The sequence below is a fragment of the Bos taurus genome, chromosome 3 (assembly GCF_002263795.3).
Source record: "Bos taurus isolate L1 Dominette 01449 registration number 42190680 breed Hereford chromosome 3, ARS-UCD2.0, whole genome shotgun sequence".
NCBI classification, from domain to species: Eukaryota; Metazoa; Chordata; class Mammalia; order Artiodactyla; family Bovidae; genus Bos; species Bos taurus.
This window is the reverse complement of record NC_037330.1, coordinates 9,045,784-9,314,531: the sequence shown is the minus strand read 5'-3', so window position 1 is coordinate 9,314,531 and position 268,748 is coordinate 9,045,784. Positions and strand designations below refer to the sequence as shown.

Sequence of the window (268,748 nt, the reverse complement as noted above, 5' to 3'; positions counted from 1 at the left end):
TGCTGTACTGCAACTGAGACCTGAAGCAGCCAAATAAATGCATAAGAGTAAAATAAAATAATACAGTTGATTTTAAGTAAAACAAAAATGTTTCTGTTCTGCTTTTGTTCAACTGCAATAATTTTATCAAATAAATGCCTCAGTTTGTGGCACATTGAATAATTTGTCCATGCCCCACTTTTTGTTGCACCCTCTTTCCCCATCCTTGACCCTATTTTCCTTGCCACCCCTCCCACAGGAATCTACTCATTTACTTAGTGCATGTCTTTGAATCTCCCTTTCATCCCCTTATTGATGCATGAGTGTATCCATGATCAGTGCATTACATTATTTGCATGTTTCTATATTTCAGGACAATATTGTGATGTATAATATATCTTATTTTTTTATTTTTACTGAACATTGTGTTTTAAAATCCTATTCTGCGTTTCCTGTGAGATGGAATCTAAAGCTCAATATATGGGCTTCAGAAAGTGAAGAGGAACTAAAAAGCCTCTTGATGAAGGTGAAAGTGGAGAGTGAAAAAGTTGGCTTAAAGCTCAACATTCAGAAAACGAAGATCATGGCATCTGGTCCCATCACTTCATGGGAAATAGATGGGGAAACAGTGGAAACAGTGTCAGACTTTATTTTTCTGGGCTCCAAAATCACCGCAGATGGTGATTGCAGCCATGAAATTAAAAGACGCTTACTCCTTGGAAGGAAAGTTGTGACCGACCTAGATAGCATATTCAAAAGCAGAGACATTACTTTGCCAACAAAGGTTCGTCTAGTCAAGGCTATGGTTTTTTCTGTGGTCATGTATGGATGTGAGAGTTGGACTGTGAAGAAGGCTGAGCGCCGAAGAATTGATGCTTTTGAACTGTGGTGTTGGAGAAGACTCTTGAGAGTCCCTTGGACTGCAAGGAGATCCAACCAGTCCATTCTGAAGGAGATCAGCCCTGGGAGTTCTTTGGAAGGAATGATGCTAAAGCTGAAACTCCAGTACTTTGGCCAATTCATGCGAAGAGTTGACTCATTGGAAAAGACTCTGATTCTGGGAGGGATTGGGGGCAAGAGGAGAAGCGGACGACAGAGGATGAGATGGCTGGATGGCATCACTGACTCGATGGACATGAGTCTGAGTGAACTCCGGGAGTTGGTGATGGACAGGGAGGCCTGGCGTGCTGCGATTCATGGGGTCACAAAGAGTCGGACATGACTGAGTGACTGATCTGTTCTGATCTGATGGCTCAGTAGTAAAAAAATCTGCCTGCAGTGCAGGTGATGCAGGAGACACGGGTTCGATCCCTGGTCAGGAAGAGCCCCTGGAGGAGGGCATGGCAACCCACTCCAGTATTCTTGCCTGGAGAATCCCATGGACAGAGGAGCCAGGCAGGCTACTGTCCACAGGGTTGCAGAGAGTCTAACACGACTGAAGTAACTGAACATATGTTGAACTAGTTCTTTTTTTATCTGCATATGCCATATGCATATTCTATTGATACCATGTATTCATTATATAAGATCTTCCCCCAGTTTTTTCCTGCAATGGATATCCTTGAATATATCAGTTTATTTATCCTTTGCAAGGTCATTTTTGGTGATTATATCCCTAGGAATGGAACTGGGTTATAGAGTACACACATATTTAATTTTATGAGACACCTCTAAACTGTACTATAAGACGTATCAATGCACCTTCACACCAGCAGCTTGTGATGGTCTCTAATTCCTACCACCTCAGCAGCAAGTGACATTATTCTGCTTGTAAGTTTTGCTGTTCAGGTAGAGGTAAAGTGGTAAGTATTGTTTTACTGTTTTGTTTGATTGTTGGGGATTTTCTAATTGATTGTAGGATTATAGGGTTGTAAAATCTATGGAATTATAGATACTATTTTGCCATGCAAAACATTTTTATTTAGTCAAATTTATAGTTGTTTTCTTTTATGGACTCTGTATTTAAGCCTTGGCCTTCCCTGCTCCAAGATCATAAGATAAAAAAGAAACTCCATGGCTTCCTTCTAGTATTTATAATTATTGTTTTAGTGTTGCTGCTGTTTACCTTTGGCCCTTTGATCTACCTGCATTTCATTAGATATAAGAAATGAGATAGTAATCCAATTTTTCTTTTTCCCAATGATTAGCTAATTATCCCAATGCCATTTATTGAACAATCCATCTTTTTTTTTAAAGAGCAATTTTATTTATACCTTTGCAATATTTTTATGTATCACTTCTTTTTTTAATTTTGAGAATTATTTTTATAATCTGGATAAATTCTTTATCAAATATGTGATTTGCAAATACTTCCCCTGAGTCTGTGACTTATCTTTTCACCTATTAGATGTGTCTTTTGAAAGCACAAGTTCTTATATTTTGGTAAAGTCCAATTTATCATTTTGTATCTTTTAAGGACCATGTTTTGAATGTCATATCTAAGAGCTTTTTTCCCATCCAAATGTCACAAAGATTTTCTCTTACATTTTCTCTGGAAGTTTTATGTTTTACATTTAGTTTTGTGATCAACTTTGAATTAATTTTTATGTATGATGCAAGATATGGATTGATGTTCTTTTCCTGGATATGTAGATACCCAAATGCTCTATATTAGAAAGACTATCCTCTGCATGTTTATCAACGATCAGTTGATCATATGTATGTGATCTATTTATGAACTCCTTATTCTGTTCCACTGATCTATTTATCTTTTTTTGCCTATGCTCTACTGTCTTGATTACTGTAGCTTTATAATAAATATTGAATTTATATAATATAAATTGCTCAAATTCATTCTTCTTTTTCAAAGTTGTTTTGACTCTTCCAAGTACTTTGCATTTCTATATCATGTTTAGAATCATATTGTCAGTTTATATTAAAAAAAGATTGCTGTGATTTTGTTTGGGGTAGCATTGAATATTTAGATAAGTTTTGAGAGAACTGAAATGTTAACAACATTGAGTCTTCTGACCCATAAACAGTGTTTATCTTCCCATTTATTTAGGTCATCTTTAATTCATCTGAGCAATGTCTTCTAGTTTCCAGTACACATCTTTTCTCAGACTTATCTTAAATACTTTATATTGTTTAATGATGTTATAGATTATAATTTTAATTTTTTGAGTGTTCTTTGCTAATGTTATGGGCTAAATTGTATCTCGCCCAAGAGTTATGTAAAAATTCTAACCCCCAGTTCCTATGAATGTGAACTTCTTTGGAAATAGACTCTCTACAGATGTAATTAGAGTTAAGATGAGGTCATACTTATTAAGTAGGGTGGGTCCTTAATCCAATATGGTTGGTGTCCTTATAAAAAGAGGGAAATTTGGACACAAACATACAGAGAGGGAAGATAATGTAAAAATCCACAGGGAACAGATGGCTATGTGAAAACAGAGGTAGAGATTGGAGTGATGCATTTATGAGCCAAGGAACCCATGGCTTGCCAGAAAACAACAGAAGCTAAAAAAGGCAAGGAAGGATTCTCTCCCAGATCCTTCAGAGGAGACATGGATATGTCAACCACTTGATATCAGACCTCTAGCTTCCAGAACCGAGTTGTTGTTCAGCTGCTAAATGAAGTGAAGTTGCTCAGTCGTATCCGACTCTTTGCGACCCCATGGACACCAGGCTCCTCCGTCCATGGGATTTTCTAGGCAAGAGTACTGGAGTGGGTTGCCATTTCCTTCTCCAGGGATTCTTCCTGACCCAGAGATCGAACCCAGATCGCCCGCTTTGTAGACAGACGCTTTACAGTCTGAGCCACCAGGGAAGTGTTCAGCTGTTAAGTCACGTCCAATTCTTTGCTACCCCATGGACTGCAGCATGCCAGGCTTCCCTGTCCTTCATTATCTCCCAGAGTTTGCTTAAACTCATGTCCACTGAGTCAGTGATGCCATCCAACCATCTCATCCTCTCTCACCCCCTTCTCCTCTGGCCTTCAATCTTTCCCAGCATCAGGGTCTTTTCCAATGAATAGTCTCATCACATCAGGTGCTCAAAGTATTGGAGCTTTGGCATCAGTCCTTCCAATGAATATTCAGGGTTGATTTCCTTTAGAATGGACTGGTTGGATCTTCTTGCAGTCCAAGGGACTCTCAAGAGTCTTCTCCAGCACCACAATTCGAAAGCATAAATTCTTTGGTGCTCAGTCTTCTTAATAGTCCACCTCTCACATCTGTAAGTGACTACTGGAGAAACCATAGCTTTGATTATATGAACCTTTGTCAGCAAAGTGATATCTCTGCTTTTTAATATGCTGTCTAGGTTTGTCACAGCTTTCCTTCCAAGGAACAAGCTTCTTTTAATTTCGTGGCTGCAGTCACCATCCACAGTGATTTTCAGTTCAGTTCAGTTCAGTTGCTCAGTCGTGTCCGACTCTGCGACCCCATGAATCGCAGCACGCCAGGCCTCCCTGTCCATCACCAACTCCTGGAGTTCACTCAAACTCATGTCCATTGAGTCGGTGATGCCATCCAGCCATCTCATCCTCTGTCATCCCCTTTTCCTCCTGCCCCCAATCCCTCCCAGCATCAGAGTCTTTTCCAATGAGTCAACTCTTCGCATGAGTTGGCCAAAGTACTGGAGTTTCAGCTTTAGCATCATTCCTTCCAAAGAACAGCCAGGCCTGATCTACTTTAGAATGGACTGGTTGGATCTCCTTGCAGTCCAAGGGACTCTCAAGAGTCTTCTCCAACACCACAGTTCAAAAGCATCAATTCTTCAGCGCTCAGCTTTCTTCACAGTCCAACTCTCGCATCCATACATGACCACTGGAAAAACTATAGCCTTGACTAGATGGACCTTTGTTGGCAAAGTAATGTCTCTGCTTTTCAATATGCTATCTAGGTTGGTCATAACTTTTCTTCCAAGGAGCAAGCGTTTTTTAATTTCATGGCTACAGTCGCCATCTGCAGGGATTTTGGAGCCCAAAAAAATAAAGTCTGTCACTGTTTCCACTGTTTCCCCAACTATTTCCCATGAAGTGATGGGACCGGATGCCATGATCTTCATTTTCTGAATGTTGAGCTTTAAGCCAACTTTTTCACTCTTCTCTTTCCCTTTCATCAAGAGGCTTTTTAGATCCTCTTCACTTTCTGCCATAAGGGTGGTGTCATCTGCATATCTGAGGTTATTGATATTTCTCCCGGCAATCTTGATTCCAGCTTGTGCTTCTTCCAGCCCAGCATTTCTCATGATGTGCGCTGCATATAAGTTAAATAAGCAGGGTGACAATATACAGCCTTGACGTACTCCTTTTCCTATTTGGAACCAGTCTGTTGTTCCATGTCCAGTTCTAACTGTTGCTTCCTGACCTGCATATAGGTTTCTCAAGAGGCAGGTCAGGTGGTATTCCCATCTCTTGAAGAATTTTCCAGTTTATTGTGATCCACAGAGTCAAAGTCTTTGGCATAGCCAATAAAGCAGAAATAGATGTTTTTCTGGAACTCTTTTGCTCTTTCCATGATCCAGCAGATGTTGGCAATTTGATCTTTGGTTCCTCTGCCTTTTCTAAAACCAGCTTGAACATCTGGAAGTTCATGGTTCACATATTGCTGAAGCCTGGCTTGGAGAATTTTGAGCATTACTTTACTAGCATGTGAGATGAGTGCAATTGTGTGGTAGTTTGAGCATTCTTTGGCATTGCCTTTCTTTGGGATTGGAATGAAAACTGACCTTTTCCAGTCCTGTGGCCACTGCTGAGTTTTCCAAATATGCTGGCATATTGAGTGCAGCACTTTTACAGCATCATCTTTCAGAATTTGAAATAGCTCAACTGGAATTCCATCACCTCTACTAGCTTTGTTCGTAGTGATGCTTTCTAAGGCCCACTTGACTTCACATTCCAGGATGTCTGGCTCTAGGTGAGTGATCATACCATTGTGATTATCTTGGTCATGAAGGTCTTTTTTGTACAGTTCTTCTGTGTATTCTTGCCATCTCTTCTTAATATCTTCTGCTTCTGTTAATCCATACCATTTCTGTCCTTTATCAAGCCCATTTTTACATGAAATGTTCCCTTGGTATCTCTAATTTTCTTGAAGAGATCTCTAGTCTTTCCCATTCTGTTGTTTTCCTCTATTTCTTTTCATTGATTGCTGAGGAAGGCTTTCTTATCTCTCCTTGCTATTCTTTGGAACTCTGCATTCAGATGTTTGTATCTTTCCTTTTCTCCTTTACTTTTCGCTTCTCTTCTTTTCACAGCTATTTGTAAGGCCTCCCCAGACAGCCATTTTGCTTTTTTGCATTTGTTTTCCATGGGGATGGTCTTGATCCCTGTCTCCTGTACAATGTCACAAACCTCCGTCCATAGTTCATCAGGCACTCTATCTATCACGTCTACTCCCTTAAATCTATTTCTCACTTCCATTGTATAATCATAAGGGATTTGATTTAGGTCATACCTGAATGGTCTAGTGGTTTTCCCTACTTTCTTCAATTTAAGTCTGAATTTGGCAATAAGGAGCTCATGATCTGAGCCACAGTGAGCTCCTGGTCTTGTTTTTGCTGACTGTATAGAGCTTCTCCATCTTTGAGCCCAAGAAAATAAAATCTGTCATTGCTTCCACTTTTTCCCCTTCTATTGTCATGAGAAAAGAGTTCCAAAGAATAGCAAGGAGAGATAAGAAGGGACTTCCCTGGTGGCTCAGATGGTAAAGCGTCTGTCTACAATGTGAGAGACCTGGGTTAGATCCCTGGGTTGGGAAGATTCCCTGGAGAAGGAAATGGTAACCCAGTCCAATACTCTTGCCTTGAAAATCCCATGGACAGAGGAGCTTGGTGCAGGCTACTATCCATGGGGTCGCAAAGAGTCGGGCACGACTGAGCAACTTCACTTTCACTTTTCACTTTCTTAAATGAAGAATGCAAAGAAATAGAGAAAAACAGTAGAGTGGGAAAGACTAGAGATCTCTTCAAGATAATTGGAGATATCTAGGGAACATTTCATGCAAGGATGGGAATGATAAAGGACAGAAACAGTAAGGATCTAATGGAAGCAGAAGAGATTAAGAAGAGGTGGCAAGAATACACAGAAGAACTATACAAAAAAGATCTTAATGACCCAGATAACCACGATGGTGTGGTTACTTACCTAAAACCAAACGTCCTGGAGTGTGAAGTCAAGTGGGCCTTACGAAACACCACTAGGAACAAAGTTAGTGGAGGTGATGGAATAACAGCTGAGCTATTTCAAATCCTAAAAGATGATGCTGTTAAAGTGCTATACTCAATAGGCCAGCAAATTTGGAAAACTCAGCAGTGGCCACAGGACAGGAAAAGTCAGTTTTCATTCCAATTCCAAAGAAAGGAAAGGCCAAAGAATGTTCAAACTACCGCACAATTGCACTCATCTCACATGCTAGTAACATTATGCTCAAAATCCTTCAAGCTAAGCTTCAGCAGTACATGAATCAAGAACTTCCCGATGTACTACCTGGATTTAGAAAAGACAGAGGAACCAGAGATCGAATTGCCAACATTCATTGGATCATCAAAAAAGCAAGAGAGTTCCAGAAAAACATCTACTTCTGCTTCATTGACTATGCTAAACCCTTTGATTGTGTGGATCACAACAAACTGGGGAGGATTCTTAAAGGGACAGGCATACTAGACCACCTTACCTGCCTCCTGAGAAACCTGTGTGCAGGTCAAGAAACAACAGTTAGAACTGGACATGGAACAATCAACTGGTTCAAAATTGAGAAAGGAGTATGACAAGGCTGTATATTGTCACCCTGCTTATTTAACTCATATGCAGAGTACATCATGTGAAATGCGGGCTGGGTGAAGCACAAGCTGGAATTAAGATTGGCAGGAGAAATATCAACAATTTCAGACATGCAGATGATACCACTCTAATGGCAGAAAGTGAAGAGGAACTAAAGAGCCTCTTGATGAAAATGAAAGAGAGTGAAAAAGCTGGCTTAAAACTCAACATTCAAAAAATGAAGATCGTGGCATCCAGTTTCACGACAAATAGATGGGGATAAAGTGGAAATAGTGACAGATTTTATTTTCTTGGGCTCCAAAATCACCGCAGATGGTGACTACAGCCATAAAATTAAGATGCTTGCTTCTTGGAAGAAAAGCTATGACAAACCTAAACAGTGTATTAAAAAGCAGAGACATTGCTTTGATGACAAAGTTTTGTATAGTCAAAGCTATAGTTTTTCCAGTAGTCATGTACGGATGTGAGAGTTGGACCATAAAGAAAGCTAAGCGCCAAAGAATTGATGCTTTTGAATCGTGGGGTTGGAGAAGGATTTCGAAAGTCCCTTGGACTGCAAGATCCAACCAGTCAATCCTAAAGGAAATCAACCCTGAATATTCATTGGAAGGACTGATGCTGAAGCTGAAGCTCTAGTACATTGGCCATCGGAGGTGAAGAGATGACTCATTGGAAAAGACCCTGATGCTGGGAAAGATTGAAGGCCGGAGGAGAAGTGGGTGAGAAGATGAGATGGTTGGATGGCATCACTGACTCAATGGACATAAATTTGAGCAAGCTCCGAGATGGTGAAGGACAGGGAAGCCTGGTGTGCTGCATTTCATGGGATCACAAAGAGTGGGAAACGACTTAGTAATTGAACACCAACATCTGCATATCTGAGGTTTTTGCTATTTCTCCTGGCAATCTTGACTGTAGCTTGTTTTTCATTCAGTCCGGCATTTCACATGATGTACTCTGCATATGAGTTAAATAAGCAGGGTGACAATATACAGCCTTGTCATACTCCTTTCTCAATTTTGAACCAGTTGATTGTTCCATGTCCAGTTCTAACTGTTGTTTCTTGACCTGCACACAGGTTTCTCAGGAGGCAGGTAAGGTGGTCTAGTATGCCTGTCCCTTTAAGAATCCTCCCCAGTTTGTTGTGATCCACACAATCAAAGGGTTTAGCATAGTCAATGAAGCAGAAGTAGATGTTTTTCTGGAACTCTCTTGCTTTTTTGATGATCCAATGAATGTTGGCAATTCGATCTCTGGTTCCTCTGTCTTTTCTAAATCCAGGTAGTACATCGGGAAGTTCTTGATTCATGTACTGCTGAAGCTTAGCTTGAAGGATTTTGAGCATAATGTTACTAGCATGTGAGATGAGTGCAATTGTGCGGTAGTTTGAACATTCTTTGGCCTTTCCTTTCTTTGGGATTGGAATGAAAACTGACTTTTCCTGTCCTGTGGCCACTGCTGAGTTTTCCAAATTTGCTGGCCTATTGAGTATAGCACTTTAACAGCATCATCTTTTAGGATTTGAAATAGCTCAGCTGTTATTCCATCACCTCCACTAACTTTGTTCCTAGTGGTGTTTCGTAAGGCCCACTTGACTTCACACTCCAGGACGTTTGGTTTTAGGTAAGTAACCACACCATCGTGGTTATCTGGGTCATTAAGATCTTTTTTGTATAGTTCTGTGTATTCTTGCCACCTCTTCTTAATCTCTTCTGCTTCCATTAGATCCTTACTGTTTCTGTCCCTTATCATTCCCATCCTTGCATGAAATGTTCCCTCAGTTCAGTTCAGTTGCTCAGTCGTGTCCAACTCTTTGAGACCCCATGTATCTCAGCATGCCAGGCCTCCCTGTCCATCACCAACTCCTGGAATTCACCCAGACTCACGTCCATCGAGTCAGTGATGCCATCCAGCCATCTTATCCTCTGTCGTCCCCTTCTCCTCCTGCCCCCAATCCCTCCCAGCATCAGAGTCTTTTCCAATGAGTCAACACTTTGCATGAGTTGGCCAAAGTACTGGAGTTTCAGCTTCAGCATCATTCCCTCCAAAGAAATCCCAGGGCTGATCTATCTCCAATTATCTTGAAGAGATCTCTAGTCTTTCTCACTCTATTGTTTTTCTCTATTTCTTTGCATTGTTCATTGGTGGCTCAGATGGTAAAGCGTCTCGCTTACAATGCCAGAGACCTGGGTTCAATCCCTGGGTCGGGAAGATACTCTGGAGAGGGGAATGGCAACCCACTCTAGTACTCTTGCCTGGAAAATCCCTTGGATGGAGGAGCCTGGTAGGCTACAGTCCTTGGGGTTGCAAAGAGTCAGACACGACTGAGTGACTTCACTTTCACTTCACTTCTTCTTTTCTCTCCTTGCTATTTTCTGGAACTCAGCATTTAGTTGGATAATCCTTCCCTTTGCCCATTGCCTTTGGCTTCTCTTCTTTTCTCAGCTCTTTGTATGAAGTGAAGTGAGTCGCTCAGTCGTGTCTGACTCTTTTCAACCCCATGAACTGTAGCCTACCAGGCTCCTTGGTCCATGGGATTTTCCAGGCATGAATACCGGAGTTGGTTGCCATTTTCAAACCCAGGTCTCCTGCATTGTAGGCAGACGCTTTACCATCTGAGCTTCCAGGGAAGCTTCAATCTCACTCAGCTGTTTCTAAAGGCTCCTCAAACAATTACTTTGCCTTGCATTTCTTTTTCTTGGAGATAGTTTTGGTTACTCCTCCTGTACAGTGTTATGAACTTCTGTCCATAGCTCTTCAGGCACTCTGTGTACCAGATCTAATCCCTTCAGTCTACTGGTTACCTCCACCATATAATCATAAGGGATTTGAGAACTGTGAGATAATACATTTCTGCTGTTTGAAACCATCTCAGTTTGTGATATTTTGTTGTTTTGACAGCTTTAGGAAATTCATATAGCTAGTATTCAGAAATGTAATTTATTTTTGCATATTGATTTTATATATTGAAAACTTGCTAAACTTAGTTATTAGTTCTAATAACTTTTTAAAAAGATGTCATTGAATTTTCTTTAAAGATGATTATGTAAGGTAATGCAACCCATTCCAGTACTCTTGCCTGGAAAATCCCACGGACAGAAGAGCCTGGTAGGCTGCAGTCCATGTGGTCGCGAAGAGTCGGACATGACTGAGCGCCTTCACTTTCACTTTTCCCTCTCATGCATTGGAGAAGGAAATGGCAACCCCCTCGAGTGTTCTTGCCTGGAGAATCCCAGGGACGGGGGAGCCTGGTGGGCTGCCATCTGTGGGGTCGCACAGAGTTGGACACGACTGAGGTGATTTAGCAGCAGCGGCAGCAGGAAAAATTATTCATTTATTTATTCCTTTATTTATTGACTGGGCTAGGTCTTCATTGCTGCGTATGGGCTTTTCTCTAGTTTCAAGGAGTGGGGGCTCCTCTCCGCTTGCAGTGCGTGGGTTTCTCATTGCAGTGACTTCTCTTACTGCAGAGCATGGGCTCCAGGTATGTGGGTTTCAGCAGTTGTGACACATAGGCTCAGTAGTTGTGGCACACGGCTTAGTTGCCCCACGGCATGTGGGATCTTCCCAGACCAGGGATCAGACCTGTGCCCCCTGTACTGGCAGGCAAATTCTTAACCACTGGACTATCAGGGAAGTCTGATTATGTTGTTTCTGAATAAAGACAATCTTACTTCTTCCTTTCCAATCTTTCCAATGCTTTTTTTTTTTTTTTCACATATTACACTGGCTAGAACCTCCAGCATAATGTTGAGCAAAAGTGGGGAGAATGTACATCCTTGCCTTTTTCCTGATCTTAAGAGAACCAATCTTTGAATATGATGTTACCCATAATTTTTTGTAGATGCCCACTATTATCACTCCAAATTTATTAAAGGTTTTTTGAAATTAAAAATTGATATTGAATTTTTGTCAAATGTTTTTTTGATAGATATTGAGATGACCATGTATTCCCTTTGCCTCCTTTTTAATCTTTTAAAATGTTTTCAATGTCTCAAACGTTAAATCCACCTAGAATTTTTTGGTCCGGATGTATTATCCTTTTTACATGATGTGGTATGTGACTTGCTAAAATTTTGTTAAGGATTCTTTAACTATTTTATATTGGATATTGGTCTGTAGTTTCCTTGTAATTTCTTTGTCTTATTCCAGTGTCAGAGTAATGCTGGCTTTATATAATGACTTGGTAAGTATTCCCTGTGTTCTACTTTTCTGGAAGAGCTTGTATAAAATTGATATTGTTTCTTTTTGAAATATTTGGTAAAAGTCACCAGTAAAGCCATTTACACCTGGTGTTTTCTTTGTGGGAAGGTTTTTAACTACAATTTAATTTCTTTAATAGTTACAGGGTGGTTCAGATAATCTATTTCTTCTTGAGTGAGTTTGACATATTGGTACTTTCAAGAGACTTTTACATTCATCTAAACTGTCACATTTATCGGCGTAGAGCCACCTTCATACTTATTTTCTAATATCCTTTTAACACCTTTAGAATCTGCAGTGATGTCATCTCTTTCATTACTGATATTAGTCATTTGTATTTTTTTTTTCCCTTGTTTTTCTGATCAGTCTGGCAGATTTATCTCTTTTGCCTATCTTCTCAGAGAACGAGCTGCTGGTTTCATTGATTTTCTCTGTTAATTTCCTATTTCGTTGATTTCTGCTTGGTTTTTATTATTTCCTTTCTTTCACTTACTTGGGGCTTAACTTGCACTCTTCACCTAATTTTGTAGAGTGGAAGCTGGTATCTTTGACTTGAGGATATTTCCTTTTCTGTTCGTAGGCTGATAAAGCTATAAATTCCCTTTCAGTACTGCTTTAGATACATCCCACAGATTTGATTATGTTTGTGTTCCTATTTTCATTCAGTTCAAAAACTTTAATTTCTCTTTTGATTTCTTATTTTATCCATGAATTACTTAGAAATGTGTTACTTAGTTTCCAAATATTTCAAGATTTTCCAGCTATCTTTCTATTATTGATATATAATTTAATACTACTCTGGACAGAGAATATATTTTGTACCATCTGATTCCTTTTAAATTTATCAAGCCTATTTTTATGACCCAAGATATGGTCTATCTTTGACAGTCTTCCATGTCACTTGAGAAAGAAGTGTATTCTGTTGTTGTTGAGTGGAATGGTCTATAAATGTCAATTAGGTCAAGTGAGTTGATAGTGGTGGTCAAGTCCTTTATATCTTTATTGATTTTCTGTCTTCTTGTCTTATGAGTTGAGAGATGTTTATTGACATTTCTGATTATAACTGTGTCAATTTCTCATTGTGGTTCTATCAGTTTTTGCTTCATGTACTTATTTCTGTTACTAGGCGTACACATGATTAGAATTATTATGTCTTCTTGATAAATTGACCTCTTTATTATTTAAAAATGATCCTCTTTATTTCTATTAATACCTTTGCCTTGGAATCTACTTTGCTGCTAAGTCGCTTCAGTCGTGTCCGACTCGGTGCGACCCCATAGACGGCAGCCCACCAGGCTCCCCCGTCCCTGGGATTCTCCAGGCAAGAACACTGGAGTGGGTTGCCATTTCCTTCTCCAATGCATGAAAGGGAAAAGGGAAAGTGAAGTCGCTCAGTCGTGTCTGACTCTTAGCGACCTCATGGACTGCAGCCTACCAGGCTCCTCTGTCCATGGGATTTTCCAGGCAAGAGTACTGGAGTAGGTTGCCATGGAATCTACTTTAGTACAGTAGCACAGTATTAATATAGTTAACTCCAACTCTATTTTGATTAGTGTTAGCATGGCATATATTTTCCCATCCTTTTACCTTTAACCTATTCATAACTTTATATTTAAAGGTGTTTCTTGTAGGCAGTACATAGTTTAATATCACTCTTTATAATTCAGTCTGACAAATGCTGCCTTTTAATAGGTGTGTTTAGACCATTTACATTTAATATGATTATTGATATAGCTAGGTTTAAATTCTCCATCTCGCTATTTGTCATGTATTTGTGATATCTTTCCTTGGTTTCTTTCTCTCTCTTTTTCTGCCCTTTTCTCAATAAGACAACTGAAATTCAAAATAGAAAATATGGTAAGAGAAGTTCAGAGAAAAATTTAGGATTTTAGAGAGGGGAGAGATTAAACTGATCACATTGGTGGTGTCAGGAATAACTTAACAGAGAAAACAGCGCCTGAATTGGACCTTGAAATATTTTGGATAAGGGTGAATGTAGTGTAAGGTATGTGGGATGAACAAAGGGGATGGAGGCAGGAAAGTATGCATCTGGTTCGGGGAAAAATAGATCATCCAGATGGCCTGAGGAAGAGTGGGGGGAGTAGATGTGGAAGGTACTTGTGCTGTTGCCAGCTTCCTATAGATATCCCCACCCTGATGGCCTGCAGACATTTAAGACACCTGTCAAATGAGACACCTTATCTACCCTTCAAACCTACTCTCTCAGCAGCTCCTACTTTGATGTGTGGCATCACCATCTTCCTTAACATCTATACCAGAAACCTGAGTCATCTTAAATGCTTCCTCTTTTCTCAGCTCTGTGCATCCCACCTGCAGGTCACATCTGAAAGCTGGACTTTCATTTCTATTCCCCTACTCTTGCAGCCTGCTTGTTCTGTCTCACTCCTCAACTACTGCATTAGTCTTCCACCGGTCTCTCCATTTCTAGATTCTTCTTCCTTCCAGTCATCCTTCACTCAACCACTAACTTCCTGAATCCCCTGAAAATGAATGTGAAATTCTACGTGCAGTTTTTTTTTTTTTTGGAGAGAGCCTGTAGCTTTCACCAAAGTCTCAAAGAGAGCATGGGTCCACAAAAAGCTAAGAGCCACTGCCTTGTAGCTTTATTTGACGTGAAACAATGAATATTCAGTTAATATGGTATAGTTGACAGACTACTGAACAAGAAATCAGGACATTTAGTTTCCAGTTTTGGTATTGCCATTTAATTAGCTGTATGATTCTGGGACAATGAGTTACCTGCTCCACCCCTATTTCCTTATCTGTAAAATACAGAAAGATCCCTTTGACATCAAGCATTCTAGTTTATCTCCTCTCATACTCTTCTTCTTTCTGTTTCACTAGACAACATTTACTGCTGACTCTCACTTACTGAGCCAAGTTCTGGGTGTCGAAAGATACATTAAGCACTGCTTCTTTCACTCCAGAAGCTCACAGACCAGCAGGACAGAGAGAAAAGTAAATAGAAAATCACCATAGAATGTCATAAAATGCAGAGCTCTGAGAGTGTAAAGGAGGCTCTCTAGGGAAGGGAACATCTAATTCTGTTCAGGAAAGTTGAGGAGGAGTCAAGGAGGAGACATGGGGCATCCCTGAAGTCTCCAGTGGTCAAGAATCTGCCTGCCAATGCAGGAGATGTAGGAGACGTGGGTTTGATCCCTGGTTTGGAAGATTCCCCTGGAGAAGGAAATGGCAACCCACTCCAGGCTGTAAGCGTTGGACACAGCTGAGCACACGTGCACAAAAAGAAGACCAAAGCCGAATCTTGAAGGACATACAGAATCTCTAGGCAGAGAGGAGGGGGATGAGATATCAGGCAAAAAAAACATGATGTAAAGGGAGTACTTTGTTTTAGTCGCGAAGACTTTTGTGATACCATGTAAAGGCAGAGGCAGTAACAAAGCCTCAAGCTGGTAGAACAACCAGTTGGTGGGTCTAGTTAGAAAATGTGCATGTTGCAAGTTTGAGATTTGAATACACAAGGAGCAATAGGAGATAAGGCTGGAGGAGGAGACTCAAGGTCCTTACACAGAGTGCCAAGAAGTTTTGACTTCATCTTGTGGACAGTGGGGAGTCACTGAATTGTTTTAGGCAATGGAGGGGTAGACTGATTTCTCTTTCAGAAAAATCACAGTGGCAACAGAGAGAAAGATAGAGTAGAAGGGAGTGATCCAAGTTTGGAAGTGAGAAAGGTCTGAATAAGCCAAAGGACTTGGGATGGGGGAGGGAAGATAATATGTTTCATTTAAACCTATTACATTTAGTGGACCCAAAGAATAGGCAAGTTAAAATGTCCTAGAAATATGAGCTTGATGTTCAGAAGAGAGATCTGGATTTAGGAACATCAATAAAAGACCCTGATGCTGGGAAGAATTAAAGGCAAAAGGAGAAGGGAGTGGCAGAGGATGAGATGGTTAAATAGCATCATCAGCTCTACGGACATGCATTTGAGCAAACTCCAGGAGATAGTGAAGGACAGGGAAGACTGCGGTGCTGTGTCCATTGGGTCACAAAGAGTTGGATACGACTTAGCGACTGAACAACATCAATAAATAAGTACTGACTGAAGCTAAGGGAGAGAATGACATTACTTCGGGAGAGCATTTAAGGTAAGGAGTCAAGGGGCCAAAGGCTGCATTCTTCGAAATATAGATATGTGAAATCAGGAAAAGGGGAGTTATTGAGAGGAAGGCTGGTTATAAGGAGCTGAAGAGTGAAGGATGGTGGTAAGGAACCTATTCTTTTTTTAAAAATTGTAATCGGAGGATATTTGCTTTACAGTATTGTGTGGGTTTCTACCATACAACACATGAATCAGCCGTAAGTGTACATACAGCCCCTCCCTCTTGAATGTCGCTCTCACCTCGAATGCCATGCCACACCTCTAGGCTGTGACACAGCACCAGGTTGAGCTCCCTGTGCTGTAAAGCAACTTCCCATTAACTATCTGTTTTACATATGATAATGTGTGTGTTTCAATGCTACTCTTTCAATTCATTCCATCCTCTCCTTCCCCCACTGTATCCACAATTCTGTTCTGGGTCTGCATCTCTATTCCTGCCCTGCAAGCAGGTTCATCAGTACGGTTTTTCTAGATTCCATATGCATGCATTATTAGTTTTTCCCTCTTTGACTTACTTCACTCTGTATAACAAGCTCTAGGTTTATCCACCTCACTAAAACTGACTCAAATTCATTCCTTTTTATGACTAATATTCCATTGTATATATGTACTACATCTTTACCCATTCATCTGTTGATGAATATCTAAGTTGCTTCCTTATCCTAGCTATTATAAATAATGTTGCAATGAACACTGGGGCACATACATCTTTTTTGATTATGATTTTCTCAGGGTATAGGGCCAGTAGTGGGATTGCTGGGTTATATGGTAGTTTTATGTGAAATAGAAAACTCTATTTAGTTTTATAAGAAATAGAGGAAAACAATAGAATGGGAAAGACTAGAGATCTCTTCAAGAAAATTAGAGACATGAAATGGGAATATTTCATGCAACCATGGGCACAATAAAGGACAGAAATGGTATGGACCTAACAGAAGCAGAGGGTATTAAGAAGAGGTGGCAAGAACACACAGAAGAACTATACAAAAAAGACCTTCATGACCCAGATAACCATGATGATGTGATCACTCACCTAGAGCCAGACATCCTGGAATATGAAGTCAAGTGGGCCTTAGGGTTAATCACTATGGACAAAGTTAGTGAAGGTGGTGGAATTCCAGTTGAGCTATTTCAAATCCTAAAAGATGATGCTGTGAAAGTGCCGCACTCAATATGCCAGCACATTTGGAAAACTCAGCAGTGGCCACAGGACTGGAAAAGGTTAGTTTTCATTCCAGTCCTAAAGACGGGCAATGCCAAAGAATGCTCAAACTACTGCACAATTGCATTCATCTCACATGCTAGTAAAGTATGCTCAAAATTCTCCAAGCCAGGCTTCAATAGTACATGAACTGTGAACTTTCAGATGTTCAGGCTGGATTTAGAAAAGGCAGAGGAACCAGAGATTAAATCTCCAACATCCACTGGATTATCGAAAAAGCAAGAGAGTTCCAGAAAAACATCTCCTTCTGCTTTATTGATTACGCCAAAGCCTTTGACTGTGTGGATCACAACAAACTGTGGAAAATTCTTCAAGAGATGGGAATACCAGACCACCTGACCTGCCTCCTGAGAAATCTGTATGCAGGTCAGGAAGCAACAATTAGAACTGGACATGAAACAACAGACTGGTTCCAAATCAGGAAAGGAATCCATCAAGGCTGTATACTGTCACCCTGCTTATTTAACTTATGTGCAGAGTACATCATGAGAAATACTGGGCTGGATGAAGCACAAGCTGGAATCAAGATTGCTGGCAGAAACATCAATAACCTCAGATAACGCAGATGACACTACCCTTATGGCATAAAGCAAAGAGGAACTGAAAAGCCTCTTGATGAAAGTGAAACAGGAGAGTGAAAAAGCTGACTTAAAACTCAACATTCAAAAAACTAAGATCATGGCATCCGGTCCCATCACTTCATGGCAAATAGATGGGGAAACAATGGAACCAGTGACAGACTATTTTCTTGAGCTCCAAAATTACTGCAGATGGTGACTGCAGCCATGAAATTAAAAGACACTTGCTCCTTGGAAGAAAAGCTCTGACCAACCCAGACAGCATATCAAAAAGCAGAGATATTACTCTGCCAACAGAGATCTGTCTAGTCAAAGCTATAGTTTTTCCAGTAGTCATGGATGGATGTGAGAGTTGGACTATAAAGAAAGCTGAGCACCAAAGAATTGATGCTTTTGAACTGTGGTGTTGGAAAAGACTCTTGAGAGTCCCTTGGACAGCAATAGGATCCAACCAGTCCATCCTAAAGGAAATCAGTCCTGAATATTCATTGGAAGAACTGATTCTGAAGCTGAAACTCCAATACTTTGGCCACCTGATGTGAAGAGCTGACTCCTTGGAAAAGATACTGATGCTGGGAAAGATTGAGGGCAGGAGGAGAAGGGGATGACAGAGCATGAGATGGTTGGATGGCATCACAGACTTGATGGACATGAGTTTGAGCAAGCTCCAGGAGTTGGTGATGGACAGGGAAGCCTGGTGTGCTACAGTCCATGGGGTTGCACAGTCGGATATGACTGAGTGACTGAACTGATGGTAGTTTTATTTCTAGTTTTTAAAGAAGTCTCCCACTGTTTTCCATAGTGGCTATATCAGTTTACATTCCCACCAATGTGCAAGAGAGGAACCTACTGTTTAGAGAACACTGGACGATAAGAAAATAAAAGAGAGGGCTGAAGCAAGAAGAGGCTGCAGAGTGGTGGGAGATGTTTTATTTTGCTACTAGAGTTGGAAGTTATAATAGATACAGGAGAGCCTGGGGATAAGAGTTGGAAATGGGAATGGACAGGATCTAATGAAATATGGAGGGATTAGTCCTAGGCAAGGGAGGTGGGGGCATTCATTGTGCCAAGAAAGGAGGAAGAGTATCACAAAGAGTTTGATTTAGTGGTTCTCACATTAGTATTACTAAGGTAACTTACCTGGGACTTCCCTTATGGTCCAGTGGTTAAGGATCTGCCTGCCAACGCAGAAGACATGGGTTTAATCCCTGGTCTGGGAATATCCCACATGCCACGGGGCACCTAAACTATGCTTTACAACTACTGAAACCTAGCACCCTAGAGCCCTGTGCTCCGCAACAAGAGAAGCCACTGCAAAGAAAAGCCTGTACACCACAACCAGAGAAAGCCCTTGTGCAGCAACAAATATCCAGTGTTACACACACACAAAAGTGCTGATAGCTGGGCTACAACCTGGAAGTTTCTGGTTTAATTAGTCTGGCATGGGTCCTGGGTATTGGTATGTTTTCAGAGCTTCCCTGGTGATTAAAATCTGCAGTCACGGTTGAGAACCACTGGTTTAATTATAGGCAACTTTTAAAATTGGTGATAATAGGATGGGATCTGAGGAAGCTCACACTTGATAAAGATTGGACGCATAGGGACTAGTAAAGCTTGGGGATAGGTGAGGAACAGAGGGGCTTCTCAGGTGGTGTTAGTGGTAGAGAACCCTCTGGCCAATGCAGGAGACAAAGAGACGTGGGCCAATCCCTGGATTGGGAAGATCCCCTGGAGCAGGGCATGGCAACCCATTTCAGTATTCTTGCCTGGAGAATCCTGTGGACAGAGGTGCCCGGCGGGCTATGGTCCATAGGGTTGCACAGACTCGGACACGACTGAAGTGAGTTAGCACACACATGTGCATGTGGAATAGAGAAAGAGAAGGAAAGTTAGAAGGGAAGGAAACTAGTACTAACTTAGTGACTTTTATGTGACATTCATGTGGCTATGAATGAGGTTTGGTCCTTGTTCTCAAAGAGATCAGGAGCTTATCTGAAAGAGACTCCTCACAGCAAACCTATTACATCTTACAGTTCTTAATCAAGTATGGGCTTTTTATTAGTTAGTTAGTTTGTTTGTTTCCTTTTTCACTGAAAGTGAAAAAAATCCAGTTATTTCACAATACAAACTGGGTCTGGAAATACTATTGTAAGCACTGAGACTAGCCTTTCTAGGAAAGTGGGTGCTGGGGAGAAAGCACAAGATAACCTGGGAGATTGAACTGTCTCCAGTTTTATTAACAGGGTTAAAAAGATGGTGGTTCTGGTCCTGCATGGGGTACATTACTGGGGTTCGCTGTACCTGGGAGGTGGCTGATATTATTAATCACTGACATTGGAAACCTTTGATGGCTATTCTATAGGCTGTGAATTCCATATCTGGTCAAGATACTAAGGATTCCTCTTTCTAAGCAGTGAAGCTGGGGAAGGGCCCTACTTTTCACCAAAATTGAAGACCTAACCTTTGCCACTCTGGTACGGGCCCTTACTTCCAGGAACAGCTTCACCTGCATGGAAAGCACACGCTTCTTCAGCGCTGACCCTTCCTTGGAGAGCGTCCACTGCCACGTCTTGAGCCCTTTGCATCTCTGCTGGAGACTCAAACTTCCAGGGTTCCGGGGGGGCCTGTGGCTGGCCTGCCCCAACCCTGCTGCCTCAGGCCCATGAGCTGGTAAGGAGTTGAAAGGATTATTACTGAGGACCCTGGCTTTTGTCTGGATGCTCCCTTCCTTAATCAAGATTCACCAGAGCACCAGGAATCCCCGAGGCACATAAGAGAATGGGGACGTTTGGCTGGGTGTGGACTGGGGCACTCTGGCTTTGCTCGGGGGTTCCTTCTGTTACCTTATTAGTTCTATTTTATATGCAGAAGTTGAGGCTTGAAGAAATTAAGAAACTTGCCCACGTGCTCCAAGTTAGGAGCTGTGCGTTTGGAGTCCAGTCTGCTCCACTCTGTTGTCCTTCAGCCTCCTGACCTCCCTCGGTCACTGTAGGTTGACTTCTTTGGGAAATCCTGTCACCTCAACATTCTCCTCCCTGCTAAAGAATTAGACTAGTTCCCTTGGGCCCCAAGGTGCATGGGCCTCTTCTTTGGGTCTCCATTTCTTCATTCTGTGAATTAAGGATATGTGAAGTCCAGATGGGCTTCCATCCTAGGGGTTAGGGTGGAGGGCAGTTCAGAGCATAGATGCATGGGACACACACACACCAATCAGATTTAACGTCGGACCTCTCCTCTGTAATCCAGTGGTTTCGTTACAGAGCTAAAAGTGAAAGCCTCCAATATCATCCTCAGAGAGAGAAGAGGGATGGAACTTATTCCAGTTTGATGCCTGATTTCTGTTAATCCTGAAGCTTCATTTGTTGACATCCTGACTTAGGTTTCAAGCTTTAGGTGGGGAGAAACTACAGAGTTATCTGTAATTCTGGCACCAGAAGTCACGTTTGCCATTCTTTGGGCCCTTTTGAGGTCTGTGAAACGGGCTACCATCATGTTGAACACAGTTCACAGTAAACCTGCTGGATAGTCAGCCAGGGCTGTGGCAGCTAGGGCAAGCCTAACACTGTGTCAAATTACATACTTGCTGCCCAGCACGGGGGTGTGGGGGTGCTCTGCGCAGAGCTGGTAGTACCCTAAGCCTACCTCCCTTTATCCTTCCCCAGCTCTCCTGCCAGCTATCCCCCATACAACTGGTCATGGGCACCGCCAAGGCCCCGAGTGCAGCTCAGGGCCTGGCACGTGATAGGCACCCAGTACATGAGCACTCAGATGCATGCAGGGACTTGGGTACCTGAAACGATGAATTTGCACATTTCATGTAGTCTTGGTGCTGAGTCACTTGCTGACCTGTGATGTGGGAAAGAGGATGAAGAAAGGCAAGTGTTTGGGTGAAGAAGGGAAGTGTATCCTAAGGCTCTCTAAAGACCTAAAGAATGACATATTGGAATGGTCACAGTGCAGGGGACAAAGATGATTCTGTTCTCATCTTTGGTCAGGTTAGAATGGATGACCAAAGGGAATGAGATTAAGTCTCAAAAATTTTTTTCATCAGAGAGGAGAAAAATCCCCAAACAAGTCAGGTACAGAGTCTGGGAGTCTCCTACCCTGAGACTTTTAATCACAGGGTTGGGTGAGAAGGTATCAGGATTGGAAGCCAGAGGATGTTGAGAATGCGGAGAGACCTTGCCCTGCTGGAGAAGTGTGCAAAGGTGTTTTGAAGTATTACTATTCTAAATAAGTGGAGAATTGCACACAATACTAATGATTTTGTAACAATACTTTTGTTTGCACTCACTCCAAGGGCTACATAGACTTCTCACAAACCCAGACTTTTGTAATGGGGGTCAATCTCTTTGGGTTCAAAGCTATTATGACCCAACTTCATGAACCTAACTGGTTTCTTGGCGTACTCTAAGGCAGGAATGCCTGATTATGTTGGATACTGGTGATACCCTACAATCCTTGTGTAGTGCTATGAACTCCAGGATATGTGAAACCCCTGGGGACGAGAGCCTTGCCTGCTTGGGGTTAGGGACTCGACAGGCCAACGCATTTTTACACTTGGAGGTTTCCTGGGAGAAGGGCCTCTCTCCCCCGCCATCCAAACTCCCGGGCGCCCTCGTCGTCCCCCCCTCCCCAACTCCCCTAGGGCAGGGTTCCCTTTGTAATTAATCTCAACGCTCAAACCAGAGGGGAGGAAAAAAAGTGTTAATGAGAGAGCATCCCAGACTGACTGGGCGGTCTCCGCTCGCAGCTAGAACACCAAGTAATTAAATTATTTTGGGAAGCGGGGGGGATATGGTGGTGACAGTGTCAGAAAAACTCCCGTATGAATGGCAAGAAGGGAGCGTTTCTCGCCAGTAATTAAAATCAAGGATGACTTTCTCTTCTCGCAGCCCTCGGGGGGTAAAACTCAATCTTTCCACGTCCCAGATTCCACTGGATTTCGTGTAGCCGGGTCTGTGGCACTAAGAATTGAACATCGCCATCCCCGAGGGTCTGGGGGCTAGGTCTCCCGCAGGCGGGTAGAGGGAAACAGCCCCAGGAGGGGATGCGGGCTGGGCCCAGGCCAGGAATCGAGGCATCTCCCAGACCACCGTCCTGGGCCGGGGTCACAGCCCCGCTGCCGATTCCCAGGATCCTGGGGGGCCGCCGGGCATCTGGATGCGAAAGTCTGGGGGGGAGGTGGCGACTCGGGGAAGAGCGGGGCCGCAGACAATGGACGCGGCGGCGGGCGGGCCGGCGGCTGCGGGAACAGCCGGGAGGCGGCACCCGGGAGCGCGCGCTCCCCCGCCCCCTGCACCCCCTCGGCTCCCGTCCCCTCCCCCTCTGCCCCCTCCCCCTCCTCCGCGGGCTCCCGATCTGATTCCTGATCCCTGATTCCTTGATCCTTGGTCCCGCCATGGGAGCTTGAGCGCCCCCCATTCCCCTCTGGCCCCCTGCCCCCGGGGCCCTGAGGGGGAAGAGACAGCGGTCTGGGACGGAAAGGGGGCGACCGGACTCAGGAGCCCCCCTCTACACCCCCCCAACGTCCGCGCTGCCCGTCTACGAGCGCGGAGTTCGGAGCGACCCGAACGCTGCGGATACAAAGGCGCCGGGCCGAGCCGGGCGCCGGCCGAGCCCACCCGGCAGTTCGCAGCGGCGGGTGAGTGCCGGGCCGCGGGGGCGCGAGCAAAGTTTGAAAAAAAAAAAAAAAAAGAAACAGAAAGAGGGACAATCATGCAAGGGGCCAGGGGGTGCCCAGCCGCGGAGCGAGCGGGGTGGCTTATGGGGAAAGGGGGCGTGGGGTAACCCCCTTCCGGTCCATCCCCCCACTGCACAGCGGAGTGCCCCCCAACTTTGGGGAGAGGAAGGGGCGCTTGGGGAGGGGGTGGAGCCCGGGCCTGGAGAGCCGGGGACTTTCCTGGGCCCGGGGCCGGGGGCGGGGGCCTCAGTGTTCCCAGGGGAGCCGATTGGAGCTGGAGACTCTGGAGTGTGTGTGTTGGAGGTGGAGGCAGAGGCAGTGCAAGGATCGCTGTCTGGAGGTACTGGAAGGCGAGGATGTTTAGGGGTGCATACCCACCTCAGGAGTGTGGGGAGGACCCCGGGCAGGTATGCGTTCAGGGCGTGAGGTGGAGTCCCGGGAGCCGCCCGAGGAGAGTGGCGGGGGCGTGTGTGCGGCTCGAGGATGGGGCTGGAGGCTGGAGACCCCGGCACTGTATTCCGGGGCCCAGAGGACAGGCGCCGGCATCCTTCTCTCCACTTGTCTTTACCCGTCTAAAGGGCTGTGGGCTCTGCATCGGTGAGTTTTAGAGGCTTGGTGAAGCATCAGTGTGCGTGATTCTTTTGTTTTTGTGTATGTGTGCGCCTTGACATGCTGCGTGTCCCTGCAGGTGGGCCCCTGGATTTGGAGATGAAGGTGTTTATCTGTGCCTGAGTGTGTGTGCACGCAAGGAGCAGCTGATCATGCATGTGTGGTGTGTTAGGATATGTATTTATGGGTATACTCTGGGGAAGGGGTGTGTGTCTCTTGTGTGTGAACTGGGGAGGGGTTTATGGGAAAGAGGTTCTGAGGAAGGTGGGTGTGTAAGAGCAGAATAGGGTGTACTGGGTAGGTGTGTGTACACCTGTGTACTAGAAAGAGATGTGAGTGAATCTGTGTTCTCTTGTGTACCACCTGTGTTGATAGATAAGTGCCACCGTGTGCCTGCTTTAGGTGGTGTGTGTATTTCTGAGTGTGTGTTGGGGGTACTGCCACTTGCCTCTGCAGGCTGATTTTCTTGGCAGGGAGCCCAAAGGGAGGGCTGTCTGGAGGGGTTCTGAGGCTTCTTGGATGCCCTGCCCTGGTTTTGAGGATAGTGCCTTAAGTATCTGAGACCCCTGAGGTACCTGTTTTGGGAAATGGGCTTTTCTAGATAAAGGTTGTGTGTGTGGTGGGGAATACGGAATAGGGATTTGGGTTGTAGTCCAAGGGGAGTCTGAGGGATTGGAGAAGTCAGGGGAAAGAATCAGAGGGATATCCTCTTATTCCCCCTTGTAGGTTAGGTTCTTGTACTTGGAGAGGCCACATTCTTGGCTTCTTAGCCCATGTTCAGCCCCCCTCAGGCCCCACTTGTCCTATAAAGCCACCTTGGAGTTTGCTGCTTCAGAGCCCACTCAACTCTGCCCTGCCTCTGGGATCCTACAGTTTCTGAGGAGTCTGGGGATTCTGGTATGGGATAGAGGCGTGGGAAGGAGCATGCCTGGAGGGATGAGACCTGGTCCGGACATCTTCGGTTCTCTGTTGCACGGGGTTCAGAAGGTGGCATGGGAGGTCTGGGGAGAGCAGAGGGGGATGTTTTTTCAGGAGTTTGTACAGATTTATCTCACAGTTTTCCCCTTTTTACTGATGAGAAGCATGATTGGGATGGAGATGCGATCTGGGGCCAGGTCTGAGGGTGATGGATAGGGGGCTCAACTTGCCAGGAGGGCGGTTGTCCCTATGTCGAGGAAGGGGCAAGCACCCATTGAGGGCTGTTTTCTCTCTGTTATTATTTCTCTTTTGGGATGAAGGGGAAGGGTGGGCATGCATGCCTTGTTTGCATATCTCACACTCAGTCATTTCCCTCTTCGTGCCAGAGGAACTGGTCGAGGCATCCAGCTTTAGAAGCTGAGACTGTGAATGCACAGGCCCGTTAGGGTCTCTGGGTAATTCCCTAATGGGAGTCCTTAAGGGGCATGTGCAGTTGGAATGTTTGCATTTTAGCCCCCAGGGCTCCCCACCTTTCTTAAGTCCCCGTGATAAGAGCAGTAGGAGTTAGAAAATGTTGGGACTAGAGGTAGGGCAGAGAAGGAAAAGACTGGATTAAAGAAATGCACGATTGCCCCAAACCTGACACCTGTCCATTGGGTAAGGTCCCCAGGGGCGAGGGCGGCACTTGAATCCGGACAGTGTGCTCTGGGGTGCCTTGTTTGCTTCTGTCCTCTGAATGCGTGATATATTATACTGGTGTGTTTGGGGGGTGGGGAGCTCTTCCAAGGAGGAGGACTTGTGGTCAGACCTTAGGAAAGGCCGCCTTTGAAAGTACTTCATACTGGAACTAGTGGTCGAGTTGGCCCCTCCTCCCCCATTGTCTTGCTCCTCCCCTCTCTCTCCCTAATTCTTCTGGGGGCTGACCTCTCTGGTATGCCCCCCTCGGCTCCTTCTGCTTCTTCTAGATCCGAGGAAGGGTACCCTTCCCTGGCTCTAGAGCAGGACAGACTTTTATTTGCTCATTTGGTTTCCAAGACCCCTTCCAGTCAAGAAAGCATGACCTTGACTTATATAGAAGCTTCCAGCAGAACAGGGAAGACATCTGGGACCCCCACCCCCATCCCCTGAGTTTGTGGATCTCCAGTCTTCTTTGCTGTTTTTCACCTGAGCATCTCACACTGTGAGGCCAAAATGAAGAGTCCAGCAGAGTTGGCTGGAATTAGGACTTAGAAGTGTTAGGACATTGAGCAAGTTCTTAAACACATTCCTTAGCCTCTTAGATGTCTTAAGACACCATCTTCCCACCCCAGATTGGGCCTCCTTCCCTGGGTGTCAGCTAGCTGTTAAATTCTGGTTTTGCCACTTCCTAGATCTGAGACCTTGGATAGCCTAGATAACTTTTGAAGCCTCACCTGTAAAACGGAGTTAATAATAGGCCCTTCCTCTTAGGTTTATGAGGATTGTGTGTGTGTGCTAAGTCACTTCAGTCATGTCCGACTTTTTGGGATCCCACGGACTGTAGCCCACCGGGCTCCTCTGTCCATGGGGGTTCTCTAGGCAAGAATACTGGAGTGGGTTGCCATGCCCTCCTCCAGGGGATCTTCCCCACCCAGAGAAGGAACCTGTGGCTCCTGCAACTGCTGCGCTGCAGGCGGATTCTTTACCACTGAGCCACCAGGGAAGCCCATTTATGAGGATTAAATGAAGTAATAGAGAGCACTTTGCACAGTGCCTGGCACTTGGGACGCCCTACCAAGTGATAACTGGAACGGTTCAGGTTCTGATGGATGATTAGTAAGGGAGTGGGCTCTGGGTTGGGGGGCAGAACTAGACTTTGGTCCTGCACTTCTGGCAGACCATGTTGGGCACTGCCTGCTCTCTCCAGGTGCTGTGTGAAGTACAGGCATGGAAAGGTGAAGAAGATGGGCTTTCACAGGGGAGACGTGCATAAACATGCCGCTTCACTGTAACCCCGTGCGTAGTATACGGAGGTGTGTTGAGGAGGCTACCAGAGCATGGAGCAAAAGTGCTTGGTCCAGCTGTGGGTGGCAGGGAGACTTCCCAGAGGAGATGTGCCCTTCACTGGAAGTCGTTGTTCTGTCGCCCAGTTGTGTCTGACTCTTTGTGACCCCATGGACTATGGCACGCCAGGCTTATCTGTCCCTCACCATCTCCTGGAGTTTGCCCACATTCATGTTCTTTGCATCAGTGATGCCATCCAGCTATATTATCCTCTGATGCCCTCTTCTCCTTCTGCCTTCAACCTTTCCCAGCATCAGAGACTTTTCCAATGAGTCGTCTGTTCACATCAGATGACCAAAATACTGGAGCTTCAGCTTCAGCATCAGTCCTTCCAGTGAATATTCGGGGTTGATCTCCCTGAAGATTGGTTTGATCTCCTTGCTGTCCAAGGGACTTTCAGGAGTCTTCTCCAGCACCACAGTCTGAAGGCACCAATTCTTTGGCATTCTGCCTTCTTTATGGTCCAACTGTTACAACTGTACATAACTGTACGTGACCACTGGAAATTTTTTAACTGAGGTGAAATTCACAAAACATAAAATTAGCCAGTTTATTGATTTATTTTGGCTGCACATGCAACCTGTGGGATCTTAGTTCCCCCATCAGGGACTGAACGTGCACCCTCAGCAGTGAAAGCATGGAGTCCTAACCACTGGACCACCAGGGGATTCCTTAAAGTCAGCTGTTTTGAAGTGAACAGTGGCACTTCGTACACCTATAGTGTTGTGCAACCACTGCCTTTTTCTGAAAACACTTTCATTATCCCCAAAGGAAACCTGTACGCATTAAGAGGTTGCTGCCCGTTCCCTTTCTCCCAGCCCTTGGCAAATACCAGTCTGCATTCTATCTCTATGGATTTACCTATTCAAGGTATTTCATGTAAATGGAATGGTGCAATGTGTGACCCTTTGTGTCTGACTTCCTTCACTTAACATAATTTTTTCATGGCTCATCCACATTAGAGCATCATACCTCCACTTCTTTTTGTGGTTGAATGATATTCCACTGTGTGGATCAAACTTTGTTATTCAGTGGTTAAGTCATGCCCGACTCTTTGCAACTCTGTGGACTGCAGCATGCCAGACTTCCCTGTCCTTCACTATCTCCCAGAGTTTGCTCAAAGTCATGTCCATCGAGTCGTTGATGCTATCCAACCATCTCATCCTCTATTGGCTTCTTCTCCTCCTGCCCTCAATCTTTCCCAGCATCAGGGTCATTTCCACTGAGCTGGCTCTTAAAGTCAGGTGGCCAAAGTACTGGGGCTTCATCTTCAGCATCAGTCCTTCCAGTGAAGATTCAGGGTTAGCCCTGAGGGTCCACCTTAGCTGGATTTAAAGGATGAGTTAGGCAAGCAGGGAGGGACTTGGGAGGGCGCTGCAGGTAGAGGCTGAGCACGAGGAAGAAGGAGCAGGGGTGTCAGGGAGCGGTGGGTGTTACTGGATCCTGAAGTATTAACTGGGGGGTTGGCCTCAGTTTTCCTGCCTATGAGACGAAGCCTTGTGTGGTGGGTGGGGTTGGAGGTATTAGGGAGAGGAGAGGCTGGGATGTTAATGGGTGTTCTCAGAGTCTGGGTCGCAGATGGGACTTTTTAAAACTTGCTTTCTTTCCTCCTTCCTGGGCAGCTCCCTCCTTTATGCATCTGCCGTCTTCCCTGTGGGTACCCATCTTCTTGTTTTATTGGGCACTGACTTCCCTTCTCTCTGAATTGACCTGAAATTTCTCTCACACTCTCCAGGTGGGTAACCCTGTTCATGGGGAGATTTTGATAGCAGAGATGAAGGAAAAGGCCTGGGAGTAAATCCTACTCACACCCATTCCCCAGAAGCCTTCCCTTTTTTTAATCCTGTCTTTTGCTGATCTGGCTTGGGCAGCCTTCTGTCACCTTCTCTCCTGTGTTCTGGAGGGAAATGAGGTGGGTCAGGAAGAATCCCTCCATCCTTCTCTCCACCCTGCTTGGTACAGAGTAGAGGCCTGGTATGGCCTCTACTTAATTTCCAAGAGCACTTTGGAAATTAGGTGTTGCCGTGCCTGTCTGATGCCCCTGGCAAGGCTGGTAATTACAGACATGACAGCTGGGAACGGGCTTGGGAGAAGCGGCTTAGAATCAGCAGAGCTGAGGATATCCTGGTAATCAGGGTGGGGCAGTGAGAGGGGAGAGTGGGAAGAAGCTGGGGGCTTGAGTGGGGCGTGAGGATTGGGGGCCCCTTCTACTGCTCCACGCACCGCTGGGCTTAGCACCTGCAGGAGAGAAGGAGGTGATTAGAGCGAGGCCCTGCCTCACTCTAAATGTGGAAGCAGGGAAGGGAAGAGAGAGGCTGGGGGATCCAGGAGCCTCCGAGGAAAGAGGCAGAGTGTGGGATGAGGGGTTTTGGCTGCTCTCTCAGACCTGGGTGTGGTCTAGGTTAGAGAGCAGCCGTCGTATAGGGGCTGAGGCCAACACGGTAGCCAAAGTGTTGGTTCCGTCTTATTCTGGGTGGGGTCTTACTTCTCACAGTGAGGTTTTGGGAACAGGGAGTGAGTGAAAGGAACTGGCTGCTCACCCTCTATTGGAGAAAGAGGTGGGAAACCAACATTTTATTGAGCATCTATTTCGTGCTTGATTCTGTGATATTCTGTGTACATTATTTTGTTGAATCCTCAACCTTCTGAAGTTGTCACCATTATCCCCATTTTGCAGGTGAGAAAACTGAGGTTTAGAGAGGGCCAGGGTCTCATCTAAGATTACGTAGCTCCTCAGAGGCTGTGCCAGGTCTGTCTGATGTCATTTCTCTTCCATTCCCTAAAGCGCTCTTTCCGCCTTTCCATCCTCTCGTTTCATGTGTTCAGGTTTGTTCATTATTGCCTTTATTCTTGAACTTGAATAGTTTCCCGGTCTCCTGAAAAGCAGACATGAGTCCAGATGTCAGCCTGAGATGTAAAAGAAGTCTGTCCTTAGAGAGGGTGTCAGTCTGCTGGAAGAATGGGGGTCTCCCGGGTGGAGCAGCTTGCCGGCACAGCCTGGGGCAGGCCTGCCGCCTGGACAGAACGTCCTCGGGGGCTGGCCTCTTCCTCTCTGCTGGGTCACTTCGCACGTGGGGGCTCCAGCACCGTGACCCATGGAGTCTTGTTTGGAAGGGCCTGGCTCTCCCTGGAGAGTTTTCTAGCAACTCCCTAACAGTATCCCTCAGACCCCAGAGAGTTTCACCAGAGAGTTCCTGGCTCCCCCACTCTGGCTAGAAGAGAGGGTGTGTCTGTGTGGGGAGTCTGGGGAGTGGGGGTGCGCAGAAGCAGGTGCTGAGCCCGAGGAGGTGTGACTGCAGTGACTTAAAAAGCAACCGAGTATGAACAGAAACACTTATTTTGTCACCTGCTTTACTCCAGGATTGGGGTGGCAGATACAAGGGTTGGGGCATGTTGAGGCTCCTCCGAAAGAGTGAAAACCTCAGGTTGTGGGTTTGTCAAGATGGAGGAGGTTGGTTGGTGCTTGGGCCCTCCAGCTGGCGTGGTTTTCCTAGTCAGGAACTGGCTGATTTACCAGGTCAGAGGCCCTAGAATGAAGCAGGAGGAAAAGATTTTCAGAACGGGGAGACCCGGGTCCGCCACCCCTGTCCCTAGTCACACTGCGTCTCGCACCCTGCTGCTTTTGCCACGCAAACCAGCCGTTGTTGCCTGTGTCCCCACGCCACAGCTCTTCCCATCCACGTGCAGACCTAAGGGTGGCTGACTTCTCATCTTGAGAAACTGCTTTCTATTCCTGCTGACCCCACCCCGAGGTGGCGGCTGGGTGAGCAGGCTTTGTAGGTCTCAGGGTTAGGGGAGGTTGGGGCCCGCCTCAGAGAGCAGGCTGAGAAGAGGGTGAGGCATGGCCTCTGGGTCAACCCAGCTTGTCTGCCCGCCATGGTCCACCTTCTCCTGGCCCTGAGGACAACTCACGGGGCCTGCTTTCCTGCCTGACTCTTCCACAGCTTCCCTGGTGGGCACACAGGGGTTGGGCCTTTGCTCCAGCTGAGGGAGGAAGAAATTCAGAGCCTGGCAGGTGGGAATTAGGGGGCTGCTCATGGGTGAGAATTAAACAGAGGACCCAGCCACCTAGAAGCCCTGGTTCCCTTCTCGCCAGCTCAGCATCCGACTCCCTTCTGGCCTGCCCCTGGGAGAGATGCCAAAGGGATTACTCACCCTTTCTGCTCCATGCTCCATCCTCCCACCCAGGGTTCCCTTCCAGACGGACTGGGAATGGGTCTGGGGGAGTCAGGGAATGGACCGCTGTGGTGTGTGTGCAACATGCGTGTACTTGTGTGCAGTGTGTTGGGAGCAGGGCTTTGAGCGCCGGGGTGGGGGTGGGGGTGCTGGCGAGAAAGCGGAGCAGGTCTCTACAGAACCTGCCTGGCCAGGGCGGGTGGAGCTGGGTGGGGCAGTCAGGAGCCATTCCAGGTTTCCGAGGGGGAATACGAGTGTGGGGGTGCACGTGCGTGTATCTGTGTTCAAGTGTGTTTGTGGACTTGGAGGGTACTCAGCCTCCCCCTTGCTTGAGATAGAGGGAAGTGAGGGAAGTAGATGGAGAAAGGCCTGCCTCTGGCTCCCCCAGCTCCTTTCAGCTAGAACGCCAGCTCAGGTATCCTGGCCAGGAGCCCAGTCTGAGGCTCCCCTGCCCCTCTCCCCGGCAGGCTCCTTGCACCGGGGTCTGGTGGTGAACAGCCACATGGGCTGTCTGGGTGACCCAAGCATGGGCCTTCCCCTGCTACTCAGCCCAGGGAGGAGAGGGATCGTGCCCCCTGCCCCAGGGCTCTCAGGATGGTGAGCTCATGTCTGGGGCTGCCCTGGGAGAGTGCTGGGTTTATAGGGCGGGGGCGGGGCTCGGTGCCAGCTTTTAGACTCCTGGGTCCAGCTCTTTCTTACCCCTCGGCCCACTGAGATCCAACTGTTCTCTCTGGCCCCCTGGACCATATTGTCACTTAAGGACATTGGTGTTTTTTTTCAGGGTACAGGAATGAGGGTGGGGGTGAAACCCCCTTTTGGTCTAGGGCTTGGGGCTGGTCCTGGCCCACTCTGTGCCTCAGCTGTTTTTGTGGTAGAGAGAACCCAGCATGGGCCTTCTGGATGGAGGGCTTGTCCCCGATGCATGGCTAGATGGGAATGAAGAGGAAACGTGGAGATCCTCAGGCAGGAGTGGTTGCTGGGTGGGGAGGGGAAGGGGCAAGGGGCAAGGGGTTCTTCAGTCTCAACTATCTCAACAAGCTGAGGCCTGTCCAGTCTCTGTCCCTATGTCACTGGAGAGAAGAAGGGACAGGGCAGGAGCCAGTGAATTCTCTCCTGTCCTGGCCATCTTCTAGTCTTGGCTGTTTCAAGAGCCAGAGTCTGGAAGGAGTGCCAGGGAGAGACCTGGTCTCACTCTGAGAGGAGCACGCCTGAGTCACAGTGTCAGTGAGGTCTTTCTAACAAGGAGGCCAGAAAGGCCTGCCTCAGATGCAGTACCAGGCCGAGCGCCTTTTTGTCTCTTGGCCCTACCTGTTCATCTGTGAAACTTGGGGTCGCACCTTGGAAGGCCTCTGCTGTGTTAGTGTTGGAGCCTACCAAGAGTTGCGTGGGTCAGCCCACTGTTCCTCCTGTGGTGGGTGGGGTGAGCATGGGGAATGATGTGGGTGCAGTCAGAGGCCCTGGCACTTCCCTCTCCTCTGTGGGAGTGTGTTAGGGGCTGCCTCCCCCAATCCCAACACCAGACACTTCCTGTGTCCACCAGTGTCTGAGAGGGAGGCCTGGATTGAGCATGCCCGTGAGACTCGGAGCGATGTGGCAAGGGGAGGACCAAGCTGGACAGTCAGCTGTGACTTGGAATCTGCCCTGCCTCCCACTAGCTGATGTCTTGGCAAGGGGCTCCGTCTCTGTGGACAGACATCTAGCTCCTTGGATACTGGGCTGGGAGGCAGGCATTCTAGAGGGTGGGCATCCAGCATTTTGGGTGGAACTCACATTGATACCCTTGGACACTGAGGCTGTGGGGGGTGACGCTTAGGGAGCCATGAGGCTGGCGGCCCACATGGCCACACCTCTCATGGGTTTTAGTGGGGAAGGGGGTGCACAGGTACATGCAATAAGATCTAGGTTCTTGTGTAGGAATCAGACACTTTTTTAAAAAATTGAAGTATAGTTGATCTACACTGTTGTGTTAGTGTCAGATGTACAGCACAGTGATTCAGTCTTCTTGAAGGCTACAGGAACCAGAGACCTTTCGTGGGCAAGGGTCCACAGACTCCTCTGCAGGAGAGGTCTGAAGGGGTGATCACATCCATTTCCTTGCATTCAAGCAGGACCACCCTTCCCCTGTCCTGGGCTGAGGAGAGGAAGGCCATTTGTTTAAAAGATGGTCCGATCAGAGTGCTGCCCCTGTCAGGGGAGAACTTCTGGCTTCCTGTCCTCTTTCTCTTCCTCTTGGCTGCTCCAGCTGGAAGTTCATTCTGAACTCCTCTGTGAGTGCCTTCCGTGGTAGCACTGGTCTGGAACTCCCGGCCCTGTCTTCTGAGTGCATGTCTGTTCTGTCCTTCCCCACCGTATTCTCTGCCTGGTTGCCCTGCCCCCGCGGTGCTTTCCCCAGCCCTATCCGGGTGGTCCTCACTGCCCCCTTTCCCCACTCCTGACAGGGGCTGGGACTGGTGGTGTGGTGGCCTAGAGCAGTGGGGAGAAGTGGGGACCAGAGCCGCCCGCCTTCTGGTCCTCAGCCCGCGCCTGGCCAGAGGCTGCCGGGTCTGTGTCCAAGGTCTCATCCACCTAGGCTGCTCCTCCAGGTGGGGCAGTGGGGAAGGGTCTAGTCTTGGTCTGCCTTTTGGCCAACACCAAGCCCTCCCATGCCTCCCAGTCTACCCAGGGCCTTACTCCCTCTGCCTGTTGCCAGGTTCTGAGTGTATTTTTTCCAAAGGCCTCTGATTGTTTCCTGAAGAAACCTGATCCCAGAGCTTATACAAAAGCTGGGGCCGCCAGAGGAGAAACCCCATTCTCTCCCGCTCTGTCCCTACCCCCCCACCTCCATAACCTCTCTCGCTTTGGATGCTGGGTATGGGTTCCAGGACCTGGCTGCCATCACCTAGGCAACAGGGGGCTTTGGTTGCCATGGTGATCAATGTGGGAGAAGCTGGGCAGCGGGGACAAAAGCCCCCACATTTCTCCCCCCTGGTCCTCACCCCAATCCTCATGGGATGGTACTGAGACACATTCCATTAATTTTATTTCTGAAAGGCCTTTGGAGGGGAGAAGGATCTGCTTTTTGTGACAGACTTTCTCTTCCTTTGCTCACTCCTCTCTGGCCTGTTTTTAACCCCAGATAATCCACGGTTGGCTTGAGCAGGGGACCGAGTCTCTGTGTTCTTGTGCCTGAGGTGGGGTTGGGGGCATGGTGAAAAGCAACGGAACACATTCCCTTTTACAGCCTCCCACCCTTTAAACCAGGGCCCTCCCTGCCCTGGACGAAGTCCGGACTTCCCTCCCGGTCCGTCATGCCTCCCATATTTCCACTTGTTGATCCCATCCAGTGATCCTCTCCCCCACCCTCTTCCCTGGGAATGCTGCCCACCCGGGAGACCCTCCAAACCCCTGATTCCTGGGTCCGATTAAACAAGGGGAACTTCTGCCCTTCTCGTTTCTCACCTTAAGTCCCTCCCCATCGCCTCTCCAGTGCTTGGGTTAGATTCCTGGGGTGCTCCATGAGACAGCAGGCAAAGGTCTCAGAAACTGGGTTCATTTTTGGCCTCTCTGTTTGGTAGGGGAGGGAGCGGCATGTTTGGGTGCTTTCCGAGTACCTTGAGCTGGGTTGGTAGGGGTGGGAGAAGCAGGCCAGGGGAGCCAGGTTTATGTTGGGCCTTTAATCAGCAGCTGGGAGGAAGGTAGGGAGCTCTAGGCTGGAACAGTTTAGAACAAAGGGTTGGGAGGGGACTGGCACCCTGTCTGGTTTGAAATTTATCTGTAGGGGAAGCACAATGGCATCAGCTTCCCTCCTGGCTGTGTTTGAAGTGGTGGTTCTGATCTGCTGTGTGTGTGTGAGTATTTGTGTGTGTGACTTTAGTTGTACAAGCAGCAAGATTTATTTATACCACCTTTTTCCCAAGTCTCAGAGGAAGTGTCTGGGGATTGGAGCAGGAGTGACCCTGAAGTCAGAGTGTATTAATTGCTTAACTTATTACTTGCTGAGCAGTTTGTTAAAGTACTTCTTTTATCCCCAGTATACTTAACAACAACCCCATGAGGTATTGATGTAAAACATCTTTTCCCCTGTTTTACCAATGAGCCTACCAGGCTGCCAAGCACAGCAAAGTTAAGTAACTTGCGCATGAGCACACAGCTCCTCCGTGGGAGAGTTAGGTTTTAAACTCAGATACTTGGGTGCAAATCCCAGGCTCTTTTTGCTCTTGACTCCTCTGGCAGATGTGAGAATTCAGAGAGTCTGGGTTATTGTGTCTCTGTCTAGACTTGAGTCCATGGCAGTCCTTTTCCTCTTTATTTCTCCACTTCTCTCACCCTGTCACCCACGTGTTCTCTTTGAACCTCCTGGTGAAATTGAGTTTGTAGGTGGAAGACCACAAAGAATGGGCTGAACCACAACAGGAGAGATACAGGTGATGTGTCTGAACTCTATCAGGGACGAGACCAGTAGAATGGGTTCTTGGGAGATGGGGTAGAGGAGTCCAACATAATTTGCAGATAAGGTGAATAGGGCCTTGTTTGTGGCAAAGGTTTCTAGAAGGGTTTAGGGTGGGTGGGTTGAGATATTGTCTCCGTTGCCTGCGTGTGTCTTTGTCACATACTTGTCTTGATATGGGGCTGTGGACAAACGTCACCAGGCCACGGAGTGTCTCCACATACCTCTGTGAGGAAGATAAATGAATGAGGTAGCATCTATTTCCTCTCCCTGCAGTGTTTGCAGTTTCCCCGAGAGTCAGGCGGTATCAATTACTAGCCGTGTGCCAGTGGAAAGGTGGTGGATACAGGTCCATACCAATCATGGTTCTTATTCTGAAGTTACTGATGGTTCAGTTCGGTTGGAGAAAAGTTAACAACTACATAAAGCAAATTCATTTTAGTTCTTAGCATAATTGACCTTGTGGCAGCACTTGACCTGGCTGATTTTGTTCCTACCTTGAAACAGTAATTCTTGGCTTCATGAGAGCCCATCTTCTGGTCTCCTTGCTCCTCTGGCCTCATGGCCTCACCCCTTTGCCTGTTCTGTGTCCTCGGACATGTTTACATGTTGGGGTTCTAAGGGACCCCCTATTTAACCCTCTCACTGGGTGATCCCATTCATTCCCTTGACCTTGCACACCATCCATACCTCCAGCTCAGACTCTTTTCTGAGTCTAGCTCCTCTGACACTCAGCTGCCTGTTTAACTGCCTGTCTCACAGCCATGAACTCAGCATGCCGGAAACCAAACTCACCAATTCCTCCCCAGCCTTCCCACCTGATAATGGCACTGCCACCTTCTCTCATGCTCAGGCCAGAGATCTTGATGCTCCCCTCCCCCTCCGCCAGTCCAATTAAGTCCTGCTGGTCCTGCCCAACATGTGTCATGAATGTGACCATTTCACACCTCCTCTGCTGCTCTGCCCCATCACTGCAGTCACCTCCTTCCTCGTCTCCCTACTTCTGCCTTCCCTTCTTTCCAGTCTCTGTCTGGAGAGCTAAAACCCTTCGCAGGCTTCCCACTGAATTAATCCAGCTCTTCCCCCAACCCGGGGCTTCCCCCGTGGCTCAGCAGTGAAGAATCCGCCTGCACTGCAGGAGTCACAGGAGACGTGAGTTTGATCCCTGAATCGGGAAGATGCCCTGGAGGAGGGCGTGGCAACCCACTCCAGTATTCTTGCCTGGCGGCTTCCATGGACAGAGGAGCCTGGTGGGCTATAGTCCATGGGGTTGAAAAGAGTCTGACGTGACTGAGCAACTTAGCATGCATGCACACTTTCCCTGACCCATGGGGTTTGCAATACCCCTACCCCGGCCACCTCTTCAGCCTCACCTTCCATTAGCCTCTCCCTTCCTTACACCCAGTTGGCTCCACTGAGCCACCCAACTCTCTGCTGCCTTTGGCCTTCCTGTGGGTGGCTGTCTGCTCTGCAGGCTTTCCCCTCCACTCTACCTGCTTAGCCCCTGTGCTCCTTCAGGCTTGGTTGGTGTTTCCTCAGATTTTCCAGAACCACTCAGTTTAAAGGAGCCCTGCTCCCCAGGCTTGTCTGTCATTCTGTCCTCATCCTTCTCCTTTCATCACTGATGTAGTTAGTTGTTTATATGCCCCTGTTTACATGCACCAACCCTGCCGGGCCGTGAATCCGGGGTTTCTTCCCCACTGTACTCAGGGCTTGGCAGGGGATATGGTTTCTAGATGGGGCCTAAATAAGAGGTGATGACTCAGTGAGTGAAGGTGGGAAATAACTGCTCAGTGCCCAGGGATGTACCACTGGGTGCTGGGGGTGAAGGGGGCTTTTGTGAAGGGGTTAGGGCTGGATTGTGAGGTGGTAAGCAGGGTTGGGTGAGAGTTAGGGAGGACGGGAGAAGGAGAGGTCCTTTCCTCTGCTGAACTGGAAGGTGGAAATGTAGAAGAAAGACGCTGCCCCTTGATCCACAGCCGTCAGACAAGCTCCTGACATTGCCTGGTTCAGGATGTCAGGTTTTTAGAGAATGGTTTCTGCTTACCTTCCCCTCCTGCCCCTCACCACGTGATTTGTAGTTTACATTCTTCACCCTGGCCATGTGAGCACATTTGTGCATGCGCACAAGTTAGGCCACTCACAGACACACACACACACACACAGCCTTAAGGGGAGCAGCCAGCTTAACCTCACAGTAACTGTGGGTATGTTTGACATACATGCTGGGGAGACAACGCCAAGAGAAGCAGCCGTAGGCAGCCCCCTGTGGGCACTCAGACATTAAGAATGGGAGGAGATGAGAGGCCTGGGGTAGCCTCTGGACTGAAGCTAGCTGCCTCCTGCTGTGGTCTACACTGGGCCAGCCAGTTGGCCTGGCCAGAACCCACGTTCTCCAGTTCCTGGCTGAGAATAGGAAAGTGCTGCCCAGCTCTCCCCTGCAGGGGGTCCAGAGTTGGGTCATTCTGGGTGGCCTTTGCTGTCATCTTCCCCCACCCTGGGGCACAGTCTGGGGCTGCTCTTTCTAGGAGGCAGGGCAGGAGGAACTGGGCTCACTGGAGAGAGCAGGAGCCTGGGGGGGGGTGCATTCTCAGGTGGGAGCGAGGCTCCCCTGAGCTTCCTGCGGCTGCTTCCTGGGCACGGCTTCCCTCTCTGCTCTGACCCCACAGAGAGCTCCAGCCCCACCCTGACCAGCTGCTTCTTTTCCTCAGGAGCGCCGCTTGATTTTCTCTGAGACAAGCCCACCTGTCCAGCAAAATAGAGTCCCTCAGGGTGACGGTTGATTTCCTGAAGGTGCCCCTTGGCCTGAAGAAGCCGGTGCTGAAGGAGGTGGCAGGGGGGCCCCCCAGAAGGCCCCAGCCTGTGGCCCTGGAGCGCTACAAGGCGCGGCGTTCGGACGCCATGGACACCGAGTCCCAGTACTCGGGCTACTCCTACAAGTCTGGCCACTCCCGCAGCTCCCGCAAGCACAGGTGTGCGTGCATGAGGGCTGACGCAGGTCGGGGAGCGGGGTGGGAGCACCACAGGGCTGGCGGGCTGAAGCTGGCTGCTGAGAAGCACGGGTCCTCCCCTTGACCTTCCGTGCCCTTTCCCCTGGCCTTCTGCTGCAGGGACCGCCGGGACCGACACCGCTCTAAGAGCCGAGACGGAAGCCGGGGGGACAAGTCGGTGACGATCCAGGCTCCAGGGGAGCCCCTGCTGGACAATGAGTCCACGAGAGGGGATGAGCGGGTGAGCGTCATGGGCTGAGGTCTGGACCAAGTGTTTCCACTCGGATCCCTCGAGAAGCTGGAGGTCCATCCAAAAGGGGAAGGGACTGGCAACCTGGCCTCTTTCGACAGAGAGAGGAGGGCATTTTGGGTCATACTTCTGTTAAGGGTCCCAAGGTAGGACCTCGTCTCAGTAGAATTCTGTAGAATCTTGGTAGAATTCAGAGATCCCTTTGGAAGCAGCAGCCTCCGTCATCTTTTATGACTCATGTGACCCGGGCTGTGAAATGGGAATTGCCTCTTCTCTGGGCTCATGCCAACCAGTTAGGGCACTGGGAATCTGGAGTGGGAGGACGGTGGTGGGTGGGGGCTGGAGGTGTGGCAGCCCAAAGTTTCCCTTGGGCACTCTGGTGCCCTCTGGTGTCGGACTGTAGAATAGCACCTGCTAGTCAGAGGGAGGAGTTGATGGAGAAAGGGGAGGAAGTGACCTTGGGGAGATGGGAGGGGGTTTTCTGCTGGTTGTTCTTGCTCCGGCCTCTCTGGCCCACTGTGTGCCCCTGGCAGGGAGGGCAGGAGGCAGCGCCCAGTGCTAGAAGAGGGAAGAGGCAGGATTTGGGGTGACTGAGGTGGTCCATGCCTCCTTGGGAGCATCTTAGGGAGCTGGAGACCTCATGAGACATCTCTATGACCGACCCTGGGGATTCCTGGGGCTTGGAAGCAGATCAGTACCTGAGGAAAATGATCTTTCTCCCTCTTTCCCAATCCCGCCTTCTCCCAGAGACCTGGCCTCCTGAGTTCTTGAAGTGAGCCTGATCAACTCTTCTGTTGTTGGGGGGTGTGCCCAGGCTCTCGAAACTTGGAGCACATGTGTAGGTCTAGTGGCTGTGGTTACTCACGGGTTCCCTGAGCTGAGACAGGCAGTGCCTCCACTTTCCGCCTTCTGTTCAGACTCCGCTTTCCTTGGGGAAATGCCCATGTGGTGGGCATTCAGATGGGCCAGAAGAGCCAGCCAGGCAGACCAGAGACCCAGAGTGGCCCTGAGTCTGCACCATGTCTTGCATGCCCTGCACTAGTCTCTCACCTTCCCCATCCCTTCTCAATGTCCTCTTCTCTCCCCCATGCTGCCTTGGTCAGGTCACTCCCTTAACCAGATACTCGAGCACCTCTCCGTACTCCGAGGATAGGTACTTATGGCCTACTCTGGCCTTGGGCTTCCCAGGTAGAACCCCAGTGGTAAAGAACCCACCTGCCAATGCAGGAGATGTAAGAGACTCAGGTTTGATCCCTAGGTTGGGAAGATTCCCTGGAGGAGGGCATGGCAACCCATTCCAGCATTCTTGCCTGGAGAACCCCATGGACAGAGGAGCCTGATGGGCTACAGTCCACAGGGTCGCAAAGAGCTGGACATGGCTGAAGCGACTTAGCACAGCACAGCATGGTTCATCCTGGCCTTGCAAGTGGGTTGCTCGAGCCTGCCTGCTTTGCCTGGGAGTCTGACCTCAGATCCCATTCTCTGACTGAGCAGCTCCCTGGCGTCTCTCTTGGACCCTCTGTTCTGAGGGTGTATGTGCAGGTTTTTCCTGGTTGGCTGACGGCAAGAAGCTCCCCGAAGGCCCAGGTCTCAGATGTGCCATCCCTGCAGAGGCCAGACTTGGGCATGCAGGGAAAGTGTTAGTCTCTCAGTTGGGTCCGACTCTTTGTGACTCCATGGACTGTAGCCCGCCAGGCTCCTCTGACAGTGGAGCTCAGTAAATACTTGGATGGCTGCGTGTGTGTTGATTACCCTCTTTTCTCCTCTCCCTGCTTTGCTCTCTGTCTTCTTCCCACTCACCTCTTCTCCCATGTCTCTGCCTCCTCCTCTTCTTCCCCATCACCACGGCCGCTCCGGCTGTAGGATGACAACTGGGGGGAGACGACCACAGTGGTAACGGGCACCTCGGAGCACAGCATCTCCCACGATGACCTCACGCGCATCGCCAAGGACATGGAAGACAGCGTCCCTCTGGACTGCTCCCGGCACCTGGGTGTGGCGGCGGGGGCTACGCTGGCCCTGCTCTCTTTCCTCACGCCTCTGGCTTTCCTGCTGCTGCCCCCACTGCTGTGGCGGGAGGAGCTGGAGCCGTGCGGGACGGCCTGCGAAGGCCTCTTCATCTCCGTGGCCTTCAAGCTGCTCATCCTGCTGCTGGGCAGCTGGGCCCTGTTCTTCCGCCGGCCCAAGGCCTCTCTGCCCCGCGTCTTCGTGCTGCGCGCCCTGCTCATGGTGCTCGTCTTCCTGCTCGTCGTGTCCTACTGGCTCTTCTACGGTGTTCGCATTCTGGACGCCCGCGAGCGCAGCTACCAGGGCGTGGTGCAGTTTGCCGTGTCCCTGGTGGACGCCCTGCTCTTTGTGCACTACCTGGCCGTGGTCCTGCTGGAGCTGCGCCAGCTCCAGCCGCAGTTCACGCTCAAGGTCGTGCGCTCCACCGACGGGGCCAGCCGCTTCTACAACGTGGGCCATCTCAGGTGCCGGCGCGTGGGGACAGGCAGCCCGGCCTGGGGCGGGGGCGGAGGGGGCTGCAGGGCGCAGGGCGGCGGGGTGTGATGGTGGGCTGGAGGTGGCGCGCTCGGAGGGCTGGGTGGGCAGTTGTGTGCTCTGCACATTCTAGGTTTTCAGCAGTGTTTGCTGCTTGATGGTGGGAGCATGCTGAGGGTCCTGGAGCAGATAGGGTGGGAGTTAGGAGCTGGGAGTGAATAGATGAACAGAGATTGGGGATCTTATAGAGAGATGGACCAAAGACGAGATAGGTGTGATTCTCTGGAATCACCACGTTTCTAGCTCTTGGAGGCACAGTCTTTTGAGGGCACTCAGTGAGCAGTCACTGAGATGAGCTGGCCAGAGGAAGGGCCCCCTCAGGGAAAAGATGATGAGGAAGGTTCTTCGGCCCCCCAGACTTGTGGGCAGGAGGCCCCCCTGGCCACCCAGATTGTCATCAATCCTGCAGGGAATCTTGAGGGGAATGCTGGAGGGGAGGAGGTGACCCCTGACTGGGGATCCTGGCCCCCTGCCCTTTCTCCCCTGGGCTTCAGCACAGCGGGGAAGGAGTAGCAGGCCCAGCCCTGGGGAAGGCTTAGGGGCCTGGTGAGTAGACCGCAGGCCCTGAGCCAGGCTTCTTGGAAGCAGCTTGTCCCGGCCCTCTGTCCTCTCCTGCCCTGCTGACCTGCCCTGCTGTGTCCCTCCCCTGCACCCCTTGTCTGTCTTCTCTGCCTCTCCCTCCTGCCGTCTCCCCCACAGCATCCAGCGTGTGGCAGTGTGGATCCTGGAGAAGTATTACCATGACTTCCCTGTCTACAACCCTGCCCTCCTCAACCTGCCCAAGTCCGTCCTGGCCAAGAAAGTGTCTGGCTTCAAGGTGTATTCCCTCGGAGAGGGTGAGCGGCCCTGCTCCTTGGCCTCCTGGTCTCCTCCCAAGCAGGACTCCCAAGTTCCTGCCTCCCGTTCCTCTTTCTCCCATCTTCCCGTGCTTTCTCCTTCCTCGGACTGTGTCCCAGCCCCTCCTGTTCTGTCCTCTCCCTCCACACCAGGTGGCTGGTTTTAGCTGCTGAGTCTGCTGTCTTTCCCTTTATGCTACGGTGTGTCCCTTGCTCTGGTTCCGCTGTGTCTGCTCCTCAGCCCTCACTCTCGGAGGCCCGAACCTCCCGCCCTGGGGAGGAGCCCGTGCGGGACTCCTGCTCTCTGGTGCCCTCCTGGCGGCCTTCCTGTGGGCCTCGCCCAGACGTTGTGGCCAGGAGGGATGGGAAAGGGCGGTGTTTCTGGGGGTGGACACGGCTTCCTCTGGACATGTCGGGGGGCTAGCCCCAGCCTTCCTGGAGTGGGAATCAAGGCGGCACTCTGAAGGGACCAGCCTCTCTCTCTCCTGCTTCTGTGCAGAAAACAGTACCAACAACTCCACGGGTCAGTCCCGAGCTGTGATTGCAGCGGCGGCCCGCAGGCGGGACAACAGCCACAATGAGTACTACTACGAGGAGGCCGAGCATGAGCGGAGGGTGCGCAAGCGGAGGGCCAGGTGGGTCTTGGGGAGGAGTGGGGCTGGGGGGCTGCTGGGGAGGCCGGGGAGAGGAGGACCACCTAGCTTCTGTAACCGATGATGATGTGGATGTGATGTGTGCGTTCGTTTTCTGTTGCTGCCTTAACAAGTCACCATGAACTGGGCGCTGTGAAACAACTCACACTTATTGTCTTGCAGTCCTGAGAGTCAGGCGCAGGTGAGCTGAACCCTCCTCCACTCAGGGTTCACGGGCTGAAATCGAGAACAAATCTAGTTTTAGCCCGAGTCCCCTTCCAAGCTCACTGGTTGCTGGCAGAATCAATTCCTGGTCACCTGGACCCATAGGCAGTTTTCCTTGAGGCCAGCAAGACCAGGTCTCTGACTTCTGCCACCAGCTGGAGAGTAATCTCCTTATTTTAAAGTCAGCCAACTTGGCACTTTCATTACCTCTGCAAAACATACCAAGATTATTGGATGACCAGGGGACGGGGATCTGGTGGAGGTGGATGGGGCCTTCTGCCTGCACAGTGGGGCAGGGACCGTTAAAGGCCGTGAGCCTCCCTGGCAGTGGCAGGGACCGAGGCTGGACCAGCCCTCCTTCCAGGAGATCTTGGAGGCTTGCTCAGCAGATGGTACATTTTTATCTGCAAAAAATGAGGTTCTAGTGCCCGTATCTTGGTAAATTCTTAAACACTGTCCTCATGCTTCCTTTTTTCCTGTTCACATTGTTATGTGAATGCTGTTCATGCCTGAAGATTCTTTCTTGGTGTCAACTGCTTGCCAGGGCCCTTCATCTGTTGGTATTTCTACAGGGGAGGAACAGAGGGTCTTGGGACTCTGCCCTTCCTCACACATGATCTCCAGGCTTCGAAGGAGGAAGGTAGCCCTGACCCTGTACCTTCTTCCATTGAGTCAGTGATGCCATCCAACCATCTCATCCTCTGTCATCCCCTTCTCCTCCTGCCTTCAATCTTTCCCAGCATCAGGGTCTTTTCCAATGAGTCAGGTAGCCAAAGTATTGGAGTTTCAGGTGTACTGGAGTTTCAGCTTCAGCATCAGTCCTTCCAGTGAATATTCAGGACTGATTTCCTTTATGATTGACTGGTGTGATCTCCTTGAGGGACTTTCAAGAGTCTTCTCTGACACCACAGTTCAGAAGTATCAATTCGTCAGTGCTCAGCTTTATAGATCAACTCTCACATCCATACATGACTACTGGAAAAACCATAGCTTTGACTTATACGGACCTTAGTTGGCGAAGCTAATGTCTCTGCTTTTTAATATGCTGTCTAGGTTGGTCATGTGGACATGGGTTTGGGTGGACTCTGGGAGTTGGTGATGGACAGGGAGGCCTGGCGTGCTGCGGTTCATGGGGTTGCAAAGAGTTGGACGCGACTGAGTGACTGAACTGAACTGAAGTTGGTCGTAGCTTTTCTTCCAAGGAGCAAGTGTCCTTTAATTTCATGGCTGCAGTTACCATCTGCAGTGATTTTGGAGCCCAAGAAAATAAAATCTGTCACTGTTTTCATTGTTTCTCTATCTATTTGCCATAAAGTGATGGGACCAGATGCCGTGATCTTAGTTTTTTTAATGTTGAGTTTTAAGCCAGCTTTTTCCCTCTCCTCTTTCACCTTCATCAAGAGGCTCTTGAGTTCCTCTTCACTTTCGGCCATAGAGTGATTTCTGATTTCTGCCAGAAGGTGCAGAAAGTGGCAGAGATCGGCCATAAACATGCATATATCGCCTCCCTCCTCTCTCCCTAGCCTACCCTCTAAGTCACCAGGGAGCACCAGGCTGGATTTCCTGGGTTATTCAGCACTTCTCACCAGCTATCTGTTTTATGCATGGCAGTGTGTATATGTCAGTGCTACTTTTTCTGTTCATCCCACTCTTTCCTTTCTCCAGTGTGTCCATAAGTTCATTTTCTATATCTGTATCTTCATTCCTTCCCTGCAAATAGATTCATCAATACCATTTTCTAGATTCCATATATATACATTAATATACTTTATTTGTTTTTCTCTTTCTGACTTACTTCACTCTGTATAACAGGATCTAGGTTTAGCCACCTCACTAGAGCTGACTCAAATTCATTCTTTTTTATGGCCTAGTAATATTCCATTATATATATACACACACACACATACACATACATACCACATCTTTATCTCTGTTGATGGACAAATAGGTGGCTTCCATGTCCTAGTTATTGTATGTACTAGTATCTACTATGAACATTGGGGTACATGTGTCTTTTTGAATTATGGTTTTCTCAGGGTATTCACTCAATAGTGGGATTGCTGGATCATATGGAAGTTTTATTCCTAATTTTTTAAGGAGTCTCCATACAGTTCTCTGTAGTGGCTGTATCACTTTACATTCCCACCAGTAGTGCAAGAGGGTTCCCTTTTCTCCAGCATCTGATCCTGTTTTTACACGAGGCTGCAGTAGATGGAAGATCAGCAGTCCCATTTCTGTGACATTGCAGCAAGTCTCCAGTTGCTGTGGGAAGGAAGCTGGAAAAGTTCCTACCTCCTCTGCCTTCTGCCTTGACCATGATCTCTGGATCTCCTGGGCTGCTGCTACCATAGGGGACCCTTTCCTTCCCCATTACCTTGGTTGTAAACAAGAGAAAACTTTTCCCCTTGTTCACCTCAGACAAAGGGATCTTTTCTAAAGGAACTTTATTGAGACCCTCAGGGAGACAAAAGAATAAACAGAGATACAGCAGAATCACACAGATCTGTGTACTTGGCCCAGAATGCTATCCTAAGCTACTTGAAGTCCCCAGGTTCCTGGGTTTCCCCAATACTGGTGTTCGTTTGCACGTCTCTATACTTTTAATGTAAACGGGCTTCTTTTTCCTGCTTCCCTCTTACTAACATATTTTTGAGATTCACTCTGTCTGTATATCTGGTTTGTTGCATCTTATTGCTGTCTAGTACTCAGAGAACACTTTCAACATCCTGACCAGTATTTGGATGATAGTCATTTGCCTAATTTTTTTCCATTTTGATGAATAAGTAGTATCCTGTTAACGTTTAATTTTCTTGGTACTGTCTAGTAACAGCGTCATCTTTTCTCAGCCTTTCAGGTCTCTTATGAATTATTAGTTCACTTCCTGGCCCATTTTCTATTATGTTCTTACCTTTTCCCTCCTGATTTGTAGCACAGTGTTTTGCCTTACCTCTGCCCACCCCAGGTGTTAGTTAATGTTGCTCATGCTATCACGGTTGAATAGACATGTGTGATTTTGATGTAGTTGTATCTAATAATGTTTCACCCACTGAAGTGCAGTTCAGGGGGGCTCTTAATTAAGAAGGCTTTTTCTAGGGTTCAATCTATAGTTGTCTCTCTCTTTGACACTGAATTGTCCTCTATGGGTTGTGGGCTGGGCTCACTGAGCTCTACAGCTGTTTCCTACTTCTAGAGGGGTGAAGACCCTCTTCCTCCCACCCATACACATGCATTCTCATATGCACAAACACAGCCTCCAAAGCCTGGTTCTTGAGTCCAGATGAGAGCCTATAGCTTCAGGCAGAGCACAAAGGCCTGACCTCTCTCAGGCTGCTGGAGGGCTGAAGCTGGGGGGAAGATGAGAGGTGGGAGCCTGGTCCACACCCCTTGTCTCCCCCAGGCTTGTGGTGGCAGTGGAGGAGGCCTTCACTCACATTAAGCGGCTGCAGGAAGAGGAGCAGAAGAACCCCAGGGAGGTGATGGACCCCCGGGAGGCAGCCCAGGCCATCTTTGCATCCATGGCCCGTGCCATGCAGAAGTACCTTCGCACGACCAAGCAGCAGCCTTACCACACCATGGAGAGCATCCTACAGCACCTTGAGTTCTGCATCACACACGACATGACGCCCAAGGTTGGCCCACCTGCCCCAGCATCCTTTCTCTCTCCCTGACTCCGGCCCCTTCCCTTCTGCTTCCTCTCCCTGATTCTTTCACTTCCTTCCCTATCCTCCATCCCTCTCCTGTCCCTACCTCCTTACAGTCTCTCATCCCTACTCCATCTCCTCCATCTCTAAATGGGGTAGCATTCTTAGGTGCTGAGAAGAGGGAGTTTGCAGACCATTTGGGGAATAACTGAGACCTATTTCTCATCTCTGTAGAGGTTCCAGAATTTTCAGATCCAAACTCCCACCAGACGTTGTTTGCTGTATGCTCTTTTTGAGCCAGTTCCACCGTCCAGTTCTGTGGCCAGCTTCCTAGAATTGCCTCCCCTGAGCCATCTTTGGGGAACAGGTCACTACAGATGTTGCACTTCAACTGTGAGGCCTCTAGCTTTCTGCTGGTGCAGCTCTGCTGAGTGCTACCCACTCGAGCAGAAAGAGGAAGGAGGACAAGGGAGGGTTTTCCCAGGTCGTAGCAGGTACCTGGGAAGAGCAGGAGATGTAGGGGTCAGGAGAGCCAGTCCTAGACCTGACCCTGCTGAGCCACACCACTGCTGTGGGCTCCTGCTCCTGCATTGATAAACCAGGGTCCCAGGCAGATGATCTCAGGCTCTTTCCTGCTCTAACATTCTGAGATCGTTTGCATAGAGTGAGCTTGGGACATCTTGGTGGTCTTTGGAAGCTTTACCCCCAGAGGGGTAAAGGGGAGGTGGGTAGGTGGGAGGGAAAACTTCCTGAGAAGTCCCCTTTCGCTTCCTCAGGCCTTCCTGGAGCGGTACCTGGCGGCTGGACCCACCATCCAGTATCACAAGGAACGCTGGCTGGCCAAACAGTGGACACTTGTGAGCGAGGAGCCGGTAACCAATGGGCTCAAGGATGGCATTGTTTTCCTCTTGAAACGCCAGGACTTCAGCCTGGTGGTCAGCACCAAGAAGGTCCCATTCTTCAAACTCTCCGAGGAATTTGTGGACCCCAAGTCGCACAAGTTTGTCATGAGGCTGCAGTCCGAGACCTCAGTGTGACTGCAGCGGCAGAGGGCCTGGGAGGCGCGGGGGGCTCCTGCGGCGGCGGTGGGGGAGTGGCTCCCAGGCCCTGCCGCGTCCCCGCCGCCCTTCTTCCTCTTGCTCTAGTGTTTTTTTTACTTGAATTACCCCCCTCCCCGTCCCGTCTCCTCCCCGGTCTTTACTTACCCCATGCGAACCTGGAGAGACCATCCTGCCGTCAACAGTGCCTGGGAAGTCCCCCTCCCTCCTCCCACCCCCTCACTTTTGTGTCACTCCGGGCCCTGCAGGAATCAGTGCCTCTCGCCCTCTCCTTTCCCCGCCAACAGTCTCTTCTGGAAGGGCCCGGCAGAGCCCCACTCGAACCCAGGTTCTTAGAGCAGTTCTCTCCAGTGGTTCCCCAAATGATTTCTTTGGGGGTTGCGGAGGGGCGCAGATCTGACTCCAGAGAGCCACAGTGCCAAACCCCCGGGCAGTGCTGCCCGCAGCCTCCTGGCGGCAGATGGACCTGCTCCCCCGTTGGCTCACCCCACCTGAGCAAACCCGGAATTCTTAAGCAGGGACCCCCCTGTGTCCTCCCACACAACCCGAGTTGGAGCCTCCCCACCAGGGTTGTTTGCTTCCAGCTCTTTGAACCTCTTCCCCATCCACATGTTCAGAGCAGGGGAAGTTCCTGGGCCCTGGGGGGCAGTACTTTTCTTCCACGGGGTCTTTCCTAGGCAGCCCCTTGGGGAAGGTCGGGAGAGAGCCCCGTGAACATCGCTGACCAATACCCTCTGAACTGCCCACACCTTTGCTCTCACCGTGCTGGGGTGGGTCTCCCCCTTCCTGGTGAAGGGTGCCACGTGGACTTCTGTACAGATTTAGTGGCTTGGCTGGACCCTGACCCACCCCAGTGGTCTCAGACAAACGTTTTTCTTTTCTTCACCAGCCACCCCCTCCCCCATTTTGCTGTCTCTTCTCTCAGCTCCAGAGACCTGTTGCCTCATCTCTTTTTGGGGGGGTAGCCAGCAGCTCCTCCTCATCCCCTGCCTTAAGTCCACTTCTTTGCCTCAGGGGTCTCTTCTCCTTGGCTGGCCAGGGTCCCCCCGCCCCGTTCCCTCTCTGCCTGGTTTTCTGGGCTCTGGTCTCCCTCTGTAAGGGGTGAGGGACCAAGATTGCTGCCTTTGTTGGGTACTTAGCCCCTCACCCCATTTAGCTTCCATAGTCTTTGCACCCAATCTGAATTCTTGAGAGGTTCACTCTCATTTTGAGCAAAAGTTGCTGGCCTTCTAATACTTAATTTCATTGTAAATCTGAGCCTTGAAATCAGACATCCCTAAATGATGTAGTTTTAGCCAAGGGGAATAGAACTAAGGAGTACTCACATACCTCCAGCCAGCACCCAGGTCGGGGAGTGTCCTCGTGGCCCGGCTGGAGCAGTCCCTGGGCCCATCCTCAGAGTAACTCACAAGGCCCCTTTGTAGGCCCATCTCTCCCTGGAAAACTCATTGGTTCTTGCCTTGCAGAGGGCACCCTGGGATAAGACCCCCATTGATCTCTTACCGGAGAGGCTTCTTCTCTGTATTGGCAACCCTGGGTGTGATGGAGCCTGGGGACTGTTTGTCCTGCCGTCCTTTCTGGAAAAGCACATCTGTCCACACACCACTTCCTCGAGAAGGGCTCTTCAGCCAGTGCTTACCTTGTCTGCACACGGGTGGGTTACACGGCTGACTTAGGCAGGGCCTGGAGGGCAGCCTTGGGCTGGGGCTGTGGGTTTGAGGGTAAGCCCGAGTGATACACATCCTGTCCTGGGGGTCTGGGAAGGTATTTTTTTTTTCTTTTCTTCAAAGACCTGGTTTCAGAGGAATCCCTTCTGGGTCACATTTCTAAATACCTCACTATCCTGGAAAACGGGGCCTGGATGGTGACTGGGGTCACTGCCGTTGTGGGCAGGAGTGGGATGTGGTGTGGTTTGGGGAAGAGTTGGGTGGGGAGAGGGAAAGTATTTGTGATCATAGTTGCTGCCCTAGATGAGGGGTGGGGGAGTGTTTATTTTAAGAACCTGCCATGTTTTTTAATCACTGTGATTTTTTCATTCCTTTTAACTAAAACAAAAAGGCATTCCCCCCTCCCGCCCCCCAACTCTCTCTCTAAGCACTAAGGGCTGTGACTGAGACTGGTAGTGTTTTGGTCCTTTGCGTCAGAACTGTGGTATCCTTGTCTTCTTTGATTACTGTTATTGTTATTTTTTAAAATGTCAGGATGAACTGTCACGTGTATGGCTGTGTTTGTGTTTTGCTTCTCCTGTATGGGAAGTTGTCTCCATACTGTGAACTGAGGTAGGGTTTGTAGCTGCCTCGGTCCCTCTGACCAGTGTCCCCCACTCTGTCTGTCCCATCACAGGCTGGATTTTCTCATCCTTCCCTCGTGGAGGTGTGCCCACCCATTACCACCCCCACCCCGCATACCGTCATCACGGATGCTGTGGCTGCGTCTCTCCAGTGCTCTTTTCTGTGGCCCCATGGCATCCTAGCTCGTCCCCGCCACAGCTCCCAGGCCTTCCTTTCCACCGCCTGGGAAGGCCGGTGGTCCTCTCCTCCACACCCGGATGCTGTGCCTCAGTCCTGCGCCTACCTCGCCACTCTGCCGCTGTCCCCACTGGTCCCTGTCTCTTCTGCTCCTGTTCGTGCTCTCTATTTCTGTTGTTTATTTCCCTCTCGCCTCTCCTTTTTTCTTCCCACCGCACCCCGCCCATCTCAGCCCTTTCCTTTTCACTTCCCCTCCCCACTTCAGTCCTGTTGCCAACCCTGTTGCAATACCTGTGATGAGACATTGGGATCCCTTCTCATCTGAAACAGCTGTTTCCCAGAGTTGAAGCCTCTGTCCTTCTCTTCTGGGCCTGGATGAGCTCCCTTTGCCCCTCTGTGGTGTCTGTCAGTCTGTCTTCTCTTTCTTCTGCCTTCCCCACGGGGCAGCATCTGCTGATGGAGTTGGTCCTGGTGTGTGATTGTTGTGATTTGTTCTTTTGTGTGTGCAAGGAAGGGGGCTTTTTGAGTTCCTTCCAAGTGAGATTGTAAATGTAGAATTTTCCACTGTTGGATCTAGATTTTTTTCCCCCCTTTTTTTGGGTTACAGAGCTGAGACCTTGTGCATGCATGTAGAAAGTTGTAAAATGTAAATTCTTTTTTTTTTAATATATAAAAAGCTTGTTTTTACAGTTTGCAGTGGATCTAAACATTATGGCAATTTTAGGTTTTTTTTTTTTTTCTTAAACATAGGAATTAAAACTGTACAAATTTTTTTTTATATATAAAATAAAGGCATTTGACTTTTGTGGGGGCATTCTGTTGTTTTTTTTTTCTCTTCTTTTTTTTTTTTTAACAGGAGTGAAAGGGGCCTGAGAAGGTCAGGGAGTGAATGTATGTTCCTTGTTAGGGAGTGCGTGGGCCAGGAGGGGGCAGTGTGAGCTCGTCACTGCTCCACCCTTCTCAGGGTGAATGAAAAAGGAAGCTGCTTATTCTGAACTCTGATACTGAGAAGAGAAACACTTGGGAACGTGAAGACTTAGCTGTTCTCTGGGGTGGTTGTCAAGATAAGGAGGAGGGAAAGATTCCTTTCTGGGTAGATTCATGGGAATTTCAGAGAACAGTTGATGATTTCATTCGATAGTGACAGCCTCTCACATGTTACTAAGACACATTCCTGAAGTGTATCTCGTATTTCTAAGGATTGCTTTATTTCTACCAGTATCTCTCTAATCTTTCAGATACTGTACAAAAGAATATTCCAGCAGGAGTCATTTATTTAAAATGGGAATTTTCAGTTGACACTGTGCTTGTAATCAAGCCCTGGAATTATTGTTGAGAGATGAGGGGCTTTCTCTCAGCTCTACCCAGACCCAAGCTTCTCTGTGACTTTGGCCAAAATGCTTAGCACAGAAAATTCTTTGTAAGGTTAAAAATAAACAAACCAACAAATGTAAACATCCCTGTGTGAAGTTAACCCATTTACTACTAGATTTTGTCCTCTTCTCCCCTGCCCCCTCCTTTTCCATGCTCTGAGGATGCAAAGACCAGAGTCTTGTCCTTGTCCTGGAGGAAGATCTGAGTTACAGGGAGGTGACAAGCCAGATAACCTAACACAAGACTGTGTGGTCTGTTCTCAAGCAGAGCACAGGTTAGCCCTAGCAGGTTTCCAAGGAGCTCAGAGAGCCTACCTTTAAGAAATTTAAGTAATTTGTTTAAGAACCAACACCAGTAACAGTACTTCCTTGAGGGGAGGGACTTTCTCTACTTTGTTCATATTCCTAGCATCTATGTCAGTTCTTCACGTACAGTCAGTGTTCAATTAAAAAGTGTATTGAATGAATAATGAATTATAAAGAACTAATGATACAATTTGTGTGCTGTGTGCTCAGTCACTCAGTTGTGTCTGATTCTTGTGCCACCCCATGGACTCTTGCGACTCATGCAGCTCGCCTGGCTCTGGTGTCCATGGAATTTTCCAGGCAAGAATACTGGAGTGGATTGCCATTTCCTCCTCCAGGGTATCTTCCTGACCCAGGGATCGAACCCCCATCTCCTGCATCTCCCACGTTGCAGGCAGATTCTTTACCACTGAACCACCAGGGAATAGGGACATGTTAAAAAGGATCATATATTTACTTCTCCCTTTAAAATTGCAGTCAGGTCTCATGAGAATGAGTTAAAAAAAAATTTCTGGATTTCCCTGGTGGTTCAGTGGTCAAGAATCCTGCCAATGAAGGGAACATGATTTGATCCCTGGTCTGGAAAGATTCCACATGTAACTAAGCCTTTGTGCCACACCTACTGAAACCCATGTGCTCTAGAGCCTGTGTGTAGCAACGAAGACCCAGCACAGCCAAAAGAGCAAAAATAAATGTAAAAAAATTTTAGAAACTTCCCTTGAAACTATAGCCCCTCATTCTCATGGCTCTGTTCCTTCTGTAACTAGGCTTTTAATTTCACGTACTGTTTTCATCTCAAACTGTTACTTCCCTGGTGGCTCAGACAGTAAATCGTCTGTCTACAATGCGGGAGACCTGGGTTCAATCCCTGGGTTGGGAAGACCCCCTGGAGAAGGAAATGGCAATCCACTCCAATACTGTTTCCTGGAAAATCCCATGGACAGAGGAGCCTGGTAGGCTACAGTCCATGGGGTCTCAAACAGTCGGACACGACTGAGCGACTTCACTTTCACTTTCATCTCAAAGCCAGCTTTTGACTTACTGTGACCAAATTTCTACCTTACCATGCCTCTGAAGTTATTCCTATTTTTACTATGATATTCCCAGCCTGGGACTAAAGGTTGGTAAGAGTGGATATGTTCTGGCTTTGCTGAATCCATCTTTGTGGACCCTAGAGGAGTCTACTTAACCTCATGAACCTCTTTCTCTAATGCCAGCCCTAGGAATTAACAGATTTAAAGTCAGATTGCAATATTTAATCTATGGAATCGTATTTTCTCTTGGGGTTTTCTGAAAGCAAAGGTGCTTTCAGATAATCCCACTTATTGGTCATATAACAAAGAGTATTTGTAACTTAACTGAAAAGACACATTCTTTTTTTTAATGGAAGTACTGCATCTATCACTGAAGTTAGGAACTCACCTTGGTGGATAGTCAGGATAGCCCCCAATCACCACAACTAGACAAACCCTGCATGCAGCAACAAAGACCCAGAATAGTCAAATAAATAAAAAATAAAGCTATGGTTAAAACAAAACACCCCCTAATGTAACCTATTGACTTTGGGAGGTCAGTGTAGGTTCATCAGTTGTAACAAATGAACCACTCTGATGGGGGAGGCAATGCATATGTGGGAGTAGGGTCCATATGAGAACTTTATGCTCAATCTTGCCATGAACCCAAAACTGCTCTGAAAAATAAAGTCTGGCCAAAAGGTATGAACTTCTGTTAAAAGATAAATAAGTGCTGGGAATGTATTAATAAGCAACACGGTGACAATGGTTCGTATTGCTGGGCAGTATTCTTGAAAGTTGCTTAGAGAGTAGATCCTAAAAGTTCTCATCACAAGGAAAAAAAAGGGGTTTTCTCTTTTTTTGTTCTTGTATCTACATGAGATGAAGGATGTTAACTAAACTTATTGAGGTAATCATGTCTCAATACATGTTATTCAACTCATTACGCTGTATACCTTAAACTTACACAGTGCTGTATGTTAATTATCTCAATAAAACTAGGAGGAAAAATAAAGCCTATTAAAAACAAAGCAAAACCAAGCATAATCTTAGTTCTAGACACAGACCTAGCAATAAAAGAAATAATATAGGCACTTGTGATTCAGAAGAGAGTCTGTACTATTTCGCCTGGATTCCTCAGGTGTTTCCATGAAGTTTGGAAATCTGATAAAGCGAACGGAAGAGGAGGGTCTGGTGACCCATTAGCAGGGTGACAGTTGAACATTTGCATGAGTCCACAGCGGTTTAACTTAGTTACAGTTTTGATGCCTTTGAAGTTCCTGTTAATGCTTGTTCTTATTTTCATAAGAATGTGTGACTTGAGGGCGAGTTGACTAGAATAGTTTTTACTGCAGTAAAGAGTTGTTGTTGGAGGATATGCAGTGAAGAATTGTTGGAGGATATGTTGCCTCCGTTATGAGACAAAGATGCTCTGGGAGTCTAATGTACTGCATGGTGACTGTGTGTTGTGTACTTGAAACTTGTGAAGAGTGTAGATCTTAAGCTTTATCATCACACACATTAAAAAAAAAGGTAACTATGTCAGATATTGGATGTGTGAACCCGATTGTGCTAATCATTTCACAAAGTAGATATGTCAAATCACCACACTGTCCACTTTAAATATATAACATTTTATTGGTCTGTTATACTTTAATAAGGCTGAAAAAACAGTTGTTGAAAACTTACTTGTCTTCCACCTGTTTGCCTACATCTTAACACTTTACTTCTGACCCCAAAGGTGAAATCCAGTTTAAAAAGAAGCAAGAAAAACTGATTCTGGAGATTTCATTTTCAAGGACCTATCTGTGGTTTGGTACTTCTGGTTGGGACAATACTGAAGAATTTGACGCCCCAGAACCTACTTCCTGGAATTGAAATGTTAAGATGGTTTTTATTCTATCTTGGGGGAGGTCCTGAAAATAGAGCTGCTCAAACTTTAATTGTGCCATGTAGCAAGGATGAAAATCACTTGAAGTTTTAATAAAAATGCAGATTCTGATTCAATCGGTCTGAGATAGGGTCTAAAATTCAGCAGTTCTAACAAGCTCCCAAGTGTCAGCTCGGTTTGTCTTAGAATTACCTTAGACTGGATGGCTTAAACAGCAGAAATTTATTTTCTCACAGTTCTTAAGGCTGAAAGTCTGTGACCAAGGTGCTCGTGTGGTCAGATTCTGGTGAGGGCTTTGGTGGTGAGTGAGTGAGATCTGGACTCTTCCTCTTCTTATACATAGAATAATCTCACGATGGGGCTTCTACCCTCAAAACCTCATCTGAACCCAATTAACTCTAAGAGGCCCCAACTCCAAAACCATCACATTAGGAGTCAGGGTATCAACATATATCAATTTGGGGGAGAACACATTTCAGTCCACAGTGCCAGGTGTTGCTGCTGTTGTTCTGTAGAACAAGACCCTAAAAGAAGCTTTGTGTTTCTATGACAGCTTCAGGGGCCCACATATGCCTTACTTAGCACTCAGATCCTTGGTCCAGGAGATTTGTTGAGACCTAAATTTCATGAATATAGTAAGAAAGGTCGGGGCTTCCCAGGGGCCCAGTGGCAGGCAGGATCTGCCTGCTGGTGCAGGAGACATGGATTTGATCATGGGCCCAGGAAGATCCCACATGCTGCCTGGCAACTAAGCCCTCACCACAACTATTGAGCCTACACGTGGCAACTACTGAAGCCCTTGTAGTCCAGAGCTTGTACTTCACAAGAAGAGAAGTCACCCCATCAAGAAGCTCTTGCATCACAACTAGACAGTAACCCCCGCTGGTCACAGAGAGAGAAAGCCAGCACACAGCAATGAAGATCCAGCACAGGCAAAAAGAAAATAAATAAAATTTAAAAATAAAAGTTAAAAAAATTTTTTAAAATAAATAGCTTGGTAAACTCATTGTTATTTGTATTATAGAACTGCACCATCTACATCAAACTGTTATTTATGGCATTCTTGAATGACATGTTGTGGTATAGCCTTATGTGTAGAGTTTATACAAGCCAATTCAATGGACCACATAACTGACCCAGAGAGACATTTATAATGAGCTAAAAAGAGCCAAGCTGATTAGACTTTATCACTAGAGGCCATAGAAATTAAAGGAACAGTTTACAATATAAAGTATCTGACCATAAATTTTTGCCAATATGATCAATAGAACAGAGGAAATTAGAGAGTCTTACCAAGTGTGGAGAGGCTCAGATAAGCTTCCTTAATGTATCAGTACTTCAATGCTATATTAATTGCTGTGGTGTAGTCCCTCTTGGGCTTCCCAGGTGGCCCAGTGGTAATGATTCTACCTGTCAATGCAGGAGATGCAGAAGTTGCTGGTTCAGTCTCTGGGTTGGGAAGATTCCCTGGAGGAGGAAATAGCAGCCCACTCCACATTCTTGCATGGAAAATTCCATGACAGAGGAGCCTGGCTGGCTACAGTCCATGGGGTCACAAAGAGTCAGACATAACCGAGAACTCAAACACAAATCACAGTCTTGTTGTTGTGAGGGGGCTTGCATAACTCAACAAAGCTATGAGCCATGCCACCCAAGCTGGATGAGTCATAGTGAAGAGTTCTGACAAAACGTGGTCCACTAGAGAGGGAGACAGAAAACCACTCCAGTATTCTTGCAGATAGAACCTGATCAACAATATGAAAAGGCAAAAAGATATGACACTGGAAGATGAGCACCCCGCCCCCCACCCCAGGTCAGAAAGTATGCAAACATACTACTGGGGAAGAGCGGAGGGCAATTACTAACAAATCCAGGAAGAATGAAGTGGCTGGGGCAAAGTGGAAACATTGCTCAGTTGTAGATGTGTGTGGTGGTGAAAGTAAACTCCAATGCTGTAAAAAACGACATTGCATAGGAACCTGGAATGTTAGGTCCATGAATCAAGGTAAATTTGATGTGGTTCAAGTAGGAGATGGCAAGAGTGAACATCAACATCTTAGGAATCAGTGAACTAAAATGGACAGGAGTGGGAGAATTTAATTCAGATGACCATTATATCTACTATTGTGGGCAAGAATCCCATAGAAGAAATGGAATAGCCCATATAGTCAATAGAAGGGTCCAAAATCCAGTACTTGGGTACAGTCTAAAAAAACAACAGAATGATCTCTGTTCTTTTCCAAGGCAGACCATTCAATATCACAGTAATCCAAGTCTATGTCCAACCACTAATGCTGAAGAAGCTGAAGTTGACTGGTTCTATGAAGACCTACAGGACCTTCTAAAACTGACACCAAAAATGATGTCCTTTCATTATAGGGGATTGGGATGCAAAAGTAGAAAGTCAAGGGATACACAGAGTAACAAGGCAAGTTTGACTCTGGAGTACAATATGAAACAGGGCAAAGGCTAACAGAGTTCTGACAAGAGAACATGCTTGTCATAGCCATCACCCTTTTCCAACCACCCAAGAGACTCTACATGTGGACGTCACCAGATGGTCAAGGGATTCGATTTGGTAGACAGAATGCCTGAAGAACTATGGACAGAGTTTCAAAACACTGTACAGGAGGCAGTGACCAAAACCATCTCAAAGAAAAAGAAATTTACTCACACACAGAGTGCAGTGAGTGCAGTGAGAAATTTGCCTCTCAAGAAGGCAAAGTGATTGTCTGAGGAGGCTTTACAAAGAGCTGAGAAAAGAAGCAAAAGGCAAGGGACGAAGGGAAAGACAAGACAAAACTCTACCCAACTGAATGTAGAGTTCCAGAGAATAGCAAGGAGAGATAAAGCCTTCTTCAATGACCAATGTAAAGAAATAGAGGAAAGCAATAGGATGGGAAAGACAAAAGACCTTGGGAAAGACAAGACAAGAAAATTGGAGGTATCAAGGGAACATTTCATGTAAGGAAGGACACAATAAAGGACAGAAATGGTAAGGACCTAAGCAGAAGCAGGAGAGATTAAGAAGAGGTAGCAAGAATACACAGAACTACACTAAAAAGGTCTTAATGACCTGGATAACCATGATGGTGTGGTCATTCACCTAGAGCCGGACATTATGGACTGTGAAGTCAGGTGGGCCTTAGGAAGCATTACTATTAACAAAGCTAGTGGAGGTGACAGAATTCCAGCTGAGCTATTTAAAAATCCTAACAGTTAAAGTGCTGCACTCAGTGTGTGAGCAAATTTGGAAAACTCAGCAGTGGCTACAGGACTGCTGCTGCTGCTGCTGCTAAGTCTCTTCAGTCACATCTGACTCTGTGCGACCCCATAGATGGCAGCCCACCAGGCTCCCCCATCCCTGGGATTCTCCAGGCAAGAACACTGGAGTGGGTTGCCATTTCCTTCTCCAATGCATGAAAGGGAAAAGGGAAAGTGAAGTCGCTCAGTCGTGTCCGACTCTTAGTGACCCCATGGACTGCAGCCTACCAGGCTCCTCCGTCCATGGGATTTTCCAGGCAAGAGTACTGGAGTGGGTTGCCAGTGCCTTCTCTGACTAGAAAGGGTCAGTTTGCATTCCAATCCCAAAGAAGCAAGTAAGGAAGGAAGTGTTATTTGCTCAGTTGTGTCCAACTCTCCGTGAGCCCATGGACTGTAGCCCACCAGGCTCCTCTATCCATGGAATTCTCCAGGCAAGAATACTGGAGTGGGTTACCATTCCCTTCTCCAGGGGATCTTCCTGACCCAGGGATCTAACCCAGGTCTCCCACATTGCAGGCAGATTCTTTACTGTCTGAGGTACAGGGAGGAACCTTGCCAAAGAATGTTCAAATTACTGTACAACTGTGCTCATTTCACATGCTACCAAGGTTATGCTCAAAATCCTTCAAGCTAGACTTAAGTAGTATGTGAACCAAGATTTTCCAGATTCCAAGCTGGATTTCAAAGAGGCAGAGGAACCAGAGATCAGGTTGCTAACATTCACTGAATCATGGAGAAAGCAAGGGAGTTGCAGAAAAACATCTACTTTTGCTTCGCCTTTGACTGTGTTGTTCAGTCACTCAGTCGTATCTAGCTCTTTGTGACCCCATGAACTGCAGCACACCAGGCTTCCCTGTCCTTCACCATCTCCCAGATCTTGCTCAAACTCATGTTCATTGAGTCAGTGATGCCATCCAACCATCTCCTCCTCTGTTGTCCCCTTCTCCTCCTGCCTTCAATCTTTCCCAGCATCAGGGTCTTTTCTGAGTCTGCTCTTTGCATCAGGTGGCCAAAGTATTGGAGCTTCAGTTTCAGCATCAGTCCTTCTAATGAATATTCAGGATTGATTTCTTTTAGGATTGAGTGGTTTGATCCCCTTGGAATCCAAGGGACTCTCAAGAGTCTTCTCCAACACCACAGTTCAAAAGCATCAATTCTTCAGTGCTCAACCTTCTTTATGGTCCAACTTTCACACCCATACATGACTACTGGAAAAACCATAGCTTTGACTATACAGACATTTGTTGGCAAAGTGATATCTCTGCTTTTTAATATGCTCTCTAGATTTGTCATAACTTTTTTTCCAAGAAGCAACTGTCCTTTAATTTCATGGCTGCAGTCACCATCTGCGGTGATTTTGGAGCCCAAGAAAATAAAGTCTGTCAGTGTTTCCATTATTTCCTCAGCTATTTGCCATGAAGTGATGGGACCAGATGCCATGATCTTCATTTCTTGTGGATCACAACAAACTGTGGAAAATTCTTAAAGAGATGGGAGTAAAGTGGTCACTTTACCTGTCTCCTGAGAAGGCTGTATGTGAGTCAAGAAGAAACAGGACATGGAACAACAGACTGATTCAAAATTGGGAAAGGAGTACATCAGGCTGTATATTGTCACCCTGCTTATTTAACTTAAAGGCAGAGTATATCATGTGAAATGCTGAGGTGGATGAATCACAAGCTGGAATCAAGATTCAGTTCAGTTCAGTTCAGTCACTCAGTCGTGTCCGACTCTTTGTGACCCCATGAATCGCAGCACACCAGGCCTCCTTGTCCATCACCAACTCCTGGAGTTCAACCAAACTCATGTCCATCGAGTCAGTGATGCCATCCAGCCATCTCATCCTCTGTTGTCCCCTTTTCCTCCTGCCCCCGATCCCTCCCAGCACCAGAGTCTTTTCCAATGAGTCAACTCTTTGCATGAGGTGCCCAAAGTACTGGAGTTTCAGCTTCAGCATCAGTCCTTCCAAAGAACACCCAGGACTGATCTCCTTTAGAATGGACTGGTTGGATCTCCTTGCAGTCCAAGGGATTCTCAAGAGTCTTCTCCAACACACAGTTCAAAAGCATCAATTCTTCAGTGCTCAGCTTTCTTCACAGTCCAACTCTCACATCCATACATGACTGCTGGAAAAACCATAGCCTTGACTAGACAGACTTTGTTGGCAAAGTAATGTCTCTGCTTTCTTTTTTTTTTAGCTGGAGAATGTATTTTTATTCTTGTAGTTTTATACTAGGAAGTCAACATTTAATAATCCATTATTTACAATTGAATTATAAAAATTTTTAATCCTTAAATTGTACAATATCCTATGACTCCAAATTTTATCACTCTCCTTCAAGTCTGAAGAAAACGATCATGTAATTAAGTAACTTCTACAGGCAGCAAAGTCCCAGTGATATAACATTTAGTCTGAAGTCCTACACTCAGATGAGAATTAAGAACAGCCAGTATCTAACTGCGGAGAAGGCAATGGCACCCCACTCCAGTACTTTTGCCTAGAAAATCCCATGGACGGAGGAGCCTGGTAGGCTGCAGTCCATGGGGTTGCTAGAGTCGGACACGACTGAGCGACTTCACTTTCACTTTTCACTTTCATGCATTGGAGAAGGAAATGGCAACCCACTCCAGTGTTCTTGCCTGGAGAATCCCAGGGACGGGGAAGCCTGGTGGGCTGCCGTCTATGGGGTCTTACAGAGTCAGACACGACTGAAGCGACTTAGCAGCGGCAGCAGCAGTATCTAACTGGCCTGAAACCTGTGTTCCTGGCTCAGGATTCCTGTGATAAATCTGTAAGTCCACACTAAGACACAAAAATAAACTAGGGTGTGTATGTCATATAAAAACTTCACAGTAAAAATAACAAAAATGTTACCAAATTTCAACCATATTACAGTTTTCATCCATTAGCTTTCAAAATGCCTGATTAACTGAATTAAATGCAATTTTAAAAAATGTTTGCCCAGCATTTCAAAATGGTAATGGAGTATAACTTTTAAAATGTCAAAGTATGCTGTACATATTGCACTTTTCTGCTAGGCTGGGCTAGTATCCTCCATGGCAAGATACCAAAACTACTGAATAAAATACACTTTAAAATCATAGGTAATTGATTCATTTCCCTGAAATCATCATCATCATCATCATCACCAAAACCTTCCAGGATTTTGTAAGATTTGATTCCTTAAATACAATTTTAAAGTTTAACTTAAGGAGGGGGAAAAAAAAGACCCTCATGTATTTGACTTATTTCCTTTTTTTGGTCATTCAGTGACCAAAGAGAATTTTAAACAAATTATGTTTCATGTTTTCTGGCTTAATAAAAAGTTAGAATTTCTATTATCCAAATTAAGAAAAATTATACTAATCAGAAGCTATTAATTTTCAAAACTCTATGTCTGTCTGTAGGTCCTCTTAGAACCTTTCCAAACTTTCATAAACAATAGACTTTAATCAATTATGTGTTAGAATCAAATTAGGTAAGGAAAACATTTTGCAAAAATAAAATCACTTCCCAATATGCTTGACAGAAACAAGCTATTCATTTTCATTTGTGTTCCATTGAAGACATTACTGAAATCTGTCCAGTGGTTTATTTCCAACTGGTCCACTATGAAATTCTTCAGAATGTTTTAAGATTGGCTGTAGCTAGAGTTCTGACTTCCATTTGGACCCTGCTCTCCTTCACTGTTTGGAGGAGGTTTTGGTTTCGGCATCTTACTAAGAATAGTTGCCTCTCTTTTCTCTCATCAAAAATTTTCCACTGCTCATACAACTTTAAAATAACCCTGATTATTTCCAAAATCTTCTCCATATCCACAGAAAGCTCAGCAAACCACTGTCTGGCATCATTCTGCTGTACAACACAGGCTACATGTAGGCAAGCTAAAGCTATCATGAAAGGAGGATACAGTAGGCAAAGATCCGTTCTGTAGGTATCATTTACTATCCTCCAAGCAAGGGAAAGCAGTATGTCTTCTTGGCCCATGTCCTGCACATACTGGAACAAAGGTCTATAAGGATGATACACTATCAAGCAACAATCCATTAATTCTAAAAGATAGAATTCACATTCTAATACATGGTTCATCTTATAAGGAAATTCCTTTAGAAAGGCATATGAAAATCTAGTTTTCAATACAGAAGTAGCAGCAGCAATCAATCTTGTATTTGATACTACTCCAAATTCCTCTACTTTGGATGCCAAAAACACACATGTAGGACCCATTAATACAGGATCTATACTTTTCAGAGAATACCTTGCATAGAATCTCTTGAAATAGACCGTAGCAGTGGCAATAACTTGTTGTCTTAATTTAAGTTGTTCACCTAATGCTTGGATAACATTTGTAAAAAATATCTGTAATTTCCCATACTCTTCTTCCAAGAGAAACTTTAAATCTTTTTGGCATTCCTTCAACAGATCTTGTTTGTCCAAAATCCATTGTAAATAGTGGAGCTCTGCCAAAAGTTCCCTGCCATGGAACACAGCTTGCCCTCATAAAAAAGCACCAGCCGCTGGAGCGGTGCGCAGAGCGACCATAGCCCCAACCCTTCCCGTCACCGGGCTCCTTGATCTGATGGCCTCAGGTCCGCTCTGCGGCGGTGACCTGTCTCTGCTTTTGAATATGCTATGTAGGTTGGTCATAACTTTCCTTCCAAGGAATAAGCATCTTTTAATTTCATGGCTGCAATCACCATCTGCAGTGATTTTGGAGCCCAAAAAAATAAAGTCTGATACTGTTTCCACTGTTTCTCCATCTAGTTCCCATGAAGTGATGGGACCAAATGCCATGATCTTAGTTTTCTGAATGTTGAGCTTTAAGCCAACTTTTTCACTCTCCTCTTTCCCTTTCATCAAGAGGCTTTTTAGTTTCCCTTCACTTTCTGCCATAAGGGTGGTGTTATCTGCATATCTGAGGTTATTGATATTTCTCCCAGCAATCTTGATTCCAGCTTGTGCTTCTTCCAGCCCACCATTTCCCATGATGTACTCTGAATATAAGTTAAATAAGCAGGGTGACAATATACAGCCTTGACGTACTCCTTTTCCTATTTGGAACCAGTCTGTTGTTCCATGTCCAGTTCTAACTGTTGTTTCCTGACCTGCATACACATTTTTCTAGAGGCAGGTCAGGTGGTCTGGTATTCCCATTTCTTTCAGAATTTTCCACAGTTTATTGTGATTCACACTGTCAAAGGCTTTTGCATAGTCAATAAAGCAGAAATAGATGTTTTTCTGGAACTCTCTTGCTTTTTCGATGATCCAGCAGATGTTGACAATTTGATCTCTGGTTCCTCTGCCTTTTCTAAAACCAGCTTGAACTTCTGGAAGTTCACAGTTCACATATTGTTGAAGCGTGGCTTGGAGAATTTTGAGCATTACTTTTCTAGCGTGTGTGATGAGGGCAACTATGCAGTAGTTTGAGTGTTCTTTGGCATTGTCTTTCTTTGGGTTTGGAATGAAAACTGACATTTTCCAGTTGATTCTCCAGGAATCAATATTACCTGGAGAAATATCAACAACCTCAGAAATGCAGATGATACTGCTTTAATGGCAGAAAGTGAAGAGGAACTAAAGAGCTTCTTGATGAAGGTGTAAGAGGAGAGTGAAAGAATTGGCTTGAAACTCAATATTTAAAAAAACCCAGCTAAGGTCATGTCATCTGGTCCCATCATTTCATGGCAAATAGAAAGGGGAAAAGAGGAAGCAGTGCCAGATTTTATTTTCTTGGGCTTCAAAATCATTGCGTATGGTGACTGCAGCTTTGAAATTAAAAGACACTTGCTCCTTGGAAGGAAAGCTATGACAAACCAAAGACAGCACATTCAAAAGCAGAGATATCAGGGCTTTCTTGGTGGCTCAGTGGTAAAGAATCCATCTGCCAATGTAGAAGACATGAATTTGATCCCTGCTGCAGGAAGATTCCACATGCCATGGAGCAACTAAGCCCATACACCACAACTATTGAGCCTGTGTTCTAGAGCCCCAGAGCCACGACTACTGCTCCTGTGTGCCACAGCTTATGAAGCCTGCAGTGCTCTAGAGCCAGTGTTCCACAACAAGAGAAACCACCACAAAGAGCAGCCTGTGCACTGCACAACTTCTCACGACTACTAGAGTAGTCCCTGCTTGCTGCAGCTAGAGGAAAGCCCAAGCATCAGCAAAGACCTGGCACAGCCAAAACTTACTAATTAAAAAACTAACTATATTTATATATGATACCACCATAGTTTGGTCTCAGGTCATACAACAGGGAGGGAACACAGCCCCGCCCTTCAATAGAATATTGGATTAAAGATTTACTGAGCATGGCCCCACCCATCAGAACAAGACCCAGTTTCTCCCACAGTCAGTCTCTCCCATCAGGAACCTTCCACAAACCTCTTAACCTTATCCATCAGAGGGCAGACAGAATGAAAACCACAATCCCAGAAAACTAATCAAACTGATCAGAAGGACCACAGCCTTGTCTAACTCAATGAAACTATGAGCCATGCCGTGTAGGGCCACCCAAGATGGATGGGTCGTGGTGGAGAGTTCTGACAAAATGTGGTCCATTGGACAAGGGAATGGCAAACCACTTCAGTATTTTTGCCTTGAGAACCCCATGAACGGTATGAAAAGGCAAAAAGATTTGACACTGAAAGATGAACTCTCCAGGTTGGTAGTGCCCAATATGCTACTGGAGATCAGTGGAGAAATAACTTCGGAAAGAATACAGAAACAGAGCCAAAGCAAAACAATGCCCAGTTGTGGATGTGACTGGTGATGGAAGTAAAGTCTGATGCTGTAAAGAACAATATGGCATAGGAACCTGGAATGTTAGGTCCATGAATCAAGGTAAATTGGAAGTGGTCAAACAGGAGATGGCAAGAGTGAACATCGACATTTTATGAATCAGTGAACTAAAATGGATTGGAATGGGCAAATTTAATTCAGAATACCATTATATCTAATACTATAGGCAAGAATCCCTTAAAAAAAATGGAGAAGACCTCATAGTCAACAAAAGAGTCCAAAATGCAGTTCTTGGATACAATCTCCAAAATGACAAAAGATCTCTGTTCGTTTCCAAGGTGAACCATTCAATATCACAGTAATCCAAGTCTATGTCCTGACCAATATGCTGAAGAAGCTGAAGTTAAATGGTTCTATGAAGACCTCCTAGAACCTTCTAGAACTAACACCCCCAAAAGATATCCTTTTCATTATAGGGGACTGGGATGCAAAAATAGGAATTCAAGAGATACCTGGAGTAACAGACAAATTTGGCCTTGGAGTACAAAATGAAGCAGGGCAAAGGCCTACAGAGTTTTGCCAAGAGAATGCACTGGTCATAACAAACACCCTTTTCCAACAACAAAAGAGAAGATTCTACATATGGACATCACCAGATGATCAATACCAAAATCAGATTGATTATATTCTTTGTAGCCAAAGATGGAGAAGCTCTATACAGTCAGCAAAAACAACCATGAGCTGACTGTGGCTCAGATCATGAACTCCTTATTGCCAAATTCAGACTTAAATTGAAGAAAGTAGGGAAAACCACTAGATCATTCAGGTATGATCTAAATCAAATCCCTTATGATTATACAGTGAAAGTGAGAAATAGACTCAAGGATTAGATCTGATAGAGTGCCTGAAGATCAATGGATGGAGGTTCATGACATTGTACAGGAGGCAGGAATAAAGACCATCCCCACGAAAAAGAAATGCAAAAAGGCAAAATAGTTGTCTGAGGAGGACTTACAAATAGCTGAGAAAAGAAGAGAAGTGAAAGGCCAAGGAGAAAAGGAAAGACAGATCCATTTGAATGCAGAGTTCCAAAGAACAGCAAGGAGAGATAAGAAAGACTTCCTCAGTGAACAATGCAAAGAAATAGGAGAAAACTATAGTATGGGGAAGACTGGAGATCTCCTCAAGAAAATTAGAGATACCAAGGGAATATTTCATGCAAAGATGGGCACAATAAAGGACAGAAATGGGATGGACCTAACAGAAACAGAAGCTATTAAGAAAAGGTGGCAAGAATACACAGAAGAACTCTACAAAAAAGATCTTCATGACCAAGATAACCACAATGGTGTGATCACCCACCTAGAGCCAGACATCCTGGAATGTGAAGTCAAGTGGGCCTTAGAAAGCATCGCTATGAACAAAGCTGGTGGAGGTGATGAAATTCCAGCTGAGTTATTTCAAAACCTAAAAGATGATGCTGTGAAAGTGCTGCACTCAATATGCCAGCAAATTGGGAAAACTCAGCAGTGGCCACAGGACTGGAAAATGTCAATTTTCATTACAATTCCAAAGAAAGGCAATGTCAAAGAATGCTCAAACTACCACACAATTGCGCTCATCTCACACGCTAGTAAAGTAATGCTCAAAATTCTCCAAGCCAGGTTTCAACAATATGTAAACTGTGAACTTCCAAATGTTCAAGCTGGTTTTAGAAAAGGCAGAGGAGCCAGAGATCAAATCGCCAACATCTGCTGGATCATCGAAAAAGCAAGAGAATACCAGAAAAACATCTTCTTTTGCTTTATTGACTATGCAAAAGCCTTTGACTGTATGGTTCACAATAAACTGGAAAATTCTGAAAGAGATGGGAATACCAGACCACCTGAGCTGCCTCCTAAGAAATCTGTATGCAAGTCAAGAAGCAACAGTTAGAACTGGACATGGAACAAGAGACTGGTTCCAAATCAGGAAAGGAGTACATCAAGGCTGTATATTGTCACCCTGCTTATTTAACTTATATTCAGAGTACATCATGAGAAATGCTTGCCTGGAGGAAGCACAAGCTGGAATCAAGATTTCCGGGAAAAATATCAATAACCTCAGATATTCAGATGACACTGCCCTTATGGCAGAAAGTGAAGAACTAAAGAGCCTCTTGGTGAAAGTGAAAGAGGAGAGTGAAAAAGTTGCCTTAAAACTCAATATTCAAAAAACTAAGATCATGGCATCTGGTTCCATCACTTCATGGGAAGTAGATGGGGAAACAGTGGAACTAGTGACAGCTCTTATTTTCTTGGGCTCCAAAATCACTGCAAAATCACTGCATAGGGTGACTGCAGCCCTGAAATTAAGACACTTGCTCCTTGGAAGAAAAGCTATGACCAACCAAGACAGCATATTAAAAGCAGAGACATTACTTTGCTAGCAAACATCTGTGTAGTCAAATTATGGTTTTTCTAGTAGTCATGTATGGATGTGACAGTTAGACTATAAAGAAAGTTGAGCGCCAAAGAATTGATGCTTTTTCACCATGGTGTTGGAGAAAACTCTTAAGAGTCCCTTGAACTGCAAGGAGATCCAACTCGATGGACATGAGTTTGAGCAAGCTCCAGGAACTGGTGATGGACAGGGAAGTCTGGAATCCTGCAGTGCATGGGATCTTAAAGAGTTAGACATGACTGAGTGACTGAAATACTCTCTCTCTCTCTCTCTCTCTCTCTCTCTCTCTATATATATATATATATATATATATACATACACAGAGAGAAAGAGATATCACCACTGTGCTGACAAAGTCCATATAGTTTTCCAGTAGTCATGTACAGATGTGAGAGTTGGATCATAAAGAAGACTGAGTGCCAAAGAATTGATGCTTTTAAATTGTGGTGCTGGAGAAGACTCTGGAAAGTATCTTGGAGTGCAAGAAGATCAAACAGGTCAATCCTAAAGGAAATCAACCTTGGATATTCATTGGGACGGCTGATGCTGGAAGCTGAAATTCCAGTGCTTTGCCTAACTAATGTGAAGAGATAACTCATTGGAAAAGATCCTGTTACTGGGAAAGACAGAAGGCAAAGGAGAAGGGGGCAGCAGAGGATGAGATGGTTAGATAGTATCACTGACTCAATGGACATGAATTTGAGTAAATTCTGGGAGACAGTGGACAGAGGAGTCTGGCATGCTACAGTCCATGGGATTCCAAAGAGTCAGGTACAACTTAGTGACTGAGTAACAGGTGGAATGCAAAAGTAGGAAGTCAAGAAACACCTAGGGTAACAGGCAAATTTGGCCTTGGAATACAGAATGAAGCAGGGCAAAGGCTATAAGAGTTTTGCCAAGAGAACGCACTGGTCATAGCAAACACCCTCTTCCAACAACACAAGATAAGACTCTACACGTGGACATCACCAGATGGTCAACACCGAAATCAGATTGATTATAGTCTTTGCAGCCAAAGGTGGAGAAGCTCTATACAGTCAGCAAAAACAAGACCAGGAGCTGACTGTGGCTCAGATCATCAACTCCTTATTGCCAAATTCAGACTTAAATTGAAGAAAGTAGGGAAAACCACTAGATCATTCAGGTATGACCTAAATCAAATCCCTTATGATTGTATAGTGGAAGTGAGAAATAGATTTAAGGGACTAGGTCTGATAGATAGAGTGCCTGATGAACTATGGATGGAGGTTTGTGGCATTGTACAGGAGACAGGGATCAAGACCATTCCCATGGAAAACAAATGCAAAAAAGCAAAACGGCTATCTGGGGAGGCCTTACAAATAGCTGTGAAAAGAAGAGAAGTGAAAAACAAAGGAGAAAAGGAAAGCTATAAGTATCTGAATGCAGAGTTCCAAAGAATAGCAAGGAGAGATAAGGAAGCCTTCGTCAGCAATCAATGCAAAGAAGTAGAGGAAAACAACAGAATGGGAAAGACTAGAGATCTCTTCAAGAAAATTAGAGATACCAAGGGAACATTTCATGCAAAGATGGGCTCGATAAAGAACAGAAATGGTATGGACCTAACGGAAGCAGAAGATATTAAGAAGAGGTGGCAAGAATACACAGAAGAACTGTACAGAAAAGATCTTGATGACCCAGATAATCACAAAGGTGTGATCACTCACATAGAGCTAGACATCTTGGAATGTGAAGTCAAGTGGGCCTTAGAAAGCATCACTACGAACAAAGCTAGTGGAGGTGATGAAATTCCAGCTGAGTTATTTCAAAACCTAAAAGATGATGCTGTGAAAGTGCTGCACTCAATATGCCAGCGAATTTGGAAAACTCAGCAGTGGCCACAGGACTGGAAAAGGTCACTTTTCATTCCAATCCCAATGAAAGGCAATGCCAAAGAATGCTCAAACTACTGCAAAATTGCACTCATCTCACACACTAGAAAAGTAATGCTCAAAATTCTCCAAGCCAGGCTTCAGCATTACGTGAACCGTGAACTTCCAAATGTTCAAGCTGGTTTTAGAAAAGGTAGAGGAACCAGAGATCAAATTGCCAACATCTGCTGGATCATGGAAAGAGCAAAAGAGTTCCAGAAAAACATCTATTTCTGCTTTATCGACTATGCCAAAACCTTTGACAATGTGGATCACAATAAATTGTGGAAAATTCTGAAAGAGATGGGAATACCAGACCACCTGACCTGCCTCTTGAGAAACCTATATGCAGGTCAGGAAGCAACAGTTAGAACTGGACATGGAACAACAGACTGGTTCCAAATAGGAAATGGAGTACGTCAAGGCTGTATATTGTCACCCTGCTAATTTAACTTATATTCAGAGTACATCATGAGAAATGGTGGGCTGGAAGAAGCACAAGCTGGAATCAAGATTGCTGGGAGAAATATCAATAACCTCAGATACGCAGATGACACCACCCTTATGGCAGAAAGTGAAGAGGAACTAAAAAAGCCTCTTGATGAAAGGGAAAGAGGAGAGTGAAAAAGTTGGCTTAAAGGTCAGCATTCAGAAAACTAAGATTATGGCATCCAGTTCCATCACTTCATGGGAAATAGATGGGGAAACAGTGGAAACAGTGTCAGACTTTATTTTTTTGGGCTCCAAAATCACTGCAGATGGTGATTGCAGCCATGAAATTAAAAGATGCTTACTCCTTGGAAGGAAAGTTATGACCAACCTACATAGCATATTCAAAAGCAGAGACATTACTTTGCCAACAAAGGTTTGTCTAGTCAAGGCTATGGTTTTTCCAGTGGTCATATATGGATGTGAGAGTTGGACTGTGAAGAAACCTGAGCACCGAAGAATGATGCTTCTATACTGTGGTGTTGGAGAAGATTCTTGAGAGTCCCTTGGACTGCAAGGAGATCCAACCAGTCCTTTCTAAAGGAGATCAGTCCTGGGTGTTCTTTGGAAGGACTGATGCTAAAACTGAAACTCCAATACCTTGGCCACTTCATGCGAAGAGTTGACTCATTGGAAAAGACTCTGATGCTGGGAGGGATTGGGGGCAGGAGGAGAAGGGGACGGCAGAGGATGAGATGGCTGGATGGCATCACCGACTCGATGGACGTGAGTCTGAGTGAACTCTGGGAGTTGGTGATGGACAGGGAGGCCTGGCATGCTGCGATTCACGGGGTCACAAAGAGTAGGACATGACTGAACGACTGAACTGAACTGAACTGAACATATGTATAGAAAGAAAGAAAACTACCACCATGTATCAAGGATTTAATATACCAATAAATGCCTTCTCAAGTTTCTTTATGAAAGTCATTGCAATTACTATGCAGTCTTTGAGATCATAATGATCTTGTGGTTGATGCTCTGGAAGCTTCTTTATGTGTGTCCAGTGTTTTCCACTCATTTAATCACTCAACAAATATTTGTTGAGTATCTTCTATGTGTCAGGAACTATGCTAGGTATTGGTGATATGGCAATGAATACTACGGATGTGGTCTTTGTTCATAGATATTGATAACAAAATACTGAATGTAATGAAGGGGTAATGGGACCTTATTATAGGAACCTAACCAAAAGAGCCAACTTGGAAGGTTTCCTTTGATAAAAATGTCATTTTAGCTCCATGGAAAAACTTCTGCTTGAAAACAAGGGACACAAAAGCTTTTTGACCAGGAAGAGCCTCTCTTTCTCTTCAATAAGGAAACTGTGTCCAAATAATTGCTAAAAAGTGAGTGTTAAAATCATGAGACTTTAGGATGTTGTCAATAGATTTCCTTGAGAAATGAAGGAGTTACTTTATTCAGGTCAGCAATGGTAACTAAAATAAAAGTTTTAAACAAATAAACCTTTTGTTTTAAGAATAAAATAAAAAAGATAGAGGAAAAGAAGAGAATATCTAGGAATAAACTTATCCAAGGAAGTGAAAGACATATACTCTGAAAACCATAAAACACTGATGAAGGAAATTGAAGATAGTACAAGTAAATGGAAAGTTATCCCATGTTCATAGAAGAGAAGACTTCTTAAAAATTAATTAATTAATTTTAATTGTAGGATAATTACTTTATAACATTTCGATGGCTTCTGCCATACATCAACATGAATTGGCTGCAGGTATATATGTGCCCCCCTCATCCTAACCCACCTGCCTCCCCACCTTATCCCTCTGGGTTGTCCCAGAGCACCGGCTTTGGTTGCCCTGCTTCATGCATGGAACTTGCACTGGCAATTTGTTTTACATATGGTAATGTACATGCTTCAAAGCTATTCTCTCAAATCATCCCACCTTCGCCTTTTCCCACTGAATCCAAAGAATGGAATAATTAATATTGTTAAAATGTCCATACAACTCAAAACAGTCAACAGATTTAATGCAATCCCAATCAAAATAGACATGACATTTTTTACAGAACTAGAAAAATAATCCTGAAATATATATGCAACTACAAAATACCCTGAGTAGCCAAATCAATCTTGAAAAAAAAAAGAACAAAGCTGGAGGTATCATACTCCTTTACTTCAGACTATGACTACAAAGCTACAGTAATCAAAACAGTATGGGTCTGGTATGGTAATAAAAACAGTCATAGGATAGAGAGCCCAGATATAAATTCATGCACTTAGGGGCAATTAATTTATGATAAAGGAAGTAAGGGGAAAAGACAACCTTTTCACTATGTGGTATTAGGAATATTAGCTACATGTAAAAGAATGAAATTAGAACACTTACACCACATACAAAAATAAACTCAAAATGGAATAAAGACTTAAATGTAGAAACAGAAACAATAAAACTCCTAGAAGAAAACAGTATGCTTTTTGACATAGGTTTTAGCAGGATCTTTTTGGGTCTGCCCCTCAAGGAAGGGAAACAAACGCAAAAATAAACAAATGGGATTTAACCAAACTTAAAAGCTTTAGCATAGCAAAGGAAACTGTTAACAAAATGAAAAGGCAGTCTGCTGAATGGGAGAAGATGTTTGCAAGTGATATGTTTGATAAGGGGTTAATATCTAAAATATATAAAGAACTAACACAACTCCATTAAATTAAAAGACATTTACTCCTTGGAAGGAAAGTTATGACCAACCTGGATAGCATGTTCAAAAGCAGAGACATTACTTTGCCAACAAAGATTCATCTAGTCAAGGCTATGGTTTTTCCTGTGGTCATGTATGGATGTGAGAGTTGGACTGTGAAGAAGGCTGAGTGCTGAAGAATTGATGCTTTTGAACTGTGGTGTTGGAGAAGACTCTTGAGAGTCCCTTGGACTGCAAGGAGATCCAACCAGTCCATTCTGAAGGAGATCAGCCATGGGATTTCTTTGGAAGGAATGATGCTAAAGCTGAAACTCCACCTCATGCGAAGAGTTGACTCATTGGAAAAGACTCTGATGCTGGGAGGGATTGGGGGCAGGAGGAGAAGGGGACGACAGAGGATGAGATGGCTGGATGGCATCACTGACTCGATGGACGTGAGTCTCAGTGAACTCCTGGAGTTGGTGATGGACAGGGAGGCCTGGCGTGCTGTGATTCATGGGGTTGCAAAGAATCGGACACGACTGACAGATCTGATCTGATCTGAATACAATTCAATATAAAAAACTCAGTTAAAAAATAGAGGACCTGAATAGGCATTTTTCCAAAGAAAACATACAAATGATCTACAGGCACATGAAATGATGCTCATCATCATTAATCATCAGAGAAATGCAAATTAAAATCACAATGAAGTATCACCTCAAACCAGTCAGAATGACCGTCATCAAAAAGAACACAAGTAACAAATGTTGGCGGGGGGGGGGGGGGGGGGGGGGGAGGGGATAAAAAGGAACTCCTGTACACTGTGGGAATGTGAATTGGTGCAGCCATTGTAGAAATCAGTATGGAGTTTCCTCAAAAAACTAAAAATAGAACTACCATTGGACCCAGCAATTCCATTCCTAAACAGATACCCCCCAAAATGAAAACACTAATTTGAAAAGATACATGCACCCCAGGGTTCTTCTGAAAGTCTGATAAAGTAAAAGTGTTAATCACTCAGTCATATCCAACTCTTTGCCACCCCATTGACTGTAGCCCGCCAGGCTCCTCTGCCCATAAAATTCTCCAGGCAAGTATACTGGAGTGGGGTTGACATTCTCTTCTCCAGGGGATCTTCCTGACCCAGGGATCAGACTCAGTTCTTATCAGTATTATTTACAATTTCCAAATATGAAAGTGACCTAAGTGTGTGTCAACAGATGAATGGATAAATAAGATGTGAGATACACACACACACACACACACACACACAATGGAATTCTACTCAGCCATAAAAAATAATAAAATTTGTCATTTGTGACAACATGGGTAGATTTGGAAGGTATCATACTAAGTGAAATAAGTCAAACAGAGAAAGAGAAATACTTTATGATATCACTTATATGTGAAATCTAAAAAATAGAACAAGCTAGTGCATATAATAAAGAAACAGATGCACAGACATAGAGAACAAGCTAGTGGTTACCACTGAGGAGAAGGAAGAAGGAGGGGCAAAATAGGGGTAGGGTATTAAGAGGAGCAAACTCCTATGTATAAAATAAATAAGCTACAAAGATATATTGTACACACAAGGAATAGAGCCAAAATTTTATAGCAACTATATGTGAACTATAACCTTTAATATTGTGAATCATTAATATTGGAGAAGGCAATGGCACCCCATTCCAGTACTCTTGCCTGGAGAGTCCCATGGACAGAGGAGCCTGGTGGGCTGCAGTCCATGGGGTCGCTAAGAGTCAGACACGACTGAGTGACTTCACTTTCACTTTCACTTTCAGGGCAACTATTCTTCAATTAAAAAAGAGAAAGAGACTGAAATTTCACCATTTGCAAATATAACCAATATATTGGGTAGCAATATAACCAATATTTTGTAATGACTGTAAATGGAAACTAACTTTTAAAAATTGTGTGAAAATTAAAAAAACTTCAAATCCAAAATCAAAATAAAAAAAAAAATAAATGAACAAAAACTCTCTTTGGAAATTTAAAGTGAGAGAGAATTGGAGCATCTAATGTGCCATGCTGATATATATATCTATATAACAATTGCTCAAAACTAAAAGAAAGAGAGGCTTCCCCTGTGACCCTGTGGTAAAGAATCTGCCTGCAATGCAGGAGGTGCAGGAAATCAGAGTTCAATCCCTGGGTCAGGAAGATCCCCTGGAGGAGGGCATGGCAATCCACTCCAGTATTCTTGCCTGGAGAATCCCTAGGGCAGAGGAGCCTGGCACACTACAGTCCATAGAGTCGAGAAGAGTCAGACATGACTGAAGCCACTTAGCATGCATGCAAAGGAAAGAGAGACTATGGAAATCCCTCACGCTTAGACGGCAGAATCCATAGGGCAAGCTTTTTGCCTTGCAAAACTTATAAATAGATGATAAAACGGTGTGTACTGTTTGAGGAAATCCTGAGTTAAGAATTGTTAGTTCAGAATTTTATTTTCCTTGAATTTTTAGCAAGCCACATGGAAATCCTATTTTCCAGAATTCCTGGAAAGATGAGAGAGTCAATTCCTAGGTAGGTCAATAATAAATCTGGAGTCCTGAGGAGGAGAGAGGGGTCTGGAGTTCTCAAAGAGGAGAAAAGGACAAACTTTTTTTTTCTTTAAGTCCAGAGCTGATGATTACACAACAAAACAACTCAGCTTAAACTCTGTACTAAGGCTTATGTAACAACAATGGATCCTGCTCTAGGACATGTTTCTCCTTCATGGGTCTGGTAAGACCTTTACAACCTTGAGACATTCTTTGATTTACTGTGATAACCAAGTGAAAAATTATATAAATCCCTTTCTAAAACTCGCAAGGGGGGCACTCTCCATCCCCCCTCCTGATGTCTGTGTCAGAAGCTTTCTCTGTTCCTTTTCCACTTTAATAAAACTCTGCTACACAAAAGCTCTTGAGTGATCAAGCCTGGTCCCTGGTCCCGAAGCTAAACCTTCAGAGATCACGAATCTGACATCGTTCACCATAAGCCAACATCTTGGGGGCTCATCCGGGATCTTCAGGACAAGGTAAGAACACTTAAGAACTCTAGCCTCTCTGCTTTCTCAGTATACATGTTTCTCTTCTTACTCTACTAACTCTACTGTGTGCTTGTGTGAATGAATGACACGCCCTGCGTGAAGCAAGTGATGAGCCCTGCTCTGTGGTTTTTGAGGTGCTCATAATGACTGAAGGCAGCCCAGAAAGGGGAGCATTGTTGGGGGTTTATACCGACCTGGCAATGCCAAGAGACACCGAACATCCGTGCAAGGGGAGCGGCCAGACATGGGCAAATCTTGTGGGCCAAACTTTCTTTTCTTGGTCACATTTTCCTGATTTCTTTGATCATTTTGTAATTGCATGGGGGAATTAAAACTACTAACCTAATCTATCAGGTTATAGACTTTCAAGGGAATTGTGATCCATACCATGTGCTTTTACTTAGACCCCAAGTATGGAAGTGTCTAACCTTGCTAGGAGCTGAAAGTTACAAGAGCACGTTTGGGAGTAAGGCAGAGGTCTAGCTGTAGGAATGTCTCTCAGGCTAGAGGGGCTTTGGAAGCGCTGCTAGTGAGCATGAGGTTTCTAAGAATATAGGCTGAGAATTCTGGACTGGAAGTACAGCAGGCTTCTTTTCCTTTGGTAATGCTGTTAGTGGATCAGAGGAGGCTCTCTGGTGGTTTTTGTCTCAACTCCTTAGATATTCCTTCTGTGGAATCTGTGGGAATGAACTGGAAGGGTCGGCCCTAGTAGCTTGAGGACAAAAATCACTTTTTCCTCACTGGTGACCCTTTTGTGATACCAGTATCACATATACTGGTATGGTGACACTCAGAAGGGACATCTTGGTTGTTCATCCCTTTATGACTGACTGCTGCTACTGTGGTGAGGACTAAATTCAGGAATGAGCATGGGCACATGGAAGACAGATGTTTCCCCTACTAGTCCTACCTCGGAAAACATTTCCAGCTCCACCCCTGGTGGCATCAGAGGAAAAGGCAAATTAAGCAAAGGTCTTGGTGGTAAGGAACCAGAAATCAATTTGAGATGTCATCAGATCTACCTCTGGTGCATCTCCACCTTGGTGGTAAAACCGGGAGGGATGAGTAAGGGCCTGCGTTGGTTAGGGACAGACTAAGTCCAGCTAGGGAAGGAAAACTTTGGGGGAAAGTCTGTCTACACCCCCATCTGGAGCAGGGAGGGATGCCTCCGGTGGAAAGAAGCCACGGCTGTGGAGGCCACTTTTTTCTCTCTTACAGATAAGTGATCAAGAAGGAAAGGTATCTTTTAAAGAGTTGTCTTGCTGATGCCAGGAAAATGCTGCTCTTTATGGTTGAGCAAGTATTCCTGCTGCTGAGGGAGATTTGGTCAGTGCGTGGTGTGGATACGCAATGCATAGTGCTGGGAGAGTTAGTCAGTTAGTGCTAGTTGCTTAGTCCTTTCTGACTCTTCGAGGTCCCATGGACTGTAGCCCACCAGGTTCTCTGTCCATGGGATTTCCCAGGCAAGAATACTGGACTGGGTTGCCATTTCCTTCTCCAGGGAATCTTCCTGACTCGGGTCTTTTGAATTGCAGGCAGATTCTTTACTGTCTGGGGCACCACCATTTGTCCGAGGCTGAGTGCTGGGAGAGCGGAGGTCAAAGGGCAGAGAAGAATTTTTATGTTTATATTTTTCTCATCTTGCCATAAAATATGAATTTTATTTCACACTGGTGGTTATGTGTCATTAAACAGCATCACCATCCACTTACACGCTCAAGCTAAAAAACATATGGTTTATCTTTTTTTCATTCTCCACATTCAGTCCTTCTGTCTGTTCCTGGAACACATATTCATTTTTAATGAAGGGTCTTTGTATTAGGTATTCTCTGCCTGAAATGTAGATCACTTGACTTTCCTTTGCCAGATTCTTGTCATTCAAATGTCAGCTTAATGTCACCTCCAAGAGAGGCTTATCTATAAACGGTTAATACAAAGTAGCTCAACCTCTAATAGCCTTGAAAGACAAAGCAAATGTTTCTCTGCGGAGCAGGGGGCAATGACTTAACCAGACACTTGAGAGTGGCTCTGTGTCAGTAGGGCTTCTCAGGTGGCTCAGCGGTAAAGAACACGCCTGCCAATGCAGGAGATGTAAGAGATGTGGGTTCAGTCCCTGGGTTGGGAAGATCCCCTGGAGGAGAGTATGGCAACCCACTCCAGTATTCTTGCCTGGAGAATCCAATGGACAGAGGAGCCTGGCGGGTTACAGACTGACGTGACTTAGCATGTACTGTGTCAGGAATGTGAGGTTTTGCAGTTACTGTTTCATGTGACAGACCCAGGCTTGAGGAACTGAACTTCTGGTTTTGGTCTACCAAAACCCCTTATTTCCTTACTACTGACAGCATTAATTTTAACTTTGTGGATACTTTAAGTGAACACTTCCTTATAGCCTTTTGGCTGATACTTGTGGGGCTTGCTGTTACATTGTTGCAATAACATCTCTCAGCAGAAAAGGAAAAGCTAAACACTATTTGAACAGCTTGCCTCAATCTTAACTGGCACATCTCAGCTGCATGAACAGGTAGAATATAGGGGACTCTTACTCTTCAGTTCTTGTCCACCACTTGCTCCAAAGCAGGGGTTCAGAGAGCACCTGAGCTGGTGAACACATTCACCATTTGGGAGAGGGGACCACCCCAGTTCCATGGGACCTTCCCAGACCTCACCTTATGTCTTCATCTAACTGTTCATCTGTGTCTTTTCTAATATTCTTTATTATATAATAAACTGATAAACATAAGTGTTTCCCTGAGTTCTGTGAGAAGTTTTAGCAGGTTACTGAACCCAAGAAGGGGTCCTAGGAACCCTGGTTTATGGCTGATTGTTCAGAAGCACAGGTGATAACCTGAGACTTGTAAAGTGGGGGTAGTTTCATGGGACTGAGCCCTTCATCTGTGGGGTCTAATGCTAACCCCAGGTAGACAGTGTCAGGACTGAAATGACTGCAGGACACACAGTTGGTGTCATAGAGAATTGCTTGACAGGCAGGAAACCCACACTCTGGTGTCAGAAGGGTTGTTTTGTGAGTGTAATAGTGTTTTGAGTTTTAAAAAAGTGTAAAATTGAAGCATTTTGTAGGGGAGATGAAGAGTCTTTTTGTTTCTGCATATTCTGTTAGGTGACAAAATATTGTCTTACCAAAGTGGGTGCTCTTCTCAAAATTAACTTTTACACTGAATCTGGCTATGCTTTTGGGCACTGCATTAATTGTAAAAACAGGGGTTTCTTGCTTCTGGACAAATAAACATTTCTCAAATTCTTTTCTAACTTTGTTTTGGTCATTATAAAATGGTTTCTTTGGTTAATAACACAACCAGGGCTGTGGTCATTTTCTATTCATAGGTGTCTTTTAAAAAAATATGTATTTATTTGGCTGCCTTGTGTTTTAGTTGTGGCATGAGGGATGTTTCACTGTGGGGTACAGACTCTCTAGTTGTAGCACACGGGCTTAGTTGTCATGCAGTATGTGGGATCTTAGTTCCCCGACCAGGGATCGAACCTGCATCATCTGCACTGCAAGGCAGATTCTTAACCACTGGACCACCAGGGAAGTCCTACTATCTTTGTTCTTATCTTTATCAACTGACTGTATTCTCCTGACAATTCTCTCAAATATTGCTCTGCTCCAAAGTAAGATCCCATGTTCCGAATTCTTAGGGACTCCTATGGTGCTTCGTCTTCCTTTTCTTTTGACACCAGATCATCTTTAGGGCTTCTTAAATGGGTGCTGGGTGGCCCCAGGCTTGTATAGCCTACCGCATGACACACATTAACAGAAGGGTTCTAGGAATGATCAGGCAGGCTGGTTTGCCCCATGGGTCCACAGCGTCCAGTGGTATTGTACAAATTATGCTCTGTCAGGCCTCAAAGGAAAGAAGGCAGCTCATCCTCATTCATGGTGGCTTTGGTAAAGGTTTAGGTTGATTGTACAGAAGACAGGAATCAAGACCATCCCCAAGAAAGAGAAATGCAAAAAAGCAAAATGGCTATCAGAGGAGGCCTTACAAATAGCTCTGAAAAGAAGAGAAGCAAAAAGCAAAGGAGAAAAGGAAAGATATACCTATTAGAATGCAGAGTTCCAAAGAATAGCAAAGAGAGATAAGAAAGCCTTCATCAGCGATCAATGCAAAGAAATAGAGGAAAACAATAGAATGGGAAAGACTAGAGATCTCTTGAAGAAAATCAGAGATACCAAGGGAACATTTCATGCAAAGATGGGCTCGATAAAGGACAGAAATGGTATGGACCTCACCATTCACCAGAAGCAGAAGATATTAAGAAGAGGTGGCAAGAATACACAGAAGAACTGTACAAAAAAGATCTTCATGACCAAGATAATCACAATGGTGTGATCACTCACACTCACCTAGAGCCAGACATCCTGGAATGTGAAGTCAAGTGGGCCTTAGGAAGCATCACTATCAACAAAGCTAGTGGAGGTGATGGAATTCCAGTTGAGCTATTTCAAATCCTAAAAGATGATGCTGTGAAAGTGCTGCACTCAATAGGCCAGAAAATTTGGAAAACTCAGCAGTGGCCACAGGACTGGAAAAGGTCACTTTTCATTCCAATCCCAAAGGAAGGCAATGCCAAAGAATGTTCAAACAATTGCACTCATCTCACATGTTAGTAAAGTAAATGATCAAAATTCTCCAAGCCAGGCTTCAGCAATACGTGAACCATGAACTTCCAAATGTTCAAGCTGGTTTTAGAAAAGACAGAGGAACCAGAGATCAAATTGCCAACATCTGCTGGATCATGGAAAAAGCAAGAGAGTTCCAGAAAAACATCTATTTCTGCTTTATTGACTATCCCAAAGCCTTTGACTGTGTGGATCACAATAAACTGTGGAAAATTCTGAAAGAGATGGGAATACCAGACCACTTGACCTGCCTCTTGAGAAACCTGTATGCAGGTCAAGAAGTAACAGTTTGAACTGGACATGGAACAACAGACTGGTTCCAAATAGGAAAAGGAGTACATCAAGGCTGTATATTGTCACCCTGCTTATTTAACTTATATGCAGAGTACATAATGAGAAACGCTGGGCTGGAAGAAGCACAAGCTGGAATCAAGATTGCCAGGAGAAATATCAATAACCTCAGATATGCAGATGACACCACCCTTATGGCAGAAAGTGAAGAAGAACTAAAAAGCCTTTTAAGGAAAGTGAAAGAGAAGAATGAAAAAGTTGGCTGAAGGCTCAACATTCAGAAAACCAAGATCATGGCATCTGGTCCCATCACTTCATGGGAACTAGATGGGGAAACAGTGTCAGACTTTATTTTTGGGGGGCTCCAAAATCACTGCAGATGGTGATTGCAGCCATGAAATTAAAAGACACTTACTCCTTGGAAGGAAAGTTACAACCGACCTAGACAGCATATTAAAATGCAGAGACATTACTTTGTCATCAAAGGTCCATCTAATCAAGGCTATGGTTTTTCCAGCATCATGTATGGATGTGAGAGTTGGACTATAAAGAAAGCTGAGCGCCGAAGAATTGATGCTTTTGAACTGTGGTGTTGGAGAAGACTCTTGAGAGTCCCTTGGACTGCAAGAAGGTCCAACCAGTCCATCCTAAAGGAGATCAGTCCTGGGTGGTCATTGGAGGGACTGATGCTGAGGCTGAAACTCCAATACTTTGGCCACCTCGTGCGAAGAACTGACTCATTTGAAAAGACCCTGATGCTGGGAAAGATTGAGGGCAGTGGAGAAGGGGACGACAGAGGATGAGATGGTAGGATGGCATCACCAACTCAATGGACATGGGTTTGGGTGGACTCCCAGAGTTGGTGATGGACAGGGAGGCCCGGTGTGCTGTGGTTCATGGGGTTGCAAAGAGTCGGACACTACTGAGTGAGTGAACAGAACTGAACTGAACTGACCTGGGTTGATTGTACACAAGAGAAGTGAATTTCACCTGCAGATGCTTTAGTGACCTTATGTACCTTTATGCCTTTATAGCATGTGTTCATAAGTAATCACTTAGGACTGTTGTAAATGATTTCTGTAAATCATTTAGAAATCTTTAGGAATCAGTAAATGATTTCTAAAGACACTATCTCTCACTTTGCAATGTCTTTGTCTAATAATAGTCATCAGGGCACACATTCTGTGGGAGAGATGATGAAATTTGTAAACCTTGAGATTCACTGCCTTGAAATTCAACGATTTCACTGCCCACCTCTCCAGAATGAAAAGAGGCCAATAAAACATGAATATAGAACTTAAAAAAACAAAATGGCCCAGGGTTGTGTCAGTTTATTTATCCAAACCACAGTGGCCGGATGTTCTGTCCATAACTTTAATGAACCTGAATGTTATAGCAAATAGAAAGCTAGAAGTCTTCCCAAATGAAATACCAATGGGTAGGCCCATGACAGGTCTGGTCACTCGTGGCCACAACTGGTGAAACACCCATATATGATGGATAATGTGGCATTAAATTATTATAAGGTGTTACTGCTGCTTCTAAGTCGCTTCAGTCGTGTCCAACTCTGTGTGACCCCATAGATGGCAGCCCACCAGGCTTGCCTGTCCCTGGGATTCTCCAGGCAAGAACACTGGAGTGGGGTGCCATTACCTTCTCCTATAAGGTGTTAAGAGCAATTCATTCATGGGTTTAAGAAGCCCTGGCTCAGTGGGTTCAGATCAAGTTGCATTTTCAGAGGACATTGCTTGAACTTTGCAGAGAGCTTTCAACTTAAAAAAAAATGCATTTATTTATGCTGCATTGGGTCTTCATTGTTATTCGAGAGCTTTCTCTAGTTGTGGTGAGCAAAAGGTACTCTCTAGTTGGAGTATGTGTGCTCCTTACTGTGGTGGCTTCTCTTGTGCAGAGCATGGATTCTAGGATACGCAGGCTTCAGTAGTTGGGGTTAGGTGGGCTTAATTGCCCTGTGGCATGTGGAATCTTAGTTCCTGGACCCTATGGTTCATTGAACCCATGTCCCCTGCATTGGCAGGTGGGTTCTGGGTCACACCAGGGGAACACCAGGGAAGTTCCTCTACTTTTCTTTTGTTGAAAGTCTCATTTTTGACTTCATTTATTTGTTCCTAAAGTGTAATCTAGATTGTAACTAGATTCATTTATTTATTCTTAACTAGACTGTGTACCTATTTCTTCCCTTGAACAACATTTGCACCACTATCCTCCAGTTGAAAGTTAATTGTTGTTGCTGTTCAGTTGCTCAGTCGTGTCCAACTCTTTTGACCCCATGGACTACAGCACACCAGGCTTCCCTGTCCTTCACCATCTCCCAGATCTTGCTCAAACCCATGTCCATTGAGCCGGTGATGCCATCCAAACATCTTGTCCTCTGTCATCCCCTTCTCCTCCTGCCTTTAATCTTTTTCAGCATCAGAGTCTTTCCTAATGAGTTGGCTCTTTGCATCAGGTGGCCAAAGTATTGGAGTTTCAGTTTCAATATCAGTCCTTTCAATGAATATTCAGGATTGATTTCCTTTAGGATTGACTGGTTTGATCTCCTTGCAGTCCAAGGGACTCTCAAGGGTCTTCTCTAACATGACAGTTCAAAAGCATCAATTCTTCAGTGCTCAGCCTTCTTTATGGTCCAACTCTCACATCCATACACGACTGCTGGAAAAACCATAGCTTTGACTTATATGGACCTCTGATGGCAAAATAATGTCTCTGCTTTTTAATATGCTGTCTAGATTTGTCATAGTTTTTCTTCCAAGGAGAATGTGTCCTTTAATTTCATGGCTGCAGTCACCATCTGCAGTGATTTTGGAGCCCAAGAAAACAAAGTCTGTCACTGTTTCCATTGTTTTCCCATCTATCTGGCACGAAGTGATGAGACTGAATGTCATGATCTTAGTTTTTTGAATGCTGAGTTTTAAGCCAATTTTTTCACTCTCTTCTTTCACCTTCATCAAAAGGCTCTTTAGTTTCTCTCCACTTTCTGTCATAACAGTGGTCATCTGCATATCCGAGGTTACTGACATTTCTCCTGGCAATCCTGATTCTGGCTTGTGCTTCATCCAGCCTGGCATTTTGCGTGATGTACTTTGCATATAAGTTAAATAACCATGGTGAGAATATACAGCCTTTACATACTTCTTTTCCAATTTGGAACTAGTCCGTTGTTCCATGTCTGGTTGAAACTGTTGCTTCTTGACCTTGCCACGAGCTTAGTACCACTATCCTCCACTCAAAAGTTAATGCTTTATTGTTTATCCTTCCAATCTTTCTGTGTGTCTAGGAAATACATTTATATTTTCTTCTCTGCCCACTTTTCATACAGATGATAATCTACTGTGTCTAAACTACTTTGTTATCTTGTGTTAAAACACAAAACAGATAAGCTGTATGATAAGTTTCACTGCATTAAAATAAAACACCTCTTGTTTGTTAAAAAAAATTCTTTGAAGAGAGTTAAAAAGATGCATCATAGATTAGGACTTCTCTATTTGCAATGTGTATATGTGTGTTATGTAAGGGATATATACGTATATGAAAAGTGAAAGTGTTAGTCACTCAGTTGTGTCCACCTCTTTGTAGACCCCATGGACTGTAGCCCTCCAGCCTCCTCTGCCCATGGAATTCTACAGGCAAGAATACTGGAGAGGGTTGCCATTCCCTTCTCCAGGGGATCTTCCCAACCCAGAGATCAAATCTAGGTCTCCCACATAGCAGGCAGCTTCTTTACTGTCTGAGCCATCTGGGAAGCCCATATATGTACATGAGTGTGTTAGTCACTCAGTTGTACCTGATTGTGTGACCTCATGGGCTGCAGCCCGCCAAACTCCTCTGTCCATGGAATTCTCCAAGCAAGAATGCTGGAGAGGGTTCTCATTCTCTTCTCCAGTTATATGTGTATATATGTATATAAATCCCTAATGAGTCAAGAGAAAGAAACAAATTAATATTAATTAATTAATTAAAGAAATATTGGGCTGAAAAGTTGACTGGAAATTCACAGAAGAGGGACTCCAAATGCCCAATAAACTATTAAAAGATCAGAGAAATACAAATTAAAATTGCAATATGAATTAAAGACTCACTTCACAGTCATCAGCAAAAATGGAAGTCTGACAATATACTGGCTATTACTATCTAACCAATACTGGTTATAGATGAGGCAACAGGAATGAGAATTGCTTCAGTTATTTGGAGAACAATTTCATAATATTCGATAATCCTGTTGAGGCCCCCACCTGATAATCTTGTAATTCTGCAGTTAGTAAGAGGACCCGCTGCTGCTAAGTCACTTCAGTCATGTCCGACTCTGTGTGACCCCATAGACGGCAGCCCACCAGGCTCTCCCATCCCTGGGATTCTCCAGGCAAGACCACTGGAGTGGGTTGCCATTTTCTTCTCCAATGCATGAAAGTGAAAAGTGAAAGTGAAAAGTGAAAGTGAAAGCGCTCAGTCGTGTCCGACTCTTCACGACCCCATGGACTGCAGCCTACCAGGCTCCTCCATCCATGGGATTTTCCAGGCAAGAGTACTGGAGTGGGGTGCCATTGCCTTTTCTGGGAAGAGGGCTTAGAGAAACTCTAAATATGGGCACAAGGAGACATGTGCATTTTCAGTCTTCTTTTAAATAAAAAAGCAAAGCAAAGGGGAAACAACCCTTAATTAAATACCCAGTTATGCCCAACCTAGACAGCATATTAAAAAGAAGAGACATTACTTTGCCAACAAAGGTCCATTTAGTCAAGGTTATGGTTTTTCCAGTGGTCATGTATGGATGTAAGAGTTGGACTGTGAAGAAAGCTGAGCGCTGAATTGATGTTTTTGAACTGTGGTGTTGGAGAAGACTCTTGAGAGTCCCTTGGACTGCAAGGAGCTCCAACCAGTCCATCCTAAAAGAGATCAGTCCTGGGTGTTCATTGGAAGGACTGATGTTGAAGCTGAAACTCCAATACTTTGGCCACCTGATGCAAAGAACGGACTCATTTGAAAAGACCCTAATGCTGGGAAAGATTGAGGGCAGGAGGAGAAGGGGACGACAGAGGATGAGATGGCTGGATGGCATCACTGACTCGATGCACATGAGTTTGTGTGGACTCCAGGAGCTGGTGATGGACAGGAAGGCCTGGCTTGCTGAAGTCCATGGGGTTGAAAAGAGTTGGACATGACTGAGCGACTGAACTGAACTGGACTGATTGTGGTTTATTCACATAGTGAAATACTACACAGCAGTGAAAACAAACTACAGCATCATGAATAAACATGAATGAAAATTTCAAACACAATGTTGTACAAAAAAGAAAGTTATAGAAGAATATATGTAGTATACTACTTGAAAACATAAAACCTTTTGTGAAAGGTATTATGTAGTGTAATATTTTAAAAATGCACAGGAATAATAAGCACCAGTAAACCTGGCAAATATACTTTACATTTTTAAAGAAAAGGTGATTTATATGGTAATTTTAATTTATTAAACTAGGTGTTGATTACATAGATGTTTATTGCTTCTGCTAAGTCACTTCAGTTGTGTTCGACTCTGTGTGACCCCATAGACGGCAGCCCACCAGGCTCCCCCATCCCTGAGATTCTCCAGGCAAGAACACTGGAGTGGGTTGCCATTTCCTCCTCCAAAGCATAAAAGTGAAAAGTGAAAGTGAAGTCGCTCAGTCGTGTCCAACCCTCAGCGACCCCATGGACTGCAGCCTACCAGGCTTCTCCATCCATGGGATTTTCCAGGCAAGAGTACTGGAGTGGGGTGCCATTGCCTTTTCCTATCCCTTAAATTTTTCATTTGTCTGAAATGTTAAAAAATAAAATTTGTGGTTCTGTGTAGTGCTGTTAATTTTGCTGAGATCCAAATGTTATAATATTCAAATATTCATGTTAATTGAACATCTGAATAACACTTTAAAATTTCCAAAACATTTTCTTATTTTATTTAGCCCACACATAATATTTGATCCTTGGTGGTAAAGAAATCTGCTAACTCATGTAATTTTAGCAGAGTTAAAAAGAAGTTTGCCAATGTAGGGAGACTCTATGTGAGCTTTGGAGCCTGAGCCCAGGTACCAGCTCTCCCACATGCATCCTTATTTGTTCCCCATTTGCCTTACCCATGGGTGTCTTTCATTTATGTTCTTATGACCCAACAGTGGACTCACAAATTTCCACTCACTTCCTCAGAGTATGGCCAAGACCTTCCTTTCAGGAAAAACTTTACTCTTGCCCAAAGGGGTGAGGTGTTTCCTTGGTACCTCAGCAGGCCTACCAGCTCCCCATAAGCAGCAATGTGTCACAGACAAAAGAGCTGGAGGGGTTGAATTATATTTAGCAAATTAATAGATAAATACCTTACTTATCACTGTGGCCCTCATCCACTGCAAGCTAATGACTAGCCCAAAATAACAGTGCAGATTTCTATGGGACCCCTGAAGTGGTCTGATGAAGGGTAGCTGTCACCAAGATTTGCCAGATTTCCCATCACTTGCAACATGTCATTCTAAGCTCAGCAATTGGACACCCGTCAAATGATTAATGGGATAATACTTCAATTTTACCTTCATGATCACTATCTTAGACTGTAATAAGAACTTAATAGACAAGAATCTTCTCCATATGCTGCTATGTCTATAGCTGGACCATAGTATTCACTCAATTGTAAACACTGGAGTTGGTCTATGTAACAGCAGAACTGGACCAATATGAGTCTTGGCCAGTGCAACTGAGGAGCTAAGGCCTTTTTCACACAGGCTCCAGGACTGAGAAGAATCCCTACAACACTTTCATACTGATTACCTTTGTAGGTGATCCTCACAAGGTAACTCACCACACAGCAGTGAAATCATCCACAATTTTTCATTTCTGGGCCATGCTTTGTGGGGTTTGCCAGCTTCAAATGAAGTAAGTAATCATCGATGACTGGTTTCACCACTGCAACTAAGTCACACATACCCACACAAGTATCCTTGAAAAGGGCATCTTTTGAGTAAAAGGTAATGTAAGCTAAATGTAGGAAGATAATATGCATGTTCAGTATAAGTATTTATTTTCATTTTGAATTTTAAAAAATTCATGTTTAAGTTTCTTTAGAGTTTCTGAAGTAGTACTGGGCCATTATTTATGGTGGGGGTTACCAAGGGGACTTTTTGTATTATTAAATGATTAATTCAAGAACACAGAGGCCCAGGGATTAGATGTTAGATATCTGTGACACCACAGGCTGAGGGTATCTTAGGAATTTTTTAAAGGATGCAGCTGGGCACTTGGCTCTAAGTTTGGGGAAGCCCATTGTTTTGTCTTAATTTTAAAAAATTTTATTTATTTTTTGGCTGTGCTGAGTCTTTGTTGTTGTGTGGGCTTTTCTGTAGTTGTGGTGAGCGGGGACTACTCTGCAGTAGTGATGTGCAGGCTTCTCACTACACAGGCTTCTCTTGTTGTGGAGCACAGGCTCTATGGCTCACGGGCTTCAGTAGTTGTGGCAGATGGGCTGAGTAGTTGCAGTTCCTGGGCTCTGAGGCAGGGCAGGGGCTCAGTAGTTGTGGCATACAAGCTTAGTTGCTTCGGAGGATGTGGGATCTTCCCTTAGGGATGGAGCCCATGTCTCCTGCATTGGCAGGCGAATTCTTTACCACTTAGCCACCAGGGGAGCCCCCTTCACTTCATCTTAATTCACTTGTGAGTACCAGCCAAACTATAATGTTAAACTTGATGTCCTTTCCTGAAGTTTGAAAAAGAGAGTCACACTATGTTTACACTTCTGTATAACTGGACTTCTTTCCATATGCTTTTTTGTTTTAATTAAGCTGGTTGAAACAGAATATAAAATGAGCCAGAGATTTTTAAGCTTTCTTCTGGTTCCAGGTTTCAACTGAACTTCCAGTCTTTGGTGCCTCTTGATGATGGGGAGTGGGGCGGGGTAACTTATGAAGGTGGAATATGGACCGTTTGGCAAGGTCCATCCTGTTTTTGCAGTGGCTACCTCCCACTTCCTATTTATTTTTTAACGTTCTATACAAAATAGCACAAATCCAAATTTAAAAAAAGAGTTTCAGAGTAGAAAACCCAACCCATCTGCTGACTCGGATGAGGCAGAAATCCACCCTGGTCTGAACAGCCTGTAGCTCTGTTTGAAAAGGGACTGCTGCTACTGCTCCCCTGGAAGTCTGACCAAGCCTCAGTGGCACAGCTGGGTCTGCTGGAAAGATAGGTTGGCATTTGTTGTAGATTCCTTTCTGGGCTTTGGTTCTTTGTGAATTGAAGGGATTCGACTGGTTGACTTCTAGGTGACTTTTTGAAGCGTCTTGTTCTATTGAGTTTAGGGATCTCAATTTTGCACTCGGATGTTGGGGTTAGGAAGAATATGATTTAATTCTCTCTTGAACTCAAGTGCTGTGTTTACGTTTACTATGTGGAAAGTGGTGGTAGCTCTGTCCTAACTCCTAGTGGCTGCTTTCCCTTCAGTGCTGTCAGGGTGATCAATGATAATGGACTAAGGTGGACATGCAAGAGCATAAAAATAATCATAGCACTTGCATTGAGAATGTGCTCTTTAAAACATGTTCACATAACTTTTTGTGTTTCTGAAATTTTCTGAAGAAATATGAGGAAAGAGAAAGGGATTCAATAATATGACTAACATCAGTTTATTTCCAAAGTGCCAGGCATTGTGTTAAGCTATTTATATACACTGTTAACACATTTTTCATTTAAATTTATGTCTATACTTCATACTTGTGGTGGTCATTTTGGCTCATCTCAGGTCAGATCTGGAGAAGGAAATGACAGCCCACTCCAGTTCTCTTGCCTGGAGAATCCCATGGACAGAGGAGCCTGGGAGGTCATGGTCCACGGGGTCGCAGAGTCGGACACGACTGAAGTGACTAAGCATGCACATATACCTCATAACAGCTTTGTAAGATAGGTGCTATCACTACAGCAGTTTTACAGATGAGGGAATCAACACCTTAGTAACAATCCATCTGGTTACAGGGATGCTGCTTGCGAGCAGGCTGAGATTTAAACCTAGGTCTGTCTGACTCCAGAGCCCCAGTGCTTACCCACTCGGGCTCTAGGGTATGTAGGTTTCTGTGGTTGCGGCACACAGGCTCAGTAGTTGCGGTCCCTGGGCTCTGGATCACTGGCTCAGCAGTTGTGGTGCATGGGCTTTGTTGCTTCGGGGCACGTGGGATCTTCCCAGACCAGGGATGGAACCTGTGTCTTCTGCATTGGCAGGCAGATTCTTTATCGCTGAGCCACCAGGGAAGCCCCGCATTGTGTCTTAGTTGTGGCATATGAGATCTTCCCTGCGTCATGCAGGATCTTTCATTGCATTGCACAGACTCTAGTTGTGGCATGCGGGCTCAGAAGTTGCAATGGGCTTAGTTGCTCCAATGCGTGTGCGATCTTAGTTTCCAGACCAGAGACCAAGCCTCCATCCCCTGCATTGCAAGACAGATTCTCAATCACTGGATCACCAGGGAAATCCCTCTTCTTCACTTTTTATTGTGAAATATGTCCTACTCAGACTGTATTGCGTAAACTCATATTCATATGTGTATTTTATATCAAACCATGTAAAATGTTAATATTTTCTCAGATTTGACATATAAAATGGCAGTTTCATGCTTTAACATACTATATACTTTTTAATGAACTGCTTTAAAGTTAAAGCAAATTCTAGCATATACACCATCCAGTTTTAAAAATACAGCGTTGTTTTCTGTGTCCCTCCCTGGTACCTGCTCCTTTTTCCCCTTTCTAGGTAACACTGTCCTGACTTTATGATTGTAATTTTTTTCCCTTATGGCTTAACAACTTTTAAACTTCAGGGTTGTTGAGTCAGTGAGTCAAAGTGGCTCAGTCATGTCCAGCTCTTTGCAACCCACGGATTGTAGCCCACCAGGCTCCTCTGTCCATGGAATTTTCCAAGCAAGAATACTGGAGTGGTTTGCCATTCTGTTCTCCAGGGGATCTTCCCGACCCAGGGATTGAACCCAGGTCTTCTGCATTGCAGGCAGGTTCTTTACCATCTGAGCCACCAGGGAAGCCCTCGGGATTGTTGGCATCCCTAAAAATATAGCTTCTTTTTGTTTGGTTATATCTTTATATAAACATATCGTACCACACATGTTATTTTGACTATCTTATTTCATGCATCACTATGCTATGAGATTGAGCTAGAATGATGCCTGCAACTATAGTTTTTTTTTTTTTTTAATGTAGTTATTTATTTAATTTTTTTGGTAAATTATTTATTTGGCTGCTTTGGTCTTGTGTCATGCAGAATCTTTTCTTGCAGTGCATGGACTCTCTAGTTGTGGGACAAAGGCTTAGTCATTGTGGCACACGGGCTTTGTTGCTCCATGGCATATGGGATCTTAATTCCTCGACCAAGGATCAAACTCAAGTCCTCTCCATTGCGAGGGGGATTCTTAACCACTGGACCACCAGGGAAGTCCCTATAGATGTTTTTTTTTTTTTTTTTACTGTTGTATAATATTGTATTATGTGAATAAACCACAGTTTATTTATGCATTTTATTGTTGAAGAGCATTGGGGTTGTTTCTGGGTTTGAGTCAGTAAGCGCAATGCTTCTGTGAATATTCTCGAATGTGTCTTCTGGTGCACCTGTCAGGGATTCCTTCAAGTCTAGGGTGTACAATTATGGGTAAACTTTCTAAGTGGAAGAAAAGGTGAAACTATTTATACCAAATTTCTCTGCATCCAGCATGTATAACTTTTACCAAGTTTCCACTGCTCTGTATTCTCTTTTACACTTGATATTATCAGACTTATATATTTTTGTTATTTGAAGGTGTGTAATGGTACTTCACTGTGCTTTTAATTTGCATTTCTGTGATTATTAAAGAGGTCAGGCAATTTCTCATGTCTTCACCGAGCATTTGATTTTCTCCTTTGCCCTTTGGGAATTGCCTGCTTTTATCTTTTACCTCTTTGTCTTATTGTTTTTCTTTCTCTTTCTTCATAGGAGGTTATTATATATTTCCAGATATTAGTCCTTTGTCAGTTATATATGTTAAAAATATCTGGTCCCAGTTTGAGACTTGGTTTTTTACTTTCTTGGTGATTTCTTTAGGTGAACAGATTGAAAAAAATTTTAATGTGTGAGTATGATTAGTGCATTTTATGTTTTGCTTAAGGAATCCTTTCTTTTGCCAAGATCATTGATATGTTCTCCTGTATTATCTTTGGAAATCATTATATTTTTGCCTCTGATATTAAGGTCTTTAATATTCCTGGAGTTATGCTTGTGTATGGCATCAAATAGGTGGGAAGGGTCTAGTTGTTTTATTATGATTTATTTAAAAAGCTCATCATCATCCTAGTGATATGCACCACCACTTTTCACCATAGGTAATGAAAGCCATCCTGTTCCAGATTTGGGAACAATATAATTATTAACTTTGTAAACCTGCTGTTTCCTCCTCTCACTTGTTTCTGTGTGGTTATTTCACAGGTGTACTATTATGAAAATACTACAGTAATCAATTTTGACTACCTCTTAACTTCGTCTGCGTTGAGGACTAACACAATCATAATGACTTGTAAATTCCCCTGGATCCTGCCCCATCTGTCATCTTGCCCCACGCCACACAGATTGAGATGCTGTGTGGTGACTGTTGTCTATAGCTGACTCTCAGGTTTACAGAGTAACCAAGCAAAGAGTTTAGGAAGGGAACCAGGGCAGCCAAGTTGCATTCTGGGCCTGGAAGCAAGAAAGCCTGGGTCCCCTCTGTAACTGTTTTCTGTGTGACATTGGGCTGACCTCAGTTTTCTTATTTGTTGGGCTACATGAATAACAATGACTGTTTCACTTCTAAAATTCAAATAAGACTAAGTCATTACCTTTCTGTGTGACTATATGTATATATGAGGCTTCCCAGGTGGTGCTAGTGGTAAAGAACCCTCCTGCCAATGCAAGAGACATAAAAGATTTGGGTTTGATCCCTGTGTTGGGAAGATCCCTTGGAGAAGGAAATGGCAACCTGCCAGGAGCCAGCACGGGAATTCCCACCCATGACAAGCTCATGCGGGAGAGCCCTGACGGGCAAGGCGAGTCAGGGCTCGAGAGGCCCCCTGGACCTGCCCGAGCATCTACCCTAAAACCAAAATTTGTCTGTTTTACTATTTCATGACTTTCACCAACTCTTCTGACATTAACAGGGGGCTATCCCTGACCACCTTTCTCTGAAGAAAATCAACTTAGAGCTCTAGTTAATAATTCTCCTGGGTATAGTAGGAGTGTTTCAATTCAAACTCCTCTGATGACTTTCTAGCTTGCCTGACAGGTTTGTTCGGACTCCTGCAGCTACGCATGTGATTGCTCACAGCCTCCCAACCACGAGAGGCATGGGAAGCTTAAGATATTCTAACAATGCAGAGCTTCTCAGAGAGTTAAAATTTTTAGAATAGAACTAGTAGAGGATTTCTTTGTTGAGCTAATGCTTGCTGCCAAGTTTCCATATCCCTTACCTACTATGTCCCTGGGAGTGTATTGATTAATATAGTTGGTGTATAGAAATGTAAGTAGTAGCTTTAATGTTTGTAACCATGGACCCTTGAGTTAATTCTTTTCTTGTCATAGCCCATCACACTTTTGCCCTATAGGAATGCAACTTTATCTAATGCTTTTGGATGGTGGTGCCTGACTTTAGAATAATCACCTTTAGAGAAAAATAAGTTTTCTGAAGAAAGGGTCATAAAATGTTAACAGGCCTCCTGGCCAGAAGATGATGTAAATCACCTAAAGCTTTGCATATGATAAGATTGCAGAAAGAAAGCCTGGCTTCGATAAGGATCAAGGACTGCTGACCTTGCATGACTCTACCCCGCTCCTCCCACCCCATTATCCTCTTTGCACAACTTAAGGTATAAAAACTACTTTGGAAAATAAAGTGCGGGTCTTGCTCACAGAAGCTTGGTCTCCCCATGTCCTTCTTTCTCTTCTTTTCCTTTTCAGGCTGATTCCCTGGAGCGCAGGGGCCCTCTGCGTTCACTTTCCTGCCTGGGCTTCTAAGACCCACTCGAGAAGGTGCCTAAGGTGGGGCACCTTCAGCTATTCGAGAGGGCGCCTGCGGCCTATGTGAACAGAGCAAGTCCCCTGCTGGGGCTTTATTGGCTTTCTGCATAAACCAAGGAATATCAGCCTCTTTTCTCTCCTCTATTTCCTTAACTGCAAAATTCTTTCCCTGTCTCTTTCTCCTTTTATCTATCTTTTTAATAGCCAATGCCGTCCTCCTGAGGGAATCCCTGGATCCAACTGGGGCTAGACCCCAGCAGCAACCCACTGCAGTATTCTTGCCTGGAGAATCCCACGGACAGAGGAGCCTGGCGGGTTGTAGTCCATAGGATTGCAGAGTTGAACACTACTAAAAAGACTTAGCACACATGCATATCTGTATACACATACATAGATTTTAGCTTCTTTTTCTATAGCTGTAGTTTTTCTTGAGTGCTTATTCAGTGTGAGTGTTTAATCAACATCTGATTTCTTACCCATTTGGGGAGAATAGCACTGGTGTATCCATGGCAGAAATGGAAAGAAGGTATCCCACATGGTGAGAGATGATCAGAAGTTTACAAGAAAGGGAAAGGCCCACCATTCTGCCCCCTCAATCCATAAAGTTCTTTAACAAAACATTTACCTCTTTGAAACTGCTTTCTTCACTTGCAAATGAGGATAACAGTACCAGCTTCATTACTTTATATACTTATTGAGAAGATCAAAGGAGATACTCCAAATGTAAATAATGATGTATTTTAAAAATGGAAGTAGTTACATACACACTCTCTGGATACTCTCTCCAATCCTGCAAAGGCAACACATAATCCGTTTCAGGCCTCTGGAGCTCACAATCCACAGAGACAACACGGTATAGTGGAAAAAATACTGCTGTAGGGAAAAAAAGCCCTGCTCCTAGTATTATATATGTTATGTAACCTTGACAAGTCTTTTAACATCCCCAAACCTGATATCTTTTATTTACAAAATGGGCAGGGAAAGATTAAACCATACAGTTGATAACATCTCTTTTAAATCCTCTGATTCTGGGCCCTTGGAGAAACTAAAACTATTCCTCCTCTTTTTTTTTTTTTTTGTTTTTTCCTTCTTAAAAGAAACATTGTGGGTCAAGAAAGATGTGCAGAGGGACTTTGAAATCTTAGGGGGCTGTGTGAATGTGATGTGTGGTTATTTCTATCTTCCCCACTTTCTACCCCTGGTGTGTGTAAGTCTGGTGATTCTGTGTTAGCAAAGTCATTATCAGGTTGAAAAATCCCTTAACTAACACCCAAAAAAGTTTTCCTTTTCATTATAGGGGACAGGAATGCAAAAGTAGGAAGTCAAGAAACACCTGGAGTAACAGGCAAATTTGGCCTTGGAATACAAAAGGAAGCAGGGCAAAGGCTAATAGAGTTTTGGCAAGAGAACACACTGGTCATAGCAAACACCCTCTTCCAACAACACAAGAGAAGACTCTACACATGGATATCACCAGATGGTCAACACCGAAATCAGATTGATTATATTCTTTGCAGCCAAAGATGGAGAAGCTCTATACAGTCAGCAAAAACAAGACCAGGAGCTGACTGTGGCTCAGATCATCAACTCCTTATTGCCAAATTCAGACTTAAATTGAAGAAAGTAGGGAAAACCACTAGACCATTCAGGTATGACCTAAATCAAATCCCTTATGATTATACAGTGGAAGTGAGAAATAGATTTAAGGGACTAGGTCTGATAGATAGAGTGCCTGATGAACTATGGATGGAGGTTCATGACACTGTACAGGAGACAGGGATCAAGACCATTCCCATGGAAAACAAATGCAAAAAAGCAAAACGGCTATCTGGGGAGGCCTTACAAATAGCTGTGAAAAGAAGAGAAGTGAAAAACAAAGGAGAAAAGGAAAGCTATAAGTATCTGAATGCAGAGTTCCAAAGAATAGCAAGGAGAGATAAGAAAGCCTTCCTCAGCAACCAATGCAAAGAAACAGAGGAAAACAACAGAATAGGAAAGACTAGAGATCTCTTCAAGAAAATTAGATACCAAGGGAACATTTCATGCAAAGATGGGCTCGATAAAGGACAGAAATGGTATGGACCTAACAGAAGCAGAAGATACTAAGAGGTGGCACGAATACACAGAAAGGATATTCACGACCAAGATAAGCACGGTGGTATGATCACTCACCTAGAGCCAGACATCTTGGAATGTGAAGTCAAGTGGGCCTTAGAAAGCATCACTACGAACAAAGCTAGTGGAGGTGATGGAATTCCAGTTGAACTATTTCAAATCCTGAAAGATGATGCTGTGAAAGTGCTGCACTCACTATGTCAGCAAATTTGGAAAACTCAGCAGTGGCCACAGGACTGGAAAAGGTCAGTTTTCATTTCAATCCCAAAGAAAGGCAATGCCAAAGAATGCTCAAACTACCACACAATTGCACTCATCTTGCACACTAGTAAAGTAATGCTCAAAATTCTCCAAGCCAGGCTTCAGCAATACGTGAACTGTGAAATTCCAGATATTCAAGCTGGTTTTAGAAAAGGCAGAGGAACCAGAGATCAAATTGCCAACATCTGCTGGATCATGGAAAAAGCAAGAGAACCAGAAAAACATCTATTTCTGCTTTATCAACTACGCCAAAGACTTTGACTGTGTGGATCACAATAAACTGTGGACAATCTGAAAGAGAATTGGAAATACCAGACCACATGACTTGCCTCTTGAGAAACCTATATGCAGGTCAGGAAGCAACAGTTAGAACTGGACATGGAACAACAGACTGGTTCCAAACAGGAAAAGGAGTACATCAAGGCTGTATATTGTCACCCTGCTTATTTAACTTATATGCAGAGTACATCATGAGAAACGCTGGGCTGGATGAAGCACAAGCTGGAATCAAGATTGCCAGGAGAAATATCAATAATCTCAGATATACAGATGACACCACCCTTATGGCAGAAAGTGAAGAGGAACTACAAAGCCTCTTGATGAAAGTGAAAGAGGAGAGTAAAAAAGTTGGCTTAAAGCTCAACTTTCAGAAAATGAAGATCATGGCATCTGGTCCCATCACTTCATGGGAAATAGATGGGGAAACAGTGGAAATAGTGTCAGACTTTATTTTTTGGGGCTCCAAAATCACTGCAGATGGTGATTGCAACCATGAAATTAAAAGACGCTTACTCCTTGGAAGGAAAGTTATGACCAACCTAGATGGCATATTCAAAAGCAGAGACATTACTTTGCCAACAAAGATCTGTCTAGTCAAGGCTATGGTTTTTCCAGTGGTCATGTATGGATGTGAGAGTTGGACTGTGAAGAAAGCTGAGTGCCGAAGATTTCGTGCTTTTGAACTGTGGTGTTGGAGAAGACTTTTGAGAGTCCCTTGGACTGCAAGGAGATCCAACCAGTCCTTTCTAAAGGAGATCAGTCCTGGGTGTTCTTTGGAAGGACTGATGCTGAAGCTGAAACTCCAGTACTTTGGCCACCTCATGTGAAGAGTTGACTCATTGGAAAAGACTTTGATGCTGGGAGGGATTGGAGGCAGGAGGAGAAGGGGACGACAGAGGAGGAGATGGCTGGATGGCATCACAGACTCGATGGACATGAGTTTGAATGAACTCCGGGAGTTGGTGATGGACAGGAAGGCCTGGCATACTGCAATTTATGGGGTTGCACAGAGTCAGACACGACTAAGCGACTGAACTGAACGGAACTAAACTGCAAATGGGTATAAGGGATCTTTTTGGGATGGTGGAATGTGTTCAAATTAGATTATAGTGATGATTGCACAAGTTTGTAAATTAACTAATAATTATTGAAGTGTACACACTTGAAACAGATGGATCTATGATGTGTAACTTACTTCAATAAATCTGTTTTTTTTTAAGTTCTTGAGAAATACACTGTATTGAGAAATACATTTTAAAAACAATGTATTTATTTTATTTTTTATTTTTTTAAAGTTCTTGAGAAATACAATGTATTGAGAAATACATTTTAAAAACAATGTATTTTATTTTTTATTTTTTTTATCAAGCTTGTAACAATTTTATTCATAATAGGAAAAAGTTACTTACATATATACACAAAAGACATTTATTTTCTTACTCTGACATAAAAAACACAGAAATATTTACATATGTACAAAATATTAAAACATACAAACTTAACAAATAAGGAAAACAAGCAAAACTTCACAAAGGATACTTTTTTTGGGAAATACACTCTAAAAAAGAGGTAAAACAAAGGAGACAAAACATTTACATGGAGACACCAGAAGCTGATATTTCAACAGATATTATTAATTTGGTAAAGCAAATAAAATAATCTGTTAATAGATGGCAAAGAAGATTTACTTTTAAGACTGTCTAGGTAAAATGACATGGTCTTCCTTTACCACAAAATGGAATGAATTTTATTTTACCTCTGAATCACAATCATCATAGTTCCCCTTTTTTCCTTAAAATATTTATATTTTCTGATTTACGTTGAGAATTTTAAATTTTTAAAATATTTTACAATTTAATAGTGAAAAAATTTAAAATTATCATGTAAATCAGAAAATATAAATATTTTAATTATTTATTTTAAATTACACATTATATATGTTTGAAGTATATGCTAAGATATTTTTAAGAGACTAGATTTTCAAATGAGAAGTTAAATCTAATACCTGGAAAGTTACCTGGAATATGTTAAAATGATGTAAACTTTAAAGGAAAGAATGTGAATCACCACTGAAATTATTCACTCATTCTTTAAAGACTTATTTAATTAGTTTTAAATTTACATATGGTAAAATTCAATCTTTGTGATATATACTTCTGTGGGTCTTCTCAAATGCATATAGTCATATAACCACTACCACACTTAAGATATGAAACAGTTCCATCACACTGAAAAATCCCCTTATGCTGCCCATATATAGTCAGCCTGTCTCCCACTCACAAACCCTGGCAACCACTGAGCTGTTCTCTGTCCCTATAGTTTTGCCTTTTCAAGGATGTTAAATGATATATAAATTTTGAAAAGATTTTCAAACCTAACAATTACTAATTTTAATTTTTAACTGAGACATAATTGACATATAACATTATATTAGTTCCAGGTGTACCAAATAATGATTCAATATTTTTTGAATCATTTGTTTATATTTCAATATTTGTTTGTATTGTGAAATGATCACTACAATATGTCTAGTTAACATTTGTCACCATACAAAAAAAGTAGTTACAATTTTTTTTTCTCGTGATGAGAACTTTTAAGAACTACAGTTTTAGCAACTTTCAAACATACAGTAAAGTATTATGAATTATAGTCACCATGTTGTACATTGCCTCCTGATGACCTATTTATTTTATAACTGGAAGTGTTTATTTTTTGACCCCCTTCACCTATTTTGCAGCACTCCCATCAAATGACACCACCAAATCTCTCTTCTGTATCTGTAAGCTTGTTTTTTGTTTTTGTTCTTTGGCGGTGGGTGAGGGGAAGGTTTAGATCCCACATGTAAGTGAGATCATATGATATTTGTCTGATTTATTTCACTCAGCATAGAGCCCTTAAGGTCCATCTCGGTTGTTGAATTTTAACTTTTGAATTAAAAAAATAATGGCTATTTTGGGGTTGTGGGAATTTCCCTACTGATAACGAGTCAGACTGAGAAGGCCGAGATAGTCACAGACAGGATGAGGTTAGCCTGAATTCAGCTGTATGTACAGATTCACATGAAGTTAGAACTGGAAGGAGTTTTAAAGACATTTAACCAAAATCCTAATTTTAAATATGAAGAAACTGAGATCCAGAGAAGAAAGATTTCAAGTTTATCTAACTAGCTGTAACATCAACCTGGCAGTCAGGTTCTTTCTTTTCTTTTTTTAAATTTAATTAAAAAAATTGAAGTATAGTTGACTTACAGTGTTTCAAGTGTACAGCAAAGTTATACATATATGATTCAGATTCTCTTCCATCATAGATTATTACAAGAAATTGATTACAGTTCCCTGTGATGAAAGTGAAAGTGGAGAGTGAAAAAGTTGGCTTAAAGCTCAACTTTCAGAAAATGAAGATCATGGCATCTGGTCCCATCACTTCATGGGAAATAGATGGAGAAACAGTGGAAACAGTGTCAAACTTTATTTATTTTTGGGCTCCAAAATCACTGCAGATGGTGACTGCAGCCATGAAATTAAAAGATGCTTACTCCTTGGAAGGAAAGTTATGACCAACCTAGATGGCATATTCAAAAGCAGAGACATTACTTTGCCAACAAAGGTCCGTCTAGTCAAGGCTATGGTTTTTCCTGTGGTCATGTATGGATGTGAGAGTTGGACTGTGGAGAAAGCTGAGCACCGAAGAATTGATGCTTTTGAACTGTGGTGTTGGAGAAGACTCTTGAGAGTCCCTTGGACTGCAAGGAGATCCAACCAGTCCATTCTGAAGGAGATCAGCCCTGGGAGTTCTTTGGAAGGACTGATGCTAAAGCTGAAACTCCAGTACTTTGGCCACCTCATGTGAAGAGTTGACTCATTGGAAAAGACTCTGATGCTGGGAGGGATTGGGGGCAGGAGGAGAAGGGGACGACAGAGGATGAGATGGCTGGATGGCATCACTGACTCGATGGACGTGGGTCTGAATGAACTCTGGGAGTTGGTGATGGACAGGGAGGCCTGGGTGCTGCGATTCATGGGGTCACAAAGAGTCAGACATGACTGAGTGACTGAACTGAACTGAACTGAACTGTGCTATCCAGTAGTCTTTTCTGGTTATTTATTTTATATGTAGTAGAATGTATCTGTTGATACCAAATTCCTAATTTATCCCTCCCCATTTGGTAGTCATAAGTTTGTTTTTATGTCTGTGAGTATATTTCTGCTTTGTAAATAGGTTCATTTATAGAATTTTTTTTAGATTCTGCATATAAATCATAGCATATGATATCTGTCTTTCTCTGACTTAGTATGATAATCTCTAGGTTCATTCATGTTGCTGCAAATGACATTATTTCATTCCTTTTAATGGTTGAGTAGTATTCCACTGTATACCACATCTTCTTTATCCATTCATTTGTTAATGGATATTTATGTTGCTTCCGTGTCTTGGCTATTGTAAATAGTTCTGTTATGAATGTATATATCTTTTTGAATTACTGTTTTCATCTTTTCTAGATATATGCCCAGGAATGGGATTGCTGGGTCATATGATTACTCTATTTTTAGTTTTTTAAGGAAGCTCCACGCTGTTTTCCCTAGTGTTTGCACCAGTTTGCATTCCCACCAACAGTGTAGGATAGTTCCTTCTTCTTCATACTCTCTTCAGCATTTACTGTGTGTTGACTTTTTGATGATGTCCATTCTGACTGTTGTTAGGTGATATCTCATTGTAGTTTTGATTTGCATTTCTGTACCAATTAGCAATGCTGAACATCATTTCATGTGTCTGTTAGCTATCTGTATGTTCTTCTTTGGAGAAATGTGTAAGTCTTGTGCTTTTTTTTTTCTCTTGATACTGAACAGTATGAGTTGCATTATTTGCAAATATTTTCTCCCATTCTGTAGGTTGTCTTTGTTTTGTTTATGGTTTCCTTTGCTGTGAAAAAGCTTTTAAGTTTAATTAGGTCTGATTTGTTTATTTTTGCTTTTGTTTCCATTTCTTTAGGGCAAGTGTGTGTGCTAAGTTGTTTCAGTTGGGTCTGACTCTTTGAGACCCTATGGACTGTAGCCTGCCAGGCTCCTCTCTCAAGGGGGGATACTGCAGGAAAGAATACTGAAGTGGGTTGTCATGCCTTCCTCCAGGGAATCTTCCCAAGAAGGGGATTGAACCAGTGTTTCTTATGTCTCCTGCATTGGCAGATGGGTCCTTTACATTAGCACCACCTGGGAAGCTCATTACTATAAGAAAGTGAAGGTGTTAGCCACTCAGTCCTATTGACTCTTTGCAACCCCATGGTCTGTAGCACACAGGCTCCTCTGTTCTTGGGATTCTAAAGGCAAGATACTGGGGTGGGTTGTCATTCCCTTCTCCAGGGGATCTTTCCTACCCAGGGATTGAACGTGGATCTCCTGCATTGCAGACAGATTCTTTACCACCTGAGCCACCAGGGAACCCATGACTATAGGAGATGGATTCAAAAAAATGTCAGAGAGGGTTCTGCCTATGTTTTCTTCTAGGAGTTTTATAGTATCCTATCTTATATTTAGGTCTTTTATCCACTTTGAGTTTATTTTTTCATATGGTGTTAAAGAATGCCCTGATTTTATTTTTAATTATTTTTTCCATTTTTAAAAACTATTTTGTTATTGGAGTATAGCCAATTAACAATGTTGTGATAGTTTCAGGTGCACAGCAAAGTGACTCAGCCATTCATATACATGTATCCATTCTCCCCCAAAGCTCCCTCCCATCCAGGCTGCCACATAACATTGAGCAGAGCTCCCTGTGCTGTACAGCAGGTCCTTGTTGATTATACATTTAAATATAGCATTGTGTACATGTCCATCCCAAACTCCCTAACTGTTGGTTCCCCCATCCCTTCCCCAGTTCAGTTAGTTCAGTCACTCAGTCATGTCTCACTCTTTGCGACCCCATGAATTGCAGCACGCCAGGCCTCCCTGTCCATCACCAACTCCCAGAGTTCACCCAAACTCATATCCATCGAGATGGTGATGCCATCCAGCCATCTCATCCCCCTTCTCCTCCTGCCCCCAATCCCTCCCAGCATCAGAGTCTTTTCCAATGAGTCAACTCTTCACATGAGATGGCCAAAGTACTGGAGTTTCAGCTTCAGCATCAGTCCTTCCAAAGAACACCCAGGACTGATCTCCTTTAGAATGGAGTGGTTGGATCTCCTTGCAGTCCAAGGGACTCTCAAGAGGCTTCTCCAACACCACAGTTCAAAAGCATCAGTTCTTTGGCACTCAGCTTTCTTCACAGTCCAACTCTCACATCCATACATGACCACTGGAAAAACCATAGCCTTGACTAGACGGACCTTTGTTGGCAAAGTAACGTCTCTGCTTTTGAATATGCTGTCCAGTTTGGTCATAACTTTCCTTCCAAAGAGTAAGCGTCTTTTAATTTCATGGCTGCAATCACCATCTGCAGTGATTTTGGAGCCCCCAAAAATAAAGTCTGACACTATTTCCACTGTTTCCCCATCTATTTCCCATGAAGAGATGGGACCAGATGCCATGATCTTCGTTTTCTGAATGTTGAGCTTTAAGCCAACTTTTTCACTCTCCTCTTTCACTTTCATCAAGAGGCTTTGTAGTTCCTCTTCACTTTCTGCCATAAGGGTGGTGTCATCTGCATATCTGAGGTTCAAGAATGTTCTAATTTTATTCTTTTAAATGTAGCTGTCCAGTTTTATCATCGCCACTTATTGAAGAGACTTGCCTCCTTTGTTGCAAGTTAATTGACTATAAGTGTGTAAGTTTATTTCTAAGCTTTCTATCTTACTCCATTGATCTATGTGTCTATTTTTATGCCAGTACCATACTGTTTTGATTATTGTATGCTGAAGTCAAACAGCATGAATCCTCCAGCATCATTCTTCTTTCTCAAGATTGTTTTGACTATTTTGGATCTTTTGTATTTCCACACAAATTTTAAAAATTTTGATCTAGCTCTGTGAAAAATGCCATTGGTAATTTGATAGAAATTGCGTTGACTCTGCATATTAGCACTTAGCTTCTTAAGAGTCAGATTTCAGTATGCTTTTATCTATTACATAACATGGTTTTTAGTATTGGTGTTGTCTGACTTTCAGTTTCAGCACAAATTCTGCCTCATTGTAGTTCCTCTGCCATATTCCCCATTGCTGATGATCAAAACAATACTTGGAATATATCACTAATGCTGGAAAAGGATGATTTTAGACTACCATCTCATTGTTAATTCCTGACTCTTTGCATTATAAAACTGCATTTCAGTAACTCACTCACTAATAAACATAAATATTTATTTATATTATCTGATGGTTGTTCATTCTGCTTGTAGGATAAGTGCCCAAGAGAAAACACAATCCAGAATCAAGTCACTTTAAATGGTAAGGACTAGAAAGACATTTCTAGATCACTTGAGATGGTACTGAGGCAATGTTAGGCATCTGTTGAGTCCCCACCTGGAGCACCTTAATAAAGGGGTAAAGAAAGGGACTGAGTGGTAGCTGTGCTACCTCCTCTGATTAAACCATTTGGTATCATTATCATTATTCCTGAAAGGCTTTCTTTAACATTTCTTGTGGTGCCAGTCTGCTGGTAGTGATTCGGCTTTTGTATGTCTGAAGAAGTCTTTATTTCAGCTTTGTTTCCGAAGGCTATTTTCACTGGGTATAGAGTTTTAGGTTGATAGTTTTTTTCCTTTAAATTACTTATTTATTTTTGGCTGTGCTGGTCTTTATTGCTGCCCTTGGGCTTTCTTTAGTTGTGGTGAGCAGGGGCTATGTCTCACTGTGGTGCCTTCTCTTGTTGTGGGCTCTAGAGCACATGGGTTTCAATAATTGTAGTGCGTGGGTTCAGTAATTGTGGCACATAGGTTCAGTTGCCCTGAGGCATGCGGAGTCCTCCCAGTCCAAGGATCAAAGCGGTGTCCCCTACCTTGGCAGGTGAATTCTTTACCACCTAGCCACCAGGGAAGTCCACTAGGTTGACAGTTTTTGTCTCATTCTCAAGGTGTTGCTCCACTGCCTTCTGTCTTGCATTGTTTTCAGTGAGAAGTCTGCTTTTGTTCTTATCTTTATTCCTCTGTACATGATATGCCCCCTTTACTTGGGCTGCTTCTAAGCGTCTTTCTTTATATCAGTGGTTTTAAACAAATTTGATTGATACATCTTGGTAGAGTTTTCTTAAGTCTTTTTGTATTTGGATTTTATTGACTATCTTGAATCTATGAGTTTATAATTTCATCAAATTTGAAAAATTTTACTGCTATTTCTTCAAACTTTTTGCCCCTTCTGTTTTCCTGGACTCAAGTTACATGTATACTAGTCGATTTGAAATTGCCCTAAATGTCAATAATTCTTGATTATTTTGTTTTCATCTTTTTTCTATGTTTCATTTTGGTAGTTTCTGTTGCTACGTCTTTAAGTACTCTAATCTTTTTTTAATGCAGAGTTTAATAAGTTCTTAATTTCAATAAGTAAATGTTTTCATATCAGATGTTGCACTTTTTCATATTTAGAAGTTCAGTTTGGGCCTGTTTTATATCTTCCATGTCTCTCCTTTTTTTTTTTTTTGGCTATGCCACATGACTTGCAGGATCTTAGTTCTCTGACCAGGGATTGAACACAGATCATGGCAGTGAAGGGCTTCTCTGGTGGTGCTAGTGGTAAAGAAACTGCCTGCCAATGAAAGAGATGTGAGAGACTTGGGTTCAATCCCTGGGTAGGGAAGATCCCTTGGAGGAGGGCATGGCAACCCACTTCAGTATTTTTGCCTGGGAAATCCTATGGATGGAGGAGCATGGGGCTACAGTCCATAGGGTCCCAGGTTTGGACATGACTGAAGTGACTTAGCACACACGCACATGGAAGCTGAAGTGCTGTGTCCTAACAGGGAATTCCTCTCCATGTGTCTCCTTAACATACTCATGCTTCTTTCTACCTTCTTGGACATACAGAATACGTTTATAACAGCTGTTTGAATTTCTTTTTCTATTCTTTTAATGATCTGTGTCATTTTTTGGTTCTGTTATTTTTTGTCCTCATAATGGGTCATATTATTGCATGCCTGATAATTTTTTTTTTTTTTGATGTCACATACTGTGAATTTTAGGGTATTGGAAGTTTTTGTATTTTTTAAAAAATAATTCTAAGTTGTGTGTGCTATTAATTTACTTGGAAACAGTTTAATATTTTGACTTTTCCTTTTGAGCTTTGTTAGGTGAGATTAGGGCCAGTTCACTTTATTCCTTAGTATATACCTGAATTTCCATCTAAAATCTTTAAGTTTTAGCCTTAAGAACTTCTTTTGAAATTTCTTGTAGTGTAGGTCTTCAGGCTGTGAATTTCATCCTTTTATTTTTCTTAAAAGTCTATTTTCTAGGCCTTCTTTTCTGAAAGACATTTTCTCTGGATAGAATTCTAGATTTAGTGTTTTTTCTTTCAATACTTTTAAAGATGTTGTTTGCTTGCAATTTCTTTTTAATAGACATCTGCAATAATTCTTATCTTTCTTCCTCTGTATGTAAAACTCCTTTCCCCATGGCTGCTTTTAAGATCTTTTTTTTCTTATCACTGGTTTTCAACAATTTGGTTATGATATCACTTTTTTGTGGTTTTTATGTGTATCTTGCTTGGAGATGACAGAAATTCTTGGATCTGTAAGTTTATAGTGATAGTTTTATCAGATTTGGAATATTTTGGTCCATTATTCCTTGAAATAGCTCTTTGCTCCTCCCTTCTTGGGTCTCTGACTACATTTATGTTATTCTGCTTAATGGTGCCATACTTCACTGAAGTACTGTCTTTGTCTCTTTCTTAAAGTATTTCTTCTCTCTATTATTAAATTTGGATGGTTTTTATTACTATGTCATCAAGTTCACTGATCATTTATTTTGTAATTGTTAAGCCCAACAAGGGAATTGTCATATCAGATCTTGTATTTTTCAACACTACAACTTCTATTTGATTGTTTCCTGTGTCTTTCATTTTTTCTCACATGAACACAATAAGAATATAAGTGGAAGATAGAGAAAAGAACCAAATGCAGCATCAGTTTAAAACAACAACAAAAAAAATGAGGTAGTCATGAAAGTGTGCCACTGAGATCTTTTGTTGCATGAAGGTTAATTGATTGATAGTTCTAGCAGCATGCTCTGAATCCAACATTGTGCTTATAGTGGAGTCATGGTTTTCATGGGCTGCTCTTTTTCAATGATTGAATGTGATATGAATACTAATGCAGGCCTTTCCTTGCAAGATTCAGACTCCTCTGATGGGTGACTTTAACTTGAGGATTGAACAGCCTAGCTGAGACTGTCTTAGAAGCTGAGACTGTCTTAGAACTGCATGGCAGTCAGAAACTCTACCCATACAATTATTTTTCCTTTCCTCTCTCTTTTCCTAAGGGTCAGGTCTACAACATGGTCTCAAGAGTTTCCCTCTTTCTCCAGTTCTTTCTCTTTTTCTCATAAAAATCTCCCCCAATAAATCTTTGGCATCTTGTTCCTTGGAGGATCTGAACTAGTATATTTATTATTATTTTATTTTTGTTTTCAACAGTATAGAATTTCATTTAAATAAAAGATTCCAGAAATAAATTTTTTTGAGATCTAGTGATCTGTTTTATGTCACTTATAGTTTAGATACTGGAGCTTAGAGGTTCCTTCTGAAAACTGAGTTTGCAAACCTAAACCAACCTATGTTATGGCAATAGGTCATAAAGAGTTTTGCTCTTATCTGGTGGTCTGAGGTCCTGGACAAAGACTCAAGAGCCCTGACACACTACTAAATCTTTTTTGAACCTAACAAGCTACTCAACTTCTCTAAGCTTATTAAAGGGTTTGGGCTAGCTCACCTATATAGATCTTTTAACTCTAAAATGTAATTTTATAGCTGAGAAACCTTAAATAATTTACCTGTCCAATTATCCAAAATGTTGTTAAGGAATATCTGGAAAGAAAAGATATACCCATCTGAGTGCAGAGTTCCAAAGAATAGCAAGGAGAGATAAGAAGGCCTTCCTCATGATCAGTGCAAAGAAATAGAGGAAAACAGTAGAATGGGAAAGACTAGAGATCTTTTCAAGAAAATTAGAGACATGAAATGGGAACATTTCATGCAAAGATGGGCACAGTAAAGGACAGAAATGGTATGGACCTAACAGAAGCAGAAGATATTAAGAAGAGTTGGCAAGAATACACAGAAGAACTATACAAAAAAGATCTTCATGCCTCAGATAACCATGATGGTGTGATCACTCACCTAGAGTCAGACATCCTGAAATGCAAAGTCAAGTGGGCCTTAGGAAGCATCCCTACGAACAAAGCTAGAGGAGGTGCTGGAATTCCAGTTGAGCTATTTTAAATCCTGAAAGATGATGCTGTCAAAGTGCTGCACTCAGTATACAGCAAATTTGGAAAACTCAGCAGTGGCCACAGGACTGGAAAAGGTCACTTTTCATTCCAATCCCAAAGAAAGGCAATGCAAAAGAATGTTCAAACTACCGCACAATTGCACTCATCTCACACCCTAGCAAAGTAATGCTCAAAATTCTCCAAGCTAGACTTCAACAATACGTGAACCATGAGCTTCCAGATGTTCAAGCTGAATTTAGAAAAGGCAGAGGAACCGGAGATCAAATTGCCGACATCTGCTGGATCATTGAAAAAGCAAGAGAATACCAGGAAAACATCTCCTTCTGCTTTATTGACTATGCCAAAGACTTTGTGTGGATCACAACAAATTGTGGAAAATTCTTCAAGAGATGGGAATACCGGACCACCTTATCTGCCTCCTGAAAAATCTGTATGCAGGTCAAGAAGCAACAGTTAGAACTGGACATGGAAATAGACTGGTTCCAAATCAGGAAAGTAGTCTGTCAAGGCTGTATATTGTCACCCTGCTTATTTAACTTATATTGAGAGTACATCATGTGAAATGCCGGGCTAGAATCAAGATTGATGGGAGAAATATTAATAACCTCAGATACGCAGATGACACCACCCTTATGGCAGAAAGTAAAGAAGAACTAAAAAGTCTCTTGATGAAAGTGAAAGAGGAGAGTGAAAAAGTTGTCTTAAAACTCAGCATTCAAAAAACTAAGATCATGGCCTCTGGTCCCATCACTTCATGGCAAATAGATGGGGAAACAGTGAGAGACTTTATTTTCTTGGACTCCAAAATCACTGCAGATGGTGACTGAAGCCATGAAATTAAAAGACGCTTGCTCCTTGGAAGAAAAGCTATGATCAACCTAGACAGCATATTAAAAAGCAGAGACATTACTTTGCCAACAAGGTCCATCTATCAAAGCTATGGTTTTTCCAGTAGTCGTGTATGGATGTGATAGTTGGACTATAAAGAATGCTGAGCACTGAAGAATTGATGCTTTGCATTGTGGTGTTGGAGAAGACACTTGAGAGTCCCTTGAACTGCAAGGAGATCAAACTAGTCAATCCTGAAGGAAGTCAGTCCTGAACATTCATTGGAAGGACTGATGCTGTAACTGAAACTCTAACACTTTGGCCACCTGATTTGAAGAAGTGACTCATTGGAAAAGACCCTGATGCTGGGAAAGATTGAACACAGAAAGGGAAGGGGATGACAGAGGATGAGATGGTTGGATGGCATCACCAACTCAATGGACATGATTTTGAGCAAACTCCGGGAGTTGGTGATGGACAAGGAGGCCTGGCGTGCTACAGTCCATGGGGTTGCAAAGAGTCAGTCATGACTGAGTGACTAAACTGAACTGATCTGGATTGAACTTTTTCCCAACAGTCAACAAATGGCACAAGACTTTTCTTGTATTGAACTGTCTTTAGAAAAATACCTTGATAAAGCACTCATGGTGAAGGATGTAACCTGAGGAAATGGATTTGGGACTAATATAATGAAACAAAGTGGCTGAACTATTCTGAATAAAAAAGGGAAGGCATTTAATTTTGATTCTAGGAGGGAACAGAAAAGAGAAGGAAGAAGCAAGAAAAAAGCGTGAAGCTAGCAAAAGAGTAAGAAGCTATAGATGTACTTGAGGTGAACTTTCCTGGGGGTAGAATGGGGAAAGGGTTTTTTTTATTCTTTTCTTTCTTTTTTATATATTGTTTAAACTATGAAAGTATGATACCACATTTACAGGAGACTTGGAAAATACAGAACAAAGTTATACATAGTTCCACTATATATTACAATCATTTTTAAGTAGATAAGATTTTTAGTTGGAGTTTCTATCACAAACTCTCAAAAATTAATAAAATTAGTATGCAGAAAAGTAGAAGTATATAGTAGACCTGAAAAGCACTATAAACCAATTCAACATAATTAAGAATCACATAATTTTCACACAACAGTAGGATACAAATTCTATTCAAGTTCCCATGGACTATAAATGAGGAGACACTGGATCATATACAGGGACATAAAACAAGGTGCAAAAATTTCAAGGTCTAAAGGCACTGAAATCTTAGAGTCTGTTCTCTTATCAATGTGGAATTATGTTAGAAATCAACATCAAAAGATATTTGAAAATAACCCACATATTTTCAAATGGAATGTGATATTTATTAAGAGAGATCTTTGACTTAGCCATTGAAAGCCTCAGTAAGTTAGAAGACTGAAAAAACAGAGGGTGATTGCAGAGAAGAAAGCATTTAAATGAGAAGTTAATATCAAAATGAGAAATTAATATCAAAGATACTTTAAAAACTCCATGTATTTAGAAATTAAATGTCCATTTTTAAATGATGGGTCTCTAAGAAGCCATAACAAGGAAAATTAGAAAATATTTATGACAGAATAAAAATGAAAAGAGGATTTACCAAAATTTGTTTCATGCAGCTGAAACTGCCGGGAAAGGGCTTTTAAGGCTAGAGAGGTGGGTTTTTTTTTTTTTTTAGAGGTTTTTAAAAAATTTTGTATGAATTAGGCTTCCTGTTTGAAAGTAACACAAACCCAAATCAAAGAAGTTTCAATAAAAGAATCTTAGTGGCTCATAAAGTTTGGAAAGATTCTAGGAGAGTCTGTAGCATCTAAGGAAGAGTTATGGAAACCAGAGCTGTGGGAACTGGAGCCAGAAACTTAAATTAACATTGCCAGATCTCTCTCTCTCTCTTTGCCTTCTTCTCTCCTTCCTTCTCCTATCTTACTAATCTCTGCTTAACTCTTTCTTTCTCTATGTGGGTCTTACTCTTCTCTACTGCAGACAGGACTTTGCCATGTGGTAAGAGATATGACTACTATCAGACCCATCTCAGTGACCACAGAGAGTTTTCTTTGGGTACTAGTATGCATATCGGAGAAGGCAATGGCAACCCACTCTAGTACTCTTGCTTGGAAAATGCCATGGATGGAGGAGCCTGGTCAGGGGCAGTCCATGGGGTCGCTAAGGGTCGGACACGACTGAGTGCCTTCACTTTCACTTTTCACTTTCATGCATTGGAGAAGGAAATGGCAACCCACTCAAGTGTTCTTGCCCGGAGAATCCCAGGGACGAGGGAGCCTGGTGGGCTGCCGTCTATGGGGTCGCACAGAGTCGGACATGACTGAAGCGACTTAGCAGCAGCAGCAGTATGCATATAATGGGGCTTCCCATGTGGCGCTAGTGGTAAGGAAATAGCCTGCCAATGTAGGAGACTGTAAGAGACCAGGGTTTGATGGAAGAGGGCATGGCAGCCCACTCTAGTATTCTTGCTTAGAGAATCTCATGGACAGAGGAGCCTCGCTGGCTACAGTCCATAGGGTTATAAAGAGTTGGACATAAATGAAAAGACTTAGCACACACACATATATATAACAATCCTAGGGATCTTCTCTAATTAGCTTTACTTGGATTACATGTCCATCCCTGTATCAATCATCAGTGCCAGTGACATAGGGCACGATGATTGTCCTACACAAATCATGTGACTATATTTTGGCCTAGAGAGGAAGGGTCTATTATCAGAAGAATGGAGATGGAAATGTTTACTGGGAAGATAAAAATGATAGTGAAATCTTTGTGTTGCTTAAACCACCCCGCCCCCATTTCAAAAACCTTCAGTACAATCTTCTTTCCAGTAACAGGTTTGTGTAAATGGAATTTTTTAGCTAGAAATATTGGAAGGGATCTTAAGCCTTCCAAAGGTCTGGTTTAAGGTAGTAAAGAATAGGGAAATACACATAGATATCAAATGATCCATAAACTGAACTAATTTAGCAGAAGCAGGATTTTTAAACTGAACTAATTTAGCAGAAGCAGGAATTTGGAACCATAAGTGACTATGAGAATAATGCTATGAAAGAGGGCATTGGATTGCAAAAGATGTAGTGCAGAGATTTGAGCCCTTCTTATGTACCTCTATTACCTGGAAAGGGGCAGATTAATATTGTTGGCTTATTACAATGGGGTGTTGTAGGTTCTTCCAAGATCCCCCTGATGGGACTCTTTAACTGTAATTCCTGTCATGTGGGTGATGCTTCTTATCCGACTGGCTGGTTTTTAACTTCACCTCCCAGGAATGAGCCTCCTATAGTCAACATAGGGAACGTCTACGGCGTCATGAACTTTCAAACTGGCTCTGTGTGAACTCCATTTTAGAAAGCCTGTGTCTGGTATGAGGAAATATTCTTATTTCTGTTCTGCCATCTGTGGATGGTCAGCCTTCTTTTTTCTCTGCTCTGTGGCCCCAGGCCTGTCTATCTCCAAACTCCAGAGGACACAGATCATGCTGAATAATCTGCTGCTTATGATTCTATTGAAGCCCTTCCAGTCAGCTTAAGGTGATGGAAAATTCCCCTTCCCTGCACTGTGAACACAGCATTTACACAACTCTTCTAAAGAGATTCTGTGCTTCCTCTTCTCTTCAACTTTAACTCTTGATTACAGGGAATATGCTGAGGGTCACAAAGCCTGCTTTTGATTATCTTCTTTGTAAACTCCTCAAAAAAGGGCAAGCTTTGTAATGCGAGGAGAGCATGGCATCTACTGTTTTATTTTTGGTTTTGTAGACTTAGCCCAAACTCACAAAGAAAGAATACTGTTTTAAGTTCCTTTTAACAAGCATTGGGCTTTCCTGGTGGCTCAGACAGTAAAGAATCTGCCTACCTTGTGGGAGACCTGGGTTTGATCCCTAGGTGGGTAAGATCCCCTGGAGAAGGGAATGGCAACCTGCTCCAGTATTCTTGCCTGGAGAATTCCATGGACAGAGGAGCCTGGTGGGCTACAGTCCAAGGGATTGCAAACAGTCAGACAGAACTGAAGGACTAACAGACACACACGTACAAGCATTACCTCACTTAAACATTTCAGCATATTGGTCCCATTTTACACATGAGAAAATTGGCTTAGAAAGGTTAAGTGAATATTTGAGATCATACAGAGACTAAGTGGCAGGGATGGACTCTGAACCCAGATCTTCCTGACTCCCAGATCTTGATGTGTCTTTAACTTTAAAAGTGTTAATTGATTACCAGGGAGGCCTAGAGTTTTGTGGTTAATGCTCTGAATCAGATGTGAGGAGCCTTGATCAAATGCTGGTGCCTCTGATTCATTATGGTGTTGGTCCATTCACCTTGGTGTCTCACTTTTCCTTTCTGTGAGCTGTGGAACATAAAAGTAAAACTTCTATTTTATTTTTTTCTATTCCTTCCTGGTTGGTGTTGGTGAGGAGATTTAGGGGTTGGTGAGTAGGAAAAAGAATTGGTAGGATTAAAGTTTATTGAACATCCACTACTATGTCCCAGGCTGGCTCTGTGAGAGGCTCTTATTATTTAATGTAACTGGTATTGACTACAATCATTTAGCAACAAGTATAGCACAGTCAATGACCAATTAGGATGATATTGGCCATTAACAGTCAGTAGGCTGCACCCTTGAGACCTGCCTGAGTGTGGGCCTCAAAGAAACAGGCTTACAGAGCAGCTCACACAGGTCAAACAACCAGTGAAGAGGGGCTTGGACAACTTTCTGGGCTGATTCATGACAAAGTCCATAATCTTTCCAGCTATTTGATGAATACTCAGGAGACAGTATCCACACAGAGTTGAGCTATTATTATCCTCAGATGTAGGTACTTTGATGTTACTTAGGAAAGGTAAACAAGGCTAAGAGCTTTTATTTTTATGGTTCTCCTTTCAAAAGAACACTGTTTTTCTTCTTTCTCTTATCTATGTTTTTCTCATGTCTCTGGTGAAATACGGAGAAAGCAATGGCACCCCACTCCAGTACTCTTGCCTGGAAAATCCCATGGACGGAGGAGCCTGGAAGGCTGCCGTCCATGGGGTTGCTGAGGGTCAGACACGACTGAGCAACTTCACTTTCACTTTTCACTTTCATGCACTGGAGAAGGAAATGGCAACCCACTCCAGTGTTCTTGCCTGGAGAATCCCAGGGACGGGGGAGCCTGGTGAGCTGCCGTCTATGGGGTCGCACAGAGTCGGATATGACTGAAGTGACTTAGCAGCAGCAGCCAGTGAAATAACTAGTTCAGTTACAAGCCTCAAAACCTTATATTCAGAATCTTACTTCCTCCTGTTGTGGCAGGTCTCCCTAATCAAGATACATGTACACGACTAAGAACAACACAAGAGAAAAAAGAAAGAGGGACAGAGGGGGAACAGATCAAAAAGAAAGAAAAGGTGACAAAGACAGAGAGGGAACAAAGGAAAGAGGGAAGAAAAAGCAAACAAACAAAGATGCGGTTCAGACCAGGGCTAGTTCCGGAGCTTGTTTCTACAGATTAATGAATGGAAAGTTTGCAAATTTGTAAGTCATTTCTGACTCCCTAACAGCTTTCAACATCAAAGTGCTTCAGTGTCCCCAGTGTATTCACTTAACCCCAGGGCTCTGGTAATGCCCACCTGGGAGGGGAGGTAAGAAAGGTACAGACTCAACTGTTACTTGTGGAAAAACCAAGGCCAAACAGGAAGAATTAAAACAGAAAATGACTCATAAACCATAGAAAGGGGCACTTCCTTTACTTTGATCATTCATCTCACAGAAAGCAGCATTTCCATTGCTTTGTTTTTAGGAGCTTTCCCTCAACAACTCAGCCTCTCCTAACTCCCTCCTATGAGGCAAGTTCAGTTTTTCCAAAGAAGTCATGACAAACTTCCCTGGCCTCTTCTTTCACTCTGACTTCTCTTGAGCTGAATACTTGTGTTGAATATTTGCTATTGAAGATATAGGAATAGTCGACGATTTATAAATGCATTGCTTATAAAAAACCACAGCAGCAGCTGCAAATTTTATGGGCCTGGTAAAATCCTTTAGAGAAGTGATAGGTTTAGAAAAGCTCCTTAACAGGCCTCTTCTTGGTTTAGATGCTGTTCAGATCCCATTCTGAAACGGGAACTACTGTGATAGTTGAAATTGGTCTGCATAATAGAGTAACAGATGTCTTTCAGTTTTCCCCTTGGGGTGTGCTATCATATGTTTAAAAACCACTTCTCTAATAAAAACAACAGCAAGCAAACAAAAACCCACAAAACACTGATTGGTAGCGCCTGTCTATTCTGTGGTATCATTTGCATAAAAAATGTGTACTATTATGTAGTATTTCTACTTTACCTGTACAATACATGTAAATAGCCTCAAGAGCATAGAATAGTAAAGTGTAGCAAAATAATTAGGAAGTGAGTGCTAATTATCTTTTAAAAATGTATTTTATTTAAATGTAACCTTATATAACTTCGCTTTTAATAATGGCTGTGTTTAACAACAGGCTTGTGAAATTTCTGAAAATTTAACAATGGACTTAAGTGAACCTGTATGCAATAATGAGCATACCACTAGCTTTGGGGGCCCTGAAAGTTTGAGAGGAGGGGAAAGAGAGTGAGAATGGGCTCTCAGGAAGTGTACATGCCAAAATGACAGCAAAGTGATGCCCAATGAAAAACTCTCTGTGCATAGACACCAATGGACTTTGAGGACAGTGATTTAAATAAAGTAATTTAAATTTGTTCTCTATTCCAGCCTTTTCCCTCAAATCTTAGGCCTGTTAAATAATGATTAAAGAAGACAACTTAGGTGATAAAAGCAATCTTTACTTAACATTTTATGAAGTAGACTATCTCCATTGGACAACTGCAAAATGAGGCGGAGGGCAGGAGCTTTTCTATTTTTTTTCTGTTTCTCTTTTTCTTGAAGTGTAGTTGACTTACAATGTGTTAGTTTCAGGTGTACAGCAATGTCATTCGTATACATACACATACATATACATATGTGTTAGGGGAAGCACACTGATTGAAACCGCCCACCCTGGCCAGGCACCGTAGTAACCTTATGCACCAGTTGTTTTATGACAGGAAATCCTGATAAGGAATACGGAGCTAATAAGCCACCACCAACCAGAAGAGTTCGGGAAAGGTCGAAAGGAGACACTGCGTGTCCGTCCATTTCCCAGAATCCCTCTTGCTAGCATCCATCTTGGCTGAGCGATGCGTGCGCCACCAGGAAAGACTCTGAATTAGAATGATTGGCCAAAGACCACCCGGAAACTAATCCCATCACCATAAAACCCGAGACTGCGAGCGACGCGGCACAGCAGTTCTCCTGGGTTCCCTTACCCTACTGCTCTCCACCCGGGTGCCCTTTCCCAGAACCAGTACAATATTGTAAAGTAATTAGCCTCCAATTAAAATAAATAAATTTAAATAAAAAAAAAAAGAAAAAAAAATCTCTTGCTTTGTCAGCACATGTGTCTTCTCGGACAATTCATTTCTGAGTGTTAGATCAGAGCCCAGTTTTGGGCCCTGGAAGGGGTCTGCCTTCCTGCAACATATACATTGCTGTAGGTAAATGTGTGTGTGTGTGTGTGTGTGTGTGTGTGTGTGGATACACACACACACACACACTTTTTCAGATTCTTTTTGGCAGGAGCTCTTATATGATAAAGAATAAGGCAAAAGCAAGGAAGTATAGAGCCCAGAGTTGGCTTGCATATTTTACACTCAAGCAAGCAGAGTGTAGGTGAGCAAAATGTGCCACCCCAAAATATCTCTTTGGCATGAGAATTATTTTGAACTGAAAACAAGCAGGTCCCAAAAGACTCAGGAAGAAACTTTGACCTTCTCCCTAATTGCCTAAAAGAATTCAGATAGAGGGCTTTTCCTGGAATAGAGCTATCACCAGAGATATCTGCAAAGACTATGGGCTAGGAGTGGTGGGGAAACTCAACAGGGCCCAGCGATCAGGATCCACTCTGTGTCTCATAGTTTCTGCCTGGCCCGGCAAACATTTGTTTACCAAACATTTGCTTTCCCATCTCCGTGTGAATTGCCCTCTTCCCTCTTGAAATCCCAAACCACTACCCCAACACCCTCTTTGTTTTTAGCTAAATATGGTATATAAGGTTAGAGTTTGGACTATTTTGCAAGTTACTCAGTTTTCCTGTGTCTTTCCCAGGTATGCATGCTATTAAACTTTTCTTTTCTTCTGATCATCTCTCTCATGCTGACTTAATTCTTGGGTTAGCCAGAAGAACCTAGAAGGAAAATTTCTATTGGCTGTCTTGGGTCTTCCTCCCTGCATGGGCTTTTTTCTAGTGAGTGGGGGCTACTCTCTAGTCATGGTATGTGGGCTTCTCATTGAGGTGGCTTCTCGTGTTTCACAGCATGGGCTCTAGGTTGTGTGGGCTTCAGCAGTTGTGGTTCCTGGGATTTAGAGCACGGGGTCAATAGTTGTGATGCATGGGCTTAAGTTACTCCAAGGCATGTGGGATCTTCCAAGACCAGCAATTGAACCAATGTCTCCTGCATTGGCAGGAAGATTCTTTACCACTGAGAAACCAGGGAAGCCATTCCAGAAACTTCAGACATTCAGATTACCTGACCAGGAGTAATAGTATATAAAGAAAAGCTAGGCTCCTAAAATGGCTGCCACCATGCCTTTGTTTATGGCTTTGTAGGAGAGGCCCTTGGATCATCTTTCAGAGTCTACCAAATCTTAATTCACATGAAATCAATGGCAATTTTATTTCTCAGACCACAGCAAAAGTGAAATATCAGGCTAGAAGGTACTAGGTTATAAGAGAGAGTTTCTACGATAAAGGAAATAACTATTGTTCTCCTGATATAGTAGGAGACTTTAGGAAAACATGACTGCTGTTGTTCAGTTGCTCAGTTGTGTCCGACTCTTTGTGATCCCATGGACTGTAGCACACCAGACTTCCCTGTCCATCACCATCTCCTGGAGCTTGCTCAAACTCATGTCCATTGAATCGATGATGCCATCCAACCATCTCATCCTCTGTCATCCCCTTCTCCTTCTCCTCCTGCCTTCAATCTTTCCCAGCTTTAGAGCCTTTTCTAATGAGTCAACTCTTTGCATCAGGTGGCCAAAGTACTGGAGCTTCAGCTTCAATATCAGTCCTTCCAGTGAATATTCAGGATTGATTTCCTTTATGATTGACTGGTTTGATCTCCTTGAAATCCAAGGGACTCTCAAGAGTCTTCTCCAGCACCACAGTTCAAAAGCATCAGTTCTTCAGTGCTCACCTTTGTTACGGTCCAACTCTCACATTCTACTGGAAAACCATAGCTTTGACCATATGGACCTTTGTTGGCAATGTGATGTCTTGCAAAATTCAAGAAAACCTGGTAGAGTACAGAAGTTAATAGTTATATTGACATACATGATTAATCAAGAAATGGAAAAATAATAGTTGTTATCTTCTGTTTAAGAAAGAGGGTGCTAATTAACTATTCTAGACAGATTTCCATAAATGTTTATAATACAAGAAAATTGCTTAAACATGTAAACTTCAGTTCCTGAACAAGTTGCATTAATACAAATCACATTGTTCCTTAAAGATCCTGGTGCATGCAGATTTATTATCTAACTTTTACATTTGAGTTTTTTTTTTTTTTTAAGATTTTATTATTTATTTATTTATTCTTTTGCCATACTGCCTGGCATGTGGGATCTTAGCTTCCCAACCAGGGATCAAATCTGTGCGCTCTGCAGTAGAAACAAGTCTTAAGCACTGGACTGCCAGAGAAGTCCCTCTGTCTGAGGTTTTTTTTTTTTTTTTTTTTTACTTTGCAATATTGTATTGGTTTTGCCATATGTATAACCAGTTTCCTAATTTTTCAGTCATTTGTTTGAATATTAACAAGAAGTCTAAATTATGCCTCTGGCCACACTTTTCCATCTGATGTTCGGCTTTCAATCTCATTCTCAATTTATTTACAACCAGACTCATAAATTTTCCTATGAAATAATAGAAAAAATATATATTTCTCTTTCCCCGGTTCATGGCACACAGCTCTCAAAACCCTGGTAGTTCCTTAATTCTTAAGGGCACTAGGAATATCTTCTGTTCTAATATTTGGTTTTTGATTTTAGCTTCTGACACAGAGCAACTAAATATCTTGGAATTCAGGAAATTCGCGTGGCAGAAATGGTTTTTTTTGTGCTAATGACTCTTGGTGGGATCCTGGATAGTTCAGGTTGGGGACTGGTCACCAGAAAGACCAAAGTATGATTAGAAGTGTGGAACTTTCATCTCCATCTCCCATCCTCCAGAAAGAAGAGAGGGCTGGAGACTGAATTAATGATCTATCATCTCTGTGTGATGACAACACCATAAAAATCCCCCAAATGTTGGGGTTTAGAGAGCTTCTGGGTTGCTGAACACATGGAAGTGCTGGAAAGAGAGCGTGCCTAGTGAGGGTGTGAACACTTTGAGCCCTTTCCCCCATTCTTTGCCTTACACAACTCCTTCTGGATGTTTTTCTGTATCCCTTAACATGTCCTTTTATAATGAATGAATAAATATAAGTAAGTGTTTCCTGAGTTCTTTGAAATATTTTAGTAAATTATGGAACCCAAGGAAGGAGTTGTGGGAACGCTGATTTACAGCCCATTTGGACAGAAGTTCAGGTAACAATTGAGGACTTGTGATTGGCATCTGAAGTGAGAGCTGGGGTACAGTTTCATCCAACTGAGCCCTTAATCTGTTGACTGCTGTTTTTCAGTTGCTCAATTGTGTCTGACTATTTGCCACCCCATGGACTGCAGCATGCCAGGCTTCCTGTCCTTCACCATCTCCTGGAGCTTGCTCAAACTTATGTCCATTGAGTTGGTGATGCCATCCAACCATCTCATCCTCTGTCGTCCCCTTCTCCTCCTGCTTTCAATCTTTCCCAGCATCAGGTTTTTTCTAATGAGTCAGCTCTTCACATCAGGTGGCCAAAGTATTGGAAGTTCAGCTTCAGCATCAGTCCTTCCAATGAGTATTCAGGACTGATTTCCTTTAATATTGACTGGTTTGATCTCCTTGCAGTCCAAGGGACTCTCAAGAGTCTTCTCCAACACTACAGATCAAAAACATCAATTCTTTGGTGCTCAGCTTTCTTTATAGTTCAACTATCACATCGATACATGAGTACTGGAAAAACCATAGCTTTGACTATATGGACCTTTGTTGACAAAGTAATGTCTCTGCTTTTTAATATGCTGTCTAGGTTTGTCATAGCTTTTCTTCCAAGGATCAAGTATCCTTTAATTTCATGGCTGCAGTCACCATCTGCAGTGATTTTAGAGACCAAGAAAATAAAGTCAGTCTCTGTTTCTATTGATTTCCCATCTATTTTCCATGAATTGATGGGACCTGTCAGATCTAACAGTAGCTCCAGGTATTAATAGATAGTGTCAGAACTGAGTTGAATTGTAGGACACCCAGTTGATAATGGAGAATTGCTTGCTGTGTAGAATACCACATATCTGATGTCAAGCACATTGTGAATATGATAGTATACTTTCTGTTTCTATGATTTTGATGACTCTAGATACTTCTTGTAACTGGGATCATAAAGTATTTGTTCTTTTGTGTCTGGCTTATTTCACTTAGCATAATGTCTTTAAGATGCATCCATGTCGAAGTATATAAGAGGGTTTCCTTCTTTTTTAAGGCTGAATATCTATTGAGCTTTCAATTTCAGTGATTATATGCTTCATTTCTAGAAATTAATTTTCTAAATCTTACTTTTTGTTTTACTTTATGTCTTTAATAATTTTAAGCATTAATCATTAGTTTTTGTCAACCTACTATTTTCTGTGCTTGAGGGCTCTAATTTTAACTTTCCTTTTTTTATATGCAGACTTTAAATTATAATGAATTGTTTCCTTGTGTGCTTTACATGTTTTAATGCGTGCTCACAGATTTTTGTTAGATAACTAATTCAGGTACCACAAGTGGTTTTCCTAAGTTTACTGTCTTACTAGTTTAAGGCCTTAAATCTATCACTAATAATCTTAACCTAGTATTTTAATCTTCTTGACTCAGATCTTCATTTTTAAAACTTTATTTATTTATTTAGACTGCATCAGGTCTTGGTTGCAGCATGCAGGTTTGGTTGCTCAACAGCATGTGGGATTTTAGTTCCCCAGCCAGGGATCAAACCCACGTCCCCTGCATTGGAAGGCCAATTCTTAGCCACTGGACCACTGGGAAGTCCCAGATCTTCATTTTTATCACCCTCTTCTATATCCACAAACTAGATCTTGCCAAATGCCATCTAGAATGGTTCTACCTGTCTGGAATATTAAACCTCTATATCCTACCTTTTGACAGCTTTTAATTTTGCTAACTTTTGTGTCATTTCTCTGCACAAATTACAAGCCTCATCAGTATCTCTAGTCCAATGACCCACTCTTTTTTCCCCCTCAATTTGTCTTCTCTCTAGCATCACTATGATTTTCTGTATGTTGAATACCCATATCTTTTGGAAACTCCTTTTCTTTCCTTCTACATGGTATTGGTAGGGCTGCTGATCACATGTTTCATGTGCTCTAGCCATCCTTATCATAGATGCGTGCCCCTGACCCAGGCTGTCTGGGCAATCCTTGTTAGGGATTGATATGTACACAATGAGAGCAATGATCAGGGTCAGCCTGTGAGGTCATGAGATGTAAAGAATAAATAAAAGTCGAGCTTCTGGAGGTTGTCCTGCCATGCGTACTTGGAGAGATTTGGGAGAGAATGAAGTCAAACAGGAGCAAACAGAGCTGAGTGATGAGAACAAAATCCTTCCTTCTCATTTACCAGCATTCACTCCCATTTAACATCTAAATCTTCTTTCTCTACTGAACTAAGCTTCTCAAAATAGTAATTTCCAATTTAAGTCTCTACTTCCATATCTTCCAGCCATTTTCTCAATTCATTGTTTACCAGCTTCAACAAACCATGCCAGTGAGGCTGTCTTTGCTAAGGTTCCTTATAACTTCCTACTTATCAAACTCATATATTATATAAGTTTACTGCAGAATTTACATATATCCTATTTCTTAAAATAATTCCCTTTCCTTGAATTTTTGCAACACTAGGATTTTCTGGTTTTTCTAAACTCTCTTTTGATTCCTTTTTCTTCTTCAGGTGGGAGTCTCTTCCTTAACCACATTACCTAGGGCTCTGTGTAGGTAATCATCTTTTTTTTTTCATGTCTTTCCTTTTCATACATATATACACACTCCTTGGGTGACCTTACCAATATTATAACTTCAGCTGTCACCCAGATTCAAATTGTTCCGAAATCTATATTTCCAGCTTCAACCATTCTCTTTTGTTCAGACCAAAGAAAATGACAATTGAGCAAAGACCAGAAGGAGATGAGGGAGTGAACCTTACATCTGGAAGACTATCATTCTAGAGTGTGGAAATAGCAGGTATAAAGGCCCTGAGATGGGAGTGTACTTGGCATGTTCAAAGAATGACTGAGAGTGAGGGGGAAATTAATGGAAAATGAGGTCAGAGAAGTAATGGATGGGAGAAGGTCATGTCATGTAAGGTCTTATTATAGATCATTTTAATGACCCAAACTTCTGCTCAGAGTGAGATGAAAAGTCAGTGGAGAGATTTTAGCAGAGGAGTGATGTGTTCTGTCTGATGTTTTCAAAAGGATCATTCTGTGATGAGAATAGACTGAAAGAGCAAGATATGAAGCTGGGTTATTATAGGCTACTGCAGTAACTTAGATGACACATGTTGGTGATCTGGACCAGGGTAATAGCAGTGAAGGAGCTGATTATGGATCTATTTTAAAGGGAGAACCAATAGCATATGATGACAGACTGGATGTGGAGTCTGAGATCATAGGAGTATTCAAAGATTATTGTCTCAAGTAACTGGAAGGATGGGGTCACAACTTACTGAAGTGGGGAACTTTGTAGGAAAAGAAGGTTGTGGGAACCAGTTATATATGAGATACCTATGAGACATTCAAGTGTAGAAGTCTTGAGGCATCTGGATAAAGGATGGAGTTTAGTGCTTAAATGGATTAGAGATATTAATTTGGCAATTATCTTCCATAAATAACATTTAAACTTATGACAGTAGATGAGATCATCACTGGAATGAGAATAAATAGAAAAGGTAAATATTCTAAGAACTGAGCTTTGGAGTAATCTACTGTTAAAAGGCAAGGAAGACAAGAAAACTAGCAAAAGAAACAAAGGAGTAGCCAGAAAATGGAGACAAAATCAAGAGAGTTTGATACCCTGGAAGATGATTGAAGAAATGTTTCAAGAAGAAAGGAGGGACTGATCATCAAATGTGGCTAATAGGTCAATTACATTGAGAACAGAGTATTTCAATGGGTTAATAAAAAGAGAGATTTCACTGAAAAAAAGAAGCAGTAGCTGGAGAGGGAAGTAGGATCAAGAGAGTTTTCTTTTGTTTGTGTTTGTAATCTGTTAGGGAAGATCTGGTAGGAAGGGAATTTGTCAGAGCAGAAAGAGAATTGGGAGAATTGCTGGAGCAATGTCCTTGAGTAGGTGAGAGGAGATGGGTTCTGGTGCATAAGGAAAAGAACAATCCTTTTCCCGACACAGTGAAATTTGTCTATAGTAACAGGAGAGAAGACAGAGTAGGGTACAGACATAGGTAAGTAGATACTTACAATGGTAGCAAATGGAAATACTCTTCTGCTTTCTATTTTTCTCAGTAAGGGAAATGAGAGTGAGAGGATGAGTGAAGAAGAATTGAAAAAGTGGCGCCCCTTATTTCTTCCCTGCCTTTATCTTCTAGTTGTTTAGGAGAATGAGAGAACACACTGGGGAAATAAAATACAATTGCCTGGCAGCATGGGCCTCCCTGGTAGCTCAGCTGGTAAAGAATCTGCTTGCAATGCAGGAAACCCTGGTTCAATTCCTGGGTCGGGAGGATCCCCTGGAGAAGGGATAGGCTACCCACTCTAGTATCCTTTGCCTGTAGAATCCCCAGGGACAGAGGAGCCTGGTGGGCTACATTCCATGGAGTCGCAAAGAGTCAGACATGACTGAGTTGAATGCACATGTTGAAGTCAGGGATCATACATGTAAGAGAGACTAGTCATGGCATAGTTGTATGCCTTTCTCCATCTACCTTTAGATGTGCAAATTCAAGCACCAAAGAGCCCAATAACTGGATTTAATCAGTATTGATTTTTTGATTTTTTTTTGTTAGACAAGTACAACCCCAAATGGAACAAGGCAGTTGAGGGTGTAAGGGAGGGAGTGGGATGATAACCAAACAGAATTTAAACTAGGTAAGGGGAAAAGTGATAACATAAGAGAGATGATGGATCATGAATAGTGGTTAGGTTAATGGACCATAGATCAGAGGATGGAGCTTAAAGGATTATTGGTATTGGGGAAAAATAGTGAGTGAAATGGAAAAGAGAAAGGTGGTGGTTAGAGAGAGTGGAGTGCTTGGAATTAAATTATAGAAGAACTGTAACTTTTGGTACTAGTGCATAGCTATAGGAAGTAACCAGTCAGTGAAACCTAGGGGGACAAGTCTATGATGGTACAAGAATCAGAAGAGAAACCAAGTCAAGGAGTGGTAAGGAGGAGCTAGAAAGAGGAATATACTAGGATGTTCAAGAGGAGAGGAGGAGAGGAGGTCAAGAATCTGAAAAACTAGGTTAATGCATGGATAGAATTATGACAGTAGTAGTGTTGAAGGATATGAGCTAGCTAGAAGCTAAACTTTTCAGGAAATGGGGGGCAGTGACTTGAGGATAGCAGATGACTGTAACAAAGCAGTGGTGTTATAGTCTTAAAACACAAGGTTAGAAGCTAAAATTGCTCATCTTGTGGTCATGCATGACATCCTACTTACAAAAAAATTTTGTCTTAAGTTTTCTGCAGAATTTTTCATACTTCCACTTTCTTCAACTTCTCTTTTCTTTAAACTGTATGACCTTGAGATCACTTAGTTCTCCTACCTGTCAATTCTACTTTTTGTCATCTCTTAGATTCTCCTTCTCAGTGGTGTTATTCCTGGCTCCCTATATGTTCTTTTCTCTCCTCACTATATGCACACTCCGAGTGATCTCACCAATCTCATGGCTTTAGCTGTAACACAAATGCATGTGGCTCTTAAATCTGTAGCTCCAGCCACAGCTATGCTCCTTTGCTTTAGACCTGTATTTCTGATTGCCCACTGAATAGCATTAGGATGGGTTTTCCAGGTGATGCAGTGGTAAAGAATCTACCTGCTAATGCCGGAAACAAAGAGACACAAGTTCGATCACTGGGTCAGGAAGATAACTGGGAGTAATAAATGGCAACCCACTCTAGTATTCTTACCTGAAAAATTCCATGGACAGAAGAGCCTGGTGGAATACAGTTCATGGGATCACAAAGAATTGGACATGACTGAGAGACTGAGCATACACACATGCTTCAGATACCTTAAATTCATTCAAGACTGAATTAATTATCTTCTTCTTTAAACTTTTCTTCATCTTTGAATCTCAGTCACTAAGATGACTCACCATAATTCAATTCCTCTTTCTCATGTCCCAAATATAGTCAAGTTATGAATTTCTGTGAATTTCATTTCTCTACTGAATTCTATTTCTGAATTGTCAACACTGATTAAATCCAACTTTTTGACTTCTTCAAGGTCATATCTGTATATCAAAAATTTGGTGAAGAAAAAGGCATTACCCTAATCTCATGGAAATATAGAAAATATAGTTATCAAATGTTCTATTTTCTATAGCACAGGAATGCACTTGTAAGGAAGATGGAAAGGATGTTGAATGTCTACTCATCACCCTGACATATCAGGTATGGGGTATGGGGCTTCTCAAAGAGGAAGAGAATTTTTCTATTTTTTTTGTGTGTGTTTATATACATCAGATAAGAAGTTTTCATTGCATTTTGATACTTGTAAATTAAAAAACAAAAATGAAAAAGTTACTACTTCAAGAAGCCTTGCTTGATCACCCTATCTAGGTAGGCTTTTCCCTATTATTCTCTAATTGTTCCTTCATTGATTTATCAAATACATAGAGTACCTATTTTGCATCAGTTACTATTCAGTGGTAGGAATACAGTGAAGAAAAGGGACAAAATCCATATTTTCATTGATCGTGAGAATGGTGGGGGGAGTCAAACAAGAAACCTGTATGGAAAAGAAAAGTAAATCTGTATGGAAATACACAGTGTATTTTTGAATAGTGATAGTGTCATGAGAAAATAAAGGATAATAGAACAGAATAAATGGTGGGGAGGCTGGGAGCAATTTTAGGTAGGAAAATCAAGGAAAGCCTGATTTTTGAGAAGATGAGGTTTTAGTGTAGATATGAATGATGAGAAGAAGGTAGCTAGACAAGGACCTCGGGAGAGAGATCTCCACAAAGAGAGAGCAGCAATTGTAAAGACCCTGAGGTGTAGGAGGTTGGCATGTTCAAAGATGCTGTCAATATCTCTGAAGGCCTCCTTCAATCACTTATCACAGTGATAAGTGATTATCACATTTATCACTTATCACAATACACTTATCACATGTAATAACATGTTTATTTTTGTTTACCTATTTGGATCTATATATATTTATTATCTTTTATTTGTTTATTGTCTTTTATTCCCATGATTCCTGAGGACCAAGGCTGTGTTTATCTTGTTAAAGATCCATACTTAGCACCTGGCACAGAGTGAGTAGTTCAATGTTTATTGAATAAATAAATAGTAACAGCTATTCAGTAAAAAATTTTATTTGTAGTATTAGTTATTGAAATGGTACTTTTTGTTTTCTAATTATAGAATTATAATTTTTACTATGCTTTTTCAAACTACATATCCTGTCCACTATAGTAAATAGGCTCTTTTCCTGTGCCTTTCCTCCCTTGAAAATATCTGTTCTAAGAAGTTTAATGTTAAAGTTTCTTTTCCCTTTGTTTTCAATTGTTGTGAATTCACCCTGTGATTTGGATTGTTATCAGACCCCAAGAAGGGCTTTAATAGAGACGCTCTCCTTTCCTTGGGTCACTATAAGCATTAATTATAGTTAGCCTATAGAAATGAATAAAGGGAGAAAGAAAAGTAGAATTTAAGGTGATTATGGGACATTCAAGAGATATCCAATCAACAGAGTCTAGGGAGACAAGTCTGTTTATGGAACAGGAATTGTAAGAGAAGCCAAGTTAAGGAGAGGTAAGCAAGAGCCAGAAGGATGGAAAAGAAAACTAGGATGGTGCAACGTAATGAGAGCTGAAAGGGGAAAACTTAAGGGTGAAGAGGATTCTGTAAGGTCAAATGCTGCAGCGAGCACCAGAATACAGAGTAAAGACCTCTGTGTCTAGACATTGGCACCTTTTATGATCGCAGCTTCAGAAGAGTGGTAAGGCTAGATGTGAGGAAATGAAAGCTTTGGACATATGCCATTCATTCTGGAGCTCTGATAGTAAAAGAGCAGTGATTTTGTTCCTCTCCTTCTTTCACACAGGAAATATCTATAGCCCATCTCCGGGAAGAGGAAAGTCAGGGGTCATACTCACTTCCTCTCTAGTTGAAAAGTCACATCTCAATCCATTGTCGTCACCTTGAAATTCAGGATGAAATGTCTGTCTAGTGACTCTGGAACAGGGTTCCCTTCTCTCTGTCCCACATCCATCTGCAGCAGTCTTCTCATACACTGGACCCTGAGGGAGAGGTTGGGCTGTTCTTTACTAAAAACTTCAGGTAAATATTCTAAAGCCACACAGGGTCCAAGCATTGTTTTGAGGGTGAATTGGGGAGTGGGTAAGGAAGATCAAGCATTGTTATTTTGGGTGTGGCTAATTTGCCCCTTTTTACCAACATGATATGGGGCAAAGCTTCATGGTTTAGTCCAGGAGTTGAAAAACATTTACCAGGCAGATATAATAAATGAAAGAAATAGGCAGGTCAGGCCAGGGATGAAGTGTAGAGTGCAAGTCCCATTTAGAATAGGATTAATGTTACTCCCCAGTGCTACTCAGCACCAGATAATTGTTTCTCTGTAGAAATGTGGTTCCACTGTGGTCAGATATCTGGAAAACAAAAACAAAAACAAACCAGGATCTTTAAGTGAATTGTTCCAATTTCTCATGTTACTATTCTGTTTTTGCATTTCCTTATAAATTTTATTTTCATGTTATTAATTTTTTAAAAAGCACTGTGGGGGCCAAATACCTGTAGATAGAATCCTGGTCTCCAGCTTCCAGTTTGTGATTGTTTTTTTTATTTGTTGCTGCACAGTTTGCAGGATCTTAGCTCCCCAACCAGGGATTGAACCTGGGCCCTTGGCAATGATAGCAAAACTCCTAACCACTGAAGTGCCAGGGAATTCTTAGTTTGTGATTTCTGGTTTAGAATGTAAGAAAGTATGCCAAGGAATAGTTTAGTCCTTTCTTAATTCATACTGGTCACTCCCCACCTCTACAATACTTCATGGCGTCCTGGGCCACTTTTTCTAAAGCACTCATTGATTGATTCCGGGTTATTTTCTCCTCCATCTTTATCTGTTGGCCCTGAGGGAAGTAGAAGGATGGGCAATACCCAAAAGATAGGAATGAGGAAAAGACTGTGTAGCTTTTCCAACTCTTTTAGTTTCTCAAATTCACAAGAAGGCTATTAGGTTTCTCTTACAGTACCTGAGATACCATGTGAGGTTCTGGAGAATTTTCTACCTTCTTGGAATTTCAATTCCAGTGGAGATATATGTCTAGATATATGGATATATCAATCATAAAATTACATAAAATCTTATAAAATTATAAGCTTTATAAATAATTGGGGAAATACAGGAAGCTATGAGATTATATAACAGACAGCTGACTTAACTGGGTATGAGGATGAATATGTCAAAGAAGACTTCTCCGGAGAAATTATGTAGAAGCTAGATCTGGAAGACTAAATAAGAATTAGCTAACCTGCTGTGTGTGTTTGTGTGTATGTGTGTAGAAGGTATTTCAGAGGGAACTCTTTATGTTAAGCCACAGAAGCAAGAGAGTTTGGAGAATTCTAGGAGCTGAATGAAGACCAGTGTGATTGGGATGCTGTGAAAGAAGGGGTGACAAGGTAGTAGGGGTCTTGGAGGCCATGCCAAAGGTTTGGAATTGCCAGTTGGTGTGACTGGGGTCTGCTTAAAAGGGAAAAGGACTTTTCTTCCTTTTTATTACCTTTCCAGAACAGTCAGTCACAATTGTCTTACCTCAGTCAAAGCAGTTTAATGGTGATGCATTTCCCTCCATTTTATTAAGGAAGAAGCTTACTTTCTGGACAAAGAAAAAAAATTTTGGTAGAAATTTTGTAGGCATTGCATGTTTTCTTCCCTGATTACAAAATTTATCTTTTGGGAATTGAGCATGCAGATCTTCATGGGTTTGCCTACAGAATAGTAGATTAGTTACAGTTGGTTAATTCCTTTTGTCTCCCGCAAGAAAGAAAACGGTAATTAATTACATGGTGAGTGTTGGGTGGTCTTCAGGCCTAGAGAGAGCTCTGACTGAGAATGTCCCATAGCAGTGGTGCCATTTACTCTTATGAGAAACAGTAGCATAAGGAAAGGCTTGGAGAGGGAAATCCAGAGATTTTAAATCTAGAGATTTTTTTACCCCTCCTTTTTGACATCCTAAGTTTGATATGTGAATTAGGGGTAGAGTTGAGATTCCAAAGAGACAGTCTGTGAGGTAAGGTCAGAGGTTAGGGTTAAGATATAAATTTGGGAACCATTAGCTTATAAATGGTATTAAGGCAATGAGAATGACTGACATCATATAAGAAGAACATGTAGGTGGAGAAGTAAAAGGGTCCCATGTCTGAGCCTTAGCTCCAGTCCTTACTGGTCCTGCATAGGTGAAGGGGGTTCAGAAAGAGACTGAGAAGCAGCTAATAAGAAAGGAGGAAGGCTAGGGGAATCTGGTGTTATAGATTCCAAAGGAAAAGAGTGTGTCATTGGTAATACATGTGGAGGAAGTTTAAAAGGTTCAAGGAAATATAAGAATCAAGAAGTCTATCTTTTATTTCCTGGTCTATACTGAAACGTAAGCTGTTTTTCTTATAAGCTCTTTTCTTATTTGCCTCTTAGGTATTCATAGACACATTCCTAGTTCTTGTTTTAGTAGTGATTCCCCAGTGCTATCCAGACTTAAGGTGCATTCTGGTAGATTTCCTACTCTTGATGATTTAGCAGTCCCTTCCATGCCATGATTTCTAATTGTTTTTGCTGTTTTTGGGGCATCCTAGATGTTGGAGATGTTTCTCTACCTGCCCTGACTTCCACATTATTCTGATTTTTTCTCCTTTGAAAGACCTTGGAAATCTTATTTTTTTTCTTGATCTCCTTGAGAAAAAGGCACTCTCTACCCAAAGAAATTTTCCCCAAACTTTAGGCCATCTTGCATGGGCATAGACATAACTCTTCTTTATTCTTTGATTCCTCCATGACTCTATTACTGAATGAAGCCCTTCCTTCTTCCTGAACAAATTTCTCAATCCTGTTCTGCTGACTGATAATATAATTAGTAGCCAATGTGTGTTTTAGTCATTCAGTCATGTTGGACTCTTTGTGACCCCATGGACTAGAGCCTGCCAGCTTCCTCTTTCCATGGAATTCTCCAGGCACGAATACTGGAGTTGGTTGCCATTTCCTTCTCCAGGGGATTATTCTGACCCAGGGATTGAACCTGGGTCTTCCGGATTGCAGACAGATTCTTAACCATCTGAGTCACCAGGAAAGCCCTAATTAATAGTCAGTATTTGAGATTAATTTAACTTTGGTGAATTTTGTTTTGCTCATTTACTGTTCCCATTATTATTTCAGTTCTTCCTTATTCAACTCTCCCACTCCTTCCCATTAAATCTTGAGGTCTTGAGAGCTGATCTCCCTTACATAGTCTCCAGCACATGGGCTCTCTCCAACAGTCCTGGGCTGTTTAAATAAATTTTTAAATTTCAGAAGAATCTGATTGGCTTCAAATCCACCAAACAGGGTTTCCCTGGTGGCTCAGTGGTAAAGAATATACCTGCCAATACAGGGGACAGGGGTTTGATCCCTGGTCCAGGAAGATCTCACATTCATTGGACAACTCAGCCTGTGAGCTGCAACTACTGAGCCCATGCACCACAACTACTGAATGTGCACCTTGAGCCCATGATCTGCAACCAGAGAAACCACTGCAATAAGAAGCCCCCACTAACAACAACTGGAGGTGTAATTAATTGCTACATGCATTTTAAAGCTCTATTTGAATTTTAACTATCTGTAGGTAAAAACTTAATCAAAAGCAAAAAAAAATGTCATAGAGCTACATGTTTTGACATTTAAATTTTGTTTAAGAAATACTCTTAAGCAAAAAAAAAAAGAAAAGAAAAGGAAAAAAAAGCAAGTTCTAAAAAAATTCCATTCTGGGAAAAAAGCTCTTTTAATATGGAATCACAGAACTTCCTTGGTGGTCCAGTGGCTAAGATGCCATGCTCCCAATACAAGGGGTCTGGGTTTGATTCCTGGTTGGGGAACTGTATCCCTCATGTCACAATGAAGAGTTTGCATCTCACAACTAAGAATTCACATGCTGCAACTATAAAAAAGATCTGGCATGCCACAGCTAAGAGATCCTATATGCCACAACTAAAGATTCTGTGTGCTTTAACTAAAAGAATCCACATGTTCTGATGAAGGTTGAAGATCCTCTGTGCCACCACTAAGACTCAGCGCAGCCAAATAAACAAAAAAATTAAAAATATGGAATCATTAATAGTGGTTATCTTAGAGATTGTAGGCAATTTTTGCTTGTGAAATGTTTGAGTTATTTACAATGTGCATATATTTGTTATTTTATGATCAGAGAAAGATACACTTTAAAAAGATATATTAGAATGACTTCAATTAGATGGTAGAATAAGAGATTCTAGTCCATGTCCTACGACAGAAACACCAATTTAACAACCTTTCATGGACAAAGATACCTTTATGAGTACTCCAGAGTCCAGCTGAGTGGTTCTAGCACCCCAGTGGAACATAAACCCCGAGAATGAGAAAGGTGGCAGAAGCTTATTTAAAGAAATAATAGCTGAAAACTTCCCAAATCTGGGGAAAAATGGATATCCAGATTCATGAAGGTTAAAGCAATAGAAATAGGTTGAGTCCCAAAATGTCTACACTAAGACACATTGTAATTAAATGGCCAAAAGTCAAAAATAGAATTTTGAAAGCCTCAAAAGAAAAATGACTTGTCAAATACAAGTAAATTCCCACATAAAACTGTCAAAGGTTTCTCAGCAGAAGCCTTGCAGTCCAGGAGGGAGTGGAATAATATATTCAAAGTGCTGAAAGAAGACAACTGCCAACAAAAATATTTTATACCTGGCAAAACTATCTTTTAGAAATGAAATAGAAAGACTTTCTCAGACAAATAAAAACTGAGGGAGACCTGCCTTACAAGAAATGCTAAGGGAAATTCTTCATATTGAAATGAAAGGGTGCTAAACAGCAACACCAAAGCAAATGAAAGTACAGATCTTGTTGATAAAGGTAAGCACAGGCAATCCCTAATGGTTCAACTTACAATTTTTTGATTTTACAATCGTGTGAAAGTGTTATGCATTCAGTAGAATCCATACTTTGAATTTTGATCTTTTCCCAACTATGAATGTGTGATATGATACTCTCTTGTGATGCTGGGAAGGGCAGTGAGTCACAGCTCCCAGTCAGCCACATGATCATGAAGGCAAATAACTGATACATTTATAACCATTCCATACCCATATATCCATTTAGTTATTTCAGTACAGTATTTAATAACTTACATGAGAATTCATCAATACTTTATTATAAAATAGGCTTTGTGTTAGATGATTTTGCCCATCTGTAGGTTAACGTGAATATCCTGAGCAGTTTAAGGTAAGGCTGAGTGACTTCACTTTCACTTTTCACTTTCATGCATTGGAGAAGGAAATGGCAACCCACTCCAGTGTTCTTGCCTGGAGAATCCCAGGGATGAGGGAGCCTGGTGGGCTGCCATCTATGGGGTTGCACAGAGTCGGACATGACTGAAGCGACTTAGCAGCAGTAGCAGCAGCAGATTTATTAAATGCCTTTTGGTTTATGACATTTTCAACTTCAACTGGGCTTTTGGGGAAACAATCCCATTGTAACTCAAGGAAGAATAATGTAGTATTGTAATAGTGCCACATAAGTCATTTTAAACTCTAGTATATTTGAGATTTTTTGTATTTCCATACAAATTGTGAAATTATTTGTTCTAGCTCCATGAAAAATACCATTGGCAGCTTGATAGGGATTGCATTGAATCTATAAATTGCTTTGGGTAGTATACTCATTTTCACTATATTGATTCTTCCAATCCATGAACATGGTATATTTCTTCATCTATTAGTGTCCTCTTTGATTTCTTTCACCAGTGTTTTATAGTTTTCTATATATAGGTCTTTTGTTTCTTTAGGTAGATATATTCCTAAGTATTTTATTCTTTTCGTTGCAATGGTGAATGGAATTGTTTCCTTAATTTCTTTTTCTGTTTTCTCATTATTAGTGTATAGGAATGCAAGGGATTTCTGTGTGTTGATTTTATATCCTGCAACTTTACTATATTCATTGATTAGTTCTAGCAATTTTCTGGTGGAGTCTTTAGGGTTTTCTATGTAAAGGATCATGTCATCTGCAAACAGTGAGAGTTTTACTTCTTCTTTTCCAATTTGGATTCCTTTTATCTCTTTTTCTGCTCTGATTGCTGTGGCCAAAACTTCTAAAACTATGTTGAATAGTAATGGTGAAAGTGGGCAGCCTTGTCTTGTTCCTGACTTTAGAGGAAATGCTTTCAATTTTTCACCATTGAGGATAATGTTTGCTGTGGGTTTGTCATATATAGCTTTTATTATGTTGAGGTATGTTCCTTCTATTCCTGCTTTCTGGAGAGTTTTTATCATAAATGGATGTTGAATTTTGTCAAAGGCTTTCTCTGCATCTATTGAGATAATCATATGGTTTTTATTTTTCAATTTGTTGATGTGGCGTATTACATTGATTGATTTGTGGATATTGAAGAATCCTTGCATCCCTGGGATAAAGCCCACTTGGTCATGGTGTATGATCTTTTTAATGTGTTGTTGGATTCTGATTGCTAGAATTTTGTTAAGGATTTTTGCATCTATGTTCATCAGTGATATTGGCCTGTAGTTTTCTTTTTTTGCGGGGTCTTTGTCAGGTTTTGGTATTAGGGTGATGGTGGCCTCATAGAATGAGTTTGGAAGTTTACCTTCCTCTGCAATTTTCTGGAAGAGTTTGAGTAGGATAGGTATTAGCTTTTCTTAAACAGGTGGTGCTGGGAAAACTGGTCAACCACTTGTAAAAGAATGAAACTAGAACACTTTCTAACACCATACACAAAAATAAACTCAAAATGGATTAAAGATCTAAACATAAGACCAGAAACTATAAAACTCCTAGAAGAGAACATAGGCAAAACACTCTCTGACATACATCACAGCAGGATCCTCTATGACCCACCTCCCAGAATATTGGAAATAAAAGCAAAAATAAACAAATGGGACCTAATTAAACTTAAAAGCTTCTGCACAACAAAGGAAATTATAAGCAAGGTGAAAAGACAGCCTTCAGGATGGGAGAAAATAATAGCAAATGAAGCAACTGACAAACAACTAATCTCAAAAATATACAAGCAACTCCTACAGCTCAATTCCAGAAAAATAAATGACCCAATCAAAAAATGGGCCAAAGAACTAAATAGACATTCCTCCAAAGAAGACATACAGATGGCTAACAAACACATGAAAAGATGCTCAACATCACTCATTATCAGAGAAATGCAAATCAAAACCACTATGAGGTACCATTTCATGCCAGTCAGAATGGCTGTGATCCAAAAGTCTACAAGCAATAAATGCTGGAGAGGGTGTGGAGAAAAGGGAACTCTCTTACACTGTTGGTGGGAATGCAAACTAGTACAGCCACTATGGAGAACAGTGTGAAGATTCCTTAAAAAACTGGAAATAGAACTGCCTTATGATCCAGCAATCCCACTGCTGGGCATACACACTGAGGAAACCAGAATTGAAAGAGAGACGTGTACCCCAATGTTCATCACAGCACTGTTTATAATAGCCAGGACATGGAAGCAACCTAGATGCCCATCAGCAGATGAATGGATAAGAAAGCAGTGGTACATATACACAATGGAGTATTACTCAGCCATTAAAAAGAATACATTTGAATCAGTTCTAATGAGGTGGATGAAACTGAAGCCTATTATACAGAGTGAAGTAAGCCAGAAAGAAAAACACCAATACTGTATACTAACGCATATATATGGAATTTAGAAAGATGGTAACAATAACCCTGTATACGAGACAGCAAAAGAGACATTGTTGTATAGAACAGTCTTTTGGACTCTGTGGGAGAGGGAGAGGGTGGGATGATTTGGGAGAATGACCTTGAAACATGTATAATATCATATATGAAACGAGTTGCCAGTCCAGGTTAGATGCACGATACTGGATGCTTGGGGCTGGTGCACTGGGACCACCTAGAGGGATGGTATGGGGAGGGAGGAGGGAAGAGGGTTCAGGATGGGGAACACATGTATACCTGTGGCGGATTCATTTTGATATATAGCAAAACCAATACAATACTGTAAAGTTAAAAAAATAAAATAAAATAAAAACTCTAGTAAAAGTTAAAAGATAAAGGTATTAACCGTAAATATAAAAATCTATTAATGGATACACAATTTTTAAAATATGCATTATGACATCAATAGCAAACTATGTAATTAGAAATTTTTGAATGCAACTCTTCTATGGAGAGTTTTGCATGCAACTAAATTTAAACTATTATTAGCTTAAAATACACTATTATGAGATGCTATATATAGGCCTCAGGGTAACCACAAAAAAACACCTAAAGCAGATACACAAAAGAAAAAGAGAAAGAAGTCAAATCATATAAACACAAAGAATTATCAAATCATAAAGAGGACTTCCCTGGTGGCTCAGACGGTAAAGCATCTATCTACAATGCATGAGACCTGGGTTAGATCTCTGGGTCGGGAAGATCCTCTGGAGAAGGAAATGGCAATCCCATCCAGTACTATTGCCTGGAAAATCCCATGGACAGAGGAGCCAGGTTACAGTCCATGGGGTCAAAAAGAGCCGGACACGACTAAGCGACTTCACTTTCACTTTCAAAGAGAGAAAAAGAAGAATAAAAAACAGCAAAATAAAAAAATATTAACAAATGACAGTAGTAAGTCCTTACGTATCAATAATTACTTATTAATTTAAATGTAAGTGGACTAAACTTTTCAATCAAAAGTCTTAAAGGTGCTTGAATGGATACAATAAAAAGATCAAACTATATTCATTCTACAAGAGACTCACTGGATAGCCATAAGCTGAAAATAAAGGGTTAGTAAAAGATATTCCATGCAAATGGTAACAGGTATATGAAAAGATGCTCAACATCACTAATCATCAGGAAAATGCAAATCAAAACCACAATGAGACATCACTTTATACCTATTAGGGTGACAATTATTTTAAAAAATCAAACAACAAGGACTATTGTACAGCACAGGAACTGGTATAGTTCAACATTCAATATCTTGTAATAACCTAAATGAAAAAGAATCTGAAAAAGAATATCTATGTATCTGTATCTGAATCAGTTTGCTGTATACCTGAAACTAACACAACATTGTAAATCAACCATACTTTGATGAAAAAAATCAAAAGATAAGTGTTGGTGAGGAGGATGTGGAGAAAAGGGAACTCTTGTACACTGCTGGTGGGAGTATAAATTGGTACAGCCACTGTGGAAAATCGTATAGAGTTTCCTCAAAATTGAAAAATAGAACTACAACATGATCCAGCCATTTCACTTCTGAGTATATATATACAAAGGACATGAAATTCATGGATGAACCTAATGGACACTATGCTAAGTGAAATAATCTAGATGTGGGAAAACAAAGTATACAACCCTATTGATATGAGTAATATAAAACAGTTAAACTTATAGAAGAAGACAGTAGAATGGTGGTTACCAAGGTATAGGAAGAGGGGAGTAGAGAAGGTGGAATAGGGAAGGTGTTGGTTAAAAGATACAAAGGCTCAGTTATGCAAGAGGAATGAGTCCCAGAGATCTACTGCATAGCATAGAGCCTAGAGTTAAGAACATTGCATTTATACTTAAAAATGTAAGAGGGCAGATCTTATGTGCTCTTATCACACACAAAAAATTAAAAATTAAAAAGAGAGTGGAGGAAACTTTTGGATGTGATGATATATTACTATTTACAGTATTGATTGTGATTTTGGTTTCATCAATGTATACTTATCTTCAAATCATCAACCTATTTGCATTAAGTATGCACAGCTTTTTGTATGTCAGTTGTTCCTCAATAAAACATTTTTTTGAAAATTGGAGAATTCAACCCTGGGAAAAAGGAGGATTATTTCTCAAATGAGGTAAATGAATGGAATTAGAAAACTTGAGCAGAGACAGAATAGGAAATAATGTGGAAACGGTATACACAGACAGTGTATCATTTTTCCTTTCTTATTGTGCTGAAGACCTGTAAGATTATATTAGTTCAGGTGAATGTAATTTAATAATAATAATAACAAACGTAAGAATACAACAATAATGATGGCTGACTCTTAATTGATTGAGCTCTTTTATTTGCTAACCACAATGCTAAGAGTTTCAGGTGATTGTTTTACTTAATTCTCACGAAACTCCATTACTTCATAAACAACCCCATTTTATTTATTTATTAAGAATATTTATTGAACACTTGCTATATTTTAGGGATATGGTGATAAAATTATCATGGTCCCTCTTCTTGAAGACCTTATGGTATAGTAGGAAAAACAGACATTAAACAAATGAAAATAAATATTTAATGACATAATAAATGACATAGAAGGTGTGATAGAATAATAGGGGGATATATTTCAGATAGAAGGGCCTGGGAAGGTCTCTCTTGGAATGTGACATAGGTAAGCTGACACCTAAAAATAAGGAGGAGCCAGGCAGGCAGAGGAAGGGCCTTGAGGCAGAAGTAAATAGGTCTATTAACATAGATCATGAGAAATGCTGGATTGGAAGAAACACAAGCTAGAATCAAGATTGCCAGGAGAAATATCAATAACCTCAGATAGGCAGATGACACCACCCTTATGGCAGAAAGTGAAGAGGAACTCAGAAGCCTCTTGATGAAAGTGAAAGTGGAGAGTGAAAAAGTTGGCTTAAAGCTCAACACTCAGAAAACGAAGATCATGGCATCCGGTCCCATCACTTCATGGGAAATAGATGGGGAAACAGCGGAAACAGTGTCAGACTTTATTTTGGGGGGCTCCAAAATCACTGCAGATGGTGACTGCAGCCATGAAATTAAAAGATGCTTACTCCTTGGAAGGAAAGTTATGACCAACCTAGATAGCATATTCAAAAGCACAGACAACAACAACCTCTGCCAGCAAAGGTCCGTCTAGTCAAGGCTATGGTTTTTCCAGTGGTCATGTATGGATGTGAGAGTTGGACTGTGAAGAAAGCTGAGCACTGAAGAATTGATGCTTTTGAACTGTGGTGTTAGAGAAGGCTCTTGAAAGTCCCTCGGACTGCAAGGAGATCCAACCAGTCCATTCTGAAGGAGATCAACCCTGGGATTTCTTTGGAGGGAATAATGCTGAAGCTGAAATTCCAGTACTTTGGCCACCGCATGCAAAGAGTTAACTCATTGGAAAAGACTCTGATGCTGGGAGGGATTGGGGGCAGGGGGAGGAGGAGATGACAGAGGATGAGATGGCTGGATGGCATCACTGACTTGATGGATGCGAGTCTGAGTGAACTCCGGGAGTTTGTGATGTACAGGGAGGCCTGGCATGCTGCAATTCATGGGGTTGCAAAGAGTTGGACATGACTGAGCGACTGAACTGAACTGAACTGAACATAGATCATTCTTTCCTCTAATAAGAGAGATAAAAGAAGGTCTAAAAGGCTAAATAGAGATAGTGGAGGAAGAATGATGCTAGTTGAGGGTGGGATGGGCCAGACTGTCTAAAGCCATGTATATTCAACTTTTATCCTGAGTGCATTAGGAAGTCTTGAAATATTTTAAGCAGCCAAGTGAAGGATCTGATTTATGTTAAAAACAATGCTTTGGCTAAGTCATGGAGAATGGATTGGAGGGAGCCAAGAGCAAATATTGGGGAGAATTGCTCTGAGTTTATTGTAGCATTCAGGTTGAGAGGATAATGGTTGTACATCGGATGGTGGTTGCAGATTTCGAGAAAAGTGGAGAGGTCCACTAATTGGAGGTAGAGTCCAAAGGGCCTGGTTATAGAGAAGCTGAGTTCAGTTCAGTTCAGTCGCTCAGTTGTCTTTGACTCTTTGTGACACACACCGTGGACTGAAGCCAGTGATAACTTAAGTCCTTCATTTGTATAATAGGGCTGATCCACTGCTAGCTTCCTTTTTCAGTGTAGGAGACCAAAGCTGGAAGAGGTTAGGTAGCATGTTCCAGGAGATACATCTAGTAAATGATGTATTATGATAAGACCATGGGGTCCGCTCCAGAGAAAATACACATAACCAGCACACTGTATTCCCTCCCAGTGAGTTACAGTCCTGCTGCTTTCTAAAAGGAGAGAACTGGTTGTCTTCTGAATTATAGCCTCTCTGCCAACCATGAGTCCATTTGCTTAGTTACCTTAGAGAAAGTCAATAACCAGACTCTTTTTTTTTTTTTTAACTCTTTCCCCCGGTAACCGTAAGTTCATTCTTTAAGTCTGTGAATCTGTTTCTGCTTTGTAAATAAGTTCATTTGTATCATTTGTTAAAAAGAGCTGCATATCACTTAGTATAATAATCTCCGGGTCCACCCATGTTGCTGCAAATGGCATTATTTCATTCTTTTTGATGGCTGAGTAATATTCCATTGTATAAGTGTACCACATCTTCATTATCTATTCTTCTATTGGTGTACACTTAGGTTGCTTCCATGTCTTGGCTATTGTAAATCATGCTTCAATGAATGTTGGAGTGCATATATTCTTTTGAGCCACTTTTTTCTTCAGATGTATGCCCAATATTGGAATTGCTGAATCTCATGGTAGCTCTACTTTTAGTTTTTAAAGGAAACTCCTTACTGTTCTCCATTGTGGCTGTATGAATTTACATTCCCACCAACAGTGTAGGAGGGTTCCCTTTTCTCCACATCCTCTCCAGTATTTATTGTTTGCAGATTTCTTTGGCTACTCAGGGTCTTTTGTATCTTAATACAAATTTTAAGATATTTTGTTCTAGTTCTGTGAAAAATGCTATTGGTAATTTGACAGAGATTTCATTGAATCTATAGATCGCCTTGGGTAATATAGTCATTTTGACAATGTTGACTCATCCAATCCAAGAAAACGATATATGTTTCCATCTGCTTGTGTGGTCTTTGATTTCTTTCATCAGTGTGTTATAGTTTTTGAAGTACAGGTTTTTGTTTCCTTAGGTAGGTTTATTCCTAAGTATTTTATTCTTTTTGATGCTGTGGTAGATGGCATTATTTCTTGAATTTATCTTTCTGATCTTTTGTTGTTGGTGTATAGAAATGTAACAGATCTCTCTGCATTAATTTTGTATCTTGCAACTTTACCAAATTCCTTGATGAGCTCTAGTAGTTTTCTGGTCTCATCTTTAGAATATTCTATGTGTAGTATCGTGTCATCTGCAAACAGTGATGATTTTACTTCTTTTCCAGTTTGGGTTTCTTTTCTTTTCTTCTCTGATTGCCATGGCTAGTACTTCTAAAACTATTTTGAATAAAAGTGGTGAGAGTGGACATCCTTGTCTTGTTCCTGATCTTAGAAGAAAAGCTTTCAGCTTAACTGTTGATTATGATGTTAGTTGCAGGTTTGTTTCATGCTAAGTCACTTCAGTCATGTCCAGCTCTGTGCGACCCCATGAACAGCAGCCCACCAGGCTCCTCTGTCCACAGGATTCTTTAGGCAAGAATACTGGAGTGGGTTACCATTTCCTTCCCCAAGGTTTGTCATATATAGCCTTTATTATGTTAAGGTAGTTTCCCTCTATGACCACTTTGTGGAGAGGTTTTTTTTTCAGTTTTATTTATTTATTTTTAAAGAAATTTATTTATTATAATTGGAGGCTAGTTATCTTACAATATTGTAGTGGTTTTTGCCATACATTAGCATGAATCATCCATGGGTGTACATGTGTTTCCCATACCAACCCCCTCCCCCACCCTCCCTAAGAGTTTTTTAAAAAATCTTAAATGGGTGTTGAATTTTACCAAAATCTTATTCTGCATCTATTGAGATGATCATATAATTTTTATCCTTCAACTTGTTGATGTAGTGTATCACATTGACTGATGTGCAGATATTGAAAATCCTTGCATCCCTGGGATAAATCCCACTTGATCATGGTATATGATCCTTTCAATGTATTGTTCAATTCAGATTGCTAGTATCTTGTTGAAAATTTTTGCAGGTGTATTATATGATGTATATTTTGGCCTGGAGTAGATTAGAAAATGTTATTTGGGTCACATTCTGGAAATGATGTTATTCCTTAAATGTTTGATGAGGGTAAGCAGATTCAAGTCTGATAATCCTAGATATTCAAATTGTGTTGTCAGGCAGAAACCAAGCTCTGTTCTTTCTCATGGGATCAGGATCAGATATGTAATTCTGAAATTCCTTTGAAGTCTTTCAGAAACCTACACGACGTTGTGATGGGCAGCTGTCCTGGTATAAATGGGCTTTCTCTAATAGGAAAAAGAAAAATAAAGAAGGTCAATAGAAACCAGAGTGTCAGGCCATTTCTTGTTATAGGGGTGTCTGGAAATCACTATGGGCAGATAGGGATATTCACAGCCTAAGCTAAGATTAAATTAAAAGAAAAATAAGTAGCTTACATCACTTGCTGTATAGCAGATATTGGCATAACATTGTAAATCAACTATACTTCAAATATAAATAAACAAACAGATCTATATTTTTAAAAAGTAAGTTAAAAACTCAGTTAAGTGTGGTGATCCTAATATTAATACAAGATAACGTGTTTTAGGTGTGTCCTGAGACTTTCTGTAGCCTGTACTTCTGGCATCTGTAAAATGGTCCCTTTGCTATTACTATATTTGTGAAATCTTAGGTGTGAGAAGAGAGGTAAGAGTGTAAGAACAGCTGGCAATTATGGGCTTACCTCTTGGGGATGATTAACTTCAGAGTAAATTGTGGTGGAGTCATAGTTTTTCACAAGTTTTGGGATTTTTGTTTCCTGTAGAACACAATTATATTGACTTGGCTTACATAAAGAAATATGTACTCATGCACACATATATTCACATAAAGAGATATAAACTCATGCAAACAGATATATTCTTGGGAAAGGCAGTGTGACGAAAGAGGGATGATGTCAAAATTCTTCAGGAGGAGGGCTATGGAGTGTTTAGCAAGAGGAACTGGAAATCAAGCACTACTAGCTCTCAGATTTGTGAAGGATCAGTCACCTTTCCTGAGCCCCAAACTGAAGCACAACACTCCAGCAAACCAGTGGGATTATGAGCCAGAGAGACAGAAGGGTGACCCTGTTGGCAGGTGGTGTGAGGGAAAGAAACCATTCTTGTCCTGCATCCAACTCTACTCTCTTTCCTCCATTTTTAAGAACTGACCTACAGGGACTTCCTTTGTGGTCCACCAGTTAAGAATCTGCCTGCCAAGGCAGGGGACATGACTTTGATCTCTGGTCTGGGAGGATCCCACATGCCATGGGGAAACTAAGCTCGTGCGCCACAACTACTGAAATCTGTGCACCCTAGAGCTCATGCTCTGTCACAAGAGGAGCTACTCGTGCACCACAACTACTGAAATCTGTGCACCCTAGAGCTCATGCTCTGTCACAAGAGGAGCTACTGCAAAATGAGAAGCCCACGCGCTGCAACTAGAGAGAGTGACCCCTGCTCACTGCAACTGGAGAAACCGTGAGCAGCAACAAATACCTAGGGCAGTCGAAAAAAACAAAACAAAACAACACAACAAAACACCTAACCTACACTACCAGAGAGTCATTGTATTACATCTTTGGTCTCAGATCTTTACTACCTATAACTGGAGGTATTGCCTGCTCTGTTTTGCCCCTGTGATTCTAATAGCCTGGTCATCATGTCATTGGGGTCTCCTTGAGCATGGAGAACTGTTAGAATAGGAATACCTCATCTTAAGAATGGCTCTGCTTGGAATAAAAAGCCTGATGATAACAGAAGTCCCCTGTGCTCATAGTTTTTGGCATTTTAAATGAATTAGGGTGTATCTAGGGTGTTACCAAAACCTCTGAAACTCTCCAAAGTACCATGTTTTGCTAAAGAAAAAGTTAGCAAATTTGTTGGAGATTAGATTCTTGGTTTGTTGTGAGTGATTCATCTTGTCATCAAGAGAAAACTGGAAAGGCAATTGAAATAACTAAGGTGAAAGCATCTCTTCTTGTTTGCTATCTTTAAAGAGCCTACTTTGCAAACATCTATAAAGGGCTTTGTGAGGGGAGATTTGCTGTGGAATCCAAGATTTCTAGCTAGACCACTGCTTCCATTATTGAAGAATGCTGGCTCTCTTGACTTATTTTTCGTTAGATGTGGAACTGGTCTCCCAGGATGTGTAGTGTTATTTAGAAATGAACCATTTGCAGGTGCTTTATTTTGGGGCTGATGAGGAATTACTGATGCATGGCGGGGAGTTCCTGATGCCTGACCAAGGCCATCCTGTTATGTCGCTAGAGGGGAGGGGACGATTGAGGGCTGCTCATGCCTTTAGTGTCTTTCACAGTTGAGGGATTGCCAATTCTCGTCACTCTTTCTCTCTTAAGAGGCTCTTCTGAGCCCTGCTATTTTCCCTAAAAAAGGATGAGAAGTCCCCTGATACAGAATTGTGTCCTTTGGGAACTCTCAAATTTAACTGAACTTTATCCATCCAGCAGATATTTACTGGGCTTCATGCTAAGACATAGGGGAAGAGAGAGGAAGACATAATTTTCACTTCCAGGCAGCTTGTAAGTAAGCTGAAGGGACATGACTTACTGATGCATTACATAGTTAGATTAAGCAATGTAAAGCAGGGTATGAGTAAACATTCCACCGGCGTGAGAGCAAAAGGGTGTAGAAAGGTCCCAGACATAACTCTTGTCACTGCCTTCACTTCACCTCAGTGGTGGACATCGTTTGGATTTAGTCAGATGATTGTGACAAGTTAATGAATAATGACTGTAAAAATAATGACCATGATGGAGTATAAAGCTGAAAGTACTCACCTTGTTTGAATGGGTGACCTGAGCATACACAGTGTTCCCTGAAGAGAAGGAAGCGTACTCTAAGTTACTCACAGTTTCTGCTGTTAACACAGGAAGACACAGTCAATGGCTGAAGAACTCTGGTCTGCTCTCCCAGGACCTTGTCAACCCCATGTCACTCTCTGGCCCCAAAATGGTAGTTGTTTGAAACATTGCCCTTCCTTAGGGTACATTCATGTTCCCAGTCTTGGGAGTTCAGGGTTGAACCAGAACCTTTTCATCCATTTGATCTATTTCTGACCTCATCTCCTAGGAGAATATGGTCTTGAGCTACCCTAAAGCCTCTGAGTCTCTCTGGATTCACATGAAGGGAAGCTTCTGGGACAAAACAGAACTGGCTCCATGGGAGCTAGAGAATCTCACTGGTGAGCATAACGGAGCCAGATTGTCTCACGTATATAATACTATTCAACTTTTCAGAGCTCCTTAGAGTGGGTTTGATTATATTAGAGATGAGAAATTTGAGGCTTAGAAAGTTTTATTGCCTTGGTGCAAATTTACACAGGAAATGATCAAACAAGAATTTGAATGCATGCTGCCTGCAATGCAGGAGACCCCGGCTTGATTCCTGGGTTGGGAAGATTCTTGGGCTTCCCTTGTGGCTCAGCTGGTAAAGAATCCGCCTCCAATGCGGGAGACCTGGGTTTGATCCCTGGGTTGGGAAGATCCTCTGGAGAAGGGAATGGCTACCCACTCCAGTATTCTGGCCTGGAGAATTTCATGTACTGTACAGTCCATGGGGTCACAAAGAGTCAGACATGACTGAACAATTTTCACTTCAAACTCAATACCCAAACCCTGGCTGAATAGAGTGATGGGGTCAGGCAGTCATCTTTGGGCATTTGATGCTCTAGTCCTATCTTTACACTGCGCCTGCTGTTGATAATGGACAGGCCATGAGCCCTTTCACTGGCACTTAGCTCTCCATTGACAGGATGGGGGAATGGCCCTAATCCCATCCCAAGAAATTGCCTGAGTGACCAGTTTGCATTCTTGTAAGGGACCCTGTAGGTCCCACAGGGGATAGACTTTCACAATTCCAGGTCTTCTTCCCTTGCACCATCTGGTCCATCTGAATAATGACATTCTGACCTCCTCCTCTCTCATTATCTAGCCCTCTGACCACCCCCCTTCATTTTCCATCTGGCTCTTGCCATCTGTTTAGTGACTGGGAGCTAAGAGTCTGGAAGCTCACCATGACACTGGGTTTGCTGAGTAGACAATTGAAAGAAACCTGAAAAATAAAATCAGGGAAACTGAAATATGTGACTGTAGTGAGAGAAGCCTTCCATCCTCTACCCCTGTAGGTGTGTCTCTGGAGTAACAGCCCCCAACCCTTTGGCACCAGGGACGGTTGGTGGAGGGGGTGGTTTTGGGATGGTTCAAACACATTACATTTATCGTGCACTTTATTTATATATTGTGGCAATCTCAAGATATTCTGCCTTGACTTTAGGGTTAGAGTTCTCATTCCTATGAGAATCTAATGCCACTGCTGATCTACAGGAGGTGGGGCTTAGGTGATGTGAGTGATGGCGAGTGGCTGTAAATACAGATGAAGCTTCATTCGCTTGCTCACTGCTCACCTTCTGCTATGTGAACTGGTTCCTAAGAAGCCCCATACTGGTACCAGTCTGGGGCCTGGGTGTCAGGGACCCCTTCTCTAGAGGATGTGGTGGGAAAGGGACCCAGAAAGGAGGGCAGGCAGGCCCCGAGGCTGGGTCCTGCATTTTCTAGTAGGACAGTCTCCTTAGGAGATTAGCACATGTGTATTCACAGCCCAAGTGTTGTCCCCGTGGACTGACTGAGCCGGGTTTGCATCCTCCCCACCTTTATCTGTCTTCTGCAAGACAGAGTCTTGTATCAGCCCCAGACTCTAAGTCTCTGAAGCCTGAGAGAAGTAACAATAAGAAGAAAGGAAACCTGCTACTTTTTTCCTCTGAACAAATATTAATATGAATGCAATGAAGAATATACATGTCAAAACAACCACAATGATAATCCATCTGATATCCAGGTATTCATTTTTCCCATTAATAACACCTGCAAAGAAAAAAACAAAAACAAAAAACGTTGCACTTGAGACACATCGAGTGAGGCCCAGAGTGGTATTTTAGAGCCTCTATTGCATCTCTTCTAGACTATCTTTGGGGGTTGGGTGGGTTCATCTATACCCAGAGGTTCTGGGGGTCTGGGCAGGATTTCTGCAAGTGGGAGTCTCATTTAGGCAGACAGGGCAGTGTGGAGCCTGGTAGAGACAGAGAGAAGAAGCAATCTTGCCTTCCTAAGGACTTTGCTCCTGGGCTCTGGGAGGCTTAGAGAAATGGTTGGTGGAGGGGGAGGGAAAAGGAGAGCATTCTAGAGGAGTAAGAGACACAGAGCTCCAGGGGGTGTCTGTCCCCTCCCAGCATCACTCAGCTGTCTCCCATTGGGCCTCTGTTTTAGGAATCATAAAGGGCATGAGCGACACCCCACACCCCACAACACTCAAGGCCCTCAGAGAGACCTGAGACAGACTTACCTTCACAGACACTCTTGTCAGAGACAGAAAAGGATAAATAACTGACAGGATTCTCAGCTATGCAGGTGTAGGTCTCTTCACTGAGGCTCTTGGGGTCCCAGGATATAGAGAGATTTGCTTCACTATGATATGGATTTCCTGCGACCTGCCACCTGAATGAGACGTTATCATTTGGATTCTCCACAGAGCACATCAGCTGGATCTCACAGGTATTATTTTCAGACCACGTGGTGTGATGTGCAACTTGTAAGTTGCTCAGTCGTCCTGTGTGCAGAGAAGAGTCCTGGATGAAGGACAAATGGCTTGGCTCAGCCCTCTGTGAAAAATCTCTATCACCTCTATGTTTCCATGTATCCCACCTGACACTGCTGTATACTCTGTAAATAACTTTGTGTGTGCTGCCTAATCGATGGGATTGAGGCCTCTGGTGACCAAATGATGAGGGACGTCAGTATGAGACAGAGTAGGCAGTGGAAGAGAGGGAAGGGAAAGACTGGAGTTTTTGCCAGCTAGTCAGGGGATTTTGAGCTGATCACTTTAATTTTTGGAGCTCCAGTTTATTCCTGGGGTCCTTCTAGCCCTTGTTCACTGCCCTTTGTGTAAACATAATTTGGAGACTATGCAGCCCAGCCTTAGACAGTTCAGAAACCAGAAGAGCAGGTGCGTGAGCTCTGTTTCCTCCATTATCAGAATTTTCCTAGCTGGGATGGAAGATAAAAGCTTAACTTACTTGGAGAACCAAATTTCCCACAACTTTGTTGGGATACTGGTTCTCATTGGATCTGGTGCTGCCTCAAATGATAACAAAGAGATCTTGATGCAGAGTGTCAGCAAGTCAGAAAGGGGTGTGTTGAGAACTAAAGAATTAGGGAAGGAAGGAGTGAAGAAACAGAGCAAGCAAGCAGTTCATGGGAAGGAAGAAGTGCAATAGATTTGGGCATTTGAGAATACACATGATGCAGGTACTTCTGAGAGTGGAGACCAGAAAATATTACCTAAAACTGTGTCAGCAGCTGTGAACCAGTGTGAACATGGGAGCAGTGCAGGAAAACCTTCCGACCTAGACTTGGCCCAAGGGTTGAAATAAAGATGACCCAGTAAAAAATGGAATGACTCCAACTATCTCATTAGAAGAGATTAGGCAAAGCATTAAGTTTAGCTAACTGAGTAGGGGTTGTGGAACATACCTTGTTTGAAAGGAATTTTCATGTCATGGCAAGAGTGGATTTGGAGTTAGGAAGACCGAGGTTAGAATCACGGCTTTGTCATTTATTGGCTACATGACCATGGACAAATTTTAGTCTCTGCTTGCCCCAATTTCTTCATCTGTAAAACTGGGCAATAATACCTACTTCTTGGATAATTATGAGGATTAAATTAGATAGCACATAGCACAGCAATGGCAAATGTTTGGCTTGAATATTTACCTCCTTCAACCAATGTCCATTGCTGGATTGGTGCTGCCTCAAATGATAACAAAGAGATCTTGATGCAAAGTGTCAGCAAGTCAGAAAGGGGTGTGTTGAGAACTAAAGAATTAGGGAAGGAAGGAGTGAAGAAACAGAGCAAGCAAGCAGTTCATGGGAAGGAAGAAGTGCAATAGATTTGGGCATTTGAGAATACACATGATGTATTCTCAAAACATCTATATTAAAAACCTATATTAATATCTTACTCCACTTGATGAATATATAATTACTCACTTGACATTTCCACCTGAATATAATGTATATCCCCAAGTCAACATGTCCAAAAATATCCTCCAGTTGTTCTCCACCCGCCAAAAGTAGAAGCCAAAGTCCTTGTGAAGGCTCCCAGAGCCTTAGATGATGTGACTCCCTATTTCCTTACTGACTTTATTTCCTGTTACTCTCTCTTACTCTGCTCATTGACGTTTGAGCCTGCCAGACACAGGGAGGGCCTGTGCTGGATAGCTCTTCCCTCAGATATCTGCATGGCTCACTCTTTCACCTCCAACTGGCCTTGGCTCTAATGTCATCTTCTCAATGAGGCCTATTATGACTCCTCCATTTAAAACAGACTGCTGCTTTCTGGCATTTCTGGTGGTCCTTATATTGTTCTAATCTCTTTTTCCATGAGTTTCTCTCATTGCTTACTTACTATGTTCTTTGTTCATATATAATGTGTATTTTTATCATTGCCTCCATATCCTCTACCCAGAATGTCAGCATCATGATGAGGTCAGGGATCTTTGTTTTGTTCACTGATGTATCTCAAGGGACTAAAACAGAGTCTCAATATCATTCATGGTTAACAAATACTGTTGACTCAGTAAATAAACTTAACATGACTCACATTTTTCTTAACACTGAATCTTAGGCTGCTGCTGCTGCTAAGTCACCCCAGTCGTGTCTGACTCCGTGCGACCCCACAGACAGCAGCCCACCGTGCTCTGCCATCCCTGGGGTTCTCCAGGCAAGAACACTGGAGTGGGCTGTCATTTCCTTCTCCGAATCTTAGGCTGCTGCTGCTAAGTCACTTCAGTCATGTCCGACTCTGTGTGACCCCATAGATGGCAGCCTACCAGGCTCCCCCATCCCTGGGATTCTCCAGGCAAGAACACTGGAGTGGGCTGTCATTTCCTTCTCCAGTGAATCTTAGGCAGTTACTCCCAATTAATTGATATTGACCCATAAGATCAAATCTTTGCTATCCCTAGCCTAGTACACACAGATTAATTGGTCAATGTTTTAAAAAGCCAATAGTTTTTATCTTAAAATTCCTTTGCACAATTGCAAAAACAAACATGTTGGTGTACCTTACGTCTGTTTTTGTGTATGTGCTTTAGAAGGAGAGGCACTCCAAAATGCCCTGGGAATGTATTGGCATTCAGTCTCAGGAGTGTGGTTGTTGCAGAAGTTGTACTTGGTCTTCTAAATAGTCACAGAAGAAACTTGTCTCAACAAGTATAATGGAGCCTGGTACAGGGTCAAGGAGTCATAAGCTTTAGGTTCTAATCTCAGCTCTGTCACTAACTGCTGTGCAATGTCATTGAACTGTTTTGTTTCTGGACCTCAGTCTAGCTCCAAATGCCATACTTTTTACCACGAGTCTATAGTGCATATTTGCAGTCACATAGAATTGAAATTGTACTATTTTTTAGTCCATACAAAATTAAGCCCAAGTTTTGACTCACTGAAGATCTGCAGGTTATAATCGGTGTTCAGAGAAGACGTTGATGTGGTTATCTGGGCACGGTAATGTCCCACGTCTGCCATTGACAGATTGTTGAGGTGCAAGGAGTAGGACTCAGTGACATTCAGTTGATCTTTCCGTTTTGGATCAGTCACCTGTATTTTTGCTTCTTTTGGCCATATGAAGATGACAGAGCTTCCCTCGTGAAGCCAGGTGATGAACGTGATATTCTCTTTCACAGGAAACTTTGAGGGAAGAGTTACAGACTCCCTCAGGACCCCATTCACAACCAGTGGGGTTGAGCTGGCTTCTGAAAATGAGTTCCCTGTGAACACAGAAAGCAAACTGTTGTGACTCTCCCTTCCCTACCTCCCACACCCTTTCTCCTTACGCTGCCAGTCTGTTAGAGCTCACTGATACTGAAGTCCAAAGATAAGATGAAGAGGAAAAGGGTTGGGAGGAGTGCTGAAGCAGACAATCACAGAGGCTCCACCAACAAAATGCCTGGCACCCTTGGTTGATGAGTAGTTGGTCCCAGCCAGTCTACCTGTGACCAGCTGGATGCCACACTAGCTGGTCACACCTGGGTCATAGCCATACTATCTGACCCCAGCCTCTGAGTTATCTGGGCATGAGATGGAGAGGGACAACTGCATCCAATCCCTGGCACAGATTTCAAAAACTGCAACTCTTTACTGATGAAATATAGTTAAAGCTTGACATTTAGTAAATACCTGCTGTGTTCAACGTAGTAGGCTTGTGAGATTTAAAGGACTAATAATAGGAATTTACAGTTCTTATACATTATTTCATCTGATGCTGACAACAACTTTGACAAGTAGGATGAATATTATCATATCCATTTACAGACAAGGATCTGAGGCACAGAGTAGTTAACTAATTTTCCTAGAGTTGCCCAACTAAAGAATAACAGAGTTGGATTCAGATCCAACTCCTTTGACTCTAACTATTTTGTGCTCCTTGCATGATACCAGAAGATATCTTTTCTGCTCCCAAAAGATAACTGTCTAGGAGTTGAGAAGATAAAAACTGGTAAGTATAAAATTAATACATATAACTTCAAAGTAACATGTAATGGCTACACTCTCATGAACCTATCTCAGAGCCATTAATGTTTGAGCAAAAAAGGTGAAATGGTTATAATCATTTTTAAAGAAGATTCTTCCTTAACATCCTCTGCCAAATTCCTAGCATTTATCATACCATTTTGTAGCCTTCTGTTCTCTTGTTATCTTAACTTAATCATCTTATTTAATAGTTATCTTAATTATCTTTATATCTGAGCACAGAGCGTTACACAAAGTAGGATCTGGAAATGTTTGAGTGAATCAGTGAATAAGTAACCATTACCACTAGGATTCAGCAATATGTGAACTGAGACCTTCCAGATGTTCAAGCTGGATTTAGAAAGGCAGAGGAACCAGAGATCAAATTGCCAACATCCGCTGGATCACAGAGAAAGCAAGAGAATGCCAGAAAAAAACATCTACTTCTGCTTCATTGACTACACTAAAGCCTTTGACTGTGTGGATCACAACAAACTGTGGAAAATTCTTAAAGAGATGGGAATATCAGACCACCTTATCTGTCTCCTGAGAAAGCTATATGCAAGACAAGAAGCAACAGTTAAAACTGGGCATATAACAACAGAGTGGTTCAAAATTGGGGAAGAAATATGTCAAGCCTATATATTGTCACCCTGATTACTTAACTTATATGCAGAGTACATCATGTGAAATGCCAGGGTGGAGGAATTACAACCTGGGATCAAGATTGCCTAGAAAAATATCAGCAGCCTCAGATATGGAGATGATACCACTCTAATGGCAGAAAGTGAAGAGGAACTAAAGAGCCTCTTGATGAGATTGAAAGAGGAGAGTGAAAAAGCTGGCTTGAAGCTCAAGATTAAAAAAAAGAGCTAAGATCATGGCATCTGCTTCCATCAATTCACAGCAAATAGATGGGGAAAAAGTGGAAGCAGTGACATATTTTATTTTCTTGGACTCCAAAATTACTGCAGAGAGTGACTGCAGCCATGTTGTTGAAAGATGCTTGTTCCTTGGAAGAAAAGCTATGACAAACCTAGACAGCATATTAAAAAGCAGAAACATCACTTTGCCGACAAAGGTCCTTATAGTCAGAGCTTTGGTTTTTCCAGTAGTCATGTACGGATATGAGAATTGGACCATAAAGCAGGTTGAGTGCTGAAAAATTAATATTTTTGAATTATAGTGCTGGAGAAGACTCTTGAGAGCCCCTTGGACAGGCAAGGAGATCAAACCAGTCAATCCTAAAGGGAGTCAACCCTGAATATTCACTGGAAGAACTGATGCTGAAGCTGAAGCTCCAATATTTTGGCCACCTGATGCAAAGAGCCAACTCATTGGGAAAGTCTCTGATGCTGGAAAGATTGATAGCAGGCAGAGATGGGGGTAACAGAGGATGAGATGGTTGGATGGCATCATCAACACAATGAATATGAGTTTAAGAAAGCTCTGGGAAATGGTGAAGAACAAGGAAGCCTGGCATGCTGCAGTCCATGAGGTCGCAGAGTTGGATGTGATTTAGAGACTGAACAATAACAACTATTACCACAACCTCAACTTTCTTAAGACCCCTTAGTTCTCAGGAGAGAATCTGAGTAGGGGAGGAAATATCTCTTAGGATTTTTGTGCTCAACTCCTGGGTGAGCTCGCACTTCCTCTCTCTCAAATTGTCATATGCATGCCTGTCACATGAAAACGACTTCACCCCTTACTACATTTTTCCATCAGCATTGTAACCTGCTGTTGTTTGTCATTTGGCCCTTCTTCCCTCTTGGAATAACACGCGTGAATATCACAAGCAAAATCTTGAGTGAAAAAAGAAAATTCAGATACAAATAGAATACAGTGGCATGCTTCCATTTATTTAAAGTTTAAAAACAAGCAAAATAAATCTATTCTTTTAAAAGTTGGGATAGGGTTACCTTTGCAGTGGAGGGAGAGCAAGTAGGAGGGAGCATAGTGGGGGCTTTCTGGGCTGCTGGTTATGTGCCGTTTCTTAACCTGTGTCCGGATACACAGATTTGTTCATTTTATGATGACTCATTGAGCTGACACTTAGGATTTGCAGTTTTCTCTATTTCAGTAAAAGAGGTTAAACAACAAAAAGCAAAACAAAAAAATTGCAATGGCCTATGTGGGACAAGAGCTTCCCTGGTGGCTCAGATGGTAAAGAGTCTGCCTGCAGTGTGGGAGACCTGGGCTCGATCCCTGGGTCAAGAAGATCCCTTGGAGAAGGAAATGTCAACCCACTCCAGGACTCTTGCCTGGAAAGTCCCATGGACAGAGGAGCCTGGCAGGCTACAATCCATGGGGTCACAAATAGTCAGACATGACTGAGCGACATCACTTTCTATGAGGGACAAAATGATCTGATTCTTTTTCTCTCTGGCCTAATTTCCTATAACTTTCCACCTTCTTCCCTTCCTAGCTCACATTATGCTGGCCTGGTTCTTCCTTGAAAGGCCAGGGTTGTACACTTGTAATTGCCCCTGTCTGGAATGCCCTTCGCCCAGGTATCCACATGGCTCACTCTTTTTGTCTCCATAAGGTCTTTAACTTAAACTTGCCCTCTCAAGGAGGTCTTCTATGACTACACTTTCCTCACCACCAGTCCTCACTGCTGTACACTCACTGCCTTTGAATTTGTTTTTCTCTGTAATATTGTCTACCACACTTTGTAATTCGCATATTTGTTTTACTGTTCTTTCCCCCTTCCACTAGAATATAAGCTCCATGAAAGCAAGAATTTTTGTCTGTCTTGTTCAGTGTGGTGGACACTCTTGAACAGTGCTTGGCACATAGTAGGCCCTGGTGGTTCAGTGGAAAAGGATCTGCCTGCAGTGCAAGAGATGCAGGAGATGTGGGTTCAGTCCCTGGGTTGGGAAGATTCCCTAGAGGAAGGCATGGCAATCCATTCCAGTATTCTTGCCTGAAAAATCCCACAGACAGATGAACCTGGCAGTCTGCAGTCCATGGGATTGCAGAGTTCAACAAGACTGAGTATGAGCATGAATATTGTTAAGTGAATGAGTACATCTCCACTCTTTATCTTGGAGTTTCTGTGCCAAGGATGTTTAGGTCCAGTTCCTCTTTGTAAGGAATCTTGGCATATCCTGTGGCCAAGGACTCTTCAGGAACTGTTATTCTTTGTCTAGTACAGACTTTTAAGCTTTGTTTTTACAGGTTGAAATCCTTCATTTATTTAGCAATCATTTTACTATTTGCTCAGCTCTATGCCAATTCAGTGAATAAAAGCCTTAGAAATCACGGCATTCAGAGCATATTTATTAGATTCCTTTTATATACCAGTTTCTGGGCTGATGACTGTGAATACAAATATGAATAAGACACTGCTTGTCCTTCTTAGAGAAGCCTGACAGGTAAACGTGTAGTTGCGGTGTGGCGAGTTAGGCATAGACCTAGGATAGAGTTTGCTTCCAGACAGCTCTCACATCACTAATTTCACCCTGCACACTCACTATCAAGTGTTTCTTTCTCTTAGCCATAATTACGAGGTTGCTTTCCTCTATTTTGCATACTCTTGAGTGTAGGGATTATGCTTATTATCTCTGTAACCCTAGCCTTTAGCACAATTTTGAGCCCAATAAATGTCAAGTTGATAAGAGGTATATGCTCTCAGTTCAGTTCAGTGACTCAGTAGTGTCCAACTCTTTGCAACCCCATGAATCGCAGCACACCAGGCCTTCCTGTCCATCACCAGCTCCCAGAGTTCACCCAAACTCATGTGCATCGAGTCGGTGATGCCATCCAGCCATCTCATCCTCTGTCGTCCCCTTCTCCTCCTGCCCCCAATCCTTCCCAGCATCAGGGTCTTTTCCAATGAGTCAACTCTTCGCATGAGGTGGCCAAAGTATTGGAGTTTCAGCCTCAGCATCAGTCCTTTCAAAGAACACCCAGGACTGGTCTCCTTTAAGATGGACTGGTTGGATCTCCTTGCAGTCCAAGGGACTCTCAAGAGTCTTCTCCAACACCACAGTTCAAAAGTGTCAATTCTTTGGTGCTCAGCTTTCTTCACAGTCCAACTTTCACATCCATACATGACCACTGGAAAAACCATAGCCTTGACTAGACGGACCTTTGTTGGTAAAGTAATGTCTCTGCTTTTTAATATGCTGTCTAGGTTGGTCATAACTTTCCTTCCAAGGAGTAAATATCTTTTAATTTCATGGCTGAAATCACCATCTGCAGTGATTTTGGAGCCCAAAAAAATAAAGTCTGACACTGTTTCCACTGTTTCCCCATCTATTTCCCAAGAAGTGATGGGACCAGATGCCATGATCTTTGTTTTCTCAATGTTGAGCTTTAAGCCAACTTTTTCACTCTCCTCTTTCACTTTCATCAAGAGGCTCTTTAGTTCCTCTTCACTTTCTGCCATAAGGGTGGCATCATCTGCATATCTGAGGTTACTGATATTTCTCCTGGCAATCTTGATTCCAGCTTGTGTTTCATCCAGCCCAGCATTTCTCATGATGTACTTACTCTGCATGGCAGTGCAAATAGTGAAAATGATGGGGCAGGAAGGGTTGGAGGTTGTCAGGAAACACATCACAGAGAAGATACCATTGTAGTATGGCTTTGAATAAAAACAAGAGATCCTTCATTGCTTGATTATTTCAAGAATGTCCTACTCTTTCTTTGCTCTGTTGTTCCCTTTGACTGAAACACCTTGCCCACATTTTCCCCTCGGGTGAGCTCCTATTTATCCTTTAAGGGTAAGTTCAAATTGCTTATATTTGTGGGGTTTTGCATTGATCCAGGAAAGTTGAAAGGAGTTTGTAGTGGGAGAAGAGGAAAAGGTATAGAAAGAGGAGAAGGGGTTGGTAGGAGTCGTTCCCTGCAGGTCTAAGAATAAGATTTAAACCTCTGTGCTTAAGGAAGGTGAAGGTCAGAAACTGCTTTTGGAAAAGCTCAAAATTACTTTTGAAAAAGTTCAAAAGCTACTCTGAAAGACTTTGGACTGAAGGAGAGCTGTTTTGGGGTCCAGATGATACAATATGGCCCAGAGAGCACAAGGTCTTTTTCTCTACTCTACCTGGAATCAGCACTGATGCTTTGGGAATGTCCTAGATCTGTATCCTTGGCATGAATATTGATGTTCTCTGCAGAACATTGAGGTCTCCCCTAAGTGGTTCAGCTGGTAGCAGATTTGGTTAGGACTGGAACCAGAAGAGATTAAGAATTGGGAAGATGTTTCATGACTGCAACAGAAGGCTGCTTTAGTGATCCATGGAAAGTTCTCTTTTTAGTCACTGGGGGCCACTTGGAGCATGGGGTTGGTGCTGAGGTCTTGCTCATCCTCTGGTGTGGATGTTGAGTCAGCAGAAATTTGCAGTATGTTTGTTTACAAGTTTCACTCACTCTGGGAACATGAGTAGTGTCTTCATCAGCTTATTATGCCCTTAGAATCTGGCCCAGGGAACCTGGAATACTGCATAGGTTGAGATTAGAATGTGAAGTGACTTGAACGATTATCTGAATGATTTTTTTTTAATGTGGTAAGAAAAATGGAGTATTTTTTAGAAATGAGAAGGAATAAAGAAAGCAGGTAAGACTGAGTTGATTCTGGAAAAATGGCAGAGAAACTTTGGGTTATCTAACCTAGGGGACTGGCTTAGGCCTATCTAAGGGAAAAAGAAATATAGTGGGCTGTTTCAGCTCAGCATGAAACAAGTTCAGAAGGAGGTTAGAAAATATATGAATAGCCAATAAGCACACGAAAAGATGCTCAGTATCATTAATTGTGAGGGAAATGCAAATCAAGAACCTCTATGAAATGTCTTTATATCTACTAAGATGGTGACTAATAATAATAACAACAATAAAAATAATTGAAAAAAAAAAAAGAAAAAAAAAAAAAAAAAGAAAAATAAGTGTTGGTAAGGATGTGGAGAAATTAGAACACATTGCTGGTGGGAATGGAAACTGGTACATCCACTGTGAAAAAACTGTTTAGTGATCCCTCAAAAAATTAAGGACAGCATTATCATATGATCCAGCAGTTTCATTCCCAGAAGAACCGAAAACAAAAACTTGTACAAAAGTCTTCATAATAGCACTATTTGAAAAAGCCAAAAGCTGGAAACAACACCAATGTCCATCAGGAGGTGTGTGGATGAATAAGTTATGGTACACACATACAGTGGAATATTATTGAGCAATTAAAAGGAATGAACTCTCGATACATGATACAATAGGAATAAACCTTGAATACATTTTACTAAGAGAAAGAAGTTAGACATAAAAATTCACAGATCACATGATTTCATTTATATGTAATATCCAGAATAGGTGAACTCATTGAGACAGAAAGCAGATTAATGTTTGAAGGGGGGTAGTCGGGGAGAGAAATGAGAAGGGATTGCTTAATGAGTACAAGGTCTTCTTTCAGGGTGATGAAATGCTCTGGAGCAGTAGAAGTGGTGGTTTCCCAATGCTGTGAGTTTACTAAATGTCACTGAATTTGTACACTTTAATATTATTATTTTATGTTTTGTAAATTACACCTTAATGGAAAAACAAAACAAAACAAAAAAAACGGAAAAAAGACAACAGTCTGCTTGTGCATGGAGACACAACTGAGACTAGATCTGGAGTGAGACTGAAAACTGGGAGGCTTGGAAGCCTGGCAGTCCAGTGGGCGGTGACTGCAGATTCTGAGAGGTGGAAAGACCCAGTTGTTCTTGATGATAAGACAAAATGTAAAACAACTCTCTGCCTGTGGTGAGCAACAATAAACATTGATAGGTATGGATGGTTGGTAAGAAGTAGATAATGCTGCTCAAGGGAAGGGGAGTCATTGGATTATAGTCTCTAAGCAGAAAAACCTGCAGAGTTTTTGGCTCAAAACCTCAGAATCATTTGGTTGGCCCATGTGTATTGGTTGTAACATATATTTCCTACTGCTGTTCTCTCTTGCACATCAGAATACCTGTATCTGCTTCTTGCAAACACACTCAAAGAACTAGTTCTTATTTCTCCATCCTTCCAACCCCATTGTGACTAAAGTCTCATATGTGGTCCATGGAACAGCACTGGTGTTCCTTGGGAATTTGTCATAAATGCAGAGACTTAGTCTCCCCTCCAGAATCAGCATTATAATAAGATCCCCTAGTACTTTGTATGCATGTTAACATTTGATAATGTTTCATGTTCACTTTTCACTTTCATGCACTGGAGAAGGAGATGGCAACCGACTCCAGTGTTCTTGCCTGGAGACTCCCAGGGACAGAGTTGGACATGACTGAAGTGACTTAGCAGCTAACATTTGATAAGTTCCCACCTAGAAAGAATTAAATGTAGAAGCAAGTGAGATTCATTTTCTCCAGGGCATGATGACGTTTGATCTCAATTATACCTTGAGCTTCCCTGGTGGTTCAGATGGTAAAGCATCTGCCTGCAATGCAGAAGACCCGGGTTCGATCCCTGGGTTGGGAAGGTCTCCTGGAGAAGGAAATGGCAACCCACTCCAGTATTCTTGACTGGAGAATCCCACGGATGGAGGAGCATGGTAGGCTACAGTCCATGGGGTTGTAAAGAGTTGGACACGACTGAGCGACTTCACTTCACTTCATACCTATTGGAATTATTTCTTAACATGGTTTATCTTTACAGTTAAATTTCCTAAAAGGAGCAAGTTATGGTGTCTGGCTCCTTGAAAGAATGTAGGCTGGCATGAGTCATCTTCCTTCATGCTTGCTTCAAGATTGATTTGTACCATACTCTTGTCACAGTGGTTTTCTTTTCCTTCCTTAATCATTCTAAACTCTTCCCTGCACCAGGGCCTTTGCACATGTAATGTCCACTGCTTTGAATGCTTCTTCATTAGACTCCTCCCTTGTTTGACTTCTCTTTAAATATCAGTTGAGATGCTACCTTTCCAGAAAATCCTTTCCACACCACTCCATCTAAAGAAGGTCCTCTTGTTTTTCTATCCCATGGTCCTGAAACCAAGCAGGACCCTGTGGGGCTCATGGACACAGAAACCTTTCTGTCCTGCATATCTTGTTTGTAGGGAATAGACTCCAGCATTCATGACCTTCAAATCTTCCCTGGTGTCTCAGACAGTAAAGCGTCTGCCTACAATGTGGGAGACCTGGGTTCAATCCCTGGGTTGGAAAGACCTCCTGGAGAAGGAAATGGCAACCCACTCCAGTATTCTTGCCTGGAAAATCCCATGGATGGAGGAATGTGGTTATGCTACAGTCCATGGGATTGAAAAGACAGACTGAGCACTTCACTTTCACTTTCATGACCTTCCCTTAGTTCCTAAGGGCAGATTATAACAATTGCTAATCTGGAAAGGGAAGGGATGCAGACAAAAGGAGGAGCAGTAAAAACAATGGTGCAGCCTTGGGGCAGGGTCCTGGTTCTGCCTTAGGGATGCACAACAATATCTTTGAGCTCTTTATACTAATAGAACTAACACTCCCATAAAATGGAAGATGCCAGCATTCTTCATTCCAGATTAAAGGAACTAGAGAAGCTCTTCTAGAAGACCACCTCAGGCCATATTAAAGGAACTACAGAAACTCATCAGATTATCTGAGACCAGATTAAAATAGTACTGGCCCTGCACACACCCTAATCTTATTAGCAATCCTACCCTTGAATGGTTGCTATAAAACTCTTCGCCAAACCCTCCAGGTTGGAACACATGGTTTTCAAGAGCAGAAGCCTTCTGTGTCTCCCTTTTCCTGGCAAACCAATAAAACTATCCTTTTCTACTTCACCCATAACTCTGTCTCTGAGACTTGATTCGGCACCAATGCACAGAGGCCGAGTTTTCAGCATCAGTACCCTGCTTATTATCTTCTTAGTATCACAGTTTATAATTCCAAATACATTTATGTGAATATATAGCTGTTTGTAAACTATGCAGCATAGTAAAATGGTTATGAATAGACTCTGGAGCCAGTTTCCCTAAATTATAACCTTGTAAATTACTGCTTTCTTCCTGGACCTCAGAACACCTGCACACACATTCAAGTATGTTTCATTTCCTAAACCATTCACTTCCCCCGCAGCAGTGTGACAGTAAGCAAGTTACTCAAGTGTTGTATGCCTTCATTCCTCTTCCTTAAAGTGGGGATAGGAATAGTGTATATTTCATAGGGCCCTTATGAGAAATATTAATGGGAATGGGGAGAAAAATGGGAATTTTAACCTGAGGACATTCAGAATATTGAATTCTAGAGATGAGTTCAATTTTGCAAGGAGGTAAAGACAGGGATCTCTTGTCTTTGCCTCCGTGGCTCCTGGGCCAGGGAGTAGCTCTTGAATGTATAATTTTTTTCTCTTTCTGCTCTTGTACATATTCCCCAAGTTTCTGTCCTTACAATTTTATCCTTAGCTTTATTTATTATTTCTATGCTGTGAGTTCCAAGCCTCCAGCCTCAGCTCTACCTCTAGTCCTAAATTTCCAGCTGCTTTCAGGAAATTTCATGAATATCACACTAACATCTTAAAATTAGTAGGTCCAAAATTGAAATCATCTTCGCGTCATGGCTGCTCCCTCTTCCCCTCTCCCAACTTTGTAAACTTTTTGGCTATTCTGTCTGAAATTTCTCTGCCCCCAACATTTAATCTCTTCTCTCCTTGCTTGATTTATTTCCTCCTTATCATCTATCACTATCCAATATACTTATTTATTTTGCTTCACTTATTTGTTTTGTTTATAGCTTGTTTCCTCGGCTAAAATGTTAACTCCGTGAGGGCAGAATTTTTTTCTGCTTCATTCATGGTGTACACTCAGAAACTAGAATAGTGCCAGGCATCCAGTAGGTGCTCAATGATTGTTTATTGGATGACAATGAATTCTCTCCCCACTTCATTCCCATTGCCAGGTAATCTAGCTAATTCAACATCTGTGGTGATTCTTGCTTCTGCCCTTTCTTGTGCTGCTACCATTTTGATTCAGCTGTCACTGTTCCTCAAAACTATCACAAGAGCTTGCCACCTACTGGCTAATGAAATCTGTGTGAGTTATTTCAAAAGGGAATAATAATAGTACAGACTCCTAGAACTGTCAAGAAGCTTATGTGTATGATGTAAGTATAGCATTTGACTCAGTGCCTGGAACAGTACAAGCCCACAATGAATGTTAACTATTTTTACCTGCTACCCTGGGCTAGTTCTGGGATAGCTTTCTTGTCTTGTCTTCTGCCCCTTCCTGTACTTTGGCCCCAGTGGACCGCTTGTGCTTCCCCCAAACCTGACATGAACCTTCAAGTTTTCCACATAATGGACAGCAGGGAATGAGAAGCATGTAGGATCTGAGAATTCCTGTCTGGCAGATTAAGTATTGCTGGACTAGCTAGTCCCTGATTTGCATCAAAGGAAAGGAAAGCTGGAGAGTAGTTTTTTTCACAGTACGCAAAAACCGTAAACACTGAGTGTTTTAGTTGGGTTCAGAAATTTCAGCTAAACAGAACCATAGATTTTCGATATTTTCGATGAGGCAAGAAAGAACATGTAGCCTACTTGTGATCACACAGTAAGATAGCAGCTACTCTGGTGAGAAGGCTTCTTTTCTTAACCTTGTTGCTGCTGCTGCTGCTAAATCACTTCAGTCGTGTCCGACTCTGTGCGACCCCATAGACAGCAGCCCACCAAGCTTCCCCATCCCTGGGATTCTCCAGGCAAGAACACTGGAGTGGGTTGCCATTTCCTTCTCCAATGCATGAAAGTGAAAAAATAAAGTGAAGTCGCTCAGTCGTGTCTGACTCCTAGCGACCCCATGGACTGCAGCCCACCAGGCCCCTCCGTCCATGGGATTTTCCAGGCAAGAGTACTGGAGTGGGGTGCCATTGCCTTCTCCGTTCTTAACCTTAGCTCTCTTTATATCACAACATGCTGGCTGTAAACCCCAGTCGTATCTTAGAAAAGCTCATTTCCCGTGCTCCAGAATATAATTCATTTAAATGCAGACACAGTTGAAGCTGTTAACTCCAGATAATCTCAGGCTGTAAGCTGTTAAGTTGAGAGGCAATGGCAGTTTATCAGGCACCTCTGTGAGCCCCACCAGATCCCTTAGTAGAGATACAGACAGACACCTAAATGTAGGTGATTTAGATCAAGCAAACTGCACAAAACCAGGAGTCAAACATGACTACATGGGTATACTTCAGCATTTACCTGGGCCACGGCAGAAGAAGACAAGTAGGAGAGCCTGGAACAGCCAGATCATGCTCTTAGCAGTGGAGAATGGTGTTGGAGACTTCAAGATAGTCAGTGCTCTTGCCATTCTTTCATAAACTGAAAGTGCTTCTTATCGACACTGCCTGTTTCCTCTTAGAGGCGTGGCAAGACCTTCTTCCCCTGCACTAAAAGTCCCAATTTTATTTTGCATATTTGTTTACTTTTTTTCTGAGCTAAGTGCAAAAATCGTGTGTGATGTGAACTGGAATCTTCACTACTGTTAACTTAAAAAATAGTTACAACCTAAAAGTTGAGAGTTATGTTTTATTTGCCAGAAATTGTTAGGACTTCAGACCTGGGAGACAGCATCTCAAGTAACCCTGAGAGAACTGTTCCAAGGAGGTGGGGGGGAAGGGTCAGGCTCTACAGAAGTTTGCAACAAGGGGCAGGTAGTCCAAACATCAAAAGATTATTGTTAATTAAATATCTCAAGTTAAGGAATTTAGCGCTTTTCTATGAATGGAAGATGCAAGAGTCTGGGCTTACTGAAATCATTCCGTTTATGTGCATCTCAGCTCCCTGGGGCCAGCATCCTGCATTTTTTTACATCCTTGGTTCCTCGAAGTGAGTGGAGGCAGCATGATAGCTGCTGGACCGCAGGTATTCTTCTCTTTCATGGTTAGCCTGGAGGACTGGAATCACTGATGACTGTGACATTCTTGTTGATTGATATGATAGGAAATACTGTTTCCTACTATCTACATCCTTTCTTCTTTTATTTTGATTTTTTTTTTTTAATCGTGGTAAAACAACTGTCAACTACAACTTGGCACTTGCTATGGGCACTTGCTGTCTTCCTTTACAATGGTTAAATCATGTGTTGCTGCAGCTGCTGATCTTCAACAGCTCCTGAAAGGAGTTCAGGGTAGAGAATAAAAAGAGGCACTCTGTGCTCTGGGAAAAACTGGCAGGACAGGTCTTCAAGTAGTTAGGTTGCAAGAAGGGGGACCCCTTCCAGGACTTGAAAGTGGGTTCTTGTCTAACACTCAGAAATGAATTGTCTGAGGAGACACATGTGCTGACAAAGAAGGAGTCTTTATTGGGAAGGGGCACCCAGGCAGAGAGCAGGAGGGTAAGGGAACCTGAGAGGGCTGCTCTGCCATGTGGCTTGCAGTCTTGGGTTTTACGGTGATGGGGTGAGTTTCTGGGTTGTTTCTAGCCAATCACTCTGATCCAGGGTCCATCCTGGTGGCACACACATTACTCAGCCAAGAAGGAAGTCAGTGAGAAGGATTCTGGGAGGTGGTAGGACACATGGCATCTCCTTTTGACCTTTGCCAAACTCTTCTGGTTGGTGGTGGCTTACTAGTTCTGTATTCCTTACCAAGACCTCCTGTTGTAAAATAACTCATGCAAGTGGTTCTTTTGGTGCCTGGCCAGGGTGGGTGGTTTCAGTCAGTGTGTTTAGTCTAACAATTAGGTATTTTCAGGAATCAATTTTATGAGCCCAATTCTTGTATCTCCTTATATCTAGAAAAACACTAAAATCCTTCCTGGTGACAACTGTTCCTTGATGTCAATCCAGGATTTTGGACTGACTCATTGGACTGACAAATCCAATGAGCAGAAAGTTTCACCAGACTAGCAGAAACCTTCTGGGAATATATGTGCTTGAGTGCATGTATTTCTCCTTCACCAAAATCACATGCCTACCTACCTTCTCCCCCTGCCTCTTTGGAACAGTTTATCAGAGCTATCTGAGGTGCTGTCTCCTGGGCTGCAGTCCTCATTTTTGCACCAAATAAAACTTAACTTGCAGCTCTCATGTTGTGCATTTTTTAAAGTTGATACCACCTAAATTGTATATTGTGGTTATGTAATCCAAAACTTACTGTTTTAACTGTCAGTTCAGTAACATTAAATAAAAACCATGTTGTGCAACTGCCAACATTATACATTTCCAAAATGTTTAATTACCTTCAATATTGTGATTCAACTGTATCATTCAGATGACTGAATATATGTGAGATAGATATATCTGTCTTACATATATTTGGTCTTTGTCCACAGCTCTCAAAATCTTCAGAATTTCCTGAGCTATTAGAATAATGCAAACATCTTTTGTTATACTATTTGGTCCCTCATCTTCAATTTCTGAAATCACTTTTGTTGTTCAGTCGCTAAGTCACATCCGAGTTTTTGTGACCCCACAGACTAGAGCATGCCAGGCTTCCCTGTCCTTCAGTATTTTCTGGAGTTTTCCCAAACTCATGTCCATTGAGTCAGTGATGCCATTCAACCCCTTCTCCTCCTGCCCTCAAGTTTTTCCAGCATCAAGGTCTTTTCCGATGAACTGACTCTTCGCATCAGGTGGCCAAAGCCTGAGGAAGTATTCATTCAAACCTCTGATATGTAGCTGGGAGGTCAAAAGCCCAAGTGACAGCCTGCACTTGTGACTGGCGTCTGAGGTGGTGGTGTGGGTGAGGGCAGTCTTATGGGACCGAACCTGTAGCCAAGCAGGACCTTATGGTGCCTTCCCCAGACTCAACCTCCCATCCCATGTCTTCTGCCTGCCTCTCTTTTTTTGTAGAAAAGTTTTATTCTCCAAGGCCTCCCCTGAGTCACAAAAGATGAGCTCAAGAATTGACTGAATTGATGTGAACTTGAAGTAACAACAACAACGAAAATTGGGGCCAGGAAAACTGGTAATGAATCAAACTGTAAATCAGCCACAAAGCAGCCACAGAATGTTGAGCTCCTCCCTGAAGGACATAGATACAGTGTCTGACGCACATTTCTGAGTTGTCTTACAGATACTAAAACCCTCACCAATCTGAAGAAGCTAACTAGATAAAGACAATGAGCCCCCAGACTGCCTGGAGTCTGAGGACTTATGATGTTACCACCTGTGACACCACCCTATTATTCACCATTAACCAGTCAGAATTGTGCACGAGGTGATCATACAACCTGTGACTCCCCTCCATCACTCTGCCCTTTAAAAAGGGTCCCTGAGAGCCATGAAGACATCAGGTTTTCTGAGCATCAGATGCCTGCACGCCTTGTTTGGCATCTACAGAAAACACTCTACTTTCTTTCAGCATAGCCTAGTATCAGTAGATTGGTTTACTTTGCACAGGTGAGTGGACTGAAGTTTGGTTCAGTAACAAACCCCTAACTTATGGAACCTGATGTTATTTCTAGGCAGAGAGTGTCCAAATTGGGCTGTATTATCAGTACAGTTCAGTTCAGTTGCTCAGTCATGTCCGACTCTTTGAGACTCCATGGACTGCAGCATGCCAGGCCTCACTGTCCATCACCAACCAACTCCTGGCGTTTACTCAAACTCATCTCCACTGAGTTGGTGATGCCATCCAACCATCTCATCCTCTGCCGTCCCCTTCTCTTCCTGCCTTCAATTTTTCCCAGCATCAGGGTCTTTTCCAGTGTCAGCTCTTCGCATCAGGGGGCCAAAGTATTGGTGTTTCAGCTTCATCATCAGTCTTTCCAATGAACACTCAGGACTGATTTACTTTAGGATGGACTGGTTGGATCTCCCTGCAGTCCAAGGGACTCACAAGAGTCTTCTCCAAGACCACAGTTCAAAAGCATCAATTCTTCGGTGCTCAGCTTTCTTTATAGTCCAAATCTCACATCCATACATGACTACTGGAAAAACGATAGCCTTGACTAGACAGACCTTTGTTGGCAAAGTAATGTCTCTGCTTTTTAATATGCTATCTAGGTTGGTTATAACTTTTCTTCCAAGGAGTAAGCATCTTTTAATTTCATGGCTGCAGTCACCATCTGCAGTGATTTTGGAACCCCCCAAAATAAAGTCTGACACTGTTTCCCCATCTATTTCCCAAGAAGTGATGGGACTCGATGCCATGATCTTAGTTTTCTGAATGTTGAGCTTTAAGCCAACTTTTTCACTTTCCTCTTTCACTTTCATCAAGAGGCTTTTTAGTTCCACTTCACTTTCTGCCATAAGGATGGTGTTATCTGCGTATCTGAGGTTATGATATTTCTCCCAGCAATCTTGATTCCAGCTTATGCTTCATCCAGCCCACCCTTTCTCATGATGTACTCTGCATATAAGTTAAATAAGCACGGTAACAATATACAGCCTTGATGTACTCCTTTTCCTATTTGGAACCAGTCTGTTATTCCATGTTCATTTCTAACTACTGCTTCCTGATCTGTATACAGATTTCTCAAGAAGCAGGTCAGGTGGTCTGGTACTCCCGTCTCTTTCAGAATTTTCCACAGTATGTTGTGATCCACACAGTCAAAGGCTTTGGCATAATCAATAAAGCAGAAGGAGATGTTTTTCTGGAACTCTCTTGCTTTTTCGATGATCCGGCAGATGTTGGTAATTTGATCTCTGGTTCCTCTGCCTTTTCTAAAACCAGCTTGAACTTCTGGAAGTTCACGGTTCACATATTGTTGAAGCCTGGCTTGGAGAATTTTGAGCATTACTTTGCTAGCATGTGAGATGAGTGCGATTGTGTGGTAGTTTGAACATCCTTTGGCATCGCTTTTCTTTGGGATTGGGGTGAAAAGTGACCTTTTCCAGTCCTGTGGTCACTGCTGAGTTTTCCAAATATGCTGGCATATTGAGTGCAGCACTTTTACTGCATCATCTTTTAGGGTTTGAAATAGCCCAACTGGAATTCCATCACCTCCACTAGCTTTGTTTGTAGTGATGCTTCCTAAGGCCCACTTGACTTCACATTTCAGGATGTCTGGCTCTAGGTGAGTGTGAGTGATCACACCATTGTGATTATCTGGGTCTTGAAGATCTGTTTTGTACAGTTCTGTGTATTCTTGCCACCTCTTCTTAGTACCTTCTGCTTCTGTTAGGTCCATACCATTTCTGTCCTTTATCGAGCCCATCTTTGCATGAAATGTTCTCTTGGTATCTAATTTTCTTGAAGAGATCTCTAGTCTTTCCCATTCTATTGTTTTCCTCTATTTCTTTACACTGATCACTGAGGAAGGCTTTCTTATCTCTTCTTGCTATTCTTTGGAACTCTGCATTCAAATGGGTATATCTTTCCTGTTCTCCTTTGCTTTTTGCTTCTCTTCTTTTCACAGCTATTTGTAAGGCCTCCTCAGACAGCCATTTTGCTTTTTTGCTTTTCTTTTTCTTGGGATAGTCTTGATCCCTGTTGCCTGTACAATGTCATGAACTTCTGTCCATAGTTCATCAAAGACTCTATCAGATCTAGTCCCTTAAATCTATTTTTCACTTCTACTGTATAATCATAAGGGATTTGATTTAGGTCATACCTGAATGGTCTAGTGGTTTTTCCCTACTTTCTTCAATTTAAGTCTGAATTTGGCAATAAGGAGTTCATGATCTGAGCCACAGTCAGTCCCAGTCTTGTCTTTGCTGATTGTATAGAGTTTCTCCACCTTTGGCTGCAAAGAATATAATCAGTCTGATTTAGACATTGACCATCTGGTGATGTCCATGTGTAAAGTCTTCTCTCGTGTTGTTGGAAGAGGGTGTTTGCTATGACCAGTGCAGTCTCCTGGCAAAACTCTATAAGCCTTAGCCCTACTTCATTCCGTACTCCAAGGCCAAATTTGCCTGTTACTCCAGGTGTTTCTTGACTTCTTACTTTGCATTCCAGTCCCCTATAATGAAAAGGACACCTTTTTTGGGTGTTAGTTCTAAAAGGTCTTGTAGGTCTTCGTAGAACTGTTCAACTTCAGCTTCTTCAGCATTACTGGTTGGGGCATAGACTTGGATTACTGTGATATTGAATGGTTTGCCTTGGAAATGAACAGAGATCATTATGTCATTTTTGAGATTGCATCCAAGAACTGAATTTCAGACCCTTTTGTTGACTATGATGGCTACTCCATTTCTTCTAAGGGATTCTTGCCCACAGTAGTAGATATAACAGTCATCTGAGTTAAATTCAGATGGGTGAGTTAAATTCACCCATCCCAGTCCATTTTAGTTCACTAATTCCTAAATGTCGATTTTTTGCCATCTCCTGTTTGACCGCTTCCAATTTGCCTTGATTCATGGACCTAACATTCCAGGTTTCTATGCAATATTGCTTTTTACAGCATTGGACTTTGCTTCCATCACTAGTCATATCCACAACTGGGTATTGTTTTTGCTTTGGCTCTGTCTCTGTGTTCTTTCTGGAGTTATTTTTCCACTCTTCTCCAGTAACATATTGGGCACTACCCACCTGGAGAGTTCATCGTTCAGTGTCAAAACTTTTTGCATTTTCATACTGTTCATGGGGTTCTCAAGGCAAGAATACTGAAGTGGTTTGCCATTCCTTTCTCCAGTGGACCTCATTTTGTCAGAACTCTCCACCATGACCTGTCCATCTTGAGTACCCTACGTGGCATGGCTCATAGTTTCATTGAGTTGGACAAGGCTTTTGTCAATGTGATTAGATTGTTTACTTTTCTGTGACTGTAGTTTCAGTCTCTGCCCTCTGATGCCCTCTCCAAGGGCCTACCATCTTATTGGGGTTTCTCTGACCTTGGACGTGGGGTATCTCCTCATGGCTGCTGCTCCTGACCTTGGACATGGGGTATCTCCTCTTGGCCGCTCGCCATTCACTATTAGTATGGGGTAATTCCTTATTGGTGTGAACCCTCCCCCCAACCCCTGCCCCATCAACATAGGAACTGGGTACAGAACATTTTGGAACCATTAAGCAATGACTCCCTGATTACCTTGTCCTTCAACCTCTACCAACCTCTAATCTATGTTCCATATCTATGAATTTTCTTTCCCTAGATACCTCATATAAGAGGAATCATGCAATCCTTACCCTTTTGTGCTTGGCTAATTTTACATAGCATGTCTTTAAGATTAATCCATTTGGAGCATGTATCAGAATTTTGTTCTATTTTTTATGGCTGAATAATATTCCATCATTTGTATATATATGACTGAGTCCAAGCTCACTCTACTTGTCAAACAACAGGTCAGTTAATCAAAAGACAAGATGTTGAAACAAGGAATACAACTTTATTTGGAAAGCCAGCTGACTGAGAGAGGGGCAGACTAAAGTCTCAAAATAGCCATTTTATCGGGGTCTGGATGCCAGGTTTTTTATAGATCAGAGAGTGGGAGAGGTGAGGAGGTAAAGTTAAAAAGGTCATTAATCTTACAGATATTTCCTGGAATGGCTAGCCTTGGGGGGATGTGTTAATTTCTTCCTTCCTGTAGCCATCCACAGGTGGACAGGGTCCTGAACAAAGATTCAGGCAGAGGGGCAGGGTTCTCTGAGACAGGTCATTCTGTATGGACAGTATCCTTTTAGTGAACAAAAGCAATGGGAAACAAAGCAAAGCAAAGGGAAAAAACAAACAGATCCAACATGGAGACCATTCTTCCCTGTAACATATATACTACATTTTCTTCATTTATTCATCTGCTTATGGACATTTTTCATATCCCCTGCTTTTGAAAGATCCACTTTGCTTCTGTGAAAGACCTACATTAGTACCTGTTTTCGCTAACTGAAGGAAATTCAAAGATGATTTTTGCATTTGTGAATAAAGGCAAAAAAGCAAAAATAGTATTGAACATTTGTTTTGCAAGAACTTTTACAGAGGCAATATACACCCTGAGCATTGAGAGTGACACCACCAAGCTTCTTCCCCTGGAACTACTTGGCATATCGGCATCAAGCTGCTGTAACTTTGAACTGTGTCGGTGATTTATCTTGATTTATTTTGTGCATCTGTTAATAAGATGTTTCCTAAAGCAATTGCTTCTTTGGTTTATGCTCTCTCTGCTTACAAAAGGTTTCAGAGGGACACTCTAGTTTTGGATAGCAGGGGGAAATCTGTATTGTGAATAATGCTACAGTGAACATTGGAGCATGTGTATCTGTTTAAGTGTTTCCTTTCATACAATAATTCTATGTTTAGCTTTTGTCCTAAACTGTTTTCCATGGTGTTTTCTACACCATTCTACATTCACACCAGCAATACGCAAGAGTTTCAATTTCTCCACATCCTTGCCAAAGTTTGTTCTTTTTTTTTTTTTTTAATAATAACCATCCTAATGGATGTTAAGTAATAGCTCATTGTGGTTTTGATCTGCATTTCTTTAATGATTAGTGATGTTGAACATCTTTCCATGTGCTTATTAGCCATTAGTAATTTTTCTTTGGAGAAATGTCTATTCAAGTATTTTGTCTACTCAAGCCTTAAATTTTTTGTCGTTATTGAGTTATAAGAGTTCTTTATGTATTTTAGATCTTAATCACTTACCAGATATATGATCTGTAAATATTTTCTTCCATTTTGGAGTTGTGTTACTTAATAGTATCTTTTTTTTTTTACTTTTTTATTTTTAATTGAAGGAAATTTGCTTCACAGTATTGTGTTGGCCTCAGCACACATCAACATGAGTCAGTCATAAGTATACATGTGTCCCCTCTCTCTTTAACTTCCCTCCCACCCCTTCCCATCCCTCTAGGTTGTTACAGAGCCCCAATTTTAGTTTCTTGAGTCATATAGCAAATTCCCATTAGTTATATATTTTACAAATGGTGTATATGCTTCCATGCTGTAGTATCATTTGATGTACAAGAGTTTTTAGTTCAAGTGAAAATTGATTTACCTGTTTTTCTTTTTTTCTTTTGGTGTCTATGCTTTTGGTGTCGTATTCAAGAAATCATTGCCAAATCCAACATTATGAAGGCTTTCCCCTTTGTTTTCTTCTAAGTGTTTTATATTCTTAGCTTTGATATTTATCTCTTTGATACATTTGAGTTGGCTATTGTACATTGTTTAAGGCAAGATTCACCTTCATTCTTTTGCATACAGATGTCTAGTTTTCCCAGCACCATTTGTTGAAAAGACTGTTCTTCCCCTATTGCATGTTCTTAGTATCCTTGTTAAAAATCATTTGTCCATATATTTGAAGGCTTATATCTGGTCTCTCTGTTTTATTCCACAGGTCTCTATGTCTATCTTATGCCCCTGCCACACTATTTTGATTATTGTAGCTTTGTAGTAAGTTTTGAAATCAGAAAGTGTGAGTCCTTCAGCTTTGTTCTTTTTCAAGATTGGTCATTCAGGATTAAATTTACTCAAATACATTTTTTTTGAATCTGTCAAAATGATTATTTCTTTTCTCCCCTTTAATATGTATTAACAAAACACTGCAATAAAATAGTTCTTTAACAAAATATAATCCAAGTCTTGAAAGAGAGAAATCTTCAACCTAGAATACTCTACTTAATAAGATTATCATTTAGAATAGGAGAAGAAATAAAGAATTTCTAAGACAAACAAAAACTAAAACAGTACTTCGAAAAGAAGTACTGAAAGGTCATCTCTGAACAGAAAAGAATCAAGAGGCAATAGGAAGGGAGAAATTGAAAAACAAATCACTTAAATTGACCAGTATACAGATCAAAAAGAGGAAAAACTATTTGTGAAAGCAACGATAAACACAAGGAATGGGAAAAGAATAAACATGAAGATGTAAAAGGGAACATCAAAATTATAAAATGTGGGGAAGAAGAGTAACAAAATGCATATTCTTTTTCTTTCTTTTTTTTTAGAATGTGCTTGAGCCTATATGATTATTAGTCTAAAGCAAGCAGATATAGGAAGGGGTTAACATACTTGAGAAACAGGGAAATCACAAATAGTAAAATATACAATAAATTCACAAAAAACCTAAATGAAGAGACCACAAGCATAAAATAAAAGGAAAAATTTTCAAGCCACAAAAAGAAAAGCAGAAAAAAAGAGAAAGGAACAAAGATGAAACAAAGAATCAACTGAGAAACAAGGTTTGAAATGACAATAAATATATATGTATCAGTGAAAGTGAAAGTGTTAGTCACTTAGTTGTGTCCAACTCTTGTGACACAATGGACTATATAGTCCACCAGGCTCCTCTGTCCATGGAATTCTGCAGGCAAGAATACTGGGTTGGGTTGCTACCTCAAATGTCAATGAACTAAATGCTCCTATCAAAAGATGTAGAGTGACAGATTGGGTAAAAAATAAGAGCCCATAAAATCCTGCATGCAAGAGACCCACTTTAGGGCAAAGGACACATATGGATTTCAAGTGAGGAGCTGGAAAAAGACATTTCATGAGAACAGAAATGACAAGAAAGGAGGAATTGCAATACTAATATTAGGCAAAACAGATGTTAAAGAAAAGGCTATGAAGAAAAATAAAGAAGGATACTACATAATTATAAAATGATCTATACAAAAAGAAGATTTTACACTCATCAATATATATGCATCTAATATAGAAGTGGGCTTCCCTAGTGGCTCAGCTGGTAAAGAATCTGTTAGCAATGCGGGAGATGTAGGTTTGATCCCTGGGTCAGGAAGATACCCTGAAGAAGGGAATGGCTACCCACTCCAATATTCTTGTCCAGAAAATCCCATGGACAGAGGAGCCTGGCAAGCTACAGTCCATAGGGTCACAAAGAGTTGGACATGACTTAGCAACTAAGCAAATACAAATGCTAACAGACATAAAGGGAGAAACTGATGGAATACAATAATATTAGGAGACTTTAACACCCTACTCACATCAAAAGATAGATCTTCAAGGATCAATAAGGCAACAGAGGTCCTAAATGATACAATAAAACATTTAGACTTAATTGATATTTTCAGGATACTACATCCAAAAAAAGCCAGAATATACATTTTTTCCAAGTTCACATGAAACATTCTCCAGTACTGACCTCATCTTAGAGCACAAAACTAACCTCAATCAAATTAAGAGTAGAGAAATTATTTCAAGCATTTCTGAGCACAAGGGCATGAAACTAGAAGTCAATCACAGGAAAAGAAATGAGAAAAAATGAATATATGAAAACTAAATGATGTTTACTAAAAAACAAATGGGTTAATGATGAAATCAAAAAGGTAAATAAAAATACTTTGAGACAAATGACAATGAAAACACAACCTACAAAATTCTATGAGATGCAGCAAAAGCAATTCTTAGAGCGAAGTTCATAGTGATATAGGTCTTCATAAAACAAAAACAAACAAAAGACAAGAAAAATATCATGTAAAAAACCTAACCTACTACCAAGAAGAATTGGAAAAAAGAAGAACAAGCAAAACTTAAACTTAGCAGAAGGAAGGAAATAATAAATACCGGGGGGGGGGGGGGGCGGTGTAGGAAATAAATACAATAGAGATTAAAAATGAGAGAGAAAAAAATCAACAAAACCAAGAACTGATTCTTTGAAAGGGTAAATGAAACTGACAACCCCCTGGCCAGGTTCACCAAGAAGAAAAGAGAAAGAACCCAAATCTGACTGATAACCACAGAAATAAGAGAATACTATAAACAATTATATACAAAAATATTTGACAGCCTGGAAGAAATGGACAATTTTCTAGAAACATCAGCTCAGTAGAGTCACTCAGTCATGTCCCACTTTTTTCGACCCCATGAACTGCAGCATGCCAGGCCTCGCTGTCCATCACCAACTCCCAGAGTTTACTCAAACTCATGTCCATCGAGTCGGTGATGCTATCCAGCCATCTCATCCTCTGTCATCCCCTTCTCCTCCCACCTTCAATTTTCCCCAGCATCAAGGTCTTTTCCAGTGAGTTAGCTCTTCACATCAGGTGGCCAAAGTATTGGAGCTTCAGTTTCAGCATTAGGCCTTCCAATCAATATTCAGGACTGATTTCCTTTAGGATGGACTAGTTGGATCTCTTTGCTGTCCAAGGGACTCTCAAGAGTCTTCTCCAACACCACAGTTCAAAAGCATCAATTCTTCGGCACTCAGCTTTCTTTATGGTCCAACTCTCACATCCATACATGACTACTGGAAAAACCATAGCCTTGACTAGACAGAAATTTGTTGGCAAAGTAATGTCTCTGCTTTTTAATATGCTGTCTAAGTTGGTCATAGCTTTTCTTCCAAGGAGCAAGCATATTTTAATTTCATGGCTGCAGTCACTATCTGCAGTGATTTCCGAGCCCAAGAAAACAAAGTCTGTCACTGTTTCCATTATTTCCCCATCTATTTGCTGTGAAGTGATGGGACCGGATGCCATGTTCTTAGTTCTTTGAATGTTGACTTTTAAGTCAGCTTTTTCACTCTCCTCTTTCACTTTCATCAAGAGGCTTTTTAGTTCTTCTTCACTTTCTGCCATAAAGGTGGTGTCATCTGCATATCTGAGGTTATTGATATTTCTCCTGGCAGTCTCGATTCAAACTTGTGCTTCATCTAGCCCAGCATTTTGTGTGGTGTACTCTGCATATGCATTAAATAAACAGGGTGACAATATACAGCCTGGACCTACTTATTTCCCAATTTGAAACCAGTCTGTTGTTCCATGTCCAGTTCTAACTGTTGCTTCCTGATTTGCATACAGATTTCTCAGGTGGTCTGGTATTCCCATCTCTTGAAGAATTTTCCAGTTTGTTGTGATCCACACAGTCAATGGCTTTGGCATAGTTCATAAAGCAGAAGTAGATATTTTTCTGGAACTTTCTTGCCTTTTCTATGACCCAATGGATGTTGGCAATTTAATCTCTGGTTCCTATGTCTTCTCTAAATCCAGCTACAACATCTGGAAGTTCTCAGTTCATGTACTGTTGAAGTCTACCTTGGAGAATTTTGAGCATCACTTTGCTAGCATGTGAGATGAGTGCAATTATGCAATAGTTTGAACATTCTTTGGCATTGCCTTTCTTTGGGATTGGGGTGAAAAGTGACCTTTTCCAGTCCTGTGGCCTCTGCTGAGTTTTCCAAATGTGCTGGCATATTGAGTGCAGCACTTTCACAGCATCGTCTTTTAGGATTTGAAATAATTCAGCTGGAATTCCACCATCTCCAATAGCTTTGTTCATAGTGATGCTTCCTAAGGCCCACTTGACTTCATATTCCAGAACGTCTGGCTCTAGTTGAGTGATCACACTATCGTAGTTATCTGGGTCATTAAGATCTTCATGTGTGTTGTTCTGTGTATTCTTGACACCGCTTCTTAATTTCTCCTGCTTCTGTTAGGTCCATATCATTTCTGTCCTTTATTGTGCCTATATTTGCATGAAATGTTCCCTTGGTATCTCTAATTTTCTTGAAGAGATCTCTAGCCTTTCCCATTCTATTGTTTTCCTCTATTTCTTTGCACTGATCACGTAGGAAGGCTTTCATAATCTCTCCTTGCTATTCTTTGGAACTCTGCATTCAAATGGGTATGTGTTTCCTTTTCTCCTTTGCCTTTAGTTTATCTTCTTTACTCAGCTATTTGTAAGGCTTCCTCAGACAACCATTTTTGCCTGTTTGCATTTCTTTTTCTTGGAGATGGTTTTGATCCCTGCCTCCTGTACCATGTCATGAACCTCCATCCATAGATCTTCAGGCACTCTGTCTATCAGATCTAATCCCTTGAATCTATTTGTCACTTCCACTGTATAATTGTAAGGGATTTGATTTAGGTCATGCCTGAATGGTCTAGTGGTTTTCCCTAATTTCTTCAATTTAAGTCTGAATTTAGAAATAAGGAGTTCATGATTTGAGCCACAGTCAGCTCCCAGTCTAGAAACATACACCTCCTCAAAACTGAATAAAAAATATATAATTTGAACACACCGATCACTAGATGTGAAGCAGAATCTTTAATGAAAAAAAAAAAAAAAAAAACAACAAAAACTTCAAACAAAGATTCAAGACCAGAGGGCCTCAGAGTCAAATTCTATCTAACATACACAGAAGAACTTATATAGATTCTTCTCAATCTCTTCCAAAAAAATGAAGAGAAGGGAACAGTTCCAAAAACATTCTATGAAGCCACCAGCATCCTGATACCAAAGCGAGACTTAATATTGAGATTAAGTCAAATAATCTTCTATAAAAAATTGAAATTGTTTATTTGTGTATTTCAAGTGGTTTCTTTTGTTAATGAATTCTTCAAACTTAAAAGAGAAGTAAAACTTTTGCAAAATAATGGAACCATTAAAACAACAACAACAACAACAACAACTAAGTAGGAGGCATAACTTTCCCAGACTTCAGACAATACTAAAAAAGCTACAGTAATCAAAGCAGGTGGTATTGGTACAAAAACAGACATACAGATCAATGGATCTGAATCAAAAGCCCAGAAATAAACCCATACACTTATGGTCAAGTAATCTTAGACAAAGGAGGCAATAATATAAAATGGAAAAAAGCAGATTCTTCAGCAAGTGGAGCTGGAAATTTAGGCCGCTGCATGTAAGTCAATGAAGTTAGAACACACCCTCACACCATCCACAAAAACAAACTCAAAATGGATTAAAGACTAGAAGAGAGCACAGACAAAACATTGTCTGACATGAATCACACCAGTGTTTTCTTATGTCCATCTCCCAAGGCAATAGAAATAAAAACAAAAATAAACAGGTGGGACCTACTCAAGCTTACAAGGTTTTGCACAGCAAGCCATAAAAAATCTGAAAAGACAATCTATGGAATGGCAGAGAATATTTGCAAATGGTGCCACAGACAAGGGCTTAATCTATAAAATATACAAAAAACTCATACAATTCAACCAAACAATACAGTCGGAAAAATGGGCAGAAGACTTTAATGGACATTTCTCCAAAGAAGACACACAGATGGCCAATAGGCATGTGAAACTATACTTAACATTATAAATTATTAGCGAAATGCAATCAAAACTACAGTAAGCTACCACCTCACACTAGTCAGAATGGCTATCATTAAAAGTCTACAAATAAATACTGAAGCGGGTGTGGAGAAAAGGGAACCCTCTTACACTGTTGGTGGGAATGTAAGCTGGTACAGCCACTATGGAAAACAGTATGGAGGTTCCTCAGAAAGGTAAAAACAGAGTTACCATATGATTCATACCACTCCTGGAAATATACCAAGACAAAACTATAATTCAAAAAGATACATGTGAATACAAGCACTATTCACAATAGCCAAAACATGGAAATAACTTACATGTCCATTGACAGATGAAAGCATCAAGACATGGTACATATATACAATGGAACAGTACTCAGCCATAAAAAGAATGAAATAATGCCATTTGCAGCAACATGGATGCAAGTAGAGATTATCATACTAAATAAGTCATAAAAAGAAATGTATATACCATGTGATATCACTTACTTGTGGAATCTAAAATGTAGCACAAATGAACCCATCTACAAAAACAGAAACAGACTCAGACATAGAGAACAGACTTGTGGTTGCAAAGCGGAAAGTGGGGAGGGGGAGGGATGGACTGGGAGTTTGGGGTTGATAGCTGCAAATTATTACATTTAGAATGGATGAATAACAAGGTCCTGGTGTATAGCACAAGGAACTATAATCACTATCCTGAGATAAACCATGATGGGAAAGAATATAAAAACACAATGTACATATGTGTATAACGGAATCACTGCTGTACAGCAGAGATTGGCACAACATTGTAAATCAACTATATTTCAAAAAGATTTCTTAAAGATAAACCATTTTTGCATTTTGGAGAGAACATCTACTTGATTGTACTTTTTCCCCTTTAATTCCTTGCTTGGTTCAATTTAATAAAATTTGAATTAAGATTTTGGATATTTATATTTGCAGGTAAGACTGGTTTATATAAGGAGTTGACAAATGACAGGGTTTTTTTTTTTTTTTTTTTTTTTCTGTAAAGGTCAAGATAGTGACTATTTTAGACTTGGGTCTATTTGGTCTCTTTGCAACTACTCCACTTTGCTCTTGTAGCATGAGAGCAGTAACAGTCAATAAATGAATGAGTATTGGGAGTGTTCTAGTAAAATTTTATTAACACTGAATTTTGAATTTCATAAATTTTTGTATATTATCAAATATTGTTCTTTTGAGTTCTTCCAATTTTTAAAAGCTGTAAAAACTATTCTTAACCTACGAGCTATATAAGAATACCTAATAGGCTGGATTTGTCCATAGGATGCAGTTTGCTGATTTCTGCTCCATATTTTTCTTTTCAGGGAATCATCCTTTAGTAGTTTGGAATCAAAGTTATACTAATAGTGCTCAGTGAATTTTGAAGTTTTCCAGTATTTTCTTTGCTTTAAAACAGTTAAAATTACATAGAAATTATCATCTCATTAATGGCAGTAGAACTAGTTCACAAGACCTTCTAGGCTCCGTGCCTTTTGGGGTGTTAGATGACAATACCTTTTCCATTTTTTTCTCTGACTAAAGAAGTTCTAGTTATAAACTTTGAGCTTATGAACTCCTGTGGATGGAAAGGTATATACCAGAGCAATTTATTGGTTCTGCCTGCCACCAGATGGCATTGTCACATCTGTGTTTTGGAAAGATCACTCTGGCTATGGTGTAGAGCAGTGGTGACCAATCCTTTTGACACCCAGGATGAGTTTTGTGGAAGACAGTTTTTCCATAGACTGGTAGGGTTGGTGGGGGTCAGGGTGGGAGTGGGATGGCTTCAGGATAATTCAAGCTCCTTATGTTTATTGCACACTTTGTTTCTATTATTATTACGTCATCTCCACCTCAAATCAGCAGGCATTAGATCCTGGAGGTTGGGGACCCCTGGTGTAGAGAATGGGTTGGATCAGGGCAAGTGTGACTACAGGAGGTAAAGTGCTGTTGTCCAGGTAAGAGATGATAGTGGCTTGACTACTGTAGCTACTAGTGGATGAAAGAAGAAAAGTTGGATGGATTATAAAAACATTCACGGAGGTAAGTGCGGGATTTTCATGACCACTTCCACGTTCAATGGTTCACTATGAGGATGTGTAGGATCCAGCATATGTTTATACTCATGGCTATGAGTAATTACAGTGAATAGATACAAAGTAAAATCAGTGAAAGGGAATGGTACATAGAATGATATCCAGGAGAAGCCAAAATACAAGCTTGCAAAAGTCTTCTCCCAGTGGAGTCACATAGACTGTCCTTAATTCCTCAAGTGACATGTGATGACAGTACATGTGTCATCACAATGTTTGCTGCTAGGGAAGTTTACCTGAGCCTAGGTTTCTAGGGTTTTTATCAGTAGTCACTGTCTTCCTAGCATGTACAAAATTTCAGAATCCAAAAAGGAAAGCAGGTGTTCAGCACAAAGCAAATTGTTTGTATAGTTTTAAGTTCAGTGAATTGCTCTTAGGAAATGGAAGAATCTCCCTAAAACCAAGTTCCTATACACTAGCTAAGAGTCAACCTTGTAAGTACACCTTTCAAAGGATAATAGCCTTAAGTCTGTATTGTTAAGGTTAACTCTTTTCTGTGTTTTCTAATCTTTAACCATGCTTTCTGCAGAGGAAGTAAAGTCAGTATTTTTCTACTGTGTATCCACCCAAAGGTTGGAAACTTATTAAGGAAATACGATTTAGGAATAAATAGCTTTGTCATTGAGACATGTGCCAAAGGATTGTCATATTCCAGCTAAGGTAAGGCAGTTAAAGGCTGTAAAAACTGTTGCATCTTCACTAATTAATCAAGATATTATACATTGAGGACTTCCTCTGTAACTTGTGCAGGATCAGACATTGTGGTTACAAATGATGAGCAAAATCAGATGTGATCTGCCTCCTGATGGAGCTCACAGTCCAGTGGGGAAAGAGAGAAATTAATCAAATAATCATGAGGAGAGATATTTAAAGAAAATTATAAAAACTGCTGTTGTAGAAAGAGATCTAGAACAATCAGAGTAAAAACAGGCATCAGACATGGCCTGAGGACTAGGAAGACTTCCCCAAGAAAGGGACATTTGAGCTGAGCCCTGACGAATGAGTGGGCATTAACAAAGTGAAGTTGTGTATTAGAGGCAGTGAGGGTAAGGAGTCAGTGATAAAGCATTTCAGACAGAGGGAGAGGCTTAAGGCTAATGTTTAGATTAAATTAAATGAAATCTGCCAGAACCTCAGAGGGCACTAGAAAAACACCACGAATTTTGTTTTTTTACTTTACAATATTGTATGGTTTTTGCAGAAAAATTTTAAAATCTTCTCAAGATTATCTGTATCTGTTTATAGAGTCCTTCACAAGGACCCTGAAATGGGTTCAATTTCAGCCCAACAAGAAAACGATAAAGAGATTTATCTGTGGGAGGCCAAGCATATTTGCAAAGAGTTGCTCAGAGCAAAGGATGTGAAGCTTCTTTGATAAGTTAGACTAAAGGAAGTGGTTTCATATCTAGAAGCTTCCATTTGCTATTTCACATTATCACCTTTTAGCAAGTCACTTAAGTTTTACAAAACATCCTGAGGCCCTTCACCCACAGTTCTGAGGTAACCACACCTAGTCTCCTCATCAAAAAAGGTGGCACTGTGGATGATCCAGACAATCCTACTCTCCAGTTCCCTAGAAACAGGCTCTGAAAGTGGTTTCCAAGACTTCTTTTCTACTGTTGATATATGGGTCCCAATCTGAGTTCAGTTCAACAAATATTTATTAAGCTCTCTTAGGCAATGACCCCACGTCTGAGGTCAGGGGCGGCGGCCGAGAGGAGCTATCCCACATCCGAGGTAAGGGCCGGTGGCTGAGAGTGCCAGGCTGCGACGGTTCAGGAGTGGCTGAGAGGAGCTACCTCCCACACGAGGCCAGAGCGGGCAGCCAGGAGGAGCTACCCCATGCCCGAGGTCAGGGGCGGTGGATGAGAGGAGCAACCCCACGTCCAAGGAGCGGTGGCTGCGCAGGCACAGGAGGGCCCAAGAGAGCTACTCCACGTCCAAAGTCAGGAGGGGTGGCGGTGAGTAGATACCCCTTGTCCAAGGTAAGGAGGACAGGCTGTGCTTTGCTGGAGCAGCCGTGAAGAGATACCCCACGTCCAAGGTAAGAGAAACCCAAGTAAGATGGTAAGTGTAGTGAAAGGGCATCAGAGGGCAGACTCACTGAAACCATAATTACAGAAAACTAGTCAATCTAATCACATGGACCACAGTCTGGTCTAACTTAATGAAACTAAGCCATGCCGTGTGGGGCCACCCAAGACAGGCAGGCCATGGTGGAGAGACAGAATGTGGTCCACTGGAGAAGAGAATGGCAAACCACTTCAGTATTCTTGCCTTGAGAACCCCATGAACAGTATGAAAAGGAAAAATAATAGGATACTGAAAGAGGAACTCCCCAGGTCAGTAGGTGCCCAATATGCTACTGGAGATCAGTGGAGAAATAACTCCAGAAAGAATGAAGGGATGGAGCCAAAGCAAAAACAATACCCAGTTGTGCATGTGACTGGTGATAGAAGCAAGGTCCAATGCTGTAAAGAGCAATATTGCATAGGAACCTGGAATGTTAGGTCCATGAATCAAGGCAAATTGGAAGTGGTCAAACAGGAGATGGCAAGAGTGAATGTTGACATTCTAGGAATCAGCGAACTAAACTGGACTGCCATGGGTGAATTTAACTCAGATGACCATTATATCACTACTGAGGGCAGGAATCCCTTAGAAGAAATGGAGTAGCCATCATAGTCAACAAGAGAGTCTGAAATGCAGTACTTGGATGTAATCTTAAAAATGACAGAATGATCTCTGTTCGTTTCCAAGGCAAAAAATTCAATGTCACAGTAATCCAAGTCCATGCCCCAACCAGTAACGCTGAAGAACTGAAGACCTTTTAGAACTAACACCCAAAAAAATGTCCTTTGCATTATAGGGGACTGGAATGCAAAAGTAGGAAGTCAAGAAACACCTGGGGTAACAGGCAAATTTGGCCTTGGAATACAGAATGAAGCAGAGCAAAGGCTAATAGAGTTTTGTGAAGAGAATGCACTGGTCATAGCAAACACCCTCTTGCAACAACACAAGAGAAGACTCTACACATGGACATCACCAGATGGTCAACACCGAAATCAGATTGATATATTCTTTGCAGCCAAAGATGGAGAAGCTCTACACAGTAAGCAAAAACAAGACGGGAGCTGACTGTGGCTCAGATCATCAACTCCTTATTGCCAAATTCAGACTTAAATTGAAGAAAGTAGGGAAAAACCACTAGACCATTCAGGTATGACCTAAATCAAATCCCTTATGATTATACAGTAGAAGTGAGAAATAGATTTAAGGGATTAGATCTGATAGAGTGCCTGATGAACTATGGACTGAGGTTCGTGACATTGTACAGGAGACAGGGATCAAGACCATCCCCATGGAAAAGAAATGCAAAAAAGCAAAACGGCTGTCTGGGGAGGACGTACAAATAGCTGTGAAAAGAAGAGAAGCGAAAAGCAAAGAAGAAAAGGAAAGACATAAGCATCTGAATGCAGAGTTCCAAAGAATAGCAAGAGGAGACAAGAAAGCCTTCCTCAGTGATCAATGCAAAGAAATAGAGGAAAACAACAGAATGGGAAAGACTAGAGACCTCTTCAAGACAATTAGAGATACCAAGGGAATGTTTCATGCAAAGATGGGCTCGATAAAGGACAGAAATGGTATGGACCTAACAGAAGCAGAAGATATTAAGAAGAGGTGGCAAGAATACACAGAACTGTACAAAACAGATCTTCAAGACCCAGATAATCACAATGGTGTGATCACTCACACTCACCTAGAGCCAGACATCCTGGAATGTGAAGTCAAGTGGGCCTGAGAAAGCATCACTACGAACAAAGCTAGTGGAGGTGATAGAATTCCAGTTGAGCTATTCCAAATCCTGAAAGCTGATGCTGTGGAAGTGCTGCACTCAATATGCCAGCAAATTTGGAAAACTCAGCAGTGGCCACAGGACTGGAAAAGGTCACTTTTCATTCCAATCCCAAAGAAAGGCAATGCCAAAGAATGCTCAAACTACTGCACAATTGCACTCATCTCACACGCTAGTAAAGTAATGCTCAACATTCTCCAAGCCAGGCTTCAGCAATACGTGAACTGTGAACTTCCAGAAGTTCAAGCTGGTTTTAGAAAAGGCAGAGGAACCAGAGATCAAATTGCCAACATCTGCTGGATCATGGAAAAAGCAAGAGAGTTCCAGAAAAACATCTCCTTCTGCTTTATTGATTATGCCAAAGCCTTTGACTGTGTGGATCACAATAAACTGTGGAAAATTCTGAAAGAGATGGGAATACCAGAACACCTCACCTGCCTCTTGTGAAACCTATATGCAGGTCAGGAAGCAACAGTTAGAACTGGACATGGAACAACAGACTTGTTCCAAATAAGAAAAAGAGTACGTCAAGGCTGTATATTGTCACCCTACTTATTTAACCTATATGCAGAGTACATCATGAGAAACCCTGGGCTGGAAGAAGCACAAGCTGGAATCAAGATTGCCAGGAGAAATATCAATAACCTCAGATATGCAGATGATGCCACCCTTATGGCAGAAAGTGAAGAGGAACTACAAAGCCTCTTGATTAAAGTGAAAGAGGACAGTAAAAAAGTTGGCTTAAAACTCAACATTCAGAAAACAAAGATCATGGCATCTGGTCCCATCACTTCATGGGAAATAGATGGGGAAATGGTAGAAACAGTGTCAGACTTTAATTTGGGGGGCTCCAAAATCACTGCAGATGGTGATTTCAGCCATGAAATTAAAAGACGCTTGCTCCTTGGAAGGAAAGTTATGACCAACCTAGATAATATATTCAAAAGCAGATACATTACTTGGCCAACAAAGGTCCGTCTAGTCAAGGCTATGGTTTTTCCAGTGGACATGTATGGATGTGAGAGTTGGACTGTGAAGAAAGCTGAGCACTGAAGAATTGATGCTTTTGAAGCATCAATTTTGAAGTGGTGTTGGAGAAGACTCTTGAGAGTCCCTTGGACTGCAAGGAGACCCAACTAGTCCATTCTAAAGGAGATCAGTCCTGGGTGTTCTTTGGAAGGAATGATGCTAAAGCTGAAACTCCAGTACTTTGGCCACCTCATGTGAAGAGTTGACTCTTTGGAAAAGACTCTGATGCTGGGAGGGATTGAGGGCAGGAGGAGAAGGGGACGACAGAGGATGAGATGGCTGGATGGCATCACCAACTCGATGGACATGAGTTTGAGTGAACTCCAGGAGTTGGTGATGGACAGGGAGGCCTGGTGTGCTGCGATTCATGGGGTTGCAAAGAGTCGGAAACAACTGAGCGACTGAACTGAACTGAGGCAATGGCTTCTGTGATGAGTGCTGTTAGTGGAAAGATGAATAAGACATACTTTTTTCCTGGAGGGAGATGGGCCCCAAACATGTGACTAAGTGCCTAATTTCTCTGTTTCTAGGATGATCAAGGTAGAACTCCCTGCTCCATCTCTAACCATATGGCTCTGCTGCACTCCAGTTTCTTGTTTCTGATACCCTGTCTCTAGATTTTCCATCCTGTCTCAGGATCCTGGTCATGCCTCTTGCATCAGACTTCATTTTTGCTATTCTGTTTCTGAATTCCCCTCAGCCCAAGGTGCCTTTATGTCTCCTCAGGGTCTGAGTTCTCAGCTGTACAGAGCCTTTGTCATATTGTTAATAGAGCATTTGCTGCTTTAGCTACTTACCTTATCTCTTATTTTCTTGTGAAAAACAAAGATAATAAAAGAATAGAAGCATCATCACATACTTTTTCTGTTTACTTGTTGAAATGAAGCCTGTGGTCTCATTTCTTAGGCACTTACAATGTGTAAATAATTTTATTAATGGAAATTTACAAATGCAAGAAATAAAAGATGACATGGAGAAAAGACAAGCTACCCTGTTACAATCATGGCATCTAGCTTCTGAAATAGACTTAGGTAGCATTTACTGCTAGTGAGCATGTGTGCTGTGCTTAGTCACTCAGTCGTGTCTGACTCTTTGTGACCCCATGGGCTGTAGCCCACCAGGCTTCTCTGTCCATGGGGATTCTCCAGGCAAGAATACTGGAGTGGGTTGTCATGCCCTCCTCCAGGGGATCTTCCCAACCCAGGGATCAAACCCAGGTCTCCCTCATTGAAGGTGGATTCTTTACCATCTGAGCCACCAGGGAAGCCCCAAAGAATGTGTTGCCTCCCCACTGGGGAATTGAATGCCGGTCTCCCACATAACAAATGGGGCTACTCACCACTATACTAATGAGGATGGCACTGGTGAGCATAATCTTCACGTTTGTATTAATCAGTTAATTAATCTAATTCTTTTTTTTTTTTTTTTTAAAGGATCCAAGGTTAATTAGGTACTGCAGACACAAAGAAGAGAAGAGTCTTCTGAGCCAAAACAACTTATTGGCCACCTGGGGACACAGTTGAGAAAATGCCACTGCTATATAATTATCATAGAATATGATAAATGTTACTTTTATGCACTTATGTACTAAATGTTACAGGAGTGTAAACAGGAAGCTATATATTTAGCTTTGGGTGGGAGGTTTTAGTGGAGAAGGAAGTTGTAACTCACTCCAATATTCTTCCTTGAAAAATCCCATGGACAGAGAAGCCTGGCAGGCTACAGTCCATGGGGTTGCAAAGAGTTGCACATAACTGAAGCGACTTAGCAAGCATGCCTGGGAGGTTTTAGAAGGCTACACAAAGAGAGGATACTTGGTCTGATCCTTGAAATATGGAAAAGTCAGAGATAGAAGGGAGAGAAAGGCATTTCAAGTGGAGGACATAGCATGGGCAAAGGCATGAGAGTGGGAAAGGATTTGATATGTTCATGGATCCATGATATTTCTATGTGGCTGGAGCTAGAGAAGAGGCAGGAGAGGGGCCTGGAAACTCTCGATGGGTCAGATTGTTAAGGGGTGAGGTCCCACAGGAAAATGAATTGATAAGTTCCTTGTTTTACAATAGAAAGATTGATTTTTATGTGATAGCAGCCCAGGTAATGAATGTTAAAGGGATGAACTGAAAGACTGGGATGGAGAGACAGAATGTGTTTGAGGATTAGACACATTGAGGGGACATGGTTGAGAGGAGCCATAGAAAGGAGCTGGAACTGACAGACTACTGGGGTCCAGCCCCGGTTGGATCCAGGGATTCCCTCGGGAGGACGGCATCGGCGATTAAAAGGATAGATAAAGAGATAAGGAAAGAATTTTGTAGTTGAGAAAATAGAGGAGAGAAAAGAGGCTGATATTCCTTGGTTTACTCAGAAAGCCAATAAAGCCCCAGCACGGGACTTGCTCTGTTCACATAGGCCCCAGGCGCCCTCTCGAATAGCTGAAGGTGCCCCACCTTAGGCACCTTCTCGAGTGGGTCTTAGAAGCCCAGGCAGGAAAGTGAACGCAGAGGGCCCCTGCGCTCCAGGGAATCAGCCTGAAAAGGAAAAGGAAAGAGAAAGAACGACACGGGGAGACCAAGCCTGATGAGCAAGGCCCACACTTTATTTTCCAAAGTGGTCTTTATACCTTAAATTGTGCATAGAGGATAATGGGGTGGGGGGAGTGGGTAGAGTCATGCAAGGTCAGCAGTCCTTGATCCTTATCAAAGCCAGGCTTTCTTTCTGCAAACTTATATGCAAAAGCTTTAGGTGATTTACATCATCTTCTGGCCAGGAGGCCTGTTAACATTTTATGATCCTTTCTTCAGAAAACTTATTTTTCTCTAAAGGTGATTATTCTAAAGTTAGGCACCACCCTCCAAAAGCATTAGATAAAGTTGCATTCCTATAGGGCAAAAGTGTGGTGGGCTATAACAAGAAAAGAGTTAACTCAAGGGTCCAAGGTTACAAACATTAAAGCTACTACTTACATTTCTATATACCAATTATGTTAATCAATACACTCTCAGGGACACAGTAGGTAAGGGATATGGAAACTTGGCAGCAAGAATTAGCTCAACAAAGAAATCCTCTACTAGTTCTATTCTAACAATTTTAACTCTCTGAGAAACTCTGCATTGTTAGAATATCTTAAGCTTCCCGTGCCTCTCGTGGTTGGGAGGCTGTGAGCAATCACAAACGTAGCTGCAGGAGTCCGAACAAACCTGTCAGGCAAGCTAGAAAGTCATCAGAGGGGTTTGAATTGAAACACTCCTATTATGCCCAGGAGACTTATTAACTAGAGTTTTAAGTTGATTTTCTTACAGAGAAAAGTGGTCGGGGATAGCCCCCCGTTAATGTCAGAAGAGTTGGTGAAAGTCGTGAAATAGTAAAACAGACAGATTTTGGTTTTGGGGTAGATGCTCAGACAGACCAGGGGGTGGCCCTTGAGCCCTGACTTGCCTTGCCCGTCAGGGCTCTCCCGCATGACCTTGTCATGGGTGGGAACTCCCCGTGCTGGCTCCCGGCAACAGACCCTAACAGCTGATTAGATATAGCAGGGAAGTTGAGGTGAAAATAGGAAAGAAAGAAGACAAGGATAAAAAACTCTCTGCTTTTGGTAGCTGATGATGGGTAGAGCAGCAAAGAACAGCAATTCAGGACACAGACCTTGGAGTTGGAAGGCTAGGAATTGATTTCTAAGTTTTAATATTTGCTTGTCTGAATTACTTAGCCTTTCTGTGACTCAGTTTCTTAATTTGCAAAATGGGGGATGGCTGCATTTTCTTTAGGGTAGATAAGTTTTAATATTTCTTATTGGCTTTAAATGAGTGAATATATATAAAACATCAGGGTGGAAATAGTACATAGTAAGCACTCAATAATTGTCAGCTATTATGATTTTGGTAGGTTATTAACTAGCACAGGGAAAACAGACTGAAAGCAACTTGGGGAGGCTGAGGAAAGATCTGTGAGTTCAATTTGGGGCACACTGAATTTAAGATGATTTCTGACATCCATGCAGAAATGATCCGTAAATAGTTGGAAATATAGGTTATAAATTAATCATTGCGATTATGTATTTGAAAAAAATTCCTTGACAGATAATTTATGCAATTATTTGTCTACTATATGATCTCATAAGAAAAATTTCTCAGTTGCAAAGATATGACCACTTTGAATTCCCAGAGTTGATTCATCTGAACCCTGAACCTTGTGCAAGGCTATTCAAAACTGACTGGACAATCAGCCAGCAAGAGTGATGACAGTAATTATCATTCAAAGAAAGAGTGGTTCTGTTTATGCATTCTTCTAAATAAATTCACAAAGTCTACAAGTCTCTAGAGAATGTACTAGTCATTACTCTGCTTCCTCAAATCAGAACTTCAAGACTTATACTAATGGTCTTTGTCAAAATGTATTTACACTTTAATCTGATTTGAACAACCATTGAGGGCTCCTCACACTTGGACTGCAGATCATTAAAATCTCAAGGTGTGTAGCTGTTTCTTAACCATGAAATAGTATAGCACAACTCCCCAATTCTGACCTCTTTCATTTCTGTTTCTCTTGTGGCATAAATAGTGCAAATTTACACTGTATCTCTCTCATTTTGTAACAACTCATTGGAAATGCTTGACACCTGAATTCCTTGTTTTCTAGGAAACCAGTTCTGCCCAAAATGCAGGCACGGTTTTTATACAAGCTTCTTTAGTAGGTGTTTCCCAAATGAAATTGAGTGGTTATCCAGAGAACAACAGAATTAATATGTGTACACATTTACCTGGAGCTGCAAATGGCACCCCACTCCAGTACTCTGGTCTGGAAAATCCCATGGACGGAGGAGCCTGGTAGGCTGCAGTCCATGGGGTCGCTAAGAGTCAGACACGACTGATCACCTTCACTTTCACTTTTCACTTTCATGCATTGGAGGAGGAAATGGCAACCCACTCCAGTGTTCTTGCCTGGAGAATCCCAGGGAAGGCGGGGCCTGGTGGGCTGCCGTCTATGGGGTCGCACAGAGTCCGACACGACTGAAGCGACTTAGCAGCAGCAGCAGTTTTAGTATCTCTAAAATATCATTATACGTACATATTCATTCAACAAATACTTGTGGACCACCTATTATGTGTCAAACAAAGTGCCAGGTGTGGGCTATACCTGAGGCAAAGTGTCAGGTGTTGGGAATCCAGAGCAGGCAGCATGGTAGAGTCCAAGTATGGACTCTACTCACTCTCATGGTAGAGTCCAACATGGTTCTTGGTGACAAGAAGTCCTAAGTTCAAATCCTTGCTAAGATTTTTATTCGCTTAGCTTTAATGTAAACTAGAAGAATTAATTTCCACTTTACAGCATCCAGTGTAGCAGTTGATATACAAAGTAAGCTACCAGTTAAATATTATAGGCTCCCTGCCCTCAAGTAGCTCTTTATTTCCTTCACTATTATTCAGACATAGCCCCTGTTCTCTCACTAGTTGAGGAGACGGGTATGCTATCAGGTAATTAGGATGTGGTGTGGTAAATGAAACAATAGGAGCAGATCTTGGTCTAGGAGGATTAAGAGTTAAAAGTTTGATATACAAAGTTAATTTAGCACAATGTCAGATATATTTCTGTTGCATGGACCTTTATAACTTTGGTTTTAGCATCTTATAATGGTTTCAGGCCTGCTGCTAAGTTGCTTCAGTCGTGTCCGACTCTGTGCAACCCCATAGATGGCAGCTCACCAGGCTCTGCCGTCCCTGGGATTCTCCAGGCAAGAACACTGGAGTGGGTTGCCATTTATTTCTCCAATGCATGAAAGTGAAAAGTGAAAGTGAAGTCGCTCAGTCCTGTCCGACCCTCAGTGACCCCATGGACTGCAGCCTACCAGGCTCCTCCATCCATGGGATTTTCCAGGCAAGAGTACTGGAGTAGGGTGCCATTGCCTTCTTTGTTCAGGCCTATAATAACAGACCTATAATGATCCAGGGCTTTACTGTGTGTGGGCATGGAATACCTCTTTTAATACTCACACGAATCCTACACAGTAAGAGCCAGTATTATCCCAATTTTGCTGCTGCTGCTAAGTCGCTTCAGTCGTGTCCGACTCTGTGCAACCCCATAGACGGCAGCCCACCAGGCTCCCCCGTCTGTGGGATTCTCCAGGCAAGAACACTGGAGTGGATTGCCATTTCCCTCTCCAATGCATGAAAGTGAAAAGTGAAAAGTGAAAGTGAAGTCGCTCAGTCGTGTCCAACTCTTAGTGACCCCATGGACTGTAGCCCACCAGGTTCCTCCATCCATGGGATTTGCCAGGCAAGAGTACTGGAGTGAGGTGCCATTGCCTTCTCCATCCCAATTTTACTGATGGGCAAATTGAGGCACAGAGAGGTTAAAACAAGAAACTAGGATTCAAACCCAGGTACTCTAGCATCAGAGCCCACATTTGTGACCACTCATTATACTTTGACTGCAGCCATGAAATTAAAAGACACTTACTCCTTGGAAGGAAAGTTATGACCAACCTAGATAGCATATTCAAAAGCAGAGACATTACTTTGCCAACAAAGGTTCATCTAGTCAAGGTTATTGTTTTTCCTGTGGTCATGTATGGATGTGAGAGTTGGACTGTGAAGAAGGCTGAGCGCCGAAGCATTGATGCTTTTGAACTGTGGTGTTGGAGAAGACTCTTCAGAGTCCCTTGGACTGCAAGGAGATCCAACCAGTCCATTCTGAAGGTGATCAGCCCTGGGATTTCTTTGGAGGGAATGATGCTGAAGCTGAAACTCCAATACTTTGGCCACCTCATGCCAAGAGTTGACTCATTGGAAAAGACTCTGATGCTGGGAGGAAGGATTGGGGGCAGGAGGAGAAGGGGACGACAGAGGATGAGATGGCTGGATGGCATCCCTGACTCGATGGACGTGAGTCTGAGTGAACTCCGGGAGTTGGTGATGGACAGGGAGGCCTGGTGTGCTGCGATTCATGGGGTCGCCAAGAGTCGGACACGACTGAGTGACTGATCTGATCTGATCTGATTATACTTCTTCCTATTATGTCCTTAAGCTTCATTTTACAGTCAGAAGTTACATGAGAGTAAATGTTTACAACTCAAGGGAAATTCAGGGAAAAGCCTAATAGAAGGAAAGAAATGTATCTTGAAGAAAATATAGTCCGATCATTTCTGTTTTCCAGGAGGAACATGAGAAGTGCTGTCTGTTGACATAGCCTGGACCAGCCAGACTCCTTCCTATGCCCACTTTCCAGAAGTGGCCCAGTAAAACTCTTCTCTTGTGGGCTGTGCAGTTAATAATGTTCTATAGCTTTAAAAAGTTTTCATTTAAAATCAGCTTCACTCTCTTTTTCTGAGAGGCATGCAGAAAAATCTGCAGCATTTTTCACTTTCTCTCCCTGGTAAAAAGCCCATGGTGACTTGAGAGGGAATGTCTTGCCTTACCACTGCTTTCCACTAGAGGCCTCTGCCCCTGAGATTTCAATTTCAAAATACACTAAAAAAAAGCTGGCACATCTTGGTCTGATACAAGTATCTGATACAAATACCTTATATTAACACATATATACGGAATCTAGAAAAGTGGTACTGATGAACCTAGCAGAGAATGGACTTGTGGGCATAGTGGGGGAAGGTGAGGGTGGGACGGACTGAGAAAGTAGCCTTGACATGTATATTCTATGTAAAAGAGATAATTAGTGGGAAGTTGCTGTATAGCACAGGGATCCCAGTTGGAGCTCTACGATGACCCGGAGGAGTGTGATGGGTACAGGGGAGGGAGGCTTAAAAGGGAAAGGATATATATAATTACAAGTGATTCATGTTGCTGCATGGCAGAAACCAAAATAACATTGTAAAGCAATTTTCTACCAGTTAAAAAGTAAAGATTCTGTTCCACTGAAAGAATAGTTTGATTTTATACGCCTGCTGGTCGTAATATAGCTTATATGGAAAGACGTGAAGGGGAAAATAAGATCCCATTCATATTGCCGAAGGATAATCTGAGAACTGAATGGGAATGCAGTGAGTAGCTTAAGCCTTCATAAATCAGAAGATTCATAGAGAAGAATCAAACACGGTGCTCCTGAGTCCCGAAAGTCACTTGAAGAATTTCTGTGCACTGGCTGCACCCCAGGTTTGTTCTCCTGGGAAGACCCAAGGAACTCTTAGTTCTAGTTCTTTCATTTCTTCCTTCCTCCCTTCATCTTTCTTTCTTCCTTTCTTTCCCCTTCCTTCCTTCTTTCCTTTCTCCTCCAACCCCTACTTTCTACTGGGGAATTAGAATACTAAGAACATGACTCAGTAAGCACACCAGGGAGAGGCAGGGGCAGCAGTTACCGAATGAATATGTTCATGAGTGATCTCTCAACTCACATAAAGAAGTACTTTTATTTTAGGAAAAATATCTTATTCAGTGTGACTTTGAAACTTCTACATCCTTTGAGACTATGTCTCTTATTTCTTCTTCCATACCCTTCCCTAGGGTGACTGCCTTATACCTGGTTCATTGCTCTACTTGATGTTTTAGAAGATCTGTCTAACTCTGAAAATCTTTTCTCTCCAAATGCCCCTGTACTGGGAATGGCCTCTGATGTTTTCATGTTGATATTTAGTGCTTGCTGTAATTTGATTCCACTATGCTTATTGGCTTATATCCATCAGTACTTCCAATATATACCCTTTTTTCAAGCTAGCTGATCACTTTCAATTCTATTCAACAGCATTTATAGCTCATAAAGCAAGGTGCAAGGCACCATGTTGGCTGATGATAAATGCAAAGACGAATAAAGCTAATACGTCTCATGATCACCTTTTCTTGATCATGAAGTCATGGGCCTTGCCTTTAAGTAATGAACAATACATAAGGAAACAAACAATTATCTATACTGTAAGGTAGAATGAAATGAGTTTTAGTGACAGAAAGACAATAGGGGTGGGGAAAGGAGTGCAAAAAGAACCATAGTTATTTTGACTAGAGAAAGCTTCACAGATAAGGTGATATTTGAGCTGGGTATTGAAGGATATATAAATGAACAAGGGATGGGGCCATACATTCCAGCTGAGCACTATGCCACACATAGGCAAGGGACTGTGATCGTGCATGGTGTGTCTGGGGTCCTGCTGTTTTCTTTCTCTATGCCTTCCTCACTTGGAGGCTGTCTGTCTTCTTCATTCTCTGCCAAATCCCATCTACACCTTGAGGTCCACCTTCAGCTTCATTTCCCCTATGAGGTCTCTTCTGACTGTGTTAGGTCACTCCACCCCTTGTAGCATGTAGTTCAGGATTTGACTGTAGTGTTTGTGCTGTAGTTAGACCAAATCAGACATCATGTGCATCTTATACTTTGGAGATCTTGAAGCCCCCAACATAGTGATAGATGATTCTATGGGCCCATTAATGGGGACTAACACCTTCATTCTGCCTAAAAACAGTTCATTTCTGTTATTGAGACTGGAATTGTTCATGGTGGTTTAGGATTTAGCTGGTTATGCTTGTTAATACATGAGGGAAACAATTTTTTCAAATGCTTACCTGAAAGTTTCCCTTAGGGGAAGAGGGAGGATCACTAACCATAGCTTGAACCCCACCACTCTCTGGGCTAAGCCTTAGTAACTAGGTGGACACAGTTTCATAATGTGTATCATCATCTCCCAAGTTCCCTCTGGAGAATGACTGCTTCCTTCAATGTCTTTTGTTCTGATGTTTGGGTTTCCCTAAAATGCCAGAAATATAGCTGAGTAGTTAGAAGAAGAACTAAAGAGCCTCTTGATGAAAGTGAAAGAGGAGAGTGAAAAAGTTGACTTAAAGCTCAACATTCAGAAAACTAAGATCACAGCATCTGGTCCCATGACTTCATGGCAAATAGATGGGGAAACAGTGGAAACAGTGGCTGACTTTATTTTTCTGGGCTCCAAAATCACTGCAGATGGTGATTTCAGCCATGAAATTAAAAGATACTTACTCCTTGGAAGGAAAGTTATGACCAACCTAGACAGCATATTAAAAAGCAGAGACATTACTTTGCCAACAAAGGTCCATCTAGTCAAGGCTATGGTTTTTCCAGTGATCATGTATGGATGTGAGAGTTGGACTATAAGGAAGGCTGAGAACCAAAGAATTGATGCTTTTGAACTGTGGTGTTGGAGAAGACTCTTGAAAGTCTCTTGGACTGCAAGGAGATCCAGCCAGTCCATCCTAAAGAAGATCAGTCCTGAGTGTTCATTGGAAGGACTGATATTGAAGCTGAAGCTCCAATACTTTGGGCACCTGATGCAAAGAGCTGACTCATTTGAAAAGACTCTGCTGCTGGGAAAGATTGAGGACAGGAGGAGAAGGGGATGACAGAGGATGAGATGGTTGGATGGCATCACCGACTCAGTGGAGATGAGTTTGAGTAAACTCTGGAAGTTGATGACAGACAGGGAGGCCTGGTGTGCTGTGGTCCATGGGGTCCTGAAGAGTTGGACATGACTGAGCGATTGAACTGAACTGAGTTCCTTTTGGAGAATGGCTTTATTGAAGATGCCTTCTTTTTCATGATGATCAGGCAGTTTGGAGTGTATCTTAGCCTGGTTTTGTAGAGAAACAGAATTATAGGAAATAGCTATAAAGGAATTGACTCGTGGTTACAGAGATTGAGAAATTCTGAGATCTGTAAGCAAGCTAAAGAGGTCTGAGTTGAAAGGCCTGAGAACCAGGAAAGCTGATGGTGGAAGTTCCAGTCCAAATGCAAGGCAGAAGACTAATGTCTCAGCTCAAGATGCTCAGCTCTCAGACAGTCTGTCTGAGAGAGAATAGATTCTCCCTTACTCTGCCTTTTTTTCTATTCAGGTTTTCAATTGATATGGTGATGCCCACCCACATGGGGGGGGGGGGGTGTTGAGAATTAATCTGCTTTACAAGGTCTATCAATTCAAATGCTTATCTCATGCTTCACACTCACACCCTGAATAATGTTTAACCAAATATCTGGGCAACCCATGTCCCAATCAAACTGACGCACAAAATGAACCATTACAGAGGGATACAGAAGGAAAACTTAGCCAGAAAAAAAATATTATGAGGTTTCTGAAGTGGAGTCTAAAGAAAAATGCCCCAGAAGTCTAGTCCCTACAGAAAGAACATGTTCCAACACTCGTTTGGAAGAGTGTGTCTGCACAGCTGAGACCCACAGCTCTGACATCTTTCCATGCCACACAGTGATATAGGGTTGGGCTGGTCCAGCCAGGTATACCCTGAACAAACGTTCCCAGGCAAAGGGACAAACAGAGCCTGAAATGCAGTCCACACTCTATACATCAAGTCATGCACTTGAGTGAGAGGCTTATCTGCCCAAGGTACAGGGGGACTGGGTGAGGCCATGCACCAGGGCTTCTCCCATATATTGAGTATGAACAGAGGCTCTTAAGTGGTGTGTCATGGCAGGTTACAGGTGTGTAAATATTGATGCTCCACATATGGGATTGCTGGGAAGAGTCATCCCATCCAGTCATATTCAGCCTCCAGCCATGAGCAATCTTGATTGCTTATTCCATTGTATCATAAAAATTATTTTCTACATGTGCTGCAGTGTGAAGAAGGATGGGAAGCACTGTGCCAAGGGATCTGCTTTGTTATTTGTTAGGAAGTGAGCCATCTTAGAAAGGGCATGATCCATTTGTCTATTTCAGTACAAGTTATGCCCAGCATAACCAAAGAAGTGTCTCCTTCTTTGCTTACATGTTGGAATCTGGTGATCTGTAATTTCTGGGTAAGATCTGGGCAGAGGAAGTCTAGGTCTGGATCATTTGCCATATGTGTGGTTGCAGCTCAGTTTCCATGGGGAGAATTCCATCTAGGAGCCTAGATCACAATTTCATAGCTTGAAGTCCCAAGAGGTTTGCTGTTCTGAGTGCTGGTTTTCTCCATCTGTACAAAAGGGAGAAGAGGGAAATGCTGACGTAAAGGCACTGCTCAGGAATTCCAGTCCCACAGGAAGCCTTTAGAGAGACACCTTAGATTTCCCTGGTTCTGGGGTATTCTGGGGTAGCAGGATCTTGCCCTTTGCTGAGTCCCTCACCTCTGTTCCAGTCACTCCATTTGGAAGCCCTCTTAACTCAGAAAAAATAGCAAGTGGGAATGTAGGTATCCGCATTGATTTTGATTATAGGCTTGAAGCGGCATTCAGGCTCATGTGACCTGCCTTCCTTGTTCCTAGTTAAGCCTTCATTTCTCCTTTACCCCAGTAACTTCACCTTGGCTTATATGTAGTGGTGTCACTTTCACTGGTGTCATATGCTATAGTTACTTAGAATACTGCAGACAACTCTTCCACTGGCTCATGGAGTCCTAGGTTTTAAATTACATACTAACCAAACTAGTAATAACCAATCAACTTGTCTAGAGAGTTTACTATGAGATGTCTCAATCCAGGAGTCCCTGATTAATCCTTCAAATCTACTACTTCCCAGTGTATTTTCTTCTGTTTCCTCCCATTCTCCTTCTAATCCTGGTGCAGACATGCTGGCTCCCTGCTTCTCACTTGCTTCTCCATCCCCTTTTCCCCTCCTCCTCTTTCCTCACTCATTTTCTTCCTTTTCTTCTCTCTCCTTCCATCTTTGGTCCTTGAGGAAGTCAAAGTCCTTCTGTCTTATTCTCCAGGGCACTTGGTTTATCTTGACATTCAAACTGAAACTGACCTGTGCATTGAGTTCCCTTATGACCTTCCTACTTGTCCAGCTTACAGATGACTCATAGAATCAGCTTTTAATTCTTATTCATGAATGCATTTGCATTCCATTTTGACATCCCAATATTTCCTCCCACTCGTCACTTGTTATCATTATCATCCCTTTCTCCCCAGACATCTGGGTTCAAATTTATCTTTCCTGGTTAGCTTCCTGCCTATTAACTCAGCTATTAGACAGAAACACTTCCAAAAAATTTGATTCACCCAGAGACCCCAAAGCTGTCCTGATTGTGGTGGAAACAAGGACTTTCAGATAGTAACAACACTGAACCAGGTTCCCCAAACTGAAAGTCCTGTCAAAGGTCAGGACCTACCTTCCCTCTTTGCATATTTGAGAGAAGCATGCTGGGGCACAGGGAACATGAGTATCACTAGAGCACTACAAATGCTTGTACAGGTGGCACACTGTGAAGGTCTGCTGAGGGAACCAGTGGCAACTGGGATTCAACCTGTGTTCTGCCTGCCTATCTGTGCATCTGGTATGGCCCTGTGTCTGCCTGGGGCATGGCAGACCTGCCTTCCAATTTATACACTGTGAGCTAGCAATGGCTCTAGATGTTATTAGAGGCTGAAGTTTCCACACTGCAGTTCAGAGACCTAGATGCTCCTTCATAGAAAGGCTGGGAACAGAAATCAAGGAAGCCAGCTTGTAAATGGCCTTGGACCTGGGAGGCAGAGCTGTGTGCATGTGTGGAAGGAGATCAAGGCTATCAGCAATTAATCCTGAGAAGCACAGAGTCCCAAGGGAACTATTTTACTCCTGTTTGGTTAGATAAGATGCCAAAGAAAAGTTGGAACAGACAGGACAACAGTGATAAAAATCAGACAGACTTTACCTTATCAGAGTACTGCATTATGGAGTAAATTGTGTTCACTGGCTCCTCCTTGGTGGGGAGCACCTGTAAAACACCCATCTTGCCCTCAGTGAGGGAGCCCAGGCAAATCTCTTACTTCTTCCTCTGCCCATCAGCCCTCCCTGCTCTCACTTTCACTAAGTGGTCTCCTCTCCCAGCTTCACCTTTGGTTCCATCCAGGTGGAGAGGATCAGGGTGAAGTTGGAGTGGGTATAGGTAGCAATTGGACAAGAACCTCAGAAGCCAAGAAGAACAGTCTGGTGGTTCAGACTGAGTCTTGCTTAATCAGAATTTTAGCTTTCCATGGGCTCTACGAACCCAGCTGAACTATTGGTCCAAGTACAGGGCTGGATTGACCAGGCAGACTTCAATTTCCCTTTCTCTCCTTGGAGACTTCAGGAGAGCAGGCTGGTAGAAGCACAGAGGAAGGTGATACCATGAGGAAGCCTGGTTACGAGTGGAGGTGAGGGAGGGGCAGGCAGGTAAGAGGAAGGTGGGAGGGCAGGCTGTGGGACAGAGTGAATCAGCCTGTGGAGGATAAGCTGCTGCTGCAGCCAGACCAAGAAGTCAAGTTCAAGTGGACCTCTCTCCGTTTTGTGCACTTGAAATCCCCTTAGCAACTTGTTTACTGGTCAGTGGCCACATAAAAGCTCTCACCTCATATCAGAGGCTCCCCTGGTATGGGTCCCCTATAGAAGGTGCTTTACTCTTAGTCATGACATCTAACATGGAGCCAGGCCCAATTAGAAGCATGAGGTCTCAAGTCCAGGAGGCTACCAGGGGGTGACACATGGCCACTTTCTTGTCCTCATAGAAAGATTCGAAGGATCATTTCCCTGACATGGTATTTCTTGGTCGGATCCCGCACCCCCAGCCTCTGGCCTGTGGCTGCTACCCATGACCCCCTGTTTGGGGTGGTGGTGGAGACCTGTGAGTAGCACCACCTTACCTTGGATTGGGGGATCTCATCATAGATCCTGGACTCTGCTGGCTGGGTGTTTCTTGAAACTGTGATGTATGTGTATATTGTTTTCTTTGAGGAAGCATCTGAGTCACAAACAAGCATAGAACCACAGTACATGAAAATGTGGATGAATTTTTAGAGATGACTTAATGTTCTCTTTTTTCAAATAAAGAAATGACACCCCAAGAGGTTAAATGACTCCTGTCCTCTTGAGATGGATGTTTGAATCCTTGCTTGGGGATTGAATCCCTTTCTTAGGGATGCCATGCAGTACAGGAGACACCTGGCTCAGGTCTTACCCAGAGCTCAGTGGGAATTCTTTTCAGTCCCCATTAGGATAAAGAGATTCTCCCCAACCTCTGTGTGGGCACTGCAGGTAGCTTTTCCACCCAGGGTCTTCCTTAGTATCTCCAGCATTTAGCATTGACTGCCTTGTATGGCTAGTCTTTTCATGTGACGGTCTTAGTTTTTCAATTAGATTGATTCTCTCTAGTTATACACTGTGTTGGTCTCTTCTGGTACATATCTTTCTTTTACCACTTCAGTGTTAGACATGTAAGAGGTACTCCACACATATTTGTTACTTGACTGATTGATTCAAACATTTGTTAAACTCTCTACCTGCCAAGCTCAGTGAGAGGAATTTAAGAATTCCTACTTTTAAGAATTCAGGGTTCACCTAGTGACTCAGATGATAATCTGCCTGCAATATGGGAACTGTGCTGGGCTTAGTCATGTCTGACTCCTTGTGACCCCATGAACTGTAGCCTACCAGGCTCCTGTGTCCTTGGAATTCTCCAGGCAAAAATACCGGAGTGGGTTGCCATGCCCTCGTCCAAGGGATCTTCCAAACCCAGGGATCGAACCTAAGTCTCCCACATTGCAAGCAGATTCTTTACCATCTGAGCCACCAGGGAAGCCCAAGAATACTGGAGTGGGTAGCTTATCCCTTCTCCAGGGGATTTTCCCAACCCCGGAATACAACTGGAATCTCCTGCATTTCAGGCAGATTCTTTACCAGCTGAGCTACAAGGGGAGACCAGGGTTCAGTTTCTGGTTTGGGAAGATCCCCTGGAGAAGGGAATGGCTGCCCATTCCAGTATTCTAGCCTGAAGAATTCCATGGACAGAAGAACTTGGTGGCTACAGGCTATGGGATTGAAAAAAGTCGGACACAACTGAGTGTCTGTTTTAAGAATTCATGGACTAATAGATGCATTTCTCCCTTTGTACTGCTTTTCTTTGCTCCTAATGTGGAACATTTGAGGGTCAAGTTGAAAACAGATAGCCAGAATTGAGGGCCTTCATATTCCAAAGCACCAACATATCTGCAGACAACAGGTCTGGGCTGAGTGCTATTATTACAGGGATCAAGTGTTTCAGAGTTTAGTCCTGTCCCAGTCCCTGCCTCTGGAGAAGGAAATGGCAACCCACTCCAGTGTTCTTGCCTGGAGAATCCCAGGGACGGGGGAGCCTGGTGGGCTGCCGTCTATGGGGTCGCACAGAGTCGGACATGACTGAAGCGACTTAGCAGCAGCAGTCCCTGCCTCAGACTTGGTGAGTGAACCAGATTCAGTGCTCTCTTTTATTTCATTTGCAGATGAAAAAATAGGACTTCTTCCCTTCAACAAGGCTGTGAGGGATTGAGGGCAAAGGCCTCTTTGAGGAGCCCTGAAGATCACCTATGGCCTGAGGAGGTGGTGTGACTTCTCCCCATCAAGAGATTATTTGAGCTACAGTTCATATTACAGACTCTCTTCGCCCAGGATGCCTCCTTCTGTGCCAAGCCCAGGTATGTCAATTGTAAGGATAGTATCAAAGTACTCACGATGTACCAGGCACTTGGCCAAGTCCTTTATATGTGTAATTCATTAAATCTGTTCAGTAAGTATATGCTGCACAACCTGGTTTTACATGTATTTTACAACTGAGAAAACCAAGACAGTGATAAAATAATTGGTAGCTGATAGATGGTCAAGCTGGGACCTTCACCCCAGATGTCTGCAAAGTACAAGCTTAGGCTTCACCACACTCTACTGTGAACTCATCTCTTCCAGTTGTCATCCAGGGAAACTAGTGGTTGAGAACTTACCAGGGTTCTTACTGAAGTTCTTCAAGAAGGAACCTGAGGAATCAGACCCAAAAGAGAGTTAGGAACATGGAATCAGAGGTAGAACCTCTCTACATCCATGGTTGCTATTATGATGGGTGGGAAAGGAAGATTTTGAGTGGACACAGAATTAAGAGGAATAGAAGGGTGGACTCACCTAGGGCTCAAGATCAGGTTTTCTGAGTTTAGAATGGTTACAATTACAGAATGATCCAGAGGGACCCAAAGGGATCTAGTGACAACTAATACTTGTCCCTCAATGACATTTCAAAGGTCACAGTTTTGGTGGACTTGGAAGTGACCTTGGAGACTTAGTCCAAATCTTATTTCACGTGTGAGAACACTGAGTTGGAGAGGTAAATACATGTGCCCCATGGAGCACAGTTTGTTAATGGCAGTGCTAAACTTGAACCCAGGGGCTCTCTTTGACTTGAGGTGTCCAATTCTGATTTTCCCTACAGGAGACCTGGAGAAGGAAATGGCAACCCACTCCAGTATTCTTGCCTGGAGAATTTCATGGACAGAAGAGCCTGGCAGGCTACAGTCCTTGGGATTGCAAAGAGTCAAACACGACCAAGCGACTAACAGTTACTTACTCACTTAAACTTGGACCGAAGTTCTGGACCCATGGCATCCTGCTGATCCCAGAAACATGTTTGGAAGACCATTCAGGGTAATGTAATACAGTAATCAGGGCTGTCTTTCTGGGAGAGGGTAAGATGGGGCACTGAGGAGTCTAGAAAGACTAATTCCCTGGAACAAAGGACATTTCCACCCCACCTTGGATAACTGACTTCAATACCAGAAAAAATGAAGGTACATTTCTACATTTACCTTGTGAGAAAATCTCCTACCTTCTCCTTTCTTGCACAAAAGGAACAAAACCACTGAAGGTAGAATGACTATAAGCACAGAAAGCACAGCCAGCCCACTCATCAGTCCAGTGTGGCGAGTATGGGGGGTCATTGTGATGTCTGAAAACAGAAGATTCAATGAGACTTGACTCTCAGGAGATGGGCCAGAGAGGTTAGGCAAGCTTGTCCACATTCAAGAGCACTATCCATACTAGGTGCCCTCCAGGGGAGTGCCAAAGCTACAAGGAAAACTGTACTGCCCGCTATTAAAGGTCAAGATCAGAAACTGAATCAGGCAGCTGAGTGGGGACTGCCTCAGAATACCCTGAAATGCCTGGCATCTCCCAGAAGGCTTTGGACTCTTTTCTGGGGCTTACTGGGAGGAGAAGCACCTTGGGTCCAGCCATGCCATAACGAAGGCACCTTCCTCTGGAGAACTTGGGCCAGTTTCAGGCCTTGCAGCAGGTCAGAGTGAATTTTGAGACTCCAAGAGAGATGGCCAGAGATGCTTGGTTACCTGCACAGAGCTGCTGGGCAGAGATGGAGTCAGAATTGTTGCTGACAGGGTTCCACGCTGTACACGTGTAAGTCTCCTCTTGGTTGTCAGGGGTCTGGAAGATTTGAAGGACATTGCCCTCTTCCCCTCGTGGACTCCAACTGTATGTCACATTCTTTTCTTCTTTATCCACAGAGCACATCAGTGTGACATTACAGGTGCTGTTCACAGATGTCACGAAACTCTGAGTAATTTTTGGCTTCTCAAGACGACCTGTGAGGAGAAAACACATGAGCCAGTGGTAAGCTGGAGATGACCTATATCAGCCTGAGGGAGTCAACTATTAAATTTTCAGACATTTTCATGAGGGTTGTTAAAAACTTACAATGAAATACATTTTATTAATAACAAAGCTAATAAATCCTCAAAACTCATCACTTTCTAATGTTTTTAGACAATTTACTTTTTTATTTGTTTTTTTTTGGCAGTGCCATGAGGGATCTTAATTTCCCAGCCAGGGATCAAACCCATGCCCCCTGTGGTAAAAGTGCGGAGTCTTAACCATTAGACTAATAGGGAAGTTGCAATTTACTGTTATCTATGCTCTAGGAGTTATTTATATCTATCATATTTATTCCTTGTAATGATGTAAAATGTCTTCCCAACTCTGCATGACTTAAAATCAGCTGTAGTGGGAGTATTTACATCAAAGGAATTGGCAAATGCTACAAACTAGGGCTTGATTTATTGCTTTTCTGATTGTCACTTCAGACTTAAGAAAGGAATGGAGGAGGGGGTTCTAAAGCAGATTAAACAAACAAACAAAACTGAAGATTTTACATTGTGACTAGCACACAAAAAGTCAGAAATATTCTTCTAGAATTTGAGAACCATCATCCAGTTCAGCAAAGAAGTTACTCACATCATTGATGAACAAATGAAGTTCCAATACATGCGTCTTTGCTGAATCACTTTTTTCTTATTAGTAAGCTTAAATTAAAATGTCAACCAATACTTATGTTGATTGTGTTCATGCATTTTCATGTTGGTTCATTCATCAGTTGCAACCACATGTTGGCTAGGGATATAAATGCTCAGCGAAAACCAGTGAATGCATTCTGTGAGAACAACTGGCTATATGGAATTTACAATAAAGGCTATTGTATATTATCACTTATACAATTGTGTGCCACATCTCCTTTATGTCAATACAATTTATAGTGTATATATACAGACACACACATCATTAAGAACTGGTTGAAAATTTATCAGCACCCCACTGTATGACACAATCTTTAAACATTTTTGTTCGGCTCTGTTTTCTGGTCAATGTGTGTTTTCTTTTCTTTTTTTTTTCATTTATTTTGTTTTAAAGTGCCCATGATGAAAACTTCAAACCTCTTTAAAAGTTCATTTCAAAAAATGGTTTTACTAAAACAACCAAAAGGTAAATGATAAAAGTTTTAGGTGTAAAGGATTACGAAAAAACCAATTATATGTAAGTTCATGCAATAACTAGATCTGGAGCTGGAAGAAGTACAGCTGGAAAGATCCTTTGCCAGGAGATAAGAAAAGGACCATATTCAGAGTATATAAGTTCAGTTAATTCTTGGCAAATCTGCTATGATGTGGTTTGCCCCTCCACTACTGCCATGCGAGGGAGGGAATAGAGGAAGGAACTGGCACATAACTTTCTAATTAACATAGAGTCTGTAAAAGCAATACATTTGGCAGTGTAGAGACAGAAACCATTTGTTTGTACCTGTGAGGATGTGAAAAATGGGAAGTAAGAGCTGTAAAGGCTTTGATTCCAACCTAATCAGAAACTCTGGTTCTAAGAGTCTCTTGTGCATGCTTACACTCTTTGTGACCCTGTGGACTGTAGCCCAGCAGGTTTCTCTGTCCATGGGACTCTCCAGGCAAGAATACTGGAGTGGGTTGCCATGCCCTCTTCCAGGAAGAGTCTCTTAGAGGGGAACATTCCAGATCAGAATTAGTGATGACTTGGCAAAAAAGCTTCTAAATAAGTTTGGAGTAAAGACCTTGATTAGCTGTGACAGTGATAGATACAGATATACATGGTGAAAAAGGAACCAAACTGTGTGTTTCCTCAGAAACTTGATTAACAACAGTGTTTCAATCTCTGCTTGTTGTTCACTTGTTTTTAGAAAGTTTTTTTTTTTTTTTTAGTGAATGTTAAGGTGGTGGATAGTGGTGAAAATAGGATTCCATCTCATTTTTCTCAGCAGGCAAAGAGATGTTACTGTTAGGTAGTTAGAATAGGAAAAAGAAGTCCAAAATGGTGGTGGCTAAAAGACAAAGGAAGAAAAAAGCCCACAGAAACAGAACAAAAGAAAATCTGAGGACCAGACTGAGAACCTCAGGTGAAACAAACAGCTTTCTGGGTTAGCCCAGTTTACATAGGGCAGGCTCAGGGGGAGGAGACAAAACATATAAAAAGAGGAGCCAAGATTGAGACTCTCTCCTTTTGGGTCAGCCTGCCCTCATGCTTCGAGGGTGTACTACCTTTTGTTTGCCAAATAAAACGGAGCTGTAATCGGGCTATAACACTGGTCCACCATTTCAAATCTTTGCTGCAGTAAGACAGAATCTAGGAAATTACACACTCCCCTGATGACATATCTGGTGCCATAACTCGGATGTAACCTGGCTGAAACAACCTCAGCTCAGCCCCATGAGGCAGAGACCAAGCACAGAAGAAGCCCGACAACAGTCACGTGGCAAAAGGTCATGTGGTGGAAGCTGAATGCCAAGGAAACCCAGCCCAGTGGAAGTGACAAGAAGCCTAGTATGCTGAAAACAGGGACAGCAAAAACAAACTCAGCAGGAAGTTCACACAGCTCAGTCTCAGATTCCAGAAGACCTCCAGTTAAGGTAAGAGGTCCTTGCCCCAATCACTGGAAGGACATATGGCTAACAAATCTTAATTCCTTTACAATCTCGAGTTTCTTGTTTCCTTGAACCCCCTGTGAACAGGTGAGCAGCAGTGGGTGCAGTTGAGGGTCTCTGGCACGGGGCTACTTCTCAGTGTGTCCTGAAGGCTCCACTATCTGCTATGCCTTAGGAGCTGTTGCCCAAGTGGGTGAGGGTTATTCTGTTCTTAATCTTCTTTGTGCCAAGGATCAGGCCAATGAAAACTATGGGTACAGGTCAGGCATTTAGCAGTTTTTCTGACAGGCTATGAAGGGGGTTCCTTGGCATGCTTTTCCCACTGCTTTTTTTTTTTTTTAACTTTACAATATTGTGTTAGTTTTGCCAAATATCAAAATGAATCCGCCACAGGTGTACATGTGTTCCCCATCCTGAACCCTCCTCCCTCCCCCCTCCCCATACCATCCCTCTGGGTCGTCCCAGTGCACCAGCCCCAAACATCCAGTATCGTGCATCGAACCTGGACTGGCGACTCGTTTCATACATGATATTATACATGCTTCAATGCCATTCTCCCAAATCTTTCCACCCTCTCCCTCTCCCACAGAGTCCATAAGACTGTTCTATACATCAGTGTCTCTTTTGCTGTCTCGTACACAGGGTTATTGTTACCATCTTTCTAAATTCCATATATATGCGTTAGTATCCCACTGCTTTTTCTCCCATTCTTCAGCTCCTCTCTCCATCTGTGCCACTGTTTACAAAATATTGGGCAGGTCGTCATCTTTCCATCTCCAAAAGTTGTGTTTGAAACTGTTTACCTAAGATTGGGACTCAAACTCATATGGCAGGACCTAATGAAACTCAGGTTTTTGATGTCTCATTGCAAAAAAATTCAGTGAGAGACACAGTGATAGGTAAGGGGTAGATTTGTTTGGATTCAGAGAGAAGCACAGGCCACAGAGTGTGTGCCATCAGAGAAGGTAAATGCGTTGGCCGTGAAATGTGTGGTTAGTTTTTGTGAGCTGGCCGATGTCATATGCTAATGGGTGGGAGGATCTTTCCAACAATTGGGGAGCCACCCACTCCTTGGTCTTTTGGTAGTGCCTTGGAACTGTCATGGCGCCTTTGGGTGTGTCATTTAGCTTGCAGATTGAGGATCAAGGCCTAGTTGAATTTGACTTGTCTGCCATCTTGGACCCATTTGATTCTAATCAGTTTATGTTATGCCTATGCCCTTGGGCTATGTCATTCTTTCAAAAGTTGTGCCCTGGCCCCTTCCCTCCTGTTTCATGCTCTTACAGGCCCACCATGTTGCCTCTACAATCTTCTGGAGGGACAACCAGAAAATAGCTGGCCCTTGGGAGGGAAGTACTATATAATATCCAATCCCTCTAGAGATTCAGGCCTTCATCTTCCATGTTTCCTACAACATGTGTATCAACAGCGCCTCTCAGTGAACCTGTTAGGGGGGGTGACAGGCCCACAGTGCCTGCTAGAGGTCCATCTGTTGGTGGCATCCCTTCAAGAGCAATTGGGCTTCCAGGGACAATGTTTGCCACTTTGGGAGTGAACCCTGCAGGCCTTTTGGGCCCAAACCCTTACCACCCTTCCCCTAAAGTTACAAAAGTAGTGAAAGCGAAGTCGCTCAGTCATGTCCAACTCTTAGCGACCCCATGGACTGCAGCCTATCAGGCTCCTCCGTCCATGAGATTTTCCAGGCAAGAATACTGGAGTGGGTTGCCATTGCCTTCTCCAAGGAGAAGGTTACAAACATAACCCTGATCAAATCTCCACTCCACTTTTATGGAACACCTGATCTGTTGCCTCTTATTAATTTGTTCTCAAGTCACTTACTAACTCCTGCAACCAGGACCCTGCCCCCTTGTAGGCAACATCACCACCCAGCTTATTATTAAAATACTCTTAATGCCCCTAACAGGACCAGGTAACCCTCTCCTTTGCCATTACTTCTGTTACTACCTAAAGTGGGCCTATGACAATGAAATGTTGATCTCTAGGAGATTGTCAAGCCTCAAACTCCCTGGGGATCTGCACCTTGACCCTTAGCTCTCAGGTTGCAACAGTACTGGGTAGGATAACCTTTAGAAAGACTCACCCCTAAGGAAGTCCACCCATAAAAATAGAAGAAGGTCTATTAGTTTCTTCTCCTTTTTTCTTTTTCTCCCTGTCATCACTGTCTTTTAGATGGGAAATAACCAATCAACTTCCTTACAGGTGCCCTTGAGATGCATCCTTGATAACTGAAAGTTGTTTGATCCTCTAAGGAAAAGTTGCTTAAAATTCTTTTGTGCCACTTCGTGGCCACAGTATTCTCTGGGGGATAAGGAACACTGGCCTGATGATGGGAGTTTAAATTACAATACCGTCCTACAGTTGGACTTATTCTGCAAAAGATAAGGGAAATGGACAGAGATCACCTATGTCCAAATTTTCTTCCACCTAAGAAATATGAAGGAACTCTGTCTTAAGTATGGGATTGTTGTACGCCCTAAAAGTGAGCCTACTAGGCAAATGGTGTTAGGCATAGACAACTAAGAGAAGGAAGCCTCCCATGAAGGCTCACCTCCCATGGCTCCCGAGTTGCCTGGTGTTCTTTCCTTGTATCCAAATGTGCCCCCATATCTGGGAGCACCCCCTCCACAAAAGCCAACTCAAGTATGTCCCTTAGTGAAACTGGAGGAGAATTTGGATCAACCTGGGTCCATAAGTTCTTCTCCCACTTAGAACTAAGACTGATAAAACAAGACCTGGAAAGCTATCCAGATGACCCAGGCAAATATGTAGATACATTCCAATACATTACCTTGGCCTTTGACTTGACGTGGAAGGACATCATGGTCATATTGAGTCAAACTTTATCTGACCCTGAGTATGCTAGGGTCATAAAGGAAGCCTGAGGGTATGCTACAGGGCTTCAACAAGTCAAGCAGTAAATATCCAGTGGGGGAAACTGCAGTCCCCTCCTCAGATCCTAACTGAAATTATAATGACCCTGAGCACATCTGGGAAAGGGATTACTTTCTGATCTGTGTAAAGGTAGGGCTAAAAGCAGCCCAGCAAAAAGTAATCAGCTATGCCTGGGTCTCAGCAATAAGTCAGCAGTCCAGTGAGAACCCCACTGCCTTTCTGGAAAGGCTAAAAGAGGCCCTCCAAAAGTTTACCAATCTGAACTTCGACTCTTACAAGGAACAGGTGATTTTAAAGGACAAATTCCTGTCCCAATGTGCATCAGATATTAGGATAAAGTTACAACAACTACAGCAGAAGGACCCTTCTGCTTCTTTAAATGGGATGGTCCAGACAGCCACCAGTACCTTTTATAACAGAGAACGAGAGAGGGACGTCAAGGTCGAGGAAAGGGAGAAAAGGAAAGAGACAAGGCATACCCAGATGCTGGCCGTCCTCCAGGGAAGCACTATGGCGAACCCCGAGTTCTTAAAGGACAAGGCACAAGGCAAATGCCTAATCTGTAGACAGGTGGGACACTGGGCCAAAGAGTGTCCAAACCATGACAAGTCTCCTAAATGGCTTGCTACAAATGCCATCTATTGGGACATTGGGTGGCATTCTGCCCTTGGGACCCAAGAGCCTCAAGGTCAAGCTTCAAGCCTTCCCTCACGATGGTTTAACAGGACTGAAGTGGCCCGCTCCAGCCAGCCTGCCTGTCACAGATAATCATCACGGGGCTGGAGCCAAGGGTGCAGCTGGATGTGGCAGGTAGGTCTGAGAATTTCTTGGTTGACACATGGGCTACCTACTGTGTCCTGACCTCCTATTCTAGAGGCTTCTCCTCCCAAACCTGTACCATTTTGGGTGTTACAGGAAAAACAATTACAAAAAGATTCACCCAAGCACTTCTTTGTTGCTGGAATGGACAAATATTTTCCCACCAGTTTCTGGTGGTCCCTGAGTGTCCTACTTCTTTATTGGGAAGAGATAAACTCACTAAACTGGGGACCACCCTTGTGACAGGAAGCTTTTCTACAGCTTCTGGTTACTACTGAGGAATCCAATATACCCTCTCCAATAGGGAGGGACCAAAAACTATGGGAGGACAAAATTAACCCCCAGGTTTGGGACCAGGGAACTCTTGTACAAGCCCACCAAGCTGAACTGGTCATCATTGTCCTCCAAGATCCCACTTGGCTTCCAAACTGGAAACAATACCTCTCAGAAGAGAAGCTTGGGAAAGACTACAATCGCTAATAAAATTCCTTGCCTGTGGGCTATTGGTCCTCACCAGTTCACCGTGTAACACCCCAATCCTCTCTGTAAAGAAAAAGGATGGGACCTGGTGAATGGTTCGAGATCTCTGGATTATAAATGAAGCTGTGGTCCCCCTCCATCCCACAGTACCCAATCCCTATGCACTCTTGGGATAAATCCTGCCCAGTGCCAAGTAGTTTACAGTCCTGGATCTTAAGGATGCATTTTTTTGCATGCCACTGGTTAAAGAATCCCAATATCTTTTTGCCTTCGACTGGGAGTCTCCAGGAGAAAAACACCAACAGATGACTTGGACAGTATTACCTCAGGGGTTCAGAGATAGCCCCTATCTGTTTGAGCAGGCTTTTAGCTGGGATCCCCTAGATCTGATTCTGGGACCTTTGGGAAAATATTACAATATGTAGAAGACCTACTATCTGCTCTCTGGATGAGAAAAATGCCCAACAACATGCAATTCAGATTCTTAACTTTTGGCAGAGAGGGGATATAAAGTCTGTGCTAAGGCACAGATGGTCGAGACAAAGGTCACCTACCTGGGAGTTCAGATTACACATGGGTCATCTAGGAGGTTGTCCTTTGATCAAGTACAAGGAATCTTCCAGTTGCCCTCCCCCACGACTCAAAAACAACCATGAGATTTCCTGGGGCTAACCGGGTATTGTAGAATCTGGACACCCAATTATGATCTAATTGCCCAGGCCTTATATGAAAGCTTGAAGGGAGGGGGTGATTTAATTCCCACATTGATGTGGGGAAGTCCTCAAAAGGAGGCAGAGGATACACTAAAAGAAGCCTTAACTCAAGAACAGCCTTGAGATTGGCAGACCCAGAAAAAGCATTCCACCTGTACATGCAAGAAAATGAAGGAATAGCCTTGGGAGTGTTAACTCAAAGGTTGGGACCTGAGCCGCAGCCTGTAGCTTACTTATCCAAGAGGCTCGACCCAACTTCCCAAGGCTGGCCTCCCTGCCTTCTAAATCTTGCTGCTATTGCAGTCCTGATAGGAGATTCTTTAAACTCTCTGGAGAAGGCAATGGCACCCCACTCCAGTACTCTTGCCTGGAAAATCCCATGGAAGGAGGAGCCTGGTGGGCTGCAGTCTGTGGGGTCGCTAAGAGTCGGACACCACTGAGTGACTTCACTTCACTTTCACTTTCACTTTGGGGGCAAACTAACTACTTTTACCAGCCACCTAGTGAAACAACTCCTGAATAGGAGAGGCCATTTATGGATGTCTGATCAAAGGATCCTCAGATATTAAGTAGTGCTGATGGAAAATCCAGGCCTGACTATATCCCCTTATGAGGTTCTTAATCGAGCTACCCTCCTACCTACCCCCAAGGGCTCTCTCCCTTTCACTCTTGCCTAGAAACTTTGGATTACTGGACAAAACCCTGAGAGGGCTTGTCAGAAGATCTAAACAATCCTGAGGAAATCTGGTACACTGATGGAAGCAGCTTTGTCTTGGATGGAAAAAGAAGAGCTGGATATGCAGTAGTTTCCAATTTTGAGACCATAGAGGCTAAACCTTTTCCAACAGGTACTTCAGCCCAATTGGCTAAGCCTATAGCCCTGACTCAAGCTTTAGAGCTTGGAAAAGGAAAAAAGAGTAGCCATTTACACTGACTCCAAGTATGCCTTTCTGGTGCTACATGCACGTGCTGCTATTTGGAAAGAAAAGAGGCCACTTGACCACCCGAGGGTCCCCAATCAAATATGGTGATCAAATCCTTAGGCTCTTGGAGGCAGTCCATCTGCCAGATGATGTTTCAGTCTCCCATTGTAAAGGACACCAAAAAGGGAGCACAGAAGTGGCACAAAGGAACCAAGCAGATGATCAGGCAGCTAAGAGAGCAGCATTAAAAAACAGTGATGTAGTAGTGGTTGCCACCTTAGTTCCATGGGCTAATTTGCCAGAAATTCCTTCATATACTGAAGGTGAGACTCTTAAAGCTAAGAGTGAGGGCTTTCAGGAAGATCATATGGGGTGGTTCCAAAAGGAGGGACTCCTTTTTCTGCTTGGGAACCTTCAATGGAAGTTGGTTAACTCCTTACACACCACCACTTATTTAGGGGAGAATGCCCTCCAAAGGTTACTAGAAAGGTCCTTCAGAGGAACAGGCCTCCAAACAGCTGTAAGGCGATTGGCCTCCTCTTGTCCCACTTGCCAATTAAACAATCCCCAAGAAGCTCAAAGACCCCAGCTGGCCCAGCCTGTCCAACGGTGTGGGACCTAGCCAGAAAAGGACTGGCAGATGGACTTCACCCAGATGCCAGTTTCTCAAGGGTATAAATATCCTACTAATCATGATAGATACATTCACAGGATGGATTGAAGGTTTTCCCACCCAGACTGAGAAGGCCAAGGAGATGGTAAAAAACTGCTCCATGAAATCGTTCTGAGATTTGGCCTGCCCAAGTCATCACAAAGTAACAATGGGACATCATTTACTTCTAAAGTCACCCAAGGGGTCTCTAAAGCGTTGGGCATTACTTATTATCTCCATTGTGTCTGGAAGCCTCAGTCTTCAGGAAAAGTAGAAAGAGCCAACCAATTCTTAAAATCAGCGATAAAAAAGATAACCCGGGAGATCTCCCTGGGATGGAAGGAGGCTTTACCAATAGCTCTCCTCCACACCTCTATTGCCCCTAAGGAACAGGTTGGTCTTAGTCCTTATGAGATGCTATATGTGAGAACTTTTGTTTATGCCAATGACCTCTTCCTAGATCCAGAGGCTCAGACCCTCGAGTCTTACACTGTGGTCATTGGGTAATTCCAACCAGATATATTCTTGTGGGGTGTCAACCAGGACCCAAAAGATTCTAAAGAGCCACCACTATATGCTTCAGTGACTCAAGTCCTAATTACAGTCTGGAAAGATGGGTCCCCAAAGACTCAACTCCAGCCCACATGGAAGGGCCCCTACGCTGTAATACTTTCTACCCCCACAGCAGTCAAGTTTTCAGGGCATGATTCCTGGATTCACTACTCATGAGTCAAGCCATGGAAGAAAACAGAAGAAGACACTCAATACACCTGTGAGCCCCTGGAAGATCTCAGAAAACTGTTCAGGACCACAAATGAGTGCCATTCTAATGAACACCCCCAAAATTAAGTTTCTGGGGATAAGATTTCTCAGGACAGCTCTTAAGAGCCAACACAGCCTGGAAAGGGTTATACTCCAAAATAGATAGGAGATAGCTCTCCTGATCCCTGAACAAGGAGGGACTTGAGCTATCTTGAATGAAATGTGTTGTTTCTGGGTAAATACCTCCAGCCAAGTTAAAGAAAGTCTCACAGTCCTCAAGAAAAACATTCAGATCCTATGGGATCTCAAAAAACGAGCTGGAGAATTCTTGGGGTGGCTACAATCTCTCCTTGGGAATCCTTCTCGTGGCAAGGGAGGATTTGGAGTTGGCTAATATCCCTACTAATCCCTGTTATCACCATTTGATGCTGCTTATGATTGCTCCATGTATTATCAATTGTCTAACCCATTTTATCTCTGCTCAAGTCAACAAGCTACAACATGCGGTGCCAATTCAACAAGGATGTATAAAACTATACCTGACCATGGGAAATATCACTCACCCTTAGATGGACACCGCTATAAGGACTCTGAGGATTGCGATAAGCAAGAGGGGGAGGCCCAATGCCCTTTGGTGTCCCAGCTCAGCAGGAAGTAGCCAGAGAGACCTCGAGGCCCTATTCCCAAAGAATTGGGCCACCCACCTCTTGAGGGGGGAATGTTAGGTAGTTAGAATAGGAAAAAGGGGTCCAAAATGGTGGTGGCTAAAAGACAAAGAAAGGGAAAAGCCCACAAAAATGAAAGAAAAGAAAAGAAAATCTGAGGACTGGAGTGAGAACCTCAGGTGAAACAAACAGCCCTCCTGGCTAGCCCAATTTACATAGAGCAGGCTCAAGGGGAGGAGACAAAACATTTAAAAAGGGGAGCCAAGATTGAGCCTCTCTCCTTTTGGGTCAGCCCACCTTCACACCTTGAGGGTGTACTATCCTTTGACTGCCAAATAAAACAGCTGTAACCGAGCTGTAACACTGGTCTACCATTTCAAATCTTTGCTGCAGTGAGTCAGAACCGAGGAAATTACACACTCCCCCAACATATCCTACACAAATCCGATGGGCAGTGAAGATCAGAGTTGTGGCCGACAGGCTTTCATCTTTCCAAGTCAAAGAATGGGGAGGCCATTGGAGATCCGCTTCAGAATCCAGGCTCCACTGTTCTCTAACTATAAAATTGTGAAGAAGGTATCCAGTGGTACTGAGCTTCAGCTCCCTCAATTTTAATGTGGGGACAACAAATTTCTCTAGCTAGGGTGGTTGAGAGGATTAAATGAGTTATTACACAGATAGACCACTCTACTATCCATCAATTTGTCTATCTATCATCCTCTATTTATGCTCATATGTACTTTAATTTTCTATTGAAGAGGCAAAATAAACTGATAAGAGTGACTGCCCCTGAGAAGGGAGAGTTGCATTTCACTGTATTATCTTTTGTGGGTATGTTGCCTAAATATGTATAATCTTTATGTATTTTTAAAAATTAGTAGAATGTCAGTCAAGTACTGTCCAGTAAATGTCAGTTTTTTCTCTTTGTCTTCTCAGCTTACTATTCCAAAAGCACAGATTTTGTTGTATGGGAATTCTCTAAGATTTTACAGCAGAAGGCAATGGCACCCCACTCCAGTACTCTTGCCTGGAAAATCCCATGGATGGAGGAGCCTGGTAGGCTGCAGTCCATGGGGTTGTGAAGAGTCGGACACGACTGAGTGACTTCACTTTCACTTTTCACTTTCATGCATTGGAGAAGGACATGGCAACCCACTCCAGTGTTCTTGCCTGGAGAATCCCAGGGACGGGGGAGCCTGGTGAGCTGCCATCTATGGGGTTGCACAGAGTCAGACACGACTGAAGCGACTTAGCAGCAGCAGCCTTAACTACAGATGGTAAAACATCTAAAGACTGAGTGGGTAAAACTAAACATATAAAGGGATGAAAACAAATATCATAAAAATTGAACGCCCTCTTTATTTTCACAAGCAAAGGTCTTGAATGAGTCAGATATTTTCTGCAGTGTCCAACTTGGGTATGGTTCTTTCAATTATGCTATATTAATTGAGCACTTATTATCACCAGACCTTGTATTAGGACCCGGGACTACTATGCTTAACTCATTCTTTCATTCAACAGATACTTCTGCAGCACCCACTGTATGCCTGGCAAGGTGGGAGCTGGGGATATAGTGATACACATCATATACAAATCTCTGCCTTTATGGAGCTTGAATTTTAGTGGACTAACTATATACCTGAATTGTATTAGCCACATTTCTGTGTTTTTCTACTGTGGGGCAGATGGAGATGGTAAAATCCTTGAGACATGATTCAAATATTCTCTATGCTAGAAATTAGTGCTGAGAAAATGTTACTCACTTATGTCATTTAAGGTTTTCTAATGGTGAAAATAAACAGGTGATGTAATAATATATTTTATTTAACTCACTATATCCAACATGGAATCAATATAAAAATAATTAATGAGATATTTTATGGGTTTCTTTTTTGATAATAAGACTTTGAAATTGAGAGAGTAACAGGCAGGAAGGTTTGGGTCCCCAAGCGGAGGAAATAGACTGCAAGTAACAGACGCTTTTTTTCCACTCTTTTAAGTGGCAGGAAGAAACAAACTACAAGTGTCAGATGTTTTTTTTCCCTTCTCTATACAAAATTAAAAGGAGGTTTCTTTTAAAATTCAGTGTTGCCATGACGACACGTGGTTGCCTGAACTTTTGTCAAACCTTGAGCTAGTCAATGCGTTTTTCTTATGAAGATGTTCTCTTAAGCTATGTTAATGAAACTATGTATTTGCTTGGAAATCTGCCTTTCCTCAAGATTCATGTCAATTGTTTTATGACCCAGGATAACTCACCTTGTGCCAATGCTATCTTAAATGCATGTTGTGGGTGAAATGCCTGGTGCAACTTTCTCAGTTTTGAGGCATTTTCTTTCTCTAATTAGCAGCTTGCTAATAGGTATAAATTTTATTGGCATCACCAGATGGTCAACACCAAAATCAGACTGATTATATTCTTTGCAGCCAAAGATGGAGAAGCTCTACACAGTAAGCAAAAACAAGACCAGGAGCTGACTGTGGCTCAGACCATGAACTCCTTATTGCCAAATTCAGACTTAAATTGAAGAAAGTAGGGAAAACCACTAGACCATTCAGGTATGACCTAAATAAAATCCTTTATGATTATACAGTGGAAGCGAGAAATAGATTTAAGGGCCTAGATCTGATAGATAGAGTGCCTGATGAACTATGGAATGAGGTTCGTGACATTGTACAGGAGACAGGGATCAAGACCATCCCCATGGAAAAGAAATGCAAAAAAGCAAAATGGCTGTCTGGGGAGGCCTTACAAATAGCTGTGAAAAGAAGAGAAGCGAAAAGCGAAGAAGAAAAGGAAAGATATAAGCATCTGAATCCAGAGTTCCAAAGAATAGCAAGAAGAGATAAGAAAGCCTTCTTCAGCAATCAATGCAAAGAAATAGAGGAAAACAACAGAATGGGAAAGACTGGGGATCTCTTCAAGAAAATGAGAGATACCAAAGGAACATTTCATGCAAAGATGGGCTCGATAAAGGACAGAAATGGTATGGACCTAACAGAAGCAGAAGATATTAAGAAAAGATGGCAAGAATACACAGAAGAACTGTACAAAAAAGATCATCACGACCCAGATAATCATGATGGTGTGATCACTCACATAGAGCCAGACATCCTGGAATGTAAAGTCAAGTGGGCCTTAGAAAGCATCACTATGAACAAAGCTAGTGGAGGTGATAGAATTCCAGTTGAGCTATTCCAAATCCTGAAAGATGATGCTGTGAAAGTGCTGCACTCAGTATGGCAGCAAATTTGGAAAATTCAGCAGTGGCCACAGGACTGGAAAAGGTCAGTTTTCATTCCAATCCCAAAGAAAGGCAATGCCAAAGAATGCTCAAGCTATCACACAATTGCAGTCATCTCACACGTTAGTAAAGTAATGCTCAAAATTCTCCAAGCCAGGCTTCAGCAGTATGTGAACCGTGAACTTCTTGATGTTCAAGCTGGTTTTAGAAAAGGCAGAGGAACCAGAGATCAAATTGGCAACATCTGCTGGATCATGGAAAAAGCAAGAGAGTTCCAGAAAAGCATCTATTTCTGCTTTACTGACTATGCCAAAGCCTTTGACTGTGTGGATCACAATAAACTGTGGAAAATTCTGAAAGAGATGGGAATACCAGAACACCTGACCTGCCTCCTGAGAAATCTGTATGCAAGTCAAGAAGCAACAGTTAGAACTGGACATGGAACAACAGACTGGTTCCAAATAGGAAAAGGAGTACGTCAAGGCTGTTTATTGTCATCCTGTTTATTTAACTTATATGCAGAGTACATCATGAGAAATGCTGGGCTGGAAGAAGCACAAGCTGGAATCAAGATTGCCGGGAGAAATATCAATAACCTGATATGCAGATGACACCACCCTTATGGCAGAAAGTGAAGAGGAACTACAAAGCCTCTTGATGAAATTGAAAGTGGAGAGTGAAAAAGTTAGCTTAAAGCTCAACACTCAGAAAACGAAGATCATGGCATCCGGTCCCATCACTTCATGGGAACTAGATGGGGTAACAGTGGAAACAGTGTCAGACTTTATTTTTCTGGGCTCCAAAATCACTACAGATGGTGACTGCAGCCATGAAATTAAAAGACGCTTACTCCTTGGAAGGAAAGTTATGACCAACCTAGATAGCATATTGAAAAGCAGAGACATTACTTTGCCAACAAAGGTTCGTTTAGTCAAGGCTATTCTTTTTCCTGTGGTCATGTATGGATGTGAGAGTTGGACTGTGAAGAAGGCTGAGCGCCAAAGAATTGATGCTTTTGAACTGTGGTGTTGGAGAAGACTCTTGAGAGTCCCTTGGACTGCAAGGAGATCCAACTAGTCCATTCTGAAGGTGATCAGCCCTGGGATTTCTTTGGAAGGAATGGTGCTAAAGCTGAAACTCCAGCACTTTGGCCACCTCATGCGAAGAATTGACTCATTGGAAAAGACTCAGATGCTGGGAGGGATTGGGGGCAAGAGGAGAAGGGGACGACAGAGGATGAGATGGCTGGATGGCATCACTGACTCGATGGACGTGAGTCTCAGTGAACTCCGGGAGTTGGTGATGGACAGGGAGGCCTGGCGTGCTGCGATTCTTGGGGTCACAAAGAGTCGGACACGACTGAGCGACTGATCTGATCTGATCTGAATAGGTATAAAAATCCTTGCTAAAAACCAACAAGGGGGCACTCTTTCTGTCCTCTCTGATATCTATGTCAGAAGCTTTCTCTATATCTTTTATACTTCAATAAAACTGTATTACACAAAAAGCTCTGAGTGATCAAGCCTCGTCACTGGCCCTGAATCAAATTTTCCTCCTCTAGAGGCCAAGCATCCCAGTGTCGTTCACAGCTCATAGCAGCAACCTTTCAAAATCTAGTGTGTATTTTACATTTACAGCACATCTCGATTTGTACTCATCATCTTTCAAATACTTAGGAGCTACATGTAGCTACTGACTACCATATTGGACGGGGCAACTCTAGATGAGCACTTCTCAAACTGTAGCACACATAGGAATAGTCCAGAGAGAATGTTAAAATACAGATTCCTGGACTTCACCACCAAAGGTAAGGACTGGGGCCTGAGAATTTGCATTTCCAATAAGATGCTGCCACATACAGACCATAACTTGAATAGCACTGCTTAACACACCACACACCTGCCAGTGAATTCAATTTTAGTGATAATAACTGTACTAATATTTGACCTCTTAAAAGCATTTTGCATTAGCTACTGGTGAAATTAAGATTAAAAACCAAAATGAAATATCACTACACACTCATCAGAATGGCCAAAATAAAATATACTGACAACATTAAATGCTAGAGACACCAAATAATTCATACATTTTTTATGGGAATGCAAAATAATTTGGCAATATTTTTAACACTAAAAATGACTTAAAAGTTTTGGAGAGAGTTATCAAGCCATGAAAAGGTATGAAGAGAACTTAAATGTATTTTATTATGTGGAAGAACCCAACCTGAAGGGGTTACATACTATGTGATTCCAACTAGACATTCTGAAAAAGACAAAACCATGGAGACAGTTTCCTCTTTGAAAAAACCCTGATGCAGGGAAAGACTGAAGTGAAAGGGGAAGAGGGTGGCAGAGAATGAGCTGGTTAGATAGCATCACTAGCTCAATGGACATAAATCTGAGCAAACTCTGGGAGACAGTGAAGGATGGAGGAGCCTGGCATGCTGCAGTCCATGGGGGGTCGCAAAAAGTCAGATACAACTTAGTGACTAAACAACAACAATTGAGACAGTAAAAAGATCAGTGGTTGCCAGGGGTGGTGTGGAGGGGTGAATAAGCAGAACACGGAGGGTTTTCAAGGCAGTGAAGCTACTCTGAATGATACTATAACGGTGGATAAATATCATTGTATTTTACCATTACCCATAGAATGTGCAATACTAAGAGCAAACCCCTAATGTAAACTATGGACTTTGGTAATGATGTATCAATATACATTATTAACTGTAATGAATGTATCCCTCTGGTGGGAGATATAGACAATGTAGGAGTCTAGAACTCCTGTACTTTTACTCAATTTTTTCATGAACCTTCAACTGCTCTAAAAAATAGAATCTATTTAAAAGGGGAAAACAAAGTTCTGAAGAGTGATGATGATTGCACAACAATGCGAACGTATTTAATGCCACTGAGTGTTACACTTAAAGATAATTAACATGTTAAATGTTATATATATTTAATCACAATAAACAAAAAAAGAAAAATGGATTTAGCATATGATTTCATTCTTGGGCATTTATCTTAAAGAAACAGAAAGTCATTTAATGTAGAAACTTGTACACAAATATTCATAGCAACTTATTTGTAATTGCCCCCAAACTAGAATAGCTTCTTAGGTGATGCCAATGCAGGAGACATAAGAGGTGCAGATTTGATCCCTGGTTTGGGAAGCTTCCTGGAGAAGAAAATAGCAACCCGCTCCTGTATTCTTGCCTGGAAAACCCCACAGACTGAGAAGCCTGGTGGGCTACAGTCCATGGGGTTGTATATAGTCACACACGACTGAAGTGATTTAGCACCGAACTAGAAACAACTAAAATATCCCTCAGTAGGTGAATGGTTAAACAAAGTAGCACATCTATACCATGAAATACTATCCAGCAATAAAAATATATAACCTACTGATAGTTGCAATAATTAGGGTGACTCAAAGAACTTATGACGAATGAAAAAAGCATGCATACTGCGTGATTCTATCCACGTAACATTTGTGAAGTAGCATAATTCTAGATATTAAGAGTGGATTAATGTCTTCCAGGAGTTTGGGAGGAGAAAGAGGGTGGTGATGAGTGACTGTAAAGGATGAAGGAATCTTGTGACGTTGGTCCACTTAAGTTTGTTGATTATGGTAATGGTTACATGAAGCTATTAATGTGACTAAGTTGTACAGAACTTCACATATACACATAAATGAGTGCCTGTATAACTGCTGAAATCTAAATAAGCGCTATAGGTTGTACCAATGCCAATTTCCTGACTTTGATATTGTACTCTAGTTATGTAAGCTGTTACCGTTGGGAAAAGATGGGTGAAATGCACACAGGCACTCCCTACACATTTCTTTACACCTTTCTATGCCTCTATAATTATTTCAAAATAAAAAGGGTTTTTTAAAAGTACTTTGCATACTCTATCTTACTTGATATTCACAATAACTATGGGAAGTAAATAGTATGATTATTTTCATTTTATAGAAAAGAAAAACAAGGTTTACAGGAAGAGTACATTGCTAAATGCAAGCAAAGCCATACCCTCTCCATAAGCATCAATATATTTATGTAAGTACTTATAAGTATGAAAAGATTTAGGGAACCCAACTGTCAGAAATAAAGGTGTTTTTACATAGCAAATTGCAAAGTAAAAATAAAAAAAACAAGCCTTCTCTCTTTCTACAACTTACGATAGACTTGAAGGTTGTAGGACCTGGTGGTCGTCACTTTAGAGGTCTCTACATTTATGTCGGCTTTGTAGATCCCTGAGTCTTCAATCCTCAGATTTCTGAGCTCCAGGTTATAGTTCTGACCTGAGACACTTATTCGTTCATGGTAATTTTGGTGGGTTATGGTAACTATGGGTTCTTCTCCAAAGTTTCCTGGTTTTACGAAAGCAACAGATGTTTTGGAATGCCAAGAAATGATGGTAACTTTCTGTGATGGTTGGATATTTAAGGGAAAAGTAGCTGACTCCCCCAGAATCCCATTCACTATGAAGATGTCTGTGTCGCTTCCAGCTGCTTCCAGACCTGAGAACATAAATAGAAAACCATAAACATTTGACAAAACCATAACCATTTGACTGTTGCTCCTTTTAGAATTCTCTTTCTCTCCAGGCTTGAATCTCCCTGAGGAACAGCTGATCCAGTTTCTTGACGATACCTTTTTTCCTCTTTTTTTTGATTTTACTTTAAACATATTTAACATGTTATGATGGCTAACTTTTCTAAAAGATTCTCATTCAAAAATTAAGTTTCCCAGTGAATTTTTTAATTATAAATTTATTTAATTGGAGGCTAATTACTTTACAATATTGTATTGGTTTTGCCATACATTCATTAAAACATATTTATCTAGACACCTAGACTCTAATAAGAGTTAGATGGAATTTGAGAGATTAAGGCTGTAAATCTCCATATTTAAACCTCTGAGGTCTGAGATAGTAAATATTTTCTTTCCCAAGGTCAAATTGCCAAGTGGTAGAAGAGCTGGGGACACGAGCCTGTGATGGCTGCCATGGTCTTTACAAAAAAAAGAGTTACATTTATGCCTCTATTCCTAGAAGATATAGGCAGAGAGTGCTTTAGAGGTCCTGGAGTAAATATGCCCCAAGTTAGTGATTTTGAGGGCTCTTTTTGCTTACTGTCATGACTCCAGTCTGTAGATGAGTACCTGACACATAGAGGGTGCTTAGCAAATATTTGTGGGATGATTTAATAAATTAAATTCAGTTATGTGTTGCCTAGGCTCTTTTGGAGCAACTTCTGAAGTAAGCAAAGTTCATTTATTCATTTATACTTTTATGAATGAATGAACATATTTATTCAAGGACAACTTTGTTCTAGATCTTATAGCAAGTATTTATTAATTTGATTATAATACAAATGCTTGTTGAGCCTCTACTCTTTAAAGCATGATGTCAAGAGACTGGGGTACAATGGAGAGTAAAAATAGACATGGTTTCTGTTCCCTGGAACTTAAACGAAGAGAACAAGTTTGATAAGGTAACTACAAATAAGATAAAGGTTATGGTACTTTGAGAGAGAATAGGAAAGGGACGTGAGTCATTCTGGGAATCCAGGAATAATTTTGGGATTGTAGTATTCAGTATAAAGCTGAAGGATGAAAATCTAACATAGAAAAAAAATTAAAAGTTTATTTTGTTCTCTTCTCCATTACCTTATGAACATAAACTGATTTAATACATAGTTTGTAAAATGAATAGCAATATAATTATAAGGTGTTATTTTCTCCCTTTTCTTCTATTCTTTCATTACTCTGTTATTCTCACTGAGCTATATGGTATGAGAGGGTGTTTTGAGCCAGCATGCATGATATTCAAAACATTTAATAACAAATAGACACAAGCACTGACCAATCAAGAAGAGCTTCAGCCATAAACACTAACAGGGCCATTCTGATGAGTACTGACTGCATATAAGCCCCAAAGAGCAGGGCAAAACTTTTCACTTAAGTGGGTTCAGCCTGACTCTAAAGTTTATTCAGGGCTTGGCATAAAGAGGATAAGAATAAAGGTCACTGAGAATACAAGTCATTGTGATGCGTCAGAAAAGCAAAGGGATTTCTTAAACTGATGATGCTGTCTCACTATGACCACCCTTGCACTCTAGCCCAGTACTTTCTGGACAAGCCAGGGACTGCTCACATAAACCTCTTTCCTTTCAGAACATCCAACATTTTCCCTTAGAAGGAATATCCCAGGCAAGGACTGGTGACTTAGTTGGGGTGGGCTAAGTAGAGATGGAGATGTAACAAGGTCTTGGGGTGGGGAGAAGAAGGAGACTAAGGACCCTTATCTACAAACATTTATTAAGTGCTAGGGCTTCCCAGGTGGCTCAGTGGTAAAGAATCGGCCTGGATTGGGAAGATGCCCTGGAGAAAGAAATGGCAAGCCACTCCAGTATTCTTGCCTGGGAAATCTCATGGACAGAGGAGCCTGGCGGGCTACAGTCCACCAGATCACAAAAGAGTGGGACATGACTAAACAAGTGCCACTCAGGGATGAATAGGACATGGTGGCAGCTCTGAGGAACTCAGAGCCCAGAGAATAAGATGCATGTGCATGCATGCAGACAGTAATACAATATGATGAGTACTAAACAGTAAAACAATAGCAACCAAACTACTGGGGGAACAGAAAGCGAGACTAAGCTTGTCTTTGGTGGCAGGAGTCAGAGTTAGCCAAAATCCATTCCTTGAAGGTTAATTCTCCCCAGATAAGCTCTGCCACTGTGTTGATGAGATCTGGTAGAACGGCACTTGGAGTGTCCCAGCCTGAATCCTTGAATGTCCCCAACTGGACATGTGACCTGTGCAGGGTACAGAGACTTGAGCTCAGAAGGACCTGAATTTGATTTAATGCTGTTGTGTTGTCATGAACTTCTTAATATTACTTGTAAAAAGACCCTATATTTTCATATTCTACTGGGTTCCACAAAGTGTACAACTGGCCCTGGTGCCAGATCTCACAAGGTTTTTTTCTTTTTTTTAATATCAAGTCCTTGTGCCTAATTTCCATTTCACTCTTTGAATTCAGGTTCAGTGTGAGAAGATGGAAAAGGTGGGGGTTCCATAGACTCATAATTCTGGTGGGTTTTCTCATCAAATCCCAGGAAATGGTGGGCAGTTTACTAAGGCTGAGATCTTAGTAGGAGGGCAGTTGTGCAGCCACAGAATGGTTGGTGGGTGGTGTTGCTTTTTGAAGTATATCTTGTCTCCTCTTGCGAGTCATTCAGGAAGTGGTGCTTGGGTATCAAACAGTCAGGGTGTCAGAGAGCTAAGCTAGAGGAAGTCCTTTTACTATTTTGTGCTGTGGTGCTGCTGGTAAGACTCCTGGGCTTTCTGAGAAAAAGTGTAGGGCTTGCACAAGCATAATATGTACCTTTGAACACCCAACGGAGGTATGAGGCACCCACAAAACGACAGCAGGCAAAGAAAAGATAGGGAGGATGAAGTCATAGGTGCTATGAGCAGCCATAGCTGCTACTTCTACATATGAGCTGGTCAACCTTAATTAAGTCACGAGGCTTTTCTGAGTCTCAGTTTCTTCATCTACAGAATGGCAATAGTAACTATAAAATTTGCTTATCTAATTAGTGATCAGAAAAATCATATATGAGTGGAAACTCTTTGTTGACCATCAAGGCAAAATCAGATCAGATCATATCAGATCAGTCGCTCAGTCGTGTCCGACTCTTTGCGATCCCATGAATTGCAGCACGCCAGGCCTCCCTGTCCATCACCAACTCCCCAAATGCTAGTTATTTCTGAGGTTATTAATGATAATGATTCTCATTCTCATCCTCATCTTAACAATTAGGATATGCCCTTTAGGACTTCCCTAGTCCATTTCTATGATGACCTTGGTAACACCAAGATCATACTGAAGAATGTATGAAGAACCATTATTAAGGGCCAATTCAGGAAAAGCACAGAGGGACAGTTTTCAGTACCACTGCACTTGGTGGCCCCTCTATTCTTCTCTTAAAGACTTTGGTGTTTTAAGAATCTCCATATCAGCCAATGTTAATATTTATTTTTCTAGGTGCTGGGGGGACTCGAACACTATATTAATGTTGGAGGCAACTTTAAGAAAACTTAATTTCAGAGAGAATTTGTGGCACAAAAATATCTTAAGGACTTACTACGAAAAGCACTATGCAAGTCTATGACCAAGACAAGTTCTCTGTCCCTTTTAAAAATTTCATATATGGTTAGGGAAATAAGACACACACACATATACACACTCATAACTCACCTTTGCAATATGATCTGGTAAATGATAAATTCAAATGAATGGTAGAGACAGTAATTACAATAGGAATTTGAAGAAGGATAGATCACTTTGATCTGCAGTGGTTAGAAAAAACTTCTTGGAGGAAACAGAATTTGAAGAGGACCTTGAAGAGTGAAAAGAATGTTACTAGATAGAAAGGGAAAGAATTAGTGTCTCAGGTCTTCAGGTTCTGAATAAAGGTTTAGAAAGAGAAGAATGTGTGATGCAGGTTGAATAAGTATAGATTTGCTTAACAAAGTAGAGAGCAATCAGGCTAGAAATGTAAATTTAGGTTTAGATTTAGGACAGACCTGAGTTTGAAGTCTACACCACAGGCAGGGGGAAGCTATTAAAGTTTTTGAGAACGAAGGCTAATAATGCTTTAGGGTTAGGGTCATATGGTAATAATTTGTAGAAGGAATAAGAGGAAAGAAAAGCTGGGCTTGAAAGACCATTTCAGAGGCTACTGTTAGCCATCTGGGCATGAATCGAGGGGTAATGGGAATGGAAAGGAAGGGATAAATTTGAGAGATAGGACAAAGAAAGGCAAGGAATGAAGAGGCATGTCATAAAATTCAACAGTATATTGGGTGTCTAGTTCATGAGAGTGGAAAACTAATAGCTACTGGAATTTGATTAAGTTTATGCTTGGAAGAAGTCAAAAGGAGAAGACAAGTTTAATGTCAGAAACACTGAATGTGAGATGATGGTGCACCACTAAATAAGAAGTTAGAAGAATGGAAGATAAGAAAAGTAAAAATGTATTCAAAGTATTGTTTGGGGGCTGTGGCAGAATCTGCTGGTTGTTTTCCAATATTTGTTTTCTACTTCATTCTTAGTAATATAATCCCTAATTTTTAGCAAGGTGTATGGTCACCTTGCTAATAAATATTAGGGCGAATAAAGATTATATCGCCCAACTTTCTGCAATCTCAGTTTGGTCATGTGACTAAGTTCAGGTCCATGGGACGAAAGTGCAAGTATTGTATTGACTTTTATGTCGTTAAGAAGACGGCGTTTGCTTTCTTCTTCTCTTCCTTGCTTGTTATAGGCTGGAATGCCATGACAGTGGATCTTGGACATTTTGGATCAAGAAGAGGAAGCCAAGTACTGAGAATCATGGAGCAGGAAGACTCAAAAAGTGTGGATCCCTGATGACCTTGTGAACTATTCTACCAACTGAACTGCCAACTCCAGTCATTTTACACTAACAAGGAATAAATTTCTTTCTTCTTTAAGGAATTCTTATTTTTGAGTCTCTGTCACTTGCCATCAAACTGAAATCCAAGTGGTTTAGGAATCATCTATGGAGAGGAGGTGATTGAAGGAGAGGGTCACTCAGGAAGAGTAGGCTGAAGTCCAAGGCTGAACCTTGTGATAAGTGCTTACAGTTACAGAAGAGGCATTATCAAAAGAAACTGAACAGATCAAGCGATACGGTGGCAAGAGGGGCACCAATAGCAGACAAAATCATGAAACCCAGGAGGAGGAAGAATCTCAAGAAGGTAACTGTCACTGACGTCTAGTGATCCAGAGTCTTCAAGTGAGTTAAAGGCTGAAAATGACCCCTAGATTTGTCCATTAGGAGGTTACTGATGGCCTTTGAGAATGTAGTTCAAGTTAGGATGATTCAAATGGAGGCCAGAGTGTAGTGGATTGAGGATAGAAAAAGTGGTAAAGAAGTGGAGAAGCTTCATAGTGAAAGAAAGGTTATAAAATATAACAAATAGCTAGCTAGAGAGCCAAACAAAACCGATTTATTTTATTTTATTTTAAAATAGATGATACTGAAGGGGGAAGTGTGGTATGGAGAAAAAGAAGATAGAGATGTCCCTGATCTGGGATGGATGTCCCTACGCATGGAGTTCTTTGTTTCTCTCTCATAGGACTTGCCACTCTGGGTGGTAGTCATGAGCCCACATGTCTGTTTCTGGACACTGAGCCACTTGAATCCTGGGATCTTGTCTTAAAATCCCAAGCACCAAGCACAGTGAAATATACACAGGCCACTAAGACTTGTGTGGAACAAAAAATGGAAGGGAAATGGTGTGCAGAGAAAGGTATATGTTTTCAGTCAGAGGAGGGTCATGCCTTCATCTGAAGTGGAAGGAAAAAAGGAAAGGATGTGTGAAAGGATATTGATATTTTGAGGTCTTGTTGGGAGTGAGGATAGGAGAAAGTTTGCTTGGCAAGATGGAAGAAGCGCACAGTTTGAGTCCAATGGGCCTGTGTTCTATTCCTGATAGTTACTGAGGCCCTTATCTTACTTAGCTACAAGATAGGATATAGTAATACCTACCTCATGAAATTGTTGGGAGGACACATAGATGTTGCTTAATATGTAGTGGACATTTTGGAACAGAGAAGATAAAATGCTAACTAGTCACCTGGGACTGCAAGGACTTCCAACCAGTCCATTCTAAAGGAGATCAGTCCTGGGTGTTCTTTGGAAGGAATGATGCTAAAGCTGAAACTCCAGTACTTTGGCCACCTCACGTGAAGAGTTGACTCATTGGAAAAGACTCTGATGCTGGGAGGGATTAAGGGCAGGAGGAGAAGGGGACAACAGAGGATGAGATGGCTGGATGGCATTACCGACTCGATGGACGTGAATTTGAGTGAACTCCGGGAGATGGTGATGGATAGGGAGGCCTGGCGTGTTGCGATTCATGGGGTCGCAAAGAGTCGGACACGACTGAGCGACTGAACTGAACTGAGTCATGCTTGATGGCCTTCATATCTTCAGTAATGTGGGAAGCAAGAGGAGGCAGGAGAGGGACTACTTAAGAAGTGTAAAGTTAGGGGCACAGGTCTTGAATCTAGGGATATTTGAGCCTAGATATGTTATTTGGTGGGAAACTATTGAAATTCTCTGATTCTTAGGTTCCTTACCTTTAAAATATAGGTAATTATTAAATGCAATTATGAAGAAAGAACACTAAGCACAAATTCCTGGCACATAAAAATGATAGTTGCTATCATTATTTTGATGAATGTAAAATTTTTGAGGAAATGCTGCTCTAGGGAACACGGCCAGGAAGTTAACAGTTTGACTGAGGGGATGAAGGGACTCGTGAACAGGCTTGCGGCCCAGTGAAAAAGAGATGACTCGTATTTATAATATCTCATAATGAGTGTGAAGAAAGCAAAGAACTAAAGAGCCTTTTGATGAAAGTGAAAGAGGAGAGTGAAAAATGTGGCTTAACACTCTACATTCAAAAAACTAAGATCATTGCATCTGGTCCCATCACTTCATGGCAAATAGATGGGGAAACAATGGAAACAGTGAGATACTATATTTTCTTGGGCTCCAAAATCACTGCAGATGGTGACTGCAGCCATAAAATTAAAAGATGCTTGCTCCTTGGAAGAAAAGCTATGACCAACCTAGACAGCATATTAAAAAACAGAGACATTACTTTGCCAACTAAGGTCCATATAAGTCAAAGCTATGTACGTGATATGAGAGCTGGACTATAAAGAAAGCTGAGTGCCAAAGAATTGATGCTTTTGAACTGTGGTGCTGGAGAAGACTCTTGAGAGTCCCTTGGACTGCAAGGGAATCCAACCCATCAGTCCTAAAGGAAATCAGTCCTGAATATTCATTGGAAGGACTGATGCTGAAGCTGAAACTCCAATACTTTGGCCACCTGATGCAAACTGACTCTTTGGAAAAGACTCTGATGCTGGGAAAGATTGTGAAGGCAGGAGGAGAAGGGGACAACAGAAGATAAGATGGTTGGATGGCATCACTGACTTGATGGACATAAGTCTGAACAAGCTCCAGGAGTTGGTGATGGACAGGGAAGCCTGGCATGCTGCAGTCCATCGGGTTGCAAAGAGTCAGACGTGACTGAATGACTGAACTGAATGAGTGTGATTTCCTGATTCTCATAGCCAGACCACAGCAGGATAGGGTGGGAGAAACGCAATACTTCTAGAAGAGAAGCAAAGGCAAGAAAAGGCTTGAACTCCGTGATGTGGGCTTGGATGGAAAAATTGGTTCCCCATGACCTCTAGATAGCTATGGTGAAGAGGTAACCGGAGGGTCAGGATGACCCCAGCTTGAACAGACAACACCATGGACAGTCTATTCACTGGAGCTGGGTTTCCCCTCCTGGAAGGGAAGCTGGACATCTTTCTCAGCCTTATATATCTTTTGTGTTTTAGATGATAACTCCTGTTTCCCTGGATGAACCCATGTGAATGGGTGAACTTTACAAATATACATTTCATGATAAAGTAGCTGCCCAAAACCACTGATTGAAAGAAGGAAATAGAGAATATGAGAATAAGAAATGTGTTTGGAAAAAATAAAGACTTAGAAACTTTATCTGGGTTAGAAATATTGATGGGGTAGGAGGAGGTTAACTGGCCAGAGGGAAATTCTTCAGACCTGAGTAAGGGAAATTTACTGAGAAGTAAATTTACTAGAAGTTGGGTAAAACCCAAAGAGATTACAAAATAACAATTACTGATGGCAACAGAGAGGGCATTTAGACCTAAACTTCATAGTTCTCCTTCAGTTCCGTTCAGTTCAGTCCCTCAGTCATGTCTGACTCTTTGCAACCCCATGAATCGCAGCATGCCAGGCCTCCCTGTTCATCACCAACTCCCAGAGTTCACCCAAACTCATATCCATCAAGTCGGTGATGCCATCCAGCCATCTCATCCTCTGTCGTCCCCTTCTCCTCCTGCCCCCAATCCCTCCCAGCATCAGGGTCTTTTCCAATGAGTCAACTCTTCACATGAGGTGGCCAAAGTATTGGAGTTTCAGCTTCAGCATCAGTCCTTCCAATGAACACCCAGGACTGATCTCCTTTAGGATGGACTGGTTGGATCTCCTTGCAGTCCAAGGGACTCTCAAGAGTCTTCTCCAACACCACAGTTCAAAAGCATCAATTCTTTGGCGCTCAGCTTTCTTCACAGTCCAACTCTCACATCCATACATGACCATTGGAAAAACCATAGCCTTGACTAGACAGACCTTTGTTGGCAAAGTAATATCTCTGCTTTTCAATATGCTATCTAGGTTGGTCATAACTTTCCATCCAAGGAGTAAGAGAGTCTATTAAAAACAAAGACAGTGTACATTTGGGGTTTCAAGGGACTCCTCCCTAGTCTCTTAGATCCTATCTCCTCCCACCTGATCTCATATCCTTCTCTCCACTGCGCACTCTAACCACACTGACTTTCTCATTCTTCAAACTGGCTAAGAACACCTTAGAACTTTTTCTATTAAATACTTGCTGCCTGGTAGGCTGCAGTCCATGGGGTTGCTAAGAGTCGGACACGACTGAGCGACTTCATTTTCACTTTTCACTTTCATGCATTGGAGAAGGAAATGGCAACCCACTCCAGTGTTCTTGCCTGGAGAATCCCAGGGACCGGAGATCCTGGTGGGCTGCCGTCTATGGGGTCGCACAGAGTCGGACACGACTGAAGTGACTTAGCAGCAGTAGCAGTCCTTTTTTTACAACACCCTTTCCAGCACTCCTTCACTGTGAAACTCTGTTCCAATGTCATCTTCAGAGAAAGCCTCACCATGTTTAAGTAGCCGTCTCTTTCCCATCACTCTCTATTGCCTTGCCTTATTTATTTTTCTTCACAGCAGTTATGACTACTAAAGCATTGCATGTGCATATTTACTTATTGTCTTCCCCACCTTTCACCCCCATGAGAATATAATGGCCATGCAGTCTTTTTCTGTTTCGGTCACTAGTACTTCCCTTACAATTAGTGGATGATTATTAAATATTTGTTAAAAGAATAAATACTTTTTTGGCAACTGACTCACTTTCCCTTTTTCTAGCAATAAAAAGCAAGATAGAAAACTTAGAGTAAGAGAAACAGTGAGGACAAGAAATAACTCTACATGTCTCTGGCTCTTGGTAAGGAAGGTTCAGAGTATAAACTGATTAATAAGAAAGAGCAGTTGGCTAACAGTAAATTCTTTCCACTCCAATATTCTCATATTGTTAACAAAAATTTGCATATGTCCACAGGCTAGGGAATCATAGCATGGTGAGTAAAAGATCAATAAACAAGACTGAGCCAAAGTTCTATTGCCAATTAGCTAAATGACCATGACTAAGCCAATTACCTGCTAAACCACAGGATTCTATTGGTAAATGAAATAAAATTTCTCTACTACTTTTGAGGAAGTATGAAAATTAGATGACATGACACCGCTCTCAGATATATACAGCAATAGAGAAGAAACTAGAGACCCCAAAGGGAGAGTTGCCCTGAGGGGCACCCTCTTTCTGCCCCTGTGTCAGACACTATGACTTAGTAATGAAAAGCCAGACTGCCTGAGCTTGAATCCTGCTCCTGCCAGGTTCCAGCCATGAGGCCTTGGGAAAGTTAACCTCTCTGTGCCTTGGTTTTATCAGCTTCTAAATAGACTAACAGGAGCACTTCATAGAAGTGTTATATTAAATGAGTTATTATTTGTAAACCTATTAGAAAAGTACTTGGCATATACTAGGCACCATAAGTGCTTGTTATGTAAAATAAGAAAACATTGTTGCAGAGATTAAAATAATACCCCTAGACAACTCTTATGGAAAAAAGGAGAACTGGAGTATTATGGAGATGTTACAAAAGGCCAGCATGAAGGTTTTCATATGAGTGGAAATAAGGAAGGGTGTATTGTTGCTTAATAGCTACCCAACCCCCCTTGCTTCTTTAGGACCCTTCAAATCAGCATTTCTTGATATTTCTTCAGTCATAGCTAACTTTTGCCTTGTCTCCTCCCATCCACTGCTTCCCTGAGTATGGCAGGTCTGGAAAAGAGTTACCAGAGGCAGCAGCACCCAGAAGAGAGATGGTTGTAACTGGTTATTCTGAGTGCAGGGAAAGAAGGACAAAGAGGAAGCAAAGGGTTAGCTGCAAGAAGCTTTGTGTCTTTCTCCATGAAAATGGAAATTCCTTGCTTATGAGGGTTTTAAAACAAGGAACCTACCACCTCCATACAGTTCAGTTCAGTTCAGTCTCTCAGTCATGTCTGACTCTTTGGGATCCCATGAACTGCAGCACGCCAGGCCTCCCTGTTCATCACCAACTCCTGGAGTCCACCCAAACCCATGTCCATCTAGTCGATGATGCCATCCAACCACCTCATTCTCTGTTGTCCCCTTCTCCTCCTTCCCTCAATCCTTCCCAGCATCATGGTCTTTTCCAATGAGTTAGCTCTTCGCATCAGGTGGCCAAAGTATTGGAGTTTCAGCTTCAACGTCAGTCCTTCCAATAGTATACTATTTTCTGCTGGCTTGTTTTTTTCTTTACTTTATATAATCTTTATTGAGATTTAGGGTGACATGAATCCTATTCTGCAAAATAAATACACACACACACACACACATAGATTCTCAAAGATGAGATCCTGTCACTCATCATTTTATCATTACTTAGCACTCTATGGACATGAATCTGAGCAAACTCTGGGAGACAGTGAAGGACAGGGAAGCCTGGTGTGCGGCAGTCCTTGGGATCACAGAGTCAGAAACAACTTAGTGACTGAACGATAACAACAGCACTCTAAGCATATAATAAAAAATGGAGTATAGTGAAGGAAAAGGTGTAGTGGGTATGTACCTCCACTAACATCAGTCACCCAACTGACTGCTCAGACCTCTTTCTTTTCTAACTTCCACATAGCTGAGTCTAGTTACCCCCAAACTTACAGATTCATCCTTCTCTTAAGTTCAAGAGAACAAAAGTCTGATTTGGGAATTATTCGAGTAGCCCAAGTGACCTGGCATTGACCTTTGGGCTCCTGTTGTGGAAGCACTCTGGCTGCTCTGGGGTCACACACTGATCTCCAGGGCTGCTCTGGCATACTGGGTTGATGAGGGGGTCACTACCCCCTCTACTGGAGTCTCACGTTGTTATAAGGATGCAGCCTCAAGCATCTCTTGGAGACTGGAATTTAAAGCTAATGTCCTGATATCTACTTTTCTCCATACATAATATATTCTTCCATTTCTGTAATTGGGCTTTTGTTTTTAAGCCCTTCTGGAAGGTCTATGGCAATAGTCTGCTCAAATCTCTTTCTACAACAGAGGCTTTGTCTTTATCTTGAAGGTGAAAGTCACTCAGTTGTGTCCGACTCTTTGCAACCCCGTGAACTATACTGTCCATGGAATTCTCCAGGCCAGAATACTGGAGTGGGTAGCCTTTCCCTTCTCCAGGGGGTCTTCTCAACCCAGGGATCAAACCCAGGTCTCCCACATTGCAGATGGATTCTTTACCAGCTGAGCCACCAGGGAAGCCCAAGAATACTGGAGTGGGTAGCCTATCCCTTCTCCAGTGGAGCTTCCTGATCCAGGACTCAAACTGGGGTCTCCTGCATTGCAGGTGGATTCTTTACAAACTAAGCTATGAGGGAAGCTGAAGGCCCCTCTCTAATAGGACTTTGGACTAATGGCAAATTGACACTTGCCAGGACTCTTCTCCAGGCATGAAATCTTATCTCCAACTCTCTCCCCTATTTCTTGTGTCAGCTGCTGGAATGCCTCATGACTGTGCTCTACATTCAGCAGAACATTGAGATCTTGTTGACACTGGATCTTTGCTTGTTTTGAAAAAGCAAATTCAAATCATTCTATAACCATGCTCATGTGAATGGTACTTGATCCACGTCTCGAGATGGTTATTTCTTTGGATATTCTACCTTGCTGGCCTGCCTAAACTTCTGTTACTGGCAAAGGCCTGCCCACCAGCCTCCAACCTCCTCTGTAGGTGGGTACAGATAGGCCCAGTCTCTGCTGAATAAACACCACTCATGATAAATCCCAAAGTGTGATAACCATCAGCCTCAGAGATAATATACTATTCTATTTCAGCATCAAAGTGGTGAAGGCATCACTGTCTCAGTGGTTAAGTCTGTAGACAGGAGTTCAAATCCTACTTCCTCCACTTTTTGGCTAAATGACTTCTGTTTTCTTCTGTAATATTAATAGTACCCATCTCAAAGGGTGTTATGAGGATTAGACAAAATAACATATGCAGACTACTTAGAGTAATGACAGATATGTAGTGACTGATCCATAAGTGGTTAATTATTACTATCGTTGATAAGAGAGGAGAAGGCAGCAAGGGGAGTGATTGAAGAAAGAGAAACAAGAAAGGTATGGAGAAAAGGAAGAATTAAAGGAGTGTGAGAGAGAATATGTAGAAGGAAGTGAGTATGGAGCAAAAGCAGTGGGCTCTTGTTTTTTATCCCAAATGGTTGGCGGCTAGTAGAATACTTGGAAGGACAGTCAGAGTCACAGTATTCACAGGTCATGATGAGGAAGCTGAGATCACAAACATAAGACTGTGAGTCTTGGCTCTTCAAGAAAACTTTTCCAACATGGAATGGTCATGAGCTTGCACACTCAGACTCCTCTTATTTCAGTGCTTTCCAGCGGAAAAGGGGATTTTTTAATTCCCTTTTCCCATTGCATCTCAGCTGCTTAAATTGTTCAGAATTCATTCCAGGGAAGTAAGTACAGTCAGTGTTGACATCTAAGCTCAATGCTAAATATCAGGGACCATCTTTGTCAGGAATAGCAGCAAGAGAGATATGGGGTACACTTTTGCACTCAGGAAATGTTGGTAGAATAATCTTTAAGAGGCAAACATATCCATTCAACAAAGCCAAATGGTACATGAAAGTACTGCTGGTTTTTCTGCTATAAAAACAAACTCCCACCTCTCATTAATGGGTCCTTGACAAAGGGAATATTTCATCCCTGGTTTTCTCTTTGGGAACTTCAAAAGCCCACACCTAAGTTCAAATTCATACCATCTTTTCACCGGCTCATGTTCCTTGGATCATCCTAAACAGAGGAATCTTGGCCAAGATCTCTGTGTAAGAAAGCCCTGGCTCTTTCCTAAAACCATATGAAAAGCAGGTGTGAAAAACAACAGCATTAGCTAGTATTTGGTAAGCACCTACTATATTCAAATACTGTGCCAACTGTCATACCTGGGTTATCACTTTGATTCTCAAAAATCTTATTGTACTAAGAGTTCTCCCATTTTGAAGTCTAAATAACAGTGTTGGGTTGGCTGAACCCAACCCAGCCCAGGATGGATTGCCCCCAAATATGCCACTATGACATATGATTTTTTTCTTTTTTTTTTTTTTGTCGGCATCATTTGTGGGAATCTCAGTTCTCAGACCAGAGATTGAACCTAGGCCACAGCAGTGAAAGCCCAGAATCATAACCACTTGGCCACCAGGAGACTTTCCATATTGATTATTTTGAATAAAAGTTGATTGAGAAGAAGACAGTGCAAAAGAAAAACTCTGATTCTTCTCTATCCCCCTGAAAGCAGAAAATAAACCTCACAGCATCTGGAGGTATAAGGACATCCTTATCAACAAAGACAGGGAATCTGGGGGCAAGAAGCTTATATAAACAAATCTTGTTATTTTAATCTACCACTTCAAGCCCCAAGTCTGTTTACACTCTTCACTAACTGATCACCAAAAGCCTGAGTTTCTTTGTCCTGTTGATTCTTCACAAATTTATTGTTTCTTTGTCTAAAAAGTAAAAGCTGTTTGTTTTGGCCACTTCTTAGTTTCCATTTCTATGAGACCTCATAGAAAATTAAAATTTAATTAAATTAATTAAAATTAAAATTAAATTTAAAATTTTAAAATTAAATTAAAATTTAAAAATTAAAATTAAATTTAAAATTTAAAATAAAATTAAAATTTATTTAAATTATTAAATTATTTAAATTATTTAAAATAAATATAATTTATTTTAAATTTAAAATATTTAAAAAATAATATTTTAAATTTATTAAATTTATTTTAAATTTATTAAATTATTTAAATTTATTAAATTTATTAAATTAAATTAAATTTAAATTTAAATTTTTTTATTTAATTTTTTATTTAAAATTAAAATTTAAATTTTTAAATTAATTTAAATTAAAAAAATTAAATTAAATTTAAATTAAATTTAAAAATTTAAATATTTAAAAAAATATTAAATATTTAAATATTTAATTTAATTTAAATATTTAAATTTAAAATATTAAATATTTAAAAAATATTTAAAAAATAATTTAAAAAATAATTTAAAATAAATATAAAATAAAATAAAATTATTTAAATTATTTAAAATAAAAATTAAAATTAAATTTAAAATTTAAAATAAAATTAAAATTTAAAAATTTTAAAATTAAATTAAAATTTAATTAAATTAATTAAAATTAAAATTAAATTTAAAATTTAATTAAATTAATTAAAATTAAAATTAAAATAAACAAAAATTAAAATTTGTTACTCAGTCTCACAAACTTAGAGAATGAACTTATGGCTGCCAGGAGAGAAGGATGGAGGGGACAGGATAGTTAGGGAGTTTTGGATGGACATGTACACACTGCTGTATTTAAAATGGATAGCCAACGAAGACCTACTGTATAGCCCAGGGATGTTATGGGGCAGCCTGGATGGGAAGGGGGTTTGGGGAAGAATGGATACATGTATACATGTGGCTGGGTCCCTTTGCTGTTCACCTGAAACTATCACAACATTGTTAATTGGCTCTGTGTGTGTGTGTGTGCATGTGTGCATGCGTGCACACATGCTCAGTCATGTCTGACTCTTTGCAACCCCCTGGACTGCAGCCTGCCAGGCTCCTCTGTCCACAGAATTTTCCAGGCAAGAAAGGGTTGTCGTTTCCTACTCCAGGGGATCTTCCCATTCAGGGATCGAAACAGTGTCTCTGGTGACGCCTGCATTGTCAGGCTGACTCTTTTACCACCGAGCCTCCAGGGAAGCCCCTAATCACCTATACGCCAATATAAAATAAAAAGTTGAAAAAAAATGTTTATTTTCTCCTGCAGTCTATCCCATATCATTTTTTTAAATTTATTTTTTAATTGAAGGATAATTGCTTTACAAAATTTTGTTGTTATGTCAGTTTTATTATTAGTCCAGCCACAGAACTCAAGAGGCAGAAGAGAGAAATATTCCCCTTTCTGACAACAGGTGGATTTTATATAACTTTCCCAAAGTTCTAAAGCTAATGGATGAATGATTCATTGCTAGCTAATTCAATAACTTTGATTTCCATTTTAGTAGATGAGGCAAGTGTACCTTAGAGCTGCCTCTCATGTAGTGTACAGTAGCCTTTTGAAGAGCATCAGGGACTTGAAAACTGTGAGTGAAAGGTCAGAAAAATGTGGAGCAGAAAGAACTATAGCCCTGGGATTAACACAACAAATGTTCATTTTCAGCTCTACCAATTTCAGGCTGTGAAATTTTAGGTGAATTGTTTAACTCAAGTCTTAGATTCTACTTTTTTTTTTTTTGCATAATGAAATTAAGAACATCTATCTTGCTTATTTCAATGATCTTAGTATGTATCACATAAGAGTATGTACATAAAAATCGTGAATGCTTTGCTAGTTAAGTGGTATCAAATGCTTCCCTGTCCAGCCCTTCTTTGAAAGACTGGGGACATCCCTAGATTTCCACTTAGGTTCTATCCAATATTTTCCCCCATCTACTTGCATTTTCTACTTGTCTGTTAAAGGGTGACTAGCACAGGCTCTAAAAATTTGACCTGCCCAGTGGATACAATCTCAAGGAAGCTCACATGAAGGAGCCATAGCTTTAAGCGGTCAGGGGAATCAGAGATACCACAGTGCACCAATTGTACCTTTTCTAGAAATCCTAACCCACTAGATTCTCTGTGTTCTAACTCATGCCAGGAATTTGCTAGTGCATTTCCAAAGCTGGTAAGAGACACTATAAGTATTTTTAGAAATGATACTTTTTACATAAACAAGGCAATTGTTCGGATTCAGTGAGATAATATATGCAATGACAAAACACTCCCAAAGCTATGTTAATGTTACATAGTGTCCTTTGTACTAACAACAAGCAATATTCATGTGACCATTATACTTTACTGTTAAGCCTTATGTAACAAAAACAGGATTTTTAGTTCAACTTCTCCATTTCTTTTTTGAGAACTAATTTGTTTCTAAAACATGGATAATACTCTCTTCTCCATTAATTTTAGAGTTTTTGGAGGACAGAAGCAGAGTAATAGCTTTGAATGTGCTTTGAAAATAAAGGGAACTTAAAGAGATGAAGTTTTTATAATGATAATTATAGCCATGCGTCACTCTAATCTGCTGGAGCAAGAAATAATTAAGTCATATCTCTGTTAAAATTTATATAACACATTCTAAAGCCCCAAAAAATTGCTTCTAATTTCAAAGTTTTGGACTATCTATTCCTTTGTTGGTTTTCTGGGCAGGTCTACCATGAGCTGATGCTTCTGAGCAGAAGAGTTTTTCTCAGATGTTTAGAGGCTGAGTACAGATAAAATTCAGATATATAAACTATAAAGCTGAAAACCAGATAGGTTTGGATCTTAAGTCTCTTCCCAGTCAGGAGGATCCCTTTGGAGACCCAGGGTGTTTCTATTAAAGCAGGCCAAAAGGACATTTCAATAGCCTCCTTAAGGGCAATTTCCAAAACTTAATAGAAAATTACGAGGATATCAGCAAGGGGCAGAACTCACAGGTTTGTAGGCAAAAGAGCAAGATCCATAGGTGGTGATGAGCCATCGTTTTCACTATAAACTTCTGCACACAGCATGGCATTCTTTCAGTGGAGAATCAGCTTCACTTCTGTTGCCTTTTTATAGCCACAAAGCAAAGGAAGTTGAGTTAACTCATGATGGACAGACTAGTTCTTTTTCCTGTTGTATAAAGTGCTTAGCAATAAATATTTATTGAATGCCTACTATGTGCCAGACACTATTGTTGGCACAGGCAGTATAAAGAGCCACAAAGCGATTTGATCTCTCTCCTTTCATGGAGCTCATATTCTTGTTATGGAAATCAACATCAGCAGGCAGTGTAGTGTGATATGTATTTCAAAAGAGAAAATAAGAGGAACTAGGAGGGCAGCAGAGACATCTAATCCAGGCTAGGACAGTGTCAGGGAGGCTTCCTGAAGGAACTGATGACCAAGCTGAGCCAGATCTGAAGAGCAAGTTAGCATAATTAGGAGAAAGGTGATAGGGATCAGGCAATGGGAAGAATGTGTTAACACTGTAAGAGCTTTATAAGTGATAGCAACTAATATTGCAAAATTATTAATATTAGCATATGCAATAATAATCATGTAGAATTCTATTATACAATTGTATATAACTGTATAATTATTTGTACTATATGATCATTATAATCATATATGTAATAATAATATAATGTATATATCAGATATACAGGTATTATCTGATAATAATATATAGTTATATATATATAAGTTTAATAACATATACAGCTATATATAAAATATAGATATTATCAGATATCAGATATTATCTGATAATGTATCTTATCAGATATAATATGGCTATATATAATTATAAAATTGTTATAAATTGTAGTGTATTGTATTACTGTATAGACTGGTTCCAAATAGGAAAAGGAGTACATCAAGGCTGTATATTGTCACCCTGTTTATTTAACTTATATGCAGAGTACATCATGAGAAACGCTGGACTGGAAGAAACACAAGCTGGAATCAAGATTGCTGGGAGAAATATCAATAACCTCAGATATGCAGATGACACAACCCTTATGGCAGAAAGTGAAGAGGAAATAAAAAGCCTGCCTCTTGATGAAGGTGAAAGAGGAGAGTAAAAAGTTGGCTTAAAGCTCAACATTCAGAAAATGAAGATCATGGCATCCGGTCCCATCACTTCATGGGAAATAGATGGGGAAACAGTGGAAACAATGTCAGACTTTATTTTTCTGGGCTCCAAAATCACTGCAGATGGTAACTGCAGCCATGAAATTAAAAGACGCTTACTCCTTGGAAGGAAAGTTATGACCAACCTAGGTAGCATATTGAAAAGCAGAGACATTACTTTGTCAACAAAGGTTCGTCTAGTCAAGGCTATGGTTTTTCCTGTGGTCATGTATGGATGTGAGAGTTGGACTGTGAAGAAAGCTGAGCACCGAAGGATTGATGCTTTTGAACTGTGGTGTTGGAGAAGACTCTTGAGAGTCCCTTGGGCTGCAAGGAGATCCAACCAGTCCATTCTGAAGGAGATCAGCCCTGGGGTTTCTTTGGAAGGAATGATGCTAAAGCTGAAACTCCAGTACTTTGGCCACTTTATGCAAAGAGTTGACTCATTGGAAAAGACTCTGATGCTGGGAAGGATTGGGGGCAGGAGGAGAAGGGGACGACAGAGGATGAGCTGGCTGGATGGCATCACTGACTTGATGGACGTGAGTCTCAGTGAACTCCGGTAGTTGATGATGGACAGGGAGGCCTGGCGTGCTGCGATTCATGGGGTCGCAAAGAGTCGGACACGACTGAGTGATCTCATCTGATCTGATATGCATATATATAGTGTATATAATATATAATATAATTTGTATAATTGTGATTGAACTAGACATGACTCAGGACCATTCTTTTATGAAGCCTCCCCAGTCCCTGTTAGAAGTATAACAAGGGCTTTGTCTGGGTTGGAGGTGAGGGAGAGTGGTAATGGGAGTAAAATTTAGGACCAGATACCAAGCAGTTTGAACTTGGACCCAGCTATTCTGGGGAGAGGTGGGTGGTGGTGGTGGTCCAGTTGCTCAGTTTTGTCCAACTCTTTGCGGCCCCATGGACTGAGCCCATAAGGCTCCTCTGCCCATGGAATTTTCCAGGCAAGGATATTGGAGTGGGTTGTCATTTCCTTCTCCAGGGGATCTTTCCGACACAGAAATTGAACCCGAGTCCCTTTTATGTCCTCTGCATTGGCAGACAGATTCTTTACCATTAGCACCACCTGGGAAGCCAGTGGAGTGCTGGGGAAACTGAAGAAATAGGCCCTGAGACCTGGAGAAGTAAGATTGTATGTAGCCTTTTCCACTAACAGGACTCCTCAACCAGCTAGCTCATTTCTAGGGATTCTGAGCATTTGGAGTCATTCACTGAGCAATCCTTCTCATCATTTCCCATATATACTTATTCAGTGTTGAACAGTTGAGTGCCTTTTTGAGATATAGTGAATTGGGAAGCTCGGACCAAAGACTGATTAATATAAAATTTTCCAAATTATGTCCTTTCACAAAATTAACCCATATTACTTTCACAGTTTTAACAAGCATATCTCCCTGAAATATGTAATTAGTACATTTGCACAACCACACATCTATCTTGTGTTAGTTGTACAGAGAAGGGAGAAAGACTATGAAGTTGCCAAGAGCTGCTAAAAACCTAACTTTGTATCTTCTTTATTCCTTCTTTATTCCCTGAAGGAATGTTCCTTCTTCTCTTGCATTTAAAACTCTTGCTTGGTCTCATATGTATGTCTTTAGAACTTCTGTATTGGTATCTTGCATGTGCATGCTAAGAAGCTTCACTCATGTTTGACTCTTTGTGACCCTATGGACTCTAGCCTGACAGGCACCTTTGTCCATGGGATTCTCCAGGCAAGAATACTGGAATGGGTTGTCATGCCCTCCTCCAAGGGATCTTCCCAACCCAGGGATCCAACTCGTGTCTCCTGCAGCTCCTGCATTGCAGGCGGATTCTTTACTGCCACCAGGTAAGCCCGTGCTGGTGTTTTATTCAAGGACTTATCTCCTCTTATGCTTGGACAAATGTCTTTTCTCCATATTTCAGCCTTAAGCTGTCAAACAAGCAGTGTATTTTTCTTTTTTTTAATTAAGAAGGAACTAGCTTTTGTTGCAGAGAAGGCAATGGCAACCCACTCCAGTACTCTTACCTGGAAAATCCCATGGACAGAGGACCCTAGTAGGCTGCAGTCCATGGGGTCGCTAAGAGTCGGACACGACTGAGCGACTTCGCTTTCACTTTTCACTTTCATGCATTGGAGGAGGAAATGGCAACCCACTCCAGTGTTCTTGCCTGAAGCGACTTAGCAGCAGCAGCTTTTGTTGAGGATCTTTTCATGTGTTTATTAGCTATCTGTATGTCTTCTTTGCAGAAAAGTCTGTTTAGGCCTTTTCCCCACTTTTGATTGGGTTGTTTGTTTTTCTGGTATTGACTTGTATGAGCTGGTGCTTTTATATTTTGAAAATTAACCCTTTGTCAGTTGTTTCATTTGCCATTATTTTCTCCCATTCTGAAGGTTGTCTTTTCACATTGTTTATAGTTTCCTTTGCTGTACAAAAGCTTTTAAGTTTAATTAGGCCCCACTTGTTTATTTTTGTTTTTATTTCCATCACTCTAGGAGGTGGGTCATAGAGGATCTTGCTGTGATTTATGTCATTGAGTGTTCTCCCTATGCTTTCCTCTAAGAGTTTTATTGTTTCTGGCCTTACATTTAGATATATAATCCATTCTGAGTTTATCTTTGTGGTGTTAGGAAATGTTCTAATTTCACTCTTACACGAAGCTGTTCAGTTTTTCCAGCACCACTTATTGAAGTGACTGTCTTTGTCCTGTTGTATATTCTTGCCCCCTTTGTCAAAAATAAGGTGCCCATAGGTGTATGGGTTTATCTCTGGACTGTTTATCTTGTTGCATTGGTCTATACTTCTGTTTTTGTGCCAGTACCATACTTTCTTGATGACTGCAGCTTTGTAGTCGAGCCTGAAGTCAGGAAGGTTGATTCCTCCAGCTCCATTCTTCTTTCTCAAGACTGCTTTGGATGTTTGGGGTCTTTTGTGGTTCCATATCAATTGTGAAATTTTAAATTCTAGTTCTGTGGAAAATGTCACTGGTAACTTGATAGGGATTGCATTGAATCTGTGGATTGCATTTGATGATATAGTCATTTTCACAATATTGAGTCTTCCAACCAAGGAATATGGAATATCTCTCCATCTGTTTATGTTGTCTTCAATTTCTTTCTTTAATGTCTTAATTAGAGAAAGGCAAACCAAAACTATAATGAGATACCACCTCACACCAGTCAGAATGGCCATCATCAAAAAAAAATCTACAAACAATAAAAGCTGGAGAGGGTGTGGAGAAAAGGAAATCTTCTTGCACTGTTAGTAGGAATGTAAATTGATACAGCCACTATGGAAGATAGTATGGAGATTCTTTTAAAACCTAAAAACAAACCACCATATGACCCAACAATCTCACTGCTAGGCATAAACCCTGAGGAAACCAAACTGAACCAAAAAGACACGTGTACACCAGTGTTCATTGCAGCACCATTGATAAGAGCTAGGACATGGAAGCAACCTAGATGTCCATCAACAGATGAATGGATACAGAAGCTGTGGTACATATATACAATGAATAATTCTCAGTCATAAAAAAGAAACAGTTCAGTCAGTTCTAATGAGGTGGATGAACCTAGAGCCTATATACAGAGTGAAGTAAGTCAGAAAGAGAAAAACAAATATTGTATACTAATGTGTGTATGTATATATATATATATATATAATGTAGTGATAGTCACTCAGTCATGTTCAACTCTGTGACTCCATGGACTATAACCTGCCAGACTCCTCTGTCCACGGAATTCTCCAGGCAAGAATACTGGAGTGGGTTGCCATTTCTTTCATATATATATATGGAATCTAGAAAGATGATACTGATGAAATTATTTGCAGGACAGCAGTGGATACACAGACACAGAGAACAGACTTATGAACACGGAGGTGGTGGTGAGAAGGAAGGAGAGGATGGGAGATATGGATAGAATAACATGGAAACAGACATTACCGTATATAAAATAGATAGCTAATGGGAATTTGCTACATGACTCAGGGAACTCAAACCAAGGCTCTGTAACAATTTAGAGGGGTGGGATGGGAGGGAGGTGGGTGGGAATTTCAAGAAGGAAGGGACATATTATACCTATGGCTGATTCATATTGATGTTTGGCAGAAACCAACATAATACTGTAAAGCAATTATTCCTCAATTAAAAATAAATAAATTGAAAAAAGAAGATACTAGCTTTTGTTGATTTTTAAAACACCTCCAGCAGGAACAATAAGTACATTTCAGACTAATCTGTATGTGGTGGTTTTGAGCAATTAAACAGCCTAGAATGGGGAAAATGTTGAATGGCTGGCAGTCATCAAGTTTCATCTGATAGTTAATGAGATTCCAAGAGTGAAGGATCAGTAAGAGACCTGCCTTTTCTGATTTCAGCTCACAGTGCACTTTTTCTTCTTTCAGGCTTCTTAAATTCTATAACAATATTCATCTTAAGAGCATATTTTTATCTTCTTGTTAAAATACAGACAAAGAATTTTCAGTTCAGTTCAGTTCAGTTCAGTCGCTCAGTCGTGTCCAACTCTTTGTGACCCCATGAATCGCAGCATGCCAGGCCTCCCTGTCCATCACCAACTCCCAGAGTTCACTCAAACTCACGTCCATCGAGTCAGTGATGCCATCCAGCCAGCTCATCCTCTGTCGTCCCCTTCTCCTCCTGCCCTTGATCCCTCCCAGCGTCAGAGTCTTTTCCAATGAGTCAACTCTTTGCATGAGGTGGCCAAAGTACTGGAGTTTCAGCTTTAGCATCATTCCTTCCATAGAAATCACAGGACTGATCTCCTTTAGAATGGACTGGTTGGATCTCCTTGCAGTCCAAGGGACTCTCAAGAGTCTTCTCCAACACCACAGTTCAAAAGCGTCAATCCTTCGGCACTCAGCTTTCTTCACAGTCCAACTCTCACATCCATACATGACCACTGGAAAAACCATAGCCTTGACTAGATGAACCTTTGTTGACAAAGTAATGTCTCTGCTTTTCAATATGCTATCTAGGTTGGTCATAACTTTCCTTCCAAGGAGTAAGTGTCTTTTAATTTCATGGCTGCAGTCACCATCTGCAGTGATTTTGGAGCCCAGAAAAATAAAATCTGACACTGTTTCCACTGTTTCCCTATCTATTTCCCATGAAGTGATGGGACCGGATGCCATGATCTTCATTTTCTGAATGTTGAGCTTTAAGCCAGCTTTTTCATGCTCCTCTTTTCCTTTCATCAAGAGGCTTTTTATTTCCTCTTCACTTTCTGCCATAAGGGTGGTGTCATCTGCATATCTGAGGTTATTAATATTTCTTCTGGCAATCTTGATTCCAGCTTGTGCTTCTTCCAGACCAACGTTTCTCATGATGTACTCTACATATAAGTTAAATAAGCATGGTGACTGTACAAAAAAGATCTTCACAACCCAGATAATCACGATGGTATGATCACTCACCTAGAGCCAGACATCCTGGAATGTGAAGTCAAGTGGGCCTGAGAAAGCATCACTACGAACAAAGCTAGTGGAAGTGATGGAATTCCAGTTGAGCTATTTCAAATCCTGAAAGATGATGCTGTGAAAGTGCTGCACTCAATATGCCAGCAAATTTGGAAAACTCAGCAGTGGCCACAGGACTGGAAAAGGTCAGTTTTCATTCCAATCCCAAAGAAAGGCAATGCCAAAGAATGCTCAAACTACCACACACGCTAGTAAAGTGATGCTCAAAATTCTCCAAGCCAGGCTTCAGCAGTACATGAACCATGAACTTCCAGATATTCAAGGTGGTTTTAGGGAAGGCCGAGGAACCAGAGATCAAATTACCAACATCCGCTGGATCATCGAAAAAGCAAGAGAGTTCCAGAAAAACATCTATGTCTGCTTTATTGACTATGCCAAAGCCTTTGACTATGTGGATCACAATAAACTGGGGGAAATTCTTCAAGAGATGGGAATACCAGACCACCTTACCTGCTTCTTGAGAATCTATATGCAGGTCAGGAAGCAACAGTTAGAACTGAACATGGAAAAACAGACTGGTTCCAAATAGGAAAAGGATTATGTCAAGGATGTATTAGTCACTACACTGTATGGCAACTCAACTATCAACCCCAGTAGTATTATTATTATTGCTTTTTCTTCAAAAGGCAGTCATATACTTACGTATTGCTTTTTCTTCCAGTACCTCCTCTTGATTACCTGGAACAAAGAAAAGGGAAGGATAATTCACTAGATAATGGAACAGTGACAATTATTTGATTACTCTTTCCACCATGTGACAATTTCTACTGCCTTGAAACTAATTTCAACATGTTTGCTGCTGCTGCTGCTGCTGCTAAGTCGCTTCAGTCCTGTCTGACTCTGTGTGACCCCATAGACAGCCGCCCACCAGGCTTCCCCATCCCTGGGATTCTCCAGGCAAGAATACTGGAGTGGGTTGCCATTTCCTTCTCCAATGCATGAAAGTGGAAAGTCAAAGTGAAGTCACTCAGTCGTGTCCAACTCTTAGCGACCCCATGGACTGCAGCCTACCAGGCTCCTCTGTCCATGGGATTTTCCAGGCAAGAGTACTGGAGTGGGGTGCCATAAACCTTACTTTTTATTATGCCCTAAAACACTGAAGTAAAATAAAAAAGGCTGATTCCTTTGGGAAAAAAGATTCTAGCTTTTGAGAAACCTCTTGTTGTGCCATTTGCAGTTGAGCAGAGTGCCAAATAGCTTGAGATCTGGGACAGGAAGCTGGTCTGGGGTACAGACCAATAGAAGAGAAAGACTGCTATAGACAGAAACTTTGAGAAGAAGGACAAATTAGATAAAATCAGGTGGCCCTGTGGGTTGGCAGGCTAGGATGGAAGCTGGAAAAGTCCCAATGCTAAAACTTTTTTTTTTTTTTGGTCCAAAAATTCCCATGCCCTCCAGAATTTTTCTGGGAAAGTGGCATTGACAGGATCTGGAAAACAAAGGCAGATTGTATGACATATATAGCTGGAATTTTAATATAAAAGTGAACCAAAAATAATAAAACTACAGCCCAACCCCTTTCCACTTCAAATATTGATACGATCTAAGAGGCAGGGATGGGGAAGGATGTTGGGGATTAGGCTGATTTTAAGCAAACTCAATCTAACTAAAGCAACGACACTATCCCAGTTCAATTTAATTCTAAGGAAAATATTAATAATCAGAGTCTCACTCAAAATGCCAGGCAGAGTGAAGGGATTGCATTTCCATGAAAACAAAGTAAAACAAACAAAAAGTATTATACTTAAAAATATACCATTTTTATACAACTATTAGAATGCAATCAAAGTTATAAGAATTGTTAAGAAGCAAGAAAACACGATACATAATTAAGAGAAAGCTCAGTTAATAGAAACAAACTACAGATGAGCAGTTTTTGGAAATAGATAAAGACTAAAACAACAATTGTAAATATTTTTAAGAATTTATAGGACAAGTTGTTGAAAATTTGAAAAGATGGGCTCATTCTAGAGAGAAATGAAAATTCAAATGAAGAACTAACTGGGAATTCTAAAATGTAAAAAAATATAATATGTGAAACAGAAGTTAATTTGATGGACTTAATAAATATCAGAATAGACACTGTCAAAGAAAGGGTCAGTGAATGTCAAAATAATAAAAACTCGTCAAACTGAAGAAAAGAGGGGATCAAAAACATGAAATATTTACAAATAAATCTGATGAAAGTGTAAGGATAAATCTGACAAAGGCACTGGAGACTAGAAGTAAATGGGAAGGAATGCCTATTGATGTGTTGGAATATTCAATATTGTTAAGATGTTAGTTCTCAAGATGGCAGAGCAGTAGGTAGATGTGGAATACATCTCTCTCCATGGATACATCACAAATTCACCTTCAGACACAGAAGATCTTGAAGAACACCAACTGACAGCAGGCAGGAGTACCTGACCCCCGGAAAAGAATACATAGAACCAAGCAAAATTCAGTAGGATGAAGGAAGTAGGGGGAAAAAGAGGAGAGTAAGCAGGATTGGACCTTGCCTTGGTGGGTGGGGGAACTGAAGCAGGGCTCTAATCTCCACATCAAGGCAATTGTTTGGGACAGAGGAGAAACATTTGAGGCTGAGAGTGAAGCAGCTGATCTGTGACAGTCTAAATGGAATGAGAATCACACAGACAATCCTTACTGTAGCCATACGTACCCCAGACAGGGATGCGAGTCCCGTAGAAAGCACAATAGCTGGGAGCTGAAGCATAGGGATTGGAGTGCAGTCCCATGCTTTTGATGGCAGGGATACAGCCAGAGGGGACATGAGGGAGATCACCATGGGAAATGCCTGTGGAAGAAAACCAGGCAACCATGGAGGCAAGGTGATACTGTTGAGTCACACGTAGGGTGTGCAGCCATCACCATTGCTCTCTCTCTCCCCACACACCAGCACTGACAGCTGAACAATAGAGAAAGACCCCAGAGAGACTGGCCTTTTAAGCTCCTGACATGCCAAGCAACAGAGAAGGACCAGCCAAAGAGGCCTTCTGATCACCAGTTTCCAGAGGCTAGAAAGACACTTAAAGGGCCATATCTCCTGTGACTGAGGCAGTTGGTGTCCCATCACACTAGGGTCCCCACGATCCAAACAGCTGTGTCACATTCACACTCAATTTTCACTGGGGCAGAGTTGCCAGGGGCTAAAACAAGCCCTAATAGTGTCATATCTTCTGTGACAATAGCTGCAAGCACCCTTGTGTAGCTGACATTGTCAGGGTCCCTGTGATCCAAGAAACTGTGCCACCTCCATCCTCAAACCCCACTGGGACAGAGTTGTCAGAGGCTAGAAAAAACCCTGGAGTGGGGTGCCATTGCCTTCTCCGTGACTTAGCAGCAGCAGCAGAAAAAACCCTAAGAACACCATATTTCCTGCTGCCCTAGCTGCCAGCTCCCCTGAGTACCTGATGCTGCCAGTTTCCCTGCAATCCAAACAGCTGTGCCATCTCCACACTTGGTCCTCATTAGGGCAGACCCAAGTATTCCAGGGAAGCCTCAGAAGCAAACCCCTATGGATATCTTATATGGAGAGGTGGAGATAAAACCACAGTTGAAACCCAGGGGCTGTGTGTCTAAGGAAGAGGACCTAAAACCTTCCCACCAGCTGTACAAGCTTCAGATTAAATCCACATGATCAACTAAGCAGACTCTCTGTCTGCCTAGAATATATAAAAGGACAATAAGAGTTCCCACAAAAGAAAACGCACTAGTTCTGACAACTGTGGACATTGGAGGCTAGAACACACAGGACGAGGACCAGATTAGAGTCTACAGAGACCAGCCCAGTATTGAAGGGTGCCCTATGCAGGTGAAGTGGACTGTGACTCACAGCAAGGGAAAGGATGCTGACAGCAGAAATTCAAGAAAAACATTTATTATTCTTGTATTTTGACTTGTTCTGCAGTTGCTTCTGTATTTTTTCTTTTTCACAGTTTTTTTTCCTTCTGTTGCCATAGTTGTTGACTTAACTAGTACTATTAAAACTATTTAAACTTTTGACAATTTTTTTAATCACAATTTTTATTTCTTTTATATACTTCTGCCTCTACACTGGTCTTTTGTGGTTCTGTGGGTTTTCCTTATTTTAATTTTTAAAATGTATTATTTTGCTTCAACACTTATTCTTTTGTTTGCTTTTCCTATGGTAGTTATTCTTTTTAATACATATAAATCTTCTTCATTTACCTTTATTTAACTTTGCATTTCTATTCTTTATTTTCTTCCTTTTATTTCTTTTTCTCACCATGTGTGTTTGTTTCATTTTCATTGCTTTGTTCCACAATTGGCAGCTTGCTTTGGTTTTGTTTCCCAGTTTGTGCTTTAGTTCGTTTTGTTTTTAACTGGTTGGTATTTTTTTGTTTCCTTTGCTCACTGGGAAATCTACTGTACTTCTTTTTTTTTTTTTTTGGACTCTTTTGGTTTTGTTTATAGGTGTTTGTGTGTGTGCATATTCCGTTATTTTTGTTATTGTTTGCCTGATTTTGTATTTGCCATTTGTATGAGATGAATCTTTTGTTTTTTGTTTTTGTGTGTTTGTTTTAATCCTCTTTAAGGCCATAACAAATTACCTGTGCAAGCTCCACTCCCCAGCTAGAGATCGGGCCATGAGCCTTTGGAATGGGGGTGCGGACTCCAAGACCCTATACTGCCAGAGAACCCCTAACCCTAGGGAGTATTAATTAGTGAGAACTCCCACAAAGGCATCCACTTGTATACAAGACCCTGCATCACCCAACTGCTGGCAGCACCCAGTGCAGAATGCCTAATCCAAACAAACAAGACAGAAACAAACCCAATCATCAGCAGACAGTATTACCACCTCACACAGCCCTGCCCATCAGAGGGGACAAAAAAAGCTCACCTCCTTCCACCAGAATGCAAGCACAAGCCACACCCTACACGAAGCCCACACGAACTACTGCACAAACCTTACCCATGCGGGCAGAAACCAAAAGGAAGAAGGAATTTGACCTCGAAGCCTTGAAAAAAGAAGACCTCAAACACAATAAGTTAAAAAAATTGAAAAGACAGAGAAATATTGTGAAGATGAAGGAACAACCTAGAAACATGTAAGTCCAAATAAACAAAGAGGAAATAGACAACCTAACAGAAAAATAATTCAGGATAATGATAGTAAAAATTATCCAAAACCTTGAAAATAGAATGGAGAAAATGCAAGAATCAATTAACACATTTAACAAAGACTTAGAAGAAATAAAGAATAAACAAATGGTGAAAAAAAGCACAGTTACTGAAATTAAAAATACTTGAGAAGAAATCAATAGCAAAATATCTGAGACAGAAGAACGGATAAGTGAGCTGGAAGACTGCTGCTGCTGCTAAGTCGCTTCAGTCGTGTCTGACTCTGTGCTACCCACCAGGCAGAGCCCACCAGACTCTGCTGTCCCTGGGATTCTCCAGGCAAGAACACTGGAGTGGGTTGCCATTTCCATCTCCAATGCATGAAAGTGAAAAGTGAAAGTGAAGTCGCTCAGTCGTGTCAGACCCTCAGCGACCCCATAGACTGCAGCCTTCCAGGCTCCTCCGTCCATGGGATTTTCCAGGCAAGAGTACTGGAGTGGGGTGCCATTGCCTTCTCCGACAGAATGATGGAAATAACTGCTGAAGAGCAATATAAAGGAAAAGGAATGCAAAGAGCTGAGGATAGTCTCAGAGACTTCTTGAACAATATTAAGTGCACCAACATTCTAATTATAGGGGTTCCAGAAGACGAAGAGAAAAACAAAGGGTATGAGAAAATGTTTGAAGAGATTATAGTTGAAAATTTCCCCAACACAGGAAAGGAAATAGTCAATCAAGTCCAAAAAGCTCAGAGAGCCTCATACAAGATAGAACCAAGTAGAAACATGCCAAGGCACATACTAATCAAACTAACAAAGATTAAACACAAAGAAAGAACAAAAAGCAACAAGGAAAAAGCAACAAGTAACATACAAGGGAAACCATATGATTAATGGCTGATCTTTCAGCAGAAACTCTGCAGGCCAGAAGGAAATAGCAGGATATATTTAAAGCACTAAAAGGGAAAAACCTACATCCAAGATTACATTACCTGGCAAGGATCTAATTCAGAATTGATGGAGAAGTCAAAAGCTTTACAACAAGCAAAAGTTAAGAGAATTTAGTACTGCAAAACCAGCTTTACAACAAATGTTAATGGGACTTACATAGACAGGAAACACAAAAGAAGAAAAAGACCTACAAAAACAAACCCCAAACAATTAAGAAAATGGCAATAGGAACATATATATCAATAATTACTTTAAATGTAAATGGATTAAATGCTCCAACCAAAAGACACAGACTGGCTGAATGGAAACAAAAAAAAGACCTGTATATATGCTGTCCACACGACCTATTTCATAACTAGAGACACATACTGACTGAAAGTGAGAGGGTGGAAAAAGATATTCCATGCTAATGGAAATCAAAAGAAAGCTGGAGTAGCAATCCTCATATCAGACAAAATAGACCTTAAAATAAAGATTACAAGAGACAGGAAGGACACTATATAATGATCAAGGGACAAATCCAAGAGGAAGACATACAATTGTAAATAGTTATGCATCCAACATAGGAGCACCTCAATACATAAAGCAAACACTAACAGACATAAAAAGGGGGAAACTGACAGTAACACAATAATAGTAGGGGACTTTAACACCCCACTTACACCAATGGCCAGTTATTTAAAGCAGCAAATTAATAAGGAAACACAAGACATAAATGACATATTAGACCAGATGAATCTCATTTATATCGTCAGGACATTGCATCCAAATGAAGAAGAATGCACTTTTTCTCAACTGCACATGAACATTCTCCAAAATAGACCACATCTTGGGTCACAGATCAAATCTCACTAAATCTACGAAAATCGAAATCATACCAAGCATCTTTTCTGACCACAGCACTATGAGACTAGATATCAGTTACAGGAAAAAACAAAAAAACAAAAAAAACTGTAAAAAAAAAAAACCCACAAGCATATGGAGATTAAATAATACATTTCTAAATAATGAACAGGTTATTGAAAAATCAAAAGGGAAATCAAAAAATTCCTAGAAACAAATGACAATTAAAACATGACAATTCAATACCTAAGGGATGCAGCAAAAGCAGTTCTAAGAGGGAAGTTTATAACAATACAATACTACCTCAAGAAACAAGAAAAACATAGAATAGACAGGATAATTTATACCTAAAACAACTGGAAAAGAAGAAGAACAAAACCTGAAAGTTAGCAGAAGTAAAGGAGTAATTAAGATCAGAGTAGAAATAAATGAAAAGAAATAAGAAATAATCAGTTCAGTACAGTCACTCAGTCATGTCTGACTCTTTGTGACCCCATGGACTGCAGCATGCCAGTCCTCCCTGCATCACCAACTCTTGAAGCTTGCTCAAACTCATGTCTATCGAGCAGGTGATGCCATGCAATTATCTCATCCTCTGGTGTCCCCTTCTCCTCCCACCTTCAATCTTTCCCAGCATCAGGGTCTTCAAATGAGTCAGCTCTTTGCATCAGGTGGCCAAAATTTTGGAGTTTCAGCTTCAGCATCAGTCTTTCCAATGAATATTCAGGACTGATTTTCTTTAGGAAATCCTTGCAGTCCAAGGGGCTCTCAAGAGTCTTCTCCAGCACCACAGTTCAAAAGCATCAATTCTTTGGCACTCAGCTTTCTTTATAGTCCAACCCTTACACCATACATGACTACTGGAAAAACCATAGCTTTGACTAGATGGACCTTAGTTGGCAAAGTAATGTCTCTGCTTTTCAATATGCTATCTAGGTTGGTCAAAGCTTTTCTTCCAAAAAGAAAGGGTCTTTTAATTTCAAGGCTGCAGTCACTTCTGCAGTGATTTTGGAGCCAAAAAAAAAAAAACGTCTGTCACTGTTTCCATTGTTTCCCCATCTATTTACCAAGAAATGATGGGACAGGATGCCATGATCTTGGTTTTCTGAATGTTGAGTTTTAACCCAGCTTTCTCACTCTCCTCTTTCACTTTCATCAAGAGACTCTTTAGTTCCTACTCTGTTTCTGCCATAAGGGTGGTGACATTTGCATGTCTGAGGTTATTGATATTTCTCCCGGCAATCTTGATTGCAGCTTGTGCTTCATTCATCCCGGCATTTGGCATGATGTACTCTGCATATAAGTTAAATAAGCAGGGTGACAATATCCAGCCTTGACGTACTCCTTTTCCTATTTGGAACCAGTCTGTTGTTCCATGTCCAGGTCTAACTGTTGCTTCCTGACCTGCATACAGATTTCTCAGAAGGCAGGTCAGGTGGTCTGGTATTCCCATGTCTTGAAGGACTTTCCACAGTTTGTTGTAATCCAGACTGTCAAAGGCTTTGGCATAGTCAATAAAGAAGTAGATGTTTTTCTGGAACTCTCTTTCTTTTTCTATGATCCAACGGATGTTGGCAATTTGATCTCTGGTTCCTCTGCCTTTTCTAAATCCAGCTTGAACATCTGGAAGCTCATGGTTCACGGACTGTTGAAACCTGGCTTGGAGACTTTTGAGCATTATATTGCTAGCATGTGAGATGAGTGTAATTGTGCGGTAGTTTGAATATTGTTTGGCATTGCCTTTCTTTGGGATTGAAAGAAATAATAATACAGACTAATAAAACTAAAAACTGGTTCTTTAAGAAGATAAAATTGACAAGCATTTATCCAGATTCGTCAAGAAAAAAAGAGAGAAGAATCAAATCAACAAAATTAGAAATGAAAAAGGAGAGGTTACAACAGACAATTCAGAAATACAAAGGATCATAAGAAACTATTATCAGCAACTATATGCTAATAAAATGGACAACCTATAAGAAATGGACAGATTCTTAGAAAAGCTCAATTTTCTAAGACTGAACCAAGAAGAAATAGAAACTATAAACAAGTCAATTGCTGCTGCTGCTGCTGCTAAGTCACTTCAGTTGTGTCCGACTCTGTGTGATCCCATAAATAGCAGCCCACCAGGATCCCCTGTCCCTGGGATTCTCCAGGCAAGAACACTGGAGTGGGTTGCCATTTCCTTCTCCAATGCATGAAAGTGAAAAGTGAAAAGTGAAAGTGAAGTCGCTCAGTCGTGCCCGACTCTTAGCGACCCCATGGACTGCAGCCTACCAGGCTCCTCCTTCCATGCGATTTTCCAGGCAAGTGTACTGGAGTGGGGTGCCATTGCCTTCTCCAAAACAAGTCAATTACAAGCACTTAAATTGAAACGTTGATTAAAAATCTCCCTTAAAACAAAACCCAAGGCTGGCTGGCTTCACAGATGAATTCTATCAAACATTTAGAGAAGAGATAATGCCTATCCTTTTAAAGTGTTTTCCTAAAATTGCAGAGGAAGGAACACTTCCAAACTCTTTCTATGAGGCCATCATCACCCTGATACCAAAACTGGGCAAAGACAACACAAAAAAGGTAAATTACAGGCCAATATCACTGATTAAAATAGATGCAAAAATCCTCAACAAAATTCTAGCAAACAGAATTCAAAAACATATTAAAAGGATCATACACCATGACCAACCCAGGATTATCCCAGGGATGGAAAGATTTTTCAATATATGCAAATCAATCAATGTGATACAGTTTATTAACAAATTGAAAGATAAAAACATATGGTAATCTCAATAGATGCAGAAAAAGACTTTTGACAAAATTCAGCAACCATTTATGATAAAAAACTCTTCAAAAGCCTGCATAGAAGGGACCTATCTCAACATAGTAAAGGCTGTATATAATAAACCCACAGCAAGCATTATTCTCAGTGTTGAAAAACTGAAAGCATTCCCTCTAAAAACAGGAACAAGACAAGGAAGCCCACTCTCATCACTATAATTCAACATAGTTTTTGAAGTCCTAGCTATGGCAATCAAAAAAGAAAAAGAAATAAAAGGAATCCAGACTGGAAAAGAAGAAGCAAAACACTCACTGTTTGCAGCTGACATGATACTATATATAGAAAACCCTAAAGATACTAGGGTATCTTTACAAAATCAATACACAGAAATACTTCCATTCCCATATACTAACAATTAAAAATCATAAAGAGAAACTAAGGAGTCAATCCCATTTACCATGGCAGCAAAAAGAATAAAATATTGAGGAATAAACCTACCTAAGGAGAAAAAGTGTATATACAGAAAACTAAAAGACCCTGATGAAAGGAATTGAAGACAACACAAACAGATGGAGAGATATTCCATGTTCCTGAGTTGAAAGAATCAATATTGTGAAAATGACTATACCATCAAATGCAACCTACAGGTTCAATAAAATCCTTATCAAAGTACCAGTGACATTTTTCACAGAACTGAATAAAAAACCTCACAATTCATATGGAAACACAAAAGACCCCAAAGAGCCAAAACAATCTTGAGAAAGAAGAATGGAACTGGAGAAATCAACCTTCCTGACTTCAGACTATACTACAAAGCTACAGTCATCAAGAAAGTATGGTACTGGCACAAAAACAGAAATATAGGCCAATGGAACAAGATAGAAAGTCCAGAGATAAACCCACACACCTCTGGGTGCCTTATTTTTGACAAAGGCGGGAGGAATACACAATGGGGCAAAGAAAGCCTCTTCAATAAGTGGTGCTGGGAAAACTGGAAAGTTACATGTAAAAGAATAAAACTAGAACACTTCCTAACAGCATACAAAGATAAACTCCAAATGGATTAAAGACCTAAATATAAGGCCAGAATCTATGAAACTCTTAGAGGAAAACCTAGGGAGAACACTCCATGACATAAATCACAGCAAGATCCTCTATGACCCACTTCCTAGAGTGATGGAAATAAAAACAAAAATAAACAGGTGGGACCTAATTAAACTTAAAAGCTTTTGCACAGCAAAGGAAAATACAAACAAGGTGAAAAGATAGCTCTCAGAATGGGAGAAAATAATAACAAATGAAACAACTGACAAAGGATTGATTTCCAAAATATACAAGCAGCTCATGTAACTCAAATATCAGAAAAACAAACAACCCAATAAAAAAGTGAGAAAAAGACCTAGACAGATATTTATCCAAAGAAGACATACAGATGACTAATAAACACACGAAAAGATGCTTGACATCACTCATTGGGGGAACAGGATGGCAGAGGAGTAGGTGGATGTGGAATACATCTCTCTCTACGGATACATCAGGAACACACCTTCAGACACAGAAGTGCATGCAGAACACCAGCTGAGAGCAGACAGGAGAACCTGACCAGTGGAAAAGAATTATAGACCCATGGAAAACTCGGGAGGATGAAGGAACAAGGGGGAAAGATGGGAGTGTTAGTAGGACTGGACCTGTTAGTAGGACATAACAATTGTAAATATCCATGCACCCAACATAGGGGCACCTCAATACATAAGACAAACACTAACAGACATAAAAGAAGAAATTGACAGTTACACAATAACAGTAGAAGGCTTTAATACTCCACTCACACCAATGGACAGATCATCAAAACAGAAAATTAATAAGGAAACACAAGTTTTAAATGATACATTAGATGAGATGGATCTCATTGATATCTTCAGGACATTCCATCCAAATGCAGAAGAATACACCTTCTCAAATGCACATGGAACATTCTCCAGGATAGACCACATCTTGGGTCACAAATCAAACCTCAGTGAATTTAAGAAAATTGAAATCATATCAAGCATCTTCTCCAACCACAATGCTATGAGAATAGATATTAATTACAAGAAAAAAAAAAACTATAAGAAACACAAACACATGGAGATTAAACAATATATTTCAAAATAACCAACAGGTTACTGAAGAAATCAAAAGGGAAATCAAAAAATTTCTAGAAACAAGTGACAATGAAAACTCAAAACCTATGGGATGCAGCAAAAGCAGTTCTGAGAGGGAAGTTTATAGCAATACAATCCTACCTCAATGAACAAGAAAAACATGCAATAGACAGCCTAACTTTATACCTTAAACAACTGGAAAAAGAACAAAAAATTAGGAGAAGGAAAGAAATCATAAAGATCTGAACAAAAATAAATGAAAAAGAAATGAAAGACACAATAGTAAAGATTAACAAAACTAAAAGCTGGTTCTTTGAGAAGATAAAATTGACAAACCTTTATCCAGACCCATTAAGAAAAAAAGACAGAAGAATCAAATCAACAAAATTACAAATGAAAAAGGAGAGGTTACAACAGACAAAGCAGAAATACAAATGATTGTAAGAGACTATTATGAACAACTATATGGCAATAAAATGGATAACCTAGAAGAAATGGACAGATTCTTAGAAAAGTTCAATCTTCTAAGACTGAACCAGGAAGAAATAGAAATTATTAACAACCCAATTACAAGCACTGAAATTGAAGCTGTGATCAAAAGTCTCCCCCAAAAAACAAAAGCCCAGGGCCAGATGGCTTCACAGGATAATTCTATTAAACATTTAGAGAAGAGCTAATGCTTATCCTTCTAAAATTCTTTTAAAAAATTGCAGAGGAAGGAAACCTTCCAAACTCATTCTATGAGGCCACCATCACCCTGATACCAAAATGAGACAAAGACAACACACAAAAAAGAAAACTACAGGCTAATATTACTGATGAACATAGATGCAAAAACCCTCAACAAAATTTTAGCAAACAGAATTCAGCAACACATCAAAAAGCTCATACACTATGATTAAGTTGGGTTTATTCCAGGAATGCAAGGATTCTTCAACATATATGAATCAATCAATGTGATATACCATATTAACAAATTGAAAGATAAAACCATATGATCATCTCAATAGATGCAGAAAAAACCTTTGACAAAATTCAGCACCCATTTATGATTAAAACTCTTCAAAAAATAGGCATAGAAGGAACCTACCTCAACATAGTAAAGGCCATATATGATAAACCTGCAAAAAACGTTATTCTCAATGATAAGAAACTGAAGCATTCCCCCTAAGATCAGGAACAAGACAAGTGTGTCCACTTTCACCACTATTATTCAACATAGTTCTGGAAGTCCTAGCTACAGCAATCAGAGAATAAAAAGGAATCAAGATCAGAAAAGAAGTAAAGCTCTCACTGTTTGCAGATGACATGATATTGTACATAAAAACCCTAAAGATAGTATCAGAAAAGTACTAGAGCTAATCAGTGAATTCAGCAAAGTTCATGATACAAAATCAAGACACAAAAATCACTTGCATTTCTATACACTAACAATGAAAAATCAGAAAGATAAATTAAGGAATCAATCCCATTCACCATTGCAACAACAAAAAAACTAAATATCTAGGAATAAACTTACCTACAGAGACCAAAGAACTGTACACAGAAAATTATAAGACACTGATGAAAGAAATCAAAGATGACATAAACAGATGGAGAGGTATTCCATGTTCCTGGGCAGGAAGAATCAATATTGTGAAAATGCCTTTGAACTGTGGTGTTGGAGAAGACTCTTGAGAGTCCCTTGGACAGCAAGGAGATTCAACTAGTCCATCCTAAAGGAAATAAGTCCTGAATATTCATTGGAAGGACTGATGTTGAAGCTGAAACTCCAATACTTGGCCACCTGATGTGAAGAGCTGACTCATTTGAAAAGACCCTGATGCTGGGAAAGACTGAAGGCAGCAGCAGAAGGGAACAACAGAGGATGAGATAGTTGGACAGTATCACTGACTCAATGGGCATGAGTTTGAGTAAACTCTGGGAGTTGGTAAAGGACAGGGAGGCCTGGCGTGCTGCAGTTCATGGTGTTGCAAAGAGTCGGACATGACTGAGTGACTGAACTGAACTGAACTGAACCAAACACAATCTACCAATTCAATGTGATCGCTATCAAATTACCAGTGGCATTTTTCTACAGAACTAGAACAAAAAATTTCACAATTCATATGGAAACACAAAAGACCCTGAACATCCAAAGCAGTCTTGAGAAAGGAGGATGGAGCTGAAGGAATCAACCTTCCTGACTTCAGATTATACTACAAAGCTCCAGTCATCAAGACAGTATGGTACTGGCACAAAAACAGAAATATAGGCCAATGAAACAAGACAGAAAGCCCAGAAATAAACCCATACACCTATGGGTACCTTATTTTTGACAAAGAAGGCAAGAATATACAATGAGACAAAGACAGAAGCTTCAATAAATGGTGCTGGGAAAACTGGACAGCTACATGTAAAAGAATGAAATGAGAACACTTCTAACACCATACACAGAGATAAACTCGAAATGGATTAAAGACCTAAATATAAGACCAGAAACTATAAAACTCTTAGAGGAAAACTGGCAGAACACTTGATGACAAGACCCACCTCTTAGACTAATGGAAATAAAAACAAAAGTAAACAAGCAGGACCTGATTAAACTTAAAAGCTTTTGCACAGCAAAGCAAACTATAAGCAAGGTGAAAAGACAACCCTTGGAATGGGAGAAAGCAATAGCAAATGAAAAAACTGACAAAGGATTAATTTCCAAAATATACAAGCATCTCATACAACTCAATACCACGAAAACAAATAATCCAGTCAAAAAGTGGGGAAAAGACCTAAACAGACATTTCTCTAAAGAAAACATGCAGATGGCTAAAAAACAGATGAAAAGATGCTCACCATCATTCATTATTAGAGAAATGCAAATCAAAACCCCAATGAGATATCACCTCACACCTGTCAGAATGACCATCACCAAAAAGTCTACAAACAATAAATGCTGGAGAGGGTGTGGAGAAAAGGGAAAGCTCTTGCACTATTGGTGGGAATGTAAATTGATCCAGCCACTATGGGAGACAGTATGGAGATTACTTAAAAAACTAGGAATAAAACCACCACATGACCAAGCAATCCCACTCCTAGGCATATGCCCTGAGGAATCCAGGGTTGAAAGACACACGTGTCCCATCTTTCACTGCAGCACTATTTACAATAGCTAGAATATGGAAGCAACTAGATGCCCATCAACAGATGAAAGGATAAAGAAGTTGTGGTATATATACACAATGAAATATTACTCAGCCATAAAAAAGAACACATTTGAGTCAGTTATGAGGTGGATGAACCTCGAATCTATTATACAGAGTGAAGTGAGTCAGAAAGAGAAAGATAAATATGGTATTCTAATGAACATATACAGAATCTAGAAAGATGGTTCTGAAAAATTTATTTACAGGGCAGCAATGGAGAAATAGACATAGAGAATAGACTTACGGACATGGGGAGAGGGGAGGAGAGGGTTTGATGCATGGAAAGAGTAACATGGAAACTTACATTACCATATGTAAAATAGATAGCCAATGGGAATTTGCTGTATGACTCATGAAACTCAAACAGAGCTCTGTATAAACCTAGAGGAGTGTGATGGGGCAGGAGATGGGAGAAAGGTTCAAAAGGGAGGGGATATATGTATACGTATGGCTGATTCCAGTGGTCATGTATGGACGTGAGAGTTGGACTATAAAGAGAACTGAGAGCCGAAGAATTGATGCTTTTGAATTGTAGTGTTAGAGAAGACTCTTGAGAGTCCCTTGGACTGCAAGGAGATCCAATCTGTCCATCCTAAAGGAGATCAGTCCTGGGTGTTCATTGGTGGGACTGATGTTGAAGCTGGAACTCCAATACTTTGGCCACTTGATGTGAAGAGCTAGCTCATTTGAAAATACCCTGACGCTGGGAAAGATTGAGGGCAGGAGGAGAAGGGGACGACAGAGGATGAGATGGTTGGATGGCATCACCAACTCAATGGACATAGGTTTGGGTGAACTCTAGGAAGTGGTGATAGACAGGGAGGCCTGGCATGCTGTGGTTCATGAGGTTGCAAACAGTCAGACAGGACTGAGTGACTGAACTGAACTGATGGCTGATCCATGTTGAGGTTTTACAGAAAACAATGAAGTTCTGTAAAGCAATTATGCTTCAATAAAAAAATAAATAAGAAAAAGCTACAGTGAGATACCACCTCATACCAGTCAGAATGACCATCATCAAAAAATCTACAAACAATTACTTTTGGAGAAGGTGTGGAAAAAAGGAAACCATCTTTCGCTGTTGGTGGGAATGTAAATTGATACAGCCACTATGGAAGACAGTATGGAGATTCCTTTAAAAACTAGGAATAAAACCACTATATGACCCAGCAATCCCACTATTAGGCATATACCCTTAGGAAACCAAAATTGAAAAAGACACATGTACCCCAATATTCATTCTGGCATTTTAAAATAGTTAGAATATGGAAGCAACCTAGATGTCCATTGACAGATGAATGGATAAAGAAGCTGTGGTACAGATACACAAACAGAATAATACTCAGCCATAAAAAGGAACATATTTCAGTTAGTTCTAATGAGGTGGATGAACCTAGAGCCTATTTTACAGAGTGAAGTAAGTCAGAAAGAGAAAAACAGATATTGTATATTAACGCATACACCATGGCTTCCCTGGTGGCTCAGAGGTTAAAGCGTCTGCCTGTAATGCAGAAGACATGGGTTCGATCCCTGGGTCAGGAAGATCCCATGGAGAAGGAAGTGGCAACTCACTCCAGTATTCTTGAGAATCCCATGGAGAATCCCATGGATGGAGGAGCCTGGTGGGCTACAGTCCATGGTGTCGCAAAGAGTTGGACACGACTAAGCGACTTCACTTCCACTTCCAACGCATACATATGGAATCTAGAAAGACAGTACTAAAGGAAATTATTTTCACAGTAGCAATGGACACACAGATATAGAGGACAGACTTGTGGACACAGTGATGGGAGGAGGGGGGAGAGCAAGGATAGCGTGGGATGTATGAAAAGAGTAACATGGAAACAGTATCACCATATGTAAAATAGATAGCTCACTGAAATCTGCTGTATGACTCCAGGAACTCAAACCAGTGCTCTGTAACAACCTAGAGGAGTGGGATGAGGAGGGAGGTGGGATGTAGGTTCAAGAGGGAGGGGACATATGATTCATGATTATGTTTGGCAGAAGCCAATATAACACTGTAAAGCAATTTGGTTTAATTAAAAATAAATACATTTTTAAAAAGTGCTACTTCTCCCCAGATTGATCTATAGATTCAACATAATCCCACTCAAAAGCCCAGCAGGGTTTTTTTTTTCTTTTTCTTTTTGAACATTGTATCATATTTTAAAATTAATATATACGTTTCTCTGAATACATATGATAAAATACTCTGATTATATCAAACAAGTAAAAATTACAAACACATAGATCCTACCATAGTCTAGTTCTTCATAATCAATGTGATGGTTACGATACAGTCCTGAGAAAAGCTGTGTCAAAAACTAAAATTGAAAAATCCTTCCATGAGCTCAGTCATCCCCAATCCCCCTTAAAACTAAAAGTTTATCAAGTTATAGCAAATATAAAAGAGGTGTTTAGTAATTTACAACACTCTTTGAGAGAATTATTTCTCAATTGTTTAGCTACTTTAGGCACAACTGCTTGTTCTCTAATGCCATCTTTATCAAATGTATCATGCAATATTAGAAGTTGGAGACAAAAGAAAAATGAAGCTTTCCTTAGCTCTGTCAAATCACGATTCCTGACGAGTATGTTCTTGAAAATGGTGGAAAGTTTTTCTATTTGATAGTGGAGAACATGATGTAGAATATCGGTATTTGGCACAGAATCTGGCTTGGATGATTTGGTTAGATATGAGTACCGGACATGTGATGGAACATTTAAATTTAGTTCAGATGTGTCCTACCAGTTGTATAGGTTGTATGCATTGATAAGAAATAACACCTTTTATCTCGTTGCAGCCGAGAAAGCCACATGGGTCACCAACAGCTGTACAGGAGCCACCTGAGAAAATTTGGCCAGAGTTCTCACTCTTGCTGGGTCTGCTCGAACCAGCATGGTCTGATTCGGAAATACGCCACAATACGTGCGGCCAGTGTTTCCAGCCGCATGCTAAGAACATCGGCTTCATTAAGTTGTACTAACCGAACTTCCTTAAATGGAAGGAACACATCAACATTATGCAGCACATTAGCCTTATGCAGAAACAGTACTAGCTCTTTGTATATAAAAGAAAAGCTTTAAAAACTTCAAAAAAAAAAAAAAAGAAATAGCAGCATTCCTGATCTGTTCGTTTTACTTCCAGGAAATTTGAAGACATTTACAGCATACTTTTTGATGTTAAATAGAACTGAAACTCCAATACTTTGGCCACCTCATGCGAAGAGTTGACTCATTGGAAACGACCCTGATGCTGGGAGGGATTAGGGGCAGGAGGAGAAGGGGACGACAGAGGATGAGATGGCTGGATGGCATCACCAACTTGATGGACATGAGTTTGGGTAAACTCCGGGAGTTGGTGATGGACAGGGATGCCTGGTGTGCTGTGATTCATGGGGTTGCAGAGTTGGACACGACTGAGTGACTGAACTGAACTGAAATGTTGAATGTTTCAGTTCAGTTCAGTTCAGTCACTCAGTCACTCAGAATCCTTAATAACTGACCTCAAGAAAGGAGGTATCACTGCTTTCTCTAAGATATACATGAATGCAGTTATTTCATCACTGTATTATGGTTTTTGTGTACAGAACTTTCACCTCCTTCATTACATTTATCCCTAGATATTAATATTTTATTCTTTTGATTCAATTGTAAATAAGATTATTTTCTTAATTTCTTATGGCTCATTATTAATGTATATAAAAACAAGTGATTTTTGTATATTGGTTTTATACCTTGCATTTTTACTGAATCTATTATTTCTAGCTGGTTTTTTTTTGTGTGTGTGTGAAGGGTTTGTGGTTTTCTATATGTAATATTATATCATCTGCAGAGAGAATTTTACTTCTTCCTTTTCAATTGTAATGCGTTTTAGTTCTTTTTCTTGTCTAATTACTCTGGCTAGTACTATGACTTCCACTACTATGCTGAATACAAGTGGGGGCAGTGGCTTGTTCCTGACTTTAGAGGAACTCATGTTTTCACTGTTGAGTATGACACTAGCTGTAGGCTTGTCATATATGATCTGTATAATGTTAAGGTAATTTCCTTTATGCCTATTTTTAGAGAACTTTTATGATTAATTAATGATAATTTTTTTCAAAAATTTTTGCATCTACTGAAACAATCATATTATTTTTACTCTATTAATGTGATGCATCACACCGATTGATTTGCAGATGTTAAGTTATTCTTGCATTGCAGAGGTAAATCCTACCTGGTCACGGCATATGATCTTTTTAATGTATTGTTCAATTGGTTTGCTAATATTTTGTTGAGGAATTTTGCATCTGTGTTCATCAGAGATGTGTGTGTGTGTTTGTGTGCTAACTCACTGCAGTTGTGTTCAACTTTGTGACATTATGGACTATAGCCCCGCAGGCTTCTCTGTCCATGGGATTTGCCATGTAAGAATACTGGAATGGATTTCCTTCTCCAGGGTATCTTTCCAACTTAGGGATCAAATCTACATCTTCTGCATTACAAGCAGATTCTTTACCACTGAGCCACCTGGGATGCCCTTTTGCTGTGTATACATGTGTGAAAATTTGTTTCCAGACATTTAAGCAAAGAACTTTTGGAGTCTCCAACATCTATCTTCTCTAGTAGAAAGCAACTATTGTACCTGAAACTCAATGTACAGTTTTCCATTTTTAAGTATGCAAATTTGACTGAATATCCTCACCTGTCATACTCTCAATATTACTAGTAGACTTTTTAAGTAATTAGTTTCACCTCTCCTTGGAAAATGGTACGTCATTTAGTTCTAAGTCCTCAAATTTATAATAAATTGTCAAGACACTGGGTGTCACCAAGCCTCCAACATAATTTCTAAATTTCATTTTTAATGTGAGCTTTGTGCAGTAAGCACATTGTACTGTGTGGTTTGAACCAGAAAAAGCATGATGAGAAAAACATATGCAATCTACTTAAAAGACATAGTTATCATAAAATTTTAGTCACCTAATGATACAACATTTACATTCTTAAATCAAACATTGCTTGAAATGCAAGTGGAAATTGCCAGAAAGATGGTTATATTTCTTTTCATTCCAGTTAACTTGGCCAACTAAACAATCTCTTAATGGTGTCTCTTGTCCTGCTCACTGCAGTGATTTATTCTGATTTCTATCTTGTTGAGCTATCTAGCCTTATATTCACAAACTGGTTACCTAGAAGTCAGTTTTCTTACTGCTAAGTTCTTTCTTTCATCAATATGTTATAATGCCTTAACAGACTGGGCTAAATCTCAAAAATAATCTATTCTATTAATGGTTTCACAAAAACATTTAATAAATATAAAATCTATATTTTTCTATCAGTTATTATTTTCTATCAGTTATAAAATCTCCATTTTTCTATTAATTAATGAGAATTAATTAGTGTTGATATTCCTAACTCTGAGCAAGATTAAATATTAGCATTTATCTCTCTCAATCTCTTCATTTTGTTGAAATAAGCTGGAGTTTTATTTCTTTATTAGTTTTTAAAATCATTTCCTGCTTTATTAATTATCTCCTAGTAATACTTATGTTAAAATTTTTATTCTCAACAGTTTGGGAATTTACTCCTATTGTTTTCTTTGGTCACTAGTATATCTTGAATTCCATAGCTTCCCCCTCTTTTTGGAAACATTTATTTTGCTCTATTTTTTAAATTGAAGTGTAGTTAATTTACAACATCATACTAGTTTCAGGTGTACATCATAGCAACTCAACACTTTTATAGATTATATTCCACTGAAAGTCACCAAAAAATAATGATTATATTTCCCTGTGCTGTACAATACATCCCTGTAGCCTGTCTGTTTTTATACATTTGTACTTCTCAATCCATGCCGCATCCTGTTTCTCCCCAATTCTCTCTCCCTTCTGGTAACCAACCAGTCTATTCTCTATGCCAGGAAATCTGTTTTGTTGTATTCATTTGTTTTATTTTTGGATTCCACAAATACTTAATCTCCAGTGTCTACCTTTCTTTGTCTTATTTTACTTAGTATAATATCCTCCAAGTCCATCCATATTGTTACAAATAGCAAAACTTTATATTTTTTTATGTCTGAGTAGTATTTCATTACACACACATGCACACATATATATGTGTGTGTATATATATATGGGAGAAGGCAATGGCACCCCACTCCAGTACTCTTGCCTGGCAAATTCCATGGACAGAAGAGCCTGGTAGGCTGCAGTCCACGGGGTCGCTAGGAGTGAGACACTACTGAGCGACTTCACTTTCACTTTTCACTTTCATGCATTGGAGAAGGAAATGGCAAACCACTCCAGTGTTCTTGTCTGGAGAATTCCAGGGACGGGGGAACCTGGTGGGCTGCTGTCTATGGGGTCGCACAGAGTCGGACATGACTGAAGTGACTTATATATATACACACTACATCTTTTTTTTTTAATTAATTTATTTATTTTATTTGGAGGCTAATTGCTATACAATATTGTAATGGTTTTTGCCATACATTGACATGAATCAGCTATGGGTGTACATGTGTTCCCCATCCTGAACCCCTCTCCCACTTCCCTTCCCCTCCCATCCCTCAGGGTCATCCCAGTGCACCAGCTCTGAGCACCTTGTCTCATGCATCAAACCTGGACTGGTGATCCATTTCACATATTGTAATATACATGTTTCAATGCTGTTCTCTCAAATCATCCCACTCTCACCTTCTCCCACAGAGTCCAAAGTCTGTTCTTTACATCTGTGTCTCTTTTGTTGTTTCACATATAGGGTCATCATTACCATCTTTCTAAATTCCATATATATGCATTAATATACTGTATTGGTGTTTTTCTTTCTGACTTACTTCACTCTGCATAATAGGCTTCAGTTTCATCCGCCTCATTAGAACTGATTCAAATGCATTCTTTTTAATAGCTGAATAATAGTCCATTGTGTGTATGTACAACAGCTTTCTTATCCATTCGTCTGCTGATGGACATCTAGGTTGCTTCCATGTCCTAGCTATTGTAAACAGTGCTGCAGTGAACATTGGGGGTACACATGTCTCTTTCAATTCTGGTTTCCTCGGTTACACTACATCTTTTTAAAACAATTTATTTGCTGATGAACACTTAGGTTGCTTCCATATCTTAGCTATTGTAAATCATGCTGTTAATAACATTGAGGTGCAGACATCTTTTCAAACTAGCATTTTTTTTTCAGATATATACCCAGAAGTGGAATTGTGGGATCATATGTTGGCTGTAGTTTGGTTTTTGAGGAAAATCCATACTGTTTTCCATAGTGACTGTATTAATTTACATTCCCATCAAAAGGGTACCAGGGTTCCCTTTTTCCCACATCATCACTAATATTTGTCATTTGTAGACTTTTTGATAATAGCAGTTCTGACAGGTGTGAGATGATATCTCATTGTGGTCTTGATTGGCATTCTTTGATGATTAGTGAATTAAACATCTTTTAATGTGTTTGTTGGCCATCTGTGTATCTTTGGGAAAATGTCTATTTATGACTTCTGCCCACTTTTAAATCAGGTCATTTGTTGTTTTCAGTTCAGTTCAGTTCAGTTGCTCAGTCGCATCTGACTCTTCGCAACCTCATGAATTGCAGCATGCCAGGCCTCCCTGTCCATCACCAACTCCCGGAGTTCACTCAAACTCATGTCCATCAAGTTGGTGATGCCATCCAGCCATCTCATCCTCTGTTGTCCCCTTTTCCTTCTACCCCCCAATCCCTCCCAGCATCAGAGTCTTTTCCAATGAGTCAATTCTTCGCATGAGGTGGCCAAAGTACTGGAGTTTCAGCTTTAGCATCATTCCTTCCAAGGAACACCCAGGGCTGATCTCCTTTAGAATAGACTGGTTGGATCTCCTTGCAGTCCAAGGGACTCTCAGGAGTCTTCTCCAACACCACAGTTCAAAAGCATCAATTCTTCGGCGCTCAGCTTTCTTCACAGTCCAACTCTTGCATCCATACATGACCACTGGAAAAACCATAGCCTTGAATAGACGGACCTTTGTTGGCTAAGTAATGTCTCTGCTTTTGAATATGCTATCTAGGTTGGTCATAACTTTCCTTCCAAGGAGTAAGTGTCTTTTAATTTCATGGCTGCAGTCACCATCTGCAGGGATTTTGTAGCCCCCCAAAATAAAGTCTGATACTGTTTCCACTGTTTCGCCATCTATTTGCCATGAAGTGATGGGACTGGATGCCATGATCTTTGTTTTCTGAATGTTGAGCTTTAAGTCAACTTTTCACTCTCCTCTTTCGCTTTCATCAAGAGGCTTTTTAGTTTGTCTTCACTTTCTGCCATAAGGGTGGTGTCATCTGCATATCTGATTTTGTTAGAGTATGCCATTGAGTAAATTAAGTGTACTCAGGAAGTATATAGTCTGAGTCCATAAATATTTGCAAATGTCTTTACTTACTCTCTTATGTAAATAACTTAGCTAGCCATAGACTCCATTATTATTTTATTTTATTTTATTTTATTTAGGATTTAGGCTTGCATATAAGAAAAGTGAACTCCGGGAGTTGGTGATGGACAGGGAGACCTGGTGTGCTGTGATTCATGGGGTCGCAAAGAGTCGGACACGACTGAGCGACTGAACTGAACTGAACTGAACTGATAAGAAAAGTATGCTATTTTAAATTTTGTTCTTTAATTTCTCTGTATTCTCTTTATCCTATGTTACTGAACCAAACTGTTTTCCTTTATTTCTTCCTTTTCTCATTTATCTTATTAAATTTACTCTTTGACTAAAGTTTTTCTATAGACAAAAGGCAGGCAGAGAATATGGGAGTGGTCCATTCTGGGAAGGCCCCACAAGGTCTTGCTCAGTTACAATTCTCCCCTTTTCTTTAACACTCTTCAGTCTTGAGGGTGAATATGTGTAGAACAAGAGAGGGAATACCATTTTGGATTGAGAGGTTAATCATAAACTCAACAGAGGAGCTCACTTTTAGTTTCTTTTTCTGTTTCAATTTCCCTAACTCTTTGAGGGAATGAGGTGATGACCATTCTGGCTACTTTCTGCTGAAATGGGGGCATAGGCCTAACTAATTTGGGAAATGTACACAGAGTTGGGAATAGTTTCTAATTCCAAGCTTAGCATCAATATTTTGCATTATGAAAGCATTACTTCTCTTTTTGATTGTTTTGTTGTAGCACTGGATAAACATTTGAAAATTAGTACACATATTACAATGAGGAGAATGATCAAAATATGTTTTTGCAGTACTTCTCAAAAGAGTTCTCCTATTTTAGATGGTGTTCAGGAAAATAAGTTTTGGAGTGTTTCCTCTTTATGTAATTCAGTAATCAAGTAGCCTTTTGAATTATTGTATATTTGGGTTTTAACTTTTCCAGGGGTATTAATTTTATATAATAAGAGCTATTGGCCACTATATATTTCTCCCCTTTTTTGGTCAAAATAGAATTTAGACTAATTTTAATAGCTAATGCTACTATGACTGAAGAATTTAGTGACTTTTTCTGGGAGACTGTAGCATAAGATCATTCACCACTACTATTTCTAGTGTATTAGTCACTCAGTCATGTCTGACTCTTTGCAACCCCATGGACTGTAGCCTGCCAGGCTCCTCTGTCCATGAGATTCTCCAGGCAAGAATACTGGAATGTGTAGCTATTCCTTTTTCCAGGGGATCCTCTTGATCCAGAGATCAAACCTGGGTCTTCTGCATTGCAGACAGATTCTTTACCCTCTGATTCATCAAGGAAACCTGGTAGTAGTCCCATTTGCCACTACCATTTCTAAAGTGGGGAAAGGTTTTATAGTGATAAGGAGACCTTGAGACCATAAGGTTGCAGCTGGCAGTTGTTAGCAGACATTGTTTTGAGAAGAGCTGGTGATATACTTAAGTCTAATAAAGTTTAGAAAACTCAAGTTCTTGGTAATGTAGGAATGTGTCTGAACTCATATCCACAATGGCTACCGAGCTCTATTTTGGATGTTTGAACCATAGTTATTCCATTCTGATTTTTTAAATGCATTT

The 268,748-nt window shown here is 41.9% G+C and overlaps 4 protein-coding genes, 2 long non-coding RNA genes and 2 pseudogenes across 22 annotated transcripts; 2 read left to right on the top strand and 6 right to left on the bottom strand.

Moving 5' to 3' along the window:
* Positions 1-22,860: 22,860 nt before the first annotated feature.
* Positions 22,861-24,084, bottom strand: LOC104971425 (basic proline-rich protein-like). Its single transcript, XM_010802810.2, has 2 exons — positions 23,917-24,084; positions 22,861-23,307 (listed from the first exon to the last, which is right to left on the bottom strand). The coding sequence occupies exons 1-2, from the start codon at positions 24,082-24,084 to the stop codon at positions 22,861-22,863; spliced, it is 615 nt and encodes a 204-aa protein (XP_010801112.2).
* Positions 23,245-51,138, top strand: VANGL2 (VANGL planar cell polarity protein 2). Of its 2 annotated transcripts, none has more exons than NM_001205875.1 (8): positions 23,245-23,499; positions 38,401-38,661; positions 38,800-38,920; positions 40,793-41,400; positions 42,170-42,306; positions 42,806-42,941; positions 46,561-46,792; positions 47,581-47,841. In NM_001205875.1, exons 2-8 carry the CDS (start codon positions 38,591-38,593, stop codon positions 47,839-47,841), a joined length of 1,566 nt encoding a protein of 521 aa, NP_001192804.1. In that variant the 5' UTR covers positions 23,245-23,499; positions 38,401-38,590. The 2 variants fall into 2 exon arrangements, with proteins under 2 accessions (NP_001192804.1, XP_010801064.1); XM_010802762.4 differs by lacking the exon at positions 23,245-23,499 and adding an exon at positions 23,641-23,878 and having other exon boundaries at positions 47,581-51,138.
* Positions 29,634-36,084, bottom strand: LOC101902818 (uncharacterized). Its single transcript, XR_009493828.1, has 3 exons — positions 33,290-36,084; positions 30,434-30,614; positions 29,634-29,963 (listed from the first exon to the last, which is right to left on the bottom strand). It is a non-coding gene; the product is annotated as an uncharacterized lncRNA (long non-coding RNA).
* Positions 51,139-61,700: 10,562 nt separating the features above from the next.
* On the bottom strand, positions 61,701-62,698 carry LOC787875 (cyclin-C-like; annotated as a pseudogene).
* Positions 62,699-116,989: 54,291 nt separating this feature from the next.
* On the bottom strand, positions 116,990-132,765 carry LOC112445930 (uncharacterized). 2 transcript variants are annotated; one of them, XR_003033916.2, is made up of 3 exons: positions 128,486-132,742; positions 126,810-127,322; positions 116,990-117,635 (listed from the first exon to the last, which is right to left on the bottom strand). It is a non-coding gene; the product is annotated as an uncharacterized lncRNA (long non-coding RNA). The 2 variants fall into 2 exon arrangements; XR_009493827.1 differs by having other exon boundaries at positions 126,810-132,765.
* Positions 132,766-136,975: 4,210 nt separating this feature from the next.
* On the bottom strand, positions 136,976-161,688 carry SLAMF6 (SLAM family member 6). 9 transcript variants are annotated; one of them, XM_005203477.5, is made up of 8 exons: positions 161,567-161,688; positions 149,347-149,670; positions 146,190-146,453; positions 145,592-145,711; positions 144,864-144,902; positions 143,630-143,709; positions 141,533-141,607; positions 136,976-141,095 (listed from the first exon to the last, which is right to left on the bottom strand). In XM_005203477.5, exons 1-8 carry the CDS (start codon positions 161,673-161,675, stop codon positions 141,048-141,050), a joined length of 1,059 nt encoding a protein of 352 aa, XP_005203534.1. In that variant the 5' UTR covers positions 161,676-161,688; the 3' UTR covers positions 136,976-141,047.
* Positions 161,689-185,772: 24,084 nt separating this feature from the next.
* On the bottom strand, positions 185,773-237,179 carry CD84 (CD84 molecule). 7 transcript variants are annotated; one of them, XM_010802802.4, is made up of 8 exons: positions 237,085-237,179; positions 219,432-219,773; positions 201,192-201,443; positions 200,675-200,794; positions 199,803-199,835; positions 197,697-197,794; positions 196,730-196,792; positions 185,773-195,073 (listed from the first exon to the last, which is right to left on the bottom strand). In XM_010802802.4, exons 1-8 carry the CDS (start codon positions 237,164-237,166, stop codon positions 195,008-195,010), a joined length of 1,056 nt encoding a protein of 351 aa, XP_010801104.1. In that variant the 5' UTR covers positions 237,167-237,179; the 3' UTR covers positions 185,773-195,007. The 7 variants fall into 7 exon arrangements, with proteins under 7 accessions (XP_010801104.1, XP_024845650.1, XP_024845654.1 ...); XM_024989882.2 differs by lacking the exon at positions 200,675-200,794; XM_024989886.2 differs by lacking the exon at positions 219,432-219,773.
* A 23,352-nt stretch (positions 237,180-260,531) lies between these two features.
* Positions 260,532-261,742, top strand: LOC112445928 (small ribosomal subunit protein uS14-like; annotated as a pseudogene).
* Positions 261,743-268,748: the final 7,006 nt, after the last annotated feature.

Coding starts and splice junctions, on each gene's coding strand:
- LOC104971425 (XM_010802810.2), bottom strand. CDS start 24,084: ATGCCGGCGCCTGTCCTCTGGGCCCCGGAATACAGTGCCGGGGTCTCC. Junction 23,308..23,916: donor GTCCTCCCCACACTCCTGAG/GTGGGTATGCAC, acceptor CTTCCCCCTCAG/GGCCCCGGGGGCAGGGGGCC.
- VANGL2 (XM_010802762.4), top strand. CDS start 38,591: ATGGACACCGAGTCCCAGTACTCGGGCTACTCCTACAAGTCTGGCCAC. Junction 38,662..38,799: donor CGCAGCTCCCGCAAGCACAG/GTGTGCGTGCAT, acceptor CTTCTGCTGCAG/GGACCGCCGGGACCGACACC. Junction 41,401..42,169: donor TACAACGTGGGCCATCTCAG/GTGCCGGCGCGT, acceptor TCTCCCCCACAG/CATCCAGCGTGTGGCAGTGT.
- CD84 (XM_010802802.4), bottom strand. CDS start 237,166: ATGCCATGCTGTGTGCAGAAGTTTATAGTGAAAACGATGGCTCATCAC. Junction 201,444..219,431: donor CTACAACCTTCAAGTCTATC/GTAAGTTGTAGA, acceptor TTCTCCTCACAG/GTCGTCTTGAGAAGCCAAAA. Junction 195,074..196,729: donor TAATGCAGTACTCTGATAAG/GTAAAGTCTGTC, acceptor CCTTTTGTACAG/ATGGAGAAAACCAGCACTCA.
- SLAMF6 (XM_005203477.5), bottom strand. CDS start 161,675: ATGGCAAGAGCACTGACTATCTTGAAGTCTCCAACACCATTCTCCACT. Junction 146,454..149,346: donor TTATAACCTGCAGATCTTCA/GTGAGTCAAAAC, acceptor CTCTGCACACAG/GACGACTGAGCAACTTACAA. Junction 141,096..141,532: donor AAGTTAATCATCCCCAAGAG/GTAAGCCCATAA, acceptor TTTTCCTATTAG/AGAAAGCCCATTTATACCAG.